Raw genomic sequence first — 273359 nt, 5'->3', positions numbered from 1 at the left:
CTGCCCCCACGGAAGCCTGCCCTCCTCTTCTAGAGACCAGAGGTCCCGGGCCGTGAGGAGACAGACAGAGGCCACGCCTTGAAGCCGGGACCCACGCCACCAAGAAGCGAAATGCAGGGTGCAAAAGCAGCACAGCCCGGGATCCACCCTCGGGCACTTACACTGAGGGCCGAAGGACCACCGGGGTGGCCATGTCCCCCAAAGCAGTGGGCAGTGGCAGTGTTTCCCATCCTCCTTCATCCTCCCCACCCTTCTCCTCGCCTCCCCCGCCCCGCCTCCCCAGAGCTTTACTGCGCACCTACAACACCAGCGCAAGTGTTTTCTCATGTCTGTCTCCTCCACTAGACTCAGTTCCTGAGGGCAGGGATAAGGCTCAGCTCATAATTTTATACCCAGCTTCAGCTCATGACCCAGCACAGGAGAGGACTCAACAAGGCCTAGCTGAAGAAGAGATGTGTGGATGGACGGGTGGATGACGGATGGATGGATGATGGGTGGATGGATGGGTGGATGATGGGTGGATGGGTGGATGGATGGATGGGTGGATGATGGGTGGATGGGTGGATGGATGGATGGGTGGATGATGGGTGGATGGATGGATGGATGGGTGGATGATGGGTGGATGGATGGATGGGTGGATGGATGGGTAGGTGGATGGATGGATGGGTGGATGGGTGGGTGGATGGGTGAATGGATGGGTGGGTGGATGGATGTATGGATGGATGGATGGGTGGATGGATGGATGTGTGGGTGGATGGATGGGTGGATGGATGTGTGGGTGGATGGATGGGTGGGTGGATGGATGACGGATGGATGGATGGATGGATGATGGATGGATGGGTGGATGGGTGGATGATGGGTGGATGGATGGATGGGTGGATGGATGGATGGGTGAATGGATGGGTGGGTGGATGGATGTATGGATGGATGGATGTGTGGATGGATGTGTGGGTGGATGGATGGGTGGATGGATAGATGGATGGATGTGTGGGTGGATGGATGGGTGGATGGATAGATGGATGGATGTGTGGGTGGATGGATGGGTGGATGGATGGATGGATGATGGATGGATGGATGGATGTGTGGAAGGATGGATGGATGACGGATGGATGGATGGATGATGGATGGATGGATGGATGATGGATGGATGGGTGGATGGATCAATGGACTGACAGATGAGTGTATGGATTCGTGGGAGTGTATGGGTGGATGGACAGCAGATTGGAGGGTAAACAGATGAGATCGGGTGGAAGGATGGATGGATTGGTAGATGACAGACTGATGGGCGGATGGATGAGCGGATGGATGAGGAGGTAGAGGGAGGAAAGTACCCCTTGCCCTTCGTGCTCTGATGGAGACAAAACCAAGGACTTGCGCAGAAGCACGCCCCCTCCCTCCATAGGTTCTAAGCTGGTCAGGCTTTCTGCTAAAAGGTGATACTCGGGCTGGGGGCATGGCGAAAGCAGTAGAGCACCTGCCTACTAAGGGTGAAGCCCTGAGTTCAATCCTCAGTCTTGCCCAAAGTACTATTTACTTTTTTATTATCAAACATGAAGGCGGCCCAGCTCTGGCCCCAATTTGCCTGAGTTCCCCCACTCCCTGAATCGCCTTGTGACCAACAAGGGGACCCAGCCTGGAGTCCTCGGGTCCTGGGGAGCCCAGGCTCCTGGTGGGGCCCGATGGAGGCGCGGCGCCCACTGGGGCTCTCGGAGCCTCTGTGGGCCGGATGAGGCCTGGCTCCCCGCAGCACCGCCTCTGCGTGACCGCTGCTGTCCCTGGGTGGGTAGCCCTGGGCCCTCCCCGCCCACCGCGTCCACCTCTCAGGCTCACCTGGTCTGTTCCCTGTTCAAGTCACCGGCCCCGAGCTGCTGGATGGGGCACACAAAGGCAAGAGAGGACCGGAGAGGAAACAGGGCTGTGCTGGGGGCAGGGCCAACAGGGAGGGGGGGAGGGGGGCCGAGAGTGGGTGTTGTCAGACATGCTGGGCACTGAGGCCCTCTTCTCCAGCTACGCCCCCAAAGGCTGTGGCTCAAGTGGTAGAGTACCACGACTGCGCACAAACGCTCAGGCACAGCGCCCACACCCGGAGTTCAAGCCCCAGGACCGGCACACACACACACACACACACACACACACACACACACACACACACACAAAACCAATCAGATAATTACAAACAGAGCAATGTGCCACGCTGGAGCTCGGGAGCGGCCCCACAGTGGCCGCCCAGGCTCCGTCCACACCAGGCCTCCTTCCCGAAAGCTGGGCCTCCCCGGCCTCCTTCCCGCGTCAGCTCCGTCCAGTCCCGCAGAGGCCTCCCGGGACCAAGGCTGGGGACCTCAGGGTGGCAGGGAGCAGGGACGGGGCTGCCTCCAGGCTGAGCAACGGATCAGGACGGCAGGGCCCAAGGACCGGGATGCGGACGCAAGGGCTGTGGTGCTTGGCACGCACACGTGACTGCGACCGCTGGTGACTTTCCCTCACCCTGTCCTCGAGGGGCACCACCCCGCACCCTGAGCACCCCTCTCCGGAGGCACGCCACCCATCCTTGACTTGCTTGAGGAGGATGTACTCAAGGTGTCACCCCACCGGCCTGGGGAAGGCGGACCCAGCACCCCACACCACACAAGCCTGAGCGCACACGGGACCGGGTCCCGCCATGGAGGGACCAGGGCCTCCCTGCCCCCCCAGCCACTGGCCGGTCTCCAGCCAGGCTGACAGCAGGCCGGGCCTGCTCTGCTACCCCGGGGCTGAGGGAGGAGAGCTTCACGGTGCCTGCATCTCACTAAAGCATCTTTGCAAAAGTTTTTTCCTCTTTAAAAGGGAGGGGGAAGCCAAGCAAGGGTGGCTGGCGCCCGTCATCCCGCCAGCTCCTGGAGCCTGAGATCTAGAGGACCCCAACCCAAAGCCAGCCTGAGATCTAGAGCACCCCAGCCCAAAGCCAGCCTGAGATCTAGAGGACCCCAACACAAAGCCAGCCTGAGATCTAGAGGACCCCAACCCAAAGCCAGCCTGAGATCTAGAGGATCCCAGCCCAAAGCCAGCCTGAGATCTAGAGCACCCCAACCCAAAGCCAGCCTGAGATCTAGAGCACCCCAACCCAAAGCCAGCCTGCACGGAAGAGCCCACGAGACTCCACCTACAAAACAACCGGCAGGGGCTGGGGATATGGCCTAATGGCAAGAGCGCTTGCCTCGTATACCTGAAGCCCTGGGTTCGATTCCCCAGCACCACATATATAGAAAACAGCCAGAAGTGGTGCTGTGGCTCAAGTGGCAGAGTGTTAGCCTTGAGCAAAAAGAAGCCAGGGACAGTGCTCAGGCCCTGAGTCCAAGGCCCAGGAGGCCAAAAAAAAAAACAACCGGCAGAAAAGGGAGGACTGTCGATCACCCAGCCACGCAGGAGGCTGAGACCTGCGGGTAACAGTTCAAAGCCAGCCTGGGCTGGAACGTCTGTGTGACTCTTATCTCCAATTAACCACCAGAAAACTGGAAGTAGAGCTGTGGCCTGCGCTGTCGCTAGCCTTGAGCAAAAAAGCTCAGGGACAATGGCCAGGCCCTGACTTCCAGCTGGAGCACCAAGACATGCACAGAAAAAAAAACTGAGGGCGGAGGCGTGACTCACGTGGAACATTCCAGTTCAGCAGGCATGCCACAGGACTTTGAGGGTCTGGGTTCCAGATCTGATACCAGCACAGAATAATTAATTAATAATAAATGGATAAAGAAATGGGCAAGATTAGGCTCCTCAATATGACTTAACAGGATACTTACCGGGAAGCCCCTCGAGACGGGGAAAGTCAGCAGCCAGTGGCCCAGCCCGTCTGGACGGACAGACAGCAAGGAGGCAGCTTAGCAGGTTACCAGCTCGGACCCTTGAGCCAGACTCCTGAGTTGAAATCCCAGCACAGCTTCTTTGCAGCTGCATACAAATGGGCCGCGATCTTTCTGGGCCTGGTTTTCCCATCTGCAGGACTAGGGAGACCCGGGGGACTGTGCGAATTCATGGGGAGAAGCTGGAGGACTCTGCGGGTCGGCCAGGCGGCAGAGCCCACGCTCGGGTCTCCGTGCTCCTGGGAGGACAGGCGGGAAGAGGCGGCGCCCAGCCCTGCGCTGCCCGGTACATCACCTGCCGAAGGCCTGGCCCACCACCCACCCCTGGCCTGGCCTGGCGTCGGGCTGCCAGCCACTCCTGCAGAAGGGAGGGTTATCCCAGCACCTCAGAGTGGGGATGAGTATATCCTGACTGGTCCTCTGTACCCCAAAGCCACCCCCACCCCCCACCCCCAGGCTCAGAACACACCAGGCCCTGAATAGCCTTAAGAAGGGCAACGATGAAGGCGAGGTCAGACTGGGCTTCGGAGCCAGCTTCGGTGACATCGTGCAGGCCAGACGCCGGCAGGTCTGGGACTGGACACTGGGGGTCACCTATCTAACAGCAGACGGCCCCCAATGTCTTGACAGGGGTTACCCAACCCAACTTCAGCTGCCGCCCCCCCCCCCAGCCCTTCCTCTTCCCTCTCCTCATCCTCACCAAGGAAGAAGGCACCCGCAGGTCCCCTCGGCCTGGCCCGGGGCTGGAGGAGCAGGGAAGCGCACGCGGGGCCTGCGCTCAGCTTTGAAGACCTGTGGGTCTCGGCTCCCTCCTCCCCACACCCCTCCCTCCCCTTCCCTGACAGTCTGCTTGGTGGTGGGCTGGCCTGGCTTTTGTCAACCACCACCAGCCCAGCCTCCAGCTACAGGGGGTCCAGGGAGAGGGGAGATTCTCCAGATTCCCAGCCTCCAAAGGGGCCCTGCAGGAACCCCTTCTTTACAGGTTCTAGAAAGATCAAGTGCCATGCAGAGTAAGTCAGGAGAGGAGCGAGGCCCCTGCCCTGCCAGTCCTGAGAGGGAGCCTTCGTCCACACGGGCAGGGCGGACATCTTGTCACCGCTGTGACAAGCTTAGCACCAGGTAGGAGGCACACCCCCCCCCCCAAACAGTTGCTGATTTAGTGAATGGAATTAAGCAGCAGAGAGCTGAAAGGAGAGATCAACCAGGCATCGTGGTGCCTGTCTGTCACCAGAGCCACCCTGGAGGGGGAGGCCGAAGGGTAATGCCGGCAAAGGACGGAAGAGAACCAGGGCCCGGCGGCCCACCCCATCATCCCAGCTGCTCAAGGAAAACCCACGAGATTCTCATCTCCAGATAACCAGCCAAAAGCTGGAAATAGAGCTGCAGCTCAAGCGGTAGCTCAGGGGACAGACAGCGCGCAGGCCCTGCGTTCAAGCTCCAGGATAGACAGACAGAACACACACACACACACACACACACACACACACACAGCACTTTGCCTAGCATCAGTGAGGCCCCGGGTTCAATCCTTAGCACCACAGAGAAAGGAGGAAGGGAGCTGGAGGGCAGGAAGTGGGCTGGGAGTCAGTCCAGAAGGAACTGAGTCGAGTCTGTCTCCAGTCCAAGTCATCCCAGCCACCCAGGGGCCTGAGCTCTTGAGGATCACAGTTCAGAGCCAGCTGGGACTGGAAAGTTTGTGAGACTCTGATCTCGAATTAACTCCAATTAACCAGAAAACTGGAAGTGGTGCTATGGCTCCAGTGGTAGAACCACTAGCTTTGAATGAAAAAGCTCACCGACAGTGCCCAGGCCAGGAGTTCAAGGCCCATCCATGACCGTCAGAAAACAACACAAGAAGTCTGATGAACTTTCTGGCCCAGGATGGCTTCGAACTGCCATCCCCCAGATCTCAGCCTCCCGAGCAGCGAGGATTAGAGGTGTGCCGCGCGGCGCTCGGTCCGCTGAGGGGTTTTCTGGACACACGTGTCTCTGTGGGCCTCTCCGTATCCAGGCTCTTCACGGCTTCGCTCCGCGTGTCCAGATGTCTGGCGTCTCCGCGGCTGTGCCTGGGGCCATTCCTAAGTAAACAGCCTGGGATACAGACCCTGGGAAAGCACCCCCGGAGCGGAGTGGCAGGGCAGGGGCTCTGCACTGCAGGGATTTGCTGGCCGCTCCCCCAGGGTGAGGTGGAGGGGTGAGGCCCTGTCACTCCCCTCCTCCGGGTGTGCACGGGGTGTATGGGGGGGGGTGTGCTTGCCCCGGGCCTGGGCACTGTCCCTTAGCTTTGTTTCCTCAAAGCTAGGGCTCTACCACTTGAGCCAGGGCTTCACTTTTTTGTTTTGTTTTGTTTTTGGCCAGTCCTGGGCCTTGGACTCAGGGCCTGAGCACTGTCCCTGGCTTCTTCTTGCTCAAGGCTAGCACTCTGCCACTTGAGCCACAGCGCCCCCTCTGGCCGTTTTCTGTATATGTGGTGCTGGGGAATTGAACCCAGGGCTTCATGTATAGGAGGCAAGCACTCTTGCCACTTGGCCATATCCCCAGCCACTAGGGCTTCACTTTTGGCTTTTTTGGTGGTTAAATGAAAATAAAGATTCTCAAGGACTTTTCCTGGCCCCCGCTGACTTCGAACAGCAATTCCCAACTCTCAGCCTCCTAAGTTGGAACGATGGGCCTGAGCCACGTGAGGCATTGGTGCTCACCTTAGGATAGACTTTCAAAGTCAGGAACGGCTGCTTGCTTCCTTTTTTTTTTTTTTTTGTCAGGCGTGGGGCTTGAACTCAGGACCTGGGTGCCATCCTAAGCTTTTTCAATCAAAGCTAACACTGTGCCACGTAGAGCCACGGGGCCAAGTACAGTTTTTCTGGTGGCAGTTAATTGGAGATAAGAGCCTCACAGACTTTCCTGCCAGGACTGGCTTTGAACTGCGATCCTTAGATCTCAGCCTCCCGACTAGCCAGGATTGACAACTGATCAACTGAAGCCTCGGGGAGCAAAAGCAGCGACAAGGGGGAGGAGCTGGGGATTGTTGTTACTAAGCGCAACTGACTTACCGGGGCCCGCGCTCGGCTCTCCGAGGGGAAAGTCAGGTGGTCCTATTCCTGTGGTCCCCCCCGGGGGGGTTGGGGGGAGCCCTGCCGTCTCCCCCCACCGCTCCCGTCTCACGACAGACATTTTTAGTGGTAACAGCTGGCCTTGTGGAACTCGGCTTGAATACGGGAATCTTTTTTTTTTGTTAAGAGGGAGCCAAGCCGCCATCACTTTAAATAGCAGCATGGGGTGGAGAGGCGGGAGGCACCACGGGGCGGCCTCGGGGTGGCTAGGAGGCCCTGGGCCCCCACCTGCCAGCTCCGCCGCCCCCCCAGCACCAGGCTAGAGCCCAGTGCCCAGCGCCCCAAGACTGGAGGGCCTGGGTGGTTCCAGTCCCTGCACTACCCAGTGCTGTGGCACCACACACAGCTGCGGGACGGCTGGGGCAGCTGCAGGGCCCCCCACGGGGCTGCATGGCTGGGGGGGGGGTGCCGGGGCACCCTGAGTTTAGGGTGAGCCCAGCTCCTCCATGCTACAGGCCTCCTGCCCCCTCCCTGCCATGAGTCCCACGACACTCACCCCCCACCTCCACCCCAAGTGCCTCGTGGCAGGGAGGTGGGGGGGGGGTCCTACGACCCCCCCCAGACCCTCCCACCGGCCTGACTCGCAAGCCTTGCCCTGGGGCCTCCGCTGACGGACAGCTTGCGGCGCTGCCTCCCGAGGCAACCTGGGAAATTCTAGGTGATGTTAGAAACGCAAGGAGGGAAATGCAAAGCCCAAGAGGAGGGTTGCCTAGCAACTGCGTACTTTCGCATCCAGAACCGTGAGTAAGCACACATCTCTCTACGCCTTCCATCCTAGACAGATAGACACACAAACACAGACAGACAGACACACACACACACAATCTCTGTCCCGTCTCACATCCTTGTCTGGACCTCTGCTTTATCAAGGTCCGGAGGCTGAGGAGGTGAATGGTTTGCCAAAGGCTACACAGTAGTGGGGAAGATTCTGAACCCTAAGCCAGGTCTGACTCCCAACCCTGGACTCCGGCTGTGAAGCACTTCCAGCCACACTCAAGGGAGTCGCGCTGCATCAGGCCAGAGAGGGAAACTGACTCACCAAGAGGAAATTCAAAATCAAACCGACCAGGCCGGGGGGCCAGTGGCTCCTTCCTGTAGCCCTAGCGACTCTGGAGGCAAAGACGCGGAGGACAGACGTCCCAGGCTAGCCTGGGGAAAAGGTTAGTGGGACCCCCATCTCCACAGAAAATCTGAGCAGGGCAGGACGTGCCTGTCATCTCGGCTACGCAGGAATTGTACCTGGAAGGATCTCTGTCCAGACTGGCCTGGGCCAGAATGAGCAGGAAAGGGCCGCGCACCTGCCTAGCTTGCAAAGCACGGGGGCCTGAGTTCAAACCCCAGCAGCATAAAACCAAATTAAGATTAAACAGACCCTCTCCTCCCCGTCCTGAAGCCGCCCCGCGCGGTGACCTCCACCCACTCGGGTGGCGTGGCCGGCGTCCCTCGTGTGGCCCTCGAGGTCCCCCCTGCCGCGCCCAGCTCCCTGGGGAGGGCGCTCGAGAGGAGGATGCCAGGCCCCAGCCCTGTTTCCGGGAGCTGCTTGGTGCTGGGGACCCCGCCTGCTCCCCCCTCCCCACTTCCCCGGTTCTGTGAAAGCTCCCGCGACCACACGCTGGGGAGGGCCGCCTAGCCAGCCATCTTTCCACCACGTCACCCGGTGCTGGAGCTCCAGCTTCAGGCCTCGCGCTTGGCTGGCTTACGAGACCGGCGCGCGCACTGCCACCTGAGCCGCGCCTCCAGCCCTGCTTCTTTCGCCGGTTCGTCGGAGGTGGAGGGAGTCTCGGGGGCGGCCTGCGCAGGCTGGCTTCACCCTGCCATCCTCCTCAGGTCGCAGCTTCCTGAGCAGCTAGGATGGCAGGCGGGACCCGCCCCGGGGCCGGCTCCTTCAGGCGCTCCAACTCCAGGCGCTTTTGATCTCCCTGAGATCCTGTCTCCCCAGCTGCACCTTATTCCACGCGCCATGGCCTTCCCAGAGTGCACCAGGCTGCAGCAGGTGTCAGAAGGTCTTTTTTTTTTTTTTTTTTGCCGGTTCTGGGCCTCGAACTCAGGGCCTGAGCGCTGTCCCTGCCTTCTTTTTGCTCATGGCTAGCACTCTACCACTTGAGCCACACAGCACCACTTCCGGCTTTTTTCTGTGTCTGTGGTGCTGAGGAATCGAACCCAGGGCTTCCTGCGTGCTAGTCGAGCCCTCTCCCACCGAGCCACACTCCCAGCCCCCGAGTGTCTTTTGTAAAGGCTGACTCTCCCATCAGAGGATGTATTAGTGGGTTTTCTGTTTCTGTGACAGTATACCGAGACAAATCAACTTCAAAGCGGAAAGGCTCCTCACCCCACATGCTGGTCTGTTCCATCTTAATCTTGCCTGGCCCAGCTGCTTCAAGACCTACAGTTAGGCAGTCATCAAGGCGGATCCAGGACGGAGGGAAGCTGGGGAGAAGGGGTCTGGGGACAACCAGCCAGGCCTGCCTCCTCCAACAAGGCTCCACCGCCTGAAGTTTCCCAGAAGCCCACTGTCATGGGCCCATCAACAGATCTATTCGTTCATGGGGTCTCGGCCTGGGGACCCCATCAGCCCCAAAGTCCCACCTCAGAACACTGCTGCACTAGGACCAAGCTCTCAACTCAAGCACTTTGGGGGGATACCAGACACAAACCACAACAATGGACACACTTCCCATGCTCATCCGTCAGGGATGCTGCACCCAGACACCGAACACAGTGACCTCTCGGGGGACACACGCCTGCTCTGGAAAGCGGGAGCACAGGCCCGGCCCTCCCCCTTCTGTGTCTCCTGAACGTGGGGAGCGAGGCCCACAGGCCCTGCCCACACCTCTGGAGCTGGCACAGGGCTCAGCAAGTGGCACTGTGGCTCAAGTGGTAGAACGCCAGCCTTGGGCACCAAGAGCCTCAGGGACGGGGCCCAGGCCCCAGGTGGGGTGGAGGGAACTCTAGTACTGAGGATCGAATCCAGGGCCTCACACACGGGCTAGCCAGGCACTCCCCCATTGGAGCCACACCCCACCACTTCAGCCACGCCAGGCACGGAAGCCCCGCCCCTTGCACAGGGGTCAGTGCTCACCTGTAACGTGGAGGCGATGGGTACCATTGCTCACCGGGAGATGGAGACAGGAGGAAACAAGCATCCCAGGCTAGCCTGGCCCTTGCTTGGCCGATGGGGGCTCCTTATTACTGGTGAGGCGTATTACTACTCTATTAACCCAACGCTCCACCCAGGCCGCAAGAGTTCAAGTGTTCCCGGGCCTCTTCTACCGTGCTTTGTCTGCTTGTTTTGCTATTTCTGCTCCGGAGGGTCCCCGGCGCCTCCAAGCCCCACCCAGGGTCACCTCCTCCACAGAGTCTGTCCGGATTTCCCCCAGGGCACCCAGAGGTGTCATCTTGTATCACCTTATCATCTCCAGCTTGAAACTCAGGCCCCGGGCCAGACAGAACAGGTGCTCAGGCCCCACGGAGGGGTGGTAAGGGTGAGACAGACGTTCCGTATTAGTCAAAGCTAGTTGCCAAAAAGGACAGACTGCTTCAGGCAAGGCTGGATCCAGGTGGCGCCCCTCTACCCCTCTCCCCTATCTCTCAGCCAGGCCACTGTGAGGTCTCTGTCCTGCTCAGACCTCCACATGGCTGCCTATTCCCCCAGCCAATGCCGCGCCCCCCCCCCCACCAGCCTAAGACCCTGCGAGGAGCTTACTTCCCCCTTACTTGCATACAAGTCCCAGGCTGCATCTCACTGGCCCGCCTGGGGTCAGTGACTGTCATCCCCCCCCCCCCCCAGCTGGGGGTGGGGGGTGGAATGCTCCGATTGGCCAAGCTCCAGAGGAAGGCGGGACGGCGACAGCCAGGGCCTGGGGGTGGGTCTGCAGCCAGGTCCGGGAGAGCAGCCCTTGCTCTGGCCAGAGGGGAAATGAGGCTGAGGCTCTCCTCCTGACACCTGGGCCCAGGAGAGAACAGAGAGGCAGGCGCGACCCCACAGAGCCCGCAGCGCAGCGCAGGGGGCCGTGCCGGGCGGGCCTGGGAGCGCGTCCACCGGTCCTGGCGGTCGGGAGGAGGCCCCGTGCCCACCTCCCACCCCACAGTGTTCCGAGCCGCACCCCAGGCCTGGGCTGCGCCAGCCCCACGCCGGCCGCCCCGGGAGCCGCACCCACCCGGCAGATGTCCCAGGGTCTCAGGCCTGATCCCTGCCCCCCCCCACTCCTCCAGGGGCGAGGAGCCCAGCACAGACAACGCCACCCTTGGAAGCGCCCAGTGGCACAGGGCCCCGGCCCTCCTGCCGTCCGGCCCCGGCCTGCCCTCGGCTCTCCCCCTCTGCGGTCAGCTCCAGTGAGGGCCCCCGGGGGCCCCCGCCACCAGCAGGACGGGCTGAGGCCTCTCAGACCCCCACCCCTGGCTGTGTGCCCCATCTCTGCATGCCAGGGAAGCCCCCTGCTGGGAGAGATCCCCCCCCACCCCCGCCGTCTGAATTGCATTTGTGAAGGGGTAATTGATTTGCTTCCCATTTTTTATTAATCAAAGACAAACCAGCACGGAGCGGGGCCTGTGATCTGGCGGGCAAGGCCACACTGTGAGGCTCTTGTCTTCGCCAGGGCACACGCACGCACGCCAGCACACACGCGCGTGCGCACACGGGACCTTTCCAGCAGGGAAGGGCATCCTGTGTGCTGGGCGTCCTCCAGCGGGGGGGGGGGACCCTGGAGGGGGCTGGAGGGGCCCGGAGAGCCGGGGTTCCCAGCCGAGCCCACAGAAGGGCCGCGCCCCACGGCACCAGGACTGCTGTGGAGCCGGCGCCTTCGATGCCACGCGGGCTCCGGGAGGGTGACGCCCTGGGTCGAGTGGCATCAGGACCAGTGAGGACCCACTTGTCCATCTCCAAACACGACCGCTCTCGGGGGACTCTCCGGGCCTGTAGGGGAGGGGACGGGGAAGGACGCCCTTCGCCCTCTCAGCCTTTCGCCCTCTCAGCCGCAGTCCTAGCGGCTGGGCTCTGGGGAAACAGGCTGTGCTTGGTGCTCCCACACGGGCCCCTCGGCGGAGATCAAGCCTAGCGGGGTCTCCCCGCTTGTCCTAGCAGAGTGGCTGAAGTCTCCACCTGCGGGATGTCCTCTTCACTCTGCGCCACAAGCTCCAAGAGGGCCAGGACTGCCCTCTCTGCCCCCTGCCCCCCGCCCAGCAGCTGGCAGCAGGATGGATAAATGAATGGACGGATGAACACACAGATGCATATGTGGCCGGCTGGCTGGATACGGGGATGCACGGATGGACAGGTGGATACATGGATGGATGCACAGGTGGATGGATGGATAGGTAGATGGGCAGATGAATACAAGGATGGATATGTGGATGGGTGAGATGAACAGATGGATACTTGGGTATACGAGTGATGGATGGATGGATGGATGGATGGGTGGTAGATAGGTGGATGGATGATAGGTAGATGGATGGATGGACAGGTGATAGATGGATAGGTGGATAGATAGGTGGATGGATGGGTGATAGATGGATAGGTGGATGGATGGATGGATGGGTGATAGATGGATAGGTGGATGGATGGATGGATGGGTGATAGATGGATAGGTGGATGGATGGGTGGGTGGGTGGATGGGAGATGGATAGGTGGATGGATGGGTGGGTGGGTGGATGGGTGGGTAGATAGGTGGTAGATGGATAGGTGGATGGGTGGATGGGTGGTAGATGGATAGGTGGATAGGTGGATGGGTGGATGGGTGGTAGATGGATAGGTGGATAGGTGGGTAGATAGGTGGTAGATGGATAGGTGGATGGGTGGGTAGGTAGGTGGTAGATGGATAGGTGGATGGATGGGTGATAGATGGATAGGTGGATGGATGGGTGGGTGGATGGGTGGTAGATAGATAGGCGGATGGATAGATGGGTGGATGGATGGGTGATGGATGGATGGATAGATGGGTGGATGGATGGATGATGGATAGGTGGATGGATAGATGGGTGGATGGATGGGTGATGGATGGATGGATCGATGATAGATGGATAGATGGATGGATAGATGGATGGATGGATGGGTGGTGGATGGATGGATGATGGATAGGTGGATGGATGGATGGATGGATGATGGATAGGTGGATGGATGGGTGGGTGGATGGATGGTGGGTGGATGGGTGGGTGGATGGATGGGTGGGTGGATGGGAGATGGATAGGTGGACGGATGGGTGGGTGGGTGGATGGATGGTGGATGGATGGGTGGGTAGAGGTGGTAGATGGATAGGTGGATGGGTGGGTGGGTGGGTGAATGGGAGGTGGACGGATGGGTGGGTGGGTGGTAGATGGATAGGTGGATGGGTGGGTGGGTGGTTGAGTGGGTACATGGGTAGGTGGATACATGATGGACGGATGGGTGAACACACGGATGGATGGATGCATGGGTAACAAGAACTATTGCAACGTCTTGGTTGACTGTCCTGGCCTAGGAGAGGTAGGTCTTCAGGGCAAGGCCCGTACTGTGCCCTCCCTTCCAGAGCCCCCTAAACCACTCCAACCCCCCCCCCGCACCCCCCCAGTAGAAGCAGCACAGCCCTCCCAGTGCACACTGCCTCTCGCGGAGTGACCAGTGGCTGCACCTCAGCTTCCGGCTGGGCAGGGGGGACACAGTGTGTGTGGGGGGGGGGGACTGGAGAGAAGGCAGGCCGTGCCCTCACCACATGGCAGGCCCTGCTTCTCAGCAGTGTTACACACACACACACGCATGCACACACACACACACACACGCATACATGCACGTCTCCAGTGCCGGGCGGGACCTGTGTGGGCTCCTGTGCCCCGCACTGCATCTCCGCACCTGGTGCCGCTCCCTCCACTCCCCCTCCCGCGCCCACTGGGGGAGGTTCAAGTCCCAGGTCTGCCCCGCACGGGCTCGGGGTGAGGCTGGAGAAGCGCGCGGGGGAGGGGCCGCCAAGGCTCCGGTCCGCGAAGCCCCTACCACGGAGGGCGAGGAGTCGGAAAACCCACGCCCAGAGCCCCCCGGGGGGAGGGGACATGGAGGAGGGGCAACGAGCTCCCTCGCCAGCCCCACGGATCCTGGGGTACTGACCCCCCCCACACACACACACGCTGGGCTCCGTGCTGCGCCAGGAGCACCGGGGCGCCTCCTCTCCACTGCAGCGAACAGGCCGCACGGCTGACGGCCTCAAACGCGGGCTCCCTGCGAGCGCCAGCCCCGGATAACGGGGGTCCCCGACACCCCCCCTCTCCCTTTCCCCAGGCAGACACAGGAAATATTCACCCCAAGCCACCCAGGTGCTTGCTGGTGGCGCACGCCTGTCATCCCGCTCAGGAGGCTGAGATCTGAGGATCGCGGTTCAAAGCCAGCCTCGGGAGGAAAACCCGTGAGACTCTTCCCTCCGAGTAGCCACGAGAAGACTGGAAGTGGAGCTGTGGCTCAGAGTGGCAGAGCTCCAGCCTGAGCAAAAGAGCTCGGGAGTTCAAGTCCCAGTGAGAGAGAGACAGAGAAAGAAAGGGGGGTGGCAAAGAAGACTTCACCTCCCAGACCCCTCCGCAGCTTAGCTGGGCCATTCAGCACAGCTTTGGCTGTGAGAAAAACATCAGACGTCACCAATCCCGTGGGAACCCTCAGGTAATAAATGGGGAGTCCCCGGGCTGCGCCCCATCTCCCTTCCCTGACCTCCGCACCGCATTTCCTTCCTGGGCCGCTGCGATGACCGGAGCTCGAGCAGCCGCGCTTGCCCCTTGGGGGGAAAGCCATCGGGGCCTGGAGAGGCCCTTCCCGCCTCCTCCGTGGGCCAAGCGGCCCAGCCCGGCCCCAGGTCCTCCCGGAGCCTGAGCCGCTGAGCAGAAGCAGGCCTGAGCGCCCCGCGGGGAGCAAAGGCCAGGATGAGGGGGAGCCCCGATACCCAGACCTGGGCAGCACCCTCGGCCCGTGGGCGGGCGGGCGGGGGGGGGGCACTGGACGAGCCTCCCCATGACCCCGAGCGGCCTGCTTCTTCCTAGCTGGAAAACGACTGCGGGACTTGGGGGGTCCTCGAAGGGGGGCCACTGAAGGACGAGGGCCACGACAAACAGCCCAGCGCGGACCGGGGCCCACGAGAGCCCGCGACCCCCGGGGAGGCGCTGAGCAGTGCCCGGGGACACCCAGGCAGGCTTCCCGGAGGAGGGGACATGCGCCCCCCCCCCCCGCCATCTCCCCAGCAGACTGTGCGTTCAGTTCACTCCCCTTCCTCTGGGCTTGGCATCGCTGGGGAAACCAAGGCAGGGCTGCGCTCCCCCCAAGCTGGCCGTGACCACAAAGCTCGGTGACCAGGAGACCCGGGGGCCTCCCGAGGCACGCTGGGCCAAACAGGGCCGGCCTCCCCGTGACCATTCGCCTGGGCCCTTCTCTCCTCCAGCCGGAAGGCCCAGAGGATCCCCAGGGGACGCCAGGGGGCGAGGAGGGCAGGGCGGAGCTGGTGACCTCGGCCCCCCACCCCAGGCTGTGCAGGAGTAACAGGTCTGCAGCCAGACCAGCCAGCCGACACAGGCTTCCCCTCTGCATGCCTCAGTTTCCCCAGATGGAAAACAGGGCATGTGCACCCATACCCAAGGCGCAGAGCCAGGGGTGCAGTGCAGGTACTCAACTAGGATGAGACAGGTGTCCACGCTGGCGGGAAGTGGCCTGGAGATGGGACAGGAAGTGGCCTGGAGGTGGGACAGGAAGTGGCCTGGAGTGGGACTGGATGCTAGCTGACTGTTTTATGCCTGGAAAGTTCACTGTCTCCATTGAGACGCTCAGTATCTCTCAAATCACTTTTCAAATGAGGCTGGGTGTTGTTGGCTCGAGCCTGTAAACCTAGCTACTCAGGAGGCTGAGATCGGAGGATCAAAATATGAGGCAAGCCCAGACAGACAAACCCAGGAGACTCTTTTATCTCCAATGAGCCACCAAAAAGCCAGAAGTGGAGCTGTGGCTCAAGCGGTAGAGCACCATCCTTGAGCAGAAAAAGCTCAGGGACCAGTGCCCAAGCCCTGAGTTCGAGCCCCCAGGACCGGCACACACACAGTGCAAGTTGTAACCAAGAGGAGCGCGTCACATACAAGTGGCCCCGAGGAAAGAAGCGCTCCTCTCCACGCCAGCGGCCAGGCCACGCCGTTGGCACCACCCCTGGGCCGCCCTGGGAGCCGTACACGCCACTCCTGCTCATTACGATGAACCCTGGCTGCGGGATCCACCAGCAAACCCCAGATTTCCACCAGCGCCCAGAGCCGCCCTCAGCAACACATGCCTGCCTCGGCTGGAAGGGGAATTCTCCCACATCCAGTGCACCCCACTTTCCAGTTCCTTTCGCGGGACTGAGCGGAGTGGGTGGGAGTGGTTGTATTTGCCCGGACTGCCTGAACCAGCAGGCATCTGGAGCTGTCGAAGCCTTGCAATGACAAGGCTGGAAGCACAGTCAACTGGCAGGGCACCTGCCTAGCAAGCCAAGGCACCGAGCTCAAATCTCAATGGAAAACAAGCCACTCTGGAAATAGCACACCGATGAAGACATACCGTACACACGAACTACATGTACCACTACGTGAAGATACAAAGCAAGTGTTTAAAATAAAATGATAATTGCACAGACCATTTAAATAATGACTCAAAGCACTAAGAAAGTTCAGCAAGTTCCAAAGTCAAGCACATTCACAGCATTGTGAAATGAAAGACTTACATTAATAATGAGAGAACTACTACTTTTCCGCCTGACTTGTGGAAGTCTGGTGACTCTCTTGCAAGTGCCTCTCAGGAGGAAGAGGGGATTAAACACTGGTAAGATGATTCCAGGATGAAGAGGGATTAGTTACACACTAGTTAGATGATTCATACTATTTGGACGCTGGATGGGAGAAATACACACTACGAATTCCAGGATGCAGCCAAAGCAATACTCAGAGGAAAATTCGTTTCCAAGCATAGAACTAATGGTATGGAGTACCTAAGAGATTCTCCTAACAGAAAGTTGGCCATGAAACCATCCCTAACAAGGGTAAAAACCTCCAAGATAATTAGTGTGTGTGTTGGTACTAGAGTTTGAATTGGCTTGGGCATTTCTGCTCAAGGCTAGCACTCTATCACCTGAGCCACAGCTCTACATCTGACATTCTGGTAGTTACTTGGAGGTAAGAGTCTCATGGATTACTGGGCTCGTTGCAAATTGAGATTTTTCAGATCTCAGCCTCCTGAGTGGTTAGGATTACAGGTGTGACCAACCAGCTCCTGGCTCAAGATAATTATTAGTGCTTTGTTTTCCCTTTAAAAACTCCCCATCTCCAAACTCAAATACAGCAATAAAATGACAGGGCAAGGCAGGGACACGTGGGTACAGAGCCTGTGTCCGACCAGCATGGTCAGGGCTGTATATCACATTTTCAAATTTGCCCTTTTCCTGGCTAGTGACATTGCACGGCACGCTCTGCTCTCTGAGCCTGCCAGCACTCTGCTGAGCGTCCAGACAGCAGCACAGCCCTGAGTGAACCCCAGGCATTCGGCCTGCACGGTGACCAGGGGGCTGAGGCACAATGGTGGGCCGAGGAAACATGCGTTCTTCTCTTCCTTTTTCTTTTGGTGGTTGTGGGGCTTGAACTCAGGGCCTGGGCACTGTCCCTGAGCCTCTTTGTGCTCAGGGCTAGTGCACTACCACTTGAGCCACAGCACAACTCTTGGCTTTTGAGTGGTTAATTGGAGCTAAGAGTCTCCTGGATTTGTCTGTCTTGGCTGGCTTCGAAGCACAATCCTCAGATCTCCGTCGCCTGAGTAGCTGGGATCACAGGTGTGAACCACCGGTGCCCGGCAAGGAACAGGCATTTCTGGTCATTTATTCCTGCTGTTTGGTGATGCTGGAGAGTGAACCTGTGCACTTACAAGGCAGGGGCTGTACCACCTGAGCCACTTGTGTTTGAGTTCAGGCTCTCAGGCTTGAGATTCTCCAGTCTTTGCTTCTTCCCAAGTAGTTGAGATTTAAGGTGTACAACACCATGTGCAGCTTTGACTTGGCTTACAGTGGGTTTCCAGTACTATAAGCCCATACATTGAGTTTACTGTCCCCACTAGGCAGTTGTAACCAGCAAGCTAGAAAAAGGCCTTGAGGCCCAGAGAGAACCCTCCTTCCCCCCTCTCTCCTGACTGGCTTTGTTTCCAAGGGCCGGTAGATAAGCACTAGATGGAGAATCTAAAGCAGCCAAAATTCTAGGCCCTGGCTTTTGCAGTCCTTAGGAATATGTCCTTAATCAAGTCACTTAACATTCATTTAATGGTCAGCTTTGGCCATAGTAATGCTGTATAACCAACACCCCCAGACTTTCAGAGGCTACTCACGCTGACTCGTCTGCAGATGGGCTGTGTAACCAACACTCCCAGACTCTCAGAGGCTACTCATGCTGACTCGTCTGCAGATGGGCTGTGTAACAAACATCCCCAGACTCTCAGAGGCCTCTCACGCTGACTCCTCTGCAGACGGTCTGAAGCTTGGTACTGTGGCTGGCTCCCCTCTGTCTCTTTGTTTCCAATGGCTCAGCTGTGCCTGGCCTGGGCATGTCCACGGGGCTCAGGTCAACTCTAGGTGTCTGACACCCTTAGGGGCCCGAAGTGAGGCAGGACGTATTTTGTCATGACCGTCATAAATGTGGCAGAGGTGGAAATTCAGACTATCTCCTAGGGCTCTTCTTCAGACAGATGGCCTGTCTCATTCCACACGGAGTGGCAGGAGAAGCTGCCGAGCCACCGTCCAGTCCACCACACTTTCTGAGCCTCCACTTTCTTGTCTGAAGAGGGACTGATGCAAATAAATACCAACCTCGTCACGCTGGGGGACAGCAGCCCGGCCAGGCATTACCTGGAGGACCAGGCCACCCGGTCAGGAGCAGGGCGGGGGGGGGGGGGAGGCGGGGACGGGGGGGGGGCAATGCCATCCAACCACAGCTCCCTCCTGGGGAGGGGGGGAGCTGATACCAGAGTGGGGAAGTTCCTCACAGAGTCTGCCACAGGTAAGGCATGCTTGTCCACTCCCAAATGCGCTCGTTAATTTCCCCAAACTGCTGAGGGCCCCTAAAGCGCTCAGAGCAGGAGCCCATCCATCACACTGGGGTCACCAGCCAGGCAGGGCCAGCTGCACACACCTCCCTCCGCCCCGGGTGAGCGGGAGGGGCTGCTCGCCACCTCCCATCCACCAGCCACAGCAGCACGAGGACGCAGGAAGCCCTATCGCGGGGGTTCTGCCCAGGGAGCCCCAGCTCAGTGGGTTTCTCCAGAGCAGGGGGCTTCGTGCCCTGTGCCCAGCTCTGGGATCTGAGCTGGTGGCTGCATGCCAGGCCTAGCACAGGGTGACTCAGGACACAGGCTCTGGGTGGGGCAGCACTGGGTAGGGACCCAAGTTCCTGCAGTGAGGGGGAAATTCTAGAAAAGCTTCCTCTTTAAATCTGGTACAAGTCTAACCCAAGCCCCTGCTCCGGGCAGACTTCCACAGGGAGCCCGGGCTGCGCGGCCCAGGGGCGCCCGGCTCCCTTCCCTTCTCCACAGACACCCAGCCTTTATCACCCCAAGCCATCACCAACAGCCCAGGAGAGGTCCAGGCCACTTGCAAATCTCAAGACCTTGGGGCTGGGAGAAGTGGGAGCGCTAGAATAAGCCAAAGGTCAAAGCCAGTTTGCGATGCCCAGGTGAGAAATCCACCCAGCCTGAGCCTGGACCTATTGTGGGCCTTAGCCTTTCCTGGACCTGAGCCTATCCTGAGTCGGGCCTGTCCTGGGCCTGGGCCTGTTCTGGGCCTGTCCCTGTCCCGGGCTTGTCCTGGGCCTGTCCCTGTCCCAGGCCTGGGCCTGTCCTGGGCCAGGGTCTGTTCTGGATCTGTCCTGGGCCTGTCCCTGTCCCAGGCCTGGGCCTGTCCTGGGCCAGGGTCTGTTCTGGATCTGTCCTGGGCCTGTACCTGTCCTAGGCCTGAGCCTAGGCCTGTCCTGGTTCTACAACTGCATGGAATCAGATGCCGTCTGGTTTCATTACCTTGGAAAAGCCTTAGCTTGCATCACGGTCCCTTCCTTTTGCATGTATTCTGTAAAAAGTGTGGTGCATTAAATACTTAACAAACGCCTGCTGACGTACTGAATCAATCCACCATCCCAGCCCTCAAAGAACCAATAGACAAATCGACAATAAAGATGTCTGTCCTAAAGAATTATGCTTATTCTTAGAGAAAAGGCAAGACTGACGAAGTGGTGGTTTTAAAGGGGTCTTCTGGCTGGACGTGGTGATGCATGACTGTTAACCTAGCTACTCAGGAAGCAGAGACATGAGGATGGCAGTTCAAGTCTAACCCAGCAAAGTTGCTGAGACCTTACCTCAAAAACAAGCTGACAGCCAGAATCTAGTGGCTCACATCTATAAGGCGGAGATCTTATGATGAAAGTTAGACAGGACAGGAAAGTCCATGAAACTCTTATCTTCAATTAACCAACAAAAAGCTGGAAGTAAAGCTGTGGTTCAAGTGGCAGGGCACTAGCCTTGAGTGAAAAAACTAAGGGACAGTGTCCAGACCCTAAGTTCAAGGCCCAGTACAGGCACAAAAAAGGCTAATTATATAATGCCAGATACACAGAAGGTGAAAAGAGAAGGATTTGCCTGAGACCTGCCAGGCAAAAGAGCAAACCCCTATCTGAAAAGCCAACAAGCAAAGGACTGGGGACATGGCTCAAGCGGCAGCGCATCTGCTAAGCAAGACCCTGAGCTGAACCCCCAGCACCCCACCAAAAAGAAAAAGAGAGGGGCTGGGGATATGGCCTAGTGGCAAAAAGTGCTTGCCTCGTACACCTGAAGCCCTGGGTTCAATTCCCCAGCACCACATATACAGAAAATGGCCAGAAGTGGCGCTGTGGCTCAAGTGGCAGAGTGCTAGCCTTGAGCAAAAAGAAGCCAGGGACAGTACTCAGGCCCGAGTCCAAGCCCCAGGACTGGCAAAAAAAAAAAAAGAAAAAGAGAGGAGGAGCAGGGCCCTTGGAAGCTCAGCGACAGTTAAAATATATTTTTGCACCCACCTTATACCTGCAAAGCTAAAACATAAAGTCAGACGCTTGTTTATTGAGCGAACACCAACTGGGCACCTATGACTTGCCAGGAAAGCTGCCAAGCCCAGAGACTTACAGCCCCACCTTCAGGAAAATTATAGTCTAATAAGGAGAGAAATAGACTGACAGAAAAACTAAGCGTTTTTCCACGGTCCCTTACCACCACCAGCGAAGAACATTCCAGCTCTTTTTGCGACCTGCAAGGAAGCAGTCAGGGCTCCCTTTCTGCGTCCATCACAGCCTGCGTCACTCGAACCTGTGTCCACTCAAGTGGGTCCTTTGTCTCCCGAGCCTACTGGAGGACATTTCCCAGCTTCCCTTGCAGCTAGGTACTATCACGTTACTCTGTCCTGGCCAATGGAAGCCGAGAATGCTAATTAAGGCTCCGGCATAAAACTTCCCGCCTCATCTTCTACACCCTCTCCATCTCTTCCATGCATCTTCCAGGCAGGAAGCAGGGGGACACAGCTACACAATGAGTGGAGCCTAGAGGCTCCCTACATTAGCTGTGGCATTAAAGGAGACACACCATCAGTGAGAGCGCCCCTGAGGTCTGAGGCTTGCTTGTTACTGCAGCAGAATCCAGCCCGGTGCACCCATCTTCTCACAGGCAAGGCAGGGATACCAAGGATGCCCCACCGCTAAGCAGGACAACCTGACCAGAGAGAGGTCATGCGGCAAGGACCCACCGAGAGATGAGACTCAGCCTGGAGCTCAACAGTTAACACAACATGCAGCAGACCCCGCTCCCTGGTCCTGGTCACCTCCCACCTGACAAGCACCTCCTGGACAGGCATGATAACAGTACTGGCAGGTGCATGGAGTGAAGCGGGCAGCCTGAATGGAAATGTTCCAGAAGGTAGCTAGGAAGAGGCTCGGTGCCACTGGAATACAGGGCTGTTCCCCTGGTGGCCTGAGTGTCTCCCGCCCTCGTTCACACCCTCCCGCGGCTTCAGCTGAGATGCCCAGGAGAGGGGGCAGGGGAAGGGTGTACACACTTTTGCACAGAGACAGAAGACAGCCCGTGGCCTCTGTCGGCCTGACTCCACAGCCTGGTTTTGCATCCTGCCTCTGCTCCACCACCACTGTCCTTTCTGTCTCTGTGCCTCGGTTTCCTCACCTGTGGGACAATAAGGTTGGGCTCACAGAGGATGTGGGGTGCAGGGCTCACTGGCTGGCCCCTCCTAGCACAAGAACCAGAACTGAAATCCAGTTTGGCCCTGGTTCTTATTTTGTTTTGTGTTTCAATTAAGCAGGAAGAGAAAGGAGTGGGGAGAAGAATTGAGGACAGCCGAATAAATGAATAAACAGCACTCACTGCACTCTAGCTCTCTCTCTCTCTCACACACGCACACACACACACACACACACACTTGAGAAATGACTTTTTGAGAGAAATGTTCTCAAAACAAAAACAAAAACTCTGCTTTGTTCCGTGGAGCCAGCATGAAGAATTCAGCAGTGCAAGGAGGGGGAGGCAGCACTGAGCAAAGGCACACACGGCTGGGAGTCGGTGGGCCCCAGACGGGGGGGGGGGGTGGGGGTGGGGGGGGTGGGGGGTGGGGGGGGGTGTGGATGGGTGGAGGGGAAGGGCACAGGACCCGGAGCATGGGACCTCTGCCCAGGACCCCCGGGAGGCCGGCCTCCCCCCTCCTTCCCTCAGTCCTTTCTTTTTCCTCTGCGTGGTTGTGCAGCCCCGGCTGCCCTTGAACTCCTCCCCACACCCCTTCAGTGGTGGGGCTTGAACTCGGGGCCTGTCTGTCTGTCTGTCTGTCTGTCTTACTCAAAGCTAGCCCTCCATGGCTGGAGCCGCAGCTCCACTTCTGGTTGGGTGGAGATGAAGAGTCTCCAGGCCTTTCCTGCCCGGGCTGGCTTTGAACCGCGATGCTGGGATCTCAGCTTCCAGAGGAGCTGGGGTTGGTGGCACAAGCTGCCCTTGAACTCGTCCTCCGCCTCTCGAGCGCCCATCCTGGGCAGGGCCGGGACTAACCTGGATCTCCGTGCTCGCGGGCCCTGTGGAGGGTGTCACCGCACCGGGGTCTCGTCGCGTCTGCTTCTCCCACGGCTTCCTGCTCCCGGCTGCAGTGGGGGGCGGGGGGGGGGGTCGTGGGGGGGAGGGGCGGCGCCCGTTGGCCCGGTGAGGTGAGGGTGCCCCGTAGCCGCCCTCGGGGCCGTGGGGTCGGCCCGGCGCAACGCCCCCAACGCGGCCACTGCGCAGTGGGTGAGCAGCGGGCGCGTGGACGGAGCACGAGTGGACGGGCGGGCGGGCGGGCGTGTGGAGGGAGGGACGCGCGGACGCGCGGCTGCTCAGAGCTCCAGGCGCCCCCGCGCGGCCTCCACCCACCCCTCCAGCCACCGGCCACCCCGGGGGACGTCCGGGGGCTCCCAGGAAGGTTCTGGAACCGCTGCTGAGCGATGAGCACGTGGACGGATGCACGAAGTCGCCTGGACGCGGGCAGCGCCGAGGTCCCGTGCGCATGCGCGCACACACGCGCATGCGCGCACGCACCCACGCGCACGCGCGCACGCGCGCACGCAGAAGCCCGGCGAGCCGCCCACCCCCTGGGCCCTTTTCTTTGTTGAGTCCTTCGCGTCGGTCCCGGGCCTCGAACTCTGGGCCTGGTGCCATCGTCGTTGTCGTCGTCACTTGGTTTCTTCTGCTTTTCCTCCACCTGTGCCGGCGCTGTGCCACGGGAGCCGCGGCTCCACTCCCGGCTTTCCGGGGGTTCACGGGACATGCGCCTCCCGCAGGCTTGCCTTCCCCGGCCGGCCTCGAACCCCGAGCCCCCGTCCCGCCTCCTCCTGAGCGGTGATCGCGGGCCCCGCGCGCCCAGGCTTCCTGCGCGGCTCAGCTGCTCCACTCACTGCCCACCGCCATCGGTGTTTCCTTAGGACAGTCAGCGCCACAGCTCCCTGACCAGGCCACCCAGGGAAGACCAAGGGGCTTGTTAACAACTGCGCAGCCTGCCTTCCCTCCCCCCCAGCCTGCCCTCCCCCCAGCCTGCCTCCCCCAGTATGCCCTCCCCCAGCCTGCCTCCCCCAGCCTGCCCTCCCCCCTCTAGCTTGCCCTCCCCCCTCCAGCCTGCCTCCCCCAGTATGCCCTCCCCCAGCCTGCCCTCCCCCCTCCAGCCTGCCCTCCCCCAGCCTGCCTCCCCCAGTCTGCCCTCCCCTCCTCTAGCCTGCCCTCCCCCAGCCTGCCTCCCCCAGTCTGCCCTTCCCCCTCAAGCCTGCCCCCTCCCAGCCTGCCTCCCACAGTCTGCCTTCCCCCCATCTAGCCTGCCCTCCCCCCTCCAGCCTGCCTCCCCTAGCCTGCCCTCCCCCCAGCCTGCCTCCCCTAGTCTGCCCTCCCCCCAGCCTGCCTCCCCTAGTCTGCCCTCCCCCCCAGCCTGCCTCCCCTAGTCTGCCCTCCCCCCAGCCTGCCCTCCCCCCAGCCTGCCTCCCCTAGTCTGCCCTCCCCCCAGCCTGCCTCCCCTAGTCTGCCCTCCCCCCAGCCTGCCCTCCCCCCAGCCTGCCTCCCCTAGTCTGCCCTCCCCCCAGCCTGCCCTCCCCCCAGCCTGCCTCCCCTAGTCTGCCCTCCCCCCAGCCTGCCCTCCCCCCAGCCTGCCTCCCCCAGTCTGCCCTCCCCCTCCAGCCTGCCCCCATCCCAGCCTGCCTCCCCCAGTCTGCCCTCCCCCCTCCAGCCTGCCTCCCCCAGTCTGCCCTCTCCCTCTAGCCTGCCTCCCCCAGTCTACCCTCTCCCCATCTAGCCTGCCCCTCCCCCCCAGCCTGCCTCCCCCAGTCTGCCCTCCCCACCTCTAGTCTGCCCTCCCCCCCCAGCCTGCCCTGCTTTCCCCAGTCGGCCCCCCAATTACTGAGGAGGAGGAGAGACTGGGGGAGGGTGAGCCACTCTGCCGCAAAACACCAGGTACGTACGAAAGGGCCAAGAAAAGAACACAAAACTAACCAGACACAGTGGCTCATGCCTGTAATCCCTGGCATTCAGGAGGATCAAGGTTTGAGGCCAGATGGGGCAAAAAGTTAGGAAGAACCCATCTCAATGGATAAAACTAAGCATCTTGGTCCACGTCTATTATCCCAGGTGGTAGGGTGGAGTGACTAATAGGAGCATGGCTCTGAAGGCAAAAATGCTATCTGAGAATAATAAAAGCCAAAAGAGCTGGCTAGCCCATGAAAAGCCCCAGATTCAAATCCCAGTCTCATAGAAAATAGTATTAATTAAATATAGCAACTCAGGTTGCAGCGGTAGCTGCGTGAATGACTGTGAAGTACAGAAAAGGGCCAAGTGAGGGCTGTGAATGAGGAGCCCAGCTATGACCGAGGCTTGCTCTGTGTGTGTGCGTTTGTGCACGCACGCATGTGTCAGTACCAGGCTTGAACCCAGGGCCTCATGCCACACTTGGCTTTTTAACTCTAGACTGGCCTTCTATCACTTAAGCCACACCTCCAGCTTTTTGTTGCTTAACTGGAGCTACATTCATATTCTCTCTCTCTCTCTCTCTCTCTCTCTCTCTCTCTCTCTCTCTCTCTCTCTCTCTCTCCAGTCATAGGCCTTGAACTCAGGGCCTGAGCACTGTTCCTGGCTTTGCTTTTGTTTTTTTCTTTCTTTTTATTTTTTGCTCAAGGCTAGCACTCTACCACTTGACCCACAGTACCACGTCCAGCTTTCTCTGCGGTGCTGAGGAATCGAACCCAGGGCTTCCTGCATGCTAGGCGAGCACTCTGCCACTAGGCCGCATTCCCCACCCATGGAGCTAGATTCTCATAGACTTTCTACCATGATCCTCAGATCTCAGCCTTCTGACTAGCTAGTGTTGGCCACCTGCACTTCGCCAACCCTTCCTTAGGGGTTCCTGTAGGCCCTGGTCCTAGACCAGCTGGTAAATGTAAAATAAAATGAAATGTAAATAGTATGTCATATTCTCCATGAACTGGGCCCAAAGGACCAAACTCGACTCCACTGACCACGAGCGCCCCTTCCCGGAACCCCAGACCTAGTTTCAGGCCCTAACTCCACCCCTTCCTGGCTGTGGGACCTCGAGACTCCGTTTCCCCAACAAATATTGGACAGGGACGGAATGAAGGCTTGGGTCCATCCCAGCTGTAAAGTAGACGAGAGCCCCCTGCCCTCCTCATGCTCCAAAGTGGGCAGACGTGTGTTTGAGACGGGCATCAGGGAGACCAGGGGCCTGTGGCTTCCATGTCAGGTTCCCTTCCCCACCCCAACACGCAGAGGTAAGGAAAATGTGCTTGCCCCAAACGCCACTGGCAGTTTCGTTTTATCGTATTTTGGTAGTGTCAGCATTTGAACTGGGCCCTGTGCTTCTTTAGCCTGCTGCTCTGCCCCTTAAGCCATGCTTCCAGTCCTGCTTTCTGCTGATTATTTAGGCAATGGAATCTCTTTTCTATGCAGGCTGACATCCTGTGGATCTCAGCCTCCTGACTTCTCCAGGAGGCCAGGAGATGTGCCTGCTCCCCAGGGCTCAGAAAGCAGGGAACGCTTGGGCAAGTCCTCTGTGCGGGCAGTGCCCATGTGTTCTCACCTGAAAAAGGGTAAACACTAACACCTCTTTGCCTTGACACCTGGCACCGCGAGGGTGCTGGAACTTTGTCTAAAGGAACAAAATGATGAGACTTCTTAAGATAAACGGGGACTGAGAGCTTAGGATGGGCTGGCTGGGTCTCTTAACTCAGGATACCAACCGGGTCACTTCTCAGCCTCCAGGCTGCAGGAAGTCTCAGGTCTCTCCACCCCTAGCCTGCCCAAAGGGCCTGCCCCCTGCTAGGCACCAAACAACAATCCCTATTGTCATTATTATTAGTTAGGCGGCAAGGGAGAGGTCAGGAAAGTGGCAATGTGGCAGGCTTGGGGCCTCAGTAGCTGGCAGGGCCCTAACTCTCTGGGACAGGCCTGGCCTGGAAGCTTCTCCAGGGGGGGAATCTAGACTCTCCGTGCCGGTGGCATATGCCTAGAATCCTAACTACTCAGGAGGCTGAGATCTGGGGATCGAGCTTCAAAGCCAGCCTGGGCAGGAAAGTCCCCGTGACTCTTAAGATGTCCAATCATCAAAAAAGCAGCAAGTGGAGCTACGGTACGGTTCAAGAGGTAGAGCACCAATATAAAGCAAAAAGGCTCGGGTAGAGAACAGGCCCTGAATTCAAATCCCGGGATCAGCGCACGTGTACACACACACACACCCCCCTCTATGCTTGGAGACAGGTGCAAAGGCCACCCTTTCCTCGTCCATTCCCAGGGCTCCTCGGTCCAAGCAAGATTCAGGCAGCCCCAAACTCTCTGCTGCGTCGGGCATCCCGAACTTCCCGTCCTTGCGGGGTGGGGGTGGGGGGTGGGGGGTGGGGATAGGGTCAGGCGGCCACTCCACTCGCTCCTCGCAGAGGCCTCGTCCTCGGGGGGAAGGGGGGGGGCCGGGAGGCCGGCAGGTGAGCAGGCCGCGCGCGGCGTCGCGGCCGGGGAACCGCGCGCACCTGCCGCAGGTGCGGAAGGGGGCGGAGCCGTCGCCGGGGTCCCCAGGTGAACCGACCTCCAGCCCTCGGGAGCGAGGTGCGGGGCGGCCGCGGGCCGTGACGTGGCCGCTGAGAGGCGAAGCGAGCCGTGCACGGCGGCCCGGGCGGCTCCGAGCCCCGCGCGGTGCTGCGGCCCCAGGAGAACATTCGAGGCAGCGGCGGCTTTGGAGGCCCGGGGTCCGTTCGGTATTTGAATAGCACAAAGGAACCGCCTTGGTCTGATTGGCCAGCCGCGCGGCCCGGGGGCGGGCGGCGCCTGTCACTCGGGAGGCTCTGAGCCTTCCTATTGGCTGAGCCGGTGTGGGGCGGAGTCCTGCCGCCCGGTTAAATAGCTGGCGCCCGGGCCGGAGGAGGCTCATTGCTTTGGCGCCGTCCGGGGAGCGTGAGCCTGCGGGAGCCGCGCAGCGCATGGTGGCGGCTCCTCGCGGAGCGCAGCCGACCTTCCGATCCGGGCTCCGGCTGCCCCTGCCCGCTGCGTCCCGGAGAACGGCTGGGAGCCGGAGGAACAGCAGCATTCGCAGCATTCGCGGCGGCAGCGGCGGCGGCGGCTGCTGTGCCGCCGCCGTCTCCGCGGGAGCATGGAGTGCGCCCTGGACGCGCAGAGCCTGATCAGCATCTCCCTGCGCAAGATCCACAGCTCGCGGACCCAGCGCGGCGGCATCAAGCTGCACAAGAACCTCCTGGTGTCCTACGTGCTCCGCAACGCGCGCCAGCTCTACCTGAGCGAGCGCTACGCCGAGCTCTACCGGCGCCAGCAGCAGCAGCACCAGCAGCAGCAACCGCCCCACCACCAGCACCAGCCGCTCGCGTACGCGGCGCCCGGCATGCCGGCCAGCGCGGCCGACTTCGGCCCGCTCCAACTTGGAGGTGGCGGGGACGCGGAGGCGCGCGATCCGGTCGCCCGGCACCAGCTGCACCAGCTCCACCAGCTCCATCAGCTCCACCTCCAGCAGCAGCTGCACCAGCACCAGCACCCGGCGCCCAGAAGCTGCGCGGCGGCGGCGGCGGCGGCGGCGGCGGCCGGGGCGCCCGCGGGCGGCGCGGGGGCGCTCTCCGAGCTCCCCGGGTGCGCCGCTGCGCTCCAGCCGCCGCACGGCGCGCCCCATCGCGGGCAGCCCTTGGAGCCGCTGCCGCCGGGTCCCACGCCTCTGCCCCCGTCGCCGCCAGCGCCCGCCGCCGCCGCCGCCGCCGCGCTCTGCCCGCGGGACCCCCGCGCCTCGACCGCCTGCTCCTCGCCCTCCGCGCCCCCGGGGACCGCCTCTCCAGCCACTGCTGCCGCCTCCCCGCCCGCCTCCTCGGCCCCCGCCTCCTCCCCTGGCTTCTACCGGGGCGCGTACCCGGCCCCCTCGGACTTCGGCGTGCACTGCAGCAGCCAGACCACCGTGCTGGACCTGGACACTCACGTGGTGACCACGGTGGAGAACGGCTATTTGCACCAGGACTGCTGCGCCTCCGCCCACTGCCCCTGCTGTGGCCCGGGCGCCCCGGGACCCGGCCTGGCGCCCGCCGCGGGCTGCAAACGCAAGTATTACCCCGGCCCGGAGGAAGAGGACGACGAGGAGGAGGCGGACGCGGGCGATCTAGGGGCCGAGCCCCCCGGGGGCGCCCCGTTCGCCCCCTGCAAACGCGCTCGCTTCGAGGACTTCTGCCCGGACTCGTCCCCGGACGCGTCCAACATCTCAAACTTGATCTCCATCTTTGGCTCGGGCTTCTCCGGGCTGGTGAGCCGACAGCCGGACTCCGCCGAGCAGCAGCAGCCGCCGCCGCTCAACGGGCAGCTGTGCGCCAAGCAGGCGCTCGCCAGCCTCGGCGCCTGGACTCGAGCCATTGTCGCCTTCTAGGGACCCCCGAGGGCACAGGGACTTGGGGCCCCGCGGGGCTGGGGCCAGACAAAAGACTCAGCCAAGGGGGCTGGCGGAGAGAGAAGAACGGGCGCCGGGCCACTCGGGGCTGAGCCGGGGACGAGCCGAGGGGAAGCCGGAGGCTGATGTTTTATAAATTGTAAAATAAAAAAAAAAAGAAATCTAAAAAAATCTTGGACTTTGTTTTTGCAGGGTAGAGGAAGCGCCTGTTTAAGTACGCTTTGTGTTTCTCCCACTCCTCTATTTTCCCCCTTTTCCCCCTTTTTATTGTGGTGATTGCAGTGGTGTTTAGCGCGGAGCCTTGCCACGTGAGGGAGGGCGGCTGCCCGGAGGAGGTGCGGGGAGGCCGGGATGGGAGGGGGGGGCGAGGCCGGGCGCCCGGAGGTGGCGGGGCCGGGGACGCCGGTCGAAGGCAGTTAGTTGTCAGACCCGGGAAGCCCCGCCGCGCGCGCGCGGGGCTCGGGCTCCCCCGGGTCCCCTCGGCGGGGTGGGAAATGGGTCTTGTGAAATCCAGAGGGGGCGGGGAGGTGGGGGGGGAGAAACAAAGGCAAACTCTCTCCGAGCGGGCCGTGTGTGGGTCCCATTTCCTCCCGGGGGCGGCCGCCAAAGTTCTCCAAATGAGAAGGCAGAAATGAAAACACTTCAACTTTGTGTGTGTGTGTGTGTGTGTGTGTGTGTGCGTGTGCGTGTGCGCGCGTGTGTGTTTTTCCTTTCCTCCTTCCCGGGGCGGACGTCTTGGGCCCCTCCCCAGCCCGCCCCTGCGGCTCCCTCCTCCGCCCTCCTCCCGGGCGCGCGGGGAGGGGGGTGAGGGAGAGGAGAGGGCTGGGGGCCACCCGGCACCCCGACCCTCCCGGCCGCTGTTTGGGGTGGGGGGGGGGAGGAAAGAGTGGGAGGGGGGGCGAGCCCCGTGGACTACATTTCCCATCATGCCCAGCACTGCGGTCCTCGCTAAACAAAAAAGGAAGTCGATTCCTCCACCTGGATCGGCGGCCGCGGGGGAGGGAGGGGCCGGGGCCGCCTGCGCCCCGCGTCCCCGGCGCGCGGGGCCCCCCCCGCCCCCCCGCTCCGCCGCCCCGGCCCGCGCCCCTCGCCCGCGGCCCCTGAAGCCGGCATTGTTCCGGCCCCCGTCCTGCCGTCGGCTCCTCGGATCCTGTTTGGATTTAAAAGCCTTTTGTTGTTGTTGTTGTTGTTTTAGAGGTGGGGTTCGCCTGCCACCCCACCCCGCCCCACCCCGGGTCCCGCACGTCCGCACACTCCCTCGCAAGTTGCCAGCCCTCCCTCCCTCCCTCCCTCCCAGGCCCGTCCGCCCCCACGTCCGCCGGTGTGGGGTGTGCGTGGGACCGCACACCCCCGGGCCAAACTTCACGTGGTTTGTTTAAATGGACACCCCCCCCCCCCCAAGGCTGGCTGTGGGGCGCGGGGGGTCTCGCTAGACCCCCGGCCCCGAGGCAGCCCCAGGTCTCCCGGGCCGGGATCTGCCCACATCCGCAGGCGGAGGGGGGGACGGGAAGGAGGGCGTTGGGTGAGGACGAGGCGGGTGCCATGCGCCCCCCCCCCGCCTCCGGCCCCCCCCGGAACCGGCCGCCCCGGGAAGCCGCGAGCCTGCGCCCCGTCACCTCGCCGGCCTCTGCGCGGCCGGGGGAGCAGGGCCCGGCCGGCCCCGCGTGCGGGCTCCCGGCGGCCGGGAGGAGGGGGGGGATCGGGGGGCCCCGGGGCCCCCCACAGCCCCCGCCCCGCGCCCGCCGCGTCTCGGGCTGCAACTTGAGGAAGTTTTTTTCCTTTCCTTTTTTTTTTTTTTAAGTTGAGTTTGTTATCACTGCTCCGTGCCACTTGGTGGTGTGCTGACGGCGTCTCCCTCCCTCCCTCCCTCCCTCCCTCCGCCCGCCCTCCGCCGCGGCGGCAGGAAGGCTCGGGGCCGCGCCGCGCGCCCACCACCTCCGTGATGACCTCAGAGCGGGGGAATGTGCCGGGGCCCCGGGGAAGCTCGCCGCTGCCCGCCGGCTCCCAGCCACCTCGGGAGGCGCGGCCCGGCTCCGGCGGCGCCCCGGGAGGCTCGGGGAGGCGGGGCGGAGGGGGGGGCGCGGAGCGGCGGCCGGGCGCCTCGGTGGGGCGCCCCTCGCCGTCTCCCCCGGCCGCTCGCCCGCGCGCCCCTTCCCGGCCACCCCGCCGGACGGACCGCGCCCCTACGCCCGGCCCCCGCCACCACACCCCCCCCCCCCCGCGGCCGCCCGGGGACCCCAGCCCGGACCCCGAGCGCGAGCTTTGGCTGCGAGCCGCCTCCCGGGGCTGCCCGGGTCAACGCACGCCAGGCGAAGTTCTCGGGTGCGCCCTGCAGAACTCGGGGGGGCCCCGATGCGGGCGGCGGGGAGGGCGCCGGGAAGGGGGAGTCGGTCCCCACGCACGCCCGGGGCCCCCACGGGAAGAGCCGGGGTGCCGGGAAGGGGGCCGCGCGGCTCCACACGCCCCCCCCCCCCCCCCCCGCTCCCCGGGCTCGGCCGAGGCCGTGGCGGTTGGCAGCCGGGCTGGGGACTCGATCGCTGGCAGTGGCCACAGCGCCCCCTGGCGCCGCCCGGGGCACGGGGCCGCGGCCACCGTGGGGGGGGGGCGGCGGTGGGCGGGGCGCGCGCGAGGGGCGGGGCCTGGGGTGGGCGGGGCGCGCGCGAGGGGCGGGGCCTGGGGTGGGCGGGGCGCGCGCGAGGGGGCGGGGCGGCGGCTCAGCTCCGCTCACCCGGGGACCGCGGGGCGGCTCTGCGCAGCCCCGGCCCGAGCCCGGACCCCGGGCCGCCGCCTCCCCGTCGCGTCCGCGCGGCGTGGGGCACGTGGCCGGCGCCTTTGTTGGGGAGCGCCGAGCTGGGCCCCGGCCCGAGGGTCGTGGGGACCCCCACGGTGACGGGGATGGGAGACAGAGAGCTCTGGGGACCCCCCCCTCCCCATGGCCCCCTAGCCTCTCATCTCAGGACCTGGGGTCTTCACACCAAGGGTTAATGTCTCCAGCATGCTGAACAAGCTACTGGTGATCTGCAAGGCCCATGAAAACACCCCACCAGAACGAGGGGTTCACAGCCGGTGCGGCCTCCGGGGGCACAGCCTCCTCTCCCCCTTTCAGAGAGCACTGCGGCTGAGAGGAGGGGCGGGGTGCCCCCCCCCATGTGGGTGAGGTGCTCCCGAGGCCAGTGGGGGTAGGCAGGCAGGCAGGCAGGCGGTGAGTCTAGCCAGATCTGCAGACCAGCCTGCTTGGAAGCTTGGCATTGGAAGAGTGGGGCCCCAGGGAGTGATGGGGGCGGCCCTGAGCTCGCCCCGGACTCGCCTGTGCCCCGCTGTCAGCCAGGCCTGGGACTTGGGGTGACTGCTGAGCAGGGCACCGAGGCCAGGGCTTGTGTGTGTGTGCACATGTGTTAGACAAAGAGCACCAGCACACGTGTGGCCATGTATGTGCCACTGGCACGGGGTGTGCACGTCAGGAGCCGTGTGTTACCGTCATGCCGACCCGTTCGCTGGAGACATATGTACCAAGTGCAACCTGACCAGCAAATCCCAAACACCGCCAGCGTCTCGCCAGGGTGACTGCTTTCCCAGCCATCTTCGGAAGTAGATGCTGTTTGCATCACGTTTTGGGCCTGAACCCAACTGTCGGGAAGGGTGGCTCCGTGGTAAAGCACCTTCCTAATAAGCATGAGGCCCTGAGTTCAAACCCCAGTATGGTGGGCAGCCTGGACATGCTGGAACTCTGATCGGTGTAGGACGATTTGTCCCCTTGCGTGCGGGTGGGGAAATGTCCTGATGTTGTTGATATGGTCATAGTGAGAGTTTCTCACCGAGTCTGGAACTGGGGCATCGGACTTGGTCATGCCCTCAACATCTGCACGGTCCCCCTCAGTGGCTTATGCTCTTAAGTTCCAGGAATAATAGCTGGTGAGACACAGGGCCGGCCCTAGCCAGCCCTATTCATTCCTGTGTCCGTTAAGACAATCTGGTAAGAGACGGCAGCTTAACTGTTGGGGTGAAAGGTGGGATTTCATAGCTCACGGCCTTGAACTTGTGTGCTCAGCAGGGATGTATCTGGTCTCAAGTACAGCTGGATCCAGGCGCAAACCTCCCAGATGCCCTCTGACCCCGGTGACTTGCATTTCCCACTCTGCTATTGTGGACTGGCTTTTCATTACCGACAACAGCTCCAACCTCCCACCCCACAGCTTTGTACGGAACTGGGGCTGTTCTACTCCCCTTGTTGCTAACTGGGGATAGGTTTTTGTTTTTAATTTTTACTTTTTGCAGGTCCTGGAACCTGAACTCGGGGCCTGGGTGCTGTCCCTGGCTCAAGGTTAGCTCTCGACCACTGGAGCCACAAAACCACTTCCTGCTTCTTTTTTTTTTTTTAGTAGTTTTAACTGCGATCCTCAGATCTCAGCCTCCTTACTAGTTAGGATGACAGGCGTGAGCCTCCAGAGCCCAACTCTAGGAATACTTTTTAGGAAAGGAGCCAGGTGTGGTGGTGCACACCTGCGATCTCAGCTCCTTGGAGTTGGAGGCAGGAGATGCACAAATCGTAGCCAGCCCAGCAAAGTTAGTGAGACTCGGTATAAATAAATAAAGAAGCAAGCAAACAAACGGGATGTAGTGGCTCCTGCCTGTGATCCTAGCTACTCAGGAGGCTGAGATCTGAGGAACAAAATCATCCCAGGGAGGAAAATACGCAACTCAGGTCTCTAATTAACCACCAAAAATAAGTAAATAAATGAAAGCTGGAAGTGGAGCTATGGTTCAAGTGGTAGAGCACTAGCCTGGAACAAAAAAGCTGAGGGACAGCGCCCAGACCCTGACTTGAAGACCCAGGACTGGCCAGATGCCTGTGGCTCACGCCTGTCATCCTAGCTACTCAGGAGGCTGAGGTCTGAGGATCGCAGTTCAAAGCCAGCCTGGGCCTTGAGGGCCCCTGGGGTATAGGGAGCTTGATGCATTTATATGTTCAGAATTTAAAAAAAAAAATAAAATAAAAGACTGGATTAGCTGGGCACTGGTGGCTCATGCCCTTCATCCCCGCTACTCAGGAGGCTGAGATCTGAGGATCCTGTTTGAAACCAGCCTGGGCAGGAAAGTCCTTGAGACTCTTATCTCCAATTAATTACCAGAAAACAAGAAGCACCGCTGCGGCTCAAGTGGCAGAGCGCTAGCCTTGAGCTGAATTGCTCAGGGACAGCGTTCAGGCCCTGAATACTGGCACCGAAAACAATGTGGCCAGGAGATTACAGATGATTAATTTTATCCTTCATGAATGTCTGTATTTTGCAGATTTTTCTACAATCAGCTAGTTGGATGTTTGCAAGGAAAATGAGCCCTGGGTGAGACTCAGACAGGTCCCCTGCCTTTCCTCCCCCCACCCCCTCTTCCCTTCTCCTGCCCCACCACTTCTAGCAACCCCCCCCCCACACACACACTCTTTGATGTCATTGTTTACTTGTGTCCAGGGTTCGGGGAACCCAGACCCTGGCACACATTGGGGCTGGGCTACACCCCCACCCTGCCCTCCGAGAGACTAAAGTGCATGCTTGAGCCAGGCTGAGCTCGATGGAGAGGCTCAGATGTGACCCTTGAGAGCCTGGCACCCTGGGTTTGACCCCCCAAACCTTAAAAAAAAGAGAGAATCCAGCCAGGCGCTGGTGGCTCACACCTGTATGTCATCCTAGCAACTCAGGAGGCTAAGATCTGAGGATCATGGTTCAAAGCCAGCCTGGGCAGGAAAGCCTGTAAGACTCATCACCAAATGATCAGAAAACCAGAAGCGGCGCTGTGGCTCAAAGTGGTAGAGTGCTAGCCTTGAGCAAAAGAGCTCAGGGACAGCGCCCAGACTCTGAGTTCAAGCCTCACAACTGACGAGAAAGAGAGACAGACAGACAGAGACAGGGACAGAGAGAGAGCACGCACACGCAAGCGAGCCCCACAAGGGCATGGTGGAGAAAGCCTGGCCACCCCAGCAGGCCGTACACCACCTGTCAGCAGGGCAGAACAGTTTGCTCAGAGCTGCTGCTCACCTGTGAGGGGGGCCGAGGCTGGGCAGCCTGCGGGGCACACTGAGGAGAGGCAGCGCCCCGAACGAAGAGGGCAGACCAGGCACCAAGACCAAGCTCAGCCTGGGAGTCAGCCGGGCCCTTGGGGGAGTTGCTTCCCTGACAGACTCAAGTCCCTCCTCCGCAAGCTGGAGGGAGAAGTCAAGCCTAGACCAAGCCGACAGCAGCCCCGAGGCCCCGTGTCCAGTCAGAGTCAGGAGCGTGCAGGGGCTGCGTCAGACTCCGCATTGAACACATTCATTCATTCATTCATTCATTCATCAGGTGCTGGTGGTTGAGATCTGAAGATTACAGTTCCTCTCAAAGCCAGCCAGGGCAGAACAGTCTGGGAGACTCCCATTTGCAATTAACCAGCAAAATGCCAGGCTGGAGACGTGGCTGATGTGGTTGAGCACTGGCTATGAACAAGAAAGAGTTAGAGGCCATGGGTTCAAATGGTACTGGTGTATGTATGTGTGTGTGTGCGTACACATGTGCATGGAGGAGGAAGAGGAGGAAGAAGAAAATCAAGAAACAATCAGAAAAAAAATGTTACGTGACAACGAACTCAGAGCTGGAGAAGACTGGAGGGGAGCGGGGCCCGGCACACTGGAATGGAGACCAGGACCAGCCTACTGTATTAGTCAGTGTAAGACAGGCTGCGCTGCGGAAACAAATGAACCCTCCAAGACGTAACATGGGAAGATTTTATTTCTTGGCCAACTAAGACCACCGTGGAGGCCGCGTCCGTGTGGGGCCCTCCCGCCACCCTCTCGGCTCCGGCGGCCTCGCTCCCAGCCCGCGGGCAGCGTTTGTCTCCCACCTCTGCTGCGCCCTAAGGGGGACCAGGAGGGCGAGGACCAGGCCTGGCGAGGAGGCCAGAGAACCCCTCGAGGGGGGCAGGGCTGCAGGCAGAGGGAACCGCCAGGCAGGTGAGCCGGGGAGCTGCCCGGGCAGAGGGCGAAGCGGGGGAGCGGCCTGAGAGGGGCCAGGAAGGAAGGAAGGCGGCTGGGGGGGTGGGGGCGGGGAAGGAAGGCGGGCGGGGAGCCCCGTGCCGGAGTCCAAGATCCCGGCGCATCCGGCACGCTGGATCCAAGCCCGGCTTTGGCCCTGGGGGTCTAGAATGAGCTCCGGACATTGCTCAGGCTCAGGGCTGGGTGGTTCGGGCGGGATCCAGGAAGGGACCTGGAGCAGGGCTGGGCGCCCGGCAGGCGCTCCAGAAATCCTGAGCCTTCGGGGCGGGGCGGGAAGCTCCTTCCTCCCGCTCAGGTCAGGGCACGGGGCGGGGCCAGGCCCGGGAGGGGGCGGGGCCAGACGCGGGAGGGGGCGGGGCCAGGGCCGGGAGGAAGCGGAACAAAGGGCGGGCCAGGCCCGGGCGGAGGCGGGGCCAGACGCGGGAGGGGGCGGGGCCAGGGCCGGGAGGAAGCGGAACAAAGGCGGGCCAGGCCCGGGCGGAGGCGGGGCCAGACGCGGGAGGGGCGGGGCCCGGCCCGGGCGGAGGCGGGGCCAGGCCTGGGGAGGCGGGGCCAGGGCCGGGCGGGGTCAGCTAGGGCCGGGCCAGCGCAGACACAACCCCCAGCTGCCCGGACCAGTTTTCCCGGTTGTGCCAGGCTGGCTCGGGGTCTGGCGCGGTCTGACACCTCCTTCCTAGGGACGCCCTGCGGAGAGGGGGAGGGGGGGCCAGCCAGGCGACGCGGGGCTCCCTCAGGCCCTCAACAGCCGATGAGTGTGACTTCCGGAGGCTCGGGGGTCACGTCCCCCTGGACGCCAGGCCCAAGCCGGGGCTCTGCTCACAGGCTGAGTGCATCCTGGGTCTGGCGCTCTCTAGGAAACAGCCCATTGCTCTTGCTTCTCTCTGTACTGGAGCTTGAACTCGGAAGCTCAGGCTTGCCAGGCAGGTACTCTACCTCTTGAGGAACAAACACCTCCAGCCATTTTTGCTTTCATTATTGTGGTAATAATAGCAATAGTAGTAGTATTGAATGGGTACTCCTATTTATACTCAGGTCGGTGTGAGCCATGGATGAGCCTCCCTCCTTTTTATATTTTCTGGGTAGCTGTCCAGGCGGGGATGGGAAGTGGGGCGGAAGGGCCAATGGACCTTTAGCGTGGGCACAGCTGGAACCTGTGGTTCACATGACGTCATGCGGGCTCACTGGCTGGCTCTTGGCACTTCCGGTCTCTCCTTCCCGTCTTCTTAGGTTTCCTGGGGCATGAACAACTGACAGGCCCGGGCCCCGGGGAATATTGCACAAGGCCCCACATTCAAACCCCATGCTTGGGGCGGGGGATATGGCCTAGTGGCAAGAGTGCTTGCCTCGTATACATGAGGCCCTGAGTTCGATTCCTCAGCACCACGTATACAGAAAAGGCCAGAGGTGGCGCTGTGGCTCAAGTGGTAGAGTGCTAGCCTTGAGCAAAAAAGAAGCCAGGGACAGTGCTCAGGCCCTGAGTTCACGGCCCAGGACTGGCCAAAAAAAAAAAAGAGAAAAAGAAATCAAACCCCATGCTTGGAGTTCAGCGCTGCACAGTTGCCATCTGAAAGCTGATAAACAGTTAACCTTTGAATTTGCTTTATTTTGGCGTTGTTCTTCCTAGTACTGAAGTTTGAACTCAGCTCCTTGAGCTTGCTCCACTTGCTCCCTTGGCTGGCACTCCATTTAAATCACTCCTCCAGCCCTGTTTTGTGCTAATTACTTTGGAGATGGAGTCTATAAGAATTTCCTCCCTGGGCTGGCTTTGAACAGCAAACCTTAGAGCTCAGCCTCCTGTGCAGCTGAGCCACTGGCTACCGGGACCCAGCTAAGTGCTTGTCTTTTCCGGCCAGCTCGGGGTACCCTAACCTTCAGGACAAGCCACGAAATAGGAGTTGTATCACTTAGGCTCTTCACATTCTGCACATGAGTTAAATGCCCTGGTGTTTGTATTTAAAACTGGCAGGGCATAATGTCAAGATGAACGGTAAAATTCATGTCATTTAAAACTTCATTTTCATGACTCAGGATGGCATTAGGGAGAAAGTTTAAAACAACTTGACAAGAGACTGTGGATGCATCATTTTTTTCTTGCTTTTTTGGGCAAGGGACTCTGCGTTTCTACTCCACGCGGGGCCCCTCTGACGGCCCCGTCCAGACCACTGGGACCCTCAGGGCAGAAGGGGACTCTTCCCAGCAGCTCCAACGGGAAGTATAGGTGGGACACTCATTGGCTCAACTTGGGTCACATGCTCATCCCTGAGCCAATCACAAAGGATGGGAAGGCCAGGGGCCCCCTGATTGGCAGAGTCAGGGGACGTGACCATCCCTCACCCAGGGAGCCGGTCAGCCCCGCTTCAGCTCCCCCTGCGCCCCAAACTAACTGTGCCTCAGCTACACCTGCACCGGAGCAGGAAAACACAACCTGGGCAGAAGGAAGCCACTCACACCCCCTCCCGGGTCTCCTCTGGGGTTCTCCTCCCCGCCCTCGGACACGCCCTGGGCCCTGGCCTGGCTTGGGTACTGACATCTCAGAGCCCTGACAGCCGCCGCCTGGGCAGGGCCCAACCAGAATGTCTGCCGCTGCTTCCGCAGCTCCTCCTGCCTGCCCCTGGCCTAGACCATGCAGCTGCCCTCCCGGTGTGCGCCAGCCGCCTCCTGGCAGGACCTCGCACTGCCGTGGCTCTGGAGGGAATATCCTCGCAGGCTTTTCCCACAGTTAACCCCTTTCCCCCTGGAGTCTGCAGTCACCTGTCGGCTGGACTCTCAGTCGCACCCCCCCCCCCGCCCCGTCTCTGGCTGTGTAAGGTCCGCCCGTGTTCCTTCCCTGTCTCTTCCTCTCGTGGGCTTCCTCTGCGGACCCTGCAGCGCTGAGAGTTGGGAGTCGCTCCCTGTGGGGCAGGCAGGCCCTAGGCTTGCTGGGCGGGCTCCAGCCCTGACCGCAGGCCACCTGTCCTGGCAGGCGACACCTCTGGGCCACCAAGAGCAGGGCAGCCCCCACTCGGCCTCCCTGAGCGGTGCCTGGCCACGTGGGGTCACCCCGGCTGTCCTGTCCCTGCCAGGGCGGCCCCAGGGGCACCGGGCAGCATGTTGTGGGGGGCAAGCCACCAGCCTTTCTGTGCTCAACAGTCCTTACTGGAGTCAAGCAGACAGGAGGCGGAGAGACCGGGAGGGCTGAGGCACGGGGCCAGCTTGGGCAGGGAAGGAAGTCCTCCAGACTATCTCCAATTAGCTAGCAAAACATTGTGCTGGAGGCATGGCTCAAGTGGTAGAGCCTGAGCCACGAGCAAGCAAGCTGAATAAATGTGAGGGCTCGAGCTGAAGCCTAGCCCCCCCCCCCCCACGCGCACACACGTTATTGGGCACCTGCTCACTCTGGGAGAGCCACAGGTGACTCAGTGGCAGCTAAAACAAGCCCGCTTCTCCTCTCACTGAGGAAGAAAAGCCAGGGGATAAAAGCCCAGGTCCCGCGTGCGGCAGCAGGCTTGAGTACTCCCCAGGAGGGGAGGACGGGTGGCCGGAGTAGGAGGAGGCCCTCAGGAGGCTGCTCTGAGGAAGCAGAATGGGAACGGAGCCTCAGACACCCAGTAGGAACCCCTGTGAAGCCTGGGGCCTAGGCAGACCCACTGGCATGAATAGCAGGAGCAAAGGCCCTGGGGCAGCCACAAGCTTGACAGCGGGAGTTGGAAAGCAGAAGGGCCCAGGTCACAATGCACGCAGTCTCCCATTTGCAGTGAGGAGCCACTTGGAGGACCCAACTGGCCCCTTGGAGCAGCCCAGGGCAGAGCCTGGGTACGGAGGGCAGAGGGGAGTCCAGGAGCCAGAGAGGCTGTTGACCGAGTGGCTCGGTGGGCCTGGCAGTGTGACACTGCGCCGACGTGGGTGCAGGTGAGCGAGGAGGGACGCACAGGGAGCCTTGTTCCCGGCTGGACTGGGACTGGAGGGCACCAGCATGGCGGGGCCTGACAGCATCGCCGGGCAGGGGACGCACCCGCTGGCAGAGAACTCCCTAGTCTACAGAGGTGCGTCTGGGCATCAGGGTGGCCCAGACGGAGGGGATGGCGTGGCGCCTGGGCCGCCACCCGCACTGTGGGAGGAGAGTGGGCTCCAAGGGGAAAAGCCCTGCCCAGGCCACACCGGCCTGTCCATGCCATGCGGGGCCCCACGGCTCAGGGCAGGCTCCATTACCAGAGGGGCCCCTGGGGCTGGCTGAGTGTCCTAGACGCAAGGGAACCGGGTGGGAAAGTGGCGCCTACCAGGGCTGACTGCTTTTTTGGGGGTCGGTCGTGGGGCTTGAACTTGGGGCCTGGGCATGGCCACCAGCACCCACATCTCCGTCTCACCTTGTGCCAGCCCTGAGACTTGAGCTCAGGGTCTGGATGCTGCCTTTGCTTTTCCACTCAAGGCTGGCACTCTACCGCTCGAGCTACAGCTCCGCTTCTGGCTTTTGGGTGATCAACTGGAGAGTCGCATGGACTTTCCTGCCAGCGCTGGCTTCAAATCATGAGCCTCTGCTCGCAGCCCCCCGACTCAGGCGGCACCTCTTTTGTCCAGTGCAATGCTCTCAGCCTGAGCCCAGAGCCTGGCTCACGCCGGGCAGGGGAGTGAGCCACACTACCTACCGAAATGCACATCCACCCCAGGGCTGGGCTGCTCCCCCAGCTCTTCAGGGAACAAGGTTTTAATCAAGAATGAAAGTCATGCACAAGCACTGTGCAAAGACCTAAAAACTAAATGTGGAAAACAAAAGGCAGAAGTTCCTACCCACAATCCCTCTTTCCTGGCTGCCGTCAGGCTCAACCTTTTCATAACCATCACTGCAAGTAGGGAAAGCAACAGCGCTTCACAAAATCCTCCCGGCCCCGCCACCCAGGTTAAACACATTGCCACCTCTGTCCACGGAGGCGGACGGCCAATCTGCGGAGCTGGCGGGCGCAGTCTCTGTAGCTGCCTTCCCCGGGAATGCCACATCACACACCTCTCTGCAGATCAATACGCACACACGCCTGTCACCCAGCCGCCACCCGAGGCTGCTCCCTCGCCTCTAACAATCCCCGACTGCTGGACACACGGGTGTTTCTGGTGTTTTCTTAGGGTGAGCCACGCACAGGCCTTGGTGCTGCCCAGCCCCTGCCAGGGCAGTGCCCACTGGCCAGCTGGCCCTGCCCACCCTGGCTTCTGGTGCGGCCCCCAGCTGGCCCACCCCCAGGGCCCTTTCCCCTTTCCTCACTCCCCCCAGCCCACTGCACTGTTTCAGAAGCCTAGCGCCCTCAGAACCCCAAACATCCAGGTCAGCCAGCCAGCCGCAGGATGGCAACGCTGCCCGGCAGGGCCAGGTCTCGGGGGGGAGGGGGGCCCAAGGCAGCCCCCATCGAGGGGGCCAGCTGCGGTATCTCAGAGAAAACCACAGCCCAGCCCGGAAGAGAGACGGGGGTGGTTCACCCCAGCAGAGGAAAGTTACGGGACCAGTGGTCCTAAGCTGGAAGGACAGAGAGGAGGCCCAGGGCGGCTGGAACGCGAGCTATGAGCCTGGCTCTGGAGTCTCAGCAGGCCCAAGGATTGTGGGAGTCCCTGCGCCAGGCCCGCCACCCTACCAGGGTGGGATCTTAACAGTTCTACAAGCGTTTCCAGCAGCCCAGCAGAGCTTTCTGGACTTCTGAACTCAGCATCCTCTATGGCCAGTGCCAGCCCATTTCTCTGGACTTCTGGTCAGAAAGCTCTTCTCTTCCTGACTCCCCCTCCCTCCTCCTCAAAGCCCAGAGCCTCTCTTGGCCCACACGGGGCCGTCACTGTCTCCGACCTGGGCGGAGGCCATCAGGTTCTAGGGTCTGATCCAGCACCCAACGCATCCAGCTGCCCAGGGGTCTCTCTCAGGTCTTTCCCTGCTCCCTCCACCTCCCTCTCGACTGCTGCTCACAATGGGTGCCTGCTGCCTGCCGGTCTCTGCAGGGCACTGGGAGACCCATGGCAGGCCACCTGCCCCTGAGGCTCAGAGGTGACAATCCCATGTTCCTTCTGCAGAGAATTACGTGCAGTTAGGTAAGGGCTCAAAGCCACGTGCAGGGGGTTCATGGAAGGAGACCCCAAGCCTGGCACGGAAGCCCTAGAACCTTTGCCTCTGGCCACCCACACCTCCACACCAGTGCCTGGAGCCACACAGACGCCGGGCTCACAGGCTCCGCAGCCACAATGCCGGGCCAGCAGCCTGCACGACCTTCCTCTCGACGACACCACTTCCTTCACCAAGCTATTAAGTCTCTCGAAGGCGGGATCCTCACCTTGTGTCGTCTCCTCTCTCTCCTAACTGCTTTTACTACTCGTTGGGTTCACCAGATCTGGATCTGGGTTTTGGGGACCCAGCCCTGGGCTCCTTGCCACCCTGGCTGCCACGGGCTCGCTCCTGGAGACAGCCTCTTCCCCCAGACCTCCTGGGCCTCTGCACTGTGCTCTGTGCAGCACGATGGGTGTGCAGGCTACCGCCACTGGTGGGTGCTGGGTCTGCTGGCCCTCCCCTCGGGAGGATCCTAGGGATGGCACCCTCCATGGGCACTGGGGAGGGGGTTGAATCCTCCCAGGGAAGTACGCCTTCCGCCTCCCTCCTGCCCTCTGTAGCTGGTGGCCTTGCCTCACATTTCTGTGCCAAGGCGAGCCTGGTACAATCCCTGGTTGGCCTTCCCTCCAGAGCAAGTGTCCGCCTGGCTACGGGGGGAGGTGGGGGGTTAGAGTGGAGGGGGGCCCAGGGCCTCGAAGGACCTGCTGCCCCCACCCTCCCGCATCACCGACTACCAAAAGCCGGACCTCCCCGGCCCCAGTTCTGCAGAGAAGTGGGCTGTGGCAAGGGCAGCCTGGGCACCAACTACCCGAGGCCCCCCCAACTGATCACCCCGCGCACAGACCTCGCAGGGCACGAGTGGCGGCCAGCAGCACCCACAGCTGGGAGCGGCTGCCGGTGTCACCCTCCTGAGCTCTTCCCGCCGGTCACTCCCGGAAGCCCCCCTTCGTGCCTGTCCTCCGGCTCTGGGAGGAGGGTGCCCAGCCCACATGCCCTTGCTGGCACCTGCTCTGGGTGGCTGCACCGCGCCTCCGCACGGGCGGCCAGTCCATGCCAACCTTAGACGCCACCTGCCCACTCTGCCAGGCCAGCAGAGCCCGGCACCAGTGCCGCCCCCTGAGGAGGCAGACGGGCACCACAGGCCCCTCCCCCACACCCCTTCCTGTTCATGACCCCACACACCTGCGCCGGCCGTGTCGCGCCCCACCGTCTCGGCTTCCCACTTTGCTCTAGGTCCTTGCCGTACACCAAGCCCAAACCCCACTCCCAATTCCAGGGCCAGCAGCGGGAGGTAAGGGTCTCCCAGGCTGGCCAAGCATTTGAACCCACAGCCCAGGGAAGGGGCTGTGATGGGGAGTCACCCAGACAGAGAATGGGGGTCAGGAAAAGATGCATCTCACATAGGTGACAGGTGCAAAACAGAGGCTTTAATCTGAACAGCAGGAAGGTGCGGGGCTGAGGCGCCAGGAGGGGAGCGGTCTGGCCCTGGGAGGGAGGCGGGCGCTGGGCATCGCCTAGGAAACTGTCTGACTCTGATGATTCCTGTCGCAGCCTCTGTCCAGACCACCCTGCTCCCAGTCAAGCTGGGGCCAGGCTTCTCAGCGTCTCCTCCCCAAAGGCTCTGTGGCCCACGAGGACAGGCCCAGATGACGGGGCGGGGAGCCTGCAGGCACCAGCCCAGGAGCAGACAGAAGACGGGGGAGCTGCTGCCAGCAACCCTCACCCTTGGTGGGCCGGGCCTGGAAACCTTTGCCCATGCTTAGGACCAGTGCTGGGACCGGCCCGTCACCTACCCCACCCCCTAAAGGGAAGAAAGGGGTGGGGTTGCAGGCCCCCCACCCTCCCCACCTGTCCTCACCCACCCAGGTGACCACAGCAGCAGCCCTGGGCCTCCAGGAAAGCTCGCAGCAGCATGGAGGTAGAGGCAGTGTCAGCCTGAGACTGCCTGCAAGAACCTAGCTTCTCCGGAGAAAACAACAGCCCAGACCCTCCCTGAGTCCCTGCTGCCTCCTCCCCGCAGGGGAAAGGTCTGGAAAAAAGGCTCCACCAATCACACAGACTCTGCCAGGAGCCTAGGGTCTACCCAGTGGGCAGCTTCCATAACAAAGCTACTCCTGGGGAGGGAATTGTGGCTGTAGCCAGGAAACCTGGCCAAGCCAGGGCCAGAGGAGAGAAAAGTCAAGATGAAGCTCTGGACGCAGCTGCCATGGCCCAGGGGCCACTTGAGAAGGCTGAGACAAGTCAGACCTCTCCACGCAGGCCTTCAGCCCAACAGCCCTCCAGCTCTGGAGGAGAGCTGTTCCCACCCACACGAAGGCATCATGGGAGCAGAAGGGAGGGGAGGGAAGGAGGGTGGAACAGCACTTGATGCCTCCCCAGCCTCTGGTGTCAGCGGACTAGACAGGAGGCCAGGGAGGCTGGGAACACCAGCAGGGCCTGAGGACCAGCCCCCCGTTCTTCTTGCCTGCCCACCCCAGCAGCAGGCGGGAACTGGCCACACACGAGCCCCCGCTCACTACCCACCCCAGTAAACAGCCTCTCACCAAACAGAAAGAACAGAAGGAGGGCGGGAGGGGCACCGGGCTGGGTGGGAGGCCTGCTTGGGTGGCGCTGGCAGCTCAGCCTCTCCTAGCCAGATGAGACAGGATGGATGGGCAGCAGGCTCCCAAACTTGAAGTGCTGGATCACAGGGAACTTCTCCAGGCACTGAGGAGGAGAGAGGAGCGGTCAGAGCCACTCTGTACCCTGCTGGGGCCCAAGGGGCCCTGGGCAGCACAGCGGCTCTGGGAGAGGGCCTGTCCAGGGCCCCAGGTGCAGCCCAGTCACAGCAGCACCTCAACCTCCTCCTGAGGCCCCCTCCATCCAAACCCCCCCCCCCCCACTGTCTTACAAGTCATGAGAGAAGCCCAAGCCTACAAGCCAGAAGCCAGAGCTGAGGCAGCCACGTGACCTATTTTGGTCCCAAGGGGGAAGGAGGGGAGCCTCCTGACCAGGACCCCAGGTCAGGCACGCACGTGTGCGGCCACAGAGATGACAGTCTTGACGAGAGGTCCCGGTCTGGTTCCCCCCAGTCCTCAGGACTGAGAGAGGCATCTTACAGGAAGCAGCTGACATGGCTCAGCAAGGCCCAGAAGCCCGGTGGGGGCAGAGCAGAGGACAGCCTCCAGCCCAGCCCCTCCCTGCCCGACAGGAGCCGCCCCGGGCTAAGGCTGGCCTGGTCCCGCAGGGCCCTACCCCACCCCAGCGGTGAGCTGCTCCGCCTGGCCCCCCCTTCACCTACTGTGCAGGGTACCTCCGGGCCAGGGAGCAAGATTAGGGGCTCAGGGGAGGAAGGGCCTTGCGGACTGCAGCGTGAGAAAGACAAATGGTATCCCCAATGTTCCAACGTCAGAAATCAAGTACCAATGGGGGGGTGGGGACACAGGTGGAGGGCAGGAGGGAGGGGGAAGGAGGAGGGCTTGGCTTAGGGAAGAGGAAGAGCAGAGCTGCAGCCACAGCCAGGCTCCTGGCCGGGAGCTGAGCAGAGAAAGTGAGGAGCAGGGGGTGGGGGAAGAACAGCAGGTCTAGGCCAGAGGCAAGGCAGCTACCAGGGTGCTTATGTAATCGGAAGTGGTGGGAGTTTGGAGGCCCCCCAGGGTGCTGGAATTCCACAAAGGGTCAAAGGTCAACCTGCCTCCGGCTCTCCCACCAAAGGCAAAGTGGGGGCAGGGGCAAAGGTTGTCATCATTCTACCCTCAGAACTCCTGGGAGCCAGCGAAGCCCCGGGGAGGCTCAGGGGCTGCCAGCCACACCCTCCTCTCAGCATGGCACCCTGCAAGGCAGAGCCCAGCTTCACCCACCACCCGTCCCCTCCCAGCCCCTCCAGCTCCCTGCCCAGGCCTGTGGGCACACAGCCTTCAGAGGGCGGGGCTCTGCCCTTCCAAAGCTTAGGACAGGCATCCTGGAGACGGCCAGGTCTGGCCCTGAAGCAGCTCAGCTTCCCCCCACCCCCCAGCTCTTCAAGCAGCCACTGCGGCCAGCAGCCCTGGCCCTAGCCCTGCTACTCCCCCTCCCCCAACGCCCTGGCCCCAGCCCACCCACATCTGAGCTTCGCTGCTGGTGGGCCTGAAGGTCCTCCCTGAAGCCCCAGAGCAGAGTGAGAAGGCAAGGCCTTTCCTGGGCTTCTGGGCACACAGCAGCGGCTCTGACAAGGCCACGGTGCCAGCAAGCCCTCTGCCTGGCCGAGCACCCAGGGGAGCGGGGAGCTCTGGGCCTGCGCCCACAGAGCTGGCGCACAGTGTCCTCAGGAAGGACGGCGGCTCACCCCCTGCTCGGCTGGTGGTGGCTGGGTATGTCCTGCATTTTGGCAGAGAAACCCCGGCACCTTCCAGAGGCCGGGCCTGCAGGGAACTGCACCCCGCTTGCCTGCCAGCCAGCCTTCAGCTTTCTGCCTCTGGAGGGGAACGGGTTTGGGTTTCCAGTCCTGCCCATAGGGACTGTGGTTAAGTCAGGTTTGGGGCCACTAGAGGTGACGCACAGCCAGGACAGTACTTGGGGTTCCAGTGGGGAGGGCCTAGCAGGGTGGCAGCTGGGGGGGGGGCAGCAGGCACAGAGCTGTCAAGGACAGGATGGAGGGCAGTGCCCCAGGTACGGAGAGCTGCAGTGCAGAGGCGGAAGGGGCCTGGGCAGCCCCAGCCAAGGCCTCTGAGATTAGAGAGGTATGTGGGCTGGAGCCTGAGCACAGGACTAGAAGGACCCGGAGGGGAGGGCGGAAGGAGAGAGGGCCAGGCCTGGTCACCTGATGTACGTTAACCCCTTCGGGGCCAAGCCAAGGGAGCCAGGCTAGGAGCTTTGTGCTCACAAAACTAGGCTTCCTCCCATTCCCTCTCTTGGTCCGGCTAATGTGTGCAGTAAGGTCTGAATACAGCAAAGTATACTATGGATCCACCTCCTCCCTGAAAATGAAGCAAGACAGGGCAGCGAAGCATCAAGATGGACAGCCACCGACAACACTTCAGATCATTAGCCAGGCCCAGACTGATGGCAAAAAAAAAAAAAGCACTTTGAGAACTTGTGGCTGCGGGTAGGGGAAGGACTGAACTTCCAGCACAAGATCAAAGAGTTCTAGGCTGGGCTACCCAGTGGTGGAGTGCTTGCCTGGTATGTCTGAAGCCCTGGGATCGATTCCTCAGCACCACATAAACAGAAAAGAGCCAGAAACGGTGCTGTGGCTCAAGTGATAGAGTGCTAGCCTTGAGCAAAAAGAAGCCAGGGACAGTGCTCAGGCCCTGGGTTCAAACTCCAGGACTGCCCCCCGCCAAAAAAAAATAGTTCCAGGCTCCAGATCAGTGTGCCCAAGCTGGGGGAGGGGTGTGAAAGGGACAGGAGAGAAAGAAAAAGCGACCCCCTCGGTCAGTTTGTTGGCTCGGAGGTCAGTCCCAAGGAGGGGGAGAGGGCAGAAGGCCCTTAGCAGGGGTGCAGGCAGTGGACAAAGGGCAGTGGCCTCCCAGCAGGGGGCACTCTGGGACCCAGTGCCCCTCCAGGCAGATGTGCTTAACAGCAGGACCACTGGCACCCTCTTCCTCTCCCCACACCTGCCACTGCATAGGTAAACCCCATAAATCCCAGGCCACTTTGGACAGTGCCTTCTGAGGATCAAACCCATCCCAAGACCACCGGTCAGTCACCTTGGCAAGGACACTCAGGCTGCCCTTGGCCATTTGACAATTAGGAAGAGACCCTAGCCCCAACCTCACCCAGCAGCAGGGCCTGTCTAAGCCTGAGCTAACCGGGACAGGGCTGGGCCTTGGACGGATGCTTCTGGACTGCCCATCCCTAGATGGGAGCTTCCGAAGTCCCAAGGGTCAGCAAAAACAATGTGTGTGTCCTCTTGCTCCCCAGGGCCCTGTATGCCTGTGAGCCCCCACTCACCTCAGCCTTATACATGCGGATGAGGCCCTGGTTCACTTTGGACCAGGAAGGGACCGCGCTGATGTTCCACAGCTGGTTGGAGTGTTCTGCAAAAGGGCCAGTCTTCATCTGAAAGAGAAGATCCCCATGCTGGAGGCAGAGCACCCCCCAACCCCCCATGAGGCATGCCTACTCCTGTCTGCATGGCCCCACCTCGCTGCATCAGCGCGCGCGCGCGCACACACACGCGCACACACACACACACACACACACACACACGGCCTAGCCACAAGTGCCTGCGAGGCACACACCAGCAAGCAAAAGTGCCAGAGATGGGCCTCTGGCTGTCAAGGCCTCCTAGAAAACTGTGACCCCCCATGTCTGTCTACCTTCTTGTCCTCAGATAACTACTCTGCCCCAGAGCCAAAACAGAGGCCTGATTCCTACCACCCATCAAATCCAGCAGGGACAAGAAAACTAAGCTTTGCACCCAGGTCCCTGGTCAGCTCCCCACATCCACAGAGCACCTGGCCAGCATGGAACTCGCTCCCATTCACAGAACACCAGGAGCCACCTGGACCTACCCTCCAGGCCCAGTGTCTCCCACTCGGCTGAGCTCGATCTACACCTGCCAGGCAGAGCAAGAAGGGCAGAGGAGGGGGCTGTGGAGGGCCCTGGGCATCACGCTGCTCTCCACGAGGAGGAGGGAAATGGCAGTGGATAGACAGGGCCCTGGCCCCTGCTCACGGGTCAGAAGGAAGCCTGGCTTGGCCAGGGGGAAGGGAAAGAAGACAAGCACAGCAGCGGGAGCAGCAGGACCAGGAAGACAGGCATTCAGCAGCTCCCATGGCACTGGGAGGGGGGCTGAGCCTGAGTATCTATCTGCCCACACCACAAGGCCAACACTTAGCAGCAGTAAGTGAACAAGCCACTCCTTACTCTGCCCCCCACCCCCTGCCCCAGCCTGGAGACAGCACTTGTGCTAGGGACAAGGGCTCTGTACGGGCCCAGACTACAGAGATTCTGAAAAGCAAAGTGCTGAGTCTAGCAAGGAAGCAGAAACTTGGACCCTGAAATGGTGGAAGGTTCCAGAAGCAGCTGTGCATGGAGGCTTAGGGTGGAGGATGTTCCAGGAAGAAAGGATAAACCTAAAGCTCTCTTCTTGGTGGGATATGGTGACCATAAAGGCCCTGTGGGATTTGCAGGCCCTAGCCTGGCCACCCCTAGTGGCCCACACTGCAGGCCCCAGGTAAGGGCAATTCTGACTAAACTGCTCAGATTTAAGTGAGAAAAGGCTGCCATTTTATCACCACCTCCTCCTTGCCCTTGCCCAAGTCCCCAGAGAGAGCCAGACTCAAGGCCCTTTTAGTAGCAAGGTCAAGCTTACAGCAAAGCAAGCACCAGAGACAAAGCCCACCCTGGTCTCCTCCCTTGATCTGAATTATGGGAGGGATCTCAGCCTACAGGGCCCACTGTCCCAGACTCCGCCCCCAGGCTCTCCTCCCTCAAGGCTGCGACCCTGGGGGCACCCTTGAGACACGTCTGGGGTGACTGAATCTGTCCGACCCCGTGAGCAAATCACCCAGGAGGCACCTGCTGGCATCACCCACGCCAGGAGCTGGGAGGCGGAGGCGAAGGCAGGCGGAGGGACTGGCTTGGCCTGCTAGGGGCACTGGCTGCATCCCCCAAAGCCTCTGGGCCTGTGTGCAGAGGTGAGCGCTGCCCTGCAGTAGCCAGTGGCCTGGCCCAGGGGCGCAGGCACAGAGGAGCTGCTTCTCTGGAGGGGCTGTGTCCCTACCAGTCTAAGTCCTTCAGAAAGGCTCTGCAATGCTGGGAAAGAAAAACAGGCAAGAGGAAAAAATGGAATCGGGGGCGAGAAGAAAAAAAAAAAAAAGCTCATTCTAGCCACAAAGGGAGAAGAGAAGGAGCAGAATGAGCAGAACGAGCAGGCAAGCTGCAGTCCCGCAGTGACCCCGGGGGAATCGTGAGTCAGAGCAGCCATATTGAGCAGGAAATTACTCACAGACGCTGCGTTCCTGCTCTGCACTCCCCAGAGAATCGGCCTTTTGTAAATGGTTCCTCTGTCAGTAAGTGAGGGGGATGGGCGGGTGGGGAGGCTGCGCAGCCCTTCCTGTCAGCTCCTTCCCTTCCAGCTGAAATCTGATCCCTCCCTTCCCAAAACTCCAAATTTAGAAGCCAGATTGAAACTGAAATTCTTTTCCTGCCTGCCCTGAGCTCTTAAAGGCGCCAGGGCAGCATTTCCCGAAGCAGAAGCCTGCCAGGCAGGCTCCCTCCACCAGCGGCCTGGCTACCAGGAGCTACCAGGGTGGTGCTAGCAAGAGATCTGGGAAGGGCGGTTCCGACTCCTTGAGGTCTGGTGGGTCCCCTGGCTGCACCAGTCCTCACGGAGTTCCAGGTCTCCAAAGGCTGTAACACTGCCCCCTTCCTGACCAGAGCACACAACTCAGGGCAGACATCCAGGCCTCTGAGCCCAGGGTTCTGGGGGAGCCAAGGCAGTGCGCTCACTCACGCTGGGCTCTGAGGGGGAAAGGCTCGGTGGGAGGCAGTGTGTGTCACAGTCACTTGGACCAGCCCGGCAGCCCAAATGGGCCTGGCCACAGCAGCTGCTGCAGCCGCACTTAATACCATCCGAGAGCCCAAAGGGAAACACAGGCCTTGCAGAGAGAGTACAGCATAGCCCAAACTATGGCCCCCACCTTCTCTGCCCTCCAAGTTCCTACCTCTCCCTAGACTAGGAGATGTTACTGAAACCCTCTCCCCATTAAGTATGCCTTTAGCGCCACCTTGCGGCACATCTGCTGTTCTGGCAGTGGACCTGATTCCCAAACTTGGGGAAAGTTTTGGGGTTTTACAGCAGCATAAGCAAACAAACAAAAAACACCAAGTCTTGGCATGGAACAGATTTCCTCAACCTCCAAAACCCGGCCTGCCCCTTCTTACAGGTACAGAGGATGCCACCGGGGGAGCAGGCACAGCAGCTGGCTGGCAATCTGCACCCCTGCTTCCCGTCCTGCTCCTCCCTTTCCTCCCAGGCTCTCCCAGGGCACCCCTGACCCTCGCTGCGCAGAAGAGAGCACGTGACTAGCTTTCAGGGCAAGGAGCCAGGCCGCCCCCGAGTCCTCCTGACCCTGGGCCCATTCCACTGCTGAAGGCAGCAGATCTGGGAGAATGAAGAAGTGGCCACCCAGCCGTCAGTCCAGGCTCCATTTGCTGACTTGGAAAAAAATGTGTCATTCCCCTCTGGCCCCTGGAGTTTGGCAGAAGCCTGAGTGGAATGCTGACCAGGAGGAGCTCAGCGCCAAGGCTGCTAACCAGGCTCCTCCCTCTTCTGGGGGCTCAGAACAGGCACCTGAGAGGAGGGTAGGTCCACAGCATACCAGCCAGAGGGCAGACACACGAGTGGGCCTCAAGAAGGAGAAAGAAGACAAGAACCATCTCCAGACAGCAGAGCTAGGGGACCGAGGGCTGAAGGCAGGGGACAGGGAGAACGGATGCCTGCCAGACACAAGGCCCTGAAAACATGGGTCCCACATCTCCTGTGCATCAGCTGATGGCAATCTGTCCCTTCACCCTAAGAGTCTGATTTAGAATGCCAGGGTGAGGCAAGGAATGTGCCATACAAGGTACAATGGGGAGCCCTGTGGGTTGGGGCACAGTGGCTCTCAGCTTTAGCACTGTGCTGAGGCCCCGGTCCCCAGGTGCTGGCAGCGAAGAAGGGTCCAGAAGTCCTTCCAGGTCCCCAGGATGCAGCCAACCCTCCCGATGGTGCGCAGCTGCTGGGCCTGGCAGGGCCTCCTCCCCCGCAGCAGACCTCTCCACGCCTGCTCCTCACGGCCCAGCAGGTCTGTGGGGGCCACAGGCACCCTGAATTTGGGCAAGGAGAGCCTAGCTTACTAGTGGGACTTCCCTTCTCCTTTGGCGGGGATGAGGGGCGCTCTTTGTCAATACCACCTCTGGTGTAGCACTGTTGGCTACTCAATCCCTATGAGTACACAGGCGGCCAGGGGCCCCCACTCACCTCAGTGATAAACAGGATGCATTCCAGAAACATGTAGTCCTTGTGGTTCTCAGTCACGGCCTTCTCATCCACAAAGTGCCGGGGCTCCAGGTGTGGGTGGTCTGGGGAAAGCAGACAGTGGTGGGGTGTGGCACCAAGCCGCCCTCATCTGTGTGTCCAGCCATCCCCATACAGTGCATCTCAGCCAACTCCATACATGACAGCGACACCGTTAAAATCATAACCGGCCAGGTGCCGGTGGCTCAGGCTGGTAATCCTAGCTACTCAGGAGGCTGAGATCCGAGGACTGTGGTTCAAAGCCAACCTGGGCAGAGAAGTCCGCAGAGAAGTCCCTGGGAGACTCTTATTGCCAATTAATCACCTGCAAACTGGAAGTGGTGATGTGGCTCAACTGGAAGGGTGCAAGCCTCAATTGAGCACAGAGGCTCAGGGACAGCGCCCACACTCAACAACCAGCACAACCCCCACAGCCAACAAAAAAGAGAGGGGGTGGCTGGGAGTGTGGCTTAGCGGTAGAGTGCTTGCTTGCCTAGAACACATGAAGCCCTGGGTTCCATTCCTCAGTACCACATAAACAGAAAAGGCCAGAAGTGGCGCTGTGGTTTATGTGGTAGAGTGCTAGCCTTGAGCAAAAAAAAGAAGCTTAGGGACAGTGCCCAGGCTCTGAGTTGAAGCCCTGGGACTGGCCAAAAAAAAATTTTTTTAAAAGATGACGAAGGGGTTGGGCATGGTTTGCTGGGGGAGCATTTGCCAAGAAAGTATGAACTAGAGGTCTGGCTCAATTACTACAACACCAGCTATGAGCAAAAAAGCCAAGTAAATGCAAGACCATGAGTTTAAGCCTCAAGTGCTGGCACACGTGCACACATATATGTGCACACACACACAAAGGTAATGGAGCTGAAAAATCCCCATCACCTAGTAAGGTGCCATCATAATGTCAAGGTGCACATTTGATTTTAGTGCAACCATAAAATACAACTACATGGTATGCATAACAGTAACGATAACAAACAACTATTGTCACTACACTGGACTTTTTTGTTGTTCCTATGTTGTTACTGAGGCTTGAATTTAGGGCCTCACACTCTCCTCTGGCCTTTGGCTCAAGACTGGTGCTCTGACTGAGCCATACTGCCACTTCCAGCTTTTTACTGCTTAACTGGAGAAAAGTCTCAAGGATTTGTCTCTCTGGGCTGGCTTCAAACCAAGATCCTCAGCTCTCAGCCTCCCGAGTGACTAGGATTACAGGCACAAGCCGCCAGGGGTCGGCATGAAGCCATGTTTTGTCGCATCTGCCTTCACTCTGCGTTTCAGGTCTGGGACTGCACCAGGAAGCCACGTGGCGTGACTGGCCTGGGCCACCGGGTATGAAAGCACACTTTGTGATGCTTGCACAGTGGGAGCACCGGGACGCAGGACTGCTCTAGCACACTTGGCTTCAACTCTGTCTCTAGCTGAGGACTTGGGAAGGACGCCGTCAGCCCTCCAGGGCTCCACGTCCTCACCAGGGCAGCAGGGATCTCAGTAGTTATCCTTCAGGATGAGCATCACATGACAAAAAGGACCACCAGAGCCCGGCCTTAAGCCCGCAGAGCCCCTTCACATGGCCACTGAGCAGACATTTAGGGGATCTTATAGGCCGTTCACCAGGCGCCCTCAGCTGCGGAGCAGGCCTGCAATATGGTTTTCAGACGCAACGACAGAGCAGCCAGCGTGCCCCTAGCACGAGCTGCACTTCCGGTGACCCTTTGCACATAGCTCCCGTGGTGAAGACGCTGACCATCGAGTCTGAAGGGCACGTCATCTTCAACACCTAGTACCAGCACCTTCCACTTTTTGGAGGCGCTCGGCTTCTGCCTTCCCTGCTGGCTCCAAGCAAAGGGAGGACAACCTCCACTACAGCCCAGCCAACGCCCTACACTACAAGCTATCGCCGCGCACCTGGGAAGGAGAAAGGAGGGGGAGAGGAGCACCCACTTCTGTACCTATCAGCTGCGAACTGCCCCAGATAAAGGGCAGAAACTGGAAGTCATCCAGGCCCCACACCCCCTGGCTGCCGGCAGGCTCCATCCGGTACGTTTTCTGGAGTTTCCGCATAACCTCCAGGTACCTGCAGGGAGGGGGGGAGAAGAAAGGGAAGGAGCGGACGGTAAGAGCACTGTCTCCACCTGCTGCTGCTGCTGGGAGCACAGGCCAGAGAGCAGCGGATGGCTGGCGCCTCAACCAGAATGCACACAAGGAAGTGAGCAAGTGGCCTGCCTGTCCTCTCATGTCCCCACATTCAAGCTCACCTCCCCAGGGAAAGGAACAAAAAGCTGGGTGGAACACACCTGCTCCTGACAAGCTCCTGACAAGCTGCACAACCTCAGGCAGGAGGCACTGCTTCTCCAGCCTCCATCCAGGCCACCTGCACACCCACGTGTGCAGGAGCGGGTGCTGCCTGAGGGGGTAACCGCGACAGCGGAGCCTGGTGGGCTGGTTCAGAGGGCTGTGTGACCCGGTGGAAACAGCTGACTTTTTTATGCCTCAGTTTCTCTCTAAGACAGACCCTCCTGCATAAGGTGTTGGAAGAATCAATGAATCCTAAGGATGCAGCCACCCGGGGAGGGGAAACTCTGCGGCACGACCCCTGCTTGGTCTGTACTGGAAGCCATCTTGGATGGCAGACCACAGCCAGAGCATGAGTGAAACAGGACCCCACCCTCCCACAAGGCACACTCCTCCTTGCCCTCACCGATTGAACACCTTGAAGACAATAGCCACTTGGTCATCGACACGGAGCACCCCGATCTTGCAGAGACAGCAGAGGAAAGCAGCAAAGGCTGCCTCGTGCCCTGGGAGAGAAAAACAGCCAATGCTGACATGCGTCCAGAAAGAGGACTAGTGTTGTTCTTGTCCGTCTGAGGAAGACCAACGTGGAGATAATCCAGAAAGACCTAATGTCTTCAAGAATGACCAATACTATAATTCTAGTCCTAAGAGGCCCAGCCTGTTCACTTCTTACACAGTCATTTACATTTTATGAGATTAACTCACTCAATTTATTGAGCACCTTCTATGTGGGCAGTCACCCTCCATGTTGGGTACTACAGAGGCAAGTCTCTGCCCTCAGGGAGCTTATGATACAGTAGAGAAAACAAGAATAAAACGTACAGTCACTGGTATGGCTTTAACTCTGAAAGAAAAAAACAAGGTAAAAACTGGGGCTATGGCAGGTGGACCTCGCATAAGGGCTCATGGTTTTCCTTAAGGAAATAATAGTTATTGTGAAAGACCAATGGGAGTCAGGACACAAAAGGAGAGAAACAGAAAATGCATTCCAGCCGCAAGTGGCCTGTGCAAACTGACTGGGGCAGGAGAAATCCACCGAGGACAAGGGAAAAGGCAACACATCAGATGGGCTTCCTAGACACCACAAGAAGCTATTTATACTTCATGAGAGCCCTGGGGAGCCACAGCAGGCATTTTTATTTATTTATTTTTTTTGCAATCATAGGGCTTGAACTGTGGGCCTGGGCGCTGTCCCAGAGGTCTTTAACTCAAGGCTGGTGCTCTGCCATTTGCACCACAGTGTCACTTCTGGTTTTCTGGTGGTTAATTGGCAAGAACAGTCTCGAGGACTTTTCCTGCCTGGGCTGATTGTGACTGAGATCCTCAGATCCCAGCCTCCTGAGTGGCTTGGATTACAGGCATAAGCCACCGATGCCCAGTGCAGGCATTTATTTTATTTTTGGTGTCAGTACTGGGGTTTGAACTCAGGGCCAGGATGCAGTCCCTTAGTTTTTTGCACAAGGATCTTGCTCTAGGCTGGGAATATGGCCTAGTGGCGAGTGCTTGCCTCATATACATGAAGCCCTGGGTTCGATTCCCCAGCACCACATATATAGAAAACAGCCAGAAGTGGCGCTGTGGCTCAAGTGCCAGAGTGTTAGCCTTGATCAAAAGGAAGCCAGGGACAGTGCTCAGGCCCTGAGTCCAAGGCCCAAGAATGGCAAAAAAAAAGGATCTTGCTCTACTACTTGAGTCATAGTTTTCAACTTTTATGCTGAAGAATCAAGGAGTTTCCTGCCCCAGGTGGCTTCAAATTTCAATCCTCAGATCTTAGCCTCATGACTAGTTAGGATTACAGGCATGAGCCACTGGCCCTGGCCCTACCAGACTTCTAAATAGAGAACACACAGCACTACAGAAACTACTAAAACTGCCAGGCACTGGCAGCTTATGCCTATAATCCTAGCTACTCAGGAGGCTGAGGTTTGAAGATAATGATCTGAAACCAGCCTTAGCAGGAAAGTACCTGAGACTCTTATCTCCAAAAACTACCAAAAGAAGCTTGGAGTAGAGCTGTAGCTCTATTGGTAGAACACCAGCCTTGAGCACAAAAGCTCAGGGACTGCACTGTGTCCAGGCCTTGAGCTCAAGTCCCAAGACCAGCACAGAAAGAAAGAAAAAGAGGGGACGGGGGAGGGGGGAGGAAGAAACAAACTACTGAAACTATCTGTGGATTTGACTAAGCCTCAGTTTGCTTTGTCATGGAAACAGTATCTGAAGCCTGGCACAGGTAGTGCATACCTGTAATCCTAGCTACATAGGAGGCTGAGATCTGAGGATCAGTTCAAAACCAGCCTAGGCAGACAAGTCAGTGAGACTCTTATCCCCAATCAACCAGGAAAAACTCAGAAGTGGAGATCTGACTCAAGTGGTAGAGTCTAGCCCTGAGGAAAAAAAAATCTCAAGGACAGTGCACAGGCCTAGTTCAAGTCCCAGTACCAGAACCAAAAAGAAAACAGAAAAAGAAACCAGCAGGGAACCAGTGACTCACACCTGTAATCCTAGCTACTCAGGAGGCTGAGTATAATTCCAAGCTACATTGGACAGGTAAGTCTATGAGACTCTTATCTCCAATTAACCATCAGAAAACTGGAAGTGGCCTGTGGATCAAAGTGATAGAGTGCTAGCCTTGAGCAAAAAAAGCTGGGCTGGGGAGGCCTGTGAGTGTGGCTTAGTGGTAGAGCGCTTGCCTAGCATGCATGAAGCCCTGGGTTCAATTCCTCAGTACCACATACACAAAAAAAAGCAGGACGTGGTGCTGTGGCTCAAGTGATAAAGTGCTAGCCTTGAACAAAAAGAAGCCAGGGACAGTGCTCTGAGTTCAAGACCCAGGACTGGCAAAAAAAGAAAGAAAGAAAAAGCTCAGGGACAAGACCCAGGAGGCACTAAGTTCAAGCCCCACAACTGGTTAAAAAAAAAAAAAAAAGAATTCCCTTTTATATAGCATTGGCATTTGTAGTTCAAGTGCTAGAACAATATTTACAGAAAACAATGACATTCATTGTTTTTCCTATAAAGCAAATATGACAAGGACAAACCATGTTTATTGAGATAAACAAGATACTGAAGTTGAAGATGGTCTCTAATTTGGACAAGATTTGGACAAGTTCGGTCAAACAGTAATATATGCTATGAAAGCGAAATAGCAAGCCCCACAACCAACAAAAAGAAAGGAAGGAGGGAGGGAAGGGGGGAGGGAATGAATGAATGAACGCAGGAAGGAAGGAAGGAAATCCAGGGAAAGGAAAGGAGAGACTGCTTTTGCAGAATGATGCCTCTAGAGCTCCTGCCTATAATTCCAGCTACTCGGGAGGCTGAGATAACAGTTCAGAGATAGCAGGAAATTCCATGAGATACTTATTTCCAATTAATCACCAAAAAGCCAAGTGGCAGAGCACCAGCCTTAAGTGAAAGCTAGACAGTGACTTCCTCAGTTTAAGATGCAGTACTAGCACAAAAGGAAAAAAATAAAGTCCCTCAAGACCTCCAACACTTTTACCTGCAACAGTTTCCAGTGCGGGCCAAGCCTGGCTCAGGGGCCCAGCACCTGGCAACTCCTACAGCCTTACCAGTGTGCCCTGGGCTCCTTTCTTTATTTTTGTGTTTTTTGTTTTCCAGTTGTGGGGCTTGAACTCAGGTTAGGATGCTGTCCCTGAGCTCTTTTTTTTTTTTTTTGTCCAGTCCTGGGGCTTGGCCTCAGGGCCTGAGCACTGCCCCTGGCTTCTTTTAGCCTGGAGCTCTTTTTGCTCAAGACTAGAGCTCTACCACTTTGAGGCACAGCTCCACTTCCAGTTTTCTGATGGTTAACTGGAGTTAAGTCTCACAGACATTCCTGCCGGTGCTGGGTTTGAACCAAGATCCTTAGATCTCAGCCTCCAGAGTAGCTAGGATTATGAGCATGAGCCACAAGCGCCTGCTCCTTTCTTTGTTGACTGCAGTCAAGGTACCGCCCTGAAGGTCTCAGAACTCTTGGCTGGAGTGGAGCTCGGAGGACCATCCAGAGGCTGCCTTAGAGCCACCTTGAGGCCTGGCTCCCCACCCACATCTCCCTGGCAGGGCAGGGCAGGGCAGGGGAGGGCAGGGCAGGAGAATAGCATCTTTCCCATCACCTGCTGCAGGAGGAAAGGAAAGGCCCCTACGAGGCAGCTATCTCCCACTCCAGGGGCCACCCCGATCAAAGAACACTTCCTTTTAAGGTGTCATTCCTCTACTCCAAGTCCAAGGCAGCTTGACCCAAACATGACAGAGAATATGGCTAGGGGGTAAGGAGTGTGAGGGTGGGCCACAATGATGCAGGGCTACAAAAAAACCTCTTACTCAAAACTTCTGTAAACAGTTGCTCGGAGATACATACAGACATGCTCAATAAATTATTATCTGAGTGCTGGCAAGGAGCTTGCAGAGGAACCATCTTTTCAACCTTGAAGATCAGCTCCGTGCACATGGCACCAGCTCCCCCTGGTGGACCACGCTAAAGCCACAGTATCCCTGGGTCTTGAGCAACCTCTGCTTGCTCAGAGTAAGACAACAGCCCCAAAGAAACAACGGCTGCGGGAGGGCAGAGCCTGCAAGGATCAGGTACCTGTGCCATAGTCAATGCGTGTGGAATTGCCCACCGCCTCCTTCAGGTAAACGGCTACTTCAGGCACAGCAGCTGCCAAATGGGTGGGGACCACGGTGGCCACCAGGTTTTCAGCTTCCTGATAACACAAAAGACATAAAGTGTGGCAGTAGATTAGGCAGCATCTGGACAGGCAGTGCCCAGAAGCATATCAGTCTAGGCTGCCAGAGAGCCTGGCTCCCATTCTGACTAGCCACAGAAGGAGACAGTATTTACTCCCCTACAGAGCCCCTGGAGAATTATCATGTGCCCCACATAGGGGTCAGGGGCAAGGCAGGGGATCAGGTCTCCCATGTGGACACTCCCAGAGACTGTGAGATCAGAACTACAATCATCAGCTCCCTTCATACTCCCACAAATGGGAGCAATGTTTGCGCCATAAGTTTATCAAAAGACTATGAGAGGGCTGGGATGTAGCTCAGTGGCAAAGCACTTGCCTAGCAAGTGCAACGTCCTGGGTTCGATCCCCAGTACCAAAAAAAAAAAAAAAAAAAAAAAAGACATATATGAGAATGTTTCAAGTTGTGTAAAAACACAACTAAACTTAGTCCATTGATAATGAGGTGAGCTGGATGCTGGTGGCTTATACATCTATAATCCCAGCTACCCAGGAGACTAAGGTCTGAGGTTCAAAGCCGGCCCAGGCAGCAAGTCCATGAGATTCTTTTTTTTTTTTTTTTTTTAATATTTTGAGATAGATTTTTGTTTTTTTTTTTTCTTTTTCATGAGATTCTTATCTCCAGGTTAACCACCAAAAAAAACAAGAAGGGGAGTTGATGGTCAAGTAGTAAAGTACTAGCTCTGAGCAAAAAAGCTAAGGGACAGTGCCCAGGCTCTGAGTTCAAGCCCCAGTACAAACAAACAAACAAAAATTAAGTGAGAGTGCAAGACCGTAACTTCAAGCCTCAGTACTGATACAAAAAAAAAAAAAATTTAAAACAGCCAGGCACTGGTAACTCACGTCTGTAATGCTAGCTACTCAGGAGACTGCGATCTGAGGATCATGGTTCAAACAGGGCCGCTAGCCAGCAAGCATTTTTCCATGTGAGCCACATCTCAAGCCCCTTTTGTTTTTGGCCAGAACTGGGGCTTAAAGTTAGGGCCAAGCTCAGAGTTTTCACTCATGCCTATACAACCTGAGTCAAAACTTCACTTCTAGCTTCTTGGTAGTGAAGTGGAGATAAGAGTCTTATAGCTTTATCAGTCCAGGCTGGCTTCTCAGCATCCTGTGCAGCTAGGCATGATGACTCGTGGGTGCCTGTTACTTCCATATTCTTGTTTACAGCTACACAGCACTCCACGGGGCGGCGTCATAATATATTAAACTGACCCTCACCAGATGGGTATCTGGGACACTGCTGCTAACCGAGATTTAATAAGCAGCCTCCTACAGGGCACAGCGTAGCCACAGCCGCAGCTCCCAGGAGATGGCCGGGACAGAAAATAAGCGCTCTTAGGTTTAGGTAAATGGAACTACCATTTAACCACCCCCCTAAGTGTTTTATAGGCCTGACAGCTTGAAATGCCTGCTTAGATGGACACGGGCCTTTCTCCACACATGCAGCACCCTCCCTCCCACCAGCCTAGCCACACCTATGCTGTAGCAGCCTTACCTGGTCCAGTTTGGCATACCAAGTCCTGTACGCCTTGTTCCCAAATCGGGAAGGCTGGTCCATTGGAGGTGTCTCATCAATCCACCTGTCCAGCGTGTTGAGAAGAGTCACCAGCTTCTCAATGGCCTGTGAGGTGAAATAGAGTGGCTAAGTTGCGGACTAGAGTGGCAGAGTCACCAGGGACATGCCACTTGCTGGTGGGTGGTGGCCCCAGGGAATGGTGTCTACTGGCCATTCTCCTGGCAATCCCCTTTCTTTCCAGCCACCCAGAATGGGAAAGATGGTTCCAGAGAAGAAACAGCACTAGGCTGATAGGAGGCAAGTGCGGCTGGCCAAGTATGAACTCCAGCCCTGGTCTTTTCTAAGCGTGATTTCACTGAGGGTCCTCCCCCAACGGCACAATACCTACCCCCACACAGCACAGAAATGTGGAAAGCAGAGAACTGATGACAGGAATTCCTGCCTCACATCTGAACATACCCTCTAGTCCTTTTTCTAGTATGTTTTGCTGTTCAGCATGGTAAAGATTTGAAGGCAGGCCAGGCTCTGGTGGCTCACACCTGTCATCCTAGCTACTCAGGAGGCTGAGATCTGAGGATCACAGTTCAAAGCCAGCCCAAGCAGGAAAGTCCATGAGACTCTTATCTCCAATAAGCCACCAGAAAACAGGTAGTAGTGTGGCTCAAAGTGGTAACGCACACTAGCTAAAAGAGCTCAAGAGCTAAGGGACAGTACCCAGGCCCCAAGGTCAAGCCCTAGGACCAACAACAGTAACAAAAACAAACCAAAAAAAGATTTGAAGGCAGATGCACCTGTATTTAAATCTCAACTAAAATGCCATTAAGTTCCTGTAATATCCTGAGTCTCTTATCCTCATGTCAAACAGTAGGATGACTTAGACCTCCGAAGGCAAAAGCATGCCTGGCATAATGATGGGATATGCTCACACACAGACGCTGAGAGGATCACAGGACACGCACCCCTCTGCAGCCTGCTCATTTTCCTCCAGAGCCACATTCCACAGTATGTAAACAGAATTTTATGATGGCCTTTATGAGGTGGGTAATGGTCTTGGCACAGTGACCCATGTCTGTAATCCTAGCTACTCAGGAGGCAGAAACCAAGGGGGGGGTATTACAGTTCCAGCTCAGTCCAAGCAAAGGTTATTAAAATCCCATTTCAACCAATAATCCAAGCCTAGTGGTGTGCACTTATAATCCCAGCTATGAGGGAGGTACCTGTATGAAAACAAGGGTCTATCTGAAACCCTATCCAAAAATGCTAATGGCCAAAAAAAAAAAAAAAAAAAAGAAGAGTTGGGCTGTGGTTCAAGTGCCTATTCAACAAGCACAATAACGTTTCATTGTATCAATATATAATGATTTGTCTAGAAAATTCTTGTTAAATATCTGGGTTACTTCATGACACACTGTTGTCAACAACTTTGCAGCTGGACCTTCATGGAAGGCCTGGGTGGTGTGCAATGCTGGGGGAGGGGTGGGCAGGGTTTGCAAACCCATACCCCTAAGGAAGATGGGAGGAAGAGCTGGCCCCAGGTGGCCGTCATGGTCACGGTGTGGGAAGCATTACATGTACCAAACGGAAAATCAGCCTGGGCACCTACTCCTGGACAAAAGCCTGTGAGGGAGGGCAGCTGGAGACGCTCCTTCCCAGTAAAACAGGAGAAACAGGCAGAGACAGCTGCCGAGGGAAAGGACTGGCAGCAGCGCAGTCAGGCCACACGGGGATGAAGGTCCCTGCCGGTAGCAGACCCTACTGATGTCCACAGGAGAAACTCCCAGAATATCAGCCACTGGGTAAGAACTAGGAGGAGACTCGCAGGAAGCTGGTCCTGGGAGGGAAGGGCAGAAGTCGGGCTGGACACCATGTGCAGACTGCCCAGAGCACCAGGACACTTCCTGGCCAGCAGTGCGAGCTCCGGGGGTGCCGGTGACAGTATATACTGGCTCCATTCCCTGAGTGCTGCTTTTCTTCACCCACCACTTGGACTTAGAGAGTGGGAGGACGTTAGTTTCCCATAGGTTGAGGTAGAGGGCTGGGATGGCACAAAGTGCCTTGCTGAAATGTGACAGTAAGGGCTGCCAGAGCCTGAGAGAACCAGAGCTTTGAGAACCAGGTCATCAGGAAATGCTGCCAGCACAGACCAAAGCTGACATCACACAGTGCTGTGGCTTCTGAGAGATGAGCCATAGTCTTGGCCCCAGGAAGTTCCGGGTCCCCTGGAGATTTCGGTCTGTGGCTCTGGTATGACTCTGAAAGGGACAAAGAAGGTGGTTTGGAGGCCAGCAGGAGCAAGGCCTCAGCTGCTAGCTCAGCTGAATCAATGAATAATTAAGACTGCCAACTCCTCCTTCTGGCTGGGCTTTTTGACCTAGGACTGCCTCCATTGTTGGGCAGGCAGAGAGAGCAGGTTGCAGGGGGGAGAGCACCATGGGCTGGAACTCCACTGAGGCACAAAGAATAACCTGAGCTATCCTCCTCAGCTACTTCCTTTTCGCATTTCATAGGCCAGTAAAATCCTCCCTAAAAGTTTACTGGCCTTTTTTCTATGTCCTTTGGTATGTTTTTTTTTTTTTTTAAAATCAAAGCAGGGCTGGGAATATGGCCTAGTGGTAAAGTGCTCGCCTCATATACATGAAGCCCTGGGTTCAATTCTTCAGCACCACATATATAGAAAAAGCCAGAAGTGGCGCTGTGGCTCAAGAGGTAGAGTGCCAGCCTTGAGCAAAAAGAAGCCAGGGACAGAGCTCAGGCCCTGAGTTCAAGTTCCAGGACTGACAAAAACCAAAAAAAAAAAAAAAAAAAAAAAAAAATCATAGCAGCCAGGTGCCATTGTCTCATGACTGTAATCCTAGGCTGAGATCGGAGATGCATGGTTTGAAGTCAGCCTGGGCTATGAGACTCTTATGTCCAATTAACCACCAAAAAAGCTGAAATAAGAGCTGTGGCTCAAGTAGTAGATGACTAGCTTTGAGCTAAGAAAAAGCTCAGGGTCATGCCCAGGCCCAGAGTTCAAGTCTCAGGATTGGTGCCTGTACACACGTGCATCAAAACAGCCGGGCACTGGTGGCTCACACTTGTAATCCTAGCTACTCAGGAAGCTGAGACCTAAGGATCGCAGTTCATAATCAGCCCAGGCAGACAAATCCTTGACTTTTACCTCCAATTTATAAGCAAAACAAAGTCACAAGTGGTGGTGTGGTTGAAGTGGTAGAGGGCCAGCCTTGGGTGAAGAAGAAAAGCAAGAGGGCAGGGCCCTGAGTTCAAGCCCCAATACCAGCACACACCCAAACACATACAAAATTAAGTAAATAAATGATAAATAAATAAATGAGAGCTTCCAACCACAGGTCTAGACAAACTGCCTGCCATGTAGTTCTGGTTCACCTCATGTGGTAGCTAGGAGCCAATGTGCCGCAGGAGGCGGAGAGGATGCGGAATCCCAGTGTCGCCCGTGTGACCGGTGGAGTAGCCACACGCCAGGAGCAGCGCCTGCTGCTGCCCCTGCGGCCAGAGGCCGAACACAGGAGTTCTGGAGGCAAGCCCAGTCATCCCTGAACACACAACAAGGGGCGGCCCATCCACGGGCACTGGGGACAAGGCAAGCTCAGGAAGAGCCCGAACCCCAGCTAAAGCAACAGTGCACAGCTGAACAGGAAGCTGAGCAACACCCAGTGACGGACGGGAGGAAGAGAAAAATCATTCAGTAGGGACCAGCAGGACCTCGGCAGCTCCTCCTCATGTGACCAGGAGTGTCTGACTCTCCCACTCCGAGGTCGAGGTCGCTCAGCTGAGAAGTGGCGTGGTAGCAAACCCTGCCAGAATGCTAGCTCACAAACCTACTGCAATCCTGCTAAAAGAACAGCTTTTAAGCCAAGGTAACACCTGTTCACTGCGGCTACCTCCCACAAGGCCTCGGGGACAACCGAGGACCCAAAGGGGATTTGGCACTAGCATTCGCTGGGGTAATTACAACATCCCCCCTTAATGACCTCTCCTCAATGGAACTTCTGGCCCACGGAGCATGCTGAGTGCCCTCCACCCCCAGCCATACTGTGCTAAGCCACGCTCTAGAAGAACCAACCCAAGGAGCCACTGCTGGGCTTGGTCCTAAGGGAAGGCTAGCCATCCCTAGAACAGACCCAGCTCTCCTCAATGGATAGGACATGGGCCTGTAGCCAGCAGCCAGAGTCAGCAAGAGGCAGCTCCAAGGGGCAAGGTAGTAGGCAATGTTTGCCTGGGACAGGTGAAGAAATTGGGCCAGGGCAAGGCCAGGCCTTACCTAATAGACCTAGGCCTGTGGCTAGAGGGCTGAGTGAGCTAAAGTCCTGACAATGGCGATTTATGCCCTGCTGTTGGAGACAGGAGGCTCAAGGTGGCTCGGGGCCAACTGGGACATGAACCCAAGAGGCCACTGGGGACCTGAGACCTTGTCCTGGGAGATGGCATTGCCACAGCAAACAGATACCTTCCAATGGGTCCTCTACCTTCCATTAGCCTCTCTCTGAAACAACCAGAGTATAGATTCACTGAGCAGGGTGAGTCCAAAGGCAAAAAGCTCCCCCCAAAATGTATGCCCTTTGGCCCAACTTCTGTACATCTGGGAATCTTCAGGAACTAAGGCCCACAAATGTATGATTAAGCGTGTCAGAGCCCCAATGCAGGGGTACAGCCAGAAAGTCTAAAGCTAAGGCCATTCAGACAATGAGGGCCAGACTCAGTACAGCAGCCACTTCTACCCCCAGAGCGGAGCAGAAGTGCTGAGTACGAAGGGAAACATAGGGTGAGGCCCACTTCCTTATTAGTACTGCGCACGCCTCTCTCCAGGGAGCATGCTTGCTGCTTTTATCATCTTTCCTTCATTTTTTGCTGCACAAAGGACTGAACTCAGGGACTTTCCCACACCAGGCAAGTGTTACCATTAAATGACACACATCCTCGGCCCACCTTTTGTCTTTTTTTTTTTTTTTTCCTTGGTGACAGTCCTGGAGCTAGAACTCAAGGCCTGGGAACTGTCTCTTTTGCTCAAGGACAGCACCCTACCACTTGAGACACAGCTCTTTTGGCTGGCTAGCTAGAAGTAAGAGTGTCCAGGACTTTCATGCTCAGGCTGGTTTCAAAACCTTTAGCTGCGTGCTGGTAGCTCACACTTGTAATCCTAGCTACTCAGGTGGCTGAGATCTGAGGACTGTGGTTCGAAGGCTGCCTGGGCAGGAAAGTCTATGAGACACTTATCTCCAATTAAATTACAAAAAAAGAAGTGGCACTATGGCTCAAGTGGGAGAGTACTAGCCTTGAGCAAAATGAGTTGAGGGATAGTGCCCAGGCCCAGAGTTCAAGCCTCAAGACTGGCAAAAGATAGAGAGAAAAAAAAACACCTTGATCTTTAGCCTCCTAAGCTAGGATTACAGATGTGAGCCATCAGCACCAGCTTCTCTGTCATTTTAAATTTCAAATTACATAAAAAGGTAAAAGGGGGCTGGGAATATGGCCTAGTGGCAAGAGTGCTTGCCTCGTATACACGAAGCCTTGGGTTCAATTCCCCAGCACCACATATACAGAAAATGGCCAGACGTGGCGCTGTGGCTCAAGTGGTAGAGTGCTAGCCTTGAGCAAAAAGAAGCCAGGGACAGTGCTCAGGCCCTGAGTCCAAGGCCCAGGACTGGCCAAAGAAAAAAAAAAAAGGTAAAGGGTATGAACTTGACCAAAGTACAGTACAATACATGCATATGCAGAAACATCACAATGAATCCCCTATGTACAATTAGTATAGACCAATAAAAATATTTTAAAACATAGCAAAATTTGGTAGATAACAAATTATCACATATTTACCATATGCTATAAACCAAATAAACAATTTCAACCATTCATAGATTTCAGAAACTGCAACTGTGGACAACAAAAGCACACTGCATGTGTAGACCTTGTCTTCTGCCGGCCGAGCCTACCTCAGAGACTCTGTACTCAAAGGTCAGCTTCTTCCCCTTCACACCTTCGTTGAGGGTTAGGATGAATCCAATGTAGTCAGCATATGCCTATCAAGCAGAGGAGAGAAGGGTGAAGAGAGAGGGGTGTCAGAGCCCACCTGCACAGTTCCACCCAAGCTGCCTCTTGCTCCCAATCCCAGTAGCAGGACGAGTGGACAGATAATGCCAAATAAGCACACACAGCCACTAGAACTTGCAATCCAGTGATCAAAATGACAACAGAGCAGCTACCAGCAGTTGCTTTCCCTGATACTATCATGAGGTAGACACTACCACTGTCTCCATTTTACAGGTGAGAAAACCAAGGCTTCAAGGTAATAAGTAATCTGCCTAAAATCTTCCAGATCTCATCAGACAAGGAGCTAGGATCCAGCTAGCCTAGCTGCAAAGCTGAGTGACCAGCTGTGTGACCATCAGGGTATACCACCAGACAGGTCAGGTAGGTTGTCTGATGGCAGTATATATGCCCTACTTTATAGAGACATTTTCTACCTACAGCCACATCTCCCAGCAAATCTAGCTTCTAATAGGACCCTCTCTTCTGGATGGGGCTGCAAGTTGCCCCAGCACTGAGATTAGAAAGCACCCGGGCACTGGTGGCTCACACTTGTAATTCTAGCTATTCAGGAGGCTGAGAGTTAAGGATTATGATTCAAAGCCAGCCTGGGCAGGAAAGTCTATGAGACTCAAGTGGTAGAGTACTAGCCTTCTTGAGCATTAAAAAAACAAAAGCATTGAATGAGGCAGCTGCTGCAGACGACTCCTGCTTATTTTGTTTCCTCTTCATCTCTTCTTCTGTCTTCCCTCCTTCCCTTCCTTTTTTTTGTGCCAGTCCTGAGGCTTAACCTCAGCACCTAGGCACTGTTCCTGAGCTTTTTGTTTTTGCTCAAAGCTAGCAGGGCTCTACTACTTGGGCCACACTCCACATCCCACTCTTCTTTTTTTTCTTTTTTGCTTGACGTGGGGTTTGAACTCTGGGCCTGAGCACTGTCCCTGAGCTCTTCACTTCAAGGCTAGCACTCTAAGACTTGAACCACAGAGCCACTTCCACATCCCACTCTTTTTTAAGACTTAATTGAAGAGTCTCATGGCTTTTCCTGACTGGGCTTCAAGCCATGATCCTTAGAGCTCAGCCTCCTGAATAGCTAAGATTACAAGTGTGAGCCACTGGTGCTGGGACCAGTAGAACCGGTAGAAGCCAGCACTAGAAAGGAGCACTCAAGTCCTCCTGCCAGTCCACAGAACAGCCCTCAGCAGGCAGGTGTTCATCACAACTCTCTGTACCCAGTGCAAGTGTGAGCCTTACCCTGACTGCAGCCAGTGTACGGCCATTCAAAGCAATGCAAGAGGCAGTCACACCTGGATTCAGACAAAGCAGTAGGTCAGAGTAAGGAGTGCTTCCAAGCTGGGTTTGACTCCTAGAGGGTATCTAATGACAGACATTTAGGTTGTGACAACTGAGGGAAGGAGTGTGGTGAGGGTAGATACACAAGACAAGCCCTACAAGAACCATCTGTCCTTAAATGTAATAGTACTAAGATTGAGAAACTCAGAGGTAGAGCAACTACAATGATCAAAGGCCTCAAACCATGTCCTCTGAGCAACTGAAGGAACTAAGATATTTTTTTCCTGGTAGAGATTCAGAAAGGGACACGATATACATCTGCAAACATTTAGAGGAGAGGCTTACCTAAGAAGAACCCTACAGGGTCATGTGACCCTAAACACCAATGAAAGGCAGGCAGAGGCTACAGAGTCTGGGCTCAATATAAGCAAACCAAACTCCTCACAGAGACTCTCCCCTATACAAGGGCCCCTGTGCCTGTGTCTGTGCAAACGATGCTCTCTACGGCTGTCCACCATACCTAGCATGTGCCCAAGTACATATGGGTCCACGACTTTCCCTAGGAATTCAAAACAGGCTTTCTTTCTCTCAGACCCCGTGTGTATGTGTGTGTATGTGTGTCTGTGACCTGGAGTTTGAACTCAATGCCTGGGTGCTGTCCCTGAGCTTCTTTTGTTCAAGGCTAGCACTCTACCACTTGAGCCATAGTTCGGCTTCTGGCTTTTTTGGTAGTTTAGTGGAGATAAGAGTCTTACAGACTACGCTGCCTGGGCTAGTTTCGAAATGTGATCCTCCATCTCAGCCTCCAGAATAGCTAGGATTACAAGCGTGAGCCACTGGTGCCTGGCTCAGTCTCCATCTTTCAACAGCCTAGACCAGAAACTTGGAAGGTCCAAGCTGTTTCCTTCTGCCCACTATTGGGGTTGAGCAGCAGAGAAAGCTAACTTGCCACCCAGAGCTCTAGGTGCCAGCTGCCAGCTGTTTTTAGGCTCAGCTGGGCAAAGCGCCCATAGATAGCTTCGTCTCTTCTCAGCATTCGTCTCCCATCTGTCCTTACGTGCAAGCAAGAAGCAATGAATATCATCATTGAGGAGACTCATGTTCATTAGTCAAACATTCAAGGGGCAGCCAGGCACTGGTGGCCCACGCCTGTCATCCTAGCTACTCAAGAGGCTGAGATCTGAGTGAGGATCAGGGTTCAAACCCAGTGCAGGCAGGAAAGTCTGTGAGACTCTTATCTTCAATGAACCACCAGAAAACCGGAAGTAGCACTATGGCTCAAAGTGGTAGAGCACTAGCCTTCAGCAGAAGAGCACAGATATAGTGCCCAGGCACTGGGTTCAAGCCCCATGATTGACAAACAAAAGAAGATTCAAGTGGCAATGGTTTATAGTCAAACTATAGGATTACCAGGGCCCCAATACTGGGACCTTCCTGACTAAAGCATCTCTGTGGGCTGCCCATGAGGAAAGGCGACTGTCAACCCTGTCATCTCCCTAGCTTGACAATTCCAGTTCCAAGAGCCAGAAAGGCCAGGAAGTCACAGCCCATCATGCCTATAAAACCACTGTTTGAGAAAGCCCAAGTTATCTCCCAAGTTCCAATCTGAAAGTGCAGTCACTACTTGTACCTGAGAACGCTTCCATTTCCCCATGTCAGGAACTGTGTGGATCTCCTTTTTGGGAATGATAAAATTCTGAGTGGCTGGAAGAGGCTCCTCTGAAGAATCTGGACAACGATCAGGTAAAGACAGGATAAGGTATAAGCCAACCAGAATTATCAGTAACATAAGAGACAATGAGTTTGTTGCCACAAATAGGTGAAGAGGTCCTGTGCACTGAAGGCTTAGGAGGTTATGCATGGCCTCTGGAAAGATCCAGGTCCTTTTGAAACTGGCCCTTCTGGACCAAGTACAAAGAGTTTATGCTTCATTCAGTGCAGTGGTAAAAACTTTTTGCCAGTCCTGGGGCTTCTTTTTGCTCAAGGCTAGCACTCTACCTCTTGAGCCACAGTGCCACTTCTGGCTTTTTCTGTTTATGTGGTGCTGAGGAATCGAACCCAGGGCTTCATGCATTCCCAGCCCCCTAAGCCCCATCCCAGTCCCAAAGACACAAGTCACAGTCTTGCGAACCTCAGGCAGCTCTTCAAATGAGGCTGTTAGGGAGCTGTGTTGGGTCAGATGTGAGGAAGCACGGGTCCTGTTGTAATACTTTGAGACATGTAACCATCTATTTGGCAATATAGAATGTCCTTGAAGTGTTTGTAGATGGGGGCACCATGTAACCCAGTATGTTTTAGATAGGATTGCACTATGTAGCCTAGGCTGACCTTAGCTTCCTACATGCTAGGATTACAGGCATGTACTACCATACTTGGCCACTTGTGTTTTGAGTGTGTATGTTGGTCAATGGGCTTGAAAACTCTGGGCCTGAGTGCTGTCCCTGAGCTCTTCTGCTCAAGGCTAGCGCTCTACTACTTGAGCCACAGTGTTACTTCCGGTTTTCTGGTGGTTAACAGAAGAGTTTCATAGACATTCCTGCACAGGCCAGCTTTGAACTGTGATCCTCAGATCTCAGCCTCCTGAGTAGCTAGGATGACAGGTGTGGGCCTGGGCACTCTTGGGGGTTTTAAGGCACATCTCTAAAACTCTGGATGTTGCTATCTTACACTGGCTGGAAGAATCCAATATGCCCTGGGCCCTTTGTGAGAGTCTGAGGCTGGAGACTGGATATGACCTCATGTAGCAGTCCTGTCTTTGAGGGCTCACTCTTGGGATAGTATATTCTGTGGACTAGTGTTTCTTCAGTAACTTGTTGAGGTGCTTCTCAGAAAACTAATCTTTGCCCTCATGGCCAGGTACAAACCAAGACATGTTTTTTCTTAGGAAGAAAGCTGGAGGTCTGTTCATTTGCAGGGAACTTTCTGTGACACATCATTAGGTTCCCTTATTGCACTGTTGGTGGGAATGTAAACTAGTACAACCACTCTGGACAGCAGTCTGGAGGTTCCTCAAAAAACTAATCACAGGGCTGGGGATATAGCCTAGTGGCAAGAGTGCCTGCCTCGGATACACGAGGCCCTAGGTTCGATTCCCCAGCACCACATATACAGAAAACGGCCAGAAGCGGCGCTGTGGCTCAAGTGGCAGAGTGCTAGCCTTGAGCGGGAAGAAGCCAGGGACAGTGCTCAGGCCCTGAGTCCAAGGCCCAGGACTGGCCAAAAAAAAAAAAAAAAAAAAAATTTGTACACATGGGGCTGGGAAGGTGGCTTGGTGGGGGAGTGCTTGCCTAGCAGGCATGAAGCCCTGGGTTGGATTCCTCAGTATCACATAGGCAGAAAAAGGCAGAAGTGGTGCTGTGGCTTAAGTGATAAGAGCAAAAAGAAGCTCAGGGACAGTGCCCAGGCCCTGAGTCCAAGCCCCAGGGCTGGTAAAAACAAAAACAAACAAAAAACAAACACACACATAAAACATTTGCACAGGGCTGGGGATATAGCCTAGTGGCAAGAGTGCCTGCCTCAGATACACGAGGCTCTAGGTTCGATTCCCCAGCACCACATATACAGAAAACGGCCAGAAGTGGTGCTGTGGCTCAAATGGCAGAGTGCTAGCCTTGAGCGGGAAGAAGCCAGGGACAGTGCTCAGGCCCTGAGTCCAAAGCCCAGGACTGGCCAAAAAATAAATAAATAAAAAATAAAACATTTGCACATCCATGTTCACTGCCAATCACAATAGCCAAGTTGTGGAAACAGCCCAGAGCCCTGCAGTAGATGAGTGGACCCAAACAAATGTGGTACACACACACAAAATGGAATTTTGCACAGCCATTGGGAAGAATATTATGTCACTTGTAGAGAAATGGATGGACCTAGAACAAATCATGTTGAGGTAAGCCACGCTGAGAGAGACCAACAGCACATTTTTCTCATGTGCAGAAGCTACATCTAAAATACACAGGGACATAATAAATTATACGGGTTTTTAGGCATTCACAGTGAGACCAAAGGATACTCTTGGGAGAGGAACAGAAAGGCACAATGCTCATGTGCATAAAAATGAACTCCAGGGTTGTTGTTGTTTGCAGCTTTTGCTTTCTTTTCCTTTTGTTTGTTGGCTTATATGTCTTTGGGAGTGTAAGGGGAGGCACAGGGATGGAGGGGCACTCATTAGACACTAAGCTGAAAATGAGCTATACAACTTGCCCATGGGAATGGGAGGGGAAAACTAGAAGAGAGCCAGGGAAGGGGATAAACTGTCCAAAAACAAGTGTACTCTTTATCTGACTGATGTTACTGTAACCCTCCTGTACCCCACCTTTACAATGACAATAAAAAAAAAATTCTTAATAGCTAGGTTCCAAACAACTACTTGCTACTTGATCCAGAAAGGCCCGTTTCAAAACAATTTGGATCCCTTCGATCTTTCCAGAAGCCGTGGCTAATATCCGCAAGCCTCCGGGTGTACAGGTCCTCCCCCTCACCTTATATAGCTCGCTTCTCCTGATATTATCGCCAGAAATTACAAGGGCACCTGCACAGGAGTGCTGCACAAATTAAGATAAACGTCTGGTTTTATAATTCCCTAACGGCCCGAACCCCACCCTTGGCGAGTCTACTTAGGGGGTACACTGAAGAAAGGCCCCTTCTATTAAAAGTTTCTCTGCTGAGGCTTTACCGGGACCCAGTAAATGTGAGACAGGGTGGGTGTTTGACCAGCGAAAGTTATCTAGAGCCGGTCCATCACACGCGGGGGAAGGGGGGGGGGGGCGGCGGGGGGAGGGGTCAGCACACAGCCCGCTGTTTCTCCCGGAACCCCAACGAGGCCACGGTTGTAAATAAAGGCTTCAGGCGGCGGCGAGGCCACAGACGCTGTCGTCTCCTGGCCCAACCGGTCTTTTAATGTGAAATGAGTGGTTTGGGTACCGAGGGCAGTTTCTCCCCCATAAAACTCGGGGCCACCGGGAGCCCAGACGGAGGCCGGAACGGGGAGGGGCAGGGGGCAGGGGGGCAGGGGACTGGAAGGCCCGGGCCCCCCCCCCCCGCCCCGAGTCACTGCCCTCCGTCCCCCTCCCCGCCCCCACTCCATCCCGGTCACCCCCACTCCCCCGGCCGGGCCCAAGGCCTCCACGGACACCGGCTACCCGGGCCGGGCGGCCCCCCCACTACCGGCCGCGGCGCCCCCGCCCGCGCTCCCCACCCACCACGCCGGCAGCCCGGGGGTTCGAGTCCTCCCCGCTGTGGGTCCCGCCCCGGCCCCGACCCCGCCGGCCTACCTGGCGGCGGCTGCCGCTCGCCCTCAGCCATCTTCCCGCCAGCAGCCGGCCCCGGGATCCCGAGGCCCCTCCCCCCCGCTCCCCTGGCACCGGGCCCCCCCGCGCCCTCCCTCGTCCCGGCCCACTGCGGACTCGGAGCTTCCAAACGAGAAATGAACCCCCGCGAGCTACAAACGGAAGCGGAAAACTGAAGTCACCCCCGCGAAGACGACCGCCATGCCGGTGCGGGGCACTCAGCGAGCGAGCGCGCCAACGGCAGGCGAAGATGCCGTGTCGGCCCGAGTGGCGGCCATGTTGGTGAGGGGCGCCGGGGCGCAGGCGCGTCAACGGCCGCCAACGGCCCCGCCCCCACCCGCCCCGGGACGGGAAGCCGCGGCGCCCATAATTCTGCGGGGGGGGGGGGAAGGAGGAGTCAGGTTTCGCTGCACTGCTCGGGGCCCTGTCTCGGCGGGGCCGACCCCACCTGTCATCTTTGTGAGTGGCGCTGAGCCCGGGAATGTGAGAGGTCATTCCCTGTCAACATGGCCGCGTTTCCCTATCACTCCGAGAGTAACGCCCAAAGACACCAGACGGAGTTCAAGTGTGCACGCCACGGCCTCCGACGGCTTAGACGGCATCCGCCGGGCTGCGCCCGGACCCACGCGGGGTCTTCAACCGCTAACCGCGGCTCTGGGCCGGGTCCCGCTAGGGCCCCGCCACTAGGCCCCTCCCGCCGCGTGGCCACGCCCACCCATGGCCACGCCCCCACCCGCGCCTAGCCACTAGGGCCGCGGCCAGGCCCAGGCCCCGCCCACCGCGGGCCCGCCCCCCCCACCGCGGGGCCCGCCCCCTCGCTCGCGCCTAGCCACCCGGGGCCCGCATCCGACCCAGGCCCCGCCCCGTGCGCGTTCTCCTCCCGGGGCCGCCCGCCCGCAGCCCGCCCGGCCCGGTGGGCGCGGGGCCGCCTCTACCGGCTGACGGCGGCGGTGACTCGGCGACCTTGGACCTAGATAGAGCCCTAGCCGAGACCCAGTGGCCCGAGCAGCGGCGCGGACTTTACCCGGAGTGAGGGGCGGAGCGGATTGCGCGTCCACACGCGGACTGTCAAGATGTTAACCTTTGCCGCCAGGACCGTGGTGAGTGCGGCCAGAGCCGGGACCAGCGGGCCTGGGACCGGCGGGCGGGGCGCGGGGCCGGGCGGACTGCGCACCCGGATAGGGAAGCGGGCCCCGGAGAGCCAGGCGCCCGGCAGCAGCTGTCCGCCAGGCCTCTGCTGTGAGGGTGGGGGGGACCAGCCGATGGGCTTTCTGAGTTTTGACAGGACCAGAGCTAGGTCGGAGGCAGGATCGAACCCATGTCCTCGTGCTAAGTTCCAAAGAGCAGGGAAACGCGGTGTAGACAAGACCCCTGGGGTCAGTCGGCAGCCTCCACCCTTAAACCCTGAGCCAAGTAGGGAAGAGATGGGGAGAATCCCGCCGTGTGTCCACACTCCCAGTTATTCTGACTCACACGCTGTCGCCTGGCTTGGCCCTGGGCTGCACCAGTGCAGGTCACCGCCACTTGCCCAAGCCTATCCGATCAGTCAGTTCCTTCGGGTTTATTAGATGGTCCACCCAGGATTTGTATGTAACGAGAGAAATTCTCCTGGAGGGATCAGGTTGGACTGCACAGTCAGTCCTCAGAACTGGCAGGAGGCGGCAGGTGGCAGCTCCTTCCCCGTTCCATCACCTTCCATCTCTCTCCTCCCCTGAGGGCAGCCCCAGGCACCACTATCCTTATCTAAATTCCTTTTCCTTCTGATTGATCCAAGCCCATCTCTGCTCCAGTGGCTCTGTCTCAAGCAGACGCTCTGGCCAGAGACTTGGGCTACCCTTTGGGGCTCGGAGATTCTTTTAGGCACCCCAGGTGGTGCCTGAGTCTCCATCTCACCCCTTCCATCTCCAACAGAGCTGTACCCTGTCCCACAGACCGCTTCTGGGTCATCCCTTGGGACCACCAGACTGGCCTGATCACTTAACTGCAAGGAAAACCGAGGAGAGGAAGGATTGGCCAGACCTCCGCATCTACTAATTCAGAGTTAGTCCAATCCCGAAGCCACTGTCTTTTAGTTCACTTTTCATACCAGAAGTCCTCCACTTTGGGCCACCAGCTGAATGAACCACAGCTGAGGGAAACCAGGTGTTGGAGATGGAGTAGCCCAGAAGGGTCCCAGGAGTCCTAAAGAGAACCGGCGGACAGGGCTCTTGGCAGCCACTGCCCACTGGTGTCCCTTTCTTGGTGTCTGCTGCTCCACACCGACCCTAATTTCAGGACTGATATAGGGCTGTGGTTCATCAGCCCAGCAGTTTCTGCCCTCCAGCCAAGATTTCCCACATCAAAAAGATCCCTATGCAGATTTTAACAGGTGGATTTTTTTTTTAACAACCTCTTGGCGTACCTCCCTGGCACTGGGCCCGTCCATTGAAGGAAGGGAAAAAATTCCAAGTTTCCTTCATTGCCTGCCACCAGCCCACTTACCTGCTCCTCCCTTCTCTTCTGGAGGCCTCTGTCTAGTAGCTCCCTTGTCATTGCCACCAACCCAGATACCACCACAGCTATCAACACCGCTCCCCTGCCTTTCCCTGAATCTTGGCTCTCGTCTTCTCTTTCCAGCCCAGGCAGGTGTCTGCCTCTCGCTAAGTTCTGCTCACCCACCCACTTGGTAGCACAGATAGGCTTAGAGATCCAGCCAAGGCAGACAGGGTTCAGAACCTCAGCCTGCCATAGAAGACGGGCAGCAGACAGAGACGGTATGCAAAGGCGCTTCGGCTGCTTGCCTGTCACCATGTCAGCAACCTGGGACCCTTCTGTCTCTCTTTCTGCCACCTCCAGAGTCTCAAGGACTCTTCATCTCTCTCTCTCTCTCTCTCCCTTTCTTTCTCTCTGCCACCTTTCACCTTCCATACCCGGCCACTGTCCCTTGCTGCAGCACTGCCCACACCTACTTTCTCCACTTCACAAACAGAGAGAAAGCCAAGGACCTTGGCCTCACCCAGAGGTGTTGTCACTGTGTGGCTCTCTTGCTTTTCTCTTCCCAAAGGGTGGGAGAAAGGAAGGTTGGGGGGGGGGGGCTTGGAGAGCGAGCTGTCAGCTGTCTAACTAGCTGACTGGTCTTCCCAGAGTGCGAGGGGGGAGGGGAGTCTCTACCTCCAGCCCTCGCCTCTGCCACCCAAACAATACCACCCAAACATCCTGACTGGGGTCCCTGAGTCCTACCCAGGATCAATCGCTGCCACACCCCGCCTATAGCTCCAGGCCAGTGGGAGGCGGGGAAATCAGGGCAGGCACCACCCATCAAGCCCAGGAATGGCACTTAAGTGCCCAGGCCCCGCCGTGTGAAGAGTAACCACTTGAGGAGTTGGGAAGAGAATGAGTAAGTTCTTCTGCTACCCGCAGGTGAAGCCCTTGGGCTTCCTCAAGCCCTCCACCTTGATGAACGTTGCCAGTCGCTTCAAGGCCCACCAGGATGCACTGCCCAGGCTTCCAGTGCCCCCGCTCCAGCAGTCTCTGGATCATTACCTCAGGGCACTGCAGCCCATCGTGAGCGAGGAGGAGTGGGCCCACACCAAGCAGCTGGTGGAAGAGTTTCAGAGCTCGGGAGGCGTGGGGGAACGCCTCCAGAAGGGGCTGGAGCGCAGGGCCAAGAAGATGGAAAACTGGGTGAGTGCGACAGGAGGGGCCACTGTGGGGCCCCAGGGACTTGGCGGGGGGGGGGGGTCCTCCTTGGAATCCCTCACTGTGGCCTGTTGCTGGCTGCACACCCAGATGCTTCCCGGATTGCTGTCCTGGCATCTTTGCATGTTTGATCCCTGGAGTTTCCCAAGCACTTACACTGAGCCTGGCACTCCCTGGGTGTTGGACGAGCAAGGACCAGCTGGAGCCTCTTAGAGCTGATACTCAAGCAGTGGGTGAAGTCATTTCAAGCAGTCATGCAATGGAGTAGATAGAGATGATACAGAGCAGACAGGTCGGAGAGGCTGAGGTGTGGCTCATTGGGAAAGCATATGTGAAACTCTAGATTCTTTTCCCAAGACTGGGAGGGCTGGAAAATGGCAGCATCTTTATGTTGAGTGGGCACGGAGGGCAGGAAGGAGGGACAAGAGGAAGTCTAGGATCTGAGCCATTGGGGCAAATGTGGCAACCATCGGGCACCTTCTGGCCTGAGTAGAGGGCAGGAGCCAGGGCAGTGAAGGAGAAGGAAGGAGCTGGGCACCAGTGAGTGTCTCATGCCTGTAATCCCAACTACTCAAGAGGCTGAGGGCTGGGAGTGTGGCCTAGTGGTAGAGCGCTTGCCTAGCATGCAAGAAGCCCTGGGTTCCATTCCTCAGCACCACATACACGGGGGGAAAAAAAAAAAAAAGGCTGAGCTCTGAGGATCACAGTTCAAGGCCAGCCCAGTCCCAAAAGTCTGTAAGACTTAACTCTAATCAAAAAGCCAGAAGTAAAGCTGTGGTATAGCCTTGAGCAAAACGGGAAGGGATTGTGCCTGAGCCCTGAGGTTAAGCTGTGGTGCTCACACCACCCCCCCCCTCACTCACACATACACACACAAAGGGAAGAAAGTAGGTGTGAGTTCAGTGTGTGGCCTCAGGGCTCCGATGGGAGGATCCTGTTGGCCAGCACCTGAGGACCCCGGGTTTTCGTCTAAGCTGTTAAACAAATGTGTTCAGCTTGGGAAACATGTTTATGCTGCTGCAGCCTGCATGTGTCTGTATTTGTCCTCTATTGCAATACAAAGGTTTTTTTCTTTCTTGGCCAGTCCTGGGGCTTGGACTCAGGGCCTGAGCACTGTCCCTGGCTTCTTCCCGCTCAAGGCTAGCACTCTACCACTTGAGCCACAGCGCCACTTCCGGCTTTTTCTGTGTATGTGGTGCTGAGGAATGGAACCCAGGGCTTCCTGTATGCTAGGCAAGCACTCTACCATTAAGCCACCTTCCCAGCCCCCAACACAAAGATTAAAAAAAAGAAAAAAAAGGACACCTTGGCAGCAGCTGGGCATTAGCACAGAGGGGAGTGGGGGCGGCCTCTCCTCCAGAGGGGCTCCAGTGGCCCGGGCCTGTGCTTCCCAGCAGGGCGGGGCCGGGGGTCCTGGGCTGTCTGAGGCAGAGCCAGTGGCCCTTGCTGATGGGATCCAGGGCAACCTGGGGAAGAGCCAGTGCGGGGTGAGCGAGCGCGGGCTGCGGGAGAGAAGCAGAGCCGGCTCGGGCCTGGGAAGCAGTCCTTCCCGGCAGCCCCAGGAGTGTGGGGGGGGGGGCAGGTCCTCCCCAGATGTCCCCGCCCGAGACCTTCAAGCCCTTGTTCAAATGCTGTGGCATTTGCTTCTCAGCCAAGCACATCTCCTGGGTGCCGCGATCACCCGTGGGGTCGCTTGCAGTGCTTGGCGCGATGTGACCTCACTGAGTCCCATACACATAACGCCATTCGTGAGGTGCATGGAGTCACCGGTGCACCGAGGTACACGGCCGATGAGAACCGCCTCCGGAGCTTCTGTCTGTCTAGCCAGCTATCCAGTGACTTCCAGGACCTCTTGGGTGGGAAATTCACCACCCTGCTTTAAAGGATAATGACTAAGAAAAACATGTACAGACATGTCAAGTATACGTGCAAGGGTTTCCCCAAACTTTCTCCACTCTGGGTTGGTTGAAGCTGGATGCAGAACCCACAACTCTGGAGGGCAGCTGAACTGGAAAGGGTCTGTGGGGCGGGCAGGGGGGACTCTGACCCTGGGCTCAATAGAGGGGTGTGTGTGCGGGGGTGGGGGGGCACGGCTGAGGTGGGGTGTTTACTGAGCCTTGGCAGCCTCAAGAGGTCAGGGTTTTGGACTCTGGGGTCAGGATGCTAACCCCAGAGGGACCTGAGTGTGGCTAAGATGCAGTTATTTTCCAACTTGGTTTCACCAAGGACTCTGAAACTGAAGCTGCTGGCTGAAGGGGCGAGGCCCCCTCCACTCACAGAGCTCCCGCCCCCATCTGGCATTGTCTCTGGGGGGTGCTCATGTTGCAGGCTCCCCTGGCTGTCCTTCCCTGCCAACAAGGAAACTGAGGCCCAGAGAGGCGGCTCTCACGCTACGAGTCAGCACGCAGTCCTCAAGAGTCACCTCTCTGTTGCCTCATTGAGTGGGCAGCCCCCCCCCCCCAGCCTGTGTGGCGAGGAGGAGACACTTCCTGCTGGCTGCTGCTTTGGTGGGGGGGCATGAGGGGAAGGGAGCTGCGCGGCGGGGGGGGGGGGGGAGGGTAGTGGGGAGGGTTGCAGTCAGCACAGAAGGGTCAAGCTTGCCAGGCACCATTTAACCTGGTACCCATGGCCACTTGGAGGAAGGTCCCCCAGGAGGCGCCATCCACATCCCGTCACCAGCATCATGATTAAGGGGCTGGGAATGTGGCCTAGTGGCAAGAGTGTCGCCTCGTCTACATGAAGCCCTGGGTTCCATTCCCCAGCACCACCTATATAGAAGAAACCGGAAGCGGCACTGTGGCTCAAGGGGTAGAGTGCCAGCCTTGAGCAAAGACGCCAGGGACAGTGCTCAGGCCCTGAGTTCAAGCCCCAGAACTGGCAAAAAAAAAAAAAAAACCCAAAACATCATGATTTACCCTTGTGGCAAGTCCCCTCGGGACACCAGTACAACAGGAAGGCCAGGTGCTGTGGGTGGCCTTGACACCAGGACCCCTTGACTAGGTCCCAGTTCAAAACCTCACTCATTGGACTTTTTTAAAGTACTGAGTCCTGGGGTCGAACTTAGCTCTTTTTGTATTTATTTTATTTTTCAGTGAGGAACTAGCTAACACTTTTCCCCAGTGGGCCCAGGGCACTGAATCCTCCTGCGTCTTCCTCCCAGGTAGCTGGGGTTAAGGGCATGTTCCCACCACCCCTGGAAGGAGCGTTGTTTAGTATATCTTTCCCATTGTTCCCTTCTATCTTTCCGGGGTGCATTTTTATTCATGAATGGATCGTGTGGGTTCGGGTTTTTGTTGGTTGGGTGGTTTTGCTTCCGTGCCAGTCCCAGGGCTGGAACTCGGCCTAGGCACTGTTCCCAGGTCACAGCTCTGCTTCCACTTTTTTTTTGTTGGTTAACTGGAGATAAGAATCTCATAGATTCTTGCCCACACTGTCTTCAAACCCCATTCCTTAGATCACAACCTACTAAATAGCTGGGATTACAAATATGAGCCACCGGCACTGGGCTACTAATATTACATAATCACCAGCAGAATATGGAATAAAGAAAAGGTTAGACGTGTGTGTGAGGCCCCAGGTTCAATCTCTCACCAGAGAGAAAAGAAAAATCATTCACCTTTCTGCCCCCGTCTCCCCAGTTTCTTCCCTTGCATGCTTTTCTTGGCACTGCTCAGGCTAAGAGAAAAACAGTATAGAAGTGGTGCTGTGGCTCAAGGGGTAGAGTGGTCCTCTTGAGCACCAAGAGGCTCAAGGACAGTGCCCAAGCCCTCAGCTTAAGCCCCAGGACTGGAGAAAGAAAAGAGAAAGAGGAAGACAGCGTGTTGAAGGAGGCGCATTCACTTGGACAGTCTGGGCTGCAGAGTCAGGTCAGAGGTCACTAGGGCCAGGCAAGTCCCTGGGCCCCTGCCTCTGACACTCTGGTCCTTGTTCAGCTGTCTGACTGGTGGCTCAAGACTGCCTACCTCCAGTTCCGCCAGCCTGTGGTCATCTGCTCCAGCCCGGGCGTGATGCTGCCCAAGCAAGACTTCATAGATCTGCAGGGCCAGCTTCGGTGAGTGGCTAAGCCAGCGCGCGCCCGGAGGTGGCCAGGGCCCTGCAAACTCCAGCACCTGCAAGTTCATTCCCCAGGAGTTTGGAAGGCCCCAACCTGCTCTTTGATCCCCACAAATATAAAGGGAGCATTGTCCCTGTTTTACAGTTGGGGAAACCGAGACTCAGCCATGAAGGGGCCTGCCTGAGATCACCATTCAGGTGATTTGGCAGGTGCTTTCTAACTGCAGGACTCGACTGAGGGCTGAGTCCGTCCCTATTCTCAGCTGGCCACAGGGGTGACCTTTGTACACATTTCCCTTTCCACATTCAATCCTGTCACCTGCCCTGCCCTGCCCTAGTCCCTGTTCCAGTCCTAACCGAGATAAAAATACCAACAACTGGGATCTCCTGTCCAAGGACCTGCTAATAGCTCACTGCTGCCACTTGCTTCTCTTAAAGAGACCAGGGCAAGAGGGAGCAAGAGGGAGGCTCTGAATTCAGTCCCTAGCAACACACACACACACACCACACACACACACACACACACACTAAAGGTTCTGTGCACTCTGGGAAGAGTTGAAGCCTAAGCCTAGAAACTCTGCCCGTGGCCCCCATGTTGAGGTGGACCGAGGCCTGGGGAGCATTGGTGTGGGCCAGGAAACTCCTTTTCCTAAGCCCCGCGGGAGCAGGCACTAGTGGCTCGTGACTGTAATCCTAGCTACTTAGGAAGATCCCAGGATCCCGTTTCAAAGCCAACCCGGGCAGTAAAGATTCTTATCTCTAACCACCAAGAAGCCAGAACTGGAAGGGTGGCTCACGTGTTAAGAGGGCTAGCCTTGGGCAGCCAAACCAAGTGATAGTACACAAAGCCCCGAGTTCAAGTCCAAGGAGGAAAAATAGCTCAGTAAAACCACAAAAACACCTGATGGTTCCGGGAGAAAGTCCAGGCCGACTGCAGTGACTTGGAGTCACTAAGGAGAAAGGTCAGGAGGAGAAGAGGACCCGAGGGGACCCAGTCAGCCAGTGCCTGAGGCCTTCAGTGGGTGGGACTGGCGGATCATCGTCACCCAGGAGCCCACAGAGGGTGCTCCCAAGTGTGGAGAGGACAAGGGAAGTGTGGGGGCTCGTCCCAGGCTCCACCTCCCCCACACCCAGCGCGTGACCTGGCCACACAGCTTTGCATCTCTAATCCACCCCTCCAGGTTTGCTGCCAAACTCATCGAAGGTGTGCTGGATTTCAAGGCCATGATTGACAAGTAAGCAGCCCCACCCCCACCCCATCCTCCTTGTCCAGGCCTGCCTAACACTTGCCACACCTGGCCCCTGGCGCTGACCCGTCCGCCCAGGCTCAGAGGTCACTCACTTTCCCTGTTGGCGCGGCCTCCGCTGAGGTGGGGACAGTGACCCTAGGAGCTGAGCTGCTTAGGTCCCAGTGACTGGGACCTCCTCCTAGGGACCTCGTTCCATCCCAACCCAAGTGGATCCCAACAAGTGACTCCATGTTCCATCGTGTCGGTGGCAAACAGAAGCCTGGGAGAAAGGAGGGAGGGAGTTTGCAGAGGGCCCATGAACAGTGCTTCTCCAGCCGAGCGCTGCGGCTTCTGCCTGCGATCCCAGCTGCTCAGGAGGCTGAGATCTGAGGGTTGCGGTTCAAAGCCAGCCGGGCAGAAAAGTACCCATGAAATTCTCCAATTAATCACACACACACACACAACAACCAGAAAAGGCTCCGTGGCTCAAGTGGTAGAGTGGTAGCTTGGTAGCCTTGAGGAAAAAGAACTCAGGGACAGCACCCAGCCCTGATATCAAGCCCCACGACCAAAAAACAACAACAACAAAAGTGCTTCTCCAGCTGGGCACGGTGGCTCACACCTATAATCCTAGCTACTCAGGAGACTGAGATCTGAGGGTTATGGTTCCAAGTCAGCCTCGATGACCCCCTCTCCCCCCGAAAAATAACCAAAAGTCCATGAGACTTATTTCCAGTAAACTACCAAAACGCCAGGAGTGGAGCTGTGGTTCAAGTGGTAGTGTGGCTAGCCTTGAGGACAGGATTTCCAGCCCCAGGCCCCACAACAACAACAAAAAGAACAAGTGCTCTATGGGAAGTGCAGCTCTCCTGACGCTCAACCCCGGGCGGGGCAGGGGGCGTGGCCTACGCAGCCCCTCGTCAGCGCCCCTCCCCCGGGCGTCTTCTCGATCACCTGCCCAGCGCGCCCCTCCCCCCCTCCCCGCAGCGAGACCCTGCCGGTGGAGTACCTGGGGGGAAAGCCTCTGTGCATGAATCAGTACTACCAGATCCTGTCCTCCTGTCGCGTGCCGGGCCCCAAGCAGGACTCCATCTTCAACTTCATCAAGAGCAAGAAGCGGTCCTCGCACATCACCGTGGTGCATAACTGCCAGGTGGGGCTGCCCCCCACCCCGGGAGAGCCCCAGGAGGGCGATTGAGCACCACCTCCCTCCTTCCCCCCAGCCTGATTCTGTCCCCTCCACGAGGCTTGGGGAGGTTCTCGCGGCACCCCTGAGCCGGCCCCAGCCCCGTCTCTGTCCCCCCTCCTGTGGCCGGCAGTTCTTCGAGTTGGACGTGTACCACAGCGACGGGACGCCCCTCACCTCCGATCAGATCTTCGTGCAGCTGGAGAAGATCTGGAACTCATCGCTGCAGACCAACAAGGAGCCCGTGGGCATCCTCACCTCCAACCACCGCAACACCTGGGCCAAGGCCTACAACAACCTCATCAAAGGTGCCTGCCACACGTGCGGGCCCCTGGGCGTGCCAGGCGGGGGCCGGGGGGGGGGGCTGGCGCAGCCTTGGCTGTCTCTCTGCAGCCTCTCCGAGCTGGAGACAGGGAAACTGAGGCTGGGTTTGGGTAGGGTCGTTGGTGCTCTCTGCCTGAGGAGCCCACCTCCATTTCCATGCATCTTCTCCGGCCAGAGCCCACCCCCCACCCAAGTCCCCTCTGAGGCTGGGCGTTGTCCTCGGTTGCAGCCTGGACTGTGAGGTCTCCGCCGGCCACACCTGCTCCCTTGGGAACCTGAACTTTCATCACTTCTCCCTGTAGCTCAGAACCGTGTGTGTGTGTGTGTGTGTGTGTGTGTGTGTGTGTGTGTGTGTGTGTGAATGTGTGAATGTGAATGTGCACAGCACTCAGGAAGGACAAGCGGGACAGAACAGTCTCACCCTGCCTCGCACCCCTCCCACCCCAGACAAGGTGAACCGCGAGTCGGTGTACTCCATCCAGAAGAGCATCTTCACCGTGTGCCTGGACAAGCCGGTGCCCCGGGTCTCGGAGGATGTCTACCGCAACCACGTGGCCGGCCAGATGCTGCACGGGGGCGGCAGCAAGCTCAACAGCGGCAACCGCTGGTTTGACAAGACGCTGCAGGCGAGTGAGGGCCTGGCCGGGCCCCCCTCCCCGGGCACCGCCTGAGCGTGGGCCCCGGGACCAGCCTGGGGAGCCCCTCCCTGGCCCGGCCTCCCCCGGGCTGGACGCCACCGCAATGACCGTGCGGCAGCCTGTCATTAGGGCCCACCAGAGCCCACCAGCACCTGTCCAGGGCCCATGGCGGGGGCAAGCCTGGAGGACCCCCCCCCAAGGCGTGCTGGGGCTCCTGGCTGCGGGAGAGAAGGCAGGGTGCCCGCTGAGGTCTGCACAGCCCAGATGGCCCCAGGGCCTTCCCATGACAGCCGCCCAGAGGGCGGGCAGCCCAGGAGCACCGCCAGGGGCTGAGGCTGACGGGGCCCCGTCTTGTCCACAGTTCATTGTGGCGGAAGACGGCTCCTGTGGGCTTGTGTACGAGCATGCGGCCGCAGAGGGCCCCCCGATCGTCACCCTGCTGGACCACGTCATCGAGTACACGTGAGTGTGGCCGCAGCCTTGTCCCCCACAGCCTGGAGACTCTGACAAACCTGGTAGTGGCAAAGTGCCATTCCCTGTTACCTAGAAGTCAGTTTCTTCACAGGAAGTCTGTTAGGGTGGATTTGAATTCCAGCTCTGCCACTTCCTGCCCTTGGGACCTTGGACAAACCCCTGGCCTGGGGACTGACGCCCACCCTTCTCCACCCAAGAGGCCTTGGGGCAGCGCCTGCCAGCTGGGCTCCTCCCCCCCCCCCCCCCCCCCCGCCGTCTCCACCCCGGACCTGGGCCCCGGCGGCACCAGCGCCAGCCTGAGCTCCCGTATCTGTTTCCTGCAGGAAGAAGCCGGAGCTCGTGCGGGCCCCCATGGTGCCCCTGCCCATGCCCAAAAAGCTGCGCTTCAATATCACCCCCGAGGTGAAGAACGACATTGAGAAGGCCAAGCAGAACCTGGGCATGTAAGGCCCTGCGGTGAAGCCAGCCGGGTGGAGGTAGCACCCCGGGAGTTGGCCTGAGCCGCTGGGCCCCGGCTGCTCAACCCCCCTCCCCTCCCGCGTCCTCTCCCAGCATGATCCAGGACCTGGACATCACCATGATGGTGTTCCACCACTTCGGGAAGGACTTCCCCAAGGCGCAGAAGATGAGCCCCGACGCCTTCATCCAGATGGCCCTCCAGCTGGCCTACTACAGGTGGGCCCCGGCCCCCGGAGAAGGGGCGGCCCCGGGGGGGGGGGTGCCCAGGCACGCGCACTCAGCCCCGTTCCCCACTCAGGATCTACGGGCAGGCGTGCGCCACGTACGAGAGCGCCTCCCTGCGCATGTTCCACCTGGGCCGCACCGACACCATCCGCTCCGCCTCCACGGACTCGCTGGCCTTCGTCAGGGCCATGGATGACGGCGGCGTGGCAGTGAGCAGCCGGGCAAGGGGGGGCCCTGGGCTCCAAGCTCCCTTCTTGCCCGTCGTCCACACGCCCTGAGTGGCGCCCCTGGTATTCCTGCCCTGGGGTGGGTAATAATCCAGCCGAGTTGACACCTGTGCTTCCCGGCAGCCAAGGGGAAAAGGAAGCCCTCCGACCTTTCACTGCTCCCTGGCAGCAGACGGAGGTCCGGACACGTGGCTCGGAAGCAGCTTGGACCCCAGCGCTGGGTGGGGAGCGGGCACTAAGGTGGGGAAGGAATAGGGCGGAGATGGTACTGCAGCTCCCTCCCCCCCCTCCAGGAGCAGCAGAAAGTGGAGCTACTGCGGAAGGCTGTGCAGGCCCACCGAGCGTACAGCGACCTAGTGAGTGAGCCCACCAGCCCTCCTCGCCGTGTCGGCCCCCTGCGTCTGCCTGTCCATCTTCCCGTCCCCTCCCCGTCCCGGCTAACCCTCAGCTAGAGAGGAGCCCCGGGATTCCGGAGCCATGGCTTGTTTAAGATGCATGGCCACACTGTAAAGGGAAACGCCAAGGCTGGGCCGGTCACTCCCCTGACCCCGCGTAGCACAGGCCCCTGGGCCTCCAGCCCTGCTCTTTCCCCGATGCCCAGAGGCTGGCACTCCCTGCCCTCCAGCTGCTCCAGCTGTGGCCACGCTGACCCGATCCACCCCACCCCCCCCACCCCCGCCTCTGTGCCACAAAGGAAGGCCCTGAGGCCTCGCAGTGTCAGGGCCTGCCACAGTGCCACCGCCACAGGGGCCACCCCTGCTCCGGAGCCTGTCTTCTGTCCTGCTTCCCAGAACACACCTCTGCTCGTTCCCGGCTCCTGCTTCCCCATCTGGAAGGCAGGAGCTCTTCGGCCTGGCCGCCCAGTGGGTGCGCAGCGCCTGCTTCTCTGCCTCTCCTCTGCCCCCTGCAGGCCATTCGCGGGGAGGCCTTCGACCGGCACCTGCTGGGCCTGAAGCTGCAGGCCATCGAGGACCTGGTGAGCATGCCAGATATCTTCATGGACACGTCCTACGCCATCGCCATGCACTTCAACCTCTCCACCAGCCAGGTAGGCCGCGGCCCCAGCCGCCCTAGTGCAGCACGGGAGAGGGGAGGGCCTGCCGACAGCACCGGCCACCGTAAGCCCACGGCCAAAGCGGCGCGAGTCCCAGAGAGCCGGGCTGAGGTGGCGTCCAGACCCCACAGAACGCGCTGCCGTCACTCACCGCTCAGCTGCGGAGAAGCCCGGCGGGCTGGGGTACAGCCAGGGAGAGGCCGTGGGCAGCGAGGAGGGGAGGGAGCGCCCAGGTCTCCCAGCAGCTCCACGGGGGCTCCACAGAGGCGCTAACCACAGGCCAAGAGGAAGGGCGGAGCCGCGGGGCCTGGGCCTGGGCCTGAGCGCCTGGATCCTTCTCCACCAGGTTCCCGCCAAGACAGACTGTGTCATGTTCTTTGGGCCTGTGGTCCCAGATGGCTACGGCGTCTGCTACAACCCCATGGAGACGCACATCAACTTCTCCGTGTCGGCCTACAACAGCTGCGCCGAGACCAACGCTGCGCGCATGGCGCACTACCTGGAGCAGGCGCTCCTGGACATGCGGGTGCTGCTGCAGAGCCACCCTCGGGCCAAGCTCTGAGCGGGGCCGCGCCTGCCAGCGCCACAGCCAAGCCCGCCTGGGCCGGGGCCGCTGCCGGGGCTCCGTGCCTCTGCTCCGGCGTCCCCGGGCCCTGAGCCAGAGACAGCGAGCGTCGGGAGCCCCCCCCAGCCGGGGCGGAGCTGGGAGCCTGAGCCCCCCGGCATGCCGTCCACGGAGGCCTCCGCCGCGGGAGGGGCCAGGCCACGCACGAGCCACAGCCACGGAGCGGAAGAACTTCCTTTCCTCCCTCGCTCAGCCCTGGCTCCCGCATCCTGGAGATGGGGGACCGGCTCCGGGCTGAGGGCGTGGGGGCAGGGCCTCGTGGTGGAGGGGACCCCCAGGCCTTGCCTGGCCCTCCCACCTCGAGGCATCATGTGACTCCTCGGCCTCAGCCCCGCTGCTGCCACCTCAGCTTGACGCCTGCACCACAGTCATGGCTGCCTAATGTGACATGCCGGCGAGTGGATAAATAAAAGGAAATGGGCTAAGGAGGAGTCTCGGCTAGAGGACGGGGTGTGGGCGCCAAGCCATTGGACCGAGGGGTTCCGAGGGGAAGCAAAGAGGAGCCCCAGGGAGGCTCAGGGGGCCCAGGGCCAGCTCCATGGCCAGCCACTGGGCCAAGGGTGGCGCCCGGTCCAGGCCATGGGCCTTCCAGAGTCTCCTGCGAGCTGCCAGTGTGGCCAGCACCCCGGGGACTGACCCAGCTGTCCCCACAGAGCCTAGCAGGAGTTGAAAGAGCAGGTACGCCTACCCCGGGCCCAGACACCAGGGCCAAACGCCTGCTTGAGGAGGGCCAAGGCCCGGCCCCTGGCCCATGCCCAGGGAGAAGTCGCAGAACTTCGCAAAGTCACTGCCCACGAGCAGGTCCCGGGGTGGAACGCCGGCAGCCTGTGGGCAGAGCACTAGCAGGCCTGACTGGTAGCCCCTGCCCGAGGGGAGGCCCGGGGCTGGCCCTGTCTGGCCGGTTCACAGGCTGCAGTTGCTAGCAGCGGCTCCGAGTGGATGGACTTGTCCCGGGAGCCCCAGGCCCCCAGCTCCCCCAGAGCAGTGGGTGGAGGACTCGGGCTCAGGTGACTGGTTAAGGGAGGCCGCTGCAGATCCCTTCTGGCTCAGTCCCCGCAGGGCTGGGGGAGGTGGAGGCTGCCTTGCCTGATGGTTCTCCTGAGACGGGAGAGCAGGTCCTGATTGGAGGCTGAGAGCTAAGGATCCGCTGTAAGCCAGCCCGGGCAGGAAAGTGAGGCTCTTACTCCACTGAAGCACCAGAAAGTCAAAAGGGGGGGGGGGGTGGCTCAAGTGGTAGAGTGTCAGCCCGAGTGGCAAATGCTAAAGGATAAGCACCCAGGCCCCGCGTTCAGCACTAGCCCCAGCGCACACACAGCCAGTGTGACCTCTGTCCTAGTCCTCCCCGGGCCACCACCAGTATGAAGTGGCTTCAGTTGCAGTCAAGGTTCGGACGCCTCCGGTCCTGCCCGGCCTCCACACCTGTGCGCGGACAAGGTTGCTCGTGCGCAGCGCACGCTCACTGAGTTTGCAGCCTCCCCTGGGGATCAGCTCCCGGGCTGGAGTCCAGCCGTGGCCATGACCTGTGCCCCCCAGTTCTACCAGACCCCTCCCGCCCAGCCCAGCGTGCCACAGCACCCCAGTCCCCCAGCCAACCAAGTACCGCCTTCACACAGGACGCGGACGTGAGGAGCGGCAGCCGTCCGCGCGGAGACCCGGAGGCCCAGGACAAGGGCTCTGGCCGAGCCGGGCCCTGGGCGGAGGGGCCTGGGCGAGGCCAAGCGGGCCCTGGTGGGAAATGTCACAAGAGGCCGTTCACGCCCCCGCTTCGGGGTCTGGGGGGGACCTGGAACCTCAGATGCCTCTGGTTTCGTGGTCCGAAGCCTGTCCCTGCCCTCGGGGTCATGTCTCCCAGTTTCCCAGCCTCTGCTCATGAGTCCAGGCCGCCAGAGTTTAATATTTTATTTTAAAACAATAGTAAACAATTTCATTTAGTTTCCTTAAATCAAACCACCGCACTCTTGGCTCATCCATCCGCAGGGAGGGGGGGGGTGCGGCGGCGCCCCGCCTCCAGAGCCAGCCGGGCCCTGCCTGTCTGCCACAGCTTTGGACACGGCCTTTACCAAAGGAGAAAGTAAAGCACCACGACATTGTGCTTCAGCAGCAGATTGCGGACCTCCGGGGGAGAGCGGGGCCTGCTTCACCTCTGGAAGCTTCCACGAGTCTGGAAGCATCTCCAACAAGTGGGACAGAGCGACTGACAGACAGTCCCCTCGGAAGAGCCCTTCCCCAGGCTGGGTGTGGGGCTCCAGCCGGTGGGGCGGCCGGGAAAGAGGACACGGTCACAGCACACGGGGGGGGGGGGGGGGGAGCCCCAACTCCGGGTTCCTTTGCGATTTGTTCGAGGAGGGATAAAGACGGCTGCTACTGGATGGCCGGCAGACAAAAGGAGCTGTAAACGCTTGGGCGCGGCGCACCCACATGTGCAGGCTCTTTTGTCACGCGGGACGCGGGAGCGGGGAGCGGAGAAAGCCCTTGTGTCGGGGGGAGGGGGGGCGATGGCAGCAGCCGCCAGGCGCGTGCTCGCTGGGCCATCCCCGCACACGGAAACACTGGCTGGCGAGGCTCTGGAATGGCGACGGGGGCGGGGAGGGCGCGCGGCTCCGCTTCTCCCGGCCCACGGGGAGGCTGGGGGCCCGGCTCGGGGCTCGGGGCTGCGAGCTGACTGAACCCCACTGCAGGAAACGCTCTCCCAGCCCCTTCCCCCCAAGCCCCAAAATAAATAGTGTGTACTTTCCACCTGGAATCCCTGGCCGGAGCCCCGAGGCGCGGCCCCCTCCGCTACCCCGCGCGGCGCCCGGGCCCGGGGCGCGCTCCGCCCAGCGAGCGGCCGGCGGCGGCGGGGCGGGGTCTGGGCCCCACGGCCCGGGCAGCAGGCCCTCCCAGGGTCCTGGCCGAGGGGCTAGCTCGGCCCTTTGGTCCACCTTGTCCATTAAAATTAAAATAAGGAGAAAAGAAAAGGCTCCACTTGGTGACTTGGGTCAGTAGAGGTCTCTGTTCGTCCCTCCGTCCGCCATCCTGTCCGCCCTGCAGGCGCCACGCGGGCCACGCGGGCCACGCGGGCCGCCGTCACTGCAGCTTGGCCCCCAGCTTGCGCTGCCGGTTCCTGCGGGATGGGGCCGGGTCAGCACGGAGACACTGGCGTCCCGAGGCCCGCCGCTCCCCGGGACAGGGCGGAGGCGTGAGCCAGCTGCTCCGGGTCCCTCTAGGATCGGGAGCTGGAGAGGGCCAGGCCGCTCCCCATCACCACCGCAGCGTCCCAACCTGGACGCCCCGGGAGGAGGGAGGCGGGAAGTTCCTCCGGCCAAGGCCTTCCCGCAGGGCCGCTGGCTTGATGCCACCACAGGCCCGGGAACCTGCGGGCAGCGGGCTTCATCCCCCCAGTGTTCTGTCGTTTTGTGTGTGTAGCGCTGGTACTGGGTTTAAACTCAGGGCCTTGATGCTGTCCCTTAGCTCTTTCACTCAAGGCTGGTGCTCTACCACTTGAGTCACAGCGCCATTTCTGGCTTTTATTGGTTCATTGGTGATGAGTCTCATGGAGGGCTGAGGTGGCTTTGAACCAACATCCTCAGAGCCCAGTCTCCTAAGTACATAGGGTTGTAGGTATGAGCCACCGGCACCAGGCCTTTTCTTTTTTTGGGGGGAGGGGAAGGGGCAGGGAGCACTAGAGATTGAACTTGGGGGCCTCCACTATTTGAGCCATACCCCTAATTGTGTGTGTGTGTGTGTGTGTGTGTGTGTGTGTGTGTGTTGCCAGTCCTGGGACTGAACTATGGGCCTGGGCGCTGTCCCTGAGCTTCTGTGCTCAAGGCTAGCCCTCTACTACTTGAGCCACAGCTCCACTTCTGGCTTTTTGTGGTTAATTACAAATAAAAGTCTCACAGACTTTCCTGCCTGGGCTGGCTTTGAACAGCGATGCTCAGATCTCAGCTTTCCGAGTAGCTGTGATTACAGGCGTGAGCCGCTGGTCCCTGGCACTCCTAATCTTTTTGTTTGTAGTTCGGTGTTCAGGTAGGGTCTTGCACTAATTTTGCCAGCGCCAGCTTTTGACCACCACTTCCTATCTCTGCTTCCTGACTAGCCAGGATTACAGGCATGAACCACTGTATCTGGCCTACTATCCCTCTTTCCTAGAGGGGCTGACCAGGGCACAGGAAGGAAAATGGGGCTTGTCTAGGGTCCCATTAAAATCTAGAGACCTAAGTAGGGCCCACAAGGAAGGCCCCAGCCCTGCCCCTGGCTTCCCTGCTGAGGTCAGTTCCTCTGCCAGGAGCCGTCCCCGCCAGCCCCACCCCAACAGGCCTGCCCCATCCCGCCACGCTGACGACCCACTCGCTGGCACGCCTCTGTGCTGTGCCTGGCCGGGCTCACGTGGGCTCACGCGGGCCAGCCTTGCTCCTCATGGCCCCCTGCTGCCAGAGCACCTGAGAATGGCACCCTGGCTGTCTCCCCCCATTCCCGGCCCTGCACGCTGCCTGACACAGCAGGTGTGTGCCGAGTCAGGTAAACAAAGGCAGGTGGCAGGCAGCCAGCCAGGCGGGCCAGGCTAGGGGGAGAGCTCCAGGGCTGGCTGGGGTTTCCTCCTCTAATGGGATTGCCCTGTCCTAACCCTCAAATCCCCTTTCCGCGTGGATCCGGGCTTTACCCTTAAGCTGGTTAGGGTAATTTGGACCTTGAGGTACTGCTAACACATTCCCTAGGTGCTGGACGGCCCACCTGGTCCACGCACCCCGCCCTAGGCTCCTCTGGAGCCTGGGGGGAGGGGCAGCCCATCCAGAACACACGGGGAGCCGAGTCAGGGGAGCCGAGTCAGGAGGCCGCACAGACTGGCTGTGCCCGGGCTTGCTGGGCAAGTGCAGGCTGGTCCCAGCCAGTGCCTCGGCTTACCCAGCTCCTGGAAGTGCTGGGCCCAGCAGCCCCGTGTCCTGAGAACCCCAGCTCGCTGGTCCTGGGCTGTGGGGGTTCAGTGTGCCTAGCCCCCACCCCCACCCCCCCCACCTGAAAGACCTCAGGCCGGGACATCCCTTCTCACAGCTTCAGTTCACTCATCTGTAAAATGGGGGCCCCAGAACTCAACGAGGCAAGACCAGAAAAGTAACCCAGTGGGGACCGCGGGGACCCCTTCTGTTCCTTAACTCACCTGGCTTCTGCCCGGGTTACTGTGTACTCAAACCAGAGAACGTTGGGAATGAGGCTCGTGTCCCGGATGAGGAAGAACTCGGAGACAGGCCTGGGGAAGAGACACCAGAAAGCCCTGAGCCTGCCACCACCAAGCCAGATGCCCGCCAGGTCTCGAGGCCCACACCACACTCACCCCACGGCCTGGCCTGAGACCCCAGAGCCACTGAGAAACCCAGCTGTGTCACCATGTCACCTCAGGCGGGGACGCTGCCCACAGCCCGGCGGGACTGTGGCTGCTTCGTAAGTCCCTGAGAAGCTAGGCAATGGCAAAGGTTGGCACTCTGGCTTCTGGGCTTGGAGAAAGTCCCCCCGAGTCCCTGCAGCAAGCCCCTCGGGGAGGGAGAAGCCAGGCGGGCAGGGCCTACGGCCTCCTGCCACCACAGGGCCCTCCTGCCACCGGCTGTGCCCACAGGAGCCAGCAGGCCCCAGGGCCGCGGGGGTGGGAGGGCCGGGAGCCAGTTACCAGGCTGCTATCCTGGGGAACAGCGGGGTGAGGACTTCCTGGGTGAAGACAAACCAGGCGATGGCCATGAGGCTTCCAGCGATGCCCCCGTAGAGCACCTGGCTCCAGGTGTGGTACAGCAGGTAGACCCTGGGCCAAGGCCAGAAGGGAAGTGTGGGTGAGAGCCAGCCAGGGGTGGGCCTGCACGCTCCCCACGTCGAGGGCGGCTCCCCGGTGCGGAGCCACGTGCCCACAGGACCGGCTCCCGGGACACAGCCTCCACGCCACTTCTGCCGGGACACGGGATGTGCACCCCAACAATGGCTCCTCAGCTCTACATGTGCTAGCTTGACGGGGAGCTGGCTGCCTCGTGTCCAGACTTGGATCTCTGACTTTGTCTCTGAGAGACTCCTCTAGGAAGCTGGGCACAAATGGCCGATCCCCGGGGCTGTCTCGCTAAGTGGGCTAGAAGGGCCAACTAGAGCCTCGCCCCTGCAAACTGGAGGCCTGGGGCCCCTTTTCCAGCCCTGCCCCGCAGGCGCTGGGACCAGGGTTCGGTGGGGTCCGAGGCCCAAGGGCCCGGCAGGGCCCCTGCGCGTGGAGCGGGCCCCTGCGCCCGCCGTACCTGCTGTAGGAGACCAGAAAGGCCGCAGTGAGGAGCCCCAGCGAGAGCACGTGCCTCCACAGCAAGTCCAGGAACCGGGCGTTATTCGTTTGGTGCATTCTGGGAAGACAGGCCCATCAGACAGCCTTAGCCCTGGGCCTGGGGTCCGATGGAGCCTTATGCTGCAGTGCAGCCCCTCCCACCGGGGGCGGAGCCCAGCCGGGACCCTCCCACCGAAGGGCGGAGCCCGGCCCGGCCCCTCCCACCCGAGGGCGGAGCCCAGCCCGGGCCGCCACCGCGGAGGCCGAAGCTCACCTTAAGTACAGGAAAAGGAAGGAATAGACAGAGAAGAACCACATGAACTGGGAATGGCTGGAGGGCATCCCGTACTTGGTGCCCACTGCTGTGTGGGGGGCTGGGGGAGAGAAGAGACCAGAGCATCACGGGAGGACAGGGACCTCCCGGCCCGGCCCCGGCCTGGGGGACCCCGGGCCCTACCTCCACAGGGTCGAGGCTCCTGAATGACGTTCTTGATCAGCCAGTTGACCCCTTCGTTCACCGCCAGGCCCCCGAGGAATGAGATCTGTCAGGGGAAGGCCTGCAGGTCAGCTGGGCCTCTTGGGCACCAGTGGCCGGAGCCACGCTGGACCTCCCAGGCCAGCCAGTGACCATCAGACCGTCCGCACAGCTCCAGACAGACAGATGGAGGCAGAGGGGGAAAGAAGGCAAAGCATACGCAGGCTGGGCAGGGTGGGAGCGGAGGGAGTGGGGGGGGGCGGGACTCACTGTGTGCAGCTCCCGCTTGAATATGATGAGGGTCACGAAGCCAGTGATGACAAAAACAGGGCTGAGGCTCAGGTAGGCAAGGAGGTGTCCAGAGAGATCTCCTGCAAGGAGGCAGGAGGAGCACTGAGCACAGGCATCGGAGGGGCCAGCCCCTGCGGGTCACCTGGGGCCTAGACCAGAGAGAGGCCCCCACAGAGCCAGAGCCATGGGTGCCCAGTGACCAGAGGAGCCATGCGCATGAGTTCGGAGCAGGGGCCCCCATGCGTCCCCGTCACAGGAGGAAGGAGCCGAGGCCCGGCAGGAGAGCCAGGAAGAGGTGGGGCCTGGCCCCACTCGCTGGGACCAGAGGCAGGTGGTGACTGACTGCCCAGGGGGCCACCCGGCATGCACCAGGGAGCCTCGCGACCACACGGCCACCTAGGGGCTGTCCTGCTGGACTCAGAGACTCCGGAGAAGTCTGCCACTGTCTGGACACCACCCAGTTTGGTCCACAGGAAAGACTGACTGAGCCAAGTCCAACATGGCTGCCTGCCACAGGGAACATCTACCGCTCCTCCATCTGCAAGACTTTGCAACCTAGAGCGTGCCTGGCTTTTACACCCCCAACAAGGCTGGATGGAGGAGGCCGGGGAGGACAGGGCAAGGCCATCCTACCACGTGAAACATGTCTGGTTTTGTGGTACTCTGAAGTCAAGGGGCACAGGGCTGCCAACAGGGACTCAGACAAGCACTTCATCTCCCTGGGCTTCAGTGTGCACGCTCTCTCTCTTTCTCTCTCTCTCACACACACGCGGGCCACGGTGGCCTGAGCCTGTGACATGGTCTCTTGCCCCCGGGACACTTCTATGCCAGGACTGAGGCAGGTGCCAGCGTGGGAGATGGTCCACGCCAGCCTGGCCTCACGCCAGCAACAGGGAGGTGAGCACAGAGGGCGGAGCACGGAACCCCGGCCTGCAGAGAGGGTGCACCCGCCCACCTCACCCAGCCCGCCCGCCCCCAGGGGCACTGACTCGTGTGGCCTTAGGGAGAAGGGCAGCGCTGGGGCTGCCACAGCCCCCATACGTAGCAGAGTCCCTTCCTTTTGTTGCGACGGGGGTCTTACTATGTAGGCCACGCTGGCCTCGAACTTGTGCGCCTCCGGTCTCAGTCTCCCCAGTGTGTGATTCTGGAACTGCCCCCCCCCACCCCGACCAGTTCTAGTTCCTTCCCTTTTCTGCCCGTGGGATTCCCCATCCACGTCCTGCCAGCCCTGGGGACTGCAGGAGGGCAGGCGGACGCCACTCTGGTCATCCTGTAGACGACCCCAAGGCCCCTGCCTCGCCACGCCCCCCTCCCCCCCCCCCCCGCCCCCCGTGGGACGCGGCTCCCCGGCTGGCCTGCTTCCCTAACACCCTCTGCGCCAGTTCCAAGTGGAGAGTGCTCGGCGCCCTGAACACACTGTCCTCTGCCCTACTTCTGGGCGCTGGCACGCACTGCTTCCCCGCCTGGGACGCTGCGGGGCGAGCTCAGCAAACGCAAGCTGGGTGAAGTGCCCGCGCCGCTACAGTGGCCACGGAAAGCCTGGGCCCCCCGCAGTCAGCTAACAGGCCGTGTCTGTTCCATGCTCTACACTGAAGGCCGCAGGAGGGGGGGCGGCCATTTCTCTCTACATCCACCCCAGCAAGCCCAGTGAGACCAGGGGTATGGGAAGTGCGGGGGTCTCAGATGCATCTCCAGGGACTGGCCGGGTGCCCCTCATCCCAGCCTGTGTGCACCGCACTGCTCCCAGCAGTGTGGCTTGCAAAGCTTCCAGCCCTTCACGAAGCTAAGGCCAGAGAGAGAAGATGCCGAGGCCTTAACCAAGTCCCTCCCCGCTCCCTCCCCCCCGCCCCATGTTTTTTGGTGCCACAACTCAGGGCCTAGGTGTTGTCCCTTAGCTTTTTCCACTCAAGGCTGGCCCTCTACCACTTGAGCCACAGCTTCTGGGTTTTCCAGTGGTTAGCTGGAGACAAGAGTTGTATAGACTTTCCTCTTTGGGCTGGCTTTGCATCCCCATTCTAAGGTGTCAGCCTCCTGAGTAGCTAGGACTTGGACTGTGCTTAATGAGCCCTAGCTGAATGAGTGAAGGAATAGCAGGCAGGCGGGCAGGCGGGCAAGTGGGTAGGGCCCAGCTCTTGGCAGGACTGGCCCACCCCAGCATAACCCACGACAGCCAGAGTCAAAGTTCTCTGGCAGGCAGCCCTGGATCCCTCGGCGCGGCCTTGCTTTCCCAGTCTCTGCCCAAGGCAGCAGTGAGAGAGCATCAGGAGTCCCCGAGCGCCCTGCACACACCCTACTCAGAAGAGCTCTGGGAAGGTGGGCAACAACAGCTCCAGGAATGTTTGTTTTGCTGCTGGTACTGCGTGCTGCCCTTTAGCTTTTTAGACCAGGACGGGTGCTCTACCACCTGAACCACAGCCCCACTTAGATCCCTCTCTCTTTTGGTGGTTAATTAGAAGTGTCTCCCAGTGTCTCCCAGACTTTCCCGTTCAGGCTGGCTTTTGCAATGGCAATCCTCGGGTTACTGACGCGAGCCACCGCATGCAGCCCTAACAGCAGGTATTTATTGGTGTTTACTTGGTGCTAGGCCCTGCACCCAGGACTCCTGAGGCCTGCTATCATCGGATTGCCACACCGTGGAAGAAGAGAGGCGCTGTGTTAGTGCCACTTCTGCGGGAGGCCTCGGCTCCCCACGACTCTAGCTGACCGCCCCGAAACCCTCGCTAATGGATACTCCGGCTGGCGCTTCAAGAGGCGTGTCCGATGGGAGCTCTGGAAGTCGCGATCCCGGGGGCCGCCAGGCTCCGGGGCGGGCGCGCTGGGCTGCGCCGCTCAGGGCGTGGCACCCCGACACGAGCCGGCCCGGCCCCGGCTCGCGCAGCCCCTGCACCGGGGACCCCGGGGTCCCGAGGAAGCCCGGCGCCGAGGGAGGCCTCCGCGGGCTCGGGGAGGGCGGGGCCGAAGGGCCGAGGGCCAGGCTCGGGATCGTTTCCCCGCGCCCCCCACCCCCCGCTCCTCCACCCCGACACACCCCAGCCCCAGCCCAGCCCACCCGGGACCCCCCCCCCACCCCCGACCCCGGGGGAGCGCCCCCCGGCCGCGCAGCCGCAAAGCGCGCCAGCCATGGCTCGCAATTTCGCCCAGCTCATCGCCACCCGACTGCGCCTGCGCGGCGCGCGCCGGCCGAGCCCCTCTAAGGCTCACGGTTTGACAGTTCCCACCCCGGTCCCTCGGCGCCCCCTCCGCGGGCCGGCGCGGCCGGGGAGCCCGGGGCCGGGGGGAGCTCCCCCGGGAGGAAGTCCTCCGAATCCGGGCCGCCTTTTACCTGCAGGATATTCGACGTGGGTGAGGGTCACCGGCCGCCATGAAGCGGGGAGCGAGCACTGTCCGTCCGCTGCCATCTTACCCGGAGACCGGGCTTCTCTGAGCAGCCAATGGGGAGCAAGGGGGGCGGTGGTCCTGACCTATCACGCCGGGGAGGCGCCACGCGCCCAATTAGAGGCCGATACAGGTAGTGGCGCAGCCATTCAGCGTGCAGCCCGTGGGGCTGGCGCGAACAACCAATCAGAGAGGAAGAACGCTCGGAGCCTGCGAGCCGGCCCACGTAGCACCCAATCCGGAGCGAGCGCAGATAGCTGCCTGGCCAATCAGGAAGAGGGAGGGTTCCAGCCCCGAATCGAAAGCAGAACAGCCAACCAGAAGGTGCTTCTGGCGTCAAGAGTGGGCAGGGCGAGCCAATCGGGCGCTAGCATGAGGGGCGTGTTGTGCTTTGGTGGGAGCTTTGGTTCGCGCGGCTCTGCGAGCCGGAGACCCAGGGACACCGCTGGACACCGCCGAGTCGGAACTGACCTACTTTCAGCCATGACTAAACAGGCTAAAGACCCAGTACGACTTTACAGAGAGCAGACTGCCTTTTGGGTCACAAAGTGCTCGGGGCGAAAGGGACTTCCTGGGGAGGAGAGGGGGGTACACTAGACCTTAAACACTTGACAAGATGGAAGTTTTTTTGCTTTGTTTTGTTGTTGGTCGGGGGGCTTGAACTGGGGGCCTGGGTACTGTCCCTCGTAGGGTCCACCCCCGGGGAGGGCTCCATGCAGACGCCTGTTGAAGTCTGCACCCAGTACCTGAGTTACCTCGGTAACTGGCACACCTGGAGGCAGTTACCTCCCCCTTCTCTGAGGTCACATCCAATCCACCTGGCCACATCTCCCGCCCTTCCCCATATAATCCGGCTCTCTTTCCTTTTCTCTTACTCTTTTTCTCTCTTTTGTCCCCTCTGCCTCTCCACGCCTCCATCTTAAGTGGGTTGGCAGTTTGCCCCCCCCCCCCCCCCAGTAAACTCCTTTCTGCCTGAACCATGTGGCAGGTTTCCTTTCTGCTGGAGCTTAAGCTCATTTTCTCAAGGCTGGTGCTCTACCACTTTGAGCCACAGCTCCATTTTGTTGTTTTTTTGAGTCACTTATTGGAAATAAGAGTCTCACGGGGGGGGGGGGGGGGGCTGGAATATGGCCTAGTGGTAAAGTGCTTGCCTCGTGTACATGAAGCCCTGGGTTCGATTCCTCAGCACCACATATATAGAAAAAAGCCGGAAATGGCGCTGTGGCTCAAGTGGTAAAGTGCTAGCCTTGAGCAAAGAGAAGCCAGGGACAGGGCTCAGGCCCTGAGTTCAAGCCCCAGGACTGGCAACAAAAAACAAAACAAAGAGTCTCACGGGGACTTTTTTTTTTTGCTGGAGCGGGCTTAAAACTACGGCCCAGCCTGGGAATATGGCCTAGTGGTAGAGTGCTTGCCTCATATACATGAAGCCCTGGGTTCAATTCCCCAGCACCACATATATAGAAAAAAGCCGGAAGTGGTGTTGTGGCTCAAGTGGCAGAGTGCTAGCCTTGAGCAAAAGGAAGCCAGGGACAGTGCTCAGGCCCTGAGTCCAAGGCCCAGGACTGGCCAAAAACAAAACAAACAACCCCCCCACCCTCACCCCCCAAAAAGCTGGAAGTAGTAGAGCACCAGCTCAAATGATAGAGCACTAACCAGCTCAGGGTCAGCTCTCAAGCCCCACTACCAGCATCAAAAAGGACAAGAAAGGCCGGGCTCCACTTGCTCACACCTGTGGTCCCAGCAACTCAGGAGGCTGAGATGAGGGTGGTGGTTTGAAGCCAGCCCGGGAAGGAAAGTTTGAGAGACTCTTATCTCCAATTAACCATCAGGAAAATGGAAGTGGTGCTGTGGCTTCAAATGGTAGAGCACTAGCCTTGAGCAAAAGAGCTCAGGGACAGCACCCAGGCCCAGAGTTCAGGCCCCATGACTGACAGAGAGGGGGAGAGGGAGGAAGGGAGGGAGAGAGGAACAAGGAAATAGAAGATTCTCAGGTCCCCCTGAGACCCAATTTGACCCAGTGGGGATGGGAGCCTTGGGTATTTTTCTGTTCCCTGGGACTTCCATAGAGGTGGCTTGCACCTGCACCTGGAACAGCCCAGGCTAGATTACTGGCACTCGTGCTTGTGGGTGGAGGGACGGGACCGGAATTGCTTGAGTGGGCAGGGGACTTGGAATCCACCAGTGTGCCAAGTCAGCTCAGTTCACTCAGCTTCCCGCCCACCCTTGGGTCCCGGTCCTCTGGTTCCAGCCTTGGCCCTCAGCAGCCTGGGGTGCTGCCACTGTTAGCAGGTGAGAAACAGGAGGTGTGAGGAGTGGGTGGTGAGCTTGCTAGAATAGAAGAGCTTCCCTGGGCTAGGTAAGCCTCGCTTGTCCGTGCGGCCCTACCCCTCCCAAGCAGGCCCGGGGCAGGGGGACAATCCCCAAGTCAGGCTTATCAGACCCCAGGGTACTTTGCCCCCCCCCCCCAGAACAGTTGAGGAACTACAGGGTGGGGTACTTCTAGTGTATAGAACAGCTTAAGCCAGAAAGAAAAAGGGGAGGGGCTGGGGATATGGCCTAGTGGTAGAGTGCTTGCCTCGTATACATGAGGCCCTGGGTTCAATTCCCCAGCACCACATATACAGAAAATGGCCAGAAGTGGCGCTGTGCCTCGAGTGGCAGAGTGCTAGCCTTGAGCAAAAGGAAGCCAGGGACAGTGCTCAGGCCCTGAGTTCAAGGCCCAGGACTGGCCAAAAAAAAAAGAAAAGAAAAGAAAGAAAAAGGAGAGTAAGGCACCAGGGAAAGGGGAAAGGGGGAGAGCAACCAAGCTGCCCAAGGGAGAAAAGGAAAAGGATGAGTGATTGGGTTTGGGGTGTGTGTGTGTGTGTGTGTGTGTGTGTGTGTGTGTGTGTGTGTGTGTGCACCTGGAATCCTGGCTACATGGGAGGCAGAGATAAAAATGAGGATCCACATTCAAGACTCAGGACATAAGGTTAGAGGAACCCCATCTCAACTAATACGCTGGACATGGTGGCACACTTGTGGTCCTGTGGTGTAAGAGGCATTGAAGCTGGCTGGCCCCAGACCAAAAAAAAAATCAAGACCGTATGAAAAACAGCTCTAAGTGAAAAGGGCAGAGGCAATTGGCTCAGCAGTAGAGCACCTGCCTGGCAAGCATGAGGCCCCGAGTTCAAACCTTGGTATAGAAAAAAAATAAAACGGGGGCTGGGAATGTGGCCTAGCGGTAGAGTGCTCACCTTACATACATGAAGCCCTGGATTCGATTCCTCAGTACCACATACATAGAAAAAAGCCAGAAGGGGCACTGTGGCTCAAGTGGCAGAGTGCTAGCCTTGAGCAAAAAGAAGCCAGGGACAGTGCTCAGGCCCTGAGTCCAAGCCCCAGCACTGACAATAAACAAACAAACAAAAACACTTAGTCCGGAAGAATGGACTCTGTCTGCAATCTCAGCACTTGGAGGTAGAGGTAGGAAGGTTTTCGGTAGGAAGGTTTTCGGTAGGAGGATAGCCTGGGCTACATGGCTGAATTATAGAGAGACACTGTCAATAAATGTGTATCAAATTACATATGTATATTTTTATACATACATTCATGCAGAAAGTCCCAGGAATTGAATGTAAGTAGCTTGATGCAGTTTGACAAACGAAATGTGCTAAGCAACCCCCAGATAAAGCCAGGACCCAGAGCACTCCACACCCCAATGCCCCCACACCAAAGACTTCTGCCAACATCCATTACGCATGCCTGGAGTTTGCACCAACTACAGACAGAAGCTAATAGCACTGGGCCTGTGAATTATGCTGAGCACTGTCCGTGCTATGGTCTTTGGGTGAAATTAGTCTCTCATAGCTGCATCATTTCTTGGTACGAACATGCCACCATTTAGTTCCCATGCTGCTCTTGGAGGTCCCTTGGGGAGGGACAGCGCTACTGGCTATGGCCACCAACTTGCATGTGGACTGCACTGTCCTTCCTACACAGGCCAAACCCGGGGTGCCCAGAGATGCTTTGCTTTTCCTTATTTCATGGTGCCATTCCTGGTGTTTCAACTCAAGGCCTGGGCGCTGTCCCTGTGTTTTCATGCTCAAGTCTAGCTCTCTACCACTTGTGCAACAGTTCCACTTCTGGCTTTTTGGTTGTTTGCTAGAGATAAGAGTCTCATGGACTTTCCTGACCTGCCTGGCTTCAAACTTCAGTCTTCAGATCTCAGCCTTCTGAGTAGCTAGGATGACAGGTGTGAGCCACCAGAATGTGGCCTGCCGGCCTGTCTGCCTTCCTCTCTCTGCAAGTTTGGCTCTGTTGATAAAGCCCAAGCCAATGAGCAAAGTGTTAGGTAGTACTGAGGCCAGAAGTGGAGCTGTGGCCCAAGTAGTAGAGTAATAGCGTGTGTGTGTGTGTGTGTGTGTGTGTGTGTGTGTGTGTGTGTGTGTGTTTAATTGAAATCAGAGTCTCATGGACTTACCTGCCTAGGCTGGCTTTCAACCTTAATCCTCAGATCTCAGCCTGAGAAGCTGGGATCGCAGGCGTGAGCCACCCGGCACCCAGCTTCTCCCTATATATTTGTGGTGCTGGGTTTTGAACTCAGGGCCTTGAACCTGCTAAGCAGACAGTCCGCCTCGAGCCACACGCCGCCATGTTTCGCTTTGGTTTATTTCCAGTCGGGCGTTGCTCTCTTGCCTGGGCCGTCTCCCCGGCAGTGCCCGCCACTGGGATGACTGGATTTCTGAAGGGGTTACGCCCAGAAAGCACGGCCCGCCCTGCGAGGGCAGAGGTGAGGGCCACTGGGCCCAGCTGTGCGGGTGGCACCGAGCCCAGGGTTAGGCACCTGGCTGGCCCGTGGCTCGGAACCTCGCGCTGCTGGCTGCCTCTTCCCACAGAGCAACAGATGGCTTCACAGGCCCCTGGAGCCCCGCCCCTCCCAGTCCTCCGCCCAGAGCATCTCACCATGCTGCCTGTGGACAAAGCCCTCCTTCCTTCCCCCAGCCTGCTGCCCGGGGGGAGGGGTGGGCCCCGCCCTCCCGGGCCAAAGGTGCGTTCTTTCGGGGAAGGCTAGAGCTTGGGTGGCCTCCAGGATGAGAACCTGGCTAGCTGGGCCCCGTCCTCGGGAAACTGCACGTGAGACTGTGGAACTTCGGGGGCAGACATGGCAGAAACACAAACCACCTCAATCGAGAAGCGACTTTCAGTTGTCAAAACCTCCGCTACAGCCGGGCGCTGGTGCCCTGCCTGCGGTCCTAACCACTCAGGATCTTCACTGGGGGCTGGAGGACTCAAGTTTGAGGCCAGTTGGGGGGCAGAAAAATCCACAAGACTGGACCGTCTCCAAAGTAACTAGAAAAAAGCAGCACTGGAGGCATGGCTCAAATGGTAGAGCACCAGCCAAGGATGCAAAGCCCACAAGTGCAAGATCACCAGTTCAAACACCAGCATGACCCAAACAAAACAAGTCAGCGCTTTCTGCTGGGGATGTGCCCTCCTGCCTAGGGCCGGGGCCCTGCCATGCCGCCCATCCTCACGCACGCAGCTGGCGGCTGGGCTCGGCCTGGTGGTCCCGGAATCTGGCAGAGGCCCGGAGGTCTTCCCAGACACAGGATTTGCTTTGAGGGAAGCGCTCAGACTGAGCCCTGGGGGCGGCACCGGTCCTGAGGACCAAACCTGTGAGCATGGAAGGAATGATAGCAATGGCTGTAAGTCCCAGATCAAGACCCAGGGCCTGCTCCTCTTGGCTCCTGTCCACGACACTCCCCCAGTGTGTGGGGCGACACCCAAGGGTCAGCAGCGAGGGAGCCAAGTGACCCTGGGCTGAGACGGGTCAAACCTGACCCAACATGGGCCCTGCTTTGTAAAAACCTTACACGTGAGCGCGTCCTTTGGTTGGGTGTGGGGCTTGAAGTCAGGGCCCGGGCGCTGTCCCTGAGCTCTTCAGCTCAAGACTAGAGCTCTACCACTTTGAGCCACTTCCAGTTTTCTGGTGGCTAACTGGAGACGAGTCACATGGACTTCTTAGCCCTGGATGGCCTTGAACCACAATCCTCCCATCTGTCTCCTGAGTAGTTAGGATTACAGGCGTGAGCCAGTGGCGCCCAGCTGCACATATTTCACAATGTGTATCTATATCTATATCCATATACACATATGAAACAAATGTTACTGATGGGCTGGGCATGTGGCCTAGTGGTATAGTGCTTGCCTTGTATACATGAAGCCCTGGGCTCCATTCCCCAGCACCACATATATAGAAAACGGCCAGAAGTGGCGCTGTGGCTCAAGTAGAGCAAAAAGAAGCCAGGGACGGTGCTCAAGCCCTGAGTCCAAGCCCCAGGACTGGCAAAAAAAAAAGTTTGACAAGAAATGTACTCACTACCTTACATACAAAACTGTAACCCCTCTGTATATCACCTTGACAATAGAAAACCAAACAAACGGAAAAGACCAGAAGCGGTGCTGCGGCTCAAGTAGACCGTTAGCCTTGAGCAAAAAGTCAGGGACAATGTACAAGCCCTGAGTTCAAACCTCCGGACTAGCACAAAGAAAAAAAGACCTGGTGGGCTGGTGTCTGCTCACCTGGGTCAAGTGATTACAAAAATGGCCTGAGTCTGTAAGCAGGCCTGGCCCAGTGCTGACAGATGTGGAAACTGACGCCTACCACGAGGGCAGCGGCTTCCCCTACAGGGCGCCGTGTGGATCACAGTGCAGGCTACCCCCGGCCTGTCTGTGCACCTTGCTGCGGGGGACACGCAGACCCCGGCCCGCTCCGCATGTCTCTCTCTGGCCTTTGTCCTTTGGGAGCCTCTACCCAGTGAGTGGAAACCCCCAGATCCGGCCGGGGAAGCCCACAGCCCAGGCCCCGAGGCCACTGCATGAGCGGAGGAAGGCCGTTTCAATGGTTTATTTGACTCGCAGCTGACGACGGACTTGGAAGCTGCAACAGACTGAGTGCTAGAGGCAGTGCATGGACATGTAAACAGGACAGAACAAAAATGCCCCTTCTGTGCCATCTGGGACAAGTCAGAGCTGTGGTCCAGGGTTACATTCAGAGCGTGGGGAAAAGTGCAAATGAATGGAATGTGGGGGTGGGGAGAGGGGCTGCTCCCTCCAGGCATCGGCCGTGCCGATGCCCACGGCTCCTCCAGCCTAGGGACCAGGCTCCGGGACCGGCCATGCCCAGCACCTCCCTCTCCTGAGTGGGTCCTCCTGCTGCCCGCAGACCTCTCCATTCCCGGGAGGGGGCCCTGTGCCAGGAGCTAGTGCTAGACCCCAGACAGGAAACACTGGAGTCTTCTGGAAGGAGCCGATCCTCCCGACAGTGTTAAGGCAGTAAAGAAAACCCCGTCTCACACAGAGACGGGGCCTGCAGGGCTGCCAGGACCCCTGCGGCAATGGGACAGGGTTAACAGGTCTGCAGGACTGGCGTGAGCCTCACGCTCCTGTACGGCTCCAGAGCGTTTGTGCGTGGCGTTGAAGGCAAAGTGCTGAGCACAGTTCTTGCTCTGTGAGGGTGGGCGTGGTTGGGCTGGGCGCATCCTCTGCCCTCCCTGGCTCTGGTCCCTACCCAGAGCCACCAATGGCAGCACAAGTGACAGGGGCCTCCGTGACCCCTGGCCAGAGCCCCCAGCTCCATGCCTAGCACCACCAGGGAGCTCCGGACACAGGGAGGGCACGGGGCACCCCCATCTTTGGTGGTGGCAGAGGTGGGGGGAGAAACAATGGTCTTTGGAAGGGCTTGAGGATGTGGGAGACAGTGCCCTGGCTTGGTGCTTCTGACTGTCAAGAGCTGGTCCCTGCCTCTGTCTTACCTCTGACATCCGGGGCCTGTGGTCACAGGTACCCCCGCCCCACAGGACCTGTCTGCACCCCCCTCTCCTTTGCCTTCACCTCCCCAGCCCCCTCGCCTGCAGCCTTGGGAGAGGTGTTAGGAGTTGTGGGGGTCCCACAGCTGAGGACCTGAGCTCTCCCCATCTCAGTTTTCCATACCACGTGCCTGCTTTTTTCTCGGCCAGGCCGGGGCAGCTCCAGCTTCCCCGCTACCTCAAGGGCAACAACGAGTGTACCCCGAGGGGCTCGGCAACTCTCCATGGATGTTTGCTCTCTGGGCCCTGGGGTTCCCGGATGAGGTGGGGAGCCCCATGGCTATGGCCCTGGGCCCCTGTGGCCCTTGGACACCAACTCCAAGGAAGGGGCAACCTTCTCACGGCCGCCCCGCATGAGCGAGGCCCAGGCCGTGGGCCATCCTCTCCCGTGCCTGCCTTTACTGCAGCTCCGCCACGGGCCCATTTTCCCGGGGCAGTGCCCCATTGAGGCCGACACTGCTGGCCGCCGGCACCCCCAGGTAGCCCAGCAGGATGTCGCTGCGGCGCCGGGACAGCTGTAGGATGTCTTCCGCCAGCGCGGGCACTGACGTGTACCGCACGTTGTCCAGGTCGAACATGTCCCTCAGGTAGTGCACGATCTGGTGCTGGGGGCACAGCAGGTGTTGGCGTGGGCTCCCCCGGGGACGCCCTCCAGACCCCACCCAGCCCGTTCTCAGCTGCCAGGGCCTGAACCCACCCTCCCCATCCACTGGCACCTCCGGGGGCTCCTGAGTACCTTGAAGAAAGCACAGACTTCGGCCAGTTGGGGCTTGGGGCCAAGGAAGCCGAAGGCCAGGACAGGGCTGACGTGCTCCGATACGGAGTAGAAATGGGAGATGAAGCCGTCGGGCACCTGGGGGTGAGTGGAAGCATGAAAGGTGGGGTCCAGGAGGGGGAGGGCTACCAGGCTGGGGGTGAGGGTGGGGAATCAATTGAAAGGCTCTTTTCTATCCCAGCTCCTTCCAAGCGACTGCAGCTTCCCCAGTCCAGTGCTTCAGAAAGCAGCCTGGGCGGCAGCTGAGGGGACTACACAAGAAGGCCCTGGGGAGGCTCAGCAAGGAAGTTTCCAGACACTGGCTGTGCACAGCACAGTCATACAGGTAAGACAGGGCGGTATCCGCAGCCTGGCGGGCAGGAGGAGGGGCTCCTCAGGCTCCCTGGGCACCCTGCCACCTCCACTCCTGTGCTTCCTTCTTGCCCCATGCCTCACCCCTCTGCTAAGTCCTGAATTGGGGTCGCCACCAGCCCTGGAGGCACAACACTGACCACTGTGACCCTTGGGGGGCTCCTAAGGAAGGAGGCGACAACACTGACCCCTGTGACCTTTGGAAGGAGGGTCAATGTGGGGATGGGAAGTGAAAAAGCCCTGGGGATACTAGGCCCTGAGAGCCCCGGGAGGCCTCCCTATAGCAGCCCCTTCCCTCCTCCGTGTAAGGGAGTCTTGGCCGTGCCCAGGCCCTGGCCTGGCTCTCTGTCGTTACTCACCATTAGGAGCCTCCTCTTGGCTTTCAGGACCGACCAGCACGCAGTGGCCAGGGCCTAAGGCAGAGATGAGAACCAGCCAGTGTCACAACAGGCCTGGCCTGGCCCTGTCTGGGACCAGGATCTTATCTGCAGCTCACTCTTGCCCAGGAAGAAAAATGGGGCTCACTACCTGAGCTCTGTTTCTCCCCTAAATCTGGAGTCAAGACACATTGCTTCCACTTGATTCTGGACTCTAATCCTTACTGCTACAGGTTTCTGGACTAAGTTTTTTTTTTTTTTTTTTTTTTTTTTGGCCAGTCCTGGGCCTTGGACTCAGCGCCTGAGCACTGTCCCTGGCTTCTTCCCGCTCAAGGCTAGCACTCTGCCACTTGAGTCACAGCGCCACTTCTGGCCGTTTTCTGTATATGTGGTGCTGGGGAATTGAACCTAGGGCCTCGTGTATCCGAGGCAGGCACTCTTGCCACTAGGCTATATCCCCAGCCCTCTGGACTAAGTATTGACCTTCTCTGAGCCTCAGTTTCCTCCTCTGAAAAATGGCCATGGGTGGTATCTCCTTCATCTGGGCTTATGGGGAAAACAGTGATGTCTGTAACCAGCCTCGCTGAACCCAGTCTAGTCAGGTTCTGTGACACACACCTGTAATCCTAACTGTTCGGGAGGCTGCGATCTGATGACATCTGACAATCACATTTTGAGGCCAGCTGGGTCAGGAAAAACCCATGAGACTCTTATCTCCAATGAACCACCAAAAAGCCAGAAGTGAACCTGCGGCCCAAGTGGCAAAGCAACAGCTTTGAGGGAAAAATTAAGAGATAGCACCGAGGCCCGAGTTTCCTATTTCGTTTTATTTTTAGTCTTGGGGTTTGAAGTCAGGGCCTGGGCGCTGTCCCTAAGCTCTTTTGCTCAAGGCTTACACTCTACCACTATAAGCCACAGCGCCGCTTCCAGTTTTCTGATGGTAACTGGAGATGAGTCTCATGGACTTTCCTGTCCAGCTGGGTTTGAACTGTGATCCTCAGATCTCAGCTCCTGAAGAAGCGAGGATTACAGTTGTGAGTCACTGTTGCCCGGCTGGTGGTTTTCCCTATTTCAGCTTACGTAATTGCACTGAATCAAAACTGGGCTAGCCTAATGCAATCACTGACCAAACAGGCCTGCCCAGGCGAAACACATGCACAGGAAACTCTCATGTGGAGAAACTCATGGAAGTGGGCATAAGGAAACTTGGGGCGTCTGGACTGAACCCCAGACCCAGTAGCCCCAGACTGTGAAGGCAGGTACAGACAGAAGCTGCCTGACAGAAGGATGCCCACCCTGGTGCCCACAGCAAGGATGGCAAGAAGGGGTGCAGGGAGGAAGGGGGGTGGCCCACCGTCTCCTTGAAGCTGTCCGACAGCCAGCGGTTCCGCAGAACAGCGAGCACGGAAGAGGGGGGGTTCTCCAGGTCCTCAAAGGCATCCATGAGGATGAAGTCGAGCACGATGTCGAAGAAGCTCATACACACCACCTACAGGGGGGCTGAGCCTGAATCCACACGCACGCAGAGGCCTCAGGGCCCCCGGGCCTGAGCCCACACGCACGCAGAGGCTTCGTTATCCCTGGGCCTGAGCCCGCATGCTCACTGGGACCTCATCTCCCCCTGTGCCTGAGCAGGAGGAGGCCTTATCTCCCCGTTTTACACTGGGGTGCAGCTGGGGTTGCGTCTCACACAGAGGCCTGGGACAGAACAGGAATCCAGGCTCTGAGCAGGGCCAGTGTCATCTCAGCTGCCTGGAAGCAGCGGAGCTCCGCAGCCCACCCCTTAGCCATGGCCCCAGTGGAGGGGACCAGGTACTCACCCCACGGCCCTCCAGCTCTAGCCGGGTGGTGGCCCAGGTCTCGGGCCGCAGTGCATAGCTCAGCATCTCCTCATAGCTCTCCAGAAAGCCTTTAGGACTCTGTGGAGAAAAACACAGCCTGTTCTGGTTGTGGGAGAGGCCCTGAGACCTGAGGGACAGGCTGGGCTGGGGCCTGGGGACAGGGCAAGGCAGAGCTGGAGCCTCGCCCCTGAAAGCACCCCCTGCCCACGCAGTGTGCCGTCCGGAGCACCTGGCGCAGCCGCCACGGCTAAGGCTGGCTTAGGTACGGAGCACCTGCCGCCTGCCAGGAATGGATGAAGTCCACTCTGGCGCTATGAGGGCTACCAACAGCCAGGGGGCAAAGAACCAAATCTCTGCAACCTTGCACCTCTGGAGCAAGAAGGCAACTGCAGCCCTGCGTTCACCCGGCCCGGATGGCACCAGCCCAGTGCTCAGTATCTGGGCACTCGATCAGCGGTGCAGGAGTGGAGCAGTTAGGGTTGAGACTCGGAGGTAAGACACTCGTCTGGCATGCAGGTGTGGCTAAGTTGCCATGGAGACCCACCTTCTCTCCCCCACCAACCACGTCCCCACCCCACCCCCACCCCCACCCCCAGGGCTCAGACAGGTTTTAGGACTGGCTCACCAGCATAGTGAGGAAATGGCCCAATTCTAGAACTCCAGAGACTGGGCACTACCCACAGAGCTAGCATCTGCCAGGTGGGGCCTATCTGGGCTCCACTTGCCTAGGGACTCCTAGCGGGACTTGGCACAGGCTCTGGTGTTTGGGAGCTCCACTCCGTGTGTGCGCGCATGCGCGTATGTATTGGTACTGGGGCTTGACATCAGGGTCTGGGTGCTCTCCTTTAGCATTTTCCTTCAAGGCTGCACTCTACCACTTGAGCCACACTTCCACGTTCAGGCACAGGAGGAGCCGGGCCAAGCCTGCCCCTCATCTCCCCTGCTCAGTGCCCTGGGCAGGCTGTTCCCTCCACGGCATTTGTTTACCCATCTGCCAGGCATAGGAGCAACTGGAGGTAAACTGAGGTATAGCACAGAGCTCACCGCGGGGCAAAGGCGCTGGGCAAGTGAGTCCCCAACCACCCGCACCAGCACCCTCTCCTCTCAGAGAACGGACCCATCTACAGCTACTTTCTCACTCTCTTGCAGGGGTATTTCACAGTACAGTCATTTCAGTTAAAAAGAGAAGCGTCGGAAGTGGCGCTGTGGCTCAAGGGGTAGAGCGCTAGCCTTGAGCACGAAGAGGCTCAGCACCCAGGCCCTGAGTTCATAGCTATGAAACGTTTCCGTCCAGGACAGTGCAATCCTTCAACTCCCCGTCATCCTAGGATTACAGGCATGAGCGGGGGAGTGCCGGGCTTTTCAGATGCGATTTGTAGAAGGATTACCAAGCATGTGAAGAGAAAAGACTCAGACAGGAGAGAACTGTACCAAATCCATTAAAAAAAAAACCAAAAAACCACACACACAGTGGCCAAGAAACTGGAAAAATGATGGCACTTTGCCCACAATCAAAGCTCCATAAAGCAATGGGTAAAACAACAAGGACTTCAGGTTACTGACACAGGCACGACGCAAGGCCCTCAGAACCCAAGTGCCAAGGCCTCTCAGAGGCGGGACCGGCGAGCTCCAGTCCCCAGAATGAGCTGCTGCGGCTTGACCTGGCAGGGCCCCGTGGGGGGGTGTGAGGACGCCCTCGGCAATCACTCTGCGTGCGTCCTCCCGTGTGGAGATAGATGAGCCAGGGGGCGGGCTGCAGGGAGGGCGCAGGAGCGGGGACCGTGTCCAAGGGGCACAGCGTCCCCGGGGCCGGTGGGCTGCTGCGGGGAGCAGGGGCACAGGGGGGCTCTCACGGCTGCACTGTGGAGTTGCTGATTGTATACCACTGTGCGTGTTGGAATCGGAAGTAAACGTCAGCCCCGACCTCTCGCTTTTCACAGTTGGTCGGGGAGCCTCGTCCAGGGGAATAACCTCAGGGCTCATTCTCGCTTTTGTTTTCTTAAGATAGATTTCAGGTCTATACGCCCAAACTGTACATTTCTTCTACATCTATTTTCTTTTATTTTGTGTGTGTATGCATGTGTGTGTGTACACGCAAGCGTACGTGGCAGTACTAGGCCTTGACCTCAGGGCTTGGGTGCTGTCCCTGGGCTTTTTGGCTCAAGGCTGGTGCTTTCCTACTTGAGCCACACAGCTCCACCTCCGGCTTTTTCGTGGTTAATTGGAGATAAGAGTCTCATGGACTGTCTTGCCTGGCCTGGCTTCAAACCATGATCATCAGCTCTCAGCCTCCCGAGTAGCCAGAATTACAGATGTGAACCACTGGTATTTGACTCTTACACAATCTTTTGAACTTCAGGGGGAAAAAGAGAGAAAGAAAGCAAACCAGCAGACTAGAATGAAAGGGTGTGAGGGTTGGGGACCTGCCCTCAGCTACCTTCTCAGCTCTGGTCATCAGGCCGGCCACCATCTGCCGGCCCACCTCCCCGAAGAACAGCTGGTTGCTCTTGTCCTCCAGAAGCCCCTACGGAATGAAGGACAGCAGGTGAGGAGCGGCCAGCCTCCCAGGGCCTGCAGAGAGCGAAGGCAACGGGCTGGCCAGGGGGTCATCTGCCGGGGGGGGGGGGGGGCGCAGCGGCGTTGGGTTTGGTGGTGGAAGGAGCCACAGGCCCGCCACCCCTGGGTATGGTCATCCCTTCCCCATCGTCTGCCACGGGGGTGGGGGGGAGCCACAGGCCCGCCACCCCCCAGTGTGCTCATCCCTGCCCCTCCCCACCCCACGCGGCCTGGGCGGCGCTCACCTCGAAGGCCTGCCGTACGCAGTGCAGCTTGGCCAGGAAGTCCTGGTCACTGAAGCAGCCCAGCAGCTCTGTCCTGCGGGGAGCGGCAGCGTCACCCCACCGGCCCTGCCCCGCAAAGCCCCAGCCCAGCCCGGCCCTGCCTCAGTCAGGCAGGGGACCTCTGGGTGGGGCCCCCCGGGTCCTGGGCACTGGGTGCAGGTGGCAGGCCTGGTCCCAAGAGCTGGGCTGACACGGACGTCTGCCTCCTTTAACCACTACCAGTCGTCAACCCTCGCTGACGAAGGGCCAAAATGGCCACACTGCTCAGCGCAGGGGCCCTGCCCGCTCACCGCCGCGCTCACCCGGCCTCCTGCTCCTCCCTCTGCACCGCTCACCTGAGCGTCCGGCAGGTCACCTGGCCCTCCTTCACCAGCTGCAGGGCCTCCTCATAGGCGGCGGCCGGCCTGGACAGGGGGATGGGAAAATCCCTAACCTGCAGGGACTCAAAGAGCTGGGGGGGGGGGGGAGGCCTGTGAGCAGCGCCCCAGGGGGCCAGGGCACCTGCCCTCCCCACCCACACACCCTCCCCGTGGCCCTGCCGTAAACGGCCTGCTGGGTTCAAGGTCCACCTTGGACCTCAACACCGCCCCCTCCAGGGGCACATCCCCAAATGGTCGCTCTGTCTCCCCATGCTGGGGGACAACGTGTCCCCCCCCGCCCCCCGCAACAGCAGGAAGCAAGGCCGTGCCACGCACCCCGCGGGCTGGAGGAACGGATATGGGTGGACCCACAGGCCCCGCCTGGTCAGCTTCCCCGGCCTCTAGTGCTGCCCCGGTACCCCGGCTCACCGCCCCGCAAGAAGTCACCTCGGTGGCGGAGAAGAAGGAGTCCTCGGAGGTCAGACTGTCCTCGTCGTCGGCACGCAGGCGCAGCGAGCCCTCGGTCAGGGGCAGCATGAGGGTCCTCTCTACAACAGAGCCCAGCTGAGCCCCCACGAGAGCCGACGGGAAGCCGGGCACCCGGCGCTGCCGCCCGCCCACAGAGGCTCCGCCGGGACGGGAGGGCGGGGGCTGCAGGGCCCGCGGCAGGCCGGGAGGCGGCACGGGCAGGCGCGCGTGCTCACTGCGGCCGCAGGCTGAGGTCTGGCGCCGGGAGGGGGCCGTGCGTGGTGGCTCCGGGAGATTCTCGAGCCGCCCGCCCGCCCGGCCTGGCCGTCCCTGCCTGCCCGGGTCTTCAGGGCTGGGACCTTGGAGGCCTGTGGCCTGTGCCAGAGGAAGGGGGCCTCCGGCAGGCAGAGCCGCACCGCAGCCAGGCGGGGGGACACCACCTGGGCCGGGGAGCCTGGCCGACCTCTCTGAACCCGAGTGTCCTACTGGGAGCCGCCGAGGGTGATGCCGGGGCGACGCGTGCCCCGGGAAGCTCGAGGAGGGGTGCCGTGCCACGCACAAGGGCTTGGCACACTTCAGGCACCGGGAGGGCACTGGCCCGGCGCTCAGCGGGCTGCTCGCTTCAGCTGTGCCACCTCCTGTCACCTCCCCGGGACAATGAAGGGACACCCAGTCTCGGCCTTCCGGCCTGCTTTGGGCTAATCACTGTGTGAGCCAGCCCATCCTTCATCCACCCCCGGGCATCGGCAGGACGAGGACTCACCAAAGCCCCCGAAGAGACACTGGGGAGGTGCAAACACCTAAGCCCTGCGGCTGGCACCCAAGGGGCAGGAGCCGGCAACGCCCAGGCCTCATCCTGGCTCTACTCCTGCCTGCCATGTTTACTGAAATGCCTCAGCGTCCTGATCTTGCAAACGACCTGGAGAGTATGATCCGTCTGCAGCCCCGGGCCCCGGGCCCCAGGCACCGGCTCTCCCCTCCCCAGCTCCCGGCAGAGCCGCTCACCGAGGTCCAGCAGCATGCTGTCCGAGGGGAAGGTAGACCCGAACTCTTCCTGCAGGTGGTAGGCCCGGTGCAGCAGGGACTCCAGCTTCTCTGCAAACTCCCTGCGCTGAGATTCCGGCTGTGGCGAGAGCAATCAGCTCAGCCCACCGAGCTCCCGTGCTACAAGCAAACACTCGTAGAAAAGAAAGGCCGAAGCTGGGAGGAAGCTGGGAGCCGGTGGCTCACACCTGTCATCCTACCTACTCAGGAGGCTGAGATCTGAGGGTTGAGGTTCAAAGCCAGCCTAGGCAGGAAGGCCTGTGAGACTCTTATCTCCAATAAACTACTCAAAAACCCGGAAGCGGTGCTGTGGCTCAAAGTAGTGGAGTACTAGCTATGAGCAAAAAAGAGTGCAGGGACAACACCCAGGCCCTGAGTTCAAGCCCCACAACTGATAAAAAAAAAAAAAAAAACCAAAGAAAGAAACACTAAACACCTCAGCAACCATCTATGTCATCTGCATGTTGTTTAAATGGTCAGATTTGGTGGGGTGGGGGTCTTGTTCTTGCTAGACTCTACCACTTGAGCCACACTGCTGACGGACTCTCTGAAAGTTGTTTTTATTTATTTATTCCTTGCCAGTCCTGGGGCTTGGACTCGGGGTCTGTTACACTGTCCCTGAGCTTCTTTTGCTCAAGGCTAGCACTCTGCCACTTGAGCCACAGCGCCACGTCCAGCCTCTTCTCCATATGTGGTACTGAGGAATGGGTTTCATGCATGCTAGGCAGGCACTCTACCACTAAGCCACATCCCAGCCCACTGACAGGTATTTCTAGAATGAGGTTTTGGCTTTACACCTACTTGAACTCACAGTCTCCATGCTGTCTGTTAGCTTTACTCATGGAAGGTGCTTTATTGCTCGAGCCACAGCTCCACTTCAGGCTCTTTGCTGGTTAATTGGCTAGTCTCACAGACTTTTTGCATAGGCTGGTTTCAAATCACAACCCTCAGATCTCAGCCACTAAGTAGCTAGGATTATGGGCATGGGCCACAGGCGCCCGGTTTTACCCACTGGTTGAGATGGAGTTTTGCAAACTTTTTTGTTTTGTTTGGCCTGGGCTGATCTGAAATGATGTCTTAATCCCAAGTAGCTAGGATTACACTTCTGAGCCACCGGTACCTTGGCTTTTTGATGTGATCTCTAAAAAACATTTGTTTTGGCTTGGTCTCTTTTTTTTGTTTTGGGAGGGGGGGAAGTAGGAGGAGATGGTTACTAAGGTTTAAACTCACGTCTTGAGCTTGCTGGACAGGTGCCCCAGTACTTGAGCCACACTCCTTGAAAGCAAAGCTGTGAGATCCACAAGTAATGGAGTTTGGAAGGCCATTCTCCCAACAAAAATCATGAGGGCTGGGAATGTGGCCTAGTGGTAGGGCGCTTGCCTAGCATGCACAAAGCCCTGGGTTCCATTCCTCAGCACCACATACACAGAAAAAGCCAGAAGTGACGCTGTGGCTCAAGTGGTAGAGTTCTTGCTAGCTTGAGCAGAAAGGAGCCACGAACAGGACTCAGGCCCTGAGTTCTAAACCCCAGGGATGGCAAAAACAAAACAAACAAAAAGCCTCTCAGAATGCTGGGTGTGGGCTAATTTGGCCCTAAACTGCCTGGGACCCTGGGGGTAGACTAAGGCTTATGCAAAGTCTAAGTTGTTTACTGTTTACCTCTAGTTCCCAAGATAAAGAAGTCATTTATCACTTGCATACAAAATACTGTCTTGTGTGGGCGCTTGTGCCTTACTTTCTGCACACAGTTCCTTGTACACAATGAAAACCTTAGTTAATAGAACTTGGGATCTGAAGCTGGAGATAGGCTTCCACCGCCCAGTCTCCATTACTGCCTTGTCCCTGTCACAGCGAGTTGCAACACCCCAAGTTCTTTCGTTTCACATGAGGGCCTATCTAGCCTAGACTAGCCTCAAACTTGAGTCCTCCTGCTTTAGCCTCCTAAGTGCTAGGACTACAGGTATGCACCCCCATAACTTAGCTTCTAGAAAACTTTAAATGCAACAGGAGTTGCTCCACAGCTGAGAACAGCCAGGTTCAGACCTGGGCACCAGCCGATTCTCCGCGCGCTCAGATGAGCCGTCACCCTCCTTCCTCAACAGAAACCAGCGCCCACCTCCAAGGGTGTCAGGAAACACTTCAAGCAGGAAAGGGACACAGCTCCCTGTGCACTGGTGACGGCTTCTGCCTAAAGAGGACCACCTTGCAGCTCCCAGCGAGCTGACTGTGGTCCTGAAATGTGTGACCCTCCCCGCCCCGCCCCCCCCGCCCCCCCCCGCGCCTGGGAAAGCCGTTCCCCAGCCCCAGAGCAGGCCCAGGTGCCGCGGGAGCCGACCTGACTAGCTTCCACCAAGGCTGCTGCACCTGTGATAACTGGACCCTAGGGAGGAGACGGGGGCAGTCGGGCTGAGGCTGGGAGGAGACGGGGCAGCCATCACTGAGGCTGGCCCAGGACTCTAGGACCAAGGAGCGTGCTGCTCAGCCTGGAGGTGCCCCCCCGCCCCCACCCTCTGCAAGGAAAGGACACTGCGATCCTCCTTCAGAGAGGAAACTCAAGGCGGTAAAGCGACCCGGGCTTCTGGCAAGAGCTTGGGAGAGCAGACACCGGGGCCTGGGCCACAGGCCACTCTGCTTCTCATGGCTGGCAGAATCTGGCAGCTCTAGCAGATGTCTGCCATCTTTTTCTCTGTGAAATGACTCTGTGTTAGGCAGATGTTTCTTAGATGTGACAAAGGAAACACAGATAATGAGCTGGGCGTGGTGGTGCACACCGGTAATCCCAGCTACTCCACAGGCTGAGAGGGGAGGTTGTTGTGACAAGGCAGCAAAGGGCATAAAATGAGAGACCCGTCTCAATCAGTAAAAAGCGGGGTGGGGTTGTGTGTGCCTGTCATCTCATTCCAGCTACTAGGAGTAAAAAGGATTATAGCTGGGCTGGGAATATGGTCTAGTGGCAAGAGTGCTTGCCCCGTATACATGAAGCCCTGGTTTCGATTCCTCAGCACCACATATATAGAAAAAAAAAAAGGCCAGAGGTGGCGCTGTGGCTCAAGTGGCAGAGTGCTAGCCTTGAGCAAAAAGAAGCCAGGGATAGTGCTCAGGCCCTGAGTGCAAGCCCCAGGACTGGCAAAAAATAAAAATAAAATAAAAAAAGGATTATAGCCAAGCACCCATGGTGACTCACACCTGTCATCCTAGCTACTCAAGAGGCTGAGATCTGAGGATCACAGTTCAAAGCCAGTCCACACAGTCAAGTCCCAGAGACCAGAGGCTATTCGTGCACAAGGCTTCCCTCGCAGAAAAGTCCCAGAGACTCCTCCCACCCAGAGCTGTCAGTGTGCAGTGAAGTCCCAGAGACTCCTCCCACCCAGAGCTGTCAGTGTGCAGTGAAGTCCCAGAGACTCCTCCCACCCACAGGCTGTCAGTGTGCAGTGAAGTCCCAGAGACTCCTCCCACCCAAGAGCCGCCAGTATACCCGGCTCGGCTTGGTAGCTCGCCCCACTAACGACAGTCACGTCCCTTGCTGCCTTTCCTGCTCCTTAGGGACCACTTCATGGACCACTTCAGCAAACATCCACCCAGGACAGAGGCTGGGTGAGATTTTTACAGAAATGTTTAGTTTCAGCCTAAATGTTCCCTTCAGGACAGAGAAATGAGTACTCGCTCTAGAGAAAACTCGGCTGGTGCCCAGGAAATGTATCCGGAAAAAAACCCGACAAAGGCCTGAGATGCCATCACCTGTGAACAGAGGGTTTCCCCCTCCCCTTTCCTTCTCCCACCCCCTCGCCCTCCCCCTTCAGCCTTCTTCTACCCCTCCCTCCCCCTCATCTTTCTCCCCTCCCCCTCCCCTTTCATCCTTTTCTCACCCCCCCCCACACTTTTCTTACTTGCTCTTCCTCCCATTCTAGTGCCAGGACGGCCAGCAGCAGAGCTGGTAAGATCTGCCTACTATCAGCTCTGCTTACCGAGCAACTGCCACCCCCAGACCCGGTGCTCAGCGTGTTATGTCAACGACTGTATCTGAATACAGACCCCCCCCACCCCCCACCCCCCACTGAATGTGGCCTGCCCCCTCCCGACCCCGCCTACCTCAGACAGTGCCTCCGACTCGATCTCCAGGTTCCGGAGGTTGTCCCCCGGTGTGGGGGTACTGCTGCCATCCCCCCTCTGGCCCACAGTCAGCGCCTGCTCCCACTTCTGCAGGGCCTCCTCAAACAGCTCCATGCCTGAACACCGGCGACAGAAGGGAGAGTCGGCAGCCTGGCCCCGGGGCAGTCACGGAGGGACAGGAGCCGGCGGGCGGGGGGTTGGGTCCTGGGTGCCCCTGTGGGGCTGACACCTCTGCCCAGGGTCAGTGGAGGCCCCCCTGATGCCACCCTCCGGCCGCCCCGGGGCCCACCTTGCACATAGAGGCTCTCGGCACTGCCGTCCGTGGCGGGCACTGACTCTTCCATCGCCCGGGCCTCCCACGGTCCCGAGCACGCAGCTGTGGGGCTGGAGGAGTTCACCACCACCATCTGGGGGCCGGGCACAGGGACAAGGCCAGGGCATGAGCCTCCCGCGAGTCCCGGCGGAGTCCCGACCTGCCCAGCCATCCCGAGCTGCCCCTCACCCCCCCACTCAGTGCTGGAGCTCTGGCCCCCCAGGCAAGAACCATCTCTCGCTCTCCCCTGGGGTCCCAGGCCCCCGTGTGCTCAGAGCTGTAGCTCACTTCTTTTTTTTTTTTTGCCAGTCCTGGGCCTTGAACTCATGGCCTGAGCACTGTCCCTGGCTTCTTTCTGCTCAAGGCTAGCACTCTGCCACTTGAGCCACAGCACCACTTGTGGCCGTTTTCTATATATGTGGTGCTGGGGAATGGAACCCAGGGCTTCACGTATACGAGGCAAGCACTCTTGCCACTAGGCCATATTCCCAGCCCTGCAGCTCTCTTCTTGCTGAATACATTTTTTCTTTAAAAATTTTGTGCTGGTTCTAAGGTTTGAACTCAACGCCTGGGCGCTGTCCCTTCGCTTTTTCACTCAAGGCTGGTGCTCTGCCACTTGAGTGACATTTCCACTCCTGGCTTTGTGCTGGCTCACCGGACAGAGAAGTTTAATGGCCTTCTCTGCCCTTCCTGGTTTTGAACTGTGACCCTCAGATCTCAGTCCCCGAGCAGCTGGGGTCACAGGCACGAAACTAGGCTTCCAGCGGCGACATGGATTTTTTTTTTAATGACGTGACCAAACCAAAGCCTCATTCCCTGCCTCACTCGGCTCCAGATCCCGCGCCCACGGCTCGGCAGGGGCTGGCAGCAGGGACTGCACAGGTAGGCTCCTCTCCCCGCCCCTTTCCCACCGCCTCCCCGATGCTTGTGTGCCACCCCGGTGCCGGGGCGCGCTGCCCCGCCCACCGCCGCTCACCGAGGCCAGGCTGTGGGAGGAGCCCGAGCGCTTGCTGGGCTCGATGGAGGAAATGCCGCTCAGCGTGTCGTTGCTTTTGCTGCTGGGACTCTGGACCCTGCGGCTGGAGTAGCCTGTGAAGGACAGGGGCAGGTCAGGGGGTGTGCCTCCCCCCAGCCCTCCTGCCCCCCACCTCAACCTCCACCGGTGCAGCACAGGCCCCGGAGGGCGGCGCAGGGACACGGGCAGGCCCTCCGCAGGCCCTGCTCACCCTACACAGCGACCGGAGCTGAGCACCCACGAACAGCGCTCTTCCCAAAACACAGCTGAGACAAGGGGAAAAAAATAGAGAGAGAAGGGGCTGGGAATGTGGCCTAGTGGTTGAGTGCTCACCTCGTATACGTGAAGCCCTGGGTTCAATTCCTCAGCACCACATATATAGAAAAGGCCAGAAGTGGCACTGTGGCTCAAGTGGCAGAGTGCTAGCCTTGAGCGGGAAGAAGCCAGGGACAGTGCTCAGGCCCTGAGTCCAAGCCCCAGGACTGGCAAAGCAAAAAATAGTGAGAGAAGACTTTTTTGTGTGTGCCAGTGCTGGGGCTTGAACTCAGGGCCTGGGCGCTGTGTCTGCGCTTTTTGCCTGAGGTTGGCACTCTACCCCTTGAGCTATAGCTCCACTTCTGGCTTTTTTGGTGGTTAATTGGAGATAAGAATCTCATAGACTTTCCTGCTGGGGCTGGCTCTGAGCTGTGATTCTCAGATCTCAGCCCCCAGAGTAGCCAAGATTACAGGCTGAGCCACGTGTGCTCAGCTTACAGAACTTTCAAATGAGGACAGAAAACAGGTTTCTCCTGACGAGATAGGTGTGACCAACAGCTGTCACAGGATCACCAGGGGCTTCAGGGGTTTTCCAAAACCAGGCCAGTCAGCCACAGAACAGATGGGTGGCTGCCAGGACTGGGAGAGAGGAGATGGGGGTGGGGGTGGGGCGCAGGGGGCTGACAAGGCAACCACAAGGTCATCCATCAGGGAGTGACCGAATAAGCCCTGCATGTGTCAGAGTGTGCACTGAAAAAGGGCGAATCTACTAGCAAAGTAATCCTTTGTTGTTGTTGTTGTTGTGTGTGTGTGTGTGTGTGTGTGTGTGTGTGTGTGCCATTACAGGTACTTGAACTCAGCGTCTCATGCTGTCACTTGGCATTTTCTGCTCAAGGCTGGTGCTCTATCACTGAATCACGCCTCTAGTCTGGAATTTTGCTGCCTGATTGGAGATAGAATCTCAGACTTTTTTTGTTTTTGTCAGTCCTGGGGCTTGGACTCATCAGGTCCTGGGCACTGTTCCTGAGCTTCTTGTACTCAGGGCTAGCGCTCTACCACTTGAGCCCACAGCGCCACTTCCAGCCTTTTCTGTGTATGTGGTGCTGAGGAATCGAACCCAGGGCTTCATGCATGCTAGGCAAACACTCTACCACTAAGCCACGTTCCCAGCCCAATCCCAATCTCAGGCTTTTTTGCTCAGGCTGGCTTTACTGCTCGATCCTCAGACCTCGAGGATCTACCTCCTTAGCAGTGAGGATCACAGGGATGAGGCACCGGCGCCTGGCTCCTTCATTTTTTTTTAAATGAGCAAATGGGAGAGACGGTTTAGTGGGAAAACCATAGCACCATCTCTGTTCCTGAGCCTCGGGGAGCCTCCCCCTTGACATGGGGGCCAGGCCTGCCCCCACACCTCCTTGTGGTAGAGTGCTCGCCTCCTATACATGAAGCTCTGGGTTTGATTCCTCAGCACCACATAGATAGAAAAAGCCGGAAGTGGCGCTGTGGCTCAAGTGGCAGAGTGCTAGCCTTGAGCAAAAAAAAGAAGCCGGGGACGGTGCTCAGGCCCTGAGTTCAAGCCCCAGGACTGGCAAAAAAAAAAAAAAAAAAAATCTCAGGTAAGAGAACACCCAGAACCGGTACCCAGGCAGCCATATCATCTGGCTCTCATCCCGCCAAGCCCTAACAATGGCTTCAGGAAGGGGCGGGACTCAGGGGAGGGGAACTGGGCTGGACTAGGCCGGCAGCTGAGCTGACGTCCCCTACCTTTCTTGACGGACGGGAGCTTGCGGGCCATGAGGACGGGCAGGGGCACCGTGCCCAGCTGCTCGCCCCCCACCTCGGGGCCCACCTGTTTCTTCTTCCGCCGGCGCCTCTTCAGCTGGTGGGCAGCCAGGGCCAAGGCCACGGTCCCCAGAGCTGTGGCAAAGAGGACCTTCCGCAGGCCCGGCGTCAGGCGCAGCTGGGAGAAGGCAGACTGGGAGAGAGAGGGCGGGCCGTGTCAGACCAGCCCAGGACCCGTGGTGGAGTCAAAGGCCGCCGGCGCTGGAGAGGGGACCCCTCCCCACCTGCCTCTCTGGAACATGACCACAGAGTTGCAACGCCAGCACAGGGCGGTGCGGGAAGCCTGCACCACAGGCACGCATGCAGCATTCGCGGTGACAGGCAGCGCGCTCAGGCCCTGGGCCCAAGTCCCGGGACGGGGGCGGGGGTGGGGGTGGAGTTCAAATGGTACAGCACTAGCCTCGAGCAAAAAGAAGCTCAAACACAGCACCCAAACCCTTAGCTCAAGCCCAAGGATTGGCACAAAGAGAGAGAGAGAAATGATCACGGCGCCAGAGAAACCTCCAGCCCAGGTGTGCTGGTCCCCATTTGTCAGTGATCAACGCTGACGGAAGTGGATGCATCTGCTCACCTGGTCACTGCGTTTGATTACACCCCAGGATGCCCCACTCACCATCTGCTGCGGGGCTCGGGGTGCCGGGTGGGGCTGTGTCCCATGGGACCCCAACACACTCCAAGAGCTCAGGCTGTCAGAGAAGGCTAAGACTGCCCTCTCCCATGGACTGGAGAAACTAGAGGTCACACAGCCTTGAGGCCAAGACCAGGCGTGGGGCCCTAGACTCATGGTCAGATCTTTGGACAGCGGTGACAACGTTCAGTGTTTGTTGAACCAGAGAGGTAAATCAAGGACAGGACCCCCCAACAGACCCCAATCCTTACCTGCCCAAACGTTGTGTACAGGAACACGGGAATCTCAGCCACTGTCATGGCCAGGGCTTGGATCATGGACATGCCCTCGGTCCGCTGGAACGCCATGGCAGTACCCACACCCCAGGCAAGGGCCCTCAGGGCCGAGAGTGTCCACAAAGAACGTCTTCAGCTGGTTGCTGGCCGAGTTCCAGGCACGGTCTGCACCCCGGCAGGGCAGAGCCATACATACCAGAAAGTTCCTCCACAGCACTGTAAGACAGATGACCAGGTTAGACACAAGAATGCACCGAGACGCAAACCAGAGCGCCCTCAGGTGAGCACAAAGCCTGAATCTGGAAACCAAGGCCTAGAGTCAGGCCTCAGTCTACCACACCTGAGCCCCACAGCCACACACCCACTGTGAGCCCAGGCTTGGAAGACAGTAGCTCTGGAATACCGGCCCCAAGGGGACCCAGGGCCTGGGAGACAAAAAGGTCCCCCTCCAACTCAGAGCTAGCTGCTAGACTTCTCAGCCCTCCCCCACCAACGTTGTTGTTGTTCCCAGGACTGAAAATCTGGACATGGGCTCTGTCCCTGAGTTTTTCTGCTCAAGGGTAGCGCTCTACCACTTTGAGCCACAGCTCCACTCCTGGATTTTTGGTCGTTGAATGGAGATATGGGTGCCATGGACTTGGCTTGGAATAGTAACCCGCGATCTCAGCCCCCTGAGGAGTTAGGACTGCAGGTGTGGGCCTCCTGCGCTGGGCTCTTTCTCGGGTCTTGCACCCCACCCCACAGGCCACGTGCTAAACAGTTCTCAGGTTCCAGACAGAATCGTCACACCACTCTCCCCTCCTGCGAAGCCAAGTTGGACCCACATCCTGTGGACTAGACTCGGAAAATCTTCTCCAATCACCACTACCACATGGACCTGTAACCTTCCTTGCTACCCTCCTTTCACTGAATCCCAGTGACTCTGAGAAGCAGATGTTCTGTGTTCTTCCTCCCCCAGGCTGCCCCCGCCTTCCCGTGAAAACTTCCAGTCTCGGGAAGGCTAAATCCGGAATCCCAAGTCACGTGACTGATAGGTGGTGTAATCAGGGTCTAGATCAAGGTCTCTGGGACTCTAGATTCCGTTCAATGCAACCCCTGTGCTACGTTGGACCTGGGGAAGGCAGTGCAGCCTCAGGAGCTCCCAGAGCGCGAGGTCAGCTTTCTCCCACGTCCTGAGTTCCCTACAGCCCACCCCAAGACCAGGGTCTTGATCACCTCTGAGATCCCAACAGCAGCACTACACCCCATGGTGCCTTCAAGGTCTCCTAAGGGCCTCCAATGGGAGGCACACACAGCCCAGGGCTGACCCTGTTTCCTTGGGATGACAGCCAAAGTCACTGAGCCAGCACTAGAAACAGCGTCTGCCCGACGAGTGGGAAGGGCGGAAGGTCCTATCAGTTCAGCCCTAGGCGGAGGGGGTGGAGGTGGGGGGGCAGGGAGGGGTAGTAGGATAATGTTCTAGGACTAAGGAAACTGCCATGTTGTCAAGGGTACTCAGACATCCTGCTAGGAGGGCCCTCTCTGAGCTGTGCCGGTGCCCTCCAGTGCCTCTCCTCCTGACCCCAGCCGGGCTTGGCTTGTGGAAAAGAAAAAACATCAGAGACCTATACCCACCTCCCCCAACCCCCTTAGGCTCTTAGGACAGGCCAACTGGCTCTGTGCTAGGGCGTTGAGTCCAGTCACACACACACACACACACACACACACACACACACACACACACACATCACCATCACCATAGTTGATCTCGAGGATGGAGAAACTGAGGCTCAAGATGAACAACCTCACCCAAGGTCACACGTGTGACCTTCCCCCGCCCCCCAAGGCTGTAGTGTGCGCTTCTTGTCTACTATCTGCCACTACTGTCATTATTCCTGGTGCCACCCCTGCCTTTGGGACGCTGAACTTCTGAGAAGTCCACGTGTATTAGAGAATGACATGCAGGTACAGACTGAGGCCTGGCCTTGGCCTTCGTCAGAGAATCTAGATACCTTTGAGTGTCCCCAGCAAGAGCAAGGTGACAACACTTGCCCCCCACCCCACATACACCCACTTCTCGGAAAGGAAGGGTTCCAATCCAGCCTATCCGTCCATGCCTTGTCCCCAGGGCACACCTCACGCTCTGAGGAAAGAAGCCCCCCACTTCTTCCCTACATTGAAAACATGGCACAGCGCGATGCCACTTCCAGTGCTGGACAGGGTCTGTCCCCCTCTGGGCAGCCACCTTTCCACAGTCCTGGGCATGACCACCTCCACCGCAGGCGCTTACCACACTCCCGCCTCCCGCGCAAGCTTTCCACCCAGGCACCTCTGCCCTAGATAGCCGCCTCTGGCCGGGGCGCCACCCCCACCCCACCTGCAGGGTCCCCCCCGCCTCCTCGCCCTCGGCCCGGCCGTCCGGCTCGCCGCCCCGCGGACCCCGGGGCCGGGCCGGGGCTCGGGGCAGCGATCTCCGGATTGGCTCGTTCCTGCCCCACCTCCCCGTGCGGCCCGGGCCAGGCCCCCCGCGCTCGGCCCGTCCGGGGAACAGCCTCGGGGACCGTCCCGCAGCCCCCCCCCGCACGCCGGCCCGGGCCTCCCGCACCCCCCCCCCCCCGCCCCGCTACGGCCCGCCGCGTGCCGGGCCCGGGCTGCTGCTCCTCCCGCGCCGGGGCCGCTCTCGTTCGACCCCCAGGCAAGGTGCTCGCGCCGTCCCCCCGCCCCCCCGTTCCAGCCCGGGCATCGTTCCGACCCCCAGGGGTCCGCACACCTGCGCTCTCCGCGCCCCCCAACCCCACGCCAGTGCTCCGCGCGGGACCGGCCCTCGCCGGGCGGCCTCAACCCCGGCCGGCCGCACTCACCCGGGAGCCCATGGCTGCGGAAGGGCAGCGTCTCCTTCCCCGGCAGCGCCGCAACCAAACATCCTGACGCCGGGGGGGGGCGTGGCCTCCGGGCGGGCCACCGCCGCGCGGGCCAATGAGCGTGGCCAGACCCTTCCGCGCCGACAGGGCCCGCGGCCAATGTGGGCGGTCACGTGGCAGTATTGATACCGCCGCTCCCGCCCCCCACGCCCCGCCCCGTAAGTGCGGTTGAGGTGCGGAAGTGCTCTTTCCTTTCCTTCCATTGGCCCTCAGGCTTAGATTGACAGGCGGCTGAGGGCAGCCGGCTGGTGTTCTAGGACCCGGCCGGGTCTTGCTGGGAGCCAGCTGGCTCCCAAGGAACCCTTGTCTTTGGTCTTTTATCCACATAGGCCAATTCTTTCCACGCTTCAGACGGGCTTAAAAGAAAAAAAAAAGACGTGCAATGGTCTGGTGGTTCACACCTATAATCCTAGCGACTCAGGAGGCGGAGATTTGAGGCCAGTCCCGGTGACTCTTATCTCCAGTTAACCACCAGAAAGGCGGCAAGTAGAGCTGTGGCTCCAGTGGTAGAGTGATAGCCTGGAGCCCAGAAGCTCAGGGACAGCACCCAGGCCCTGAGTTCGAGGCCAGTTTGGCCCCCAGTTTGGCACCAGAATGATAGACTTTTTATTAGCATGCCTTACTTGGGTGGTTTCATTATGACATTTCCATGCAGACATACACTGTATCCTAATCAAATGCACCCCACCTTTTTTTTTTTTTTTTACTTGTACTGCAGCTTGGACTAGGGCCTCTTCAATAATTATTGCCTTACCTGACTGGTGATTTATTTCTTGAGCCATGCCTCCGGTTGACATTTTTGCTATTTGGAGGTAAGTGTCTGCAGGACTTTTCTCCTGGGGCTGGCTAAAAAAAAAAAGGAATCTTCATAGTAGCTAGGATTACAAGTGTGAGCCTCCAATGCCTAGCTTTTTAGTTTTATTTTTTTCAGTGTGAGTTACCGAATGGACAATTAACACATCATGAATTGGTATATGGTTAGCTAATACGCTGGCTACTGGCTAAGTGAATAAGTAACTGATCAATACAGGCATATAAAAAGCATGGTAAGCACAGACATCAAACAGGCAATTTTTTTTTGGTCGGTCGAAGGGCTTGAACTTAGGGCCCGGGCACTGTCCCTGGCTTCTTTGTGCTCAAGGTGTGTAGCACTCTACCACTTGAGCCACAGCACCGCTTCCAGCTTTTTTTTTTTTTTTTTGAGGCATGGACCCCAAGGGCTTCATGCAATGCTAGGCAAGCACTCCACCCCTCAGCCACATTCCCAGCCCCCCGGCTGCAATTCTTCTTTTTCAATTAACAACAAGATTCCCAAAAGGCATGAACAAGATGGCAAAGGGCAAGGTGTGTTGTCATCTGAAGAGTCCATTCCGAGTCAGTAATTCTAGAAGGGCAGCGGAGAGTCCGGCGGCGGCCTGCAGGGGGCAGCAGCGAGCGCCTCGCCCTCTCTCGCCCCGCCCTCCGCTCGCCCCGCCCCCGGCCCCGCCCCCGGCCGGGCCCCGCCCTGCCAGGCTCCGCCCCGCGGCCGCCGCGCCCCGCCCTGCGCTCGGCTCTGAGGCGGCTGCGGGCTGGCGGCGGCCGTGGTCGGCAGCAGGTGGGCGGGGTGCGGGCGGCGGCGGCGGCGGGGCCGGGGGCTGCCGGCTGCGCTGGGAGCGGCGTGCGGGCGCCCGCCATGGACTTCAACATGAAGAAGCTGGCGTCGGATGCGGGCATCTTCTTCACCCGGGCGGTGCAGGTGAGGCCCGGCCCCGCGCCGACGTCGGGGCCCGGATGTGGGGCGCGCGGCCGGTGTGCGGCGCTGGCAAGGCCGTTCCCCAGCCGCCGGCCGTGCGGTGCCTGCCGCGGCGACACCGGGGCCCCGCGGAGCCCCGAGCCTCTGCACCCACCGAGGGGCTCGGGGGTGGGTGGGGCGGGCCGGGCTGCGCCTCCTGCGAGGCCCCGGGACGGGGACGTGTGCGCGGCAGATGGCGGGGGCCACCCTCGGGAGGGCCGGCCCGCGTCCCGGCCCGCGTCCCGGCCTCGGGCGCCCGCACTGATCGCGCCCCCTCCCCCGCGTCCGGCGTTTGGAGGCCCCGGTGACAGGCGCGGAGGGGGGCCCCCCGTGCACTTGCCACCGCCCCTTGGAGCCTCAGTCTCCGCACCTGTGCAGCGGGCTGGTGGTGGTGCGGTCCCCTCAGGCCCCCTGGCCCCGCTTGGACGGGCAGGCCGGAAGCCAGCGGTCGTTTCCTTCCCGTTCCCCGGGAGGCCTGTATCCTCTCGCTTCCCTGGCCAGGGGCCTGGGGCAGGGGAGGGTCTGGCTGGGTGCCCACTTGGGCACACTGTTGGGAGCTGTCATGCTGAGATTGGAGCTAGTCCAGCCCACTTGGGTTCATGGAGAGACACTGAGGCAACTTACCATCACTGTGAAGTACTGGAGTCGATCGGGGTGTGCATGTCCCCCCAGTGACCTTGGGGGAAAGGGCTCCACTGCCCTGGGCCTTAGTTTCTGCATCTGAGAAGTGGGATGAATGTCCCCTCTCCTGGAATGGTTGGGAGGACGCTGTGGGGCTCTGCAGGGGCTTCGGGGGGGAGGAGCTCCTGATGGGGTTTTCATGGTGAAATGTACCTGGGGTTAAATGCCTGTGACCTTGGAGGCCACTCACCTCTCCCTGAACCTCAGTTTGCCCTTCTGTAGATCAGGCGTAAGGCTGTGTAGCCTGGGTGTGGGCTGTTGGGCTGCAGCCCCTGCACTGGGCCCCATCCCTGCTCTGGGAACCAGTCCTGTTGTGCTGGCCTCGTGTCTTGGTGACTCTGTGCTGTCTGTCTCCCTGGAGGAGCTCAGCCAGTCCCTCAGGCCCATGTGGCCATGTGTACTAGAAAGCACAGTGTCCCTTTGAGGATTTGTGTCCCCGTGAGGAATGGAGGAGTGTCACTCCCAGATCCCAAACCATGGGGGGTGTTGAGGCCCTAGAGCCCCAGTCCACCTGGGAGGTGGGCAACTCTTCCTCTGCGTTGGTATGGCAACCGTGCTATCGGCCACATCTGGGCAGAACCTGATCTGCCAGTTTCCTGCCACTGGAGAGGGGGAGGGGACTGCCACCTGACCTGGCCAGGCACACAGAGACAGCCCAGCGTGGCATGGCCTGGTCATTGTGGCCTTGCTCTGCTGGTGGGGGCTGGTCCTGGGGTCACTCACTGGAGGGGGAACCAGGCCCAGGCTGGCTGGAGGAGGGAGCTGGGAACGTTATAAATAGAGGCTTTCTCTGCTTTGCCCGCCTACCCCCTGCAGCTGCCATCTTGCTGGGAGCAGCTTGGACTCCAGCACAGAGCCCCTTCCCCTTGGCAAGCAAAGGACAGGTGGAGGGGCCTGCCTGGGGCCAGGCTGCCTTGTGGAGGGGGGGCGACAGCCAGGAGGGCTTGAGGGGTGCTTCTTACCAGAATGTGGGGCAGCTCCTGCCTGGGCCCCGCCTTGCCAGGGTGTGCCAGATAAGTGCCCAGCCCCTGTGTGTACCAGGGTCGACGTGAAGAGCTTTACCTGCACCTCCTTCCCGCAAGGAGCAGGCCCTGCCCCCAAGGTGGGACCCCGGAGGCCTGGATCTCTGTTTTGGGACTGGTCTTCAGGGAGGATCCCAGAGCCGTGCTGGAAAGTCAGCAGAGCCTGTGAGAGGCTGTCCAGGGCCGTTCAGAGGGTGCAGTGAGCCAGATCTGGGCACCGGGGCGAGGCAGAGGCAGAGGTGGAATAGATGGGGAGGGCGTGGCAGACCTGATTGTAACTTCACCGGAGGATGGGGGGTGGGTGGGGGTGGGGATGGAGGCCCAGTCACTGCCATCAGCGAGGCAGACAGTGGGCAAGCTTGGGAGAGCCCCCCCCCCGGCGGGTGGCTGGCCGGGCAGCCCTGCCCGTACCTCGGCACGGTGGGGCAGTGCTCAGGTACACACCTAGGGGGACGCCACTAGGGCATTAAGGTCCCTGCTGGCAGCCAGAGCGGATGCGAGGGGGGCCTGTGTGGATATAATGGGCTCCAGCCCGGGTTGGGTGTGGCTCTGCCTGGATGAGCCCCCCCCACTTCTCTCAAGCCCATACTGTGTGCTGGCTGTGGGCCTTCTCCAGGGGGAAACTGAGGCTCAGGAAGGGGGCTTTGCTTCTCTGAACCTTGATTTTCTTTATCCGCAAAATGGGGTTCCCAGCACCTCCTCCCATGCTGGGGGAGGTGGGACTTGGCCCAGTGCAGGCGTGGAACAGGGCGGTGGGGAGGCCAGGGCTGGTCCAGCCCCAGGCTTTAGGGCCAGGAGGCAGAGCCAGCCCCCGGGGCCAGGAGGCCAGGAGGCCAGGACCAAGCCTCGCAGGAGAAACCCAAGCCCTGCTGCATAATTGATGGCTGCTTAGCAGGAGCAAGCGCTCCCAGCAGCCCGGGGCCAGAGTAGCTGCGGCCGCCCCTAGACCATTCATCAGGCCGGACTCTGACCCCCACCTGCCCCCTCTCCCTCACCTCTGGCTCCACCTTGGACATCTGTGGGGTCCTGAGCATGACACCCCAGCCCGGGCCTGCACAGGGACTGCGGTCCCCCTTTCACCTAGCGCTGGGCAGGCCCTGGCCCCTGGCTGGCGAAGGCCTGCGCGGCCCTGGTTGTTTGGAAGAGGCCACGTTTGTCCCTGGGCCCTTCTAGATCAGACAGCCAGGATACGGGCCACTCTGTGGTTGTTCCTAGGCCGCCGGCACGGCTCCCGCCAGCTCGGGCGCGGGCCCGTGTGACCCCTTGGGCTCCCGGTACACCCAGACGATGGCTCTGATGGGTTGGCTGTGTTCCCAGTCCACCACACCCAGTGGCCAGTGGCCAAGCAAGTGGGCGCCCTCCCTCTCTCCCTCCCTCCCTCCCTCCCCGCACACTCCTTCGTCCCCAGGACTTCAGCTCTGTGCCAGCCCTTGAGACAGGGCCTGGCCGTGCAGTCCCAGCCGTCCTCCAACTCAAGACCCTTCTTGCTCAGCCTCCTGAGAGCTGGGGTTACAGGTGTGTGTCGCCATGCCCGGCGAGGGAGGTCTGCCGTCTGTCATCAGCTCAGAACACCGATGCTGCCAGGAGCAGCCAGGGCCCCGCGAGGGTGGCCGCGAGGTGTGGGCATGAAGGCTTTGACCCGGCCCCCGATGAGCTCTCCCCTTCACCCCCCCCCCCCAGTTCACAGAGGAGAAATTTGGCCAGGCCGAGAAGACCGAGCTCGATGCTCACTTTGAAAACCTCCTGGCCCGGGCGGACAGCACCAAGAACTGGACAGAGCGGATCCTGAGGCAGGCGGAGGTGCTGCTGCAGCCCAACCCCAGTGAGTGCGGCGGGCCGGGCCGGGCCGGGCCCGTGGCCCTCGGGAGCGGGTGCCCCGGGGGGCCTGGGCTGGGGGCCTGGCCATGGTTCCCCTGCTCGTCAAGTGCTGTAAGCCCTGCTGGCAGTGGAGGAGGGGGAGCCCCACTGAGGAGCGCCCAGCCGTGCGGGGCCCTCCAAAGCCCTTGAGTCTCTGGGCCTTGACTTCCAGTTCAGTGAGGGTTCATAGAAGCAGTCTCGCTGGGTGTGGAGACGGATGATTCTAGAAGCCACTGGTATGGGTAGGGCTCGGCCTGGGGCTGTCACTGGGTTTGGGGCTTCGGGCTTGGACCAGGCGCCCATGGCTTGGGCTGCCGTCTCCCCGCAGGTGCCCGAGTGGAGGAGTTCCTGTATGAGAAGCTGGACAGGAAGGTCCCCTCGCGGGTCACCAATGGGGAGCTGCTGGCTCAGTACATGGCAGAGGCGGCTGGCGAGCTGGGGCCCACCACGCCCTATGGTGAGCCCTGCGGGCGGGGCAGGCGGCGGGGCGGCCCTCCCTCCCTCCCTCTCTCCCTCCCAGTCTCCCCCCTGCCCTCCTCTTCTAAACTGTACGGGGATTGTACCTCAATTCAACTCCTGGAGTCATTCTAAATGTGAACCCGAACCCGTCATCAGGACAGAGATAATAGACTGGGAAATGCAACAGAACCTTCCCCTGGCCGGCTTTGGGGTGGGGGGCGGGGGGTGTTATGAGTGAGACCTGTGAGCACTGTAGCCCTGCGAGCACGCTGTACCACTGCGAGCACTCTACCTCTGTGAGCACTCTACCACTGAGAGCACTCTTTACCTCTGCGAACACTCTACCACTGCGAGCACTCTATACCACTGAGAGCACTCTACCACTGAGAGCACTCTACCACTGAGAGCACTCTTTACCTCTGCGAACACTCTACCACTGCGAGCACTCTATACCACTGAGAGCACTCTACCACTGAGAGCACTCTACCTCTGAGAGCACTCTACCTCTGAGAGCACTCTACCACTGAGAGCACTCTACCTCTGAGAGCACTGTACCACTGCGAGCACTCTACCTCTGTGAGCACTCTTTACCTCTGCGAGCACTCTATACCACTGCGAGCACTCTACCACTGAGAGCACTCTACCACTGAGAGCACTCTACCTCTGAGAGCACTCTACCTCTGGAGCATTCTACCACTGAGAGCACTCTACCTCTGAGAGCACTCTACCTCTGGAGCATTCTACCACTGAGAGCACTCTACCTCTGAGAGCACTCTACCACTGAGAGCACTCTACCACTGAGAGCACTCTACCTCTGAGAGCACTCTATACCACTGAGAGCACTCTACCACTGAGAGCACTCTACCTCTGAGAGCACTCTACCTCTGGAGCATTCTACCACTGAGAGCACTCTACCTCTGAGAGCACTCTACCACTGAGAGCACTCTACCACTGAGAGCACTCTACCTCTGAGAGCACTCTATACCACTGAGAGCACTCTACCACTGAGAGCACTCCACCACTGAGAGCATGCTATACCATTGAGAGCACTCTACCTCTGAAAGCACTCTCTATCTCTGCACTCTACCACTGAGAGCACTCTACCTCTGCGAGCACTCTACTACTGTGAGCACTCTCTATGGCTACGAGCACTCTGCCACTGTGAGCACACTACTGCTGCGAGCACTCTACCACTGAGAGCACTCTACTATCAGGAGCACTACCGCTATGAGCACTCTTTTACCACTGCGAGCACTCTACTGCTGTGAGCACTCTACCTCTGAGAGCACTCTCCTCCCCTGTGAGCACTCCACCCCTGCGAGCACTCCACCCCTGCGAGCACTTCCACCACGAGCGAGCACTCCACTCCTGCACGTCACGGCCAGCCCTGGGCACTTTTTAGTGGGATGACGTTACCTAAACCACTCCACAACTGCGTCAGTCTCTTCGCAGGGGCACTTCCTGACTACTCCGGCTTTCCTTTTTCTTCTGTTTCCTAATTTTCCCCAACTACACTTTATGTACCATGATATATATCTGACCTAACTGTACAGTCAGTGATTTCCAGTGAATTTACGGAGTCACACACACGTCTCCCTACGTGGAGACCTGAGTGCTGATAGCCCACAATTAGCCCCTGAGGAACCTAAGATCCAGAAGGTCATAGTTCAGAGCCAGTGCAGGAAGAGTTGAAAAGGCTCCATCTCCAAAATAACCAGCAAAAAGCAGGGCTGGGGGGCATGGCCCACGTGGTAGAGTTCCAGCCTAGCAAGCACCGGGCAGGCTGTGAATTCAAACCCCAGTACCACCAAAAGATAAAACATTTGATCGCCGCAAAAGTCTCTCTCGTCTATTTCGGATCAATTTCTCTTCCCACTTATAAAAGACCATTCATGCTTTTTTTTGTCTGGTTTGTCTTTTCTGAGCATGTCACATAAGTGGAATCATTGTGTATTATTACTTGCATTGTAGTGTATTTGTTTTTTTAGCATGGTATTTTTTTTTTCAGTCATGGGATGTGCTTTTCATTTTCAGGTACTTGTGGGTTTTCCCTCATTCCTCCTGTTGTTGATTCCTAATTTAATTTCACGGAGAGCATGTTTTACGGCCTAGGGGTCACGCAGGAATGCTCCGTAGTCCCCTAGAGGCGCCCTGTACAACCCATCGCTGGCAGGCTAGAACGACTGTGTTCTCTGGGTTTTCTATATCCTTGCTGACTTGATTTGTTGTATTTGTTGAGATTCCAGTATGAAAATTTTCAGCCATTCCTGTTGAATCATCTCCTCATGCTTTTTTAATCTTCCTGGTCCTGGGTTTTTAAACTCTGCTCCTGACTCTTTCTGCCTCAGGGTATCTGTCATGACAGGCATGGGGCAGCTTTTTACTGGTTGAGATGTGGCTTTGACAGCCTTTTTCCCTCTCTATGGGTCTTGAATTGTGGTCCTCTGGATCTCGGCCTCCTGACCAGCTAGGATATTACAGGTGTGAGCTGCTGCATCTGGCCTTTGCAAGTGTAGCTCCCAGGCTACTGTTCTTGGCCCAGCCAGTCTTGGTCAGAGGCTGTGTTTAACCACCTTGAGCCACGAAGGGGGCTTTGCCAGCAGACATGCGCATTAGGGAACGGCCTCTTATTTGGCCGGGCCGAGTAGCTAGCTAGCTGCGTTCTCTGCCACCTGTCCCAAGTATCCACCCTTCCAGACCCCAGGGGCATCCGGCAGCTTGTTCACAAGTTCCTAGTCAATCCTGAAAGTGAACAAGGGGTGTGGCCTCCCCGCTGGGCGTAGCCGCCCCTGCTGGCCTCCCAGATGCTAGCCCTGGGCTCTCCTCTGCTTCTGCTGCCAATGCAGTCAGCCTGCGCCAGCTGGGGCCCTGCCTTGCCTGCCGGGCTCCGCCTGGAGGAGGTAACTGAGCAGTCCTTTCCCTCGCATTTGAAACTAATGTGTTTTCACTTGTACTGTGCCTTTGGTCAGTTTCTGGAGCCTTGAATTCCATCTTTTTGGAGTTGTGTCTTGGAGGAGAGGATTTGTCAAGCTCTTTTGTCATTCTGGAAGCCTCTTCCAGTTTTGTTTGTGTGTGTGTGTGTGTGTGTGTGTGTGTGTTTTGTGATGGCGCCCAGTGCCTCAGGTGTGTTAAGTAAACGTCACACCATAATCCACACTCCCAACACCGCCCAAAATCTTTTTTTTTTCTGTAGATGAGCATGACATTTCTCTAGCCCAGGCTGTCCTCAGATTGTTGTTTGGTGCAGGTCTTGGGGCTTGTTTGTTTTTGTTGCCAGTCCTGGGGCGTGGACTCAGGGCCTGAGCACTGTCCCTTGGCTTCTTTTTGCTCAAGGCTAGCGCTCTGCCACTTGAGCCACAGCGCCACTTCCGGCTTTTTCTGAGTAGTTTATTGGAGATAAGAGTCTCGTGGACTTTTCTGCCCAGCTGTCTTTGAACCACAATCCTCAGATCTCAGCCTCCAAGTACTAGGATTGCAGGCGTGCGCCACTATGCCCAGCTCCTAACTCTAGTGAATGGCTGCCGGATCTTCTGGTTTTGTCCTCCGCCGATGGCTGGGGATGAGGCCACCATTCCAGCAAAGCCATTCTGGCCTTGCGGGAGGCCTTGTCTCTTCCTGAGCTCTTAGAACAGTGGGTGCCTCACCCCTGATGCCCCCCTCCCTGGCCTTGCCTGTTTCCTCAGGGAAGACACTGATCAAAGTGTCAGAAGCTGAGAAGCGCCTGGGCGCGGCGGAGCGGGACTTCATCCACACGGCCTCCATCAGCTTCCTCACGCCGCTGCGCAACTTCCTGGAAGGGGACTGGAAGACGATTGCGGTGAGGCCCACGCGGTGGCCTCGGCCCCCGGGGCGGGGGGGGGGGGGAGGGCCAGGCCGCCAGCCTCACGGTGCCGTGCTCCCCCCTGCAGAAGGAGCGGCGGCTCCTGCAGAACCGGCGCCTGGACCTGGACGCCTGCAAGGCGCGGCTGAAGAAGGCCAAGGCTGCGGAGGCCAAAGCCACCGTAGGTGTCCCCGCCGCCGCCGCCCGCCCGTGCTCCGCCATGGTGGCCCCAGGGAGGACTTTGTCCGGGTGTACGGACAGCACTGCTCCTCAGCTAGTTGTTTGCATGCCTTGCCCGCCCCCCAGATGCTCTGCTCTCCCCGCTCTGCGCCCCCCCCGCCCAGCTCCTACTAACTGCCCTGCTGCTTGAACCCGGGGCTGGGCCTCCGTGCAGCTCCCCATCACGGTGCGAGGACAGCAGAGCCGACGGCCCTTGGGGCCAGCAGGGGCCTGGGGGATGAGCCCTCGCGGCTTGCCGGGCCACTCCATGAAGCAGGGGCCTGCTGTGCCCCCTGGCTCCCCACGCTGTCCGCAGACGAGCGCCCCCCCCCATCATGGGGTTCCCAGGGTGGCCGCGGTGGCTGCAGCTGCGCAGAGAGGGGTGGCCAGGCCAGCGCGACCTGAGGCTGCCGGGATGAGCTCGTGGACCTGGGCGGCGGCCTCCCGTCACCCTGGACAGGCCCGGGCCAGCCCCGCGGGCCACAGACCCCCCCGTGGATCCGGCTCCTCAGGACTGAACTGGGGTGGCCACATCCCTGGTCCCCCCCGCCCCAGGCCAGGGTCTCTGCGCCTGCGCTGTGCACTCACTAACTCTCTGTTTTTGTTCCTTTCTGTTCTGCTTGGGTAACTTGGCCCAGTGTGAGGGAGATGTGAGTATACCCGCCCCGCTGTGCCGCTTCCGGCCTGCCCGGCTCGCTGCCCGCGGGCCCCGGGGCCATGGCCGCGCGCGCGGGGTGCATCCCTGGGCGTTTTGCAATCGGCTGGGCTCCGCTCCCAGCACCTCTGCCCGCCCTGTGGGGCTCCTCTGGCTTGAGGGGTGCCGCTGTCGGAGCCTATGAGACAGCTTCTTGCAAATGTCAAAGCCTGTCCCCCTGTCCATCCCTGAGTCCGTTGGTCCCCCTTGTGGGGAGGGTGCTGGCCCTCCACGCGGCACATACGGCGGGTGCAGATTCTGGGATGGAGGGAGCTGGGGTGGAGGGGCCCAGGGGGGAGGGCGGCCAGTCTGTGGCTGGCTCGGATGTGACAGCCATCACAGCGGCGTGGGCAAGCTGTCGGGGCTCGCTGGCTGAGTGTGACAAGGGGCCGTGTTGTATCGGGGCGTCCTCCCGCCCCAGGGGCCAGGGCCTCTCGCATCTCCTGGAAGGAGACTCTGGGGCGGCCTCCTGGCCTCCACCCCAGCCCCGGCCCAGGGTGACCGCCTCCCCCATGAACTCTGTTCCCCGCCAGACGGTGCCTGACTTTCAGGAGACTAGACCTCGTAATTACATTCTTTCGGCCAGCGCCTCTGCGGTAAGCGCCCCCTTCCCGTCCGCCTCCCCCACCGCCCTGCCTCCCGCCCTGGGGCACAGGGCCGGGAGCCGGCAGGTGAGGTGGGGCCCTGCCCCCCGCAGGCCACCCCAGAGGCAGAGGGGCCTGCAGGCATGGCCGTCCTGGTGCCCCGCACTGTGGCACGGGCCTGGGCTTACAGGGAGAGCGCCTGGCCCGTCAAGGCTCCTTGAGGGGCTTTAGCCGCCCCCTTTGGGGCCTCCTGCTAGCGACCGGGGGTGTGCCAGGCCCGCATGGGGTGCTGTGCCGGCAGGCCTGCCCTGACCACAGGCGGGCTGAGGGGGACGTGAAGGCCGTGGGTGTGGGGAGCCGGTGGAACCGTGAGGGGCTGTGCGGGGTGGGAGCTAGGCCAGCACACTCACCTCCCGCCTGGCACGCACGCACGCACGCACGCACGCACGCGGCCCCACACTCCAGAGACGGGCTCCGCTGCGGCCCCGCGGGAGCCCTCGTGTCCGGAGCCCGCTTTGCGCCCTCGTGCCGCGGAGGCTGACGGCGGCGGGCTCTTGGGCCCCTTTCTGGGCTCCAGTGTGGCATGCGGGGCCTGCTGACCGGCCTGGACGCGGTTTCTCAGTGCTGACCCCCGCGTGCGGCAGAAGGGGGCGTCCTAAGTCGCGGCGGGGGGAGGGGGGTCTTTCTTCTCTAGACTCTGCCCGCCACGTCCCGCCCCCCTCCCGGGGCCGAGCTGAAGGAGAAACCTGGAGGGTGGAGGCCACCCTGTTTTTTTCTTTTCCCACTGGCCCCCAGTGTGGCTCCGGCCCGAGGCTGCCTTTCTCTGCCGGAGGACGGAAAGGTTCAGTGCCTGGCCGGGAGCGAGCGTCAGGGCGGGCGGGCGTCAGGTGGGGGGGCACGGCAGGAGCACCGCAGGCCGCCCGGGCTGGCTGGCCCCTCCCTGCATGCGGCATGTCCGTCACTGTGGCCCGCCCGCCTGCCCCAGGCCTCATCTCAGCCACAGCTCCTGGCTGGCGAGGGCAGGGGGCGCGGCGCGCAGAGGTGGGGTCCCTGGGAGCTGCGGCAGAGCATGGGCGGGGGGGAGGGGCCGCTGCCCTCCCCCCCTGCTCACCAGTGCCCACCGTCCCTCCCTCGCTGACCGGTGCTGTTGCGGTCTCCCCAGCTTTGGAATGACGAAGTGGACAAGGTTAGTCTGGGCCCCGGGGAGGCGAGGGCAGGAGGGGGTCGATGGGGGTCGGTTCAGGGCACTGCTCTCCCTCTCTGGGCCTCAGTTTCCCCTCTGTGGGAAAGGCTGCTCCACAGCCTCAGAGCACAGGAGGCCCTGGTGAGCCTTGCCAGCTGCGGGGGCCCGCGGGCTCCGGGTGTGGCGTCACCCACTCCGCCCCTCCCACCAGGCTGAGCAGGAGCTCCGCGTGGCCCAGACGGAGTTTGACAGGCAGGCAGAGGTGACTCGACTCCTGCTGGAGGGGATCAGCAGCACGCACGTGAGTGGCGCTCTGCGCGTGGGGGTGGGCGTGGGCCCTGGTCCTGCGGGAAGTCTGGGCCACAGCTTGGGCCTCTTGTCCCCAGGTGAACCACCTCCGTTGCCTCCACGAGTTTGTCAAATCTCAGACGACCTACTACGCCCAGTGCTACCGCCACATGCTGGATCTGCAGAAGCAGCTGGGCAGGTTGGGCGTCTGGGGCCCAGCTGGATTGGGGGGTGGGGGGTGCTCGGAGCTCCGCTGGGCCCTTGGGTGGAGCGGGACACTCATCTCCCTCGCTTGGCTTTTCCCCTTGTGCTGCCAGCTCGGAGGGTGCCATGTGAGTAGCCGGGGTGCAGCCTCTGTGGCTGGGCAGGGTTCTGGCCCAGGAGGCCGAGGGGGGAGGCCCCCCACCATGGGCTGGCTCTGGCTGCTGAGGTGCCCCCGCTCCTTCTAGATTCCCAGGCACCTTTGTGGGCACCCCCGAGCCTGCCTCCCCACCCCGGAGCGGCACCTCGCCCGCCACCGCCGCCACCATGCCCACCGCGCCCGCCGTGGCCAGCCTGGCCCCTGCGGGAGAGACCCCGCTGTGCCTGGAGGAGGTGGCGCCCCCTGCGAGCGGGACCCGCAAGGCCAGGGTGCTCTACGACTACGAGGCGGCCGACAGCAGCGAGCTGGCCCTGCTGGCCGATGAGGTGGGCCGGGGGGACGGGCGGGGATGGGTGCACAGGCTGCAGATGCCGGGGTGGCCCTAAGTGCGGCCCTGCAGGCTGAGCTGTCCTCGCTCCTCCCTAGCTCATCACCGTCTACAGCCTGCCTGGCATGGACCCCGACTGGCTCATGGGCGAGAGAGGCAACAAGAAGGGCAAAGTCCCTGTCACCTACTTGGAACTGCTCAGCTAAGCCGGCCCTGCCACCTGGCTGGTCTGTAGGCGACAGCTGCTCAGGGTGAAGACGAGCCCCATTCTGCCCCTGCACCCATCAACGGGCTGTGAGGGCGCCCTGGGCCAAACGCCTGCCCCTCCACCAGCCCTGCTTCTGATCTGTGGCTGAGGCCCCAGCTATGGCTGCACCCCTGCACATCCATCCTCCCCGCCCCCCAAGGGCGGGGGGCACCGCTCGCACCGCAGCGGGCCCCGCACCTGCTGGAGGCACCCTTGGCATGAGGACAGCACCTGCCTTGTAGTTGCCAAAGGCCGAGGGGGCGGCGGGCAGGCAGGGGGCGTCCCCGGGGCGGGGCAGGCGCGGTGCTGCCCCGTGCCCTCCGTGGACCCCGCCGAGGCGTGGCCGCAGCCTTCCCTGCTCCACGCTCACTTTTTAACTGGGATTTTTACTTCTGCCTGTCTGCTTGCTCTCGGCCAGTGGCAAATAAACCCTCCTTTGTGTGCGAGTCATCTGTGCTTGTGCAGCTCCAGGGTGGGGACTCGCCGGCACCGGGCAGGTCCTCCGTGGCCCCTCGGCCCCGCCACGGCTCGGCCCGCCTTGGCAGCATGGTTCCCAACTGCACACTAAGACACTCGGTGCCTGAGACTCCCCCACGTTGGGCCACGGAGTACACTGTAGTCTTCACTTGCCCACGCATCCCCGGTGATGCCCAGAACTGAGCGGCCACGCTTGTGTGGGGAGACAGCCAGATGACTCCAACAGGCGGGAGTCACGCCTGACTGGCTGGGGGGGGAGGACACCCACCCAGCCTCCTGCGGGGAGGGCATTTTGCACCGGGTAGGCAGGTGCAGAGCTGTAAACCAGAGAGGCTGCACCTAGGGATGAAGAGCCCCCAGAGCAAGCGGGGACCCCTTCACGCACGGCCTGGGGAGGAGGGAGCGCCTGGCCACCCACCCCCGACAGCAGAGGAGCAGGCCGTCCGTCCGTCCATCCACCCGATGGCCCTCCCAGGCCTGCGCTGCAGGGCCCACGGCTGCCTGTCAAAGACACACCTGTCTATAAACAGTACTTTAATATTTGTATAAATAGACCACAATATTACCAAAAACTGCAAGAACAGACCATGGAAAACCCTCGCACCCACACAGCCCGTCCTGGACGGCGGGCGCCCTGGCTGCCCACAGGCTGTGGGTAATGCTTGACCGTCAGCGCCCGAGCAGGCGGACCCCCGCCCGGCCCCGCCCCGCTGCTGCCCTCTTGATCCGTTACAAAAATAACCTCGGGGCAGGTGTGGACGGGAGCTGCTCGGCGGGGCACCGTCCCCGAGCCCCTCTGCCGAGGCTGCCGAGCGGCCTGTGTGACAGCAGGCAGCAGCGCGACAGCGCCCTATCTCTGCACGTGCCGAACAAAGGCCTGCACCAGCTGGATGAGGGGCTCCTGACTCTCGGGGCTGGCTTTGGAGGTGGAGGTGGACTTGCCTTGGGGCGAGGGCAGGACGCCGGCAGCAGGGGAGCTGGGGGCTCCCCGACGGAAGTAGCGTGAGAGGCTAGAAAGCAGTGTGCTCTAGGAGGAAAAGAGCGGCCTGGTGAGGCCCCATGCCCGTGGCCCCCGTGCCGCCCCCGGAGCTGGCCAGGCAGTTCCCCAGGGAAGCCCCCCCATTCCTCCACAGCCCCCCTTCTCCTGCGCACCAACTCCGAGCTGAGCTCCTGCTTCATGCGCTGTTTGTCCCGCGGGGGCACCGCCGGGTCCCGAAGGTACCGCATGGCCTGGGAGACGAGCAGGTAGAAGCAGTTCTCCATGGTGAACAGCAGCAGGGACCTGGGGAAGGCAGGGCCGGCACTGCTGCAAAGGGCTGCAAGGCTGGGGGCGTGGCCGCCAAGCCCACAGGGGTGCCCGGTGCCCGGCCCTCCGCCCCAGGGCTTACTTGAATGTTCTGGCCCCTTCTGTCTGTGGGCTGAGCCCCACCGCCTGAGTGAAGGGCTCCTTTTTCTTGTCCAGCTAGAGGAAGAGAAGCAAGCACATCAGAAACCAGAGACAGCCAGGCGCCGACGCGCCCGCCATCATCTCAGCTACTCGGGAGGCTGAGAGCTGAGGATCAGAGCTGGAAGCCAGCCTGGGCAGCAAAGCCTGTGAGACTCCCAACTCCGGTGAACCATGGAAGAGCGCAAGCGGCGCTGAGCTGAAGAGCCCAGGGACAGCGCCAGGCCCATGACCAAACAGTGAGAACCCAACAGTGAAAGGCCCCCGTCAGCAGGCAGGTGGGGCCCCGCTGAGCCCCCCACGCAGGGCCGGCAGCCTCACCTTAAGAGGCCCAGGCCCATCCCCGCGGGTGGCAGCTGACCTACCTCGCCCAGCAGGTTGAGGGCCACGTTCACAGTCGCCAGCAGGGTCCCAAAGGAGGGTGCCACCTCGGAGTCGAAGGTGGGAGTGGTGAAGTTCAGGGCAAACAGGAAGTTGTACTCGGCAAGATCCAGGGACTGAAAGGCAAGGACATAGCGCTGGGGGCCCGGCTCAGCGTGGCACAGCGCCCCGCACCTCGGGCTGGCTCCTGGGCGCGCAGCCAGTACCTGATCCAGCAGGATCTGGCAGACGTCGGGGGTGAAGTGGCGCAGCGCCGCCAGCGTTCTGCTGAGGATCTTGAGGAGGCCGCACTGCACCGCGTGCACGGCCCGCTGCTCGGCCGCCTCTGTGTCGGCGGCCAGCTGCTTGGTGGAGGAGGAGGAGGGCGCCGCAGGAGTCGCACTGGCGGTGGCAGGTGGCCTTTGAGCTCGGGGGGTGACAGCTGAGGGGAGGCCATCCCCATTCTTGTTCTGGGGAGAGAAAAGAAATGAGGGGGCGCCCAAGGGGTCCCGGTGGCACCCCGAGTGGGGCGGGCGAGTGTCGTTACCTGCAGGTAGTGCTGCAGCATCTTGCGGCTGTGCAGGAGGGAGGTGCAGGCCTGGCACAGGTAGCCCAGGTTTACCTATGGCGAGGGAGCGACACGAGCAGCTCTTGGGGGTGCCCCCCGCCCTCCAACTTTAGCCAAGCAAACGTGCCAGTGTGCTCGGGCCACCAGGGTGCCAGGCCTGGCCCACGCGCGGGAACATTACAAGGGTAGTCACAAAGGAAGAAGACACCCGTGGGAAATGACTTGGCCAAGGCCACGTAAGCAGCAGGAGGCGGGGCAGCCTCCTCTGCTCTCTCCCTGAACTCGGCCTCCAGCCCCTAGGCAGCGCCCCACCTGGACATCGCACATGAGCTGCGGCAGGTGGAAGTGCCACTCCTTCCGGAAGTGCGACAGCTGCAGGATGAAGCCCACCGTGTGGTCCGCCTCCTCCAGGCACGCCAGGCTCTGCACGGTCCTCACCGCGTTGAGACACTGCGGAAACAAGGACCGCCATGCCTGCACTGCCTCCCGAGTGTGGAGGCAGCCCGGGCCGGCTCGAGCCCCGCAGGCTGCGGCTCACCTGCAGGGTCCGCTCCTGGTGGACGCCCATGAAGTCCAGGGCCTCGGTGAGGAAGTTATAGCGCAGAGTCTTGAGCAGCCGCTCCATGAGGGACATGGACAGGCGGTAGACCCCGGGCCAGGAGGGGGCGTCCAGGGCCTTCCGGGAGGTGCTGGGCGTCTACAACAAACGGCAGCTGCGCTTAGGATGAGGCCTCCTGGCAGCCCGCTGCCTGGAAGGCAAACCCTAGTGGATGGGCAGTGGGACGAGCACACGCACAGGATCCTGAGTTCTAGACTGGGGTCTGCTACCCACTGGCAACGTCCGCTTACACAAGTCCCTGGGCCGCCCCTCTTTACTCCCTCATGCACACCCTCCCGAGGGCTGCTGGGCTGAGGGGTGAGCGGGCATGGTTATGTCAAGATGGTGAGGGAGGGGGAGAGGAGAGCTGCGGGCGGGAGCCGGGGGCTGCGGGCAGGAGCCTGGCTGCCCCTGGACCCACTTACAACTTATTTTGGTAACAAGGAGAGACCATCTGTCTCCCAAAGCTGACTTTATTTCTTGTCTATTTGTTGCTGCTAGGAATTGAGCTGGGTGCTAGTGACCTGTCCAGGGCAGTGGACACCCTACCACGGTTACCTTACACAATGAGACTGGGGAGGGTGATGGAAGAGGAGGGGAAGGGAGGGGTCACGCAGTGCGGTGGGGGAAGGGCACCGTTCACTGGGAACTGCAGGAGGCCATGCCCGGCTCCTGAAGAGTCCTGGCACTTACCTGCCCCGTGCCATTGCTGCTAAGCTGGTACACACTCAAGAGGGGCAGACAAATGCTCTGCGTGATGCCAGCTCCCGCCACTGCTGTGGCTCCCTGGCAGAGAAACCCAGAATGAGACAGAGCCTGTGCCTGCCCCACCCCTGGGGCAGAACTGGCAGCCACGCCAAGCCCTAACTTCTGGGCCATGAGAAGCACCGCGTACAGAGCCCCGGGCGGCGCCTGCCTACCTGCTGGGTTCGCGCGAGCGTGAGCAGCAGGTGCAGCGCGGCCTCGGTGAAGTGCAGGTTCTGCCTCCCGCGCAGGCTCACCTCCAGGGTGGTGAGGAGCGTGGGCAGGACGGGCAGCCTGCGCGTCACCTGCAACCACGAGTCCCCGTCCTCGTCCACCTCACACAGCTCCTTGGCAAGGTGCAAGCCCAGGACGCACACCTGTGGAGGCCCCATGGCAGAGATAAGAGAAAGAAGGAAAAAGCAGTACGGAGAGGGAGGAGGGGAGAGGAGGCCCAGCCCCGGGCGCGGCCGTCCAGTACCTCCTTGGTCACAGCCTCGAGGTACCCTGGCTGACCACCTGTGCTCTCTCCCCACCCACCCGTCTTTTGCCACCTGTCAGGATGGTGAGCTCACCCCCTAGACAGCCCTGGGACCCACTCAGCGCCACTTTCCATCTGGACGGTCCACCCGTCCTGCCACCAAGAGCCCGAGTGGCCTGGGCACCTGTCCCCTCCACCCTGCTTCTGTCCTGTTATCTGTGGTTTTGCTTTCCACTCACTTTTTTTTTTTTGGCCAGTCCTGAGCCTTAAACTCAGGGCCTGAGCACTGTCCCTGGCTTCTTTTTGCTCAAGGCTAGCACTCTGCCACTTGAGCCACAGAGCCACTTCTGGCCATTTTCTGTATAGGTGGTGCTGGGGAATCGAACCCAGGGCCTCATGTATACAAGGCAAGCGCTCTTGCCACTAGGCCATATCCCCAGCCCCTCCACTCACTTTTGACGGCAACCCAGTGGCAAGATTCTAGAATAGGCCCAGCACGGTCAGGCCTACAGCTTTCCCCCCACACCACCACCCACTCTCACACGTTAACGCTGTTCCATTTCATTCAACTTCATGTTAGCCAAGGATGGTGTCACACACCTATAATGCCAGCCCAGAGGAGGTTCAAGCAAGAGGAAGACAAGCATGAGGCCAATCTACATTATGGCTCAACACCACCAACCCCTGCTGAATGGGAGTGAGCTGTTTTCCAGGCGCGCTGAGGTCATGGCCCAAGCGTTCTGTACCCACAATCTTCCTAGAGGTCCCAAGTGGCCCTCACCACCCTCTGCTCACGGCAGACTCCTCAGATCCCCAGGAGACTTGAGGCTCATGCCACACTGTCTGGTGTCCACACTGCTCCAGAAGCCTCGTCCCAGCCCGCACCCCCACCCACAGACCGGGCAGAGCAGGGGGGCTGCCTCACCCCATCACGCTGGTCCTTGTGGCGGAGCCGAGGGCAGTCCGTCTCCATGCTGTCCTTGTCCTCCGTGGTGCCGCCCGAGGCCAGGCTGTGGCGGGTCTGGTCGAGGAGGGTGATCACCTCTTGCTGCAGGGTCTCGCAGACACTCAGCACCAGCTGTGAGTACTGCGGAATGTCGCTCACTGCAGGCAGACGGGGAGGGGACGCCGGCGCTCAGCGGGCGCTCTCCCACAGGGGGCTGGAATGCAGCAGGTGCCGCAGGGAGAGAGCCACGCCACGCCACGCCACGGGAGGGGAGAAGAGACCAGCGGAAGAGAAAAGGCTTTCTTAAGGCCAGTTCCGAGAGTGAGAAGTCCACGCTCGAGCGCCCCTCACCTCGCAGCTCCTTCATCTGCAGCGCGGTGATGAAGGCCGAGAACACCTTGGCCTTGGTCTTCTCCACGAGCTGCGGGTCTGCCTGCAGGACGCCCTCCAGAACCTCTGTCAGCGGCCCGAGGATCCCTTCCACAGCGCCCACCTCTCTGCAGCGCGGAGGCAGGGAGTGCCACGTCACCCAAAGGCCTCACACCGCTGCCCCTGCGCCCTGCCCTGCCCCCCGCCACGCCCGCGGCGCTCACCTCTTCCACTGGCGCACAAGGATGAGCAGCAGGGTGCACATCATGGAGCCCAGGCGAAGGCAGTTCACAGAGGTGGGGGTGAGGAGCTGGGCGCAGGGAGGCAGCAGAGCAGTTAGGGGAATGGTGTCCTTGGGCCTGCCCACAGGGGCCCCTGCACTGAGCTCTTGGGGACAAAGGGGGCAATAGCTTGGGGCAGGGGGAAGGGCAGGGCTCTGCCATGACCACTCAGAAGGCGCCAGGCTGGGGCACTGGCAGACACACTCACCAGAGCTTTGGTCCCCTCAAGGACATCGAGAAAGAGCTGGCGCCGCACTGCGGGGTCCGTCAAGTGCGTGATATCCGCCTGCAAAGGCACAGAAAGCAGGGCACAGCAGGGCTTCCGATGGGCAGTCAGCGTAACCACTGCTCCGCCTCCAGATCAACATGGCTCAAAGCCCGGCCCTGCTCACCTCGGAAGCAGCTGTCCTCTGCTCAGCCTCCGAGGGTGCCCAGGGCTCGGGAAATGGCGTCCACACTCGCACACGGGGCGCCACACCACCTCGTCCAGCCCTCCTAGCCTCCTTCCCTCTCAGGCTCACACAGTGCAGCCAAGGCTGACCTCAAATTTGTGACCCGTGCTGCTTTAGCCTCCTGAGAGCTGGGATTACAGACGCGCGTGCACCACTGGGCCTGTCTCCTCCATTCCACGTTTGCACTTGGCAGCACGGGTTCCCCGGCCTCTGCAGGCTCTTCCCACGTGCGGGTCTCGGGGCAGGCAGTGCCTCCCTACAGAGGCCCCCTGACTCCTCTCACCGTACACGTCTGATAACGTCAACACCAATTCTTACCATCACAGCCACATTTGTCACCTGTGAGTCTGTTTACGATTCGCTGCCTCGTGGGCCACTGTCCACGAGGTCACGGCCTTATCAGCCAGGCTTGTGGCCCATCTCTGGTGCTGCTGGCACATGCCAGGCAGTTGCTAAGCCATTAACGTGAACAAGCAACCCAGACCCTAGTCTTAAAGAGAAGCATCCTAGGGGACGGAGAACGGCAGGACTTAAGAGCTACACCTCAAGAACCGCTTCCTAACAGACAGGCGGCGCAGAAGTTCTACTCTCATGGCCATGTCGAGTGTCGGGCTCTGTCGTGCATGGCAAAAGGATGCTCTTTCTAGGCTCCCAAGTCCAAGCTCCTAGGCAGGCAAGACTATGAGTGAGTCACAGAGATGTGCCAGGACACTGGAATAAGGAGGCATCTACCAAGCTCAACTTAGTACCAAACTAAAAACATGAAGCTAGACTCCTGCAGGAAAGAACGGCTCAGAAGCATAGTGTGTGCTAAAACCTGATAGTGGTGAACAGGAAACGAGGTCTCACATCAGCTCCAACTGCACAAATTAAGAAAGCAGCCTCAGCCCTTTTCCTAACCACAGAAACAGCCGGGAGCTGGTGGCTCACGCCTGTCATCCTAGCTACTCAGGAGGCTGAGACCTGGGGATTGTGGTTTGAAGCCAGCCCATGCAGGAAAGTAAGTAACACTCTTATCTCCAACAAATTACTCAGAAAGAACCATCTATGGCTTAGGTGGTGGAGCACTAGCCTTGAGAAAAAGCTCAGGGACAGTGTCCAGGCCTTGACTTCAAGCCCCAGAACCAGAAGGAAAAAAAAAAATCACAAGGCTGGGAATGTGGCTTAGTGGTAGAGTGCTTACCAACTAGCATGCATGAAGCCCTGAGTTCAATTCCTCAGCACCACATAAACAGAAAAGGCCAGAAGTGGTGCTGTGGCTCAAGTGGCAGAGTGCTAGCCTTGAGCAAAAAGAAGCTCAGGAACAGTGCCCAGGCCCTGAGTCCAAGCCCCAGGACTAGCAAAAACAAAAAAACAAAAAAACCAACCCAAATAGAATCACAGATACTGGAACCAGTGAAATAAATGGCGAAGGGGACTGGGGCTATCACGGCTGCCTGCAGATGAGTGGCCAAGCAAGGATGCTGTGTCTCCGAGGCACACGGTACAGATGCAGGCGCATGTGTGCGTGAAGGTCCGGGAGGCAAGGAGCTGCTGCGCGAGTCCTCAGGAGCATCGGGAGCAAAGAGGGACTTCTCCACAGGCTTCTCCGGGGTCTCCGATTCCACTCAACACCTCAACCACCCTCTGTGGGCCCTCATCTCTTGACACAGAATCTGTTACATTTTAGCTCATTCTTCTCCCAACAGACATCTGCCAGGCACCTTGGCGCTTCATTGCTCAGTGAGAGGGCGCTTACATGACTGGTGGCGATGATGAGAAGCATCCTCCAGGCGGAGACCAGCATCTGGTACTCTAGCAAGGCAGTGCAGCTGCTGCCTTCGGTTTCAGCCATGTGAACTGCCAAAGACTTGACATAGCCTGACCAGTAGGCGAAGCGCTTCTCACTGGAAAATTTCTTGAGTGTATCTTTCAATGATTGGTCTAATGAACCCCTATGGTGTGAGGAAAACACAAAGCCCACTGTGAGGATCTGAGGGCAGATGGGAATGTGACGGGCGGAGACCCTGGCGGAGGCACAAGAAACCACCTCACATGGGTGTAAGGTGGCCGAATCCAGGATCATCTCCAGTGTGGGACTCAGACTCCTCGGTTCAACATAATGGATTAGGCTGAGGCCCTGCCAGGATTCTCCTCCATAAAATCCCAGTCACATGAAGCTGGCCTCACAATAACTCTGACGATCATAAATGCCACCGATGGGCTGACCAGGGACACAGCTCGCTGGACTCCATCAATGGTTCAGAACCAGCTTTCCCCTGCCTTGACTCATACGCCCTGCGCCCAGGGGTGGCCCTCCACCATCACTCTTCTCTCCCTACCACCTTGACTCATACGCCCTGCGCCCAGGGGTGGCCCTCCACCATCGCTCTCCCCACCACCTTGAATCCAAATCTCATGGGGAAAGAACTCACTTAACTACATAGTATATCTCCAGGCATATTATCTTCATGATTAGGGCACAGGTTTCCAGGATGCTGGGCTGTGGAGGGGAACAAACACAGCAATCACAGGAGGACCCTGCCTTTCCTTGGCGCTTTCTCCCTGGGAAGCAAGCATGTGTGCCCCTCGGGCACGGGGCTGGCAGGCATCTGACATGCAAGCCACTTTCCTTCTCAAAGCAAGACATTAAGGGAGGAAGTAGGCACTGGTGGGAAAAGGAGTATGGGTCGGGGAAGAAAAAAACACTCCATGATCAAGTGGGGAGACAACCTCTGGCCGCAGTACCTCACAGCCCAGGGTCCTTGTGCCCCCCCTCACCCAGGAGCTGCGCCCAGCCTCCCGTGCCCCTTCCCCCCACCCTTACCCCCAGCTCACCTCGCAGGTCTCTGAGGGAGGAGAAAGGGTTCCGAACAGCGGACTGGTTAGATTCTCCCAGAACTTGGGTCTAGAGGAAAGCATATGCTGGAAGTCACACTTTGCTCTCCCCCAGTCTTCTCCTCTCCAGCTCCACTCAGTGGCCCCGTCTTTACCAGACCCAATCTAACAGGTGTCTCTTAGGTCAATTGCTCCTACACACGTGAAGAGGTGCATAGATAAGATTTAAAAGAACACCACTACTATATGTTAGAACTGATAGATATAAAACTCTTAATGACTCCCTCTACTACATACTTCTGAAAGCCCCACAAAAAACTGAGTGTAAATGCTGGCACTTGAGGGCCAAGGAGGACTGCGCATTCAAGGCCAGCCTGGGTTAACATCAAGACCCCTTTGTAAAGACAAACCAACACCTGCTCTGCAAAGAGGGAAGGGGGAGCGAGTGAAGACAAGAGCCTCGCGAACCGAGCCTTTGGACCAGTTCTGCCCTTTGTGCCAGCAGATGTGAAGGCAAAGGGTGTTTGACTATCCAGTGGATGTCACTGCACTCACACCTTACAGGCCGGCGACAGAGAGACCCCAAGGGTTAACTGGCAGACACAGACGTACTTGGTTCTGAGGACCAGCATGGCACTGTCCCGCCGGTCCTGCCACAGGGCGTGCAGGAAGGCAATGGCTGCACGGTGCAGCAGCGGTGGGCACCAGTAGCGATCTTGCTGCTGGGAATCAATCAGCTCCAGCACTGCGTGGAGACAGCTCCACACCCCGAGGCTGAACTCCTGCCCAGGAACAAGTGGGAGTTCAAATCTCATAGCCAAGCCTCCCAGGAAGCCATCTCCCAGGGGCAGACAAAACCCAGGCACACCTTAGAGCCATCACTGCCATCCTTCACTTCCAGATTCAGAAAGAGCTCGATGAGCCCTGGCTGCGTCTCCACCGCCACTGTGAGGAACTCCAGAATCATCACCTTGATGCGCATGTCCTCAATCTTGCTCTGAAGGCGGGTCAGGAAGGCGTCTCGAATGGCAGCGGCATCATTGCCCAAACAGGCATACACTGACATTGGGGCCACCTGACAGAGGCCAGGACACACAGGCTCAGAGCTCTGCTGCCAGGAAAGAACGCAGGCCTGTCTACAGAAGCCCGCAGGAGATCCTCCAGAAAACAGCAGAAAGACAAGTACCCAGACAGACAGTTCTGGGGTGGTAGGGCCCAAAATGTACAAGATAAATAGAAGACATAAGAAAATGTTGAACCTCTGAGTTAAAGAAATATAAAGTGAAAAATGAGATAACCTTTTTCTTTTTGCCTATAAGATAGGCAAAGATTAAAAATCATGAAGTGGGGGTGGAAGCGTGGCTCAGTTGCTAGAGCGACAGCCAATGAACAGTGTCAGATACCAAGTTTGGGTAACAGTGTTGTAACAACAACAAAAGAAAGGAAGGATGGAAGGAAGAAAGGAAAGGAGGGAGGGAGGGAGGGAAGGAGGGAGGGAGGGAAGGAAAAAAGAGAGGAGACAAACCCCATAACTCTTTGGGTGGGGGATTGGCTCAAGCGAGTGCTTGGCTAGCAAGCATGAGGCCCTGAATTCAAACCCCAGTACCATTTTATAGAACAATATACAAAGCTTTACCTTAAAAAAATAGTTCAGTAAAAAATAACTGAAGCCACTGTGGCCAGGAAGACTTGATGTTAGGAAAATAAAGTTACATGCTGGTCACTAAGCAATATAGGTGGTGGAATTCTATTCTGATAAAGAGAAAAAGTGTATCTAAACACTTTTATTAATACCAGACACTGAACCAACTTGCCCCCAGGGATTCTTGGAATGAGGGGCAAATAAGGTATCTAAACTTTCATTTACTGAGAATACTTAAATCAACATTTTGCAATAAGCATGCATGTCCCTTGCAACCAGGGAAAAAAATATCCTAGAAGCGCATACCAAACATGGATGTGTTGGTTACTTTAAGTCCAAGTTAGGCGAGTATTTCTACTGAGAGATAGCAACAGTGGTATCGAGAAGGCTGAGGATGAAACTCAGCAGGGGAAGGGCACTTGCCAATATGCACAAGGCCCTGAGTTCACTCCCTAGCTCCACAAAGAAAAATAAGAGTGTTCTTAGGCAGAAAGAGCTTGTGTCCTGGGGCTCTAGCTGCTCATACAGATCCTACCGTGGCCAGGCGTTTGAGCAGCTGGATGGCAAGACGTGGCAGAGCAGGGTCGTGTTTGTGGTAGATGTACTTGGCTAGGACAGCAATGAGGTTGTTGCCATGGGCACCTGCCAGAGCACAGGAAATAGTCAGACGTCAGTGGAGCCTTTGAGGGACACTTGGAACGGCTACTGTCCCAAAATGTTTGTAGAGCGGTGCAAGTTAGCTGCGAGTACTTGGAGGAACAGCACAAACCTAGGGGGCCAGCTCCTTCTCTTTTCAGGAGCAGAGCGTCCCAGGCTTTGGGGATAGTCATGGAACCCGTCATCAATAGTGAAGATGAATTTAGAAGTATACAGGATCTTTTAACAAATAGGTTAGAGTAAGACATAGCAGCTGAGCGCAGGCAACTCATACTTATAATCTTATTAGCACCTCAGGAGGCTGAGACCCAAGGATCGTGATTCGTGAGTGTAGGAAGAAAAAGCATGTATTGCCAGTTAACCACCAAACCTCAAAAAGTGGAGCTGTGGCTCAAGTGGTAAAGTGTCAGCCTTGAGCAAAAGCTAAGGGTGGCATCTGGGTACTGAGTACAAGCACCAATACTGGCACAAAACAACAACAAAAGCATTACAAAATCAGAGTGTGTGTGTGTGTGTGAGAGAGAAACAATCCTAAGGCTGGACATGGTGTTGTAAACCTGCAATCCAAGCACTCAGAAGGATGAGTAAGAGGTACTGAGAGTAAAGACCAGACTGTGCTATCTAGCAAATTCCAGGCCAAACCTGGATACACAGTGATACCCTAAATTTAAACTGACCTCAAACCATCTCAACTATAGCCTTCAGTGAACAGGAGACAGAAAGAAAGTTATGTCTAGTCCCTGGCTTCCAACTCACTTCTAAATGTCCTCAAGGACTTCATGATATCCACAGACATGGCTGGAATGTGTTCAAGAAAAATGCTGCTAACTAGGATAGAAACACATACCGTGTTGTGTCAGCGCCTGTTCCAGGGGTGACACCACATTAGAAGGAGGTTTCAGGCGAATCACATTGTTGGTGACAGAGAATGCCAGTTTCACTGTCTTGATCAGCAGCTGTCCCTGCCCCTGGCCCTCTGCCCCATCACTGAGTTGCCAAACAGAAACCAAAGTTAATTCAGACAACATGACTTCACTCACAACATATGTACTCTCTTGAATTAAGATTCCAACAGTAATCCCAGAGCTCATCAGCTTCTGTCACAGGCCCCAGTGCAAAGATGAGGAGCCAACTCACTGTGCTAGGTACCAGTCTATTCAGTGCCACTAGCTTATATAAAGGCTATGAGCTCGGAAGAATCAAGTTGCCTTTAGAAAGCAGCTGCAAGCCAGGTATGGCACTGGTGGGCTTCTGTCTGTAATCCTAGCTACTCAGCAGACTGAGATCTGAGGAACACAGTTTGAAGCCAGCCTGGGCAGGAAAACATATGAGACTTTTATCTCCAATTAAGCATCAAAAGTAGTTGTAATGGTAGAATGCTAGCCTTGAGCAAAAAAGGTTAGGGACAGTGCCCAGGCAGCGAGTTCAAGCCCCAGGACTAGTGTATACATGTACATATATAGGTGCACATGCGCATACAGACACACAGCAGCTGCAATTAATGTAAACTGGATCCCTTAGAACACACAAGCAAAGTACAGTACGTGCAGAGTCTCCTACCTGCGGGGCTGCGCAGCCATCACCATGTCGATGGTATCCACGCCAATGCCCATGATATTGATGACTGTCTGTCCAGCTTCTGTGTAGGCCAGACTGCAGATGCAGAGAGACTGCAGACTGGGGGTGTGACTGGAAGACAGAGGGTGCTCATTCCCGGGGAGCTGCCAAGGTTGTCATTCAGATGCATACCTAACCAACTGCACACAGGCGCTCTCATCACCTTCCTGAAATAGACCTAAGCAATCTAAACACTCATTCACAAATGAAGGAATCATGATGAGCCCTACACAGAGTGCATGGAAGCACTGAAGTAAGACTGCCAAGGCAGCGTGAGAGCCACACAGCAATGAGTACAAGCAGAGGACTGGCACACCAAAGAACACTCACTGATGTGTTAACAACCGACACCTCGGGCAGACCAAGGAAGGGTTATTTATACTAAATGTCTACTTTCTGATGCATGTGCATAATTTTTGTACAGATCATAAAAAAGGACTATCTGCATACACACATCCAAACACACCTTGTCACTCCCACTTCATTTGTTCCCCTATGGGAAGAAATGAAATGATCACTCCTCAATGGAGCCAGGAGAAAACAAATCGCAGTCAAGATTAATGAATGAGTTTTGGGTTCAACTAAGGTGAGTGTGCTAGAAGAAATCAGACTGCTTTGCTTGGCAACAGCCCATGTCCGCCCCCCGTGAGTACCAGGGCCCAGTGACCATCTCCTCATTACCTGCTGTGCAGGTCTGTATCGTGGCACAGATTCAGTATAGCATGAATCAGCTCCAGGATCAGGCAACCTGCACTCCAGAAAAACACAGAGCAATGACATGGCCTCTGTGAGGAGCTTTATCTCAAGAAAGGAAAACAAACATTTTTGGAGAGCTTTAGTTTCTGGGGCAGGGGAGTATGGGGGATGGAGGGAGACGTGCATCCTTACCAATGTGCTCCCTTGCACCGTGAGAGTTGTAGCGCCACTTGTGGTAGCTAGGAAGCATCTCCTTCAGCACAAACATGACACAGGGCACAAGGCCTTGGTTCTGGGTACTTCCAAGCTGCCCCTGTGGGAAACCATTCTGTGAGGGCCTCTGCCATGTAAGGAAGAAAAATCCTTTAGATGCGGAAGATTTAACTTCAAAAGCATAGACAGGTCCACAGGAAACGTAGACAAACCTTGGCCACCAGAAAAAAAAAAAAACACAACAGAAATTTCTCTAAAATACAAAGAGCAACCAGGAAGACAATGTGACAATGTCAGCAAAAGTACCTACTTGAAGGAGTGGGATGAACATTAAATCTGACAGAGGGCAGGAACTTTAAATACAGAATTGCCAAGGGGCAAGAGCCAGATCCACTGTCATGATCGGCAGCCACCCCCGGAACTCAACCCCATCCCAAGAAAGAAAGAAGGGCTGATACTCAAGGTTCTCGGTAATATTAGTAAATTTCAGCCACTTTCTCAAAACTGAAGACTCTTAATTTATACATAGGCATCTTGATCCATCTTTATCCATACATCAAGTCGCTTCTTTTTTCAAAATATAATTTTATGATTAGTATGTGGCTTAGTGGTAGAGTGCTTGCCTAGCATGCATAAAGCCCTATATTCAACTCCTCAGTACTACATAAATAGAAAAAGCCAGAAACAGTGCTGTGGCTCAAGTGGTAGAGCGCTAGTCTTGAGCACAGAGAGGATCAGCGACAGAACCCAGGCCCTGAGTTCAAGTACCAGGACAGGCAAAAAAAAAAAAAAAAAAAATTAGAGAGGTTACCATTTTGTCAGGTAGAGTACAAGTCTTTTTTCCCTTTGCTTTCCTCGTTTCATGATTGTGTCTTTTAAGTACTCACTGACGTTTCACCACTGACACTGATAGGCAAAAAGTGCAGAGTGCTTTTCACCTATGACTCTCTCCACCCCATGATATAGAGACCATTCCCATCTTCCAGAAGTTAAGACAGATTCTGCACTTGCTCAGCCTTGTGTAGCTAGTAAGGGATCAACCTGAAATGTAAACCTAATTCTATACAACTCTAAAAGCTTTGTTCTTAAGGATTTATAACTGATTCACTTAAGAAAGGGCAGCACTGAGTGGGGAATACTCTGAGACTGTGGTCAAGAGGATGCACATACACTAGAAACGCTGGGACATCAGCAGGGCTCACACCACTGCAGCACTTCACACTGTGGGCTTCTACCCCATAAGCCTTTTGAGTATTAAACTCACATATCTAAGCATTTACTATTGAACATACTGGCACAACACAGAATGCCACCTTAACTTCAGGACAACTGTTGTACCTATGGACAAGATGGTTACGAAGTAGGAGGCAGGGAAACTACGGTAGGCTCAACCAGCAGACCCAACTGTACCTTGACAAGGGTGGTGATCAAGCGGAGAAAGGCTACAGTAACTCTGTACTCGCCCTGGGGCTGTTCACTATTCATCAGAAGGTTACCGTAACCTCCGGCATTCATCCCCTCCGCACTGGCAAAACACAGAAAGGAAGAGGGATAAAGTGACAGGTAAAGCTCAAGCGTTCAAGAAACTTAATCACAGACTTTTTTTTTTCTTTTGGTGGAACTGGGGCTCACACTTGCTGGAAAGGCTTTCTACCACTAAGCCACACTTCCAACCACCACAGAGCATTCTTACTCTTGCCTGTGAGGGAAATAATCAAATGCAGGCAATTTTATGCTGCTTTATTGATATGTAATCTCAAGGCAGATTAGTGAAAAAATTAAATGTGCCACCAGGAAATACTAAGCAGGAGAGAAGGCGGGGGGGGGAGGGGATAACCTGCATATTGGTCTACTGCTGAGCTTTCGTACCCATGAAACAAGGAAAAGCATACTGACTATGCCTGAAAATAGATAGAGCTGGGTCTGGGAACATGGCCTAGTGGTAGAGTGCTCACCTAGCATGCATGAAGCCCTGGGTTTGATTCCTCAGAACCACATAAATAGAAAAGGCCAAAAGTGGCGCTGTGGCTCAAGTGACAGAGTGCTAGCATTGAGCAAAAAGAAGCCAGGAACAGTGCTCAGGCCTGAGTTCAAACCCCCAAACTGGCAAAAAAATAAAAAATAAATAGACATAGCTTTTTGGATCCAGAACCCTCTAGATCCTCAGCTGGAAAGTAAACTTCCAAGTGCCTAAAGTAGTTGCAGTGGGATGAGAAATCTGACTCTGTCTCTGAGGCTTTAAAACCCAGAAACCAGCACTATTTCAAGAGGCGAGCAGCCCCATGTCCCAAGCTCCCTCATCCCCACTTACTCTGGCTTCCCGAGCTGAAAATGCAAGAAGTACATACAGTGCAGAGAGAAAAGCTTTCAAATGAATATAATCCTAGCTACTCAAAAGGCTCAAATCTGAGGATTGCAGTTCAAAGCCAGACTGGGCAGAGAAGTAAGTGAGACTTATGTCTAATCAACTACCAATAAGCTAGAAGTTTAGCTATGACTCAAGTGGAAGAGCACCAGCCTTGAGTAAAAAAGCTACAGGACAGCACCCAAGACCTGAGTTTAAGTCCCATTACTAACACACAGACATACATACACAAAGCAAGCTAGGATAGACTTGAAATGAGGACGGTTTATACTAGAGAATAAAGCAGACCTTCTAGGACCTGTCTCACCTAATCATCTGTGTCATGTTGGAAACAGGATGGGCCACAAATGGTAAAAAACCTGTGTGACGAAGATCAGTCCAGACCTGTGAAGAAGAAAGCTAAATGTTCACCAATCTCCAGTTCCACACCAGTACAACATGCATTGGCTCTTTAGACTTGGTATATTACCTTTGCTGGATTCCGGGCAGCTAAGACAGTCAAACAGTTAACACAAGAAGCAATGACATCCACAGGGGGGGAAATCACTGTTGTCAACCTGGTTGGAGAATAGCAGCACTCGAGCAAATGACTAACACATTTCCATCACACTTTCCAGTTCTCTCCCCACATTCCTCTTCTTGGCCATCAGGCCTTCCCGAGGGAGAAGCATGGGCTCTAAATGGGAGGGCGTGTGGCCTGGAAACCAAGAGCAACTGCCAGGAGTTCTGCCAGGTGGTGCAGGGCTAGCCATGCAGGACTCACCGCTGCAGCAGCATGTAGATGCGGGACGTGATGGGCAGGAGACAGTCTGCGATGGAGAGGTCTGTGCTGATGACCTTGTGGACCAGGTCAATAATGGGTTTGACCCGCTGGCAGTGCTGAATCACATCTAAGGGGAAATAGTCGTCTGTGCCTTCACAGCCAACAACTCCACCCGATCACTGGCCTCAGAGACCCAGATAAACAAATCAGACATTCCCTCCCGAAAGCTGCCGACCTGCAGTGGAAACAACATGGAGCAGCATTTCAATCTCGCAGGTGAAGAGGGTCCAGCTGCTGTAGGAGTATTCCCAGCGCACCAGGTACGCCCGGTCATCCAGCATCACTTGACCCACGGTGCCTTGAGGTATGCGAAGGTTCGTCTGGCCCCCTAAGGAAGGGAGGAAGAGAGGTAACTATTTAATGCATTAGAGGACAATTAGAAAGAGCGTCTGCTACCGGCACCAATGTGTCAACATGGAGATATGGACTCTTCTTGGTAACTAACGTGCAGACAGCTTTTACATTAAAGATAAAAAACCTGGATGGACATTTGGACAAATGACTCATTCCATGTATCTAAAAACAAGTTGTGTCCAGAGTGGCTTCCACCCCACCAATGATGATTTTTCTTTAAATTAAATATCTGAATTATATGTGCAACAAAAAGAAATGGGTTTTTGTTTATATTTTCTAACATCTTATCCATAACTGAACTATGGAAGACTTGATAGAATTCACTGCTATGCTATCTCTATAATACTTAATTTGTATACTAAGTACACGGAAAATGAGCTTGTTTATATCTCATACTTCTTATACTTTTTTTTTTTTTTTTTTGTTAGTTGTAGGAGCCTGGGCACTGTCCCCGAGTTCTTTTGTTCAAAGCTAATGTTCTACCACTTTGAACCTCAGCACCACTTCTGGTCTTTTTGGGTGGTTAATGGGAGATAAGAGTCTCAAGGAGACTTTTTCGGCCAGGGATGGCCTCGAACTCTGATCCTCAGGTCTCAGCCTCCTGAGTAGGTAGGATTACAGGCATGAGCCAATGGTGTCGAGCTACTTTTTATACTTTTGAAGAGACTAAAAGTAAAAACTGTATATTTCAGGGGAAAAAAATTGACTTGGCAAAGTACAAGACCCTGAGTACTGCTGAACATAAAAGAGGCATAAACTTGCTGTAAGTGTGGCTTAGTGGCAGAGTACTGCCCAGCACTATAAAAATGAGAAAGATATCAGCTGAGGCTTAATTATTTGTCATGAAATTAAAAAAAAAAAAAAGAAGAGAAGGCAGTGTTTTCCAGGCACCTCAAATAAAAAGGTTAAGCTTGACTGGACCCGTGTAAGTGGGTTATTATACCAAAGCTATCTGTCTTACCCAGAGGGTAGACCAGTTTGGGTGTCTGCCTCCGCCAAAGAGTTCCATCTTCATGGGAGATCACATCGTGGGGCTTGTGCTTATAAAGTTCATTGTAGAAAGACATCTTATCCAGGAAGCTATATACCTGCCAACAGGCCAAAGAAACCCATGACACATTTACCCACAGGACAGCAGTGCCAGATACCTTGCCCATACTGTGCTGGGCCTCAAATCTCCAGCAGCCCACCACTGCAGCTCTTCCTGGACTTCAAGTGCCTCAGACAACCTTCAAATTCTTTTTTTGTCGAACATGGGGCTCAAACTCAGGGCCTGGGCGCTGTCCCTGGGCCTTTTTACTCAAGGCTAGTGCTCTACCTCTTTGAGCCACAGATTGACTCCCAGCTTTTTGGCAACTTTTTGGAAATAAGAGTCTCATGGGCTTTCTTCTCCAGGCTGGCTTCGAACAGTAATCCTCAGATCTCAGCCCCCTGAGTAACTAGAATGACAGGCATGAGCTGCCAGCACTCAGCTTTCAATGTTCTTTAACCTAATTCATTTCCCTCCTTCCATGGAGAAAGCATCTCTCAATAACTCTCTTTATTGCTTGAAATATTATAAAGATTTTTTTATGTATCACTTGACTCCATTTCTTTTTTCTTTTTTTTTTTGCCAGTGTGAGGACTTGAACTTGGAACTTCATGCTTGCTCACCTTGCTTTCTAGACAGGCACCTACGGTGTCACTTGAGCCACATCTCCAGACTGCCCGTTTTTTTTTGTTTTGTTTTTGCTGATTAGCTCCAGACTGATTAGCCTTGACTTTTCTGCTTGAGATGGCTTGTGAATCATAATATTATAGATCTCAGCCACCTGAGTAGCTAGGATTATGAGCCACTAGCACCTGGCTTGCTTTTCTTTTTCTTTTTTTCCAGTCCTGGGCCTTGACCTCAGGGCCTGAGCACTGTCCCTGGCTTCTTTTTGCTCAAGGTTAGAGCTCTACCACTTGAGCCACAGCGCCACTTCTGGCTTTTTCTATATATGTGGTGCTGAGGAATTGAACCCAGGGCTTTAGGTATGTGAGGCAGACACTCTACCACTAGGCCACATTCCCAGCCCCTGCCTTGCTTGCATTTGCTATTCTTTCTTGTTCTTTCCTTTTCCCTTTCCCTTCCTTTCTTCCATTCCCTCTCCTTCGCTCCCTTTTTAAACCCTCTCTCCATTTGTATCTTCCTTTTCCCTCCCTTATACTACTGAGCACATCCCCAGCCCTATTACTCACTTCTTGTATCTACTGTTATTCTCTTCTGAGAATTTTATGCTTAGTCTTAGTCCTACAGTATCTACTTATGGGTACTTCACAAAATCTTCACATATAGTTCATGCAACTTCAGATGAACATTTGTCCTGGCAGTAGAATATCGATGCCAAAAAGGAAAAGGAATCTCAGTGACAGCCCAACAATAAATATCCTTCACCTCCTGCGGGACCTGACTCAACTTACCTTTTTGGCAGTGGACTTCCCTGACACAAGGGCTCGGAGCAACTGCAGGAGGGGGGAAAGCAGATGGGGAAACATGCCACACACACTGTCCAGAATGATGCCAAGACCAGAGGTCGGTTCCTAGGATGGAAGGCAAATAGTCATGCCTCTTCAGAAATGCCCAGCAGTCATAAGAAAACCTAGAATTATTCCTTCCATTAGGCACAAATCATTCTTCCCTAATCACTTAAGACTTCCGTAGTTCCACTAACAAAGGCTTAGCAAACTGGGTATTCAGGACCCAAGAGACTGCTAGTCTATCCAATGACCTCTGCCTGGTCACTCTTTTTAAAGATAACATTGCTTCTTGGTATTACATTTCCACTAAAGCAAAAAGAAACTAAAAACATGTAGCACTTAGCCATCACATTTAAGCAATACGGGACCATACTGGCTTCTTCTAGACTTTGGGGGGTTTTGTAAGATTAACCGGCATCTCAGGAAATAAATCAGGATATGAAACACCAATCACTCTGGGTACAGGACAAGGGAAAACAGCCTTTATCATCTGGGCCCTGAGGTTTGAGACTCAGATGAAACTCAAGAATTGATGAAGCAAATTCTCACCAAATTCAAATTCTCATTCTAACTGACCACAACACTGACAACTGACATTATATATAAATTGTTTGGTTTTTTTGTTTTTTTCCTTGGTTGTGGGGCTACAACTCAGGGCCTGGGTGCTGTCTCTGAGCTTTTTTGCTCAATGAAAGCATTCTACCACTTTGAGCCACAGTGCCACTGCCAGTTTTCTGGTGGTGATGAGAGACTTGCAGACTTTTCTGCCTGGGATGGCTTTGAACAGTTATCCTCAGATCTCAGCCTCCTGAGTAGGTAGGATTACAGGTGTGAGCCAGTAGTGTCCAGTCAAGATACAGTTTCAATAGTCTAGAAGGGCTTTCAAGAACTACAGGAACCTTGGTATCTAAAAGGTGGGAGGTGAAAAAAAGTCTTGGTGACAATATATATACTGGTTGACAGGATGGTTGAGGATAAGACCCCATAACAAATTACTTGGATAGGCTTATTCAGCATAATCCTATCATGCTAATTATTTGAGCAACAGAGTCAAGTCAGACAGAACAAGGGCCCTGGCTATTGTCTGTCCAGCTGTGTGGTCTTGGGCAGGTGATCACCTGCTCAAGTCATGCAGGCATCACTTAAATCATATGCAAAAGGAGGATAATGATAGTATCCACTTCACAGATCCTCCTGAAGACCAAATAAAAAAGTGTGAATAATGCTAAGTATAGGACCTATCATAACTATTTAACAAAAAAGAATACCAGGAAGTGGCAACGTGTTTGAGAGGAACAATGAAGGAGGGGCACAGGAATGACCGGTGAGCAAATTCAGTCATATATATTATATAAAAATAGAATGACAGACACTGAGGTTAGTAGTGGGAGGGGGAAAAAATGGGGGAGAGCGATGGGAGGGGTAACATTGATCAAGATACAAAGCATTCATAACCTGACTATGGGATTATAATAAACCCCTTTGTACAACCACTTAACAATAATTGTTTGGTTTTTTTTTTTAATCCCTAGGAAACTGGGAATGTGACTTAGTGGTAGAGTGCTTGCCTAGCATACACAAAGCCCTGGTTTCGATTCCTCCATACCACATACACCAAAAAAGCTGGAAGTGGTGCTGTGGCTCAAGTGCTAGCCTTGAGCAAAAGAAGCTCAGGGACAGTGCCAGGCCCTAAGTGCAAGCCCCAGGACAGGCAAAAAACAAAAACTATTATGCCCAGGTAATAGTGGTTCATGCTTATACTCCTAGCTACACAGCAGGCATGAGATCTAAGGATCACAGTTCAAAGCCAGCCTAGGCAGGAAAGTTCCTAAGACTCTGATCTCCAGTTAACCACCAAAAAGCCATTAGTGAAGTTGTGGCTCAAGTGCTAGAGCACTAGCTTTAAGCGAAAACACTCGGGCACATTGCCCACGCCCTGAATTCAAGCTCTAGAAACAGCACAAACAAACAAAAATAAATTACCACATAGTGTCCAAAAAATCCTTTGTCACATGATTCCCTCCAACATACTTACTGTTCCCCAAAACAGTTCTGGAAGAGAAGGGTCTGCCAGGACTTCACAAGCTGTGTCAATGACATCCTGTTAGGGGGACAGGAGAAAATGGCTGTATGAACCATTTTGTGTTCTTACTATATTCTGTTAATATTAAAACACCAGTAAACACCTACATATAACCTATCAGAACAACTCAAAGTTTAGAATAACATTACAGCCAGGTGCTAGCAGCAATCCTAGCTACTTACTAGGCTGAGATCTGAGGAATGAAGTTCAAAGCCAGCTGGGACAGGAAAGTCTGTGAGACGCTTATCTCCAATGAACCACCCACCAGTAAACTGTGGCTCAAAGTGGTAGAATTCTAGCTTGAACAGAAGAGCTCAAGGACAGAGCCCAGGCCACACATTCTAACCCTATGACCGACTAAATAAATACAAGAATAACATTATAGCTGGGACTGCGGCTTGGTGTTATGAGTGCTTGCCTAGAAGTGGCGCTGTGCCTCAAGTGATAAGAGCGCTAGCCTTGAGCAAAAGAAGCTTATGGACAGTGCTCAGGCCGAGTTCAAGCCCCAGAACTGGCAAAAAAAAAAAAAAAAAAAACCCAAGAACTGTATGCACTATGATTCCATTTCTAAAAAAGAATTATTCTGTGTGCATAGCATATGTGTACATGTAAAGTGAAAGGGAACGTATCCCAATGTCAAATGAACTAACCTGTGTAATTGGATTACAGGGTTTTTTCCCCCTTTTTTTTAATCAGCAATTTCTGCTTTTGCAACAATATCATTCACATAATAGATGAAAACAAACAGCAATAAACAAGTTACCATGTGAGACCAAAGGGACATTGTGGGAACTAGACGGCAAGGCTGGCAGCTACTGATGTCCTATGCACCGTCAGATACTGACCTGCTGATTGCCCAGAGTGTACAGCTCCAGCGAGGTCAGAACGAAAGAGAGGAGTCCGTAGACACACATGCACGCTGTGCTCGTGGTACACTGCAACGGCAGGAAGGCAGTCATGACAACGGCAGGAAGGCAGTCATGACTAGGGAACACAACTCCCCAAGTCAGCACAATCCCATCACGCTGGCATAGTCCTTGCAACCCAATTGGAAGGGGATCTAAAACTTTTGTAATTTTACTAATTTAGTTACCAAATGAGGAAAACAAAGGGGAGGAAAGAAAGTAGGAACCACAAACATTCCAATGTAGTCAAGAATAAAAGCAAAGCAAGCTGGGTACCACTAACACACATCTGTAACTAGCTGCTCACGAGGCTGAGATCTGAGGGTTGAGGTTCGAAGCCAGCCCAAACAGGAAAGACTGAGACTCTTATCTCCAATTAATCACCAACCTCCCCCGCAAAAAACAGCAATGAGCTATGCGTCAAGTGGTAGCACTATCCTTGGGCACAAAAGCTCAGTGACAGCTGTGCACACAGGTCTTGAGTTCAAGCCCTAGGACTGGCACAATAAAAATTAAAAATAAAAGCAATCTGTTTTCAAATTTATCAAAGTCCGTGTGAGTATAGAAAAAAGGTGTTGTCTATATAAATTGATACAAATGAGACAGTCACCAACATGCCTAGCATGCATGAAGCCCCAGGTCCGATTCCTCAGCACCACATACACAGAAAAAGCTGGAAGTGGCGCTGTGGATCAAGTGGTAGAGTGCTAGCCTTGAGACAAAGAAGCTCAGGGACAGTGCCCAGGTGCTAAGTTCAAACCCCAGGACTGGCCAATAAAAAGAAAAAAGAAAAAAGAACAGTGTCTGTTCATCGGAAATGTTGTATGCAAGTTAGTTACTACCATATCATCATGCTCCACTTCACTATTACAGTTCTTGCCAGGATTCTCATGGTTCTACCCTGCTCTTTCCCACTTCATTGGAAACCACCAAAAGCCTCAGACTCACATTATTCCCCCCACTGGCAAGTGACCGCAGCAGTCGAGTCAGGTACTGAAATACATTCAGCTGGATGGCTGTGCCACCTATCTTCCGGACCACACTGCTGGTCTCTTCGGGGTTCAGGGTGTGGCGGAGGAGAGCCCAGGCCAAAAGCACTGGAGCATGATGTGGAATGTCCCCGAAGGTCAACATCAAACGGTCCATGTCCTAAGGAGAGAAGGAAACAGAAAGCGGCAAGATTCCTCACCAGGATGTCACTGCGCTCAGGAAACCATCATTCCTCCAGAGAGGCCTCACTCTCCATGAGCCTCCATTCCCCCACCCCACCCAGTCACTTCACTCATAACCCCTCAGCTACTCTCACCTTTACACACATATCTTTCTACTGATTTTATATAGTCCATGTAAAACCATAAAATCCATGTTCAAAACTGTATTCACCTAACCTTAAGCTTTCCACGCCTTTCATTTTCTATTCTTCCCATCTCAATGTTCACCCCTTTTCCTCCTTTTTCCCCAGCCCAGACTGTTAAATCTCCAAGGCTTTGTCCTTGGGCCTGTTTTGTGTTTGTGCCATCTGCCTAAGTGACTGCATTTGCTCTCACAGAATCAGGATCACCTCTGTACCAATAACTGGCAAATCTGAGGTTTCTTCTAGATCTAATGACCTATTTAACAATGCAGAAACGTAAACTCCGCAACACTAACAGCTTACACAGCAGGACAGTTCTAGGGTTAAAAACAAACTACTAACTAAAGCCATCTGAAAAAAGAAAAAAGGACTTTCCAAGTTCACCTGACAAATGAGGCCATCCTGAGCAAATTGGTGTAATTCCCTCCTGTCGTCCAAAGCAAACTTATGCAGGGACTCAATATCCATGCCTTCCACCAGGATAAGGGCACTGAAGTAGCTAGGAAGACAAAATGCTATCAAGGACTTGTATATGCTCTTCAGAACCTGAGACTAAGGTAAGATGTAAGATGTCACTATCAGAATTACCGATGACTTCTGTATCATCCAAATACTAAGCTTCTAATTTCCCGAGAGTAGGTATGTGAGAGAGAACAATTCTCAGCTACCCCTGGATCTGAATTTTAGACTTTCAGCACATCTCAATTTTACCAGCCACTTGGTACCCAACCAGGGTAGTACACATCTAGCACTAACGGTTTCTACCACTTACACCTGATCCAGGTAAACTGTGTCAATTTCTCATCTGTGCTTCTTTTATCAGAGAGGTGTCAATATATGGATATAACAATTGCCATCAGAAGAAGAAAAGTAAGAAATTTAAGTCCACAGACAATGACTTGAAAAACAGGGAACAAATGTGCCTTAGCATTTATGTAGTGCCTGGCCTGAAACAGTGGTTCACCAACTATTGTTTGTTGAGTGCATGGATGAACCCCTTAGACAAAGACAGAAAGTTAAGAGTGTAGTATTTACTTACGACCATGTCTCCCTTCCATGTTAGCCCTAGTCTACTGCCCCTATGAAGTGGAAGTTACCAGTACAGTCATTTCTTTCTCCTCCCATTAAATAAAAGTCTTTCCCTCCCACCTATTTACAGATGCAATGGAGTACCAACGCTCTAAGCTCTGTGTCCCTTGATTCATTTAGACTTACCCAATCCGGTCGACAAAAGGATCCATGGTCTCATCCACCAGGTGCCTATTGGTCTGCCTACTACCAAATCCTTGCTCTTTAAACATCTTGGTTAATACCAGCAGATCACTAGGTGCCATCTCAAAGTATGCATAATAAAGGAAGATAATTTCTAGCAGCATGGACTGTTCCCGAAGGCACTGAGCAAACCATCGAGACACCTGGCGCTCAGTCTACACAACCAATGTAGGAAAAAATGGGGAAAAGATTGAAAAACAATTTAAAATACTGACAATATTTTTATTTTATCTTTTTTAATTTTTGTTGGACATGAGGCTTGAACTTGCAAGCTGGGCACTGTTGCTGAGCTCTTGTGCTCAAGGCTAGCATTCTACCACTATGAGCAACAGTGCACTTCTGGTTTTCTGGTAGTTAATTGAAGGTAAGAATCTCATGGACTTTCCTGCTTGGTCTGGCTTTGAACTGTGATCCTTAGATCTCAGCCTCCTAATTAGCTAACACTACAATTGTAAGCCACCAGCACCTGGTCAGTCATCATTTTTTTATGCATGATAGAAAAAATTTTAAATGTAAAAATAAGGTAGCCAAGGTCTCCTTCCCACAATTCTCATGCACTGTCATCTAAGCTCTGCTCCAAAGGAACCAGTATTAAGAGATCTTTGTCCTCTGACAACAATATGCTACACACATTCACTCATTCATTCTATATTCATTCTAGCTCTGAACCAAAGAACACATTACACAAACTGTTTGGCATCTTACTTTTTCCATTTAACAATTTATCTCATTATTTCCTCTAATAGTATAATAAGAATTTCTGCCAGCCAGACGCTGGTGGCTCACACCTGTAATCCTAACTACTCAGGAGGCCCTCCAGTACTAGGAGTTGAACCCAAGGGTTAACCCAAAACTGCTAGGCAAACTCTTTACCACTCGACCCAGGCTCCATACCCATAGTTACACCACTGGGAAGACCAATAATCCACACGTGTGCTTGGTTAACACACGGTAAGTTCTCCAGTGGAGGCTCTATAAAAAAGGGCAGAGAGAACAAATGTTGTATACCATGAGGTTGCCATGCGTCTCCCAGGTTGGTGCTTCAGTTTTATACAGCTCCTCAAACTGCTGTCTATATTTTGAAACAAGTTCTTTCTCCAGTTTATCCACACAGTCTGCATATTCAACCTTGAAAAATATAGTGAAAAACAGAGTAATTCATATAGAATAAAAGGTAAGTACTCAAATGAACATAGTATTAAATTATTAAAAGGGTTTAAATGACATGGAGTAGAGAAGACTAAACAGGCTTACCCTATAAGGATGTCTTTCATCTTGGAAATAAGTGAGAAGGTGTAAGACACAACGAAGAATACAGGTTCGTTCTTCATAGTAATAATCTGCAATCTGGGAAAAAACAAAAAATGCAAAATCATTCACATTTGCATAGGATATTTAATTTTTTCCCCCGCGGTCATGGGGCTTGAACTTTAAGGCCTGGGTGCTGTCCTGGAGCTCTTCAGCTCAAGGCTCACACTCTACTACTTAAGCCACAGTGCCACTTCCAGTTTTCTGGTAGTTAATTGGAGATAAGAGTTTCACAGATTTTCCTGCCAGGGCTAGCTTTGAACCACTATCATCAGATCTCAGCCTCCTAAGTAGTTAGGATTATAGGCATGAAGCCATTAGCATCCGGCTGAGAATATTTAATTATATATTCACTGATAATACACACTTAAAGATGTGAGTGGGGAAAAAACCTAAAGCAGAAAGAGCTGGGACCATTGGCATGGCTCAAGTGGTAGAACAAAGTACCCTAGCACTGAGTTCAAAGCCCAGTATCATACACCCACACATCAAAATGTCTTAATAAATGAGGAAATATATTAAGCCATACTAAATAATATAAATTTCCAAAAGTTTTCTAACATGAATTTCCAAGCCATTCATGTAACACACAATGATAGCACTGACAGGCCAAATACTTGAGAACATATGTTAAAAATACCACAGCTTAAGTGGGCACCAGTAGCTCACACCTATAATCTTAGCTAGCTACTCAAGAGGCTGAGATAAGATTATTGCAATTCTAAGCCAGTCTGGCCAGGAAAGCCTAAGAGACTCCCATCTCTAATTAACTACCAAGAGAAGCCAGAAGAAGAGCCATGGCTCATGTGGTAGAGTGCTAGCCTTGTGCAAAACAGTTCAAGGACAGTGTTCAAAAGTGCTGGGACAGGCACAAAGCAAATAAAAATACATATATAAATAACAATGAGGGGCTGGGAATGTGGCTTAGTGGTTGACTGCTTGCCTAGCATGCAAGCCCTGGGTTCGATTCTTCAGAAAAAAAACACAAACAGATAAGGCCATAAGTGGCACTGTGGTTCAAATGGTAGAGCGCTAGCCTTGACCAAAAGAAGCTCAGGGACAGTGACAGAGCAGAGGCCCTGAGTTCAAGCCCCAATACCGGGGGGGAGGGGGACAAATGGGCACGATACAACAACAACAACCAAAACCATAATAAAAACATAATAGGCTGGGAAGGTGGCTTAGCAGTAGAGTGCTTGCCTAACACGCATGAAGCCCTAGGTTCGATTCCTCAGTATCACATAAACAGAAAAAGTCAGAAGTGGTGCTGTGGCTCAAGTGATAAGAGTGCTAACCTTGGGCAAAAAGAAGCCAAGGACAGTGCTCAGGCCCTGAGTTCAAGGCCCAGGACTAGAAAACACACACACACACACACACACACACGCACACACGCACGCACGCGCGCACACATACTAACAGTCAAAGAATCTCCTTGGAAAAACTCTTCAGCTAGGTCCATGAGATAAATGCACACGCGTGCGTGTGTACCTGAAGGCTTAAATTCAGGGCCTGGATGCTGTACTTGAGTTCAAGTCCCAGGACCAGCACCTCCTAAAAAATCCTTTTGTTTAAATAATGAGCAAATAAGCTTATTCATTAAGATCTCAAAGCTTGCCCAACAAGAACCAAAAGCCAGCAATGCTCAGGAAAGCCAAGAAACTGCCACCCAACTGCATAACAAGGAACAGTAATGTAGTTAGTACTGACCTTCAAGATTAAGGACTGGCTCTGTCTCTCATCTTGCAGAACCGTCTGAAGAAAAAGAGGCAAAAAGTCATCTTACAGACAAAATATGCACGTCTACCTCACCTGCAACGTTATGATTGCCCACTTTCCTCTGTAAACATTTTCTTATTTCTTTTTTTTTTGGCCAGTCCTGGGCCTTGGACTCATGGCCTGAGCACTGTCCCTGGCTTCCTTTTACTCAAGGCTAGCACTCTGCCACTTGAGCCACAGTGCCACTTCTGGCCGTTTTCTGTATATGTGGTGCTGAGGAATTGAACCCAGGGCCTCATGTATATGAGGCAAGCTCTCTTGCCACTAGGCCATATCCCCAGCCCCTTATTTCTAACCTAAGTCCATGCAAACCTACGGTCAAAGCCCTCCCTCTCTCCTCTCTGATCTACTCTCCTCACACATAAAATAAGGTTCAAGCTTGGATACACTTACATCTCTGATTAATATGCTCTATGTCCCCTCTAGACCTCCAAGTATGAGACATAGATCACCTTACGAATACGATCTTTATTTAGGCCTTTAGGATACACTCGTTTCTCTTCAGGTCACATAAATCACTTTTAAGCTTTTAGGAAGTCTTTTCTAAGAATAGCTATAAGTGATAACCTACCTCTGTTGGTTACAAGGAAAAAGGAGAAAGGGAGCAGAAGGAGCTAGAGACTCGACAAACCTTCAGTGAGTCCCGAGTGCCCCTGTAATCCTCCTGAAGGTAACACTGCAGTAGCCGCACACTCTGCTCCTCATCAAGACCCTGAAACACAGAGCTCTGCAGTGAGCACAGCCACCTCGCCTCGTAAGCCACACACAGGACACAGAGCATCCTAGAGACTGGCCTCTGGAACGAACACAGAGCTCTGCAGCGAGCACAGCCACCTCACCTCGTAAGCCATACAAGATGCAAAGCATTCCAGAGACTGGCCTCTGGAACAAACACAGAACTCCACTACACAAACTGCATACAACATGACCACTTTAACCCGTGTAGGAGATTAAAGGGAAAAATCGCTAGCATGTAATTTGTATGATTAACTGTGCTGATTATTCGTTAAGCATATTAATAGAGCGACAACTACATATTTACAAGACAGGTGCTTTAACCAACTAAGCTATGGAGCCCACTGACAACTACATACTTAAATATAAACACAGTCACCTTAGAACTACCACATGCATGCTGAAGAAAATTCTACCGTATGTGTGGTAAATGGGTCAGACTACTTGATTTGTGATATTTGGTGAAAAGAGTTGCAAGATGGGTATGTCTGCAATGTTAACATGCCCAATTAAAACCTCCAAAATTGAAATAAGCTGAATTTTCCCGGCAATCATAACTGAAGCCAAGAAATAAACTAAGACATTAACCATTTTACTCACCAAAAACTTGCTGATTCTTAAGCCCAGTTCCTTCAGTGGTGAAGCCACATCTTTATTAGCTTTCACTCTCTCTGCTGAACTTGGACTAAGAAAAAAACAGTGCATTACTTCATTTTCAATGAATGCAGAGATGCAAAATAAGAATACTTGAAGGGGCTTGGGGGTACAGTGCTTGCCCAGCATGTATGAAGCCCTGGCACTGATTCCTCAGTACTACATGAACAGAAAAGGCCTGAAGTAGAGCTGTGGCTCAAGTGGAATAGTGCTAGCCTTGAGTGAAAGAAGCTCCCTGATCTGGATGGCCCAATACTATCACAAAAATACATATAAGCACAGTTTCCACCAGGGAATCAGATCCTGGATAGCCATACCTGGGAGGTTTATAGTATGAAAGTCCCTCCAACAACCGATGCCAATGTTTATTCAGTTCCGCCTCAATCTGACTCTGCAAAAGAACAAGATAATTAGGCAGTGTAAATAATCAGACTCCAGAATCACACTAAGTATTCCTTTCAGTCTTTAACAATGAACTTTCCCCAATGGTTTAGATCATTTTCAAAACAGAATTCTGTAACCTCCTTTTCTTTGCTTAACATGGTAGCATAACAATTTAAGCTTATTATGGAAATCCTGATAAACACACTTTCTAATAATTACTAAAGCAAGTTGCTAGATCATAATTTGCCATTCTTTTAATAGGAGACACCTTAAGCTGGCCATAATACTTTATTAACATGAATAATGATGTGCTTAAGTGTTTTGTGTGCAAATTTCTTGTGTGTATGTGTGTGCGTGTGTATGCCAATCTAGGGGTTTGAACTCAGGGCCTGGGCATTTATGCTAACACTCCACCACTTGAGCTCCACTTCCAGACTTTTTGGTAGTTCATTGGAGATAAGTTTCATGGACTTTCCTGCCCAACATAGCTTTTAACTGTGATCCTTAAGATCTTTGTGCTGAATAGCTAGAATGCAAGTGTGAGTCACCAACATCCAGCCAATTAAAATTTTTTTTTAAATATTGGAGTTTGAACTCATGGCTTCATACTTGCTAGGCAGTTGTTCTACCACTTGAGCCATGCTCCTACACCATTATGCACAAAACATTTTCAGAATTTTGTACTCTGAGAATTCATTCTAGAAATGGAATTATTCAGGAAGGAATATCAAAAGATATTAGGATCTAGCTGGGTGGCTCACATTTGTAACTTTAGCTACTTAGGAGACTGATCCAGGACTGCACTTCTCTTCAAGGCTCTAGCTCCAAAATAATCTGCAAAAAGCTGAGCTAGAGAAAGTGTGAGGCTCAAGTGGCTAAGTTTTAGCTGAGCAAACTAGCACAATAAGGCCCTGAGTTCAAACCCTGATACCAAGAAAAAAAAGGATATTAAGGTCCTAAAATGTTAATAATAGTAATGACTGGGTGCCATCTTTCTACTTTATTCTTACAGAGTCAGAATACCCAATGATCAATATCAACAACTCTCCTTTATTGACATACACTTGGCAATGTCTTAGAAATCACAGCCTTGGGGAGTAGGGAAGGTGAGAGAAAAATGAGGGAGGAGGTAACAAGTTTAAAAATGTACTCACTATCTTATGTACATAACTGTAACCCCTCTGTACAACACGTTAACAATAAAACTAAATTGAAAAAACAACACAGCCTCTATGATCTAAGCAGAGATGTGAAATTGTCACAGTGAGCCCCCCTCCTCGTATAACTGATGTATGCTAATAAGTAAAATAAAAATATGCTTTAAAAAATAAGAAGGGAAGGGGCTGGGGATATGGCCTAGTGGCAAGAGTGCCTGCCTCGTATACATGAAGCTCTGGGTTCGATTCCCCAGCACCACATACACAGAAAACAGCCAGAAGTGGTGCTGTGGCTCAAGTGGCAAGAGTGCTAGCCTTGAGCAAAAAGAAGCCAGGTACAGTGCTCAGGCCCTGAGTCCAAGGCCCAGGACTGGCCCCCCACCCCCCCAAAAAAAAAAGGTAAAAAATAAGAAGGGAAGGTAAGACTTTTTTCTTAACATAGCCACTCAAGAAGAACCAGACCACTAGCCAGGCACCAGGTTCACACCTGTGAATACTAGCTATGCATGAGCTGACCAGTTCAAGTAGAAAAGCCTAGAAAAAGGTTGGATGGTGGCTCACACCTGTAATCCTAGCTACTCAGGAAGCTGAGATCTGAGGATCATAGGTCAAAGCTAACCTGGACAGGAAAGTCTGAGAGACTCTTTATCTCCAATAAATACTTAGAAAAAGCCAGAAGTGGTGCTGTGGCTCAATTGGCCAAGTGCTAGCCTGGAACAAGCAGCTCAGGGACAGTGCCCAGGCCCTGAGTTCAAACCCCAGGACTGGGGGGGAAAAAAAAAACCCAAACCCTAGGAGACTCCATTTCCAAAATAATCAGCAAAAAGCATGGCTGGAGACAGGGCTCAAGTGCTAGAGTACTAGCCTAGTAAGATGTCCAAAGAAAAAAGAAGAATCCTTAAGGGAGGGCGGGGGGAAGAGAAGGTGAGAGAAAAATGAGAGAGGAGGTAATAAGTTTGACACTACCTTACGTATGTAACCCCTCTGTACATCACCTTGACAATAAAGTTTTTTTTAAAACTACCCTACCACTTACCAATTCTCTCAGAGCTGATCTTCCAAGTAGAATTGTCCACAGTTCTCTACTGCTCCTGAAAAACGAGAAAGCAGGGATTCATTTTGCTCTTCTAGCAAAAAATAAATTTGATGGTCAAACTAAAAACATAGAACAGCTGGGTGCCGGTGGCTCATGCCTGTAACCCTATCTACTCAGAAGATCTGAGGATAGTGGTTCAAAGCAAGCCCAGGCAGGAAAGTCCATGAGACTCTTATCTCCAATTAGAGGTAAGTGGTTTTTTTGTTTGGTTGGTTGTTTTCTGCCAGTCCCGGGCCTTGAACTCAAGGCCTGAGCACCGTCCCTGGCTTCCTTTTGCTCAAGGCTAGCACTCTACCACTTGAGCCACAGTACCACTTCTGGCCATTTTCTATATATGAGGCAAGCACTCTTGCCACTGTTGCCATATTCCCAGCCCCTCTTATCTCCAATTAGTCACCATAAAACAGGTAGTGGAGCTGTGGCTCAAGTGGCAGAGCGCTAGCCTTGAGCTGAAGAACTCAGGGAAAGCACCCAGGCCCAGAGTTCAAGCCCCACAACCAACAAAACAAAACCCATAGAACATAAGCTTTCCAGGGCTAGGAATATGGCCTAGTGGCAAGAGTGCTCGCCTCATATACATGAAGCCCAGGGTTCTATTCCTCAGCACCACATATATAGAAAAGGCCAGAAGTGCCACTGTAGCTCAAGTGGCAGAGTGCTAGCCTTGAGTAAAAAGAAGCAATAGGGGGCTGGGGATATAGCCTAGCGGCAAGAGTGCCTGCCTCGGATACACGAGGCCCTAGGTTCGATTCCCCAGCACCACATATACAGAAAACGGCCAGAAGCGGCGCTGTGGCTCAAGTGGCAGAGTGCTAGCCTTGAGCGGGAAGAAGCCAGGGACAGTGCTCAGGCCCTGAGTCCAAGGCCCAGGACTGGCAAAAAAAAAAAAAAAAAAAAAAGAAGCAATAGGGTCACGGATAGAGCTGCAAATTTAATAATTAAGGGTATAGTTATAATTTGCATGCTTGGTGAGTTAATAAGATTTGAAAACAAGAACCCGGCAAAAATACTTCCAACTAATAAGTGTTTGATAGGGTTAATTAGATTTGGGTCATTTTCATTGATTGAATTAGTGGCTAAGAATCGGACAGGGACAGTGCTCAGGCCTAGAGTTCAAGACCCAGGACTGGCAAAAAAAAAAAAAAAAAAAAAAAAGATTTCCACCTAAATCAAATAAGTCCTATGTTGAAAATGGAAGATAGCATGCCAGGTGCCAGAGGCTCATGCTTGTAATCCAGGCTTCTCAGGAGGCTGAGATCTGAGGATTGTTTCAAAGCCAATAAAGTCCATGAAACTCTTATGTCCAATAAGGACAGTGCCCGGGCCCAGAATTCAAGCACTAGGACTAGCCAATTAAAAAAAAAATGAAGATAGTCACCATATTATTAGGCATTTGCCTAACATGTACAGGTCCTGGGCTCCATTCTCAGAACTTCAAGAATTTAAAATAACTCAAAGGTGCTACTAATTATATCATATCTTCATTTATGATCTCCTGAGAAAGTAATCCTTGCAACAAGCAATCAAGTTATCATCAATAATAAAACATGTATCAATTACAGAGTAATTTAAAATACAAAAAATTACTCAGGAGGGTACGACATGAGGACCACCCTGTGGCTCAAGTGGTAGAGTGCTAGCCTTGAGCAAAAAAGAACAGGGACAGTGCCCAGGCCCTGAGTTCAAGCCTCAGGACTGGCAAAAAATAAAAAAATCCAGCTAGGGCAAGCAAGTCTATGAGACTCAATGAACTACTCAGAAAAAGCCAGAAGTGGAGCTGTAGCTCAAATGTGCTAGTCTTGAAGGAGTGTGCCCAGGCCCCAAGTTCAAGCCCATGACAAAAAAAAAGAAAAGAAAGAAAGAAAAAAGAAAGCTAAGCAAGAAGCACAGGTTCTAAGTTCAAGTTCCAGTATTAGCACAAAGACAAAAAAAAATCAAGTTGCATTCAAATATATATACATATATATATACATACATACATACATACATACACATGCACACACATATTCTTGCATTCAAAAATTTATACTGGTAGCCAGGCACAGTGGCTCACATCAGTAATCCTAGCTACTCAGTAGGCTGAGATCTGAGGACTGTGGTTAGAAGCCTGCTTGGCAGAAAAGTTCCCATGAGACTCTTACCTCCAATTAACCACTCAAAAACCAGATGTGGTGCTGTGGCTCAAGGGCTAGAGGGGCCAGCCTTGAGCACAAAGAGGCTCGGGGCATCGCCCAGTCCCTAAGTTTAAGCCTTGCAACCAACAACAAAAAAGAACTTATACTGGCTAGGTGTGTTCATGCCTGTAATCCTAGAAACTTGGAGGAGGCAGAGATCTGAGGATCACAATTGGAACCTAAGCCTGGGCAGAAAAGTCCATGAGATATCTAATTGACCTCCAAAAGCCAGAAATGGGGCTGCGCTTAAGTTGTAGAACACTAGCCTTGAGCATAAAAACTCAGTGAGAGTGCCTAGGCCCAGAATTCAAGTCCCAGGATTGGCCCAGCACGAATAATCCTAACTACCTAGGAAGCTTAGTTCAGGGTAGCTTGGTTAGAAACCAATCCAGGCAGAAAAGTGCAAGAGGCTCCCTCTCCAATTAAAATTAACTAGCAAAAAGCCATGTTGGAGGCAAGACTCAAGTGACTGAACCCAGCCAAGTCACAATGAGGCCCTGAGTTCAAACCCCAGTACCCCCCCCCCAAAAAAAATACAGAAACTAAATAGCTGCCACAGAATTCCTCATTTATTTGTTTAATGAATATGCTCCAGCCATGTGTGTGCAGAAGAAATTAATATGTGAAATTCAGTATCTTATTTCAAAAGTAAATTTAACAATGTATCAACTTCCAATTCAATGTTCTAACAACTTTAGAGCTAGAGTACTGGAACAGGGCATTATTTTCCTAATAGACACCCATTTGGTTGGAATTCTTTGCAAAGTTACTAATAGTTTCTAGGCTGGGAATGTGGCTTAGTGGTAGAGTGCTCTCCTAGCATGCATGAAGCCCTGGGTTCAATTTCTCAGTACCACATAAAAAGAAAGCCAGAAGTAGTGCTGTGGGAGCACAGAGAGGCTCAGGGACAGCACCCAGGCCCTGAGTTCAAACTCCAAGACTGGCAAAAAATAAATTAATCAATAATAGTTTCTACGATTGAGTCCTTTTGAGGAAGGCTGAGGCAGACAAACTACTCTAATGAGATACTTCCTTTGAAAAACATTACTGTATTCCACATGGATGAATAAAACCAGCCAGCCTAACTCCACAGAGGAGATTCAAGCCTAGGAGCAACAAGCATCTCAAACTGCAACCCAATACACAAACACTTATGCTACTTACTCTTCTCCAGATGCATTAGCTAAACAACACAAGAGACCCAAGCCAGGTGCTGGTGGCTCACGCCTGTAATCCTATCTACTCAGGAGGCTGAGATATGAGGATCGTGGTTCAAAGACAGCCTGGGCAGAAAAGTCCATGAGACTCTTATCTCCCATAAACTACTCAAAAACAAAGAAGTCACCACAAGTGGCACTGTGGCTCAAGTGGTAGAGCTTAAGCCTTGAGCAGAAAGTGGTTCAAGATAGCACCCAGGCCCTGAGTTCAAGCCCTAAACCGGCACAAATAATAATAATAATAATAATAATAATAATAATAATGTGAGCTGGGGGCACTGGTGACACATGCCTATACTCTGAACTACTGAGGTCTGAGGATCAAGGTTCAAAGCTAGCCCAGTCAGTAAAGTTCATAAGACTCTCATATTCAATTAACCACAAAAAAAGCCAGAAATGGAGCTATGGCTCAAGTGGTAGAGTGCCAGCCTTGAGTGAAAAGCGACAGGTCCAGGTCCTGAGCTAAAGCTCCAGCACAAAAAAGCAGAACTGAGGCCAACTGTAAATCAGCAGGCACCAAGAACAGAACAGAAGTTTTCTTAGTCCAGCCCTCAAACAGAAGGCCGCTGAGTACAGTTCCAACTGCTAGTATCCATCAGCAAAGCAATGCCTAGAAACCCTAGAGTTGAGATCAGAGGCTGGAGATGAATGAAGTACTCAAGCATTTGAGATCTTCAGTCCATCCTCCAAACCACAATAAAATAAAATAAATATGCCAAGGCTGGAAATGTGCCTTAGCGGTAGAGTGCTTGCCTAGCATACATGAAACCCTGAGTTAGATTCCTCAGTACCACGTAAACAGAAAGAGCCGGAAGGGGCGCTGTGGCTCAAGAGGTAGCAAAAAGAAGCCAAGGACCAGTGCTCAGGCCCTGAGTCCAAGTCCCAGGACTGGCAAAATGACAGTAACAATAATAATAATATGCCTAGTGTCAATTAAAGTCTATCTTCAAGAATAAAGTTGGTAGGTGCCCAGCTGGCAGCTGGGCACAGGTGGCTCACACCTGTAGTCCTAGCTACTCAGGAGGCTGACATCTGGTGATCAAGGTTTGAAGCCAGCTCAGGCAGAAATGTTGGAGAGACTCTATCTCCAATTAGCTAGCAGAAAAGGTGGACAGGAGGCATGGCTCAAGTGATAGGGTGCCAGCTAAACAGCCAAGCAAAAGTGCAAGGCCGTGAGTTCAAGCCCTGAACCAGCACTAGACACTGGCTAACTGTGGGTGACTTGGGTCCAGGTGAAGCTGCTTTCCTTCCTTCATCCTCTCATTAATGCACAAGCCTTAACCCTGCAGTAGCAAAATTTCACCCAGGCTCCACAGTTCCTAGGCCTGGGGAAAGAAAGAGATCCAGAGACCACCGAGGGCTGGCATGAAATAGCAGGGGAGGAATACCCGAAGTGGTACTCACAGACGCTAAGTGGTGAAGTAAGACAAGTGAAGATGGGCCTTGGATATAATAAATACGGACATGCTGTTCTGGATTGAGGGCACAGGGGTGAACAAGATGGAAAGGAAAAAGCGGGGACATTGCAAGAAGTGAAGGAGGATGTATCGTTTTAGGTGATGGTGAGAAAGAGAGGCCACTTCAAGCTGTAAAGTGGATGATGGAGGTGAGGCGGCTTTGGGGGGCGGGGGGGGGAGGGGGAAACGGGACACCTTTCCTTCGCTTTACCCCGGGACTACCGGCGTGGTGGGTAGGCTGAGAAGCCCGGGACGCGCTCGGCTTCCCCGGGGCCTGGCGCTCCGAAGCGCGCCGAGAATGGAGAAGCGTGCCACTCCCGTGTTTGAATCACTCATCACCTGGTCCCCGAAGGTCGGGGAAGGAGGCGGGGGCGGGGGCGGGGGCGGCCTACGGAATCCAGGCGTGCAGAGCCGACGCCAGGAGGCGGCGGGAAGAGCGGGGACGCGAACCTGAGCGCCGGGGCGGGGGCCGACCGCGGCGCGGACGCGAGGGGGACCCGACCCCCCCCCCGCCGCAGGCGACCGCCCAGAGCCCCGGCGCGCCTCCACCGAGCGGCGTGGGTGGGGCGCCGGGCGGGAGCCCCGAGGCCGGCGCGGAGGAGGGCACGGCGGCCCGCCCGCTCCCGGAGAAGTGCTCTCACACCCGCGCGTGCCGGGACCGTTCACACCTAACCGCCGGCCGTCTCCGAGCCGGTGCGCCCCCGCCTGGGCCGTCCCCGTCACCGCCATCCCCCCCCGACACCCCGGCTCCCAGCTGCCTCCCGGCTCCCTTTCCGCTCCCACCCGACGCCTCCCGGCCACCGCCGCAGCTACGGCCCGCTCCTCACCTCACAGACGGCCCGCCGGCGGCAGCCGCCATCTTCGCGCGCGCGCGCCCCCCGGGCCCCGCCCCCAGACGACGGGCCAACGTGACCGCCCGCCGCCAGGCAGTGTCGGGGCGGGGCTTCCTCGTCACGTGACACCCCCAGGGGGCGGGGCCCAAGATGGCGAGGCCCGGACCGGCGCGGCTTCCGCCACGGGAGCCGTGGAGGTGCTGAGAGAGTGGAGGAGTGGCCGCTGCACTCGGCAGACGGTTGTCCGGCGGTGAAAGGTGACCCGGCGGCGCCGGCTCCCCGGCTGCGGCGTGACCGAGGGCGGAACGTCCTCCTTGAAGCGGGACCAGGTTGCTTGCTGGCTGGGGGGAAGCTGCTGCCCTTGGCTTGACGGGGGCGGGGTGGAGGGGGGTGGGGAACGGGGCCCCCGGAGGCCGAGGCGTCCCTAGTTACCCCGGGCTTCTGCAGATCCGCTGGCCTGGAGACATGACCCGCAAGTGCTCTCCCCCGGCTCCGGAGCCCAAGGCCCCGCTTAGCGGGTCGGTGCTGGCGGAGGCCCTGGTGGTGTTGGCGGTGGTCCTGAGCATCCACGCGGCCGTGTGGGACCGATACTCGTGGTGTGCGGTGGCCCTCGCGGTGCAGGCCTTCTACGTCCAGTACAAGTGGGACCGACTGCTGCAGCAGGGGAACGCCGTCTTCCAGTTCCGAATGTCGGCCAACAGTGGCCTGCTGCCTGCCTCCATGGTCATGCCCCTGCTGGGGCTCGTCATGAAGGAGCGGTGCGAGGCTGCAGAGAACCCGCACTTCGAGCGCTTTGGCATTGTGGTGGCAGCCACCGGCATGGCCGTGGCTCTCTTCTCCTCCGTGTTGGCGCTGGGCATCACTCGCCCGCTGCCCACCAACACGTGTGCCATCTCTGGTTTGGCGGGAGGTATCATCATTTATATCATGAAGCATTCACTCAGCGTGGGTGAGGTGATTGAGGTCCTGGAAGTCCTGCTGATCTTCGTTTATCTCAACATGATCCTGCTGAACCTGCTGCCTCGCTGCTTCACCCCTGGGGAAGCGCTGCTGGTACTGGGTGGCATTAGCTTCGTCCTCAACCAACTCATTAAGCGTTCTCTGACTGTGGTAGAAAGCCAGGGAGACCCCGTCGACTTCTTCCTGCTGGTGGTGGTGGTAGGGATGGTGCTCATGGGTGTTTTCTTCAGCATCCTCTTTCTCTTCATGGACTCAAGCACCTGGGCCTCCTCCATCTTCTTCCACCTCATGACATGTGTGTTGGGCCTCGGAGTGGTCCTGCCCTGGCTGCATTGGCTCATTCACAAGAACCCCTTACTCTGGCTTCTGCAGTTCCTCTTTCAGACAGAAACCCGCATTTATCTCCTCGCTTATTGGTCTCTGCTGGCCTCTGTGGCCTGCCTGGTGGTGCTGTACCAGAACACTAAGCGATCATCTTCTGAGTCTAAGAAGCATCAGGCTCCCACCATCACCAGGAAGTATTTCCACTTTATCGTGGTAGCCACTTACATCCCAGGTATCATCTTTGACCGCCCCCTTCTCTATGTGGCCTCTACTGTATGTCTGGCGGTTTTCATCTTCCTGGAGTATGTGCGCTACTTCCGCATCAAGCCTTTGGGGCACATGCTGAGGAGCCTCCTGTCCCTATTCCTGGATGAACGAGACAGTGGACCACTTATCCTGACACATATCTACCTACTACTGGGCATGTCTCTTCCCATTTGGCTAATCCCCAGACCCTGCACACAGAAGGGCAGCCTGGGAGGAGCAAGGGCTCTAGTCCCCTATGCTGGTGTCTTAGCCGTTGGTGTGGGGGATACCGTGGCCTCCATCTTTGGCAGCACCATGGGGGAAATCCGCTGGCCTGGAACCAAGAAGACTTTTGAAGGAACCATGACATCGATATTTGCCCAGATTATTTCTGTAGCTCTCATCTTAATCTTTGACAGTGGTGTGGACCTAAACTACAGTTATGCTTGGATTTTGGGGTCCATCAGCACTGTGTCCCTCCTGGAAGCATATACTACACAGATAGACAATCTCCTTTTGCCTCTCTACCTCCTGATATTGTTGATGGCCTAGCTGTTGTGCAGCAGCAATGATGCAGTAAATAGTGTCCTGGGGAGAATGAATGGTCCCCACTGTACATGGACAGAAAGAACCAAGGGGTGACACACAGATTGGGATTTTCATTTGATTCAGACAAAATAAATTTTTAAAAGCTCTCTTGCTTTTAGATTTGCTGATATTTAAAAAGAAAAAGGCACTAGTGCCAGTGGCTCATGCTTGTGATCCTAGCTATTCAAGAGGCTGAGATCTAAGGATTGGGGTTTGAAGCCAGCCGGAACAGGAAAGTCTATTGAGAGTCTTATCTCCAATTAATCACCAAAAGGCCAGAAGTAAAGCTGCTGTTCAAGTGGTAGAGCACTAGTGCTCTTGTGTTTTGTTTTGTTTTTGCCAGTCCTGGGACTTGAACTCAGGGCCTGAGCACTGTCCCTGGCTATTTTTGCTCAAGGCTAGCACTCTACCACTTGAGCCACAGCGCCACTTCCGGCATTTTTTCCTTTTTATCTATATATGTGGTGCTAAGGAATCGAACCTAGGGCTTCATGTATACAAGGCGAGCACTTTACCACTAGGTCATAATCCCAGCCCCAGGGCTCTTGTTTAAAAGCTTACAGCAGCCCCCAGGCCCTGAGCTCAAAGCCTAGGACCTGCACAAAAAGAAAAAGGATGGTACAACTTGGAGATTTAAATGTACTGTTGAGCCCTCTCTTTTCTTGTAGTCAGGGGAGAGCAGGAGGAGGAACACGAGGTGGCCTTGGAGGGGTAGAACACAATGCTTCACGATGTGTATTAATTTGATCAGAATCCACGTACACACAACTTCATAACCATGTAACCTTAGATAAAGCAATTAATCTGACACTTGATTCTTCTTTTTTCTTGGTAACTATGGCTTGAATTCAGTGCCTCATGCTCTCACTTGGCTTTTTTTCCCCCAAGACTGGCATTCTACTACCACTTGAGCCATACTTCCTAGCTGCTTTTTTTTTTTTTTTTTTTTTGCCATTCCTGGGCCTTGGACTCAGGGCCTGAGCACTGTCCCTGGCTTCTTTTTTTTGCTCAAAGCCAGCACTCTGCCACTTGAGCCACAGCACCACTTCTGGCCGTTTTCTGTATATGTGGTGCTGGGGAATCGAACCCAGGGCTTCATGTATTCGCGGCAAGCACTCTTGCCACTAGGCCATATTCCCAGCCCCACTTCCTAGCTTTTGACTGGTTCACTAGAGGTAAAAGTCTCTCAGACCTTTCTGCATGGAAGGCTTCAAGTCACAATTCTCATATCTCAGCTTCCTGAGTAGCTAGGACTATAGGCACAGACCATCTTCCGGACTGAGCCTCCGTTCTCTCTGTAAGGTGGGAATAACAGCCTGCCTGCACCTCTCTGAACGTTGAGAGCATCTGGTACGACAATGGCCCTTGAGTGAAGCTGCCCACTTCTGACCCACGCATGATAAGCAGTCACTAAGGGAAAGGGTCTTCATTACCCAAGCTCAGCCCTGTCTCAGCAAAAAGCCAAGAGACACTGGCTGTCCTTGAATGACCGTTCCTCCTGGCTGCACTTGGAGAACCTAAGAAGGGAAGTGGGGCCTGCATGTGGTTTCTCTCCCTTGAGGTAAGTGAGCTTTGGGCCCACCTGTGAGTATAGACAGCCTGGCAGGACAGGACCAGCTCCTGGGTCTGTTGCCTGCTGAGAGGTGTGACAAAGCATGAACCCCATAGCCCCGGCTTCCTTTCAGGGGATCCCTCCAGAGAGGCTGCTTAAATTTCTTTGCCGGTCCTGGGGCTTGGACTCAGGGCCTGAGCACTGTCCTTGGCTTCTTTTTGCTCACGGCTAGTGCTCTACCACTTGAGCCACAGCGCCACTTCTGGCTTTTTCTGTGTATGTGGTCCTGAGGAATCAAACCCAGGGCTTCATGCATGCTAGGCAAGCTCTCTACCACTAAGCCACATTCCCAGCCCTCCAGAGAGGCTTTTACATCCCAATCTTGTCCAACCCATTTCTCTCTCCGGTTCCACACCTGCTTCCCCCCACCCTCACCCCATATCTCCCAGGGCTGGCATAAAACCTGGCCTACAACAGGAACACTGTAGACATTCACGGCTTTTGTGTGTGTGTGTGTGTGTGTGTGTGTGTGTGACTGAGGTTCGAACTCAAGACACATCCCTCTTGCTACGAAGGCACTGTGCCACTTGATCCACTGTGCCAGCCCTCTTGGTGTTGAATTTTTCGAGATCGGGTGTCACTGTATTCCCAGGCTGACTTGGACTGCGGTCCTCCTATTTGTTCTTCACTTTGTCACCAGGATGATGGGCATAGTCTACTAAGCCCAACCCCTGTGCTTCTCCCGTAGCTTGGGATACCACGTATGACACTCCAACCAGCTGTTGGTTAAGATGTGAACCTTCTAGGCCGGGGCTGGCCTTGGAAACACAATCCCCAGATCTCTGCCTCCCAAGAAGCTAGGATTACAGGTGTGCGCCACTTCACCCGTCAGTGAACATTTGACAGCAGTGGAAAGGTCACACAGCACAATTCCCCAGACGAGAAGAAGTATCCTCCTGCCTAGTAGGAGTTGAGAACTTGTGGCCTCCAAGGCCAGAAGCCAAGGGTGGATTTCTCAGGAGCTGGAGCCTCTTCCTGGGAATCCACGCCAAGCCCTTTCCCTCAGAGGAGAGTGCTGATGTGTTCCCCTGGGACTCCTTGGAGAACACCCAACCCACTCCTCTACCAGGCTCCTCGTGTGTGCCAAGGGAGGTGGGCCAAGTGTTGCAGAAAGAGCACTAGCTTTGCCCATTGGCTCCCTGGCCTGTCCTCCTCTGTGTGGCACTAAGGTGAGAAGGCTGAACCAGGGCCACAATCAGCTCCCTGGGTCAGGCAGGAGGTTTGATGGCCAAGGGCAGGGAACCGCCCTGGGCCTCCCTTGCCAGTGCAGAGCCAGTGCTGGGGCTCAGGGCAGTGGCGGCCGTTTCTCAGCATGGGAAAAGCCCTGGTTTCACCTCACTATTGTAAAAAGAAAAGTAAGAGAGGGAAGGAGGGGAAAAGACAGAAAGAAGGCCACTCGAGTCAGTAGTCACCATGTTAACACGTGGGCCCAATGTTGTCAATTGCCCACTCCTTCAAGGAGGTTTAGCCGGTGACACCTCTCAGTTTTGAAGTTCTTGTGATTGTTTCATTGTGTTAATGGGGACTACACCCAGGGCTTCCTGAATGCATGGCAAGTGCTCTGTCACTGAGCCACCTCTGGCCCCAAAAGGGGACTGATAGTAGTCTCTGCACTTACCTATAGGTACCGCCCCTGTGCTGAGCCAAATACATAAGCTTGTTAGCAGGAACTCGGGGTTCAGAAGCCAGTGAGCATTGTAGCCCCTGGTGCCGCCCCCTTTCCTATACTCTCTCCATTCTTAGTTCTTCCGCCCTGTATCCTGTCGTTGTGCTGTCCCTGGTTGAGGTTACTGACGAAGAGTTTTATTTGCTTGTTTGTTTATTGTCCATCATTGGGCATGAACCCAAAGCCTAGATGCTGTGCCTGAGATTTTTTTTTTTTTGCTCTAGGCTAGTGCTCTATCACATGAGCCATGGTGCCACTTCCTGCTTTTTCTGAGAGTGTATTAGAGATAACAGTCTCAAGGAGCTGGGCACTGGTGGTTCACGCCTGTCATCCTAGCTACTCAGGAGGCTGATATCTGAGGACCACAGTTCAAAGCCAGCCCGAGCAGAAAAGTACCTGTGAGACTCTTATCTCCAATTAACTGGCGCCCAGGCCCTGAGTTCAAGACCCAGGACTAAGAGAAGAAAAAAAAAAGGTCTCACAGACTTTTCTGCCTGGGCTGGCTTCCAATCAGATCCCAGCCTCCTGTGTAGCTAGGGTTACAGGTATGAGACACAGGCGGCCAGCTACTTGCCCTTTTCATTGCTCAGCTTCTTTGTCTGTAAACACCCTGTGAAGATTCAGTGATTAGCGGCCACTTTAGTTGGCGCTGACAGAAGGGCTTGAACCCAGTGCCACTCAAGGCTGGCATTCTACCACTTGAGCCACAGCACCATTTCTGGCTTCTTTCCGTGATTAATTGGAGATAAGTCTCACAGACTGTGCTACCCAGGCTAGCTTCAAACTCCAATCCCCAGATCTCAGCCTCTTGAGTAGCTAGGATCCTAGGCGTGAACCGGCTTGGGATGGATCTTCCTGGAGCCCTCATGCCTAGATCGAGGTTTCTTGGGAAAGAAAGATGGAGGGAGAAGCTGCTACAGCGGAAACTTGTTTTTATTTGGCATCTTATCTATCATGGTCATAGTTCTTCCCAAAAGAAGAGAATGTCCCAGAACCCTTTTACAGCTGAAAATCCACTTCAAGGAGGAGGCTGTGTTGGGCAGAAGAGTGGCAGAGAGGCCAATATTTTGGGGAAGAAGCGCCCAGTAACCGCCCAGCAGGGGCTGCTGTCTGTCTCTTGGGCCTCTCGCCAGCCTGGCTACATTGCTGTGGAGTACGGCTTGGGGAGGGAGGGAAGAATAGTGCAGCCTTTGGGGGTGTGGCTTCGCAGGGAGGGCCCGGTCCAGCCTCTGGGGGCCATCAAGTATAAAGCGGAGGAAAGGCCAGGTCAGCGGTGGGCTGGAGCCTGCAAAGAACGGAGCAAGGGACAGGGAGAAGCCCACATCACTGCCCCATCTCCCAAGCCCGCTTCAGAGAGCTCCCGCCCTGCCACCTACCAGTTCTCCGGGCTCCAGACCGTGCCCGCGGCCTCCATGAGGTGGAACGTGTAGGCTTGGCGAGAGCAGGCAGAGAGGTTCTGCTCACTCTTGTGAACCACTTCCCCGTGGATCAAGACCAGGCTCCCTGGCAGGGATGTGAGGCGATCAGGAAGACACCAGCCCCACGGCACAACCTCCCTCCTTCCAGAGCAGGTAAGGACGTGGCCCTCCTCCCTCCCATGGCCTCTCCTGCCCCCCACCCCATTATCCCTGGAGGTTCTAGAGCCTGAGGCCTGCATCAGGGTCCAAGGCTGTGCTATGTTGACCAGCGTTCCCTGTGATCAAGTCCCCTCTACTACCTACGAGGCACTAATGACTCATGCCTTGCTTGTCATCCTAGCTACTCAGGAGGCTGAGATCTGAGATCATCTTTCAAAGCCAGCTCAGGCAGGAAAGTCTGTGAGACTCATCTCCAGTTAACCACCAGAAAACAGGAAGCAGTGCTGTGGCTCAAGGTGGTAATGTGCTAGCATAGAGCAAAAGAGTTCGGGAACAGGGCTGGGAATATGGCTTAGTGGCAAGAGAGCTCGCCTCATATATCCTGGGTTCGATTCTTCAGCACCACATATATAGAAAATGGCCAGAAGTGGCGCTGTGGCTCAAGTGGCAGAGTGCTAGCCTTGAGCAAAAGGAAGCCAGGGACAGTGCTCAGGCCCTGAGTCCAAGGCCCAGGACTGGCAAAAAAAAAAAAAAAGTTTGGGAACAATGCCCAGGCCCTGAATTCAAGCCCTATGACAAAAAAAAAGAAGAAAAAAAAAAGCCAGAAATAGAGGTATGGCTAAAATGGGAGAGTGTTAGCCTTGAGTGGGGTCATACAAAGAAAAGCCTAATAGCCTGAGGCCCAGAGTTCAAGACCTAATAACCAACAACAAGAAGAAAGGCCTCTGTACCAAAGCCTTGCTGAGCTGGGAGCCCCGGTAACCTCACTAGCTCTTGACTTCTGGGTGTTCTGCCCACCCCACGTGTGTGTGTGTGTGTGCGCGCGCGCGTGCGCGCGCGTGCGCACATCAGTCTTAGAACTTGAACTCAGGGCCTGGGTGCTGTCCCTGAGCTTTCTCTAGCACTCTACTAGTTGAGCCACAGCTACATTTCTGTCTTTTTTTCTTTTGTCATGAGGCTTAAAACTCTGGGCCCGGGCACGGTCCCTTGAGCTCTTCAGCTCAAGGCTAGCGCTCTACCCTTGAGCCACGGCGCCACTTCGGGTTTTCTGGAGGTTCATTGGCGGTCAGAGTCTCCCGGCCTTGGCTGCCCGGGCTGGGCTGGCTTTGAGTCACCACCACCCTCACCTCTCAGCCTCCTGGGTAGCTAGGATGACGGGTGCGCCCCCTGGGCCCCGCCCTCCTCCCTGATGCACCCGGGGAGCCTCCTACACGCCCAGGCGGTGGAGGGAGCACAGATGTGGGGCGTGGCCACCCCCCCCCCCCACGACCGCTCTCTATCCCAACCCACCTGTCCGCACTGGCGTGGGCACAAAGAGGCTGTCGTCCCGGGCGGGCTCCGACCCCAGGAAGCTGGTGCCGGGTGCTGAGCCCGCAGGGGCCCGGATCATCCTTCTCGAGACCCCGTCTGCAAGCCAAGATGGCACCTTTAGTTCCTCTTTCTCTCTTCACCAAGACCCACTTCCCTGGGGTCTGGGAGGGGTGGGGGACAAGGGTCCTCACTAGTGTGGGAGCCGGGGATGAACCAAAGGCAGCCGTTGGTCAGCGTGGCGTCCTCCACCGCAATCCACATTCCCAGCACCCGGCCCAGGGGTTCCGTGTACAGGAAAGTGGCATCCTGGTGAGGGGAGACTGAGGCAGGAACCCCCGCTCCCCCCCCCCCCCCGAGGGTGAGGAAGCTGGCCCCTTACTCGGTGCCACCTCACCCCAGCAGACTTCTCTCTCAGAGCCCTCAGGGAACACCTTCCCTACACCAGTTAGAACTTGGTGACGTTTTTCTGGCCCTGAGGTTGTGGGCAAGAGACTTCACCTCTTAAAAAGCTCCACTTCTGGCCAGCGGCTCACGCCTGTAACCCTAGCTACTTGGGAGGCTGAGGTAGAGAAGACTGTGGTTCCTTAGCACAGGTTAGAAGTTCTCGTGATGCGCATGCCTGTTACCCCAGCCCCATGGGTAGAAGACAAAGGCATATGTGGACAAAAAGGTTTTTGGTTTTTTTGCCAGTCCTGGGGCTTGAACTCAGGGCCTGAGCACTGTCCCTGGCTTCTTTTTGCTCAAGGCTAGCACTCTGTCACGTGAGCCACAGCGCCACTTCCGGCTTTTTCTATATATGTGGTACTGGGGAATCGAACTCAGGGCTTCATGTATGCGAGGCGAGCACTCTACCACGAGGCCACATTCCCAGCCCATTTTTGAGGGTCTTACTTCCCACCCAGTGTGTGGCTGGACCATGATCCTCCTAATTTTCTGATCCTCCAGTAGCTGGAATAGTAAGTACAGGTCGCCATTCCTAGTTTCTTTCCACTGAGGTCGTCTTGAAAACTCTTCCGCCCAGGCCAGCCTGGAAGGTCCCCCCCAGCCCCACCCTGATCTCAGACTCCCAAGTTCCCGGGACTACAGGCGAGTGAGCATCACCAGACGTTCTGAAGACTCTCCTCTGAACCAGCTAAGTGCTGCTGTCAGACTTGGGGCCCAAGGGCTCCGGGACTCCCTCCCATTCCACCGTCCCAGGTAGGGATGGAAGACGGTGCCCTCGTACCCTGACCACTGACCTCCCCACCTTTTCTAGGGGCCCAAGGCCTGCTCCCAGCTCACCTTCGCCGCCAACGTGAGGTTGCTGCAAGAGAGAAGGGCTTGTTGAGGACAGAGGAGGGCAGGAGGGGTACAGGAGGAGGGCGGGAGTGGGGAAGAAAGGAGAGGAACCTGGGAAGAACAGGGCTGGGTCTGAGTCCTGCAGGCTGCTGCCACTCCTCCTCCCTGCCAACACCCAGCCGTGTGTGCCAGCCCCAGGAGGAATGCACTGAGAAGACCTTCCCGTCCCCAGGCAAGGCTGGATTACACTCAAGGCAGCAGGCACTGCCCAACAAGGCCCCCAAGCAGAAGCAAGGGAGGGCTAGACATCACAGCCAGAGCCAACCTTGGGGGGTGGGTGGGTATATATATATATATATGGGGTGGGGGCTGGTCCTGGCATTCACACGCTGGGCTTAGACACTGTCCCTGAGCTCCTTCCTTTTTGCTCAAGGCTATCGCCCTACCTCTTGAGCCACAGGGCCACTCTGGCTTTTTCTGGGGTTAATTTAACTCTCAAGGACTTTCCGGCCCAGGCTGGCTGGGAATCCCAATCCTCACGTCTCAGCCTCTTGAGTAGCTAGGATGACAGGCGTGAGCCACTGGTGCCCAGCCATCTAGCACCCAGTGCTCACCAGCTAATCACAAGGCCCCTGAGCCTGAATGAGCAGTCTGCCCATCTTCCAGAGGGGAAACTGAGGCCTAGGGTGGATGCAGGACTTACCTTAAAGATGTACATGCTCTGCACGACCACAGGCATCTGGAGGCCCAGGCTTCTGGCCACGGCCTAAAAGGGGTGAGGGTCACACAGGGTCACACTGCCGCCCCCCCCACCCCCCGCCACCAGCCCGCCCGCCTGCTCCTGTCCCCGCCTCTGCTCACCTGAACCTTGGGGGAGTGGGTGACGCTCTTGAAGACGGGGTCGTGGGCGTGGAGGGCTGCAGGACAGGGCGGCTGGTGGGGCGGCCTGGTCCCTGTGCTTCCGCCATCCGCCGCACTCCATGTGGTCACCCACGTGGGGTGCACTAAGCTTCATGCTTGCTCATTTATTTATTTTTTTGCCAGTCTTGGGCCTTGGGCCTTAGACTCAGGGCCTGGGCACTGTCCCTGAGCTTGTTTTTGCTCAAGGCTAGCACTTGAGCCACAGCCCCACTTCTGGATTTTACTGCTTATGTGGTGCTGAGGAATCGAACCCAGGGCTTCATGTATGCGAGGCGAGCACTCTACCACTAGCCCCCATTCCCAGCCCCCACTTCTGGCTTTTTCTAAGTAGTTTATTGGACAAAAGAGTCTTGTGGATTTTCCTGCCTACACTGGCTTCCAACCATGATCCTCCGATCTCAGCCTCCTGAGTAGCTAGGATGACAGGCATGAGCGAGCTACCGACGCCCAGCTGTTTATCTTTTCCCATACTGGGATGTGAACGTGGGACTCTGTGTTCTCTGTGGCTTTTTTCCACTCAAAGCTGGTGCTCTACCGCTTTAGCCATATATCCACTTCCAGCTTTCTGCTAGCTAATTGTAGCTTAGAATCTCTCAGATTTGTCTGCCCCGGCTGGCTTTGAACTGTGATCCTCAGATCTCGGCCTCTGGAGTAGTTGGGTCACAGGCGTGAGCCACAGGCTGGCATCCAGCCGGGCCAGTGTGTGATCGAGTCGTGGGTGGGCAGACGCCTTCGCCTCACCGGGGCCCCATCTCACTGTGGGGAGCACTCAAGGGAAGCCCTCCGCCCGGCACTGGGGTAGTAACTACTTGATTAGCATCAGGAGATGAAAACCAAGGCTACTCTCCTCGGGCCATTTTCTTTCGCGTACCCCCAGGACCCTGCTCACCATGGCCAATTTTGTTGACAGCTTTCTCTGGAGGGACCAAGAAGTTTCCTGTGACACAAGAACAGGTAACGGCTGAAGAACCAGAGTCTGGTGTCCGCTCAGGAGGGCAGAACCCCAAATTCTGTTCCATTACAGCCACTCCTTCCTGCGTCTAGCCCCCCCCCCCCCCAGCCACAAACCTTTCTTGTCAAAAACGCCTTTCTCAAAGAAGAACCGGATCTTGTCACCACTGCTCAAGAAATAGTCGGTGCTGCCCTGCGGAAGGAGACACAGAAGGGACTACAGGGAGGGTCTGGAGGTCAGAGCTGAGTCTGGCAAAGAGGGGAGCAGGCTCAGGCACTGCCTACCCCAGAAGCTTCCTAAGCATGCACAGTGAGGCACCGGTGGTAGACAGAAACCTCAGGTTCCGGAAGGACAGCTTGCAGATGAAAATGGGAGATGTCTTGGACATGTCTAATTACAGATGCGTCCCAATTTAGGCTGGCGCTGCATGTGGACCAAATCACTGCAAGTTGAAAATAAAAGCCAGGCACCGGTGGCTCACACTTGTAACCCTAGCTACTCAGGAGGCTGAGATCTAAGGATCACCGTGACAGCCCAGGCTGAAAAGTCCCTATGAGAAATGGCACTGTGGCTCAAAGTGGTAGAGAGCTAGCCTTGAGCAAAAATAGCTCAGAGACAGAGCCCGGGCCCTGAATTCAAGCCCCAATGACAGACTATAAGAAAGAAAATAAGGTTTTTTTAAAAAAGAAAGAAAAACCTCTACCCGTTTCCTGGTACTGAACGCTTTTAGAGTTGTCGTTTTCTCTTGTGGCCACCAGAGGACAGCAGCGCCCTGGGTTTGGACCCCAGCTTGCCCTGAAACCCAAACTATGGGTAGGAGAACTGGATAGGTAAGACAATCACCTCCCCATTTCTAACCGTGCCGAGCTTCAGGAAATAGCTGGAGTTCCTAGGCTGGTGGGAGACAAGCCTCACACGGGTGGCCTGACAGAACCACCAGGCCCCTGTGGCAGAAGGCAACAGCAGCATTTGGTTTGCAACAGAGTTAAATTTAAATCCTGGCTATACTGATTCCTAAGTTGTGGGAAGTGGCTTGAGCCTTACTAGCCCTGCCTGTCAAAAGAGGACAATAATGGCTCCCTAGTGAGTTCAGAGTGGGGAGAGACGGAGGGATGCACACAAGTGCTTACCCTGGTGCTGGGTCTGAGACCCCATCCGAGATCCAAACAAAGCCCGTCAGTGGTAGCTCACGCCTGTGATCCCGGACACTCGGGAGGCTGAGATCTGAGAAGCAAGATTTGAAGCCAGCCTAGGCAGACAAATCTGTGAGACTCTAATAGCCAATTCTTTTTTTCTTTTGCCAGTCCTGGGGCTTGCACTCAGGGCCTGAGCACTGTCCCTGGCTTCCTTTTGCTCAAGGCTAGCACTCTACCAGTTGAGCCACAGTGCCATTACCAGCCTTTTCCATTTATGTGGTGCTGAGGAATCGAACCCAGGGCTTCATGTATGCTAGGCAAGCACTCTACTGCTAAGCCACATTCCCAGCCCAATTCTCTGTCCTTTGTTTTTGGTTTTTGTTTTTTTTTTTTGTCGGTCATGGGGCTTGAACTCTGGGCCCTGGCACTGTCCCTGAGCTCTCAGCTCAAGGCTATCAGCCCTACCACTTGAACCGCAGCACCACTTCTAATAGCCAATTAACCACCAAAAAAAAAAAAAAAAAAAGCCAGAAGCGGAGCTATGGTTCAAGTAGTAGAGCACCAGCTTTGAACAAAAAAAGCTAAGGGGCAGTGCCCAGGCCGAGTTTAAACCACAGTACCATTTTTTCATACACACATACACACTGCACAATCACACGCACCCTATCCTAGCTTGCCCAAGGCACCTACCTGGGCGCGTAGCTGCTCGTCCTCCTGCGTAGAGAACTCGGTGCGGCAGTGGGGAGGGACATCCATCTCTGCGAGGATCACGTCCATCCTCTGCCTCATGGCCATGCACTCTTCTGCAGACAAGAATCCTTCCAGCACCAGGAAGCCGTCCTCCTGGAACTGAGGGCGGGGCGGGGCTCAGCCTTCCCTCTGCCTCAGGGCCCGCACTGGAAAGCGGCCTGAAGGTGACACCCAGCGCCCCCTCATTGCCCTAGCCCGCACACCTCCAGGCAGCTTGGATTGGAGGCACGGGAAGGACAGTGGGACATTGTTCCTCACTGGCTCTGCAGCAGCCTTAGGAAACCAAAATAGAACCTCTCGCCGGGAGCTAGAGGCTCATGCTTGTCACCTTAGCTACTACTCTGGAGGCTGAGATCTGAGAACCAGGGTTCCAAGGGTCCAGGAGACTCTCATCTCCAATTAACTATAAAAAAACAACAACAAGAAAAGCTGGAAGTAGAGCAGTGGCTCAAGTGCTAGCCTTGAGCACAGGAAACTCAAGGACAGAGCCCAGGCCCTGAGTTCAAGCCCCAGGAAGGGTGTATACACACACACACACACACACACACACACACACACACACACACATGAACAGAAGGAATGAGGAAGAATGGCACTGGGCTGGAGGAAGGTGGGGGCCGGGGCTCAGCGGGACGGGAGTCGGGGGCTCCCCACAGGGCAGTGGGCACAGTGAGGGGCCCAACAGCGCCTTCTTCAGCTTTCCCTCTAGCCCCTGGTTCTGGGGCTGCTGACAGAGTTGAGGAGAGAAGGAAGGAACGCCTCTCTCCAGGCTGGGAGTACAGCTAAGCTAAGCTGAGCCGAGAGCCTTGTCTAAGCATGCGCAAGGATCCGGGTTCCAGCCCCAGCACTGGAAAAATAAAACTAGAGCAGAGGGGAGCAAAGACGGATGTAGATGGGCATTTGTTCCCAGCGCTGTATTTTTTTTTTTTTTCCAGTCCTGGGGCTTGAACTCTGGGCCTGAGCACTGTCCCTGGCTGCTTTTTGCTCAAGGCTAGCACTCTACCTCTTGAGCCACAGCGCCACTTCTGGCCATTTTCTGTATATGTGGTGCTGGGGAATCAAACCCAGGGCTCATGTATACAAGGTGAGCACTCTACTACTAGGCCATATTCCCAGTCCCCCCAAGCCCTCCCCCCCCCCCCGCCCCAGCGCTGTGTTTAATGAGACCAAGAATCGTCCAGCACCCAGGGATTTGCTCAGTAAACTCGGGCTTCTTATTCTGGAACAATGACAGCTGATAATAATCACACAGTAGGAGGGAGATGTGGTCCAGAGTTAGAGCACTTGGCCAGCATGGTCCAGGCCTACAAAAATCACGTAGGAAAATACTGACAGGAGAATATGTTCCCCTGATACAGTGAGGTAGAAAGACAATTTAAAAAAGGGGGCTGGGGATATAGCCTAGTGGCAAGAGTGCCTGCCTCGGATACACGAGGCCCTAGGTTCGATTCCCTAGCACCACATATACAGAAAACGGCCAGAAGGGGCGCTGTGGCTCAAGTGGCAGAGTGCTAGCCTTGAGCGGGAAGAAGCCAGGGACAGTGCTCAGGCCCTGAGTCCAAGGCCCAGGACTGGCCAAAAAAAAAAAAAAAAGAAAAGAAAAGAAAAGAAAAGAAGAAGAAGAAAGAAGCTGGGCTGGGAAGGTGGCCTAGTGGTAGAATGCTTGCCTAGCATGCATGAAGCCCTGGGTTCGATTCCTCAGCACCCCATGAACAGAAAAGGCCAGAAGTGGCGCTGTGGCTCAAGTGGTAGAGTGCTAGCCTTGAACAAAAAGAAGCCAAGGACAGTGCCCCAGGCCCTGAGTTCAAGCCCCAGGACTGACAAAGGAAAAAAATGGCTGGAAATGCGGCCCAGTGAGAGAGCGCTTGCCTAGCATGCATGAAGCCCTGGGTATTCCTCAGCACCACATAAAAAGAAAAAGCCAGAAGTAGCACTGTGGCTCAAGTGGTAGAGACCCTTGAGCAAAAAGACCCTGAGTTCAAGGCCCAGGACTGGCAAAAAACAACACACACACACACACACACACACACACACACACACACACACACACACAAATGCAAGCAAGGGGGAGGTGCCGCTGCGGGGAATTTTTGTTCTGCAGGGTGTTTGTGGATCAAATCCAGGGCCTTGAGCTGGTGCTCTAGCCGGAAGCGCGGCCTGGGGCCGGAGTCACAGCTCAGGGGAGGGATTTGCAGGCCATTTAAAAGCCTTTCGTATTGGGGCTAATGGTCAACCACGAAGGGTGGACAAGCCCCCCACCCGCACCACCCTCTCCCTGGAGGCCGGCCGGGTCCAGCCAAATGCTTTGTTCTGGTTTTGATCATTTACACACACACACACACACACACACACACACACACACCCCTGTGAGCTGTGTTGAAGTTAGGCCTTGTGCCGGGGAGCCCACCCCCTACTTGGTGTGGGCCTCGATGGTAGGAGGGCAGGAGGTTTCAGAGGCCACTAGAGGTGTGCCCCCCCTCACCGGACCCTCAATCCTCTGCCCCGCGGGCCCTACCTTCCGGAGCTGTGAGGGGCTCAGGCAGGCCATGGGACTGGACTGGACTGGCGTCCGTACTGGTGCTCTGGGTGCTGTGTCCAGGACTGGAGAGGAGAAAGTTCAGGAGCGGGGAGAGTGGCAGGCTGAAGGCCCGGGAGGGGTTAACCCTTTCCTACCCAGAAAATGCTCGGTCCCAGCCCTGCTTCTCCCCCTCCCCCGCCCCCCCCCAACTCCTAGCCCAACCCTGGGGCCCAGCCCACCCCACCCTCCCCACCCCCACCTCAACCAGCAGCCCTCACTCATCTGGCCCTTCAGGATATTTAGTGACTCTTTAGATGTTTGGAATCAGAGGAAGAGGATTTGGGCTGTGGGGGGGGGGGACACCCTGTACTCCCAAGGGAGGTCCACTAGCATTTGAATGTTGCCTGGAGCAGGGTAGGAACCTGCGGGTGTGTTTCAGGGTGGGTGTGCACAGGACTGGCCCTGAGGAGGAGGGGTCCTGGGAAGAGAAAGGTGTAGCCTCTTCAGCTCAGCTCTGAAGGGCCTCTGGGGCCTGGGAAGATTCTGGAAGGTGGAGAGGAAGGCAGTCTTACCCAGAGGGTTCTGGGATTCTAAATGTGACTGGGAGATAGTTCCAGAACACTGGCATCTCAAGGCAGCTTGGCGGGGTGGTTAGAATGCCAGAGCACGGGGACTCCTCGTGAGAAACTGGGCCCTGGCCTTCCCAGAAATGACTCTGAATGGCCAAGGGACAGAGCGTCTCAGGAACGGAGGGGACACTGCTGGGCTCTCCAGAGCCTTGGCCGCGGGTCAAGCCGTTTTCTAGGCCACTGAGCTGGGAGCTGCTGCTTTGTCCCGCAGTCCTGGCTTCCAGAGCCCAATGGGCTTCTGGGGCTGGTGGGGCGAGGCTGGGGGAGGAGAGTCATAGGACAGGCTTGTCCCCTGCTGTCCTGGCCCCTCCTGAAGCAGCCCAAGAGAAGAGGGCTGAGGGCTGGCCCCGCGGGCCCTCCCCTCCCCTCCCCTCCCCACCCAGGCAGATAACAGAAGGGCCCAAGAACAGTAAACAAGAGCTGCTCCACTGCTGATAAAGACCTGGGTCCTGGGTCCTGGGCCCTGGGCCGAGCACCTCCCCACCGGTGGACCTGGGCCTGTGGCTAGAGGGGGCCCTTCAGGGTAGAATGGGAAGGTGGGGCTTGGACTCAGGGCCTAGGTGCCATCCCTGGGCATCTTCCTGCTCAAGGCTGCCACTTGAACCACACTTCCGATCGTTTGGTGGTTAACTGAAGATAAAAAGTCTCAGACTTGGGGCTGGGAATATGGCCTAGTGGTAGAGTGCTGTCTCATACACATGAAGCCCTGGGTTCGATTCCTCAGCACCACATATATAGAAAAGGCCAGAAGTGGCGCTGTGGCTCAAGTGGCAGAGTGCTAGCCTTGAGCAAAAAGAAGCCAGGGACAGTGCTCAGGCCCTGAGTTCAAGCCCCAGGACTGGCAAAAAAAAAGTCTTAGACTTTTCTGCCTGGACTGGCTTCAAACCTCAGCTTCTTGAGTAGCCAGGATATCAGACATGAACCACTAGCACCTGGCTTGACTTGGTTTTTAAATTTTTTTTTTGGACTCAGGCCCTGAGCACTGTCCCTGGCTTCTTTTTGCTCAAGGCCAGCACTCTACCACTTGAGCCACAGCGCCACTTCCGGCTTTTTCTATATATGTGGTGCTGGGGAATCGAACCCAGGGTTTCATGTATACGAGGCAAGCACTCTACCACTAGGCCATATCCCCAGCCCTGGTTTTTAAATTCTTTGAACTTCCCAAATTGAATTTGAATTTGGGACGAGCAAAGAATAAAAAGTTAAAATTCCTTAGTTTGCCTAATTGTGGCTGTCTGTAGAGGGAAAGGCGGGGTGGGGTGGAGCAAAGTGGGTTCCTGGCGTTTGGGAAGAGGGTGGGTGGTTTCCACATCATTGTTTTCCAGAAGCTAACCAGTTCCAGACCTTGGGACACTGGCTGCAAAGGCCCTAAGGCCGAGGGATGGGGGAGGGAGACCAGCGCAGACAAGACAGAAGACCCCCATGATGGAGGCCCAAAAAGGGGGTCCTCTTGAGGGCCATGGTCCAGCTGCTCAGCCCCCTGGCAGCCCCTTGACAGGCGGGAGGTGGGTGGGGGGTGAGAGGTGGGTCTCAAGGCCAGCCCAGGCTGAGGCCATGCTGGAGCAGCCCCGACTCCCAAGGCCACAGAAGACACGGTTTCTCCTGGCCCAGACTCTGGCTTCAGAGCCGGGTGCAGGTGCGGACATTGGCCCAGCATAGAGCCCCGGGAGCAGGAGGAACGACCTGGGCTGTTCCTTGGATACCAGGACCTGTTAAAAACTCCTCTATGGCCAGCACCTGTGGCTCGCGTCTATAATCCCAGCAATCCTAGCTACTCAGGAGCCTGATATCGGAGGATTGCAGTTTAAAGCCAGCCCAGGCAAAAAGTCCATGAGACTTTTTTTTTTGTCAGTCCTGGGGCTTGAACTCAGGGCCTGGACACTGTCCCTGAGCTTCTTTTTGCTCAAGGATAGCACTCTTATCACTTGAGCCAGAGCCACTTCCAGCCTTTTGTTTACACGGTCCCAAGGAATGGAACCCAGGGTTTCATGCATGCTAGGCAAGCACTCCACCAGTAAGCCACAATCTCAGCCCCTCCTTGAGACTCTTTATCTCCAATAAACCACTCAGAAAAAGCTGGAAGTGACCACTGTGGCTCAAGTAGTAGAGCACAAGCCTGTGCACAAAGAGACTTGGGGATGCAGCCCAGGCCCTGAGTTGAAGCCCCACATGGGACAATAACAAACAAAAACCCTCTACGTATAAGCTGGCCCTGCCAGTTGTCCTTTCCATTCTGATATTTAGCCTCGCCTTAAAAACTAGGCAGGTGCGGGGTCTGAGCTCTGCCTGGACTCCAGGGTGAGGAGAAAGGCCAGGCCTCCCCACAGCGACTCCCAAGCCCACCTCTGCAGAAGCTGGGGACTTGTTAAGTGTGGAAGTGGGAATGCCCGGTGTACTGATGGGGAAGTAGAGGCTGGGGGGGGGGGGGGGCGCCTTTCCACACAGGATGACTTGAGCTGGGGCCGGGTCCTCCACTGAGGTTCTCACTCAACGCCCCTTTTCAGAGGCCAACCCGTCAAGTTCGGGAGGGCCCAGCTGCAGGTGACAGCCGTGGGCTCCCCCTGGCCGGGACCCACACCTGGCCGGGGCTGGCTGTCTAGCACACGCCCTCTGCCTGGAAGGAGCTCCAGGTTTCATGGGGCAGAGAAACGAAGCTGTTCTGTAAGAAGGACCCGAGAACCGGTCCCTCACGCTGCTAGCCGATGGGGCCCGGCAGACTTCGGAGCAGGGAGGGAAGCCCCCCACCCCTCCATGGAGACCCCCACAGGCGATGTGGTGTTATAGATTTATTTGATATTTGAACCGAGTCTACAAGTTCAGACCCTTGTGTAACGGATTGCTTCATGGTTGCATCATTGCTGAGGATTACATCTGATGATACGACGCAGGAAACACAAATGGACAGACGGACAGACATAATTATTAAAACAAGATGATGTGCCTTAGTGTCCACGTGATTGATCTAAGGCGGGGGGGGGGCCTTCTAAAGCAGGGACCCGAGTGATTGATCTAAAGCAGGGTAGCTTCCTGTGTGCAAACCGGGTACCCAGGAAGGAAACTGGCTTGGAACCCAAAACAAGGAGGGGCCTACCCTCCTGGCAGTGACCTCCCAGGGTCAAGCGCCTCTAACGCTCTGCTCCTCGTGGACCGCCGGTGGTGGGAGGGCTGGTGTAAGCAGCGGAGGCCAGGCCAGCGGTGGGGAAACAGAGTCTGGGCAAAGCGGCTCCCCAGGGCTCCTTAACACTGGGGGGGTGGGGGGGGGGAGGGCTGTAAAGGAGGGGGAGGAGTGAGGGGAGGATGGAGCACCATTCCTTCTGCAAACCAACCCATCTCCTCCCTTCTTGGCAGCTCCAGAACATTCCCTCAGGCCAACAGCCACAATAATGAGTGCCTGCCAAGACCCACGGAGGAGAGAGAAAAGACACCCCCCCAAAAAAAAAACCTAAAAACGAAAAAACAATTAAATAAAGTTCCCATCCCCGGAGAGAAGAGGAACAAACAGAACTCGGGGACCAAGGTCACGGCGGGTTGGGAAGACAGTCTGCACCCTGGCCCGGGACAGGAAGTCCGATTCAATGCTGAGCTGAAAGGAAGCTGCCCCCGCCCTGAGACTCCAGCTCACTGGCCTTTAGTGTCTTTTTTTTCTTTTTCTTTTTACTACCCAAACCATCCATTCTCAAAGCTTAAAAAAAAAAAACCCAAAAACTTCTTTTTTTTTAATTAAAAATCTAAAACTGTCACAAAAACGGATGGAGCAGGACCCGGGGCCCAGCCTCTGGGCTCTGCCGCCGGAGCCCGGCTGGGGGCCCCTGGGGAGACTTGTCTTGCAGCTGGCTCGCCCTGGGTCACTCACCCAAGCATGGGTGGGCACCCACTTCTGTGAGCATCACCCCGTAAGGAAGAGGGGGGACACGCTGGCCCGCCTGGAGAGTGAGCTGAGTTTTCTTGGGAATGTGTGTCATCTGCGAGGGAGAGGAGGGAAGTGGAGGGAAATAAATACCAAGAGCGAAGTCCTTGTCCCTGGGCCGCTGGGGCTGGCGTGGCCTCTGATCCCAGACAGAGGTGCCCCAGGGTGGAGACCCTGATTGTCCACGCGAGGCGCCCCGAGTCGGGCGCCCGCCCCGCGGGGCGGAAGGGGCCAGCCCCGCAGACACTGCCTTCTCGCCGGGCCCGGCTCCTGCCCGGCCCCCGGCTCTGCCTGCCGGACCTGGGCCGCCGTCCGGGGAGTCGTGGAAGGGCCTGGCCGCCGGCCAGGGTGGGTGGCTGGCGGGGCCCGCTCAGGCCTGCTCCTTGTCGGCCCTCCAGAGCCGCTCCTTCACCTCGGGCGGCAGCGTGTTGAACAAGTCCTCCTCCACCACCAGGCCGCTGCGCTTGAGCAGCGGGCACTCGCCCAGCTCCACCGGCAGGCACTCCAGCCGGTTGCCCCGCAGCTCGATCTGGGTCAGGTTGGTCAGCTCGCCCACCCTCGAGGGCAGGGACTGAAGCACGTTGTTGCCCAGGTGCAGGGCCCGCAGCTTCCGGCACTGGAAGAGCTCGGGAGGGAGCGTCTCGATCTGCGGGAGGAGCCAGAGGGCCTGGTGAGGCGTGTGGGGCTGGGGGGGGGGCCTCGGGGCTCCCTTTCTTCTTCCCACTCTCCCCTGGTCCCCACTCCAGCCCGTCAGGAGCCTGGCACTGGCATAACCTGGGCCAGGGTCTGTGCATTAGGACCCATCCCTGCAGCTGCCTCCTCCAGGAAGCCTTCCTGACCTCATGGGGCCCACAGCCCCCCCTTCCCCCCCCCCGTCCATCCCATGAATCCTTGGACCTTCGGGCTCTAAGAGGTCAAGGGTGGCTCTGCGTGGCTCCCCCGGGCCCCAGCACCTGGTCCCCCAAGGGGCACGACACTGGCAGCTACCACCTACTCAGTACGTGTGTGACTCCCAGGGTCACAGGGAAGGCTCTGTCTGGCTTAGAAACTCTTTTTACTCTGTGCCGGTCCTGGGCTTGCACTCGGGCTCTGGGCACTGTCCCTGAGCTGTTTCGTCTTGTTCAAGGCTGGCGCTCCACCAGTGGAGCCTCACTTGCACCTCCAACTTTTTGATAATTAACGATTAACCGGAGATAAGCATCTCGAGAGACTTTGCTGCCTGGGCTGGCTCCGAACGGCTGCCTCCGAGTGGCTGGGATTACAGGCATGAGAGGCAGCACACGCTTGCCGCCCAGCCAGGGCAGGCTTGGCTGTGCCCACTCTGACGCCGAAGGCCCTGGGGGTGCTCTGCCAGCTCTCCCCACTTTGCAATGGACCGCGGAGGCTACAGAAGCCGAGCTGCCCAGAGGCCCAGCAGGTAGTGGTGGTGCCCGGACTTGAGTGGCAATGGTAGCGTGAGGAACAAATGGGGGGCCGGGGTGGAGTCGTGCAGGCTGTGACTGGGGTACAGAGGAAGAGCCCCGGGGTGCTGGCCTCCTCCCCGCCCTCTGTGTCTGTTCCACAACCTCAGGGCGGGAGCCTGGTCCCGCGCCCACGTGGGGCCATGGTGAGGCTGACCGGTGGACACTCTGAGGGGCGCTGGCACTGTCCCCTTCCGCCTGAGCCCAGGCGAATGCGACCTGCCCAAAACTGCACAGACAGAGAGTCAAGACGGGAGATACGCCTTCCTTCTTTGCTAAGCCGAATCCTATTCTGCCGGGTTCTGGAGGCCCTTCTCCCTCCGCTGGCCTCAGTTTCCCCCGGGCTCTGACAAGTCTCAGGACTCCATCCCCACAGAGCTGGGGTGAACAGGAAGTCAGTCAGCTTGGCTCCAGAGACCTCTCTCTGCAAGTCTCCCTCCCTGAAACCACGCTGCCCGCCTCTGCCGCCAGCTTGCCCCACTCAGCACCGTGGCTCCTACCACGGCCTACCTGTCCTTTCTTGCCCATGTGTCCCTGGCCCACTAGAGTCACCGCCCCTTGTCCCCCTCAGGCAGCCCCGTGGGCCTCAGTCAGTGCTGAGATGGCCTCAGTCCTCCCGGTGTTTGACCAGCCATCCGGAACGAGGCCGTCTCTCAGTCCACCACAGTCTTGCTGCTGTTCTTCTGTCCACTGACTACGTGGCTGTCAGTGGCTGGGCCCCTTTCAGGCCTTTCCCTCTGAGTCACAGCCAGGCTTTCCTCCTCTACCTCGTCCCTGGCCTGGGTGATCATGTCAAGGACACTCTTCGTCCACCAACGTGGAGAGGATGAAAATGATTCCACGTGGCCACACATCCACCCACCTGAAGACCTGTGCCTTGCAATGACCCCCTACCTAGCTAGACTCCCTGGCCAGCACGGGGTTCCACTCCAAATCCAGCCACATCTCTGTCCCCAGCGGCCTTGGCCAGGCTGGGCTTCCCTCCTCACTGCCTTCCCTGGCTCTCGAACCCACCCCCTGGTGGCAGAAACAGTAGAAACATGTCTCTCAGGTTTGGAGACATGTATGGCTCAAGTGGCAGAGCACTTGTCGAGCAAGCACCAGGCCCTGAGTTCAAACCCCAGGAGAAACCCACAAAACAAACCTCGCTTCGTGCCGCAGGTCTAGCTCAGTGGTATAGTACATGCTTATTAACATGTGTGAGGCTTTGGGTTTGATCCCCAGAACCCCAAAGCTAAACCAAACAAAGAGTAACCTCACTAAATGGTGAGACACCTCCTCCTTCAGCCCTGCAGCCACTCAGTATCCAACACTGCTATCTGTCAGGCAATGGACAAGAGAGCCAAGGTCCTGGCAGGCACCCGCGTAGGGGCTGGCAAGGCCTCCAGCCATTGAACAAACAGGCGAACACTAACACTGAGGGGGACAGGAGGCTCCTCCTTTGGGCAGAGGGCGCAGCCCTGCCTTGGTCCTCTGCCCTGGGGGGTGGGAGGGAGTCCACATTCCAGGGGCAGCTCATCTCAGCCTGCGTCTCTCCCCCTAGGGACAGGTGACATGCCCTTCCTCCCTCCGTGGTGGGGAGACGCAGGACGGAGCGCTAAGGCTCGCTTCCTGTGGGCCTCAGCACCTCCAGCACAACTGGACTCTGTAGGAATTAAGAACGCCACGTGGAGGTGTTCATCAGCACGAGTGTGAACCCCGAAAGTCAGGAACCCGGTCTGCAGCCGCCCCTCCCTTCCCACCACAGTCCAGGACAAGGAGCCAGGCCTGTGACCTAAGGGGGTGGGGTGGGGGCTGCCCACAATCAGCCCGAGCAGACTTTTTCCTTCTAAAGGCCTGGGGCGCTCCTGTGGGCGGGGACAGGATGTGATTAAGCGCTGTGCTAAACAGGGTGTCGAGGGTCTCCTTCCTCCAGGACAGCTGTCCGCGCCAGTGCCTTTCCTGAGGGGTGACCTCAGCCAACAAGCATGACACTAACAGGCAAGCCCAGTGAGGATGGGGGAGGTGGCCCCCCCGCCCCCCCAGCAAAGCCCAACACCTGGGCAGGGCCAGAGGGAGTGTCTGGGGATTGGTACTGAGCCTGCCTCAACCCCAGGGAACCTGGGCTCCGGCCCTGTGCCGCAGGGAGCCACTCAGTGCCCCCTCCTGGCATTGGAGAAGGGGCAGGTCTACCCAGCTTCCCCGTCGGAACCCCGTTTCCCGGCTCAATGGACCTGCAGATCCCACTGCAGAGAACGGTCTGAGGCAGACCCTCGTCCTTGAGCGTGTTTAAGGTCGCAGGAGTGCTGGCTGGGGAGGGCGGGAGGATCTGCTGTATCCTGTTATGGTCTGCGGAGGAAGGCTTGGACAGCGAGGCTTCTAGGCCACCAGTGTGGGGCTGGGGCCTTCCAGTCTCAGTGATGCCCGAGTTGTGAATGCACTGGAGCCAGGGAGGGGCGTGCAGGGCCTCGGGGCTACTGAGGAGAACTCCCGGGGAAGGTGGAGGGAGGGAGGGTCTCGGGGTCCCCAGCGCCAGGGGCTGTCTTGCGGCCTTGGCTATGAAGGCGGCACAGGGGGCAGTGGCTAGGGCTTCACGCCTCAGGTCCCCCCTCACCCCTGAAGCTCCTCCACCAGTGGGCAGGGGGAGCCCCCCCCAGGGCCTGTGTGGTCTCCACAGCAGAGGCCAGACCACAGAGCTGCAGGAGGACGCTTCCCTCCGCCTCAGCCAGGGAGCCTGGAAGGCCGCTAGCACATACTCCCTCTCTCCCCCCCAGTTTCCACGGAGTGTCCTCCTCCAAGCCCACCCACGAGGATCTGTCACAGTTTCCTCTGGGAAGACAGGTGGTGACAAGCCTGCCACCACCTGAGGTAAACTCTGCCCATCAGCACCCAGACACTGGGGGCTAGGGGTGTGAGGGACGCTGGGAGATGGAGGGGCCTCTGCCTTCACTTCCTCAGCCAGCTCAGGCCACAAGGGCAGTTTCCATCCCTGGAGGACCCAGAGGGGCCCCTCGGCTTCCAATCGAACTGAGGAAGAAGCAAGCTCCCAGGTTAAGTCCTGCCTCTCCACCCCACAGCCCTGAGAGAAAAGCCTGGGTCTTATACCTGCTGCCCATGAGGAGCTGAGCTCAAGGTCACCTTGGAGCTAGCCCTGGCCTGCCCACACCACCTCTGCTGGCCCCAGAACTCCATGACATTCCGTGACATAGGCCGGCACCCGCCCAGGGATGCGATTCTCATTCAGCCTGTCTGGTCTGGAACCTGGGAGTCAGCAATTCAAACGCGCCCCCTCCCGGGTGAGGACTCCTCTCTATCCTGCCATTCTGTGGGCCCCACCGGCCCAGGCATGGAATGGGGGGGGGGGGGCGCGGAAGGGCCACTCACCCGATTGGCCGTGAGAGCCAGGTTCTGGAGGTTCTGGAGGAGGCCGATGTCAGCGGGGAGGAAGGTCAGGTTGTTGTGGCTGAGGTCTAGGTAGCGCAGCTTGCGGCAGTAGAAGAGCTGGGTGGGGATCTTCTCGATCTTGTTGCGGTTTAGGTAGAGGCGCTCCAGGTTGGTGAGGTTGCCGATCTGGATGGGGATGTAGGCGATGTGGTTGTACCACAGCTTAAGGCAGGTGAGGCGGTGCAGGTGCTGGAAGCTGATGATCTCCTCGATGGTCTTCAGGTTGTTGTCCTTGAGGTCAATCTCCTGCAGGTTGTGCAGGCTGAAGATGGAGTGGGGTATGCGCTCCAGGTCGCAGCGGATCAGCTCCAGCTCGGTCAGGTTCACCATCTTCTTGAGGCTGTTGAGGACGATGAGCTTGGTGCCCTCGTTGTTGATGGACAGCTTCTGCAGGTGCACGCCCACGTCGGTGACCACCTGGGGCAGCTTGCTCAGGTTGCTCTTGAGCCGCAGCACCTTGAGGCGCTTGAGCTCCCGCAGCCCGTCGATGACGATGTAGCGGTTGTTCTCGGCGCTCAGGTTGCCCGTCAGGTGCAGCTCCTCCAGCGTCTTCAGGCTGTAGATCCACAGCGGGATCTCCTTGATGTCGGTGAACTTGATGTGCAGCGCCCGCAGGTTCTCCCGCAGGAAGGCCAGGGCCGGAGCCTCGATCTTGGCGGCCGTGTGGTAGAGCCACAGCTCCTTGAGGCCCGTGAGCTGGGCGATGCTGGGGGGGATGGTCACGTCGGGGATGAGCTCCAGCTTCAGGACCTCCAGCTCCACCAGGTCGAACACGGTGTCGGGGATGCCGCTGAGCATGAACAGGTGCAGCTCCAGCTTGTCCTGCGCGTTCTTGGTGAGCCGCTGGCGCAGCTTGTCCAGCGTCCACTCGTTGTTGAGGTTCAGCTGCCGCAGCTTGTTCTCGCTCACCTCCGACAGGAAGACGGCGAAGCGCTTGGAGTAGAGCGGGTCGTACTGGTCGATGAGGTGCAGCATGAAGGCGAAGTCGTTCTTCACGTCGGGGATGTCGCTGTAGCTGCTCTCCTCGCGGATCGACTCGAACGAGTACTTCTTGAGCGAGCGGCGCAGCATCCACCAGAGCGTGTACATGCAGATGAGGCCGTAGAAGATGACCAGGCTGATGTAGAAGGACGCCAGGATCTTGAAGAGCGTGGCCAGAGGGTGGGCGCAGCGGTAGGTGCGGTAGCCCGTCAGGCTCTCGATGTCCACGGTGCAGTCCACGTCGAACTTGATGTTGTGCACGTAGTAGACGGTGTAGCAGATGATGAGGATGAACTTGATCACCTTGATGATGGTCTGCCGCATGTACAGGCGGTACACGATGTCGCCCTCCTCCACGTGGGTCCGGAACTTCTTCACCTTCTCAAACAGGGCCTTGGCCTGCTCCCCCTCCTTCTTGTCCAGCACGCCCGTCTCGGAGCGGTCTACGATGCCCTGCTCGATCCGCGACTTGGTGCGCTGCAGCATCGGCACGGTGGCCTCCACGTCCTCGCTCACGGTCGACGACTTCTTGTCCATGGAGCCGTTCATCTTGCTGAAGGCCGGCTTGGGGTCGCTCTCCTCCACCACCGTCTCGGACAGGGCCCTCGTGGTCCAAGGAGAATCGAAGCACTTGAGCAGGATGGACACGAAGTGCTCCAGCTTCGAGCTGGTGCGTGGGAACTTGAACCAGAAGTTGCTACAGGCCAGAAAGATGAGCGTGTGCAGCAGCACGAGGTAGGGGAAGTACTTGGCAAACCAGTGCAGGCGGTTCTCGTAGCACACGGCGTCCACGTAGTTGTACTGGTGGCGGTCCAGGTCGTACTTGATGCCCGTGGGGCCTGCGTCAGGACTTGGCGGGACTGTGGAGTTGGGGAAGGTGGGCTCCGGGCCCCGGAACGAGTCGTTGCACGAGTCCCTGGTGACCCACTTACAAGGCAGGCAGATCATCTTGTCCTGGGTGACCTGCAACGTCCCGCCAAAGACGGCGATCATGAGCATGACGATGGAGATGTAGTCGGTGAACACGTCCCACCACGGCTTCAGGATCCGGTACGCGGGCTGTGTGTCCGCAAAGTAGCGGAGCTCTGTCACCGGAATCATGGTTCAACCTGCAAGACAGCCAGCCACAGGAGGGGATTGTATCAGAAGGGGCCCCCCGACGTTCCTGGAACCCAGGGATCAGTGGAAGGAGGCGACGGAAAATTCCTTCATGGTCCACACACTCCCACCTTCCATCACTTGGTCACTCCAAGGTGACCACCAGATGGCTCTGCAGACACCGCAAGGCTGGGAAAGCGCCTCAGGGGAGGTCGCAGCCCCTCGGATTAAAAGACAGGAAAAGGCTGCAGGGGGGGAGGCAGGGCTGGGAGGAGCCTCATCCTCCCCCACCTGCATTCCACCCAGGGCATTTGGGAATTCTTGGGGGGGGGGGGGGTGGGGGAGTATCCATGGACCAATCACATGGACCATAGGAGCCCGGGCAAAACTCAGAGCCTGGGAATCAGCCACCGAGAAATGGCAGCGATCGCCAAAAGGGATTTGTGCAGCAGGAGGAAAGCAGAGGGGGCTCTTGGAGACCTCATTTTTTTGTAAAGCAAAACAGTGAGCTTACAAACGACATGTGTGCAGGTTCACTCCTGTAACCCTAGCTACCTGGGACGCAAAGATAAGAGGATCACAGTTCAATGCCAGCTAGGGCAAAAAAAAAACATCTGTGAGATTTCATCTCCAAAAGAACCAGCAAAGGGCCAAAAGCAGAGCTGAAAGCGTGACTCGGGGTGGAGCACCGATCAGGCAAACTGAGTAATCACAAGGCCCTGAGTTCAAACCTCAGTACCACCAAACTAGACAAGTTTGCAAGACCAACAGTCAACCAATAGCAGAGCGCAATGGTGCGTCTCTCATCCCAGCTACCCCAGAGGCTAAGATCAGTGGGACACCAGTTTCCCAGCTACAGCTGCGAGCATAAAATAAGAGGATCGTGACCCAAGCATGCAGCTGGGGGAAAAAAGAGATCCAATCTCCAAGTAAGCGGTGCAAAAAAGAGCTGAAGTGTAGTTCAGCTCTTGGCACATCTGATGACTTCAAACCTCAGTACTGCCCCACAAACCTTCGTGTGCGCGCGCGCGCGTGTGTGTGTGTGTGTGTGTGTGTGTGTGTGTAGTATGTGGGGGTAGAACTGTGGGGCGCTCACCCACAGCAGGAGCTCCTGTGGGGTGCATGAGGGAGGATGGGAATGAGGTGGCTGACAGCCACCCTGGCCCTTCACAGCCATGAGCCGGTAGATTCTGCCCTGCAGAGGACAGCCTGGCTGGCCTCAAGGAGCCGGGGAATCTGCTTTCTAACACGTGACTTCGGTGACTCTAATGATTCCCCACGTTTGGCAAAATACCGGATTAGAAGCCACATTCGGGAAATGCAGGCCACGTCACACAGAAAGTCGTCCCCAGACAAGTGAGGCCGGGGTAGGGGGCCTCCTTGGGCCACCGGCCACCCTGCTAAGGACAGACAGTCTGTAAAACTAATAAGAAGGGAAACAACATGTCACTCAGTGTTTCCTGGAGCACATTTGGAAGAGGGGGGGGAAAAAAGTAAGAAAGGCCCGGTAATCCCAGCCCCAGGGCTACCCACTGTGACCTTTTTCACTGAGTAATAATTGTCCTGACCTTTCGGTGCATTGTAAAAATAAAAATTGAGGACTGGGAATGTGGCCTAGTGGCAGAATGCTTGCCTAGCGTGCATGAAACCCTGGGTTCGAATCCTCAGAACCACATATGTAGAAAAAGCTGGAAGTGGCGCTGTGGTTCAGAAGGTAGAATGCTTGCCTTGAGCAAAAAGAAGCCAGGGGCAGTGCCCAGGCCCTGAGTTCAAGTCCCAGGACTAGCAAAAAAAAAATATATATATATGAAGTGAAGCCTGCCACCAGTGGTTCAAACCTCTAATCCTAGCTGCTCAGGAGACTGAGATCTGAAGACTGCGGGGCAAGAAAGTCTTTGAGATTCTTTTTTGCCAGTCCTGGGCCTTGGACTCAGGGCCCAAGCATGGTCCCTGGCTTCTTTTTGCTCAAAGCTAGCACTCTGCCACTTGAGCCACAGCGCCACCTCTGGCTTTTCTTTTTATGTGGTGCTGAGGAATTGAACCCAGGGCTTCATACATGCTAGGCAAGCACTCTACCGTTAAGCCATATTCCCAGCCCCTAGTCTATGGAGATTCTTATCTCCAATTAACCAACAAGAAGCCACAAGAGGAGCTGTGGCCAAAGTGATAGAGGGCTAGCCTTAAGCAAAAGAGCTCAGGGACAGCACCTAGGCCCTGAGATCAAGCCCCAGGATTGGCATGGAACAATAAAAATAGAAATAAAAACTGGCTGGGCGCTGATGTCTCATGCCTATAATCCTAGCTATTCAGGAGGCTGAGATCCGAGGGTTGCGGTTTGAAGCCTACCTGGGAAGGAAGACCAAGAGACTCTTATCTCCAACTAGCCACCAAAAAGCAGGAAATAGAGCTGTGGCTCAAATGGTAGAGCAATAGCCTTGAGCAAATAAAGCATGGGGCTAGCACCCAGGCCCTGATTTCAAACCCAGGTAACTGGCACACGCGTGTGACCAGATGATGGTGGCTCACGCCTATAATCTTATTTACTTAGGAGGCTGAGATCTGAGGATTGAGGTTCAAAGCCACCCAGGGCAGACAAATCCTTAAGACACCTATCTTCAATTAACCAACAAAAATGCTGGACTAGAGGCATGGCTCAAGTGATAGATCACTATCCTTGAGTAAAACAAAAGCTGAGCAAGTGCATGAGGCCCTTGTACCAGCACCAAAAACAAAAAAGTTAAAAAAAAAAAAAAGTGCTTTTACTTTTCATCTTATTTCCTAGCTTAGAACCTAGGTTCCGGGACAGACCAGTGTTAAGTACCCCACTTGTCAACAGCTGTGTCAGAAGGGTCTATTCCTACTTCTCTGGCAGAGGAAGAGTGCCGGGGGGAGGGACAGGCTGCCCTCCTGTCAGTGCCGGGGGCGCTGTTCATGCCTGTAACAAATCCTTCACGACGGGCGCCGTCTGCAAAGTGCTCCAGCCCATCCCGCGGGACCACGCACGGATAGGTGGCAGCCCAGGGCCCCGTGTGAGGGGTGGCGGTGTCCGCAGCGGTGCTGAGAGCCTGGATGTGTGTGCCAGGCACCGGGTAAGCACCCCTCCCCACCCACCCCCAGTGCAGGCTCCCACAGAATCCCTGACCTATTCCAGAGACGGGGGGAAACAAAGGCTCAAGGAGGTGGCCTCACCTCCCAACGCCACCACTGTGAAGTGGCCCAGCTCAGGTTCCCTGGCAGGCCCCACATGCAGGTGGTGCCGGAGACAGGTGATGTTGAGAACGACCAGGGGCCCAGGTGTCCCCCTTGCACCGGACACCCCCGGGTTCCCGGGGTTCAGGTCAACCCAGGGCCAGCAGACACTGCCACCCGCCCCGGGCAGGGAGCCGCCTGGGTGGGCCCTCCCATTGAGGCCTGGGCTCAGGAAGGCCCCGGCCCTCTAATGACCCACTGGCTCAACACACCACCCACACGCCTGGGAGAGAGGCCCACGGGAGGGGGGGGGGGCGCTGCGGGGCGTCTGAGTCACGCCGCTGGCCTCCGACCCAGACGGCTCGCGGGCCATCCATCCTTCTTGGCTCCTAGAGGCCTGGTCCGGGCAGCGAAGACTGGAGACCGGCAAGGCGTGGGAGGACCCACCGAGGGCCTGAGGGTGGGCAGCGGCCCGAGACAGGCGAGCGCGGAGCGGCAGCCTTTCAGGCGTGGAGAGTGTTCTGACAGGCAGGATGTGGCTTTGCCCCTACCGTCCTCCCCTGGCTCTCCGGCGGTGTCAGCGTGTGGAGGATGGCCAGCCCCTCCCTGCACAGGAGTGGCCTGAGCCCGGCTGCCCGGGGCCTGGTGGAAGTGGCCACGGCCCCACTGTGCAGGTGGGAAGCCTGGCGTTCCTAAGGTAGAAAGCAGTCTTTCCCAGCTGGGAAGCGGTAGAGTGCTTGCCTAGCATGCCTGAAGCCCTGGGTTCGATTCCCCAGCACAACATACACAGAAAAAGCCCGAAGTGGTGCTGTGGCTCAAGTGGTAGAGTGCCAGCCTTGAGCAAAAGAAGCTCAAGGAACAGTGCCCAGGCCCTGAGTTCAAGCCCCAGGACTGGCAAAAAAAGAAAGAAAGAAAGAATAGAAAAAGGCAATCCTTCCCACTCTCCACTCTGCTGCTGCCCCTTCCCCATCACAAAGCACACCCTCACCTCTGTCAGCCCTTGCCTAGATTCTTGGGGGGCAATAGAAGTGTCCAAGGGCTGGTGGCTTACTACTGAAATCCTAGCTCCTCAAGGGGCTGAGATCTGAGGAAGGAGGTCTGAAGCCAACCTGGGCAGGAAAGTCTGTGAGGGTCTTTATTTCCAATTAGCCACCTAAAACACAGAAGTGGAGCTGTGGCTCAAGTGGTAGAGCACTAGCAATCAGCACAAAAGCTCAAGGACAGCACCCAGGCCCCGAGTCCAAGGCCAGGACCAGCAGAGCCCCAAGGGGGGCCGGGGGGTGGGGTCCCAAGGCAGAGCCTGCAGCACTGTCACAGTGCTAAGAAGATTCAGGACTAGAGTCCAGCAGTAGCCTCGCCCAGCTGGAGCCAGACTGCCCGGCCAAGGGGTGGCCATCACCCCCAACACCCCAGCAACGCACACTGCGTCCTCACCTGCTGCGAGACTCTGGACCCTGGCCCTCTCCTGACGGATCTCAGGGGACGGGGAGCACAGGCCCCACCTCCAGGGGGTTCTGAAGAGGCGCCTGCCTTATGACCAGACCCCCAACAGGAGACAGCCAGTTCAGAGCCCCCTGCCAGCCCCTCTGGGTGGCTCCTGCTGGGAATGGAGGACAGGCAGCCAGGAGGTGAGCCAGGGCCCTGGGGGTGGGGGCTCACGGAACCTTGTGCAGGCCAGGTTGCTGGACATCCACAGAATGCAGTGCCTTCACAGAAACTGGTGTAGGTGGCCAGGGTGGACAGGTATCACCTGGTTGCGGGGGGAGGCGATGGCCAGGGGGGCCAGGGTATCAACTGGTGCAGGGGGCGGGCAGCCAGGGTGGGCAGGTCCAGCTGCCCTGCCCTTCCACGTTGCCTGGGCCAGGCCAGACACGCCTTAAGCATAGCCAGTCCGTGCTCGGTAACCGCCGAGGAGAAAGGCTCCCCGAGACAGGGCTGGAGGAGCCGGGCCTGGCCTGGGTGGGGTCTGGGTGTGGTGGGGTGGCAGTTTCAGGTGGATAGGGTGGGGTAGGGCTGCTAGATGTGGTTCCTCGCTTCCGCTCCCCTCCCCTGCCTAAGGGAGGGCGGAGGGAGGGTGCCCAGGTACGGGGCCGCCCAGGAGGATGGGGGAGATGACTAAGCACCTCAGCTGGGGCAGCTCCTCCCTCCAGGCTGCGGCTCAGGGGCCCAGTCACCTCCACAAGCCAAGGGGCCCAGCGTTTAGCTGTGCTCTACCCACCCCCAACTGTCCACTTTCCCACACTCAGCATCGTCCTGGGTGGCATTAAGTACTGGAGACCCCAGCCACTCCCACCTCCCCCCACCCCCCCCCCCCGCCACCCCCTCACCCCCGGCTAGTAAACCTTCCTGTAATTCTAGTTACTGAGGAGGTGGAGAACTGAGGATCAGACCAATCCAGACAGGGACATCTGTGAGACTCTTATCTCCAATTAACCTCCAAAAAAAGCCCAAAGTAAAACTGTAGCTCAAATGACAGATTGCCAGCCTTGAGTGAAAAACACAAAGGACAGCACCCAGGCCCTGAGTTCAAGCCCCAGTACCAGAACGCATGCACACGCGTGTATACAAACACACACAATCTTTCTTTTATGAGGCTGTATAGTACTCCAAGCGTCCTTTGGTGAAACTCACTGCCTGTTAGTAACAGGGACGGCCTCAGAAGCAGGATTTGCAGCAGGGCCTAGACAAGCTGCCCGCCGTGGCAGCCACTGGACAAGTGAGCCCACAGACCAGATGTCCTTACACCACTGGCTGTCCCCGCCCTGAGCACCCAAAGGGTATGGGAAAGCCCCAGAGGGGAGGGGCAGGTACAGAAGGAGGGACGCCTCCTCTCTGAGCTCAGCCCTCCACAGTTGGCATGGGCATGCCAAAGATGTGGATATCTCATCCCTTGAGCAGTTCTTGTCCCAGGGCCTCAGTTTCCCTGTTTGGAAGGGAGCAGACAATCTGTCAGTGATGTACCTATAATAGGTAAAACATGAATCTAAGCTGGGTACTGGCGGCTCACGCCCAGCTACTCAGGAGGCTGAGAATCTGAGAATCGCAGTTCAAAGCCAGTCCAGGCACAAGTCTATGAGACTCTTATCTCCAATGAACCATCAGAAAACTGGAAGCGGTGCTATGGCTCAAAGTGGTAGAGCGTTAGTCTTAGGCGAAGAGCTTGGGGACAGTGCTCAGGCCTTGAGTTCAAGCCCCATGAGAGACAAAAGAAAAGAAAGTGAATGGAAGGCCCAGGGGCAGTAGCTTGGCCCCACCCCCTCACCCTCCGGCAGAGGAGAGGGAGAGGCACTACCAAGGCGCCAGGATGCCTGCTCCAGCACCCTGGCTTCCCCGCCTGAACACGGGCACGGTGACCAGTGCTGGCCTGTGGCACGGTCAGGACCATCCTGCGGGCGGGGCCTGGGGTTGCTGGGGAGCCAGCCCCGCACAGGAGGCTGTGGGCTCGGAGGAGGAGACAGCCAGGCCAGTTGGCACCCTGACGCTCACCAGCAGAGTGGCCTCGGGCAGGTGACTTGGCCTTTCTGAACCTTAGCGACCCTCCAGTCCAAAATACTCCCCAGGGCCTGGTTTAGGGGCAGAGCCTGGGCTGTGAGGAAACTGGAGGTGGAGAAGAAACAGATAAATCCCCCCTAGAAGAGGCCTGGTCTCACACTCTGGGAGGGTGAATGAGAAGTGTATGGGACCTGGTGGGCACAGTGGCATAAGCCTATAATCCCAGCTACTTGGGATGCAGAGACTGGAGGATCACAGTTGGAGGCCAGCTCCACCATCAAAATTCTCCTCTCTCCCAATGGGTATGATCTGCAGCGACACAGGGAAGCACAAAGAGGAGAAAGCCAGCCCAGGCTGGCCGGGGTACGGAGACCCTACTTCAAACACCACCCAGGCATAAAGGGGATGGTGGTGTGACTTTAAGGATAAGGTGTCTGCCTAGCAGGTGTGAGACGGTGTTCAATCCCTAGCACACACGCACACACAAAAGTAAAAAGAAAAGAAGGAAAAAAAGTTAAAGTGCGTACCAAGGGTGAGGAAGGAAACAGAAGCGAGCAGGCCACCCAGATGCCTGGCGGAGGGACAGCAGGGGCCGGCGCAGAGCAGCCGGGAAGAGGCTAGCACAGAGCAGGACCTGTGCGGTGATGAAGCAGCTCTTGGTGAACTGCCCTGTGGAGAAGCCGAGACCAGAATTCTAAATAGAGCAAGGCCCTGCTGCTAAGCCATCAACCAGCAAGTCCTGCACCACAAGGCCTCTCCCATGGAGAGCAGGAAGGAGGCAGAGGCCTACAATGGAAGTTTAGGCTTTTCACCAGCATGCACTATCTTCATGATTACAAACTTAGTTGAGGGCTGGGAACGTGGCCTAGTGGCAGAGTGCTTGCCTCGCATACATGAAGCCCTGGGTTCCATTCCTCGGTACCACATACACAGAAAAGGCCAGGCCTGGGGCTTGCACTCAGGGTCTGGGCACTGTCCCTGAGCTTCTTTTGCTCAAGGCTAGAGCTCTACCACTTCAGCCATAGCGCCACTTTCAGCATTTTCTGTGTATGTGGTGCTGAGGAATGGAACCCAGGGCTTCATGCATGCTAGGGAAGCGCTCTATCAATCAGCCACATTCCCAGCCCTAGTTGTTATTATTTTCAAAATCATCATTTCAAAGGATCAGAAACAGCAAAGATAACTTGGAATGGAAAGATGGGAAGAGGGCTAGAGGCATGGCCTGCCTAGCAAGTTAAGGACTGGAGTTCAAACCCCAGTACTGCAAACGTACAAACACAAGACACCAGAGAAAGAGCAAAGTGGGAAGAAACAACCCTACCATACACTGAAGCTTACTGCAAAGCCACAGGAAGTCAAGCCATGTGGTGCTGCTTAGGGTAGGCAGAGGCCGCTAGAACAGAAGAAAGCCTGGAAACAAACCAGCAAACTTCTGGAAATGAAGACATGACATTGTTGTCTTTGCAGATGAAGGGGAAAGAATGGCTATGCAAAGTAGTGCCAGCTCTCAGGTGCTCATGTGAAAAAAAGCAGCTGGGCTCTGGTGACTTACAAATAATCCTAGCTACTCAGGAGGCTGAGATCTGAGGATCATGGTTCAAAGCTAGTTAGGACAGACAAATCCAAGAGACACTTGCTTTCAATTAACTAACAAAAACCAGCAGTGGAGGGGCTGGGAATATGGCTGAGTGGTAGAGTGCTCGTCTCATACACATGAAGCCCTGGGTTCGATTCCTCGGCACCACATATATAGAAAAAAGCCAGAAGTGGCGCTGTGGCTCAAGAGGTAGAGTGCTAGCCTTGAGCAAAAAGAAGCCAGGGACAGCATCCAGGCCCTGAGTTCAAGTTCCAGTATTGGCACACATGCACGTGCGGCACATGCTTAAAGAAAAATGAAGCTATTTTAATGTTTTAAGACAGGGAAGGCTATCTTGCCACAAAATGCACAAACACTTATAATGAAAGGATGGTCACATGAAAGTTAAAATATAAGCACAGCAAAGGACAGAATAATAAAGTGAAAGAAGAGGAGCAATTTTCTCAACCAAGGATTAATACCCATCACCATGAGCAAAAGACAATGGGGAGGAGAGGGGATTGGCAAGATACATAAACAGGAGATTCACAGGAAATGACGGCAATGTAAATTGATGCGAGAACGAATTCTCAACCTAGTAAGTACTCAAGGAATTGCAAACAAAAACAACAGAAACAAGCATCTTACTACCTGGGCCTAAGATCTGGCTGAGGAGTCAGGGAGGCTCACAGACTCGTTTAAAAGGCCAAACAGCAAACAGCCTAAACATTCCTCAACAGGAGGATGGAATGCTGGGAGTCAAAGCCATGAACTATGGCAACACGTATCAACACTAAGGAACCCCCAAAATGGAGCTGTAGTGATACACAAATTATCGGCTTTCTGCACCATACAAAGCCACTTACAAGTGCCAAGTCCTCCCCAAAAGTCCTCAAATCAACAAAAGGATTTCCTCCAGGGCAAGAAGAAAACAATGTACTTGTGTGTGTGCATGCCATAATACCACAAAACACAGCTCAGTCTTTACACCTCTCACCGTGTCTAAACTATCTCATCACACAAAAACTATAAAAAAACAATCATGGGCCAGGCACTGGTGGCTCACGCCTGTAACCCTAGCTACTCAGGAGGCTGAGATCTGACGATCCCGGTTCAAAGCCAGAGGGGCAGGAAAATCTGTGAGACTCTTCTCTCCAATTAACCACCAGAAAACCACAAGAGGCACTGTGGCTCAAAGTGGTAGAGAGATAGCCTTGAGCAAAAGGGCTTGGGGACAGCACCTAGGCTCTGAGTTCAAGCCCTACAACTGACAAAAAAAAAAAAAAAAGAAATCAAGGATTTTCATTCTTTTTTTCCCTCCCTTTGGTGAGGGTATTAGGGTTTGAACTCATGGCCTGTGCCTGATCTCCTAGCCTTTTCACCCAGTTCTGGTACTCTAGTACTTGAGCCACACCTCCACTGCTGGCTTTTTGCAGGTTAATTGTAGCTAAGAGTCTCACAGACTTTCCTACCCGGGCTGGCTTTGAGCCATGATGCTCAGGCGTCAGCCTCCAGAGTAGCCAGGATGACAGGCGTGAGCTGCCTATCACAGCGCAGGCAGTTGGTCCTCTCCCCATCCTTACACCTGCCAAGGCCCAGCAGGCGGCAGCAGCTACTGTGTGAGTGACCAGGGCAGCGGATGCAGCTTCTCCCTCCAGGTTGACCACACCTCTGCCAGAGGTCGCTGCTCCTGAGGACACTGGGGAACTTAAGTAAGCCTTTTGCCTGGTTCTGCCCAGGGCCCAGGAAGAGGCAGGAACACCTGGGACATGGGGCAGATAGCCTCTTTCCACAGGCTGCACAGGCCTGGGGGAGACACGGGACCAGGACCCTGCAGCAGAGCTGGGCCTCCCTGTTCCAGAGAGGGGTGAATGGCTAGAAGCGCCCCACCCTCCTGCTGTGGCAAGTGGGTCTGGAGGAGGGCAAATAACGTGGGCTCTGGAGTAGGGGACGTGAATTTGAACTGACGCTCAAAATCAGCTATAACGTGAAAAACTTCTGTGACCACAGGCAAGTTTAGTCCCAGCCTCTGCTACTATAACACATAACACGACTTGTAGAAAACATTCTACTTTTATCATGGAAGTGGCCTGAGTGGTGTTTAAGAAATAATTAAGATTTGTCCGGGGGCCGGTGGCTCACGCCTGTCATCCTAGCTACTCAGGAGGCTGAGATCTGTAGATCGCGGTTCAAAGCCAGCCCAGGCAGGAAAGTCTGTGAGACTCTTATCTCCAATTAACCACCAGAAAACAGTAAGTGGTAGAGCACTAGTCTCGATCTAAAGAGCTCAGGGACAGTGCCCAGGCAGAGTTCAAGCCCTACCACCCTCAAAATAAAAATATTTTCTAAAAAGCCAAGCAAGAGAGTAAAGCCCTGAGTTCAAGCCCCAGTACCCACACAGCAGCAACCTTATGACTCTATCTCTAGGAAACCATCTAGAGAACTCTACACAAACTCTGTGTGGGTAAGATCACAGAGACTGTCTACACTATATATTCTTATAATTTAAGTGTTGCATGTTGGTGAGGAGAAAAAAAATACTTAGAAAATTATTAAGAGATTTTCTTCATCACATAGTTTCTGAAGGTTATAAGAGAGTTGACGAGCAGCACCAACCACGTTGGAAAGGCGCTGTGCCTCTGGACGCCCCGTACCAGGCTGCTGGCTCAGGGCAGGGGAGTGCAGGCTCCCCGGCCCGGAGTCCAGGGCATCCTCACTGAGCCTCAGTGTCGCCATGGGTAACGCGAGACCATCACAGTTGGCAAATGGGCTAGGTGGGCGTTCAACAGCTGGCACCACGTGAGCGCCACCGAAGACCCTCCCGTACATAACTCAGTGGGGCAGAACTGGGTGCGATAAGCCGTTAAGCAAAAGTCTGGGTGAGCCCCAGGAAACACCCCCCCCCACCCATGGCTCAGAGTCCCAAGAAAGGACGGAGGGCAGAGACCTGGCCAGGCACCCGCACCCTCGGCACCAGCCCTCAGGCACCCACCTCGCTCCACAGGCTCTGCCCCTCATTTCCTCTTCTTTCCTGTTTAAGAGCTGGGGTCTCGCTATGTTGCTCGGGCTGGTCTCCAAGTCCTGGGCTTGACCGATCCTCAGGCCCCAGCCTCCTGAGTCGTTGGGACTACAGGAGTATCCCACTGTGCCCTTTCGACTTTCGGCTTTCGACTCTTCTTCTTAGACAGGGAAGGGATCCAGACAAGTGCCACGGCACCCCTCGTGTGCAGGGGAGACCAACCACCCAAGCATGCCCAGACGCCACATGGGCCGGTGGAGAGTTGACTGCTCCCACACCTGGGCAGCAAGCCCTAGGAGCCAGCGGGTAAACAGGGCACACAGAGTCTTTTGTTACACCACAAACAGCCCAAGGGAAAACTGCCCTGCAGGCACTGGAGGAGGCAGGAGGCTGGCACCCCTCCACCCAGCACAGCCCGCTCAGATGAGAGGCTGGCCATCCGAAACTCTCCCAGGGAGGGGAATGATGACGGGAAGACGGGGGAAGCCCTGCCCCAGGGGAGCTTGGGGACCTGTGACTCTGATCCCCAGCCACGAGGGGGTGAGGTCCCACTACCCCCATCTGGCACGCAACCCCTCCATCCAATCCAAGAGCAGGGTACTGCCCTCCAGCCCCCCCCCACCCCCCACACCCAGCAGGGTGAATCAGAGGCTGCGGGCTGGGGTGCTATGGGCTGGGGCACACCCTCACTTCCTGGGGAAGAAAAGGGGAGACAGGGTGTGAGGGGAAGGGAAGCAAGTATCAACGCCAAAACAATTGTCACTTTGGGGCGTGGGCTCCCAAACAGGTCCTTCCTCCTCCTCACCTGCAAAGGCGTGTCCCACATTCCAGGGCCAAGGGTGACAGAGCGGGGCTGGGAATATGGCCTAGTGGCAAGAGTGCTTGCCAAGGGTGACAGAGCCTCGCCTGGGGGGAGCCTACCCTGCCCCCCACCCGGCTCTTCCTTGGCCTCAGCGCCCCAGCTCCTGGCAGACCACCCCGTGGCTCCTGACCTCACCCACGTGGCCTGAGGAAAGTCATGTCGTGCCACCCCCCCGGGCTCTGGTTTCCTCGTCTGTAAAATAGGCTGTGGTGGGCAGCGAATGAGGCAGCTCCCATACCGACACGCAGTCAAGCTCGGTCACATTTGCTGCTGTTAGGATCTGGGTCTCGGGGATGTGTGGATTCATCTCAGGTATCTCATTCTGTTACTCAAAGCCAGCCCAGGCAGACAAACCCAAGAGACTCCAATTTATCAGCAAAAAGCCATAATGGAGGTGTGGCTCAAATGGTAGGATGACAGCTGTGAGTGAAAAAGCTGAAGGACAGTGCCCAGGCCCTGAGTTCAAGTTTAAGCCCCAATATCCACACACACAAGAAAAGGAAAGTTAAAAACCGCAACTCTGGGATCCCAGCTCTGGGACCAGGGCTCTGGAGGGAGAGCAGGCAGGAGGACCAGCCACCTGCTAGAAACACCTGCTGGCCTTCCTAGACTGTAATGGCCTTGGGGGGGGCGGGGGGTAAGCACCTGGAGGGCTCTGGACATCTCCTACTGGGGTCCCAGTGGGGTAGCCGCAGGTGAAGGAGGGAATGGCTAGGGCTGAGCTGTGCACTCGTGGGCCTGGGTGGGGAGCGGAGGGAGGCTCTTTCACGGTTCCCAGAGAAGCAAGCACCGGGGAGCCAGAGAAGGCCCTGCAGGGCCAGGATCCCGCCTGGCCCGCCCCCGCCAGCACCTGGGTCATCTAACTGTCAGAGGGTGCAGGTTTGGCAGCTGAGCCTGAGGTGTCCAGGTGTGTGTGGAATTTTACAGCCACTTTTACTCCTGCATAACATCACTCCGGGCGTGTGGCGATACTGCAGCAGGCAATTTAATTTTGAGGTTTTAAGCCCTCGAGAGACATTGAGACATACAAGAACTTGCTGCGAGATGAGAGATGTGATAGAAATGCACTGGGAGAAGCAGCGGGGAGTGTTTGTGGCTGGGAGGAAGTCTTTCTAGAAACCTCATTCCCATGTGTCTTTCGTAAGGGAAGGAGACACACACACACACACACACACACACACACACACACGAAGTCTCTAGAAATTAAATGTCCTGGACATAGGTGGGGTATGGCCCTGCTCCCCCAAGGGCTTGAGTGTAAGCAGCAGACGACTTCACACACCAGACGCGGGGGCCAGGGCTGGAGGAGAGGCCCCTGGCCAGTGTCCCCGGCATGACCTACAGCTCACCTGACCATGCCAGCACAGCTTCCACAAAGTGCAATCCCTAGGTCCAGCTTCCAGGTCTCTGGTGCTCACCCAGGAGCCCAGCATTTTATTTATTTATTTATTTATTTATTTATTTATTTATTTATTTATTTATTTTCCAGTCCTGGGCCTTGAACTCAGGGCCTGAGCACTGTCCCTGGCTTCTTCTTGCTCAAGGCTAGCACTCTGCCACTTGAGCCACAGCGCCACTTCCGGCTTTTTCTATCTATGTGGTGCTGAGGAATCGAACCCAGGGCTTCATGTATACGGGGCAAGCGCTCTTGCCACTAGGCCGTATCCCCAACCCCTGAAAGGAGCATTCTAAAAGGAACAGAACCGAAACCACGTAAGGGCCACCTGACTCAGGACCAGCCCGTTTCCGACGGTCCAGGAAGAGCCAGACTCCGGCACACAATGATCCAGAAGTCCCTCTGCTCATGCGTGTCCCCGTGTTAGCTCCAATCTGAGCTGTTTTAAGCAGACAGCGGAGGCCAAACCTGCAGGTCCAACTCCAAGGCCCTGTCAGCCACCTCTGGCGCATGCGAGGAATTTCCCTCTCCCGAGAGCAGCAGCCGCTGCTTCCTGCTCATCATCACCCAGCAAGACAGGGCAGAATTCCTCAAAACCAACAGGAAGCTCCCACAGGGCAGGGCCAGGGACGGCTGACCTTGTTCCAATAAACACAAGTGTGGACAGCTTCGCGCACCAGGCGCTTCCTGCCCTCCTCTGTTGCTGTGAATGCCCAGAAGCTGCCAGGAAAACCCAGCACAGCCAGGAGAGGACAGAGAACCGCCCTCCCCAGCGGGGTCCAGGAAGCCATTCCATGAAGGGAAAGCCAGCACACACTGGCAGCTCAAACCAAACCTGACTCGTATGAGCATCAATGCACTGCAGTTAGTAAGAGATGGGGGAAGTGTACTCCCCTCTCACACTCCAACCCCATCTTTGAAGATGGGGATCAGGGGAGACATTCCCTTTCTGGACATTAAGAATCCAAAGGGGCTGGGCACTGGTGGCTCACTCCTGTAATCCTAGCTACTCAGGAAGCTGAGATCTGAGGATTATAGTTCAAAGCCAGCCAGGGCAGGAAAATCTGTGAGACTCTATCTCCTGTTAACCACCAGAAAACTGGAAGTGGCGCCGTGGCTCAGTGTAGAGTGCTAGTCTTGAGCAAAAGAGCTCAGGGGGCAGTGCTCAGGCCCTGAGCTCAAGTCCCGTGACCTATCAAAAAAAGGAAAGAGAAAAAAAGCCCCAGGATATGTCTCTTCAAGTCTAGGCTGGGGAGGCTCCAGCCTTCTTCATGAAGAACTGGAGAGGAGAGGGGCAGGCAGACAGATCAGGCAAGAACAAAGGACTGGGCCCAGCATTACAGGACCCTAGTTCAAGTCGGCAACTTTGCCTTCCTTTCTGAAGGATTTGGGTGCACAGCCTCCTCACTCTGAGCCTCGACATTTGCCCACTGCCTAAGCTTCTGCAAATGATCACATGGGGTCAAAGATACAGATGTGTTTTGCAAATGACACCAGTGGTGTGCATACAGGCCAGCTCAGGGCAGGGAGAACTTTCTCAGGTATCTTTTCTTTTTTTCTTGCCACTCCTGGAGCTTGGACTCAGGGCCTGAGCACCGTCCCTGGATTCTTTTTGCTCAAGGCTAGCACTCTGCCACTTGAGCCACAGCGCCACCTCTGGCCATGTTCTATATATGTGGTGCTGGGGGATCGAACCCAGGGCTTCATGTATATGAGGCGAGCACTCTTGCCACTAGGCCATATCCCCAGCCCCTCAGGTATCTTTTCTATATCAATGTCTCTAGCCCTCCAAACCTGATGAAGGGAAGGAGACGCAAAAAACACCCCCACTCCCACCACAAGCCCTGGCTTTTTTCGTTTCTGTGGCACCAGGGACCAAACCCAAGGGCTATGCTACAGGCGCTCCGTGAGCGCTCTGCCACTGAGCTACGTCCCCAGTCTCCTTTCTCTCGCGGCAGTGCTAGGGATTATACGCAGGGCTTACCCATGGAACACCCAGGCGAGTGTTCCGCAATATCTGATTAGAGGCCTCCTGGTTAGAGGCATGTGCCACCACACCCAGTTTCATTTCTCCTCTTTTAAAGATGAGGAATCTGGGGCTCATATAGGTTCAGTGGTTAGGTACAGCCACTCAACCGCCACATGGCAGCTGAGGCTAACATCAAAGTTAGGTCCTGACCAGTATAACACCTTTTCCCGAAGTTCAAGGAATGCTACCTCCACATCTCCGTTATCAAGCGAGCGGAAGGAAACGTGCCTTACTGGCTCCCTCTCCCACTCACTGCTCAGCTTGATGCAGTCAAGGCTCTGAGGAGTCTTACGGCACGCACGAGCTTGTAACCGCTGGGACTAAGGAGACTGGGTCCCACAGAACACACCTTGGGAAATGTGTCATGAGGCAACATTTTTAGCAGCCCGCACTGATAAGATCTGGGGTGGGGGGAGGAAAACAGAGGTTCTATGCAGTAACACTGGCTTCAAAGAACACAGCAAGCAGATACCACTCAGCTGCCCACTCTGTCCCAGGACCCCTGGGCCTACAGCAAGGCAGCAAGGGATTGTGGGAATGAAAATGCCAGTCTTGCAGCTGAGCAAGGCTGATGTGGGCCTTACCCCGAGGCGGCTCTGCTATCTGTGTGTTGGCTGTGGGTGCTGAGGCTGGTCCCCGTCGGTGTGCCCACGGTCCCGGCATTCCTTTTGCTCCATGGACGCTGCCACCACCCTAGGAGGAAGTAAGAGCTGCCGTCAGCAGGCACACGTGTGACTCTCAGAGATATCAGTGCACTGTCAACATTTATGGAGAGCCTGGTGGTGCCAGGGGCCCAGGCAGGCCTAAACAAGGTGCCTTCCCAGCAGCCCCTGGTATCCTGACGCAGCTCCAAGGCAGCTGCTCAAATCTGGAGGCCCAGGGCCATGGTGCGGGGGTCCAGGACCAGCACTAGATCACCCAGGGCAGAGGGGTGAGCAGAGGTTTCCTGGCAAAGGAGATGCCTGGTGACTCTTGGGGAGTCACAAAGAGGGATCCGTCTGCTTGCAAGGGAGGGAGAGGGAGAGCTAGAGAAGGCTGCAGGCACCTCCGCGGTCAGGTGTGCTCCTGGAGTGGGGAAATGGAGGAGAGGTGACTAGGCCAGACAGGCCTCCATTCAGACATAAAGCACAGTTACCATGCACCAGTTGCTACACACCTGGTGAGCATCGACCACGCAATGGGCGCCTCTGCTCAGAACTGTTCCTGAGTGAACAGACAAGGTGCAGGGAGGGGAGCAGAGGAAGCAGCCTGGGCTGGGAGTATGGCACAGTGACTGGGGGAAGCCATAGTGCAAGCAGGAGTTAGCCAGGAAGTGGGGGGCAGGCAACAGAGCCCAAACAGATGAGGTCTCTTACAAAGGGGCTGGGAGCTTTTCATCATTCACAGCATAGAACATGTATACGAGGCAAGCGCTCTACCACTAGACCATAGTCCCAGACCAGCACAGAACACTTATGACACCTGCGTGTACTGCGCTGGGAGGACAGAGGCAGAAGCTGGGCTCCACAGGCAGCCACCCCACAGGTGACCGTAACTAGGCAATAAAGCACTTGCTTAGAGCTGGCAAAGTTCAGAGGTTATTCAGGCCATCTGTGCCCCACCCACTTCCATAGCAAAAATGGAGGCCCCCCCCCCCCCGACTGGACATCAGGGCAGTCACTTGTCTGTGACAGAGCTGGAACTAGCACTGGACTCATATCTCACTGATTCGGATAGTGTCTCTCTTCTGGAACATTCCTGAGTGTCCCTGCATATTCACCCTGAGCTAACCCCTCCCCCTTCTAGGCTGCCGCGCTATCATTTCGGTCATCACTGGATAGCTGGCAGTCAGAGCTTATGGGTCTTGCTGTCCTTTTCCAGACTGAAGCGCTGATGGGCCAGAGACCACCGGTCTTAGCCCAAGGCAAGCAAGTATCACAGGACAGAATGAGTCCAGTAATGAAAGGGCTCCACAGTTCCACGCCCATCCCACCTAAGTCCCTATGAGGTCTGCCCACCATGCCCCACATCAGAACCTGCACCCTCAGGAGAGGAAGTCAAGAACAGGGCTAATTCCTTCTTTCTGGGATAAGTTTAAGACCTATCAGGCAACATCCCAGACACCTGCCGGGTTCTGCTCCACTGGGACAACTCTCAGGAGCTTCTACTTTCCAGAAAGGCCTTCCAATCTGGCAAAGAAACTGTTTCCTAGTGGATGTGCCAAGGCACAGAAAACAAAGCATCTACTTAAGTCCTAAGGGGGAATAGCAACTATTTCTGAGGTGGCTACTCTGTGTCCCATGGTCCCTGGGAAGCAGAGGGGGACCAGACCTACCCCAAGTGCACTCAGAGGCTTGGGAGGCAGATGGGCAGGGCAGCCCTCATCAGCAGTGTCTAGGCTAGCAGAAGTCACCTGCCCTTCCTCCCCACAGGACATGACCTTCTCAGAGGCATCCCCACTGTGGCTGAGCCACCAGCATCCCAGGGCCTGTGAAAGCGCTCTTCCTTGCCTTCCAATGCACTGAACTATCCCTGGGACCACCCCCCCACACACACACACCTACCTCTTCCCTTTCCTGCAGTATCTGTCTGACAGGCTGTCTTCTCCGGAGGGCAGAATACAGTTTGAAAGGGCTGAAAGGCTTGCTAACCCCTTCCAAAGTGGCACAGGTCCTGGGGACTCCAAATTCCCCTCTGCCACTTAGCTATCAATTCCACTGGGCTTCCCACTCTCTCCTACAACCCCTCTTCTTCAACGGCACCAAAGGAGAGGGCAGGAGAGAAGGAGACAGTCCGAGTGTGGATCTCCTAGGATTCACCCATCCAGTCAGCCCCGGCCCCAACAGGAACGGGCTAACACAACCCCCGGCCCCGACTCCTTCCCCAAAACGGCAAAATTGCATCAGGGGGAACTAGTCCATCTCTGTCCAGCCCAATCCGGACTAAGAGTGAGAGTCAAGTCGACAAAGCAACAGAACCAAGAATCATCCCCACCCCCACTTCTGAAGTCCCTTCTGCCTGGGACCACTTTTGCAGGATCTCCAGCTCATCCCTATCCAGGCCAGGCCGGGACCTCTCTAAGCCTGGCACTCTCGACCCTACGGGATGCAAAGGACGGGGGCAGTGCCTAGGGTCTCCCGCTCCGAACGGCTCATCCCGGGGACCCCCGGGCCAGACAAGCCCCAAGGGCCTAGGCAGGGATCCCAACCCCACGAGCAGACGCCATCCCCTCTGGTCAAGGAGCAGGCGCGGGGTCGAGGGGCACAAGGGAAGAGAGGGGTCCCGGGACCCTAAAAGAAGGAAGCCGGAGGGAAGTGTGGGGGGGGTAATCGTGGAAAGAATGAAAAGCTGGCGGGGCGAGACCAGCGGTGGAACCAGTGGGAGTGGGCGAGTGTGTGCGGAGGGGCGCCAATCCGGGGGGGACCGGGCCGATGACGAGGGGGGTCTCGGGGAGCCGGGCGGAAACTCCGGGGCCGAGCACGGGAGACACGGGGGTGTCCGTGGGGGGCTCGCGCGCCGCGGCCCGGCAGGAGGGCGGGAGCCGGGGCCCAGGCTGGGCCGGGCGGCCGCCGACTACCGCACAGGTGGACGGCGCCGGCGGGCAGGGCCCGCGCCGGCCCCCGGACCTGTGGGGGAAGGGGGGGCGCCGCACGCTGGCCGGGGGGGCACCCGAGCGGGGAGCACCCGAGCGGGATGCGCGGGATGACAGCTCGCGCCCCGCGCCCCACTCACCTGGGCTCGCCGCGCACGGCCGCCCGGCAGGCAGCCCCAGCCCCCGGCCGCCCCGTCTCGCCGCTGCCGCCGCCGGACGCCGCGCTCCACCGGCGCCTCCTTTTGTTTGTCCCTCACTGCACCACTCGGCTGCCTCCGCCCCGGAAGTGACGTCACGCCGGGCGCGAACGCGGCGGCCTGGGCCTCGCCATGTTTATAAAGGGAGCAGCCGGAGGGCGGCCGGCGACTCAGCGCCACGCGCCTGCGCCAGGCCGCTTCGGGGGCGGGGCTAACGGAGCCCGGCTCCGCCTCCTTAAGGGGACGGGGGCGGCTGGAACCAACCAGAGGCCGAGGTCACCCGGGTACCGACGGCGGCTGCGCGGAGGCGGGGCGAATCTGGTGAGAGCCGGGGAGAGTTCCGAGCTGGACGGAGCCGCAGTGGCGGGTGCCGCCGGGGTCCGGAACCTGCCCCGAAGACTGCGGCCCTCGCCCGACGGCCGGGACGGAGGCCCCCACCCCCCGTAACCGCGGAGTCCGGGTCCGCAGGTCCTCGCGGCCCCGGGCAGACTGCAGTAAGGGTAACTCTGTGAAAAGGTAGCTCGGGACCCCGCGGGCGGATACCGGGAGGCCGAGATCTGAGGACCAAGGTTGGAAGCCAGCCCGGGCCGGAAAGTGCCTGGCTGAAGAGTTATCGAGGGCTAACCCTGTGCAAAAACCAAAAGCTTCCGGGCCCTGAGTTCAGGCCCCAATACCAACACACACACACACACACAGCTAATAAATCGAAGGAAACGTGTTCTCCGTGCACTGATACAGGACGACTTGCAATTCCTTAGGTGAAAGGGTAAGAGACTCGAAGGACAGCCTTGGGCTACGCGTGTGGGTGTGTATCCGTGTATCCGCAGGTAGGTATGTGCACTCTGAAGAAGAGCACCCCGGGGCTGTCTGGGTATTACCTGGAGGCAGCATAAACATGATTTTGCATCCAGCCAGGGAAGAATTGGGGATGTGGCTTAGTGGTAGAGTGCTTGCCTAACATGCCTGAAGCCAGGGGTTGGATTCCTCAGTTACTGCTCCCTCCTGAAACTCAGTGCTGTCATTGGTACAAAGCTGGGTTGGGACCTGGCCGAGGACGGTCGTCTGGTATGTGTTTGTTGACAAATGGAACAGACAGAGAGACAACCTGAAGGGTGGAGTGCTAAGCAGCAAATCGAGGTGGCCCGAGCCCAGAACAAAAGTCCAGGCCACTGTTCCTTAATGCCTTGAGACTATGAGCCTGTCCGGTCCTCTCTGGGCCTCCCCCAGTAAAGCCAACAGCCCCACCCAGAAGAGCAGCGAGCTTGGCCCATATCTCGTACTTCTCTCACACACAGCAGTCCCGTTGAATTTTTGTTTTGACAGTAACAGATTTGAACTCAGGGCCTCATGCTTGCTAGGCACACAATCCACCACTGAGCCATGCCTTCCACCTCCCACACTGCTCACTGGTTATGTGGAGATAGGGTTTCAAACACCTTACTCTTTGCCTGGGTTAGTGCTTAGACTGTAATCCTCTTCTTCCATGCTTCCTGTCTTAGCTGATATGACAACTGCATGTCACCGTGTTCAACTCCTTCTGTTTGGATGGAGCCTGGCAAACTTCTTTGTGTGGGCTGTCCTGTCACCATGACCCTCCTGATCTTAGCCTCTGATGAAACTGGCATGACAGGTGCATGTCACCATGCTCAGCTGTTCATGGAAGGGGAATCTCCCTTTGGGGGGGGGGGGGTGTGGAGGCCAGGGCTGGCCTCAATGAGTAGCAATCCTCCAATCGGAGTTTCCCAATCCTTCAGTCTTAGCATCCCAAGTAGCTAGGATTACAGACATGACCCACCATGCATGGTTATGTCAATCCCATTTTATACATAAAATGAGTCAGAGGGGCTGGGAATTTGGCCTACTGGTAGAGTGCTTGCCTCGTATACACGAAGCCCTGAGTTGGATTCCTCAGCACCACATACATGGAAAAAGCCGGAAATAGAGTGCAAGCCTTGAGTCCCCAGGACTGGCACAAAAAGAAGAAGAAGATGATGATGAGTCAGAGGCTGAGAAAGTTGCCAAAAAGTGGTTCCTACAAGGGCTCACTCCTCCTGCTCAGGAGAGGTTCTTGGGTCCCAGAGTCTCTCCCTCAGCTTCCTGGAGTCATCAATATTCAGGATTTCAGACCTACTGTGTGCTAGGTGAGCTGTCAGAGGCTGGAGATAGGTGAACAGGACACACCCCCAGTTCCAGTCCTGCCAGTGGAGTGAAGGCAGCAGACATCCCAGTAGTTTGCCCCTGGCTTAAGGATCTTAGGGATAAGAGGGGCACAGGAGCACCTGGTATGGAATCAGAGAGGGAGAGGAGGTGACTTTTAATCTGGGACTGAGAAGTGTGCAGTCTGTCTGTCTGAAAAGGCAAGGGCTGAGGCTAGGGATTCAAGCAGACAAGGATTCTTAGGTGCCGAGGGGGGAGAAACAGATCTGATCTGACAGTGTACGGGTCTGAGACCTCCAATGTGACCTCTCAGTGCACCCTGCTTCCTCATGGAGGAGGACCCCCCCTTTACCTCAGCATGTAATCCTCAACCTCCGCAGGGCCCATGCTTTTAGTTTGTAATCCAGGTGGGGGCGACAGAGGACCACAGGAAAGTTAAGAGCCAGGAGCTGCACACACCCCTATCCCGGACTTCTCTCCGTTCTGTGGTGTGAGTTTCTCAAAGACTGGCTCACTTTCCCCCCTCATTGTGATTGATCTTTTACTATTGATCTGTATGGATTCTTTTTTTTTTATTTTTTTGCCAGTCCTGGGCCTTGGACTCAGGGCCTGAGCACTGTCCCTGGCTTCTTTTTGCTTAAGGCTAGCACTCTGCCACTTGAGCCACAGTGCCACTTCTGGCCATTTTTTATGTGGGTGCTGGGGAATCGAACCCGGGGCTTCATGAATACAAGGCAAGCACTCTTGCCACTAGGCCATACTCCCAGCCCTTGTATGGACTCTTTGTTAAGGTTCACACGGTTTAAATGGCCCTTCCTGAGGTTTTGCACTGCGAGGGGATGGAAAGGAACCCGTCCTCTGTGTGTGTGTGTCCAGCATTTGGAATGGCCCACAACAGAGCTCAGTAGATGTTCGCTGAGGTAGAGAACAGTGTATACTTGTTTTTAGATGGCTGTGCACCAGCTGCTGAGAATAAACTGATGAACACAGTGGTGTCCTTTTTTTATCCTGCTGGTACTGGGACTTGAACACAAGGTGTGGGTATTCTCCATTAGCTAATTCTGCTCAAGCTGGCATTCTACCACTTGAACACTCCTGGCTTTTTGCTGGTTAGTTGGCGATTAAGTGTCTCACAGACTTTGCTGCCTGGACTGGCTTTGAACACGATCCTCAGATCCAGCCTCCGAAACAGCTAGGATTACCCTGCCAATGGTGTCCTTTTAACTGAGGCTGCTACTTCTGCAAAAGATACTCATTCATGTTCACAAGAAAGTTCCTGAAGGACTGGGTTCATGGCTCACGTGATAGCGTGTCTCCCTGGAAAGCTCCAGGCCTTGTATTCAAGCACAAGTACTACCACAAACAAAAGTTCACCGAGAAACACATGGAAAAGATAAAGACGTTTATTGGGCAGCTAATCCATGCTAGGCTCCTCATACTCAGTGGTAGAGTCGTCCTGATAAAATGATGAAATATTTATATAGCCATGACGATGCTGCGTCACACAGTGACCTGTGCAGCTCCACTCGCTTCTGCCCTCCCCCTGCCAGTCCATACCCGGCAGTTCCCTCCCCTCACCCCAGTGTCTGACCCCCTCCATGCTTCCAGCACATGCCCACTTCATTTGTAAAAAACCATGCTGCACCCCCAGTTCAACAGAAGTTCTGTGGGTTTGGATCCGTGACGCTGTGGGGTGCTGGTACTTTACGGACTGGTCCAGGAATTCAGTGCAGCGGGTGCTATCAGGGGAAGGGGAAGTCCCGCCCACCGGCATCTCTGCTGACTGACCTCCACTGCCTGCATGCATTGAAAATCTCCTATGGCCCATGAGTGCTGTAATATTCAAGGGGCCCTTGGCAGAAAAGAGACTTACCACTAAATTCAGAGAAGGCAGAAGTGAAAAGTAATCCAAATCCTAGAAAGTCCTCAGTGTAATGCCAGCCCCCCGTGGCTCATGCCTAGAATCCTACCTATTAGGGAGTCTGAGATCTGAGGATCACAGTTCAAAGTCAGCCTACACAGGAAAGTCCATGTGATTCTTCTCTCCAGTTAACCATCAAACTGCCAGTAGAGCTATAGCTCCAGTGGTAGAGTACTAGCATGCATGAAGCCCTGGGTTTGATTCCGCAGTACCATATAAACAGAAAAGGCCGGAAGTGGCACTGTGTCTTAAGTGGTAGAGCACTAGCCTTGAGCTGAAGAACTCAGGGACAGTTCCCGGGCCTAGAGTTCAATCCCCAGGACTGGCAAAAACGAAACAACAACAAAAAGCAGTAGTGCTGAAAAAATGCCCCCCCCACAAAATAAAAGAATTACTAACTACGTGACTTATGAAATGGTAACACCTCTGTTCAACACCTTAATAATAATAAAATTATGTTTTAAAATTTTTCTTCGGGAGTGCTGTGGCTCAAGTGATAGAGCACTAGCCTTGAACTGAAGAGCTCAGGGACTGCGCCCAGGCCCAGAGTTCAAGACCCATGACCACCAAAATAAATAAATAAAGGGGAAAAATTTCTTCAATCCTCCCCCACATAAACATAGAAAAGTAGAAAGAGATAACTTAAAACCAGAATCGCCAGTTATCCTACCATTGAGACAGCAGTTTGTGAGCATTTTCCTCAGTTTCTTTCTAATCACTTTCTTCCTAGTTGTGTTCAGTCACAGGGAAGACACATGTGGGTGAAACATGCATTAGAACACTTTCTACCATGCCGGTCCTGTATTATACAGACTATTTTGTAGTCTGTAGTCTTTAATCGGTGTCAGTCTATCACATTGATTAAAGACTCAATATGCTTGCCTGTTAAATTCATTTATTATTTTTGTGGTTACAAGGGAAGGGAACAGGTCTCCTGTGTTAATCCAGGTTGGTCTGCAAGTCAGGTACCAGGGCTTCTCATGACACGCGCATGTGTGTGTGTGTGTGTGTGTGTGTGTGTGTGTGTGTGAGTGCATAGAATGTTTAGAAGAGCAAACACTGAGGCGGGAGCTGATTCAAGCAGTCAGGGCTCCTCCTGGCCCTGCCTCAGGGTGCTGAGGGAGGAGGGAAACATCTCACCAGAGAATGTGCAGATCTGAGACCCTCAGCCTCACCTCTGACTTTTCTCCTGGATCGGAAGCCCCAGTAAGGGCTCCTCAACTTCCCTAGGACCTCAGGCTCCGTCCTGTAATCCAGCGGGGGGCGACAGAGGACTGGAGGAGAAATGAGGTCAATGACAAGGTCTTCCCTCTGACAGGGTCTCCCCCTGTCCTTTCCCAGCCCGGAGCCGCAGTCCGCGGTGACACCAAGAAAAGTGTCCTGTCTCAGGACCAGAGGCTCCGGCTGTCCTCAGCTGTTCACACATATCAGAGCTCTCACACTGCCTAACCCCTGTCGCCCTGCCAGATCCCTGCAGCTCCTCCTGCCCCTCCCAGACCAGGTGGCCCCATCTCACTCCTGGGCCACACATCAGGTTGGTCGCACACTGTAGGCCCACACATTCCCCCGGGCTGGATCCCAGGCAGCGGGGAGGTGGGGACTGCAGGCCTGGATCCGTCTATTCAGGTACATTTTCCTTTTTTTTTTTTGGGGGGGGGGTTCTTCTTACTGTTTGAGTAGCAGGGCTTGAGCTCAAAGCATGGACACTGTGCCTTTGCCTTTTCACTCAAGACTGGTGCTCTTCCACTGTAGAGTTGAAGTAAACCCCATTTTTGAGGCAGTAGCCATTTTGTTGACTGTTTATGAGTAACCCAGGCCACCAAATATCCCAGCTAGCAGAACGAGCTTATTAGGGCCCAGCCGGTCAGGAAACTCCCTGCTTAACTCTAACGGCCTAGGAATGCTTAACTCTAACCGCCCCAGAATGTCTCTAGCCCTGAGCCAATCAGATTTGTACTCGTATCCTAATCTTGCTTGACCACCTGATTGCTGTAACTTTGTGGTTTTTTGCCTTTATAAGCTCTGTGAAATCTCAGCTTGGGGCCTTCCTCCTAAGCTCCGCTGTGTCGGTGTGTAGGAAGAGGCCCAAGCTGCAGCCCGCCTGAATAAAGCCTTGCTTTTGCATTTCGGAACGTCTGGCTCTCGGTGGTCTTCTTGGTGGTGGTCCTGTGACGTGTGTGGGGGCACTTCAGCCTGGGTGCTCGTCCGGGATAGCCTCCAGAGACCCCTGAGACACCAGACCCTGAAGGTAAGAAAACAGTGCTGTTGATTTGTCTCGTCCTGTCATTTGTCTGTTTGTCTTTTTGCTTTCGTTTCTCTTCTTGAGGACGGCTGTTCTGACTCGTATTTCTTGAAGGGATTGTCAAAGCGGATGTGCTTGCACTACAATCCTGGAGGAACTGGACTTCCCAGATCCTCCACCCTTGAAGGGGGACCCCTGGGACCCCACCTTGATACTTGTAGGGTGCAAGTCAGTTCGATTTTTGGCTGGAACTGACCGGGAGGGCCTCCTAACCGAGGCTTACCCAGCCCACCTTGATTGTGGGTCTGCTCCTTCTATTTCTTCACAGAAGCCAGTGGATCAACTTGGTTGATCTCCATTTTGTAAGTCTTTTAAATATCAGGCCTGTGTGTATTGTCTTTTCTGTTTTATTGGAATTGTTTTACCTCTTGTTATTTTGTGGACTGAACAACTGACGAGACTGATAGCCATGGGCAATGTCCCATCTAGCCCCCTAGACGTGACCCTAGCTCACTGGAAGGAGGTTAAGGAGATAGCTCAGAACCAAAGTGTGGCCGTTAAGAAGGAAAAGTAAATCCAATGGGAAACTAGAAAAGATTGTGTTGCAGAAAAGGAAAAATTGCCTGTATTGCTAGAGGACTGGTCTGGACTGTTCTTCTCTGTTTTCTGTATCTCCTGACTGTGACAGACAAAATGGGACAGACTCCCTTAGCCCCCTGGATTTATGTTTAGCTCATTGGAAAGATGTACAGGCGACAGCTCACAATCAGAGTGTGCGTGTCCGCAAAAAGAACTCTGGGGGACCCCCACCCAGCCTTCTTAAGCAGAAAATTATTTGGTGTGCTAAAATGTTTTGCTAAAATTATCAAGCCCTGGAAAATGAGGCTGGAGAATGCTAAAATCATTTATTAAAGGTTTTATTTTAAATTCTGGTTTTTGCAAGAGTAAGATTGGCAAAAATACCTCCTGCCCCTAAAAAATGTATGGCCAGTATTTATTTTGCACACTTTTAAATTTTGAAACAAATATTTGTGTATGAGTATGTATGTATATGTGTGCACACGCACGTGTATGTATATGTATAAATGTGACTGGGTGATACAAAAATGGGTGAGTTTAAGCTTAACCTTCAGAAAGCCATCAAGTTCGGGCATTACCAAATGTTTTTAAAGATTAGTGCATTGTTTTTAAAAAACAAGAACTAGAGTTAAAAAAGGATTTCTAAGGGTTTTTTAATTTACAGTAAAAAAACAGTGGGTATCTTAATAAACTAAGATATCTGCACTGTCATCAAGTTACCCGATTTAGCAAAGGGCATTGGGAACTTGAAATTTATTTTCCTTCACTGCTAAATATCAGAAATTTGGATATAAAGGTTTGTCACTGTTAAAAAAAAAAACAAAACTGCTTGTGTAGCTACTCCACGTGGTGGGACAGCCATGGGGGAGGCCATTTTGTCTCTTTGTTTTCAGGTGAACTTTGGAAACCTTGTGGTAAAAATGAATTATGTGACTGGAATTTCTAAAACTGCCCCTTGAGAGGTACTAAAAATTGAAGTTTTTTAAATGGTTAAAAAGTTTATTTATGGGGCTGGGAATATGGCCTAGTGGCAAGAGCGCTTGCCTCCTACACATGAAGCTCTCGGTTCAATTCCCCAGCACCACATATATGGAAAACGGCCAGAAGGGGCGCTGTGGCTCAGGTGGCAGAGTGCTAGCCTTGAGCGGGAAGAAGCCAGGGACAGTGCTCAGGCCCTGAGTCCAAGGCCCAGGACTGGCCAAAAAAGAAAAAAAAAGTTTATTTATATGATGTGATTCAATTCCTGTGCTATTTTTGCAATTTGGATGTATTGAAAAAGCAAAGGTGGGGCTGGGGATATGGCCTAGTGGCAAGAGTGCTTGCCTTGTATACATGAGGCCCTGGGTTCAATTCCCCAGCACCACATATACAGAAAACTGCCAGAAGTGGCGCTGTGGCTCAAGTGGCAGAGTGCTAGCCTTGAACCAAATAAAGAAGCCAGGGACAGTGCTCAGGCCCTGAGTCCAAGGCCCAGGACTGGCAAAAAAAAAAAAAAAAAAAAGAAAAAGAAAAGGTGCTGTTATGCCCATGTCATGAGTAGACCACCAAGAAGACCACCAAGAGCCAGATGTTCTGAAATGCAAAAGCAAGACTTTATTCAGGCGAGCTGCAACTCAGGCCTTGTCCTACCCACTGACACAGAGGAGGTTAGGAGGAAGGCCACGAGCAGAGTTTTACATGGGTATTTAAAGGAAAAAAATCACAAAGTTACATAAACCAGGTACAGGCAGGATTGGGGTGTGAGGACAAATCTGATTGACTCGGGGCTAGGGGGGTCTCTAAAATTGGTCCGACGACATTCCAGGGTGGTCAAAGTATCTGGAACGTTCCCGAACTGGCTGGGCCATCCTGGAAATGGGTTTTTATGGCCAGTTGGTTTCAGGAAATGGGTTTTTATGGCCGGTTGGTTTATTCTTAGCTCAACACAAACAACAAGATGGTTGCAGTTTCAAGATGGAGTCGTCCTAGTCCCTCAGTGCTGACTGGATTTCTTGTGTTTGTAATTCTGGTGAACACTGTTAAAAGTAATTTTGTTACAGTTGTTTTGGGTATCAGTTTAATGATTCAGATACTGAATTTTATGTGTATACTGTGATGTAATAGTAAAACTGTAATAGGGAGGTCAGATCTGGCCAGTGCCATCATTAACTGTGGAGGGACTTCAGGTTGACTCCAGCTCAGATTAGAGCAGAAGCCAACTCAATCTTCACTAAGCTCTCCCCCACCCTATCCAGGGAAGCTCCCCTTTATTATGGTAATTTATGTAAATTGACCACCTGAGGCCTGGGAGCTTCAAGGGAACCTGTGCCCTCCCATGGGTAGGCGTATCCACCTGATGTCAAATCTATGTGCCAATTCTAACTACAATGATAGGTTGGTCCAAATAGATACTATGAGACAGACTGTAACTCTATTGGCCACCTGCGTGTGGCCTAGAATGCTCTGTAAGTGTTGTATCCTCATTGGTCACCTGCGTGTGGCAAGTTTGACTGTGATGCTTGCCTTATAACCAGGCTGGAAGGCCACATGTGCACGCGGTTCCAGCTCCCGAGTCTGGGCCCTGATCCTGCACACGGGGTGGGCAGCTTCGGCTCCGGAGTCTGGGCTGCGACCAAGGCCGGTGGGTTCACTTTTGGTTCACTTTTTACTTCCCCAATAAATCGGTCTTTTTGTCATCTTGTAGCTGGAGACTGTGTTGTGGACTCTTGGGAGAACCAGGAATCCCCTCCCTTGGGGGGGACCCCGTTTCATTGTAGCGATGAAGAGCCAGACTAAAGCCATTTTGAAGTCAGGCCCCACTTTACTACGGGAACCTGAGATAAGCAGGCCCTGAGAGCAAACCCAGGCCACCAATTATCCTGGCTAGCAGAACGAGCTCATTAGGGCCCAGCTAGTCAGGAAACTCCCTGCTTAACTCTAACCGCCTGGGAATGCTTAATCACCCCGGAATGTCTCTAGTCCTGAGAACACCTGATTGCTGTAACTTTGGTTTTTTGCCTTTATAAGCCCTGTGAAATCTCAGCTCGGGGCCTTCCTCCTAACCTCCGCTGGGTCGGTGGGTAGGACGAGGCCCGATCTGCAGCTCGCCTGAATAAAGCCTTGCTTTTGCATTTCGGAATGTTGGGCTCTCGGTGGTCTTCTTGGTGGTCTTCTCGTGACTTGGGCATAACAGCGAACCCCCACTCTGCTTCAAAACTCCCAACTATCTTAAGTTACATATAATCAGGCAAGTATTTTAAAGGATATATATTAAACTAATGGGGATAGAAGTAAACTCTCATTAACTCAAAACGAGCTAATGTTTCTCACTAATTTATTAAAAAGCTGAATGGATAAGTCTTTCTAATTTTGTAATTGTAATTTTTTTTTTTTTGCCATTCCTGGGCCTTGGACTCAGGGCCTGAGCACTGTCCCTGGCTTCTTTTTGCTCAAGGCTAGCACTCTGCCACTTGAGCCACAGCGCCCCTTCTGGCCATTTTCTGTATATGTGGTGCTGGGGAATCGAACCCAGGGCTTCATGTATACGAGGCAAGCGCTCTAGGCCACTAGGCCATATCCCCAGCCCCTGTAATTGTAATTCTTGCATTAAGGAAAAATTGTCATTTGAGTTCAAAGGTCTTGCAGTAACTGGGACTAAAGAAAAATAAAAGCTCTTTTAAAACAGGCAGCCCATGGGCTGGGAATATGGCCTAGTGGTAAAGTGCTTGCCTCGTAAAACAGGCAGCCCAGAGGGCGGTACTGGTTTCAAAATGCCTGTAAGCTTCAGAGTTTTTCCAAAGCAGATAAAAGCTAAAGTGATAGTGTTAAAGCACAGGTTAGGAAAAGGCTTTGGAAATCAAGAGTGCATTTCTAGATAAAGAATTTGGAAGTAAAAAGGAGCAACCAGAATGCTAAAGGGTAAATGTTAAAGACTCTAAATTTTTTTTAAAAATGGATTTCTAGATATGAGATTTGGAAATAAAACTTGTCCTAAATGTTTGTTTAAAGTTAGATAAAAGAAAATGATGGCTACCAAAATGAGTGTTTAATTGCCATTCCAGTTTGTTTGTAGGGTTTTTGGTAAAAAATTTCCAGCAGGCCCACAGAGAAGGACAGATGATTCCTACAAGTTTGTCAATGTAACATTGGCCCTTAATAAGTTCCAGGTAAGAGCATGCTTAAAAACTACTTCTTTATGGACCACCCTGTTGCTTTTAATTGCAGTAAAGTGACCTCTTTTAAGACTCATTGATCTGAAATCTGCAGTTCGAAGCCAGCCCGGGCAGAGAAAGGTCCCTGTGAGAGTCTTCGTCTCTAGTTGGCCAGCAGAGTGCTGGGAACAGAGTCGTGAGTTGCTTTGAGGTTCAAAGTGGTAGGGTGCTAGTCTTGAGCTGGAGAGCTAAGGGACAGCACTAAGGCCCTGAGTCCAAGTCCAGTAAAAAGTCACTCCTGGGATAAAAGTGATGGAGCATCCAGAGGCAGTAAGCCACTGCTTAGATGACAGAGATGGTGTTAGATCCTAGAGTCACTCCTGTTTGGCCTTTCAAAAGTTACTCAAAGCCGGGAAGTACTAGAAAAATAATTTGTAAGCATGCCTTTCTAATGCCCATGTCTGTCTACTGGGCAGGAACTTGCCGATCATCTGTGGTAGAAGGTAGTAAGGGTAAGTTTGTCAAATGGGAGGATAGTTTAAAATCCCAACCCTCTGCATCTGCTCAAAGCCCTAACTGGCAGTGAATTTTGAGCCGTTACCTCTGTTCAGGAAAGAAAGCTTGTAAACCTGAGATTGTGTCCCTATTAGGATCCGTTAAAGGCCTGCAAAGGTAATGTAGGCATTTTTTAGGTCATCAGAGATCAGTTCCCCAGCCAGTCAGGAAAAAGCTTTTACAAACTAGAATGTTAAAAGGCTACACTGCAGTAGCCCAAAAAGAAGTCTGTATAGTTAAAAGTTAAATGCTAAATGTAATTTCCAGTTTAGAGTAAAGCTCCTAATGGACATCGGATCCTGTAGCTGCTTGGTAAAGTAGACTAAGGTTATAAGTTCCTGGCTAGGTAAGATCAACGCCCCTGAGTCAGCCTAAGAAGTTACAGAAGATGGATGATCTTCGCCCATCAGCTCCCCTTTCAAGATCAAGGAACAAGAGTCATTTTAAAATAATAATCCTGGGCTGGGGATATGGCCTAGTGGCAAGAGTGCTAGTCTCGTATACATGAGGCCCTGGGTTCGATTCCTCAGCACCACATATGCAGAAAATGGCCAGAAGTGGCGCTGTGGCTCAAGTGGCAGAGTGCTAGCCTTGAGCAAAAAAGAAGCCAGGGACAGTGCTCAGGCCCTGAGTTCACAGCCTAGGACTGGCCAAAAAAAACAAAACAAACAAACAAATAAAATAATAATCCTAGCCTTATTGGAAATATTTGATTACTGAAAGTTATTGCCCTGGAAAAATTATGGCCAAAGGACATTGCCTAAAGCTGTCTTGATATTCAGTGATGTGCCAGCCTACAAAAGCTAGTGTGCTTAAGAAGGAACCAGGAAAATACTAGGAGTTTTGACTAAAGTTAAGCTTTAGGTTAAGCTTCTCTAACCGGTCTATGGAGAAAGTTGCAGGTAACCCAGTAGAAGGTGTGACATTCTACTGGAGCCCTCCTGGCGGTGGATCTTACAGATGCCACTGGCCAACCTTAGGCACTTAGAGGCACTGGAAACTGGAGAAATCCACTCTAAAATAGTAACTCATGATAGTTGGCTCTGGTCTGGCTTCTTAGGAGCAGCAGTCCCATCAGACTGACCCTGGCCCCATCTTTGTTTTCCCCAAGAGCCTGTGGGTGAAGTCACAGTAAATCGCCTTGATGTAGTTAAGATAAACCTGATTCCACTAACCAGAGGAAAAGAACAGTTTAAAATTCTAGCAGCAAAGAAGCCCCAGGAAATGTAAAGAGGAAAGTTAGTATAGAAAGCCTTGGAAAAGGGGATAGAGAAAACAAAATGGCTTTCTCTAAATAAAAAAGGAATTTCAGGGGCTGGGGATATAGCCTAGTGGCAAGAGTGCCTGCCTCGGATACACGAGGCCCTAGGTTCGATTCCCCAGCACCACATATACAGAAAACGGCCAGAAGCGGCGCTGTGGCTCAAGTGGCGGAGTGCTAGCCTTGAGCGGGAAGAAGCCAGGGACAGTGCTCAGGCCCTGAGTCCAAGGCCCAGGACTGGCAAAAAAAAAAAAAAAAAAGGAATTTCAGAAGTAAGGCAATTGTCACAGAATATTCAAGTAAGTCGCTGATGGTCTGAGTAAGTAGAAGAGGGCATGAGTGGGGATAAGGAAAGACTTTAGAAAAAAAATTGGAAGACAAGTGATTCCCTTTAGACTAAAAAGTTTGAGTATGTAGCAAACGGTATCATATGTCTTAAAATTAGAGCTTATGAGTAAAGTTGGTATGTAATCAAATTGGTTATAATATAAATAGGGTCAGAATTGGGGCTTCGGTGTAAAACTATGTTTATCTGTACCTGCATCTGCAGGGCTAAGGGACTTATGTGATGTCATCTAAATGTTAACCAGAAAGATCTCATGTAAATATCTTTAACTGCTTGATTCCCTCGCTGAGATGGTTTTGTAGGTAAAGCCTGGATTTGCTCATGTGTAGCCTTAGGATCAGGTTTGGGATCCCCTCCCATAATTCCTAACTTGCAATCGCATTTATTATGAGCTTTTATCCCCCCTCAGAGCCCTATAGCAGGTCCACCAAGAGATCTGGCCCAAGCTAAAGGCCCTTTATGAAACTGGACCTCCTCCTGAGCCATACCCGCTACCAACTGAGTAAAGCGCTACCGACAAGGGAACCTGGAACCACGTTGGAAGGGACCTTACATCCTGCTGCTGACAACTCCCACCGCACTCAGGGTGGACGGAGTTGTGACCTGGATTCGCTTCACCCACTCCATTGAAATGGCTGGAGCCAGTGGACTCATTCGCAGTGAGAGAACATTCTACCCCGGTGGCAGAAAGAGGGTATTATGATGACCTACAGATGGCTATAGATAAAGATATCAAAAGGATAGAGGAGTCCATCTCTCACCTCCAAGAGTCTCTAACATCATCATCAGAGGTGGTCCTCCAGAATAGAAGAGGCTTAGATTTACTCTTTCTACAACAAAGGGGACTCTGTGCGGCATTAGGAAAACAGTGTTGTGTTTATGTTGACCATTCAGGAATAGTAAAAGATAACATGGCTAAGGTCAGAGAGGGACTAGAGAAGAGACAGAGCATGAGTCAAGACAAGGCTGGTTTGAATGGTGGTTCAATTATTCTCCATGGCTTACTACCCTAATATCTACTTTATTGGGACCCTTGGTGATTATTATTCTGTTGCTGACATTTGGACCTTGCATTCTATTCTAAATAAATAGGTTGGTACAATTCATGAAAGACAGATTAAACACTATACAGCTAATGGAACAGCGAAGTAGGTACACACCTCTTCTGGACAAAGAGTTGTGAACCACAGGATTGTGCTTCATGTCCATAAATCAAGGGGGGAATGTAGAGTTGAAGTAAACCCCATTTTTGAGGCAGTAGCCATTTTGTTGACTGTTTAAACTATGAGTAACCCAGGCCACCAATTATCCCGGCTAGCAGAACAAGCTTATTGGGGCCCAGTTGGTCAGGAAACTCCCTGCTTAACTCTAACGGCCTGGGAATGCTTAACTCTAACCACCCTGGAATGTCTCTAGCCCTGAGCCAATCAGATTTGTACCTATATCCTAATCTTGCTTGACCACCTGATTGCTGTAACTTTGTGGTTTTTTGCCTTTATAAGCTCTGTGAAATCTCAGCTTGGGGCCTTCCTCCTAAGCTCCCCTGCGTCGGAGTGTAGGACGAGGCCCGAGCTGCAGCCCGCCTGAATAAAGCCTTGCTTTTGCATTTCGGATTGTCTGGCTCTCGGTGGTCTTCTTGGTGGTGGTCCTGTGACTGGGGTGGGGTGGGGGGTGGGTGGGGTAGGGGGTGGGTGGGGAGGGCACTTCACCACTTGAGCCACAGCTCCACTTCCAGCTTTTTGGTGGCTAACTGGAGACAAAAGTCTCACAGACTCTCCTGCCCAAATTGTCATTGAACCTTGATACTCGGATTTCAGCTTCCTCGGGAGCTAGGATTACAGAAGCAAGCCACCAGTGCCCGACGCTTTTTGCTTTCTTAAACACTGCCATTCTTCCTGTCTCTGGGATAGGACAATAATCCAAATCATACTGGACCTTGTGCCTCCAAGTTTGCAATTCCTTAAAACACCTGTCTAAGCCGGGCAGGGTAGCCCAAGCCTGTAATCCCAGCATGTGGAGAAGCAGGAGGGCCATGCCTCAATCACAAACCAACCAGCCCAAAAGACCCCAGATAATGCCTTTGGTTGTAACCTGGACTTGGATTGTGTCCAAGTTTGTGTAAAAGTCCCAGTTATCCTAGTGGAAACTGCTAGAAGGTACGCTGTTCCTCATTGAGGTATCTCAGTGCTCTCTTGTGAGAATGAGTGGCCAGAAGTGCAAGGGTTTATATTTGCACGAAGGGTTGGGGTTTTGTTGTTGTTATTTTGGTTTTTTTTTTGTTTTTTTTTTGTTGTCTTTTTGTTGTTTTTTGTTTTGGGGTCAGTGGTGGGGCTTAAACTCTGGGCCTGGGCGCTGTCCCTGAGTTTTTCTGCTCGCCCATTTCTTCCACAACCAAAGTGGAAGTAAGCAAAGGGTGGTGAAGCTTGATGGTTGAAGATGAAGGCTCATCAACCAGCCAAACCATCCGTGTCTGAAAAGGATGAACAAGCTGGAGAACTCTGCAAGTTCAAAGCTGAGTTCAGAAGCTGTAGGGAGCTGGCTGGGAACGGAACAGCTCAGTGGAATGCAACTCAACGCAGAAGCCCAGTGGCCATGGCTCACATCGGGAATCCTAGCTGTTAAGAAAATGGAGGAGGGGCTGGGGATATAGCCTAGTGGCAAGAGTGCTTGTCTCTTATACTTGAAGCCCTGGGTTTGATTCCCCAGCACCACATATACAGAAAACGGCCAGAAGTGGCGCTGTGACTCAAGTGGCAGAGTGCTAGCCTTGAGCAAAAAGAAGCCAGGGACAGTGCTCAGGCCCTGAGTCCAAGGCCCAGGACTGGCAAAAAAAAAAGAAAAGAAAATGGAGGAGAAGGGAGGGAGGGAAACAAGCATGTTTCAGTGTTTGGGTTCCAAGGGATTGAAGATGTAAATATTATCTTACCACAGGTCATGGTAAAAGAAAATTGAAATCTCTGGGCTGATTGTTCAGTGCCTGCCACAATTCCTGTATCCCCCCTCCTTCTCAAAGCATAGGATCAGCTGTGACCTATACAGCTGTGGCTTTCTAGAACAGTCCCAAGCATGGCCACCCATGATGGAAAGAGCCACAGGTGTAGAGGCAGCTCTCTGACCAGGTTAAATGGTCCAGCGACTACCACAATAACCCTGTCACAAGGTCCAGTGAATGTCCTGGACTTGGGCCAGGGCTTCCCTTACTTTCTAGCACTGACTTCGCTATGGAAGCTCTTCCGCAGATCACTAGAGAGCAACTTCATGTTCCACTTTGTACACTCCGGGGTCAGTGAGTCTCCTGACCTCTCAGGGAGGAGGCAGGTCTTTCTTGTCATCAAGATCCCTGGCCTCTCACACAGCTCACAGGGCAGTACCCAGGACTGTAGCCCAGCTTCAGTTGTGATTATACCGAGGGTGTTTCTGCTCTGCCTCCTGAGCATTGGATTCAAGTCCTCAGCCCATAAGCGTGTGGGTGCAATCTTCTTCCAATGTGAGGTGCTTCCAAAGCTGCATCACAAAGTGCTATTCCTGTGCTGCACCTGTATATGACCTCGGCCAAGTCATTTCTTTTTTTTTTTTTTTGGCCAGTCCTGGGCCTTGAACTCAGGGCCTGAGCACTGTCCCTGGCTTCTTCTTGCTCAAGGCTAGCACTCTGCCACCTGAGCCACAGCGCCACTTCTGGCCATTTTCTGTATATGTGGTGCTGGGGAATCAAACCCAGGGCCTCATGTATACGAGGCAAGCACTCTTGCCACTAGGCCATATCCCCAGCCCAAGTCATTTCTTTTCTCTGGGACTCTTATTTTTTTTTTTAATCTCCTCAAGTAAGTAATACTTGTCTTCAAGCTACTAGGAGAATCAGAGAGGCCCAACTCTGTTTATCACACATGCAGCCATGTGCAGGAAATAAGCAGTTCCCGTGTCTCCCTCCGTCACCTTGAGCTGATACAGGTAAGCAGCCTGTCTGCTGCCCTACCACTTCCAAGTCCTAGATAGGGCTCTGCATAGAGCAGGCTCCTGGGCACAGGCTGCTGGGGGCAGGAAGAAGCTCCAACACAGGAGCTAACTCGGACCCCAGGCTTAGGAGAAGGGCTACAATGGCCTGGGGGCAGTTGAGCAGAGGATGGGGGGGGACGACCAGGATGAGCTGAGTGGCTGACCCTGCTGTCTTGGCAGGGTTACCCACCCCTGAGCAGAGTCCTGGCAGATGTCTTTGGCAAGCTACCAGGCCAGGAGTGACAGTAGGTGTCTATGGAGTCCTGTTCACAGCCTTCCAGGCCCTGATGAAGCAGAGAAGAGTGGGGTTTGTTGGGGGGGGGGCGTGTATTCAGGACTTGGTGACTCCAGCTGATCAGATCGACCTGTTTCCTTGCCTTGGAAAGCAGAGATCCTGTCATCTGTGCCCATATTGTATAAAAGGCAGACCTGGGACCCACTGGGCAATGGCCAGGATTTGTGCCCAGCCAGCTTGCCACATGAATTCTCTCCTGAAGCTCATCAGATGGGAGGGCTCCGACCTCATGGTTACCATGCCCTGTCCTCATCACACCCCACCCTGTCCTAGACACACCCAAAGACTAGGGAGGCAGGGTGGCAGGAAAGCCATCATCCCCAACCCTCCAGCACAAGTCATCTTGTCACCGGATGCAGGTTAAGGCTCGTGAAGTTTCCCTTTAAAAGTAGGGACTCTTGGGGCTGGGAATATGGCCTAGTGGTAAAGTCCTCATCTCGTATACATGAAGCCCTGGGTTCGATTCCTCAGCACCATATATATAGAAAAAGCCAGAAGTGGCGCTGTGGCTCAAGTCGCAGAGTGCTAGCCCTGAGCAAAAAGAAGCCAGGGGCTGGGGATATGGCCTAGTGGCAAGAGTGCCTGCCTCATATACATGAGGCCCTGGGTTCGATTCCTCAGCACCACATATACAGAAAATGGCCAGAAGTGGCGCTGTGGCTCAAGTGGCAGAGTGCTAGCCTTGAGCAAAAAAGAAGCCAGGGACAGGGCTCAGGCCCTGAGTTCAAGCCCCACGACTGGCTAAAAAAACAAAACAGACAAAAAAAGTAGGGACTCTTCACTTAAGGGTCTTTGACTTGGATCACAGAATTTCTGGACAAGTTATAATGGTAAGAAAATTCGCTGGGACTTTATTGAGTAAGCAAATAGGAGAGCAGACATGCAGACAAACAAGCATGCAGAAAAGTAGAGAACAGCTCTTGGGCTGTCAGGGGTATTAATATGGTAAAGGCAAGGGAGGTTGACTTAAAGAAAAGACAGTGAAATAGGGAGGCTGGGCCTAGCTGGTGCCATCTTGGTCACATGGTAGATAGGGAATTGTGGGTGTTTTTTGTTGTTGTTGTTGTTTTTTGGCCAGTCCTGGGCCTTGTACTCAGGGCCTGAGCACAGTCCCAGGCTTCTTTTTGCTCAAGGTTAGCACTCTGCCACACTTGAGCCACAGTGCCCCTTCTGGCCGTTTTCTATATATGTGGTGCTGGGGAATCAAACCCAGGGCTTCATGTATACGAGGCAAGCACTCTTGCCACTAGGCCATATCCCCAGCCCTAGGGAATTGTGTTTAACCACCAGCATCTTGTCTTCATGGTGGAGGCGGGGAAGTCCCACCTCCCAAGTGGTGGGATTGCCTGAATACCTAGAGGCAGGGACAGGAACTTGTACAATAGGTTACTGGACCTGCCAATCTCAGGTCAGGAACTCTCAAGCTCCCTGTGACCTTGACCCCTGACCTGACTCTGTTTAGGCCCAGACCATATCTCCTGTCTCTCCTCTGGCCACCAGAGCATCCCACTTCAGTTCTCCATTGGGGTTGATCTGGTTTATTGGTATTTTTCTGCTCTTTCCCACTCTCGTGGCTCAGTTCCCTAACAGTGTTGTGTACTCAAGGGGCTGTAGGCATTTATGACAGGAGTCCACTTGTAGAGCCAGAGTGAAGGACCAGAGTAACCCCATATTGTGCTAAGACCCCATTCTGTACCTGACTGACCTTACTGTAAGTCCTACCCCTCACCCCTCGCTTCCTGGTAAAGACCATATCTAATTGTGAGTGTGATTTCCAGTATCTAATCAAAACCCTGCCTTCCCCAAAGAATGTATAAAACAGCTGGAAGCCCTAGGCTCAGGCCCTCTTGGCGACATCAGTTTACTGAGTGCATGGAGGTATGAGCTAGCCCGAAATAAACGCCCTTTTCGCTCTTTGCATTGGTCTTGGTCTGTGGTGGTCTCTTAGGGGATCTGAACTTGAGCATTTCACACCCGCATTCACTGGCTTTCCAATAAAGACTCCCAATTTGACCTCTCAAAATGTGGCTTCTCGGTCGGTCTCCAGACCGAGTTACCTTTCTCTATCACTCTTGGTGCTAATTATTAACACTTTTTAAGTTCCTGGCTTTTGCTGACCATTGTGGGTCCACCCTTCAGTTGCATTTCTCTCCGGAAGCAATGAATCCTGTTGCTTCTCTTTGGAGCATAGATGGGTGCTTCTGTTTTGAACTACTTAAGTTTCTGAAACGCCTTCCCCAGGCCTCATTTCTTCAATTTATCCTGCCTCATTTGCCCTGAAAATGACTTTGGTCCATTAATCTTGCGGAAAGTGGACGGATGATTACCTCCTGCGTTTGCTTCGGACTTGAGCGTTTTGAATTGCCGGCAGCCATTTGCCCGGCCTCGCATTCCCGGGCTACTCTGCCTCCATCTGTCCCAGCCTTCCCTCCACAGCCACAGAAGACTCGGCCTTCACAAGGGAGGCGGGCAGGAGCCGGGACAGGGGGCACAAGGGAAGAGGAAGGGTCCCGGGACGCTAAAAGAAGGAAGCTGGGGGGGCGAAGCCAGCGGCGGAACCGGTGGGAGTGGGCGAGTGTGTGCGGAGGGACGCCGATTCGAGGGGGCACCTGGGCGGAAACTTTGGGGCGGGGCACGGGAGACGCTGGGGTGTCCCGGGGGGGGGCTCACGCGCCACGTCCCATGGTGCACCGGGGCGGCCGGGGACTACTGCACGGCGGGCAGGGCTCGCGTCGCCCGCGGACGTGGCCGGCCGGGGGCACCGAGTGGGAACCGTCAGGTGGCAGCTCGTGCCCCACGCCCCACTCACCAGGGCTCGCCGTGCACGGCCACCCCGGAAGGCCGTGCCGCCAGCGCCCCCTTTGGTTTGTCCCTCGCCGCACCACTGGGCGGGAAGGGGGGGGGGGCTCCGCTCCCGCCCCGGAAGTGACGTCACGATGGGCGTGGCGCGCGGCAGCCTGGCCTGGGCAGCCTCAGTGAACCCAGTCCCCTCTGCCCGCTTCTTCGTCTCTCAGCGCCATCTTGCTTGGGGGCGGAAGTAGTGCCGCCAGCGCCCGGCCTCTTAAAGGAACAGCGGCCCGAGCAAGGTGAAGGATGTGCTTGGCGTTGGGTCTGCGAAGGGGTCCGCGTTGAGCGCCCCGCGTGGCCGCTGCCTGGTCGCCCGTCCAGACCGGTAGGTACTGAGGACAGGGGCTCGGAGCTTGGTTGTGCCAGCGTCTTGGGTGCGTTCGGTGGGCGCTGCTCGAGTGTATTGTGTGGCTCCGTCGAACCTGTGAACGGTCCGGGGCCAAGTTGGCAAGTGCGGTGCGCGCCCTCGCCTTGGGACCCCGGGGCCGGCGCGCTCTGCACCCCATCCCCAGCTTCTCCCCCGCCCCCGCTACCTCCCCCCCGCCCTGCCCATCCCCCCCATCCCCTGCCTCCCCCGCTGCCCTGCCCATCCCCCCATCCACTGCTTCTCCCCCCCCCCTGCCCTGCCCATTCTCCCCCCCTCTACACACACCCTGCCCTCCCCGGCCCTGCCCCCTGGCCTTCCCCTGCTGCCCTGCCCCTGGCCCTGCCCTGCTCCCCTGCCCTGCCCCCCTCCCCTGCGCTGCCTATCCCACACACCACCCCCTGCCCTGCCCTCCCCGGCCCCCTGGCCTTCCCCCCCACCTGCCCTGCCCCTGCCCTGCCCTGCCCTCCCTGGGCTTTCTGTCCGTCTGGTAGCAGCTGGTGCCTGGCGCGGCCGGGATTGGAACTTGGTCCTGGAGCAGTCCTACATCTCCAGCCCCAGTTTCCATAGATCTTCCCGGGCCATCACAGTCAGGCTTACAGCAGTGATGGCAGTTAAACACTACATACTTTGGAGAACTTTGCGCATGTGTTCAGTGTGCACTGACACAGGACGACTTCCGAGATGCCTTAGGTGACAAAGAGAAAGAGCCAGAGAGAACAAACCCATGAGCTGCGCTGTTGTTTGTTGTTTGTGTGTGTTTACCTGTGGGTTTGTGAGCCAGCTGTCTGATCCAGTGCTGGCACCGGTGTTAACTGGTTGGCTTCACACACAGGAGAACTGGCATCCTGTTTCCCTGAAAGGGGGGAGGATTTTACTACCATGTGCCAATTATTCAAAATAAAAGAATGAAGTCCTCTGTTGAGCTAATAGCTAGTTTCAGCTTTCCTGCTGGAAGGTCTTGTTTCCCCTTATAATAGAAGAGGAGATCCCTCACAGGGATTAGGGAACTTTGCAGTGTCTCAGCCTGGAAGTAGAGGAGCTGTCATTGGACAGCTAGAGGATCTATACTAATGCGGGGCTCCTACCTCTCCCGTCTGAAACTCTTGTGTTGTCATTCGTGCATGGCTGCGGTGGCACCTGGCCCAAGACAGACATCTAGTTTGTGTTTGTTGACTGGACAAGTGGAACTGACAGGGAGACCTGAATGGTGACGTGCAAAGAGAGGGGACCAGAGCCCAGAATGAAAGTCCAAGCTACTGCCTGCCCTTTCTACCTTGAGACCACGATCCTGTCCTGTCCCAGCCTATGTCCTCTGGAAAGCCAACAACCACAATAACAGATAGTGACCGAGGGGCCGCATGCCATACATAGATCTCTCATACACAGCAGTCACATGTTAAGATGTGAAAGTGAGACCCAGAGTTGAGAAATTTGCCTAAAGCCAATTCCTGCTGAGTCTGGCCGTTTGTCACTCTGCAAAGGCTCGTGGAGCCCAGGGTCTCTCCCTCAGCTTCCTGGGGTCATCAGCATTCATGCTTTGGGGACCTACTGTGTGCTGGGAGGGCTGCCAGAGGCCGAGGATTCACACACAGATCCTATCCTGTGGGTGGAATGAGGGCAGCAAGCAACCAAATATGTTGTCCCCATGCTGAGGGTCTTGAAGACAAGAGGGGGCACAGAAGCACCCGGTATAGGCTGGGAAAATGGCTTAGTGATAGAATGCTTGTCTAGCATGGCATGAAGCCCTGGGTACCACATACACAGCAAAAGCTGGGAGTGGTGCTGTGGTTCAAGTGGTAGAGTGCTAGCCTTGAGCAGAGGAAGTTCAGGGACAATGCCCAGGCCTGAGTTCAAGCCTCAGGACTGGCAAAATAAATAAATAAATAAGCACCCAATGTGGAGTCAGAGAGGGCTTCTCCAGGAGAAGACTTTTAATCTGGGACTGAGAACTGCACATGTCTGGAAGGGCACACACTGAGGCTGCAGCTGATTCTCGCAGTCAGGGCTCCTGGGGCCCTGCCTTTGGCCACTAGAGGAGTGGGGGGCGTGGTGGGGCTGGGGGTGGGAGGGAAACATCTGATCAGAGCATGTGTGGGCTTGAGACCTTCAGTCCCACCTCTTACTTTTCTCCTGGATTGGGAGCCCTAGTAAGGGCTGCCCATGAGCTCCAACTTCCTCAGGGCCTCAAGCTCCTGGCTTGTAATCCAGGGTGGGGGTGTGAGTGTGTGACAGATCAGAGAAGAGATGAGAGCCATGACAAGGCCTTCCCTCCACCCTATCTCCCCCTTCCATCGGAGACCAGGGCGCAGTCCTTGGCACCCTGTCTCAGGGCCCGAGGCCCCCGCTGTCCTCAGCAGTTTTCACTGTCTAGGGTTCTCACGCTGCCTGTGGGCTGGGACACCTCGCTTCTGGGAGGACAGCTGACCCCTGACAGCTGGCCGGATCACCGGGGCTGTCACCCGAGCGAGTGGCTCCTCCCCTCCCCTCCAGCCCCAGCCCAGGTGGCCACCTCCCCTTGCTGGAGGGCACAGTCTCCTCCCTGAAAACTTACCCAGCCACACAGGTCCATGGTCCTCCCTCCTGGACGAGGCAACAGCGGTGAGCTCCCCGAATTCCTGTGTTCCCTGGCACTCTGACTTGGGGGTGAGTTGTTTACTTTGCTCAGAGCCTCAGATTCTGCACTTGGAGAATTGGTGGGATCTTTGCCCACGGCAGGCTGGCTTCTTGGATCTCTGTGGGGTTTTCATGTGAGAAGCTGTCCTTGGGGGGGATATTTTCATTTGGGATCAGTATTCTGTGCCGGGAGTTCAGGGATGTCTCACTAGGGACCCCATCAACCCTGCGGGAGGGAACCTTGCAGTGTTTTCCTCTCCTTTGCCAAGGCCAAGGTCAAGATGACTGGTCACATTCTGCACATTCATGAGGTGTCCTGAAGCCTTCAGTTCCTTTGGGGATAATCAAGGATTTTATTAGTTTACCCCAAATGTTCATTTTAGTGAACCATTCTTTTTTGCCCTGATGGAAAAAAAAATGGTGTGGATTTATTTATCTGACAAGACTATTTTGTCTTGTTACCGCAAGAAAAAAAATAAGATAAAATTGTATGCAGGTTTTTTGTTTTGTTTTGTTTTTTGCCAATCCTGGCACTTGAACCCAGGGCCTGAGCACTGTCCCTGGCTTCTTTTTGCTCAAGGCTAGCGCTCTACCTCTTGAGCCACAGCGCCACTTCCGGCCGTTTTCTATATATGTGGTGCTGAGGAATCGAACCTAGGGCTTCATGCACGCTAGGCAAGCACTCTACCACTAGGCCATGTTCCCAGCCCTGTGCGCAGTTTTGTGGTTTCAGGACAGTAGTTCATTGTCAGTGACAGGTTATTGCAGCTGAGAACCTATTGCATGCCTTTCTATATCAAAGTGGTTCTTTTGTTTGTTTTGTTTTGTTTTCGGTGGTGGGTCTAGAACTCTGGGCCCAGATGCTGCCCTTGAGCTCCTCAGCTCTCAGCCTCCTGAGTAGCTAGGCTTGCAGGCGTGACAGAGGCTAGGACACCCTGAGTGTGGAAAGCGTTTGGGCTTTGGGAAGAGCTGAGCAATACCTGAACCGGAGTGGGGGCCATCTGGGCCGAATCAGCTGTGTTCTGCTTTGGGGCCAAGTAGTACTGATTAGTAGTACTGATTGCCCAGCCCACATCTGTGCTCTTCTGCACAGAGGCCAATTATCTGGAGAGATAAGGCTTTGAGGTATGGAAAATGACAGTTCAGAAAGCCAGCTGGACTAGAAGGTGGAGGGTTCTTATCCCAAGTCTGCCTTCCTAGATACGGCTTGTGGGTGCTTAGGTAGGTGTTTGATGGGTGTTTCCAGATTGATGGGCACCTTGGGCATCTTCTCACAGTGGGCGGTCATCTGTTGCATCTCTGAGCCTGATCATTTAGTCTCAGGCTCCCTTTTACCTCTGTAAATGACAGGGGCGGACGTATTTCACAAGGTGCAAATTACACTGGATGGCTGCCCCAAGGCCCCTTTGCTCCTTGTCCCTCCCTCCGCTTCAGTCAGGGTCAGGTGAGTACCGAGGTGCTCTCCTGGGCCTCTCACCCACGACCCTAGGGAACAGAGGCTTCTGAGAGGTGGCCGGGGGGTTGGTAGGTAAAAATCTGTGCATTCAAGGGCTGGGGGTGTGGCTTAGCGGTAGAGTGCTTGCCTTGCGTGCATGAAGCCCTGGGTTTGATTTCCCCAGTACCACATACACAGGAAAAGCCAGAGGTGGACGCTGTGGCTCCAGAGGTAGAATCTGTGCATTCAAGAAGAAGCTAATCAGGAGGCTGAGATCTGAGAATCACTGTGCAAATCCAGCCCAGGCAGGAAAGTCTGTGAGACTCCTATCTCCACTTAACAACAACAACAACAAAAAACAGAAGTGAAGTTGTGACTCCAGTGGTAAAAAGCTAGTCTCTAATGATAAAAGCTAGGGACAGCACATGGGCCCCGAGTTCAGGCCCTAACACTGGCGCACAGGTGCACACGTGCGTGCGCGCGCACACACACACACACACACACACACACACACACACACGAGCCGACACGGAGGCTACAGTGCAGAACATACATGCAGACCAGGTCCAAAGGCTAGGCTCTGTCAGGAGTCTATGCCCTTTGTCCACCGTCAACAGAGGCTGCCAGGACAAGTAGGTGCAACGGGGCCCCCAGGGTGCAGGAACTCATCTGAGGTCAGCACCGAAGGGGCGGGGGTTTGGTCACTGAAGCACTCCAGGTATCCAGGGGTCACCCCTATGCCTGGTGGCCAGGCTGGTGATCACGATCTGCCCAGGCTGGTGGAGGGAGGTGTGTGGGGGTCGGGCCCTGGCTTGACATCACTAAGTGCCAGCTCTCTTTGCCGTCTGGGAGGCTGAAGGCCGGGCCTCTTTGAGGCTGCCTACAGCCTGGAGCTGCCACGCTGCCGTGCTTTCAAAGGCTTTGTTTCTTCCCTTTTCGAACTAGTTCCTGGGCTTGAACCCAGGGCTTCTCGGGGCTTACTTGTTTAGCTGTCACTCTTTTATTTAAGCCACATCTCTTGCTCTGTTTTGTGCTGGATTGATTGATTTGTTTGTTTTGCTGTTTATTTTGGAGTCAGAGTCTCAAGGACTTTCCTGCCCAACTTGGCCCCCAACTGTGATGCCCTGGATCTCAGTTCTGAGTAGGTAGGGTCACAGCCGTGAGCTGTGAGAGCTGAGGATCTCGGTTCAAAGCGAGCCTGGGCAGGAAAATCTGTGAGACTGTTATCTCCAATTAACCACCCGAAAACCAGAAAGTGCTGTGGCTCAAATGGTAGAGTGCTCGCCTTGAGCTGAAGAGCTCAGGGACAGTGCCCAGGTCCAGAGTTCAAGCCCCACAATTGGCTAAATAAACTAATGAATTAATTAAAATAAAGAAATAAGTTCTCTAGTTTATGCCTGTGCTGTGATCCTCCTATTTTTACTTCCTACGTCACTGGATAACAGGCTCCATTTACGACACTCAGCGTATTAGTTGAGATGGGCGTCTCATGAAGCCTTATTGGTTGTGATGGGCGGGGAGGCATCTCATGAAACTGCTTTACTTTTCCAGGGTATTATTCATGTTAAGCAAGTACTCTACCAACTGCAGCCTCACAAACTCATTAAAAATCATTAGGAAGTGGAGGAGTTCGGGGGGGAGAGTGCCAGCCAGTGAGCCAACGCATCGCATTCCAAGTTGGAGTCTCAGACAAAAAAAAAAATGATCATGGTGCTTAGAAGCCAGGTGCTGGTGGCTCAGGTCTGCAGTCCCAGCTATTCAGCAGGCTCAGATCTGAGGATCATGGTTTGGAACCAGCCCAGGCAACAAAGTCCGTGAGACTCTCACCTGTAAATAACTGGCAAGCAGCAAGACGTAAAGCTTTGGCTCAAGTGGTAGCATGACAGCCTAAAGTGAAAACGCCAGGCAAGATGAAGGCCCTGAGTTCAACTCCCAGTATTGGTAAACACGCGCGCACACACACACACACACACACACACAAATGAAGTTTGGGTTGATAAATTCCTAAGCCAGTGTTAGTAACTGATTGACTCTCTCCTTTTTTAGTTAAGTTACTCTATTGTTATTATAGAGATGATGTACAGAGGGATTACAATTACATGAGCCAGGTAATGAGTACATTTCCTTTCTTAGAGTGTTTTCCGTTCCCTCGTTCTCTCCCAGTCCCTCCCTCCCTCTCATCTCCCTCCACACACGAGTTGTATTGTTCACTTTCGTCGATGTCCAATGAGCTTCACTGCTGCACTTTATTGCCCTTTTTCCCTCGAGTTCGGTGCCCCCCACCCTCCCCAAAACATACATGTGAATAGCCATGCATAGGGAAAAGAAGACAGAATCATCAAAAAATAAAAACAAAAGTATTTTGTTTCCATATCCTGGACTTTGTTTCAGTATGTGTATTACTTTATGTAAATATGAAGAGGCACTCAGGCATTGTGCCTTTGTATTTCTCTCCTAAATGTATCCAGGATCCTGTATAATCTGTCATATCCCAGTCCATTTTAGATCTAACTTCCATATATCAGACAGAACACGTCCCGTTTGTCCCTCTGAGCTTGGCTTACTTCATTTAACACGATTTGCTCTAGTTCTATCCATTTCCCTGCAGATGACTTTATTTTATCCTTTCTAATGGCCGTGTAAAATTCCACATTTCTTGGATCCACTCATCTCTTGTGGGGCAGCTGGGCTGTTTGCAGCGGTGAACCTGGATGTGCAGGTGTTCCCATCCTAGCCTGGCTCGTGATGTTCGGGGTAGATGCCTCGGAGTGATATGGCTAATGATTGACAGAATCTCTTGAAACATTGTTCTGCACAAGCATAACTACGGAATCAAGCAGCAGTCTCTGCTTTACATAATTCTGATGGCTGCAGGTTTGCCTAATGGAGGTTTAGTTAATTAATACCAATCCCCTGATGAGATGTGACCCTGTCACATTAACTTCAAGTGTTTATGTAAGGTGTATTTTTTTTTTTTAATGCCTGTCCTGGGACTTGAACTCTGAGCCTGGGCGCTGTCTGTCCCTGAGCTTTTGTGCTGAAGGCTAGTGCTCTACCACTTGAGTCACATCTCCACTACCTGCTTTTTTTTTTTTTTTGCCAGTCCTAGGGCTTGAACTCAGGGCCTGGGCCACTTCCTGCTTTTTATAGTTCACCGGAGATAAGAGTCTCACAGACTTTCCTGCCTGGGCTGGCTTTGAACCTCAGTCTCCCCCCCCCCCCCCCGCCCTTGTATTTTGTATATTGAATAAATCAAGTACTTACAGTAGGAATGTGTGAACGAACGTCAGCTCTGTGGGGTCTCTTCCAGTGTTCTTCTGTCCCTTGTATTTCTCTTCATTCGGTGGTGTCAGCTGTTAAGTGCACTTAAAAAAAAAAAAAAAGATGCCAGTTCCGGGACTTGACTCAGAGCCTGGGTGCTGTTCTTGAACTCTTTTTTTTTTTTTTTGGCCAGTCCTGGGCCTTGGACTCAGGGCCTGAGCACTGTCCCTGGCTTCTTCCCGCTCAAGGCTAGCACTCTGCCTCTTGAGCCACAGCGCCGCTTCTGGCCGTTTTCTGTATATGTGGTGCTGGGGAATCGAACCTAGGGCCTCATGTATCCGAGGCAGGCACTCTTGCCACTAGGCTATATCCCCAGCCCCTCTTGAACTCTTTTGCTCTACCATTTGAGCCACAGCTCTACGTCCAGCTTTTTGGTTGTTAATTGGAAAGAAGTCTCGTGGACTTTCCTGTCTGGACTGGTTTTGAATTGTGATCCTCAGATCTGGGTCTCCCGAGTAGCTGGGATTACAGGTGTGAGCCACCGGTGTCTGGCCGTTAGGACTGTGGCAGGCGGTGGGTGTTTCCATAGTTGGACCATGATGTTGAGATGGTGCCGTCACTGATGTTAGCATCCCTCAGTGCTTCTCGCTGGGTCCTTTTGTTCTCGGACAGCGGGATCATCTACGTTTTTCCTGTGTGTGTGTGTGCGCGCGCACACGTGCACGTGTGTGCAAGGAGTGACTGGAACAATCATGCATTCAAGTGTCTGGTACCTGCCTGGCGCAGTGACAGGCTGCTGTGGTTAGAACTGGGGGTGGCAGGGGACTTGGGTCCTAGCTTGGTGTCATTTCCTGGCTCAGGCTCTCTGCCCTTCTCCTCTGCCCCTGGAGGGGAAGGCAGGGCGCCCCCCTGTGGATCTAGGAGGCATGTTCAGGAGTGCAGCAGCCATCTCTGCGCACCTGGTGGGGCCACTCTGGGGGAAGAAGGTCGGAGCCTCGCTCTCCCGGTGCTTGCATCAGACTGTAAGTGCCCCACCCAGCCCTATCCCACCTGGTGGCTTGGGGATTGGGGATCCGGGTGACTGCCTGGGTCCTGGCTTGGTTCGCTGCATGAGCCCGCCTGACCCCACCCTTGCCTCGCCTCTCTGTTCCGGATCGGGAACACCTCTGCTTCGGGAATGATCAGCTTGGGTGCTGCTCCTGTCTCCCGGCCTCCCCACGCCCAGCCCGGCCCCTGTTCACCACTTGTGCATTAACACAAGAGCAGGCGCCTCCCCATCCAGCCAAGCTCCGCCTGCCCTGGCTGAGGGTCACTCTTGAGCCACGCGAGTGTCCGGAGACATCAAGTTAACTGGATGCTGTAGATTGTCAAGACACCTGGGTTCAAAGAAGGTGTAAGATGAAAAAAGAAAAATAAAAGGGCTGGGAATGTGGCTCAGTGGTGGAGCGCTCGCCTAGCATGCATGAAGCCCTGGGTTCGATTTCCTCAGCACCACGTACACAGAAAAAACGGAACTGATGCTGTGGCTCAAGTGGCAGAGTGCTAGGCTTGAGCAAAAAGAAGCCAGGGACAGTGCTCAAGCCCCAAGTTCAAGCCCCAGGACAGGCAAAAAAAAAAAAAAAGCATACATATCAGAATCAATCGAATAAGATGGGCTACTCTGAAGTGGAGACATGAGGATTGTGATTTCAGGCCAGGCAAAAGTTAACAAGATTTTTTTGTTCAAGGCCAGCCTTGAATTAAAAAAAAAACTAAATCCAGTTTGCTTAAACTAAGAAAGCCAGAAGTTTGAGATGCTATACGAAAAATACATTGGGGGAAAAAATGCCCGGCGTTGTGACTCAGTGTGAGGCCCCGAGTTCATTCTACAGCATGGAGGAGGGGAACATTGAGGCAGGGTTCCGGGGCCCCCACACGAGCCACAGCCCCCCTGACAGGGTCGTGGCTGGCTTCTGCTCTGACCACCCCGGCAGGGCTCTGAGCCTCCGCGAGCCCCTGAACTCGCCGGCCGCCGGCGGCACCTCTGCTGGCTGCTGTGGGCCCCAGCAGGTTCTGCCTCCTGGCCGGGGCTCAACCTCAGCACCGAGCTGCCAGCATGGTAGAGACCCGGCTCTGCCACCTGCTTGCCACCCGGGGCTACTAACCAGCCCGCTGGAGCTGAGCCCCAAGGGACCACAAGCCCCGGGTTCAAGCCCAGAGGAGCCCAGTTCCCTCCCTGCCCACTGTCAGCAGCTGAGGCAGGCGCGGTGGTCTCTGTGTCCCTGTGGATGGGGGTGGGGACCTCGAGACCCTTCCAGGCCTGAGTGACTTCCTCTTCCTCCTCCTCCTCCTCCTCCTCCCCCTCCTCCTCCCCCTCCTCCTCCTCCTCCTCCCTCCTCTTCCTCCTCCTCCTCCCTCTTCCTCCTCCTCCCCCTCCTCCTCCTCCCCCTCCCCCTCCTCCTCCCCCTCCTCCTCCCCCTCCTCCTCCTCCTCCCTCCTCTTCCTCCTCCTCTCCCTCCTCCTCCTCCCTCTTCCTCCTCCTCCTCCTCTTCCTCCTCCTCCTCCTCCCTCTTCCTCCCCCTCCTCCTCCCCCTCCCCCTCCTCCTCCCCCTCCTCCTCCCCCTCCTCCTCCTCCTCCTCCTCCCTCCTCTTCCTCCTCCTCTCCCTCCTCCTCCTCCCTCTTCCTCCTCCTCCCACTCCTCCTCCTCCCCCTCCTCCCCCCTCCCCCTCCCCCTCCTCCTCCCCCTCCTCCTCCCCCTCCTCCTCCTCCTCCCTCCTCTTCCTCCTCCTCTCCCTCCTCCTCCTCCTCCTCCCTCTTCCTCCCCCTCCTCTCCCCCTCCTCCTCCTCCTCTCCCTCCTCCTCCTCCCCCTCCTCCTCCCCCTCCTCCTCCTCCCCCCTCCTCCTCCTCCTCTCCCTCCTCCTCCTCCCCCTCCTCCTCCTCCCTCCTCTTCCTCCTCCTCCTCCCTCCTCCTCCTCCTCTCCCTCCTCCTCCTCCTCCTCCTCTCCCTCCTCCCCCTCCTCCTCCTCCTCCCCCTCCTCCTCCTCCTCTCCCTCCTCCTCCTCCCCCTCCTCCTCCTCCCTCTTCCTCCCCCCCTCCTCCTCCCCCTCCTCCCCCTCCTCCACCTCCTCTCCCTCCTCCTCCTCCTCCTCTCCCTCCTCCTCCTCCTCCCTCCTCTTCCTCCTCCTCCTCCCTCCTCCTCTCCCTCCTCCTCCTCCTCTCCCTTCTCCCCCTCCTCCTCCCCCTCCCCCTCCTCCTCCTCCCCCTCCTCCTCCTCCGTCTTCCTCCCCCTCCTCCTCCTCCCCCTCCTCCCCCTCCTCCTCCCCCTCCCCCTCCCCTCCCCCTCCCCCTCCCCCTCCTCCTCCTCCTCCTCCCCAGAGTCACACCTCAGCCTGGGTCAGAGGGTCCCAAGGTTGGTGAGTTTGTCATGTGACCTTGAACAGGTCACCCTCCCCCCCTCTCTTTCTCTCAACTGTTAAGTGTGCCCAGCCAGGTCACCTGAGAATTCAACAGAGGAGCCTGGGAAGGGCTCCCCAAGTGGAAGGTGCTGCTGTCCCTGGCGCCATGGTCCTGTCCCGTCCCCCCCCCCACACACACAGAGTGGAATCTCTTCCTCTGCCCTCAGCCCCTCCTGGGTGGCACTGTATGGGGGCTGGTGGACCCCGTGTGCACAGCAGCGGGAGGCGGGGGGAGGGGGAGGGGCGAGCCCGGCGGGGCTGGCGCCTGCCAGGATGTGTGAACGTGGAGGAAGGGGAGGGAGGCTCCCTGGAGCTTGGCTGACAGCGGCTGCTGGGCCACCCTGACCCTGGCCTTCACTCTCTCCAGCTCACCATGGCCAAGCGACTGCAGGCCCACCGCCTGGACGGCATTGACCACAACCCCTGGTGAGATGCTGGCGGGCTTGGGAGGAATATGGGCGGCCCCTCAGCCGTGGGCTCACCGTCCCTGCCCTGCAGTGGCTTAGTAGCACCCAGGCTGGGCAGAGACAGCCCGAGCCAGCACAGGCAAGACTCAAGGGAACAAGCTGTCCCCAGGCCCCACTTGAGCTTGCTGGGCTGTGACGCTGAGACGTAACCATAACTCACCTGGTCGAGCCTCGGCTCCCCAGCTCCAATGCCGGCAGTGCTGCCTCCACGGGAGGCCTTGGGAGGACGGGGGGAGGGGGGTTGGGGGGGGGCGGGTAAGTGCGTGAGTAGCACCAATGTGGGGGCTCACACCCCTAATCCTAGCTACTCAGGCTGAGATCTCAGGATCAGAGATTGAAGCTAGTTCCCAGCTAGTCCCTGGCAGGAAAGGCCGCCATGCTACTCCAGTCTCCAGTTAACTACCAGAAGTGGAGCTGTGGCTCAAGTGGTAGAACACCAGCCTTGAGCACACACACACACACACACACACACACATTTGGACTTGTTTAGAAGGTGAAAGGATTTTCTTTTTTTTAATTTTTTATTGCTTGAGGGCAGCAAAAGGGACCAGTAGGACCAATAATTACTTTTAAAAAATTTTAATTGTATTGTCAAGATGATGTACAGAGGGGTTATAATTACACGCGCAAGTTAGTGAGTACATTTCTTGTCATGCTTGTTCCCCCCCGCCATATTTTTCCTTTGTTACTCATGATATGGTACATGCAGTGGAGAGATGTATAAGAAAGACTTCGTGCTAGGAAAAAAATTCATGAGGTGGTCAGCAGGAGTTTTTGAATGGAGAATGAGCTGGCTAGGGCGTGGTTCTGTGGCGGAGACTTGTCTGGCCTGCTTAAAGCCCTGGGTTCCATTTCCTGCGTGATGGAGATAAAAATGAAGGAGTAGCTGAAGCAGGTTAGAACACGCAGCAGGAGGTGGCCGCCAGAAAGACACTCTGGCTTCTTGTGGCCCAAGAGGTCTGCAATGCTCTGGGCTGTCCCGTCAGTCGGTCCGTGACGGCCCCGATACCTGGCTCACCTCAGCTAAAAGCGTGGTGACTTAACTTTGTGTTCGTTCCCAGGGTGGAATTTACTAGATTGGCCAATCAGTACGATGTCGTCAACTTGGGCCAGGGCTTTCCCGACTTCTCGCCCCCAGACTTTGCTGTGGAAGCTTTTCAGCAGGCCACCAGCGGGGATTCAATGCTCAACCAGTACACCATGGCGTTTGTGAGTCTCCCCGCTTCTCCCGGCGCCCCTGAGGAAGAACAGGGTGCCACAGGCGTCGGGGCTCAGGGGGAACAGCACCTGGGGAGTGGAGGCTGATGGAAGCTGAGGGTTTACTGAGGGTCTCCTCTGCCCCAGGCGCCGTGGGGAGGTCAGTCAGGAATGAGTCTTGACCCGCCTAGCTCGTCCATGCTGACAGGGGTGGAACAAGGGGCCGGAAGGGCCAAATGGAACGTGGGGAAGGAAAGTGAGGAGAGCCAGGAGCCACCCCCCCATCCCCCCCCACCCCCCCCACCCCCCCCCGCAGTCGGCAGTGGCCTCTGGGCTTGTTGGGAAGATTGTTTATCTGAAGGGTTTTTTTTTTTTTTGTTCTTGTTGTTTTGTCAGCCATGGGGCTTGAACTCAGGGCCTGGGTGCTGTCCCTGAGCTCTTTTGCCTGGGCTGCCTTTGAACCACCGTCCTCAGACCTCAGCCTCCAGAGTAGCTAGGATGACAGATGTGAGCCAGCAGTGCCTGGCTCCCTGAGACTCTTATCTCCAATAAACTACTCAGAAAAAGCTGGAAGTGGCGCTGTAGCTTAAGTGGTAGAGCGCCAGCCTTGAGCAAAAAGCAGCTCAGGGACTGAGCCCAGGCCCTGAGTTCAAGCCCCAGGACCAGCACTAAGAAAAGCATGTCATGCACACTTTGCATTGCTGGGGATTGAACCTAGGGCCTGGAACATGCTAAGCGTGGTTCTACCCTGGAGCTCCTGGGCACAGGCTGCTGGGGGGCGGGGAACGGCTCAGACACAGGAGCTGACTGGGGCCCCAGGGTTAGTGGAGGGAAGGCTCTCCAGCGGCCTGGGGCAGTTGAGCAGAGGTTGGGGGGGAGCAGGATGAGCTGGACAGCTGACCCTGCCGTCCTGGCAGGGTTACCCACCCCTGACCAGGATCTTGGCAGATTTCTTTGGCAAGCTGCTGGGCCAGGAGTTGGACCCGCTCACGAATGTGCTGGTGACGGTGGGCGCCTATGGAGCCCTGTTCACAGCCTTCCAGGCGCTGGTGGACGAAGGGGACGAGGTGAGTGGGGGGGGGGGGGTGTCTTGATCTGGGTGGGGTGGGTGGATCCCAGAATCGCCCTCCCCAGCTGACCCGACCCTTGCTCCAGGTCATCATCATTGAACCCTTCTTTGACTGTTACGAGCCCATGACACGGATGGCCGGGGGTCGCCCTGTGTTTGTGTCCCTGAAACCGGTGAGAGTGCCAGGTGGGGCCTGGGAGAGCCGAGCGACCCACGGAGGTGGGGGGAAGGGGGCTGAGCCGGGCCATGGACTGGGAGGAGCCAGGGTGGGTGTGACCCGCCTCCCACCTCCTCCCGCAGAGCCACGCCCCCGAGGGGGCGCTGAAATCCAGCAGTGACTGGCGCCTGGACCCCACGGAGCTGGCCAGCAAGTTCACCTCCCGTACCAAAGCTCTGATCCTCAATACACCCAACAACCCCCTGGGAAAGGTACCCGGGAGAACTCAGACAAGCACCCTGCAGACGGGGGCTCCCTTCGTCGCCCTGGCTGGTCCTTGCTGGGGCCTCAGTTTATCTGGGAAGTGGGAGGGCTGCACACTTAGCGTTCCCGAGGCCCGAGGCAGGAACCCCTCTAACACCTCTCAGTGGCTTTGGATCCCTTTTTCTCCCCCAGTCATGGGGCTGGAATTTAGGGCTTCGGTGCTGTCCTTTACCTTTTTTTTTTTTTTTACTCAAGGCTAGCACCCTACTATTCAAGCCACAACTTTTCTTTCAGCTTTTTGGTGGGGAATGGGAGATAAGAGTCTCATGGACTTTCCTGCCTGGGCTGGCTTCAAACTGCAGTCCTCGGAGCTCAGCCTCCTGAGTAGCTAGGAGGGCGAGTGCGAGCCACGGTGACCAGCCGCTTTGCTCTTTGTAACGTAAGACTTGGGAACAGGCCCGGCTTCCCAGGTCCTGCGGTGGCAGTTCAAGAGGCCCCCAGGTCAGCCACGGGCCGGCAGTGCCACTACAGGCCCGGGCCCTTGGGGATCCCACAGGTGTTCTCGAAGGCGGAGCTGGAGCTGGTGGCCAGCCTGTGCCAGCAGCACGACGTGCTGTGCATCTCGGACGAGGTCTACCAATGGCTGGTCTACGATGAGCACCAGCACGTCAGCATTGGTGAGCCACGCCACGGGCCTGCCCCGGCATGCCGGGGCTGGAGGCGGGGGGCCTGGGCCTCGCCATGAAAACCCAGGGCCAGGGGGCTATGCGGTTGGTGCTGATGCCCCTCCCTGAATCAGGAGCCAAGCGGCATCTGCCTCCCGTGGTTGTCATAAGCTTGAGAGCAAACAGTCGCTACCAGCAGCCTGGCAGGTTCCGAGTCCATGGAGCCCACAGCTCTGCCCTGGTCCTCCCTTCCTGCCCTTCTCCCCTCACCCCCATCCATCCCCGGGGCCCAGGCTGCCCCTCCCGCCCTTCCTCATCTCAGCAGTGTGCTCTCTTTGCCCTTGGACAGCCAGCCTCCCTGGCATGTGGGAACGGACGCTGACCATCGGCAGCGCAGGCAAAACCTTTAGTGCCACAGGCTGGAAGGTGAGCGGGGCACCGCGGGGCTGCCCTCCCTCCTCCCTGTGCCAGCAGGAGATGGCAGCCAGGGACCTGGGCAAGGCCTTGGCCCGGCCTCAGCGTCTCACCCCCCTTGGTCCTGGTCCAGGTAGGCTGGGTCTTGGGTCCGGACCATATCATGAAGCACTTGAGGACTGTGCACCAGAACTCTATCTACCACTGTCCCACGCAGACCCAGGTGAGCAGCACGGGGTCGCGGGGAGGAGCCAGGCAGAGAGACAGCAGAACCCAGGTTGGAGCCCGGGTAGGGACGCCGCTGACCTGTCTCCTTGTGTATCCACCCTGCTCAGGTTGCAGTGGCCAAGAGCTTTGAGCGGGAGCTGAGGCACCGGGGGCAACCCAGCAGCTACTTCGTGCAGCTTCCCCAGGCCATGCAGCACAACCGGGACCACATGATCCGCAGCCTGCGGTCAGTGGGCCTGGACCCCATCCTTTCCCAGGGCAGCTACTTCCTCATCACCGACATCCTGCAGATCAGTGAGTGAACCGCCCGCACTGCTCTCAGGCCGGGTGGCTTTCGGAGCCGCTGAGGGCTCAGCCTGACTTCTGTCCCCCAGAGAACAAGATGCCCGACTTGCCTGGTGCTGCGGACGAGCCCTATGACAGCCGCTTTGTCAAATGGATGATCAAGAACAAGGTGCGCCGGGCCTCGGCCGTGCTGCTTGCTTGTTGTTTTGTTTTGTTTTTTTGCCAGTCCTGGGGCTTGGACTCAGGGCCTGAGCACTGTCCCTGGCTTCTTTTTGCTCAAGGCTAGCACTCTGTGACTTGAGCCATAGCGCCATTTCTGGCCATTTTCTATATATGTGGTGCTGGGGAATTGAACCCAGGGCTTCATGTATACAAGGCAAGCACTCTTGCCACTAGGCCATATCCCCAGCCCCCGTGCTGCTTGCTCGTGGCCGCACAGGCTGTGCACTGATGGGTGATGTCCAGCTAAGGAGATGCCAGTAGAGCCTGCTGTGGACCATGGTACAGTTTAGATACAGTCAAACACAGGGGAAGAGGCTGGCGCCAGTGGCTCACGCCTGTAATCCTAGTTACTCAGGAAGCCGAGATCTGATGATCACAATTCAAAGCCAGCCCTAGTAGGAAAGTCCACGAGACCCTTATTTCCAACTAAACACCAAAAAACCAGAAGTAGAGTTGCGGCTCAGTGGTAGAACATTAATTAGCCTTGGGTGAAAAAACCAAGTGAGGGCACAAATCCCTGAGCTGAAGCCCCAGTACTGGCACAAAACAAGGAACAAAAGAGAAAACATTGCTAATTTGCATAAATGTACCTTATTGGCTGGCGGGAATTCCCGCCCCTCTGGGGGCCTCAGCCTGTCATCTACAGCTAATGGCCCATCCATCTCTCTGAGGTCCACCAGCTCACCAGACTCTAAGGTTTATTTATTTATTTATTTTGGCCAGTCCTGGGCCTTGGACTCAGGGCCTGAGCACTGTCCCTGGCTTCTTCCCGCTCAAGGCTAGCACTCTGCCACCTGAGCCACAGCACCACTACTGGCCGTTTTCCATATATGTGGTGCTGGGGAATCGAACTGAGAGCTTCACGTATAGGAGGCAAGTGCTCTTGCCACTAGGCCATATTCCCAGCCCTAAGGTTTATTTCTTCTCGGGCTTTGCCCTGGCCTGCTGAGTGGTCCATCCCCTCCTGCTGTCCATCTCTCCCTTTAGCAGCAGGGACCTGGTATAACGTCCTGGGGGTCCCTTCTCTGAGCTGATATCGATACATCATTTAGGGGATGCACTGGAACCAGCATTCCTTGCCATCCTCCCTGGGAGCTGTCTGTCTCCTAGCCTCGTCTTCCTCTTCCTCCCCCAGGGCCTGGTGGCCATCCCGGTCTCCATCTTCTACAGTGTGCCACATCAGAAGGACTTTGACCACTATATCCGCTTCTGCTTTGTGAAGGTAAGGGAAGGCTGCCCGCGGTGGGGAGAGCCCGCCTGAGCCTCAGCAGGCAGCAAGGCAGGGAAGAGGACCGACTGGTGTGTGTCTGCACAGAACGAAGACACACTCCGGGCCATGGACGAGAAGCTGCAGAAGTGGAAGGCAGAGCTCAAGCCCTAATGCCACCTGCCTGCTGCCTGGCTTTATCCTGCTTCTCCCCAGTCTCCCCCTGCAGGATGGGACTTGGGGTGTCAGGGAGGAGCTCCCCTTTTGCAGGAGACTCAGGAGGCCCCTCCCATAGTGCCTGACTCCTGACTCAAAGTTGAAGGAGGCCCTGCTTTAGCCTCCTCCTGTCATCCTGTTTACTGGGTTGTAGGGCTGTCTCTCTTGGTGTTCAGTCTCCGCTGGGACAGAAAGGGCAGAGTGCCAGGTCTGAGTTTCCAGCCCTGCCCCTGTCCTGGCCCCGGCGCTCAGGGTCATGAGGGTCAGCGCCATCTCTCCGCATCTTGTCTGGCCCTCGGGGTGCTGACCTCAGGATTAAGTCCTTTTACCCATAATAAAGGCTTAAGTTATGGAAACTCTGGTTGGCTGTCTTTCTCTATTTCAAACGCTGGTATTGAAGGCCATCGATTGGAGCGTGGTCACAGTGGGAGAGACTTGAAAAGGCACTGGGCTCACTGTGAGATCTCCAGCAGGAGATGGGGGTGCCCGCTGCAGGAGCTGGCTGGGTGCGCTGGGCTCCAGCCATGGTGTCTGTGTGCAGGGATGTCGGGCACACCTCCGTCAGGAAGGAGAACAGTATGGTGTGGCCAGGCTGGTGGGGAGCGCCAGCGTCTCCCCTGTCATGGACCAGAGGAGCTCTGTGTGGCATCCACGTGGCCTGTGGACCGGCGTGCGATCCCAGCAGCCACAAGCTCCAGGGAAGGGTCTCGAGAGGAAGGAAATGTGTACAAAGCCACCCCTCTGCAAAAGGCAGAGTGTGTGTTCTGCTGGAAAGCCAGGGTACTCCCTGAGCGCATTAAAAAGGTCCCTGTGCTCAATCCAGAGAGCTGACGGGAACATTCAGTGCAATAAAAATATATATTGGGTCTTTGCTGGTACAGAACTCAAATGTGGAATTTCTTGAGTGCTGGGAGGTTTTTTTCTGGCCAGGCATTGTGGCTCACGTCTATAATCCTAGCTACTCGGGAGGCTGAGATCTGAGGATGGTGGTTTGAAGCCAGCCCAGATAGGAAATTCCAAGATACTCCAGTTAACCACAAAAAAAGTCAGAAGCAGAGCTGTGGATCAAGTGGTCCAGTGCCAGCCTTGAGCAGAAATTTGAGCAGAAATGCTAGACAAAGCCCAGGCCCCAGGACTGGCACACACGAAAAAAGATACTTTGTACTTGGAATTAAAAGATCAGACTTTTTCTGCCAGATCTGCTTCACCTCTTTCTTAGACTAAGTACAATCACAAACCTAAAGATTTTGGGGGGGAGAGGGAGGAGAAAGTAGAGGGTGATATTGGTGTTTGAACTCACCCTGGGCTTGCATAATCAGTAGGTACTCTACCACTTGAGCCATACTTCCAGTCTGGCTTCATACTGGTTGTTTTAGAGGTGGAGTTTCAGACTTTTCTGCCCGTGATGGTTTTGAACCTCCATCCTCTTACCTCAGTCCCCTGAGAAGCTAGAATTATGGGTGAGCCCCTGGTGCCCAGCTACACCAATGTTTGGGGTTTTGTTGGGACTACTGAGGTGTAAACCCAGGGCCTTGTGCTTCCTAGGCTGACACTCTATCACTTCAGCCATGCTCCAGCCCCCCCCCCTTTTTTTTGTAGTACTTGGGCTTGAATTCAGGGCTTTTCGTGCCCAGGAAGATGGTCTTCCACTGAACCACAATCCCAGTCAAGGCTGGCAATTTATTCAACCAGGAATAAGTAATAAACTTGCCATATAACCAATGAGTTTGGGGGGTGGGAATGTGGCTTAGTGGTAGAGTGCTTGCCTAACATGCATGAAGCCCTGGGTTCGATTCCTCAGCACCACATAAGCAGAAAAAGCCAGAAGTGGCACTGTGGCCCCAGTGGTAGAGCACTAGCCTTGATGAAGTGGTACACTATAATCCCAGTACCTGGGAGACAACAATTGGGAGGATCATGGTTTGAGGCCAGCCCAGGGGGAAAGTTCATGAAATAATTCCTCACACCTATACCCGTATCCATCTTAACCAGTAGAAGCTGGGCATGGTGGCACACGCCAGTCATCCTAGCCATGAGAGAAGCATAAAGGATCATAATAACACTGACACTCGGCTAACGTGGGCCTAAATTTTGTTTTTTTTTTTTAAAGCAAGCAAGAGGGGCTGGGAGTGTGCCTTAGTGGTAGAGTGCTGGCCTAGCACACAAGAGGCCCACGGTTCCACTCCTCAGTGCCACCTAAATGAAAATATTTTTTTTAAAGCACCGAAGATACTCTTCAAAAGGTAAATAGATAAATGAACTACGGTATGTAGTACCTTCATCCAACAAAATAATATTCAGCAATAATGAAGTCATAAGCCGGGCACTGGTGGCTTATGCTTGTAATCCCAGCTATTCCGGAGGATGAGATTTGAGAATCACAGTTCTAAGCCAGTCTGGGCAGGAAAGGTCTTGAGACTCTTAACTCCAACCAACTATTCAGAAAGAGACAGAAATGGCGCCGTGGCTCATGGGGTAGAGCACCAGCCTTGAGCAAAAAAAAAAAAAAACCTCAGAGACAGCACCTCGTCCGGATCCGTGAGGAGGAACAACCCAAAAGCCAACGCTGGCCGTCCCGGGCTCCGGGGGGCTCCGGGGGGCTCCGGGGGGCTCCGGGGGGCTCCGGGGGCGGGGAACTGAGGCGCGCTCCGAAGCCAAGCCCGGCAGGGAACTCCGTAGGGCTCTCGTCTCCGCCACGAAGTCAGAAAGTGGAGCCGTGGCTCGAGTGGACGAGCACCAACCAGCCTGGAGTTCGAGCCCAGGGGCCGGTACGAAAACAAATCAGGAAAAGGACGCTGAGCCGAGAGCGCGGAGCCAGCTCCGTCCGACCGGCCGGGCAGCTACCCAGCGCCGCCGCCTCACGGCGCATGCGCCCCGCCGCCCAATCCCACGGCAGACTGGCCCCCTAGGCCACGCCCCACGAGCAGCTGGGCCTCCGATTGGACGAGCCCGGAGGTGTGGCTGGAAGAGCTGGGTCTGATCGGTCGCTGGCCGGCCGGGGCGTGGCCTGAGGCGCTCGGCGGAACATGGCGGATCGCGCGCGGAAGCGGCCCTGCGGCCCGGTAGGCGGCGGCAGGTCGGGTTCCGGGTGGCGCCGGGGCTGAGGCGAGAGAACGAGCCCCGCGGGGCTGGGGGAAGCCTCCGCCGCCCGCCCCCCGCGCCGCTCAGCCCAGCCCTGAGTCTCCCACGCCGGGCGCCGCGTGCTCCCCGGCCGGACTCGAGCTGGGCTCATCCCGAGGCTGCGTGCGCCCCTTCGGGTGGTTCTTGACCGGGGACCTTGCTCGCAGTCCCGAGCGCCTTCGTAGCGGCCGGGCCTCAGTTCCTTCTGAATCCGCAGTTATTCCTTTCAGGGTGCCTGGCCCGGATCCCGGCTGTTGGGGCGGAGGGGTTCAGGGGTTCAGGTTCCCAGGCCTCCTCCGGTCCCGGTTTAGGGGGGAGCAGCACGTGTCCTCCCCGTGCAGATGTCACCTTTCAGCTCCACGACCTCCCCCCCCCCCCCGCCTTTTTTTTTTCCGGGGATGATACTGGGGTTTGAACTCAGGGCCTCCCCCATCCCTTTGATAGTATTGCAGTTTGAACTCAGCTTCGGATTTGCAAGGCAAGGGCTGTGGTCCCCCAGCCCCTCATCTTAATCCCGCTCCTTTTCCTTCTCCAGGGTGAACATGGCCAAAGGGTTGAGTGGCGAAAATGGAAGCAACAGAGTAAGTCAGGGGTAAGAGAGAGTGTCAGTATCACCCTGCCTGAGGACCCTCCACTAGTGGGAAAGGGACACATGTGGGGGAAGTTCTGTCTGCTCACCCCCAGCCCCGGGAAGCCCAGGCTGACCCAGCGAGAGGGAACTGGGCCCTCACTGCTCCAAGTACCCTGTCCCCATCAGTCTGTTTGTTCTCTTGTTCAGAGAAAGAAGAGAAAAAGAAATGGAAGGACCTTAAGATGACCAAAAAACTTGAGAAGCAGCGAGCACAAGAGGAGCAGACCAAGCGACAGAAGGAGGAGGAAGAGGCAGCCCTCCAGAGGGAGGACCAGGGTATGAGGCTAGGTCCTGGGAGGGGTATATAGGTTATGGTCAGGGCATCTGTCCTGGAGGCAGAGAATAGAATGTCTTCTTGGAAAGCCCTTAGGGACCAGAGGGTTCAAACATTGTGACCTTCTAGATAACCTGAGGCCCCAAAAACCTACTGGTCCTAACCTACTACTTAGGGAGATTCAAGCACGTGAAGATGAACAGTTATGTGTTTGCTGATGGCCAGTGCTTGTAATCCTTGGTACTCTGGCTGAGATCTGAAGATCAAGGATTAAAGCCAGCCCAGGCAGAAGAGTTTGTGAGATTCTTTATTTTGGTTGTGGGCCTGGGTACACAGTCCCTGAGCTCTTCAGCTCAAGACTAACACTCTACCACTTGAGCCACAGAGCCACTTCCAAGTCTGTGAGATTCTTATCTCCAGTTAACCAGCAAAAAGTAAGAAATGAAGGTGTGGCTCAGGTGCTGGAGTGCCAGATGTGACCAAAAAACTCAAGTAAGATATATGAGGCCCTGAAGCTTTAGTACTAAAGTACATGCACACACAAAAGCCGTACACTTTATACTTCCAGAACTTCTTTTTTCCTTCTCTTTCCTACCTCCATTTCCTCCCCCCCCCCCCCCCACCAGTCCTGGCAGGAAAGTCGTCTATGGACACTATTTTTTGGTCGGTCCTGAGTCTTTTAACTCAGGGCCTGGGCACTGTCCCCAAACTTCTTTTTGTCAAGGCTAGCACTCTACTAGTTCAGCCACAGCCCCACTTTGGGCTTTTTCTGGTTATGTGGTACTGAGGAATGGAACACAGGGCTTCGTGCATGCTAGGCAAGCGCTCTGCCACTAAGCCACCTTCCCAGCCTATCCCTGAGCTTCTCTTGCTCAAGGCTAGTAGTGTTCTACCTCTTGAGCCACAGATCTACTTCTGCTTTTTCTGAGTACTTTATTGGCGATAAAAGTCTCCTAGTGCTGGTGTGGGTGGCCCACGCCTGTGATCCTAGCTACGCCAGAGGCTGAGACCAGAAATTCAAAGCCAGTTATGGCAAGAAAGTCTGGGAGACTCTTTTTTTTTTTTTTGGCCAGTCCTGGGCCTTGGACTCAGGGCCTGAGCACTGTCCCTGGCTTCTTCCCGCTCAAGGCTAGCACTCTGCCACTTGAGCCACAGCGCCACTTCTGGCCGTTTTCTGTATATGTGGTGCTGGGGAATCGAACCTAGGGCCTCGTGTATCCGAGGCAGGCACTCTTGCCACTAGGCTATATCCCCAGCCCCTGGGAGACTCTTATGACAAGTTAATTACCCCCCAAACCCAAAGTGGTGCTATAATTCAAAGTGGTAGAGCATTAGCCTTGAGTGAAAAAGCTCAGGGACAGTGCCCAGGCCCTGAGTGTAAGCTCGACGACCAACCAAAGAGAAAGCCAGGGGAGGTGGCCTGAGGCTCTGGCTTTTACCACTCCCTGGCCTGCCTCAGTGCTCTGTCCTGCTCAGAGACCACTGTGTTCACTTTCCCCTCAGAGAGACTGAGACCCAGGGAAGGGAGGTGAGTGTGTTCTGCTTATCTCAGAATTCCTCTCAGCTGGGCCATCTCTGACCCTGGGTCCTGGGGACTGAGGAAGCAGAGGAGAGTGGAGCCCTGGCTCACACTAACCAAGAGCACTCACCTCTGCCTAGGACGACCCTACACCCTGAGCGTCGCCCTCCCGGGCTCCATCCTGGACAATGCCCAGTCACCCGAGCTTCGCACCTACCTGGCTGGCCAGATCGCCAGAGCTTGTGCCATCTTCTGTGTGGACGAGATTGTGGTGTTTGATGAGGAGGGCCAAGATGCCAAGTAAGGGGCCACCCCCAGGGTACTGGGGCTCAGGGAGGAGGGCTGGCTGCCAGGGCTGACCGGCTTCATACTGGCCTTGGAAGACAGATGGGAATGTGACGCAGGAGTCAGATGGTTGGGACAACTCTTGAAGGGGAGGGACTATGGCTGTATTTTTTTCACGTGTGTGTGTGTGTGTCCAGTCCCTGGCTTCTTTTTGCTCAAGGCTAGCACTCTACCACTTGAGCCACAGCGCCACTTCTGGCTTTTTCTGTGTATGTGGAGCTGAGGAATCAAACCCAGGGCTTCATGCATGCTAGGCAAGCTCTCTACCTCTAAGCCACATTCTCAGTCCCTGCTTTTTTTTTCTTCTTCTTCCCCTTTTTAGTGTGTACTAATACTGGGGCTTAAATTCAGCACCTTAAAGCTCCCTTTTTTAGCTTTTTCACTCAAGGTTGGTGCTCTGCCACTTGAGCCCCAGCTCTACTTTTATCTTTTTGGTCATTAATTGGAGATAAAATCTTATGGACTTTTCTTCCTGAGTTGGCTTTGAACTGTGATCCTTTGATTTCGACTTCCCGAGTAGCTAGGATTACAAGCATGAGTCACCAGCATCCAAGTCTGAACCTAGGCTTTTGCCCATACCAGAACTCATTCCATTGGATCATGAGCCGTTGGATCATGAGCTCTTGTCTTTCTGTCTCCAGGACCGTGGAAGGGGAGTTCAAGGGGGTCGGCAAGAAGGGGCAGGCGTGTGTACAGCTGGCTCGCATCCTGCAGTACCTCGAGTGTCCACAGTAAGGCAGAGACTTCCTTGGATGTGAGGAAGGGGTGACCACCTCCCTGGGGACCTGTTGAGACCCACATTTCTTTTTGGTGTGCGCCGGTCTTGGGGTTTGAACTCAGGGCCTGGGCGCTGTGCCTTAGTTTTTTCGCTCAAGGCTGGCACTCTACCATTTGAGTCACAGTTCCACTTCCAGCTTTTGGGTGGATAATTGGAGATGAGTCTCATGGACTCTTGCTGCCAGGGTTGGCTTCAAACTGTGATCCTCGGATCTCAGCCTCCTGAGTAGATAGGATCGCAGCTGTGAGCCACCAGTGCCCGGTTAAAAGCCACATTCTCTACTAGGTACCTGAGGAAGGCGTTTTTCCCCAAGCACCAGGATCTACAGTTTGCAGGTAGGGCTGGTGGCTGGAAAGCGGGACCCGCGTCCCACGGACTGTCCCAGGCATTGAGAAATCGTGCCGGCCCCACTCACTGTCCATGTGGGACAGCGGGCCTGAAGTCAAGCAGGAGGTCTGTGGCCCATGGTTGCCGCATACCCTCTCGCCCCCCCCCCCCCCCAGGGCTTCTGAACCCCTTGGACAGCCCTCACCACGTGCGTCAGGATGAGGAGTCGGAGTTCCGGGAGGGCGTCGTGGTGGACCGGCCCACCCGGCTAGGCCATGGCTCCTTTGTCAACTGCGGCATGAAGAAGGTACGACAGGGCGCCACGCTGTGGTATGCCTGGGTCAGGGACACTGGGTGGGCAGCTACAGAGGGCGGGCAGGGCACCCGGGCGGGGACACCCGTACCCGCGACCAGGCGACAAAATGGAAGCTCCACTGATGCAAACTTAGGCCTGAAAAGTACCAAAAACAGACCGGCGCCACTGCCTCTCACACACTTGTAACCCTAGCTCCTCAGGAGGCTGAGATCAGACAAGACCGTGGGCTTGGGGCATAACTCACTAATAGAGAGCCGTCCTTTCTCATGGTCGATACAAACCTAGATGGTACAAGTTTAATAAAATCACCCGGGCATGTCTCCAGCGTGCCGCAGAGCCCCGCTGGAGACTGGAGTATTCGTTTACCATTTATCCTCAAGTGTCTGATAGAGACAGAAACAAACATGTGAGACCCCCTCACCGAGGCGCTGGTGGGTAGCGCCTGTCATCCTAGTAACTTGGAAGGCAGAGATTGGAAGGATTGTGCTTGGCGGCCAGCAGAGGCAAAAAGACATTGTGAGACTGCATTCAAGCGGTGTCCAGGGATAGAGGCCTGCCTCTAGCATCCCAGCTACAGAGCAAGCGTAACGGCCGGGCCCATTGTGCACCCCAGAGTCATGGGGGTGGACAAGCAGGGTCCCAGCCTACGCTGGCCTCAGCACAGTGAGACCCTACGTTGGAAGGGTCTGGAAGAGTGCTCAGAATACAATCGGGCCCCAGCTCCACATCTAGCTCTTTTGCTGGTTAATTGGAGCTAAGAGTCTTGTGGACTTTCTTGCCTGGGCTGGCTTCGAGTTGGGATCCTCAGCTCTCAGTCTCCTGAGGCTGAGGCAAGGATTACAGGCCTCGCACCAGTGCCTGGTTGTGCATGAATGGCCCCTGCGAGCGGGCCAGGCCCCAGTGGCAGAGGGGTTGCTAGGTTGCCCCAGAGCCCTTGGGCCTCTGGCCAGTCCTGCAGAGCCCCGCAGTTCTGACAGCAGCACCCACTTCTGGCTTCTCCCCAGGAGGTGAAGATTGATAAGAACCTGGAGCCTGGGCTTCGCGTAACTGTGCGACTGGACCACAAGCAGCTCCCAGGTATGTGGAAGCTTCCCCGGCCTCTCTGGTATCCTAGCCAGAACCAGGGTTCAGATCCTCCTCCTCCCACCTCTCTGTCCCTTCGCCTCATCTACAGTCTGTTCTCCCTCCAGACTGCAAGACCTACCGGGGAACAGTTGTGTCTTCGCAGGACCCCCGCACCAAAGCTGGTCTCTATTGGGGCTACACAGTCCGGCTGGCCTCCTGCCTCAGTAAGGACAGCCTCCCCGCCCCCCCCGCAAGTGTCTGTCTGTCTGTACCTCTGTCTGGGAGGCAGCGGGGTGCCTTGCTGGACCCAGGAGTCAGCCCAGGGCCCTCGTCCTACCCCTTGTCCTACCCTGGGCAGGTTGTTGGTTCTCTGGGCCTCAGTCCCTCTGAATGGGCTGCCTGGGGTGCTGTTGGGGTATCTGACGAGGAGTATGATGGGTGACTCGAGTGTCTGGGGCTGGGGTGCGAAGGCAGCCATGTCAAAGGCGGTTCCACATTCCCTGCAGCATCTTCCTACCCTCGTTACCCCACTAGGCCCGGCCCTCAGCCTCCCAAGAACAGTGGGGGCTGGGGCTCCACCCCACCCTGTGGGAATGCGGGGTACCATAGCCAGAGCAGGGCGCCACGGAGCTGCTCCCCCCTCCCAGGTGCCGTGTTTGCCGAGTCGCCCTTCCAGGATGGCTACGACCTGACCATCGGGACGTCGGAACGGGGCTCCGATGTGGCCTCCGCCCCGCTGCCCGGCTTCAGGTAGGCGCCGCCTGGCCCGGGGGCCGGGGAGGAAGTGCCGGGCTGGCCCCATCCCGCGCGTGGGGCGCTGCCGCTCCAGGGGCTGCTTCTCCCGGGCCAGGCATGCACTGGTGGTGTTCGGGGGCCTGCACGGACTAGAAACGGGAGCCGATGCCGACCCCAACCTGGAAGTGGCGGATCCCAGCGTCCTCTTTGACCTGTACCTCAACACGTGTCCCGGCCAGGGCAGCCGCACCATCCGCACTGAGGTGAGCCCGGGCCTCCCCCCACCAGCATGCGCGCAGCGGGGACGGACACAGTGGGGGCCCCCAAGGCCTGGGCTAGGGTCCTGTGCTCCCAGGCTCAGGGACCCAGGTGACCTGGCCGCTCAGCAAGCCCAGTTCCTCAGTGCCGGGCTCCTGCCCACCTCACGTGGGACATGGCTGCTCTCCCTCACAGCCTAAGGTGCCCTGAGGCAGCAGAGAGCCCCAGGCGTGCGCGCCCACGGCCCGCAGGGCTCTGTCCCCGCCACTCCCGTGTCCACGGCTCCTGCCTGCCTCAGAGGTGGCGAGCGCACAGTGACAGCCCCATCTGCCTGTCCTGGAGGCCACGCCCGGGACGGGGGCTCCTGCCCATCTTGCCCGCCCGGCCTCCGTGGGGACCAGCACTGGCATCGCCACCGGACGGAGGACAGCGGCAGGGCCGGCCTTTCACCTGCATAAGCGTGGCCCTGACCTCGGGCTACGGAGGCGGGCGGGGGCTGGGCGGCGGGAGGGCGGTGAGGGCCGGGCGGCGGGAGGGCGGCCTCCCGGGCCCAGCGCAGCGCGTGCCGCTCTTCCAGGAAGCCATCCTCATCTCCCTGGCCGCCCTGCACCCCGGCCTCACGCAGGCAGGTGCCCGGCCCTCCTCCTGAAGGCTGTGTCCAGCCGGGACCCCGACCCAGCCATGCCGGCAGGATGCCCCAGTCCCCGGGACACACAGCTGAGGCTCGTCTCCACAAATGGCCAGCTTTAATGGCGCCCTGCCCCGCCGCGCCAGTCTCTCAGCCGCCGCCCTCACTTGCTGCCCGCGGTGATGGCCTTGACGCTCCCCGCTCTGGCCAGGATGTTGGGCACAAACAGCAGCCCGGAGGCGCGCTCGATGCTCTCGATGGGCACCAGGAAGCGCTCCAGCGGGAGTGTCTCGTCCACAGGGGCGTTGGGCATCACGTAGGAGCGCAGCTCGATTTGCCCGCCCGCTGCCTCCAGGATCAGCACCTTGAAGAAGTGCGTGGGCACCGCCACATGGTTCTTGCCGATCACCTGGTACTTCACATACGACTTCCCGTCGGCCTCCGTCCTGTGAGCAGACAGGCACACATGGCCAGGGGTTCGGGTTGGACCCAGGAAGCCTAGAGGCTGCTCCCTCGAGGGCGGAGGCCCTGCAGCGTCCTCCTTCCTGACCTGTTCTCCTGGGTCAGGCGGGGTGGGAGACAATAAACGCTGCTGGAAGAGTTGGGTCTCTCCATTTTCACACCCACCCGTGCACGTGGTGGGGGAGCGAGCGCCAGGTAGGCAAGGGCTGTGACAGCCGGGTTCCGGCCTGACCCGTGGCAGGTGCCCGGCAAGCGCCTTCTGGTCCCCTCGGCATTTGCCTCCATTGCATTTACCCCAGCAGCGGGGCAGATAGCATCCCAGCCGCCACCTTGGCCTGCGGGTGCTAAGCCCTGGCCACGCGCCCTGCTGAGTGGCAGCCAACACTCGGCTTTGGGCCTCCAGTAACTGAGGGGCCTGGCCTTCTCCCCCTTTGACGGAGCACACGGGGTCATGTGCCCACGGCTCTCAGGGAGTGGGCACTAAGTCCTGGTTTCCAAGCTGCCTCACGGGGCCCAGGCCTCTGCAGACGAGAAGAATCACTGATGCCGACAGGACCTCAGTCCCTCGCCTGCCCTGCTCAGATTAGGGAAGGCGCTCCACATGGCAGGTTGGGGAGCAAGAGCCTGGGCCATCAGGCACCCATCAGTGGACAGCACCGGGTT

At 56.2% G+C, this 273359-nt stretch overlaps 13 protein-coding genes and 1 long non-coding RNA gene across 38 annotated transcripts in view; 6 read left to right on the top strand and 8 right to left on the bottom strand.

Annotated features, from left to right (window-relative positions):
- The first annotated feature begins 27905 nt into the window (after positions 1 to 27905).
- Positions 27906 to 29804, top strand: Ier5l (immediate early response 5 like). Its single transcript, XM_048344558.1, has one exon. It carries the CDS (start codon positions 28111 to 28113, stop codon positions 29371 to 29373), a length of 1263 nt encoding a protein of 420 aa, XP_048200515.1. The 5' UTR covers positions 27906 to 28110; the 3' UTR covers positions 29374 to 29804.
- Positions 29805 to 43995: 14191 nt separating this feature from the next.
- Ptpa (protein phosphatase 2 phosphatase activator) lies at positions 43996 to 73900 on the bottom strand. 4 transcript variants are annotated; one of them, XM_048344594.1, is made up of 11 exons: positions 73587 to 73898; positions 69947 to 70056; positions 68278 to 68330; positions 66933 to 67019; positions 60961 to 61086; positions 59309 to 59426; positions 55130 to 55229; positions 54381 to 54505; positions 52393 to 52493; positions 48375 to 48482; positions 43996 to 45170 (listed from the first exon to the last, which is right to left on the bottom strand). In XM_048344594.1, the coding sequence occupies exons 2-11, from the start codon at positions 69960 to 69962 to the stop codon at positions 45093 to 45095; spliced, it is 912 nt and encodes a 303-aa protein (XP_048200551.1). In that variant the 5' UTR covers positions 69963 to 70056; positions 73587 to 73898; the 3' UTR covers positions 43996 to 45092. The 4 variants fall into 4 exon arrangements, with proteins under 4 accessions (XP_048200551.1, XP_048200531.1, XP_048200542.1 ...); XM_048344574.1 differs by lacking the exon at positions 68278 to 68330; XM_048344585.1 differs by lacking the exon at positions 68278 to 68330 and having other exon boundaries at positions 69947 to 70044.
- A 569-nt stretch (positions 73901 to 74469) lies between these two features.
- Crat (carnitine O-acetyltransferase) lies at positions 74470 to 88199 on the top strand. 2 transcript variants are annotated; one of them, XM_048344546.1, is made up of 15 exons: positions 74470 to 74701; positions 75513 to 75641; positions 77001 to 77264; positions 81212 to 81330; positions 82514 to 82567; positions 83549 to 83714; positions 83881 to 84055; positions 84519 to 84697; positions 85071 to 85171; positions 85507 to 85626; positions 85736 to 85858; positions 85941 to 86076; positions 86388 to 86450; positions 87005 to 87142; positions 87495 to 88199. In XM_048344546.1, the coding sequence occupies exons 3-15, from the start codon at positions 77037 to 77039 to the stop codon at positions 87708 to 87710; spliced, it is 1818 nt and encodes a 605-aa protein (XP_048200503.1). In that variant the 5' UTR covers positions 74470 to 74701; positions 75513 to 75641; positions 77001 to 77036; the 3' UTR covers positions 87711 to 88199. The 2 variants fall into 2 exon arrangements, with proteins under 2 accessions (XP_048200503.1, XP_048200495.1); XM_048344538.1 differs by lacking the exon at positions 75513 to 75641.
- Positions 88200 to 89657: 1458 nt separating this feature from the next.
- On the bottom strand, positions 89658 to 98390 carry Dolpp1 (dolichyldiphosphatase 1). 2 transcript variants are annotated; one of them, XM_048344614.1, is made up of 8 exons: positions 98127 to 98387; positions 94784 to 94884; positions 94496 to 94580; positions 94313 to 94412; positions 94019 to 94117; positions 93415 to 93543; positions 92911 to 93000; positions 89658 to 90876 (listed from the first exon to the last, which is right to left on the bottom strand). In XM_048344614.1, the coding sequence occupies exons 1-8, from the start codon at positions 98200 to 98202 to the stop codon at positions 90840 to 90842; spliced, it is 717 nt and encodes a 238-aa protein (XP_048200571.1). In that variant the 5' UTR covers positions 98203 to 98387; the 3' UTR covers positions 89658 to 90839. The 2 variants fall into 2 exon arrangements, with proteins under 2 accessions (XP_048200571.1, XP_048200579.1); XM_048344622.1 differs by lacking the exon at positions 93415 to 93543 and having other exon boundaries at positions 98127 to 98390.
- Positions 98391 to 105053: 6663 nt separating this feature from the next.
- Positions 105054 to 125434, bottom strand: Miga2 (mitoguardin 2). 2 transcript variants are annotated; one of them, XM_048344357.1, is made up of 16 exons: positions 125363 to 125434; positions 122499 to 122738; positions 121542 to 121752; positions 119484 to 119596; positions 118484 to 118601; positions 118174 to 118310; positions 114046 to 114163; positions 113020 to 113120; positions 112549 to 112664; positions 112175 to 112247; positions 111811 to 111897; positions 109353 to 109451; positions 108887 to 109021; positions 107515 to 107568; positions 106766 to 106882; positions 105054 to 106634 (listed from the first exon to the last, which is right to left on the bottom strand). In XM_048344357.1, exons 2-16 carry the CDS (start codon positions 122592 to 122594, stop codon positions 106428 to 106430), a joined length of 1782 nt encoding a protein of 593 aa, XP_048200314.1. In that variant the 5' UTR covers positions 122595 to 122738; positions 125363 to 125434; the 3' UTR covers positions 105054 to 106427. The 2 variants fall into 2 exon arrangements, with proteins under 2 accessions (XP_048200314.1, XP_048200323.1); XM_048344366.1 differs by lacking the exon at positions 125363 to 125434 and having other exon boundaries at positions 122499 to 122741.
- A 1562-nt stretch (positions 125435 to 126996) lies between these two features.
- On the top strand, positions 126997 to 139379 carry Sh3glb2 (SH3 domain containing GRB2 like, endophilin B2). 7 transcript variants are annotated; one of them, XM_048344401.1, is made up of 13 exons: positions 126997 to 127157; positions 130577 to 130718; positions 131082 to 131210; positions 134896 to 135029; positions 135124 to 135213; positions 135890 to 135901; positions 136479 to 136541; positions 137224 to 137370; positions 137692 to 137715; positions 137924 to 138013; positions 138099 to 138199; positions 138450 to 138687; positions 138788 to 139379. In XM_048344401.1, the coding sequence occupies exons 1-13, from the start codon at positions 127095 to 127097 to the stop codon at positions 138893 to 138895; spliced, it is 1341 nt and encodes a 446-aa protein (XP_048200358.1). In that variant the 5' UTR covers positions 126997 to 127094; the 3' UTR covers positions 138896 to 139379. The 7 variants fall into 7 exon arrangements, with proteins under 7 accessions (XP_048200358.1, XP_048200350.1, XP_048200376.1 ...); XM_048344393.1 differs by having other exon boundaries at positions 135121 to 135213; XM_048344419.1 differs by lacking the exon at positions 135890 to 135901.
- Positions 139380 to 139938: 559 nt separating this feature from the next.
- Positions 139939 to 177789, bottom strand: Nup188 (nucleoporin 188). 2 transcript variants are annotated; one of them, XM_048344318.1, is made up of 44 exons: positions 177736 to 177789; positions 172001 to 172055; positions 169741 to 169814; positions 169370 to 169454; positions 168666 to 168746; positions 167966 to 168010; positions 166205 to 166297; positions 165959 to 166078; positions 164894 to 165105; positions 164063 to 164177; positions 163273 to 163473; positions 162265 to 162354; positions 161372 to 161437; positions 159280 to 159399; positions 157799 to 157925; positions 156659 to 156811; positions 156424 to 156550; positions 156130 to 156217; positions 155968 to 156044; positions 154706 to 154820; positions 153275 to 153395; positions 153068 to 153134; positions 152330 to 152458; positions 151617 to 151756; positions 150648 to 150754; positions 149339 to 149545; positions 149083 to 149252; positions 148471 to 148540; positions 148068 to 148135; positions 147392 to 147587; positions 145410 to 145487; positions 145145 to 145230; positions 144903 to 145048; positions 144531 to 144709; positions 143304 to 143504; positions 143077 to 143169; positions 142324 to 142482; positions 142098 to 142235; positions 141765 to 141839; positions 141445 to 141687; positions 141223 to 141354; positions 140802 to 140875; positions 140566 to 140695; positions 139939 to 140440 (listed from the first exon to the last, which is right to left on the bottom strand). In XM_048344318.1, exons 1-44 carry the CDS (start codon positions 177765 to 177767, stop codon positions 140264 to 140266), a joined length of 5262 nt encoding a protein of 1753 aa, XP_048200275.1. In that variant the 5' UTR covers positions 177768 to 177789; the 3' UTR covers positions 139939 to 140263. The 2 variants fall into 2 exon arrangements, with proteins under 2 accessions (XP_048200275.1, XP_048200282.1); XM_048344325.1 differs by having other exon boundaries at positions 149366 to 149545; positions 177736 to 177784.
- Phyhd1 (phytanoyl-CoA dioxygenase domain containing 1) lies at positions 157423 to 194344 on the bottom strand. Of its 9 annotated transcripts, none has more exons than XR_007210685.1 (13): positions 194153 to 194223; positions 193578 to 193663; positions 191003 to 191115; positions 189293 to 189368; positions 189114 to 189161; positions 188165 to 188220; positions 188007 to 188069; positions 187307 to 187328; positions 186217 to 186345; positions 186005 to 186121; positions 184514 to 184640; positions 184306 to 184422; positions 157423 to 157465 (listed from the first exon to the last, which is right to left on the bottom strand). XR_007210685.1 is itself a non-coding variant. In XM_048344472.1 (12 exons), the coding sequence occupies exons 1-12, from the start codon at positions 194206 to 194208 to the stop codon at positions 184052 to 184054; spliced, it is 1203 nt and encodes a 400-aa protein (XP_048200429.1). In that variant the 5' UTR covers positions 194209 to 194344; the 3' UTR covers positions 184032 to 184051. The 9 variants fall into 9 exon arrangements, 5 of the variants coding, with proteins under 5 accessions (XP_048200429.1, XP_048200420.1, XP_048200433.1 ...); XR_007210686.1 differs by lacking the exon at positions 157423 to 157465 and adding an exon at positions 158271 to 158295; XM_048344472.1 differs by lacking the exon at positions 157423 to 157465 and having other exon boundaries at positions 184032 to 184364; positions 187307 to 187325; positions 194153 to 194344.
- Positions 178131 to 179966, top strand: Dolk (dolichol kinase). Its single transcript, XM_048344380.1, has one exon. It carries the CDS (start codon positions 178207 to 178209, stop codon positions 179821 to 179823), a length of 1617 nt encoding a protein of 538 aa, XP_048200337.1. The 5' UTR covers positions 178131 to 178206; the 3' UTR covers positions 179824 to 179966.
- A 2638-nt stretch (positions 194345 to 196982) lies between the features above and the next one.
- On the bottom strand, positions 196983 to 219302 carry LOC125350187. The gene is made up of 3 exons (XR_007210693.1): positions 219290 to 219302; positions 217790 to 217796; positions 196983 to 197236 (listed from the first exon to the last, which is right to left on the bottom strand). It is a non-coding gene; the product is annotated as an uncharacterized LOC125350187 (long non-coding RNA).
- Lrrc8a (leucine rich repeat containing 8 VRAC subunit A) lies at positions 196983 to 224425 on the bottom strand. 2 transcript variants are annotated; one of them, XM_048344336.1, is made up of 4 exons: positions 224353 to 224425; positions 221226 to 221334; positions 202940 to 205089; positions 196983 to 198762 (listed from the first exon to the last, which is right to left on the bottom strand). In XM_048344336.1, the coding sequence occupies exons 3-4, from the start codon at positions 205079 to 205081 to the stop codon at positions 198487 to 198489; spliced, it is 2418 nt and encodes an 805-aa protein (XP_048200293.1). In that variant the 5' UTR covers positions 205082 to 205089; positions 221226 to 221334; positions 224353 to 224425; the 3' UTR covers positions 196983 to 198486. The 2 variants fall into 2 exon arrangements, with proteins under 2 accessions (XP_048200293.1, XP_048200301.1); XM_048344344.1 differs by having other exon boundaries at positions 221226 to 221331; positions 224353 to 224401.
- A 20441-nt stretch (positions 224426 to 244866) lies between these two features.
- Kyat1 (kynurenine aminotransferase 1) lies at positions 244867 to 262596 on the top strand. Of its 2 annotated transcripts, XM_048344274.1 has the most exons (14): positions 244867 to 245060; positions 253302 to 253433; positions 256215 to 256273; positions 257376 to 257523; positions 258429 to 258578; positions 258667 to 258753; positions 258881 to 259009; positions 259558 to 259678; positions 260016 to 260092; positions 260214 to 260303; positions 260416 to 260602; positions 260683 to 260762; positions 261951 to 262037; positions 262131 to 262596. In XM_048344274.1, the coding sequence occupies exons 2-14, from the start codon at positions 253338 to 253340 to the stop codon at positions 262194 to 262196; spliced, it is 1377 nt and encodes a 458-aa protein (XP_048200231.1). In that variant the 5' UTR covers positions 244867 to 245060; positions 253302 to 253337; the 3' UTR covers positions 262197 to 262596. The 2 variants fall into 2 exon arrangements, with proteins under 2 accessions (XP_048200231.1, XP_048200238.1); XM_048344281.1 differs by lacking the exon at positions 253302 to 253433 and having other exon boundaries at positions 244868 to 245060.
- A 2635-nt stretch (positions 262597 to 265231) lies between these two features.
- On the top strand, positions 265232 to 272332 carry Spout1 (SPOUT domain containing methyltransferase 1). Of its 2 annotated transcripts, XM_048344288.1 has the most exons (12): positions 265232 to 265300; positions 265894 to 265939; positions 266137 to 266265; positions 267923 to 268082; positions 268769 to 268858; positions 269191 to 269240; positions 269409 to 269539; positions 270553 to 270625; positions 270739 to 270837; positions 271261 to 271363; positions 271464 to 271611; positions 272184 to 272332. In XM_048344288.1, the coding sequence occupies exons 1-12, from the start codon at positions 265265 to 265267 to the stop codon at positions 272253 to 272255; spliced, it is 1137 nt and encodes a 378-aa protein (XP_048200245.1). In that variant the 5' UTR covers positions 265232 to 265264; the 3' UTR covers positions 272256 to 272332. The 2 variants fall into 2 exon arrangements, with proteins under 2 accessions (XP_048200245.1, XP_048200250.1); XM_048344293.1 differs by lacking the exon at positions 268769 to 268858 and having other exon boundaries at positions 265238 to 265300.
- Positions 272333 to 272335: 3 nt separating this feature from the next.
- Endog (endonuclease G) overlaps positions 272336 to 273359 on the bottom strand; it is a 3215-nt gene continuing 2191 nt past the window's right edge. Inside the window, exon 3 of the mRNA XM_048344297.1 lies at positions 272336 to 272680. Within this exon, the coding sequence (XP_048200254.1) occupies positions 272398 to 272680 (283 nt within the window). The 3' untranslated portion in view covers positions 272336 to 272397. The remainder of the gene's footprint in view (positions 272681 to 273359) is intronic.

Source organism: Perognathus longimembris, chromosome 1 (genome assembly GCF_023159225.1).
Source record: "Perognathus longimembris pacificus isolate PPM17 chromosome 1, ASM2315922v1, whole genome shotgun sequence".
In the NCBI taxonomy this organism is placed as follows: domain Eukaryota; kingdom Metazoa; phylum Chordata; class Mammalia; order Rodentia; family Heteromyidae; genus Perognathus; species Perognathus longimembris.
This window is presented reverse-complemented; position numbering and strand designations above follow the sequence as displayed.

Bases quoted from the DNA above. Each gene is read 5' to 3' on its own strand.
- Ptpa (XM_048344574.1), bottom strand. From the start codon at position 73,617: ATGGCTGAGGGCGAGCGGCAGCCGCCGCCAG. The intron at 52,494-54,380 runs GTACAGAAGTGG...TGCTTTCCCCAG, and splicing joins GGGCAGTTCGCAGCTGATAG to ACCACCCACACCTGGAGCCC. The intron at 45,171-48,374 runs GTGAGTGGGGGC...TCTCCTCCTCAG, and splicing joins TCCGCATGTATAAGGCTGAG to TGCCTGGAGAAGTTCCCTGT.
- Phyhd1 (XM_048344463.1), bottom strand. From the start codon at position 194,208: ATGCCAGTGTTCTGGAACTATCTCCCAGTCACATTTAGAATCCCAGAA. The intron at 189,369-191,002 runs GTAGGTGCCTTG...CTCCTTCCGCAG, and splicing joins ACGAGCAGCTACGCGCCCAG to GGCAGCACCGACTATTTCTT. The intron at 184,365-184,513 runs GTAGGTGGCAGG...TGGCCCCCAGAG, and splicing joins GTCTGGAGCCCGGAGAACTG to GCTGGACCGGGCCCTCCCTG.
- Nup188 (XM_048344318.1), bottom strand. From the start codon at position 177,767: ATGGCGGCTGCCGCCGGCGGGCCGTCTGTGAG. The intron at 156,812-157,798 runs GTAAGACAGATA...TCCCTTCCTTAG, and splicing joins CAAACTGGTCTACCCTCTGG to GGGGCCAGACGAACCTTCGC. The intron at 148,541-149,082 runs GTACGTCTGTGT...GCTTTCCTCTAG, and splicing joins ATGCTGGTCCTCAGAACCAA to ACCCAAGTTCTGGGAGAATC.
- Sh3glb2 (XM_048344393.1), top strand. From the start codon at position 127,095: ATGGACTTCAACATGAAGAAGCTGGCGTCGGATGCGGGCATCTTCTTC. The intron at 127,158-130,576 runs GTGAGGCCCGGC...CCCCCCCCCCAG, and splicing joins TCTTCACCCGGGCGGTGCAG to TTCACAGAGGAGAAATTTGG. The intron at 137,371-137,691 runs GTTCAGTGCCTG...CGGTCTCCCCAG, and splicing joins CTCTGCCGGAGGACGGAAAG to CTTTGGAATGACGAAGTGGA.
- Crat (XM_048344538.1), top strand. From the start codon at position 74,675: ATGTTAACCTTTGCCGCCAGGACCGTG. The intron at 82,568-83,548 runs GTAAGCAGCCCC...CCCTCCCCGCAG, and splicing joins TTCAAGGCCATGATTGACAA to CGAGACCCTGCCGGTGGAGT. The intron at 86,451-87,004 runs GTGAGTGAGCCC...TGCCCCCTGCAG, and splicing joins ACCGAGCGTACAGCGACCTA to GCCATTCGCGGGGAGGCCTT.
- Dolpp1 (XM_048344614.1), bottom strand. From the start codon at position 98,202: ATGGCAGCGGACGGACAGTGCTCGCTCCCCGCTTCATGGCGGCCGGTG. The intron at 94,885-98,126 runs GTAAAAGGCGGC...GCCTCCTTGCAG, and splicing joins CCACGTCGAATATCCTGCAG to GAGATCTCTCTGGACACCTC. The intron at 94,581-94,783 runs GTGAGTCCCGCC...TTCCCCTGACAG, and splicing joins TCAAGCGGGAGCTGCACACA to ATCTCATTCCTCGGGGGCCT.
- Spout1 (XM_048344288.1), top strand. From the start codon at position 265,265: ATGGCGGATCGCGCGCGGAAGCGGCCCTGCGGCCCG. The intron at 268,083-268,768 runs GTAAGGGGCCAC...TTCTGTCTCCAG, and splicing joins GAGGAGGGCCAAGATGCCAA to GACCGTGGAAGGGGAGTTCA. The intron at 269,540-270,552 runs GTACGACAGGGC...GCTTCTCCCCAG, and splicing joins TCAACTGCGGCATGAAGAAG to GAGGTGAAGATTGATAAGAA.
- Miga2 (XM_048344357.1), bottom strand. From the start codon at position 122,594: ATGGCGTTCCAGCGGACCGAGGGCATGTCCATGATCCAAGCCCTGGCC. The intron at 114,164-118,173 runs GTAGGCGGGGTC...CTCTCGCCACAG, and splicing joins AGTCGGAGGCACTGTCTGAG to CCGGAATCTCAGCGCAGGGA. The intron at 107,569-108,886 runs GTGGGCCACCCC...TCTCTGCCTTAG, and splicing joins CGGACAGCTTCAAGGAGACG to GCCCTGGCCACTGCGTGCTG.
- Lrrc8a (XM_048344336.1), bottom strand. From the start codon at position 205,081: ATGATTCCGGTGACAGAGCTCCGCTACTTTGCGGACACACAGCCCGCG. The intron at 198,763-202,939 runs GTGAGTGGCCCT...CTCCTCCCGCAG, and splicing joins TGGCTCTCACGGCCAATCGG to ATCGAGACGCTCCCTCCCGA.
- Dolk (XM_048344380.1), top strand. From the start codon at position 178,207: ATGACCCGCAAGTGCTCTCCCCCGGCTCCGGAGCCCAAGGCCCCGCTT.
- Ier5l (XM_048344558.1), top strand. From the start codon at position 28,111: ATGGAGTGCGCCCTGGACGCGCAGAGCCTGATCAGCATCTCCCTGCGC.
- Kyat1 (XM_048344274.1), top strand. From the start codon at position 253,338: ATGTTCAGGAGTGCAGCAGCCATCTCTGCGCACCTGGTGGGGCCACTC. The intron at 256,274-257,375 runs GTGAGATGCTGG...GTTCGTTCCCAG, and splicing joins GGCATTGACCACAACCCCTG to GGTGGAATTTACTAGATTGG. The intron at 262,038-262,130 runs GTAAGGGAAGGC...GTGTCTGCACAG, and splicing joins TCCGCTTCTGCTTTGTGAAG to AACGAAGACACACTCCGGGC.